The following is a 288,358-nucleotide window of genomic DNA, read 5'->3' as shown; positions in this document are numbered from 1 at the left end:
ACTTCATTGATCGTTGCAGGGACAGACTGTACAACATGAGGATATTGGAATCTCATAGGGTTGACTTCGCTACCTTTCAGCCAGAGGGCAGGGCCCGTAGATGGTGGCAGTCTTATGTTCTTGGCAGACCAGCAGATTCTCCTCCCATGACTTGGGACAGGTTCACTTGTATCTTCCTGGATAGGTATATTCCACCCTCTCAGAGGGAAGAGTTGTGGTTTCAGTTTGAGTAGCTCCAGCAGGGTCAGATGTTAGTGACCGATTATGAGGTGAGGTTTTCGGAATTATCTCGCCATGCACTTATGATACTCCCTACTGAGGAGAAGAAATTGTAGAGGTTTGTAGCCGGTTTACATACTGGCATTCAGGCAACTATGGCTCGAGAGGTTGTGATGGGTACTTCTTATGAACTAGTTGTGGAGATAGCCCGGAGGATTGAGGGTGTGCGTCAGCGGAGTCGAGAGCAGATTATGAGAGATAATCGGTTCAGGTACTCTGGGGAGTTCAGAGGTGCTCAGTCTGGGGGCAGAGGTCAGTTCGAAAGGGGGCAGTCCAGCAGACCCCCATTTCCAGCACCACCACCTCCTTGGGGTATTGCAGTGCGACCTTATCTCAGTGCTATACCAGAGAGTTCTTACCACCCACCAGCTATTCAGGGTCCTCCCAGTGGGTATTCAGGTCCCCAGGGCCAAACTCTTATTCAGCAGCCCATCGCACCGAAGATTTGTTACGAGTGCAGGGATCCCAGTCACATGCAGAGGTTTTGCCCTAGGCTTTGGGGTAGACCAGTATAGCAGGGTCAGCAGCCTATGCTTACCAGACCAGTTGCTCCACCAGTAGGCCGACCACCAAGAGGTGGAGGATAGGTGGGTAGGGGCCATCCTAGAGGTAGAGGTCAGCCAGGCGAAGGGCAACCAGTTGGCGCTCCAGCTCAGTTCTATGCTTTTCCGGTCTAGACCATATGTAGAGGCCTCAGATGCTGTGATTACATGTATTATTTCTGTTTGCGGCAAAGATGCCTCAGTATTATTTGATCCAGGATCCACGTATTCATATGTGTCATCTCTATTTGCTCCATTCCTGGGTGTCTCTCGTGAGCCTTGAGTACTCATGTTTATGTGTCCACTCCTGTAGGCTATTCTGTTATTGTGAACCAGATCTACCGGTCTTGTATTATTACATTCTGTGGTTATGAAACTAGAGCAGATCTCTTATTGCTCGAGATGATCGATTTTGAAATTATTCTGGGTATGGACTGGTTATCTCCATATCATGTTATTCTAGATTGTCATGCCAAAACTGTTACCTTGGATATTCCATCTTTGCCTAGGCTGGAGTGGAAGGGTTTGTCGGTTAGTTCAATTTATCGGGTTATTTTTTTTTATAAAGGCTCAACACATGGTTGAGAATGGTTATTTGGCTTATCTAGCCTATGTTCGGGATACTACTGTAGAGACTCCAGCTATTGATTCAGTGCCAGTAGTTTGGGAGTTCTCCGATGTATTTCCTTCAGATCTTTGAGGTATGCCACCTGATCGTGATATTAATTTCTGTTTTGACTTGGCTCCAGATACCCAACCTATATTTATCCCACAGTATCCCATGGCTCCTAAAGAAAGAATTGAAAGATTTACTAGCCAAAGTGTTCGTCAGACCGAGTGTATCGCCTTGGGGTGCACCGGTATTATTTGTGAAAAAGAAGGATGGAACAATGCAGATGTGTATTGATTATCGCCAATTGAACAAAGTCACTGTTAAGAACAAGTACTCGTTGCCGCGTATTGATGATCTATTTGACCAGTTGCAGGGTGCTAGGGTGTTCTCTAAGATCGACTTGAGGTCGGGGTACCATCAATTGAAGATTCGAGATTCGGATGTTCCGAAAACTGGTTTTCGTACTAGATATGGTCATTATGAGTTCCTGGTAATGTCTTTCAGTTTAACTAAGGCCCCGGAAGAGTTTATGGATCTGATGAACGGGGTATTCATGACATATATTGATTCGTTTGTCATTGTCTTCATTGATGACATCTTGATCTACTCGCGCAGTAAGGAGGATCATGAGCAGCATATGAGAGTAGTGCTTCAGACATTGCGGGAAAAAAAACTATATGCTAAGTTCTCTAAATATGAGTTCTGGCTTGAGTCTCTAGCATTTTTGGGGCATATTGTATTGGGTGATGGTATTATGGTTGATCCCAAAAAGATTGAGGCAGTTCAGAATTGGCATCGTCCCACTTCGGCGACTGAGATCAGGAGTTTTCTGGGTTTAGCAGGTTATTATCGTCGGTTTGTGGAAGGATTTTCATCTATTGCAGCACCTTTGACCAAATTAACCTAGAAGGGTGTTAAGTTCCGATTGGTCCGATGATTGTGAGTCAAGCTATCAGAAGCTCAAGACCGCATTGACTACAGCACCAGTGTTAGTGTTACCTTCCGGTTCGGGAATGTGTACAGTGTATTACGACACTACACGCGTTGGTTTGGGTTGTGTATTAATGCAGGAAGGGCAAGTTATTGCATATGCTTCACGTCAGTTGAAGCCTCACGAGCAAAATTATCCGGTACATGATTTGGAGTTAGCTGCGATTCTTCACGCCCTTAAGATTTGGAGGCATTATCTTTATGGGGTGTCTTTTGAATTTTATACTAATCATCGCAGTTTGCAGCATGTGTTCAAGTAGAGGGACCTAAATTTGAGGTAGCGCAGATGGCTGGAATTACTAAATGATTATGATATTACTATCCTATATCATCCGGGCAAAGCAAATATGGTCGTAGATGCCTTGAGTAGGAAGGCGGAGAGTATGGGTAGTTTGGCTTTCATTTCAGCAGAGGAGAGGCCATTAGCTTTGGATATTCAATCCTTGACTAACCTACTTGTGAGGTTGGACATTTCAGAGCCCAGCCGAGTTCTTGCATGTGTTGTAGCTCAGTCTTCACTATTTGAGCAGATCAAGGCTCGTCAGTATGACGATCCACACTTAATGGTTCTTCAGGAAACGGTACTACGGGGTGGTGCCAAGGAAGTTACTATTAGAGCAGATGGCATTCTGCGACTCCGGGATCGTCTATGTGTTCATAATGTGGATGGAATGAGGAAAAGGATCCTAGAGGAAGCACACAGTTCTAGGTATTCTATTCATCCAGGTGCTACGAAGATGTATCGTGACTTGAGACAACATTATTGGTGGCGACAAATAAAAAAGGACATTGTTGAGTATATAGCTAGGTGTCTAAATTGCCAGCAAGTTAAATATGAGCACCAGAGGCCACGTGGCCTACTTCAGCAGATGACCATACCAAAGTGGAAATGGGAACGAATTATTATGGACTTTGTAGTTGGATTGCCACGGACCTTGAGGAAGTTTGATGCAGTTTGGGTGATTGTTGACCGGTTGACTAAGTCGGCACATTTTATTCCTGTTGTGACTACGTATACTTCAGAGAGGTTGGCCTAGATTTATATTCAGGATATAGTTCGGTTGCACGGTGTGCCAATTTCCATCATATCATATAGAGGCCGTCAGTTTACTTCACATTTTTGGAGAGTAGTACAGAGTGAATTAGGGACAGGTGTAGAGCTCAGCACAGCCTTTCATCCGCAGACCGACGGGCAGTCAGAGCGGACAATTCAGGATTTGAAGGATATGCTCAGGGCATGTGTGATTGACTTTGGAGGTCAGTGGGATCGTTTCATGCCTTTGGTCGAGTTCTCTTATAATAACAGTTACCAATCCAGCATCGAGATGGCTCCATTTGAGACTTTGTATGGTCGGCGATGTCGTTCGCCCATCGAGTGGTTTGAGCTCGGTGAGGCTAAGTTATATGGTATTGATTTGGTAAAGGATGCCTTGGAAAAGGTAGAGTTGATTCAGGAGCGACTTCGTATAGCACAGTCCAGACAAAAGAGTTACGCGGATCAGAAAATGTCTGATTTATCATTTATGGTAGGTGAAAAAGTTCTCTTGAAGGTTTCGCCGATGAAGGAAATTATGAGATTTGGGAAGAAGGGCAAGTTGATCCCAAGGTTTATAGGTCCATTTGAGGTGTTGAGACTAGTTGGGGAGATTGCTTATGAGCTTGCATTGCCTCCCAGTCTATCGGGAGTTCATACGATTTTCCATGTATCTATGCTCCGGAAGTATCATGCTGACCTATCACATGTGTTGGACTTCAGCACAGTTCAGCTAGATAAGAGTTTGGGATATGAAGAAGAGCCATTTGCCATTGTTGATAAACAAGTTCGCCAGTTGAGGTCCAAGAGGATTTCTGCAGTAATGGTCCAGTGGAGGGGCCAACCAGTCGAGGAAGCGACTTGGGAGGCTGAGGAAGACATGCGGAGCAGATATCCATACTTATTCAGCACTCCAGGTACAATTCTAAACCCGTTCGAGGATGAACATTTGTCTAAGAGGTGGAGAATGTAATGACCCAACCGGTCATTTTAACTTTTAGAACCTTGTTCCCTAAAATAAAACTTCCCGTATGTGCTTTTAATGATTTATGACTTGCGGGGATGGCTGGTTCGGGATTTGGAAGTGTTTGGGTTGAAAACGGAACACTTGGTTCCTTAAGTTGGCCTTAAAGTGCTAAGTTTGACTTAGGTTAACATTTTGAGAAAATGATCCCGGAATAGAATTTTGACGATTTCAACAACTCCGTATGGTGATTTTGGACTTAATAGCGTGTTCGGAATTTTATTTGGAAGTCCGTAGTTAAATTAGGCTTGAAATGGCTAAAATAGGAATTTAAGTTTGGAAGTTTGACCGGGGAGTTGACTTTTTGATATCGGAATCGTAATCCAGTTCTGAAAATTTTCATTTCCTTTATGTCATTTATGACTTGTGTGCAAAATTTGAGGTCAATCGGGCTTGATTTGATAGGTTTCGGTACCGAATGAAGAAGTTGGAAATTTTAAGTTTCATTAAGCTTGAATGGAGGATGATTCATGGTTTTAGCGTTGTTTGTTGTGATTTGAGGTTTCGACTAAGTTCGTATGATATTTTAGGACTTGTTGGTATAGTTGGTGTGGAGCCCCGAGGGCTCGGGTGAGTTTCGGACGTTCGGAAGGAATGAAAATACATCAAGTTTCTGGTGTTTCTTGGCAGCAGTTGCCGGTCTCGCAAATGCGAGAAATTGTGCGCAAATGCGAACCTCGCATTTGCGAGATGGGCTTCGCAATTGCGAAGAAGCCCGACCTACACAGTGTTCGCATTTGCAACACATTTGATGCATTTGCGATCCCAGCAGTGTTCGCATTTGTGACTCTTTCGTTGCATTTGCGACCCCAACAGCTGAAGGCCAAGCTTCGCATTTGCGAGAGTTGTGTCGCATTTGCAACCCTCGCATTTGCGAACCTGGTGTCGCAAATGCGACATCAGAGGCATGTGCCCGGCTCATTTAATGCGCGACTTAGGCCATTTATCTCACTTTTCTTTCATCTCTTGGGCGATTCTTGGAGCTTTTGGAAGAGGGTTTTCACCTAGCACCTTGAGGTAAGTAATTTCTACATAACATGAGTTACATTCATAGATTATTTGTAGATTATAACATGTAAATTAGTGAAAACCATGGATTTAGGTGAAAACCTAGGTGTTTGACAAAAAATGGGATTTAACCATGAAATTTGTTATGGAACTTATTGAAAATCATATATTTATGTTCCTAAGATTATGGGTAACGTTTCCATCAGAAAATTTCCGGAATCTGGGCACGTGGGCCCGGTGAATTTTAGGAAGTTTACCATTTTGGATAGGGTAATTTATTTAATAGATGAATTTCGAATTATTGAACATATATTAATTATTTTATATAATTTTTGGATAGTTTCGGATATTTCGGTATCGAATCGAGAATTTTACGTGATGCGATAATCGGAAAGTGGACTTTGAGACGAGGTAATACTCTTGTCTAATCTTGTGAGGGGAAAATTACCCCATAGAGATTAAATTGAATAATTGTTGCTAATTGCAGGGGCTGCGTATGCACAAGGTGACGAGAGTCCGTGCGTAGCTACTATTAATGCTAAAGTCCGGGTAGTTTAGGACTCAAAGCATGAATTAATTGTATAAATTGTATTCTTTGTTTAATTAATATTAATTGATATATATGAGTATATTGTGAATTGTCAGATAAAGATATTAAAGGATGGAAATCTCATATGCTTGATTTTCTGTTTAAATTAATTAATTGTTAAAAAAAATTGTTCTCCTCCCAAATTTATCTTATAATAAATATACTCTTCTTCCGGAGGTACATAAGAAAAATATCCTCCTTTCTTGTGGAGCGAGTCGAACGCCTCGGCGGGGTAGATGCATCTATGGATCATGCTGCACGTCCCTCGGCAGTGTACACGACACTCTGGATCAGGTCGTACGTCCTTGACAGAAATCGTGCTTAATAATAATAATTACACGATACCTTAATAGCTTATTTCAGCTTGCGAAGCTAATTGATAAAATTTAGAATCCTTAGAATTTAATGAATTATTATGCCTGCTTGTTAAGGAATTAATTGTTATTCCTGTAAATGAGATTAATTGATAAATTGGAAATTATTTGAATTTAAGGAATTTAATTAATATATTGAGAATTGTTGCATTTGAAGGAATTTGATTATTTCCGCTGCTTAAATAAATTATTGAAAATTTTGTAAATCATGCTGATTTAAATATCCTAGTTGTATTTCAATTATTATTATTGACCCATAGTGAGTGTCAAAGTCGGCCATCTCGTTTCTACCACTTCGAGATTAGGCTTGATACTTACTGGGTACACGTTGTTTACGTACTCATACTATACTTGCTACACTTTTTGTGCAGGACCCGAGGTAAGTACAAGTGGGGGACCTATCGTCTTACACCCACGTTATCCAGGGGCATAGTGGTGAGCTGCACTTTCTGAGCCGTTCTGCAGCTACTAGTGTCTCTCATTGTATTTTTCATTCTGTCTATTTTTATTTCAGACAGTATTTGAGGTTTTGTATAATCTACTAGATGCTCATAAAATTGTGACACCAGGTCTTGGCACACACATTGGTAGAATTTGGTGTTTTATTATTTTCTTGGTTTTAAATTTTGTCAATATACGCTTAATTTATTAAGTTGGCTTGCCTAGCTGTAGTGTTGGGCGCCATCACGACCTATAGGTGAAATTGGGTCGTGACAACGATGATCATTAAATACCTCACATGAGACACCGTAGAGGTAATGCCTCCAAATCTTCAGCGCATGAACAATGGCTGCCAATTCTAAGTCATGAACAGGATAATTCTTCTCGTTAACTTTGAACTGCCACGATGCATATGCAATTACCTTGCCATCTTGAATTAATACTGCACCAAGACCAATGTGAGATGCGTCACAATATACCGTATACGATCCTGAACTTGTGGGTAATACCAACACTAGCGTCGTAGTCAAAGCAGTCTTGAGCTTCTGAAAGCTCAACTCACACTCATCTGACCATCAGAATGGGACACCCTTCTGGGTTAATCTATTCAATAGGCTTGCTATAGATGAAAACCCTTCCACGAGCAGACGATAGTAACCTGCTAAACCCAGGAAACTCCGGATCTCTATAACTGAAGTAGGACTAGGCCAATTCTGAACAGCCTCTATCTTCTTAGGATCCACCTTTATGCCTACTGCCGATACAACATGCCCCAAAAAGGCAACTTAACCTAACCAAAACTCACATTTTGAAAATTTGGCATATAACTGGTTATTCTTCAAAGTCTGAAGCACACTCCGAAGATGCTGCTCATGCTATTCTCGACTGTTGGAGTAAATCAAGATATCATCAATAAATACAACCATAAAAGAATCCAAATAAGGCTTGAACACCCGATTCATCAAATCCATAAATGTTGTTGGGGCATTTGTCAACCCAAATGACATCACTAGGAATTCGTAATGCCCATACAGAGTCTGAAAAGTTGTCTTAGAGACATCAGATGCCCTAATCTTCAACTGATGTGTAACGACCCGGCCAGTCGTTCCGAGAGTTATAGCCTTGTTTCTCCATTTCTGCTTCTTTATATGTTGTTCAGCTGTATTGAGTTGCATCGACTTGGTAGGTTTGGGTCCGGGGTAGTTTTGGAGTGAAATGAACACTTAGTCTCTTGGTTAGAAAGTTAAGTTGGAAAAGTCAACCGGATATTGACCTATGTGTAAATGATCTCGAATCTGAATTATGATGGTTTCTTTATCCCCGTTAGGTTATTTTGGACTTAGGAGTGCATCCGGAATGTGATTAGAAGGTCCGTGGTAGAATTAGGCTTGAATTGGCGAAATTGGAAATTTGGCGATTTTGGTCGGCAGTGGAAAAATTTGATATCGGGGTCGGAATGGAATTTCAAAAGTTGGAGTAGGTTCGTAGTGTCATTTGTGACGTGTGTACAAAATTTGAGGTCATTCGGACGTGGGTTGATAGGTTCCAAATTTTGAAATGTTTTATTAAATTCTAATAATCGGTTTAGTAGAAATATTTTGGGAAGTAGGCTTGCCTTGTAACACAATAGGCGCCATCACGACCATGGTCAGATTTTGGGTCGTGCCAAGTTAGTATCAGAGCCTAGGTTACATAGGTATCACGAGTCATGAGCGGGTTTAGTAGAGTCTTGTGGATCGGTACGGAGACGTCTATACTTATCTTCGAGAGGCTGTAGAACCCTTATGAAAATTTCACTTTCTTGTATTCTATCATGCGAAATTGATTCAGCTTGAGGCATAACTCTTTGAATTCCTTCCACGCATTCGTATGCGCACATGGGCGCTCGGTATTAGTTGTGCATCGGCGGCTTATGATTCCCTGGATGAAGTGCGAGATGTGATTTCTGGAGGTCATGAGGTCGAGTTTTGACTATAGCTTGAGCACTGAGGTGTTGATTGTGTGAGCGCATGCTTGTGGTACTTTTGGGGATGTTTAAGAGAGTATTTAGCGGCTTATGAGCCTTAGGGCGGTGTGGTTTTATGCTTGGGTCTCGTGTGGTGAGTCTGGGTTGATGATTGTGGTGTTATGGCGGGGCAAAGTATCAATTTGAAAGTAATTCAGAAGGAACTCGGATAGATGGGACATTTTAGTAGTAGGTTGGCTCGGCATGGCAATAAGTATGATTAGTTCTTTGGGTGTGTATGATGTAATGAGTTCTACAGGTGTTTTGTGGCAATGTACTTGGGTTTTTGGTGGTCTGCGTAGCTTGGTTGAGTTAGAACGATTCAGTCCTGATGGATTGGTTTTGTTCCATTAGGGTTCGGAGAGAGTTCTTGATGGTTTTGAGAACAACTATTGGCACGTTCGAGAACGAACATTTGTTTAAGAGGGGAAGGATATAACGACGCGGCTAGTCATTCCGAGAGTTATAGCCCTATTTCCCCATTTCTGCTTCTTTATATGTTGTTCAGATGTGTTGAGTTGCATCGAGTTGGTAGGTTTGGGTCCGGATTAGTTTTGGAGTGAAATGAACACTTAGTCTCTTAGTTAGAAAGTTAAGTTGGAAAAGTCAACTGGATGTTGACCTATGTGTAAACAATCTCGGATTTGAATTCTGATGATTCTGTTAGCTCCGTTAGGTGATTTTGGCCTTTGGAGTGCGTCCAGAATGTGATTTGGAGGTCCGTGGTAGAATTAGGCTTGAATTTGCAAAATTGGAAATTTGGCGATTTTGGTCGGCAGTGGAAAATTTTGATATCGGGGTCGGAATGGAATTCTGGAAGTTGGAGTATGCTCGTAGTGTCATTTTTGATGTGTGTGCAAAATTTGAGGTCATTCGGACGTGGGTTGATAGGTTTCGGCGTCGTTGGCAAATTTTTGAAGTTTAGTAGTTCTTAGGCTTGAATCCGAGGTTGAATTGGTGTTTAGGTGTTGTTTTGGTTGTTCCGAAGGTTCGACTAAGTTCGGGTAGTGATATATGACTTGTGGGAAATATTGGTTGAGGTCCCGAGGGGCTCGGGATGATTTCGGATGGTTAACGAGAAGTTTGGAAGTTGGAAATTTCATAAGACTAAAGTTTCAAGTGAGTTCGCATAAGACCTAACTTAAAATGAGCATAACTCTCATGATACGAAGTGTTATATGGTGTATTACCTATCAAAGGAAAGGTCTATGTGTTTAGTTTCCAACGCGTCAAACCGTTTTTCATTTGGAGATTCCTACAAGAAGTTATGACCAAATTACCAAAGTCTGGAAAAATGCAATTCTGCGACCAATTCTGCGATCGCAGAAGTAGTTTTGCAACCGCAAAATGGTTGCAAACCTATCCAGTGAAGCCCATTTATGGGCATCAATTTTGCGGTGCATTTTTCGACCCGCATACCCATTCTGCGGTCCATTATGCGACCGCAGCCTGCTTTCGGAGGGTTAATTTTTCTATTTTCATAACCCGAACCCATTTTTGATAAATAGGCTTTGGGACTCATTTTGGAGCAAATATCTGACATTTGTTTAGAGAGAAGGGAGAGTGTTCTAAAGAGAGGAAGAAGCTCAAGTTCTTTGCTCATCAAGATCTTGTCCAAGCTTTGAAATCCAACAAGGAAATATCACAAGATCTTCACCCAAGAGGTAAGGTTCTAACTCCTAGTCTTCAATTTCGAGTTTGGGTAAAGAAGGGTGATTAAGAGTATAATTTTTGGGTGTAATAGTATCATTTATACATATCAATAAGGTTTATGGAAATATTGTTGAGTTCAAATGGGTTTAGATTGGGCTGAAAATGGTAGAAATCTTCAAGACTTTAATTGAAGTTTTGAGGGTCGAGTTGATGTCGGAATTTGATGAATTTTATATCGTTAGACTCGGGAGAGGATGAGGATTATTATTATGCCATTTTTGACTGTTTTCGAGACGTGGGCTCGGGGGCCGGGTTTTGGCCGATTTCGGATTTTCGGCCTATTTATGTAGTTTTTCCGTTGGAATTCGATTCTTTAGCCTATGTTGATAGTATTATTCTGTTTATGGATAGATTCAAAGATTTTGGAGACTGAGTCCAGAGATGAGGGCATCCCGGAGTATGATTTTTACCCTGTTAAGGTAAGTAACAGTTTTAACTCTGGCTTTGAGGGTATAAACCCGGAGATTTGACATCACGTGATTGTTTGGAAGTGATACCCACGCTAGGGGACAAGCGTGTAGGTGTGCACCGCGAGGGATTGAGACTTGGTCCGTCCCGTGAGGCTGTGAGGCCTAATGGCTATTATTTGTGGTTATGTGTTTATTGTTGTTGAACTTGTTTGCCTTCATGTTAGAGATCATGCTTAGGCTTTATTCATGCTCACATTATTTGCACTCAATCATAGAAATTATTGTACATGTTTACCTCAGTCTCTATTATTTGCTAATATGCGGTGATACTTGATGTTTGTTGTGTTCCCTTATTTGATGGTGATGATGAGGCTAGTGAGGTACATGATTGAGTGAGGCCGAGGGCCTGGTTGTGAGGATATTAATACCATAGCGTGTGAGTTATCTGCGTAGCACGTGAGTTGACCATGCGGGTTCAGGTATTTATACCATAGCGCATGAGTTGTCCGCGTAGCATGTGAGTTGACCGTGCGGATCCAGGTATTGATATGATGGCACGTGAGTTGTTCGTGCTTAGCGCTTGGGCTTTGGGAGCCCCTCCGGAGTCTGTACACACCCCCAATGAGCGCAGAGTGTTAAGTGTTTTGAGTATTGAGTGCTGAGTGCGAGTGATGAGTGATAGAGTGACAGTTCTTTGAGGTGGTATTTATTTGTATTGTTGCTGCATTTATCTGTTAAACTTCTTTGTGGCATTTACTGAGTTATGGAATTTCCCTGTTTAATTTTGTTAATTTTTAAATTGTGAAAATAAATAATTGGACTGTTTTACTTAGCTCGTCACTATTGCTCAGTTCATTAGATATTTCTGTTACTTGCTGAGGTGGTTGTACTCATGCTACACCCTGTACTTTATGTGCAGATTCAGGTGAGTTAGAGCGCGACGATCGTTTAGTTCAGGCCGGCTATCTGTGGAGATTGCAAGGTAGTTGCTAGCGTCCGTAGGACTTTGTTACTCCTTTTATCATTTCTTCTTTTGGATTGTATTGACAGTTAGACAGTTTCATTTCTTAGTACATAGATTTAGACGCTCATGACTTAGTGACACCCTGATGTTTGGGGCTCCTTTCTGTATTTCTAAAATTATATTTAGAGTTAATTTAGTTTATAAGAAATTCAAATATTGAAATATTTTATTAAATTCTTAAAATGGATTTAGTAGAAATATTTTGGGAAGCAGGATTGCCTTGTAACACGATAGGCGCCATTACGACCATGGTCAGATTTTGGGTCGTGACAAGTTGGTATTAGAGCCTAGGTTACATAGGTCTCACGAGTCATGAGCGGGTTTAGTAGAGTCTTGCAGATCGGTACGGAGACGTCTGTACTTATCTTCGAGAGGCTGCAAAACCCTTAGGAAAATTTCACTTTCTTGTATTCTATCGTGCAAAATTGATTCAGCTTGAGACATAACTCTTTGAATTCCTTCCACGCATTCGTATTAGCGCATGGGCGCTCGGTATCTGTTGTGCATTGTCAGCTTATGATTCCCTGGATGAAGTGCGAGATGTGATTTCTGTGTGTTGATGTCGGGCCAGTCTGGAGAACATGAGGCCGGGTTTTGACTGTAGCTTGAGCACTGAGGTGTTGATTGTGTGAGCGCGTGCTTGTGGTACTTTTGGGGATATTTAAGAGAGTATTCGGCGGCTTATGAGCCTTAGGGCGGTGTGGTTTTATGCTTGGGTCTCGTGTGGTGAGTCTGGGTTGAGGATTGTGGTTTTATAGCGGGGCAAAGTATCAATTTGAAGGTAATTCAGAAGGAACTCGGATAGATAGGACATCTTGGTAGTAGGTTGGATCGGCATGGCAATGAGTATGATTAGTTCTTTGGGTGTGTATGAGGTAATGATTTCTACAGGTGTTTTGTGCCAATGTCCTTGGGTTTTTGGTGGTCTGCGTAGCTTGGTTGAGTTAGAAGGATTCAGTCCTGACGGATTGGTTTTGTTCCATTGGGGTTCGGGTAGTTATATATGACTTGTGGGAAATATTGGTTGAGGTCCCGTGGGGCTCGGGATGATTTTGGACGGTTAACGAGAAGTTTGGAAGTTGGAAATTTCATAAGATTAAAGTTTCAAGTGAGTTCGCACAAGACCTAACTTCAAATGAGCATAACTCTCATGATACGAAGTGTTATATGGTGTATTACCTAGTACAATAACGGTCTATGTGTCTAGTTTCCAACGCTTCAAACCGTTCGTCACTTGGACATTCCTACAAGAAGTTATGACCAAATTACCAAAGTCTGGAAAAATGCAATTCTGCGACCAATTCTGCGATCGCAGAAGTAGTTTTGCGACCGCAAAATGGTCGCAAACCTATCCAATGGGTGTAATAGTATCATTTATACATATCAATAAGGTTTATGGAAAGATTGTTGAATTCAAATGGGTATAGATTGGGTTGAAAATGGTAGAAATCTTCAAGACTTTAATTAAAGATTTGAGGGTCGAGTTGATGTCGGAATTTGATGAATTTTATATGTTAGACTCAGGAGAGGACGAGGATTATTATTCTGCCATTTTTGACTTGTTTCGAGACGTGGGCCCGGGGGCCGGGTTTTGGCTTATTTTGGATTTTCGGCCTATTTATGTAGTTTTTCCGTTGGAATTCGATTCTTTAGCCTATGCTGATAGTATTATTCTGATTATGGATAGATTCGGAGCTTTTGGAGACTGAGTCCAGAGATAAGGGCATCTCGGAGTAGGATTTTTACGTTGTTAAGGTAAGTAACAGTTTTAATTCTGGCTTTGAGGGTATAAACGGGAGATTTGACATCACGTGATTGTTTGGAAGTGATGCCCATGCTAGGTGACCAGTGTGTGGGTGTGCACCGCGAGGGATTGAGACTTGGTTCATCCCGTGAGGCCTAATGGCTATTATCTGTGGTTATGTGTTTATTGTTGTTGAACTTGTTTGCCTTCATGTTAGAGATCATGCTTAGGCTTTATTCATGCTCACATTATTTGTACTCAGTCATAGAAATTATTGTACATGTTTACCTCAGTCTCTATTATTTGCTAATATGATGTGATACTTGATGTGTGTTGTGTTCCCTTATTGTTTGGGGATGATGAGGCTAGTGAGGTACATGATTGAGTGAGGCCGAGGTCCTAGTTGTGAGAATATTAATATCATAGCGCGTGAGTTGTCCGCGTAGCACGTGAGTTTACCTTGCGGGTTCAGGTATTGATACCATAGCGCGTGAGCTGTCCGCGTAGCACGTGAGTTGACCGTGCGGATCCAGGTATTGATATGATGGCACGTGAGTTGTCCGTTCTTTGTGCTTTGGGCTTCGGGATCCCCTCCGGAGTCTGTACACACCCCCAGTGAACGCAGAGTGTTGAGTGTTTTGAGTATTGAGTGCTGAGTGTGAGTGATGAGTGATAGAGTGACACTGCTGTGAGGTGATATTTATTTGTGTTGTTTCTGCATTTATCTTATAGAAGAAATTTCCCCAATAAATGCAATAATTAATATAAAACTATAAGACCACAAGCATACAATAATTATGATTTAATTATGAAACAAACAATGAGAAATAGCAAATTATTATGGAAATTAGGGAGAAAATAGGCAGTTTAATATTTAATATGCTAAATGTCAAATAACACTTAAGATGCATAATTCAATTAGAATGTAACAATTAATGCAGGAATTCAAGAATTAATATTTGAAAAAGAATAGGAGAGAAACAATTATTATAATAGTTAATTAATGATTTAAAACGATTTATGATTTTTCAAGTAATTATGCATACAATTAATTTGACGACGTATAGACACTCGTCACCTCGCCTATACGCCGTTCACATGCATTTCACATAACAATTAGTTTAAGGGTTCTATTCTCTCAAGTCAAGGTTAACCACAACACTTACCTCGCTTTGCAAATTCGAATCAATTACTCAACCACAGATTTTCCTTTTAAATTTGTCTCCAAAAGCTTCAACTCTATTCACAAACAATTCGATATATTCAAAACTAATCATAGGAATTAATTCCATATGAATTTATTAATTTTTACGGATAAAAATCTGAAATTCATTAAAATATTCGACAGTGGGACCCACGTCTCAAATCCCGAAAAAACTCGCGAAATCCGAACGCCCGTTCTGCTACAAGTTCAGCCATACAAAAATTATCCAATTCCGATGTCAAATGGACCTTCAAATCTAAATTTTTCGTTTTTGGAAGATTTTAGAAAAATCTGATTTTTCTTCCATAAATTCACGGATTCATGATATAAACGAGTATGGAATCATGAAATATAATCAATATAGGACAAGGAACACTTACCCCAATATTTCCCGTGAAAATCGCCCAAATATTCGCCTTAACCGAGCTCAAAATGACCAAAATGAGTAAAAATGTCAGACTCTTCGATATATACACTACCCAGGCATTTCTACACCTGCGGTGCCTGGACTCGCACATGCAAGCTCGCATCTGCGAGAAAAATCTCTCATCTGCGAAATGGGCTGCCAAGCGAGGTTTCGCACCTGCGGAAGAAACAATGTGCACCTCCGTTTCTGCGGACGCGCGGGTGCGTGCAGGTTTCTGCACCTACGGACTTTTGCCCAGCCACTCCCGGGCGCATCTACGATGGATGGCTCGCTTCTACGAGCTCGCACCTGCGGTCAAAAATCCACAGGTGCGATTACAACAGAAGGCAAAAATTCAGATTTTGCTTAAGTCCAATTCTTGATCCAATTTCAATCCGTATCACTCTCGGGTTACTCGGGACCCCGTACGAATATACCAACAAGTCGAATAGCATAATACGGACTTACTCGGGGTCTCGTATCACGTCATACAATGCTGAAATTATAATTCACACCCCGATTCGAACTTTGAGTTTTAAACTTTTCAATTTGCAAATAGCGTGCCAAAACATATTAAATGAATCCGGAATGACTTCAAATTTGGCACACAAGTCATAAATGACATAACGGAGCTGTTCAAATTTCCAAAATCGGATTTCGGCTCCGATATCAAAAAGTTAACCCCATGGTCAAACCTGGGAATCTTTAGCCTTTAAATTACTAGTTTCCGTTAAATGGTCATAACTTGAGCTACGGACCTCCAAAATAATTTTGAGCATATGCCCAAGTCCCAAATCACGATATGGAGCTACCGGGACTGTCAAAATACTGATCTGGGTTCGTTTGCTAAAAATATTGACCAAAGTCAACTAAGTTGAGTTTTAAAGCTCTATTTTACATTTTAATCTATTTATCACATGAAAACTTTCCGAAAACTTTTTACGGACTGCGCAAGCAAGTCGAGGAATGATAAATGGTGCTTTTCGAGGTCTTAGAACACAGAATTACTTATTAAATTTAAAGATGACATTTTGGGTCATCACAGTTTAAGTCAAATCAATTTTATACAATTCAAGTTCATGTAATCCGGATATAAAATCTTTCATAGAATGTCACAACAATGATAGATAGAAACTACGTGCAACAACAAATAAAAAGCAAGTACAGCCTCTCAGGCAACAAATACTCAACCAGTCACAACAGCTCAACCACTCGACTCTCAACCCTCAGCCCTCACACTCAATGGGTACCCGCGCTCATTGAGGGTGTACAGACTCCGGAGGGGCTCCTACAGCCCAAGCGCTATAATCTGCATGGACAACTCACATGATGCACGGACAACTAACGTGCCATAATATAAATATCTGGATCTGCACGGCCAACTCACGTATTGTAGTATAATATAAGGATTTGCACGGCCAACTCACGTGATGCACGGCCAACTCACGTGCTATAGTATAATATAAGGATCTGCATGGACAACTCACGTGCTGCACGACCACCTCACGTGCTATAGTATAATGTCTCACAATCAGGCCCTCGGCCTCACTTAGTCATAAAGCTCTCCAGTCTCTCAGGCTGTCAACAATCATAAAATTAGCCCAAACAACAATGATATGGAACATCAATAATGAACAATAGAGACCGAGATAAAATAATCAAGTAAACTGTGACTGAGTACAAAACGACAATTTAAGCAGATAATTCAACATGTACACAACCTCTGTGGGTCCCAACAATACCAACATATAGCCTAAGCATGGTTTCTAGAATTACTTATAGTCAAATTTCCACAACACATAGAGAGCATATAACTATCAACAAGTTATTCAGCTTTACAGTTTCCATGGGACGGACCAAGTCACAATCCCCTCGGTGCACGCCCACACACCCGTCACTTAGCATGTGCGTCACCTCCAAAATAATCACATGACACAAAATCCAGGCTTTCATACCCTCAGAAGCAGATTTAAAACTGTTACTTACCTCAAAATGTGAAATTCTTTTACTCTACGATGCGTATGCCTGGTAAATCGGCCCATGAATGCCTCCAATCTATTCACAAATAATTCATTTCAGTCAATAAAATTTATTGGCATTAATTCCATAAGAAAATGCTAATTTTCCATAAAAATCAGAAATTTAGCTAAAAAATCGCATGTGGGGCCCACGTCTCGGAACTTGACAAAAGTCACAACATCCAGAAGCCCATTCAACCACGAGTCTAACCATAACCATTTTATCAAAATTCGACACCAACTCGACCCTCAAATCTTCAATTTAAACTAAGTGGATTTTCAAACTTTTCCAATAAAAACAACCATGGATTCGGGTAATTTAACCAATATTGAGTTAAGAACACTTACCTCGTTGTTTTCCTTGAAAAACTCCCGAAAATCACCTCTTCCCCAGGTCAAATCCATCAAAAACTGAAAATGGGACTAATTTTCCCATTTTCAGAACTTAAACTCTCTACCTAGACATTTGCTCTACGCGATCGCGTACATTTCCACGCGATCGCGAAGAACAATTTTCCATCACCCAGATTTAACTCTACGCGATCGCTAATTTTCCCACGCTATCGCGATGTACAACATCACAGACCTACACAATCGTGGACCTAACCACGTGATCGCGAAGCACAAATGCATGATTTCAATTTCTGCCCAATTTCCTCTACGCGAACGTGACCTTCTTCACACGTTCGCGAATAACAAACTCACATAACTACTCGATCGCGTCCCGCTTCACGCAATCACGAATCACCAATTATTATTGCCTCAAATTAACTCTACGTGATTGCAGATATCCCTACGCGATCGCGTAGACCAAAACACCCACTGACTAATTAAGCCTACGCGATCGCAGACACATTCACGCGATCGCGTAGAAGGAAACCAGCATCAGATATCAGAAAATTCCAGCAGTTGTTCAAGTTCAAATTTTTTATCCGTTAACCATCCAAAACTCACCCGAGCCCCTCGGGGCCTCAACCATATATACCAACAAGTCGTAAAATATCATACGAACATAGTCGAACCCTCAAATCACCTCAAACAACGCTAAAACCATGAATTACACCCCAATTAAAGTCTAATAAACTTTGAAATTTTTAATTTCTACAAACGACTCCGGAACCTATCAAATCATGTCCGATTGACCTTAAATTTTATACACAAGTCACAAATGACATAACGGAGGTATTCAAATTTTCAGAATCGGATTCCGACCCCGATGTCAAAAAGTTAACCCCTCGGTTAAACTTCACATAAATTAAACTTTCGGCATTTCAAGTCTAATTCCACTACGGACCTCCATATAATTTTCTGGACACGCTCCTAAGTCCAAAATCGCCATACGGAGCTGTTGGAATTATCATAATTCAAATCCGAAGTCTTTTACACATAGATCCACATCCGATCAATTTTTTTAACTTAAATTTCAATTATGAGACTAAGTGTCTCATTTCATTCTGAATTCCTTCCGGACCCGAACCAACTAACCCGATGAGTCATAAACCAACTATAAAGAATAAATTGAGCAGAAAATGGGAAAACGGGGTTATAATACTCAAAACGACCGGCCGGTTCATTAAATTCTCCCCCTCTTAAACAAACGTTCATCCTCGAACGGGTTTAGAACAATACCTGGAGTCTCAAATAAGTGTGGATATTTGCTCTGCATCTCCTGCTCAATCTCCCAATGTGATGACCCAAAATGTCATCTTTTAATTTAATAATTAATTATGTGTTCTAAGACCTTGAAAAGCACTATTTATCACTCTTCGACTTGCGTGCGCAGTTCGTAAAATTTTTCGGAAAGTTTTTATGTGAAAAATGGATTAAAATGTGAATTAGAGCTTTAAAACTTAACTGAGTTGACTTTAGTCAAGATTTTGAGAAAACGGACTCGGATCAGTGTTTTGACAGTTCCGGTAGGTCCGTATAGTGATTTGGGACTTGGGCGTATGCCCAGAATCGAATTCCAAGTTTGAAAGCTTAATGATATTTAAGAATTTACTGATATCGGATTTATTGACACTGGGTTCGTATTTTGGTTCCGGAGCCCGGTATAGGTTCACTATAATATTTATTACTTGTCTACCAAATTTGGTAAGAATCAGAGTTGACTCAACATGATTCGGACGTCCGGTTGTAAAAATATAAGTTTTAAAGTTTTCTTGAAAATTTCCTTTGATTTGGTGTCCGATTCATAGTTCTAAGTGTTATTTTGGCGATCTGATCGCGCGAGCAAGTTCGTATGATGTTTTAGGACTCATGTGCATATATGGTTTTGAACCCCGAGGGCTCGGGTGTAAATCAGATCAGGATCGGTGCATTTTCGAACCATGAAACTGCTGAACCTGCTGCTACTAGTTTCCCTCTATACGATCGCGTGACTGTGTCCGCGATCGTGAAGGCTTAATGGTCGCTGATGGAAATTATACTAGGTGATCGCATAGTGAGGTCCGCGATCACACAGTGATAGCAGGCAAAGCACCGCGAACGCGAGGGCCAAGCCGCGTTCGCGTAGAAGGAATGAGGCAGAAGATGAAGCACAAATTAGTGCTATACGATCACACAAGGTGGTCCGCAATCGCGGAAGGCTGAGAAGTTGTGCTTTGCATTCGCATAAGCCTTTCCGCGTTCGCGTGGAGCAAAAATCTGGGCAGCCAAAAATGTGCTTCGCGATTGCGAAGCATTGTACGCGATCGCATAAGGTAAAAATCCGAGAAAATAGAAATTAAATTCTAGAAAATAGGATTCGTCCGATTTTCAACCATTTCTCATTTTTGAGCTCGGGTAAGGTGAGTTTTGGCCGAGTTTTACGGAAAAACATTGGGGTAAGTGTTCCTTATCCTATATTTGTTATATTTCATGATTCCATACTTATTTACATCATAAATACGTGAATTTATGGAAGAAAAATCATATTTTTATAAAATCTTTCAAAAACAAAAATTTAAGATTTGAAGGTCCATTTGACATTGGAATTGGATAATTTGTGTATGGTTGAACTTGTAGCGGAACGGGTGTTTCGATTTCATGATTTTTTTTCCGGGATTTGAGATGTGGGTCCCACTATCGAATATTTAAATGAATTTCAGATTTTTATTCGGAATATTAGTAAATTCAAATGGAATTAATTCCTACGATTTGTATTGAGTATATCGAATTGTTTGTGAATAGATTTGAAGCTTTTGGAGACAAATTTAAAAGGAAAAGTTGTGGTCGAGTAATTGATTGAAATTACAAAGCTAGGTAAGTGTCGTGGTTAACCTTGATTTGAGGGAATCAAACCCTTCAATTATTTGCTATGTGAATTTCATGTGTAACGATGTATAGGCAAGGTGATGGGTGCCTATACTTTGTCAAATTAATTGTTTGCATAATTATTTAAAAATTCTAAATTTGTTTTAATACATGAATTAATTGTTATAATAATTGTTTCTCTCCTACTCTTTGCCAAATATTAATTATTGAATTCCTGTAATAATTGTTACATGCTTATTTGATTATGTGCATTAATTGGTACTTGACATTAGCATATTAAATATTATAATGCCCATTTTCTCTTTGATTTCCACAATTATTTGCTACTTTTCATTGTTTGTTTCATAAATGAATTATAATTATTGTATGCCTTGATGCTTAATAGTTTCTCATTGAACGTGGTATTTATTGGAGTATTTTTATTACATTTAAGATTTGTAAAATATATTGGAGGAACGGGTTGCACACTGCAATAGAATTAATTGAAATGAATATATTGGAGGAACGGGTTGCACGCCGCAACAGACTCATTAAAAGTCAATATTTGGGGGATCAGATTGCATGCCGCAATAGACTTATTTAAAAGTCAATATATACTTGATTATAAATAATTATATGAGGACTGAAAATGAAAATATTGTAGAAGTTGGTTGGAATAATAATAGATTATGACTGCTGAATTGGCTTCAATTATTATAAATGAGTTACCTGATGTATTTCTATTATTTGTTGTTGTTACTAATATTACGTACATGTTAATGTAAGTGAACCGCCTTAGCCTCGTCACTACTTCGTCAAGGTTAGGCTCAGAACTTACCAGTACATGGGGTCGGTTGTACTGATACTACACTCTGCACTTCTTGTGCAGATTTCGGAGTTGGTCCCAGCGGCGTACCATAGACTTGCTCGGATTTCAGCTACTAGAGGAGACTTGAGGTATAACTGCATGGCGTCCGCAGTTCTAAAGTCCACGTCTAATTTACTTTAGTTGTGTGTTTATTTCCAGACAGTTTTATTTTATTCGGACCCTTATTTGTATTATTCTAGAAACTCGTGCACTTGTGACACCAATTATGGGATGATATTTAGACACCATTGATTTATGGATTATTCACTACATTTTAGACTTTACTTCCGCATTTATTTCTTGGTTATTAATAAATTTAAAAATTATTTAAAAATGGCTAATATTATTCTAAGGTTGGCTTGCCTAGCAAATAAAATGTTAGGCACCATTGTAGAACCTTAGGCAGAGGCAGAGGTAAAGCTTAGGCTAGAGCTCGAGCAACTACACCTATTGTAGAACCTCAAGTAGATTTTCAGGAGGAGGTTCCAGTTCAGAATGTACCAGTTGGGTCAGTTCAGGTCCCGGAAGGATTCACAGCTACTCCAGTGCTTCAGGACACTCTAGTCCATTTGGTGAGTCTTATAAAGGGTGTGGTCCATAATGGTACATTTCCAATGGCACCAGCCATCTCTCAGGCTGGGGGAGGAGCAAAAACTCCCACTACTCCCGCTCCGGAGCAGATGGCTCCCTAGAATCAGGCTCCAACAGCCCCTCCAGTTGGGATACTTCAGCCAGTTGTTGAGGCCCAAGCCAGTGATAGGCCCTCCATGTATTTTGAGGCCTTAGTGAGGCTGGATAAGTTTACTAAACTCTTTCCAGTTCACTTCAGTGGTACACCTTCTAAGGACCCACAGGATTATCTTGATTGTTGCCATGAGATGCTGCGGAACATGGGTATAGTTGAGACCAATGGGGTTGATTTTGCTATATTTCAGATGACGGGTTCCGCCAAGAGGTGGTGGAGAGATTATACATTGACCAGACCGGTTGTATTGCCTGTATTGACCTGGGAACAGTTCTCACGACTATTTCTAGAGAAGTTTCTCCCTATCACATTGAGAGAGGATTACCACAGGCAATTTGAGCGTCTACAGCAATAGAAGTATGACTGTTACTCAGTATGAATCTCGTTTTGTGGATTTGGCCGGTCATGCTCTCCTTATACTACCTACCGAGGCAGAGAGGGTGATGAGGTTTATTGAGAGACTCACTCACCCTATCAGGCTTCAGATGGCCAAGGAGACCAGAAGTGAGATTTCTTTTCAGGCAGCTGCTAATGTCGCGAGAAGGGTCAAGATGGTTCTTGCACAGGAAAGTGGGAAAAGGTCTGATAAAAGGACTCGTCAGTCTGGTGAATTTAGTGGTGCCTTGCATGGAGGCAGGGGTAATTTTGGTAGGATCATCCTCCCAGACCGCTTCATCCGGCACTTCAGGCATCTCACGGTGCTTTAGGGAGTCACGGTCCTATTATGCCTTACTCTGGGCAGCCAGCATTTAGTGCACATTTAGCTCCTATCATTGCACCACCACTCCAGAGTTACTACAGTGGTTATCCGGCCCATTCGGGTAAAATTCAGCTTCAGTAGCCACGACATCAAGATGGGTGTTATGAGTGTGGGAACATTGGTCACATCAGGAGGTATTGCCCTAGGTTGGAGAGTAATAGATCCCGGCAGGATTCTCGTGTCATCATAACGGCACCGGTTGCTTCACCGCCTGCTCAGCCAGCTAGAGGTAGGGGTAGGCAGCTAGAGGTGGAGGTCGGGCCATTAGAGGTGGAGGTCAGTCCATTAGAGGTGGAGGTCAGTCCATTAAAGGTGGAGGCCATCAAGTTAGAGGCCGTCCTAGGGACGCAGTTCAGAGTGGTGGGGCCAAGCCCCGATTTTATGCTTTTCCAGCTAGGCCTGAGGCTGAGTCATCCGATGCTATGATCACAAGTATTAATTCAGTTTGCCATAGAGATGCTTCAGTTCTATTTGATCCAGGATCTACTTATTACTATGTGTCCTCCTATTTTTCTTCATAATTGGTTGTGCCTTGTGATTCTCTGAGTGCTTTTGTGTGTGTATCTACACCGGTGGGAGATTCTGTCATAGTAGATCATGTCTATCATTTGTGTGTGGTTACTATTAGTAATCTTGAGACTAGTGTGGATCTTCTACTTCTTAATATGGTAGATTTTGATGTCATCTTAGGTATGGATTGGGTGTCACCTTATCATGCTATATTGGATTGTCATTCCAAGACAGTGACCCTAGCTATGCCCGGGTTACCTCGGTTAGAGTGGAAAGGAACTCCTGGTTATTCTTCCATCAAGGTTATTTCTCATATGAAAGCTCGGCGTCTGGTCTAGAAAGGGTGTCTAGCCTATTTAGCTTATATTCGCGATCCCAGTGCGGATGTTCCTTCTATGGACTCAATACTAGTTGTTCGTGAATTTCCAGAAGTATTTCCTGTAGATTTTTCGGGGATGCTACCCGACAGAGATATTGACTTATGTATTGATTTGGCTCCGGGCACACAGCCCATTTCTATTCCATCATACTGTATGGACTCGCCGGAGTTGAAAGAATTGAAAGAGCAGTTACAAGACTTACTTGATCAGGGATTTATTAGACCTAGTGTCTCACCCTGGGGTACACCAGTACTATTTGTAAAAAATAAAGATGGTTCTATGCAGATGTAGATTATCGGTAATTGAACAAAGCCACTATCAAATACAAATATCCGCTGCCAAGAATTGATGACTTATTTGATCAGTTGCAGGGTGCCAAGGTATTTTCAAAGATTAATTTGAGGTCTGGTTACCATTAGTTGAAGATTAGGGCATCTAATGTCCCTAAGACAGCTTTTCAGACTCAGTATGGGCATTAAGAATTCTTAGTGCTGTTATTTGGGTTGACAAATACCCCAGCAGCATTTATGAATTTGATGAATTGGGTGTTCAAGCCCTATTTGGATTATTTTGTGGTTGTATTCAATGATGAAATCTTGATTTACTCCAACAGTTGAGAGGAGCATGAGCAGCATCTTCGGAGTGTTCTTCACACTTTGAAGAATAATCAGTTATATGCCAAATTTTCAAAATGTGAATTTTGGTTAGACTTAGTTGCCTTTTTGGGGCATGTTGTATCGACGGAAGGCATAAAGGTGGATCCTAAGAAGGTTGAGGCTATTCAGAACTGTCCTAGACGTACTTCAGTTACAGAGATTCGAAGTTTTCTGGGTTTGGCAGGTTATTATCGTCGGTTCGTGGAAGGGTTTTCATCTATAGCAAGACCACTGATCAGACTGACCCAGAAAGGTGTTCCATTCAGATGGTCAGACGAGTGTGAGTTGAGCTTTCAGAAGCTCAAGACCGCTTTGACTACGGCACCAGTGTTGGTATTACCCACAGGTTCATGATCTTATACAGTATATTGTGATGCATCTCACATTGGGCTTGGTACAGTATTAATGCAAGATAGCAGGGTGATTGCATATGCATCGCGACGGTTGAAAGTTCACGAGAAGAATTATCATGTTCATGACATAGAATTGGAAGCCATTATTCATGCGCTGAAGATTTGGAGGCATTACCTTTACGGTGTCTCGTGTGAGGTATTTACTAATCATCGTAGCCTTCAGTTTCTGTTCAAACAAAAAGATCTTAATTTGAGACAGAGAAGATGGTTGGAATTGTTGAAAGACTATGATATCACCATTTTGTATCACCCCCCCCCCCCGGAAAAGCCAATGTGGTGGCCGATACTTTGAGTAGAAAGGTTGTGAGTATGGGCAGTCTTGCGTATATTTCGGTTGGTGAGAGGCTGTTAGCTGCAGATGTTCAGACTTTGGCTAATTAGTTTGTGAGGTTAGATGTTTCAGAACCCAGTCAGATTCTTGCTTGCACAGTCACTCGGTCTTCCTTATATGAACGCATCAGAGAGTGATAGTATGATAATCCTCATTTACGTGTCCTTAAGGAAATGGTGCGGCACGGTGATGCTAAATAGGTTGCTGTGGGGGAAGATGGAATTCTTCAAATGCAGGGCCTTAATGTGGATGGGCTTTGTGAATTAATTCTTGAAGAGGTAAACAGTTCCAGGTATTCTATTAATCCAGGTACCGCTAAAATGTATCAAGATTTGCGGCAACATTATTGGTGGAGGAGAATGAAAAAGGATATAGTGGCATATGTATCTTAGTGTCTGAATTGTCTGCAAGTTAAGTACGAGAATCAGAAACCTGGTGGTTTTCTTCAGAAGTTAGATATTCCTGAGTGGAAATGGGAAAGTATCACTATGGATTTTGTTATTGGACTCCCACGGACTCAGAGAAAATTTGACGCAGTTTGGGTCATTGTGGACAGGTTGACCAAGTCAGCACATTTCATTCCAGTGGCAGTTACCTATTCTTTAGAGAGGTTAGCTGAAATTTACATTCGTGAGATTGTCCGCCTTCACGGTGTGGAGGGCTATACAACTTGAGTTAGGCACGCGAGTTGAGTTGAGTACAACATTTCATCCATAGACAAACGGATAGTCACAGCGCACCATTCAAAAATTGGAAGATATGCTTCGCGCTTTTGTTATAGGATTTGGAGGTTCTTGGGATCATTTCTTGACACTTGCGGAGTTTTTTTATAATAATAGCTACCAGTCGAGCCTTTAGATGGCTCCATATAAGGCATTATACGGAATGCGATAGCGTTCACCAGCTGGTTGGTTTGAATTAGGAGAGGCTCGGTTGTTGGGTACCGATTTGGTACAGGATGCCTTGTATAAGGTCAAGATTATTCAGGATCGACTTCGCACAGCTCAGTCTTGGCAAAAGAGTTATGCCGACCGTAAAGTTCGTGATATTGCATCCATGGTTGGAGAATGAATATTACTCTGGGTTTCACCTATGAAAGGTGTAATGAGGTTTGGAAAGAAGGGCAAGTTGAGCCCTAGATATATTGGACCCTTTGAAATTCTTGAAAGGGTGGGTGAATTAGTCTACATGCTTACATTACCACCTAGTTTATCGGCAGTTCATCCGGTGTTCTATGTGTCCATGCTCCGGAAATATCATGGTGATCCATCCCATGTGTTAGATTTCAGCTCTGTCCAATTGGACAAAGATTTGGGAGGAGCCGGTGGCTATTCTAGCCTGGCAGGTCCGACAGTTAAGGTCTAAGAATTATCCTTCAGTTCAAGTGCAATGGAGAGGTCATCCGATAGAGGCATCTACCTGGGAGTCCAATTCGGACAAACTGAGTAAATATCCACACTTATTCACCAGCTCAAGTACTTTTTCTACCTCCTTTCTAGGACAAATGTTTGTTTTAGAGGTGGAGAATGTGATGACCCAAAATGTCATCTTTTAATTTAATATTTTGGTGTTCTAAGACCTCGAAAATCACTATTTATCATTCCTCGACTTGCGTGCGCAGTCTGTAAAATTTTTCGGAAAGTTTTTATGTGAAAATGGATCAAAATGTGAATTAGAGCTTTAAAACTCAATTGAGTTGACGTTAGTCAACATTTTGATCAAATGGAGTCGGATCAGTGTTTTGACAGTTCCGGTAGGTCTGTATTATGATTTGGAACTTGGGCGTATGCCCAGAATCGAATTCCGAGGTCCCTAGCCCGAGATATGGAATTTTGTTAAAAACTTAATGTTTTGAAAGCTTAATGATTTTTAAGAATTTACTGATGTTAGATTTATTGACACCGGGTCCGTATTTTTGTTCCGGAGCCCGGTATAGGTCCACTATAATATTTATGACTTGTCTGCCAAATTTGGTGAGAATCGGAGTTGATTTGGCGTGATTCGGACGTTCGGCTGTAAAAATATAAGTTTTAAAGTTTTCTTGAAAATGGCACTGGTCACTAGTCACTAGAGGAAAAGGGCACTGGTCACGTAAATGTCGTACGCCAAAGCACATGGTTGAGCTTTATCAAGCCTCCCTGAAGAAGACAGAGAAAAATGCTGAAGTAAATTTTATTTTTGAAGATAATTTAGACTTCATGCCTTTGGATGTAGCTGATTATTTTGCACTCCCAGAAGGAGAAACAAGTCATGTGATCGGTAGTGAATCTGTAGAAATATAAATATTTTAATTTTTATTATTTGTAGTCGATAGTATGGTTATGTAATTGTTGTACATAAATAAAAGTTATGCTTTGATAATGATGTTTACTATCATATTTATATTGTTTATGTCATTATGAAGAATATGGATAATCCCCAAATTATGTTTAGATCAAAGACCAATCACAAAGATATTTGTGTAATTGATAGTGGAACAACTCATGCCATATTCAAAGATCAGAAATACTTTTCTTATTTGCTTAAGAAAAAGCAAATGTTTCTACAATTTCTGGTAATATAAATTTGATTGAAGGCTCTGGAAGGGCTACTATATTTCTGTCTAAGGGAACAAAACTTATTGTAGACAATGAATTATTCTCCTCCAAGTCCCGAAGAAACTTGTTGAGTTTTATAGATATCCGCCGAAATGGGTATCGTGTTGAGACAATGGATGAAATGAACGTGGAATATCTTTGTATTACAAAGAATATTTCTGGCCAGGAATGCATTGTAGAAAAGTTACCAACTTTATCTTCTGGCTTATATTATTCAAAGATTAGTACAGTTGAAGCACACTCTATCGTAAACCGGAAGTTTACTAATTCAAATACTTTTGTGCTTTGGCATGGCCATTTGGGCCATCCTGGATCAATAATGATGAGATGAATTACTAAAACTTCGAGTGGGCATCCATTAAAGAACCTGAAGATTCTTAGAAATGATGAATTTTCTTGTGATGCTTGTTATCAAGGTAAAATGATCACTAGACCATCACCAATGAAGGTTGGCATTGAGTCCCCTGCCTTTTTAGAACGTATACATGGGGATATATGTGGACCTATTCACCCACCAAGTGGGTTGTTTAGATATTTTATGGTCCTAATAGATGCATCTTCAAGATGGTCTCATGTGTGCCTACTATCATCTCGCAACCTGGCGTTTGCAAAGTTATTAGCCCAAATAATTCGATTAAGGGAACAATTCCCAGATTATCATATAAAGGCTATTCACATTGATAATGCTGGAGAATTCTCATCTCAAGCTTTTGATGATTACTGTCTATCAGTTGGGATAAAAGTTGAACATCCTGTAGCTTATGTTCATACTCAAAATGGCCTTGCAGAGTCATTTATTAAACGCCTGCAAATGATAGCAAGACCACTACTTATGAAAATAAAATTTTCCACTACTGTTTGGGGCCATGCTATCTTGCATGCAGCATCACGTATCCGTCTCAAAACGACACATTATAATAAATATTCTCCGTCACAATTAGTTTTTGGTCATGAACCAAATATTGCCTATCTACGAATTTTTGGGTGTGCTGTATATGTGCAAGTAGCACCACCACAACGCAGTAAGATGGGCCCCCAAAGAAGGTTAGGAATATATATTGGGTTTCAATCACCCTCTATTATTCGCTATCTTGAACCATTGACGGGATATTTAGTTACTGCTCGATTTGCAGATTGTCGATTTGATGAAACAAATTTCCCATAATTAGGGGGAGAGAAAAAGGAAATCAAAAGAGAAATTGTGTGGAAAGTTTCATCATTATCTCACTTTGATCCACGTAGAAAATCAAATGCCAGACGCATTTACTGATTTGAAAAGGATAACGAAGTCACATATCCCTGTAGAGAATGTGCCTATCCGAATTGATGTCCTAACAGGACCATCTACTAGCATGAGAGCTAGTGAACCTAAAGCACGCCTTAAGCATGGTAGGCCTTTGGGTTCTAAGGACCGAAATCCTAGAAAAAGAAAATCGACAAATGATCAAAATGATATTATGAACGGATCTCCTTAAGAGACCCAAGATCTGATTAGTTCTGAGATTCCTGAAGAAATCAATGAACTCGAGACGCAAGTGAGTGAAGAACTTTTAATAAGTTCTACTGGTGATGGGATTAATTTAAATCGATCTAAAATAGTGGTAGATATTATTTTTGCATATAATGTTGCACTTAACATTATGCAAGATAGTGAGAATCTTGAACCCCGATCTGTCAAGAATGTCGACAAAGATCTGATTGGCAAAAATGGCAAGAGTCAATTCAATCGGAATTGAAGTCACTTTCTAAAAGAGAGGTCTTTGGACCAGTAGTCCAAACACCTGATGGTATAAAGCTAGTTGGTCATAAATGGGGTTTTGTGCGAAAAAGGAATGATAAAAATGAAGTTAAAAGATACAAGGCTCGCCTTGTTGCACAAGGATTCTCACACCGACCTGGAGTCGATTATGAAGAAACATATTCACCCGTTATGGATGCCATAACATTTTGATATCTCATCAGTTTAGCCTTACGTGAAAGGCTTGAAATACATCTAATGGATGTGGTTACAGCTTATCTGTACGGGTCACTTAATAATGAAATTTACATGAAAATCCATGAAGGATTTAAAATGCCTGAAGCATATTCAAAATCTCGGGAAATGTACTCAATCAGATTACAAAGATCTTTGTACGGTTTAAAACAATATGGGCGCATGTGGTATAATCGCCTAAGTGAATATTTGCTGAAAGAGGGTTACATAAATGATATTATTTGTCCATATATTTTTATAAAGAAAATGGCTTCAGAATTTGTTATACTTGTTGTTTATGTTGATGACATAAATCTTGGTGGAACTCCAGAAGAGTTCCAAAAGGCAATTGAATATCTTAAGAAAGAATTTGAGATGAAAGATCTTGGAAAGACAAAACTTTGTCTTGATCTACAAATTAAACATTTAGCAGACGAGATCTTTATCCATCAATCTACCCATACAGAAAGGGTCTTAAAACGTGTGTACATGGACAAAGCGTACCTATTGAGTACACCAATGGTTATTCGATCACTTGAAATGAATAAAGATTTGTTCCGACCTCCAGAAGAGGATGAGGAACTCCTTGGTCCCGAAGTACCCTATCTCAGTGCAATTGGTGCACTAATGTATCTTGCTAATGCTACAAGGCCTGACATAGCATTTTCTGTTAATTTACTAGCAAGATATAGTTCTTCTCCTACACGGAGATATTGGAACGGGATTAAGCATATATTGCGATATTTAAAGAGTACTCTTGATATGGGTTTGTTTTATGCTAATAAAGATAGTGGAGATCTTCTTGGTTATGCAGATGCAGGTTATTTATCTGATCCCCATAAAGCTAGATCTCAAACTGGGTACGTGTTTACATGTGGAGGTACTATCATATCATGGCGCTACACAAAGCAATCTATTGTTGCTACTTCTTCAAATCTTGCTGAAATAATAGATATTCATGAAGCAAGTAGGAATGCGTATGGTTGAGATCAATAATTTATTTTATTCGAGAAAAATTTGGTTTGGAATGTGAGAAAAGACCCACAATTTTATACGAAGACAATATTGCATGCATAGCCCAATTGAAGGGAGGATTTATAAAAGGAGATAGAATGAAGCACATTTCACCAAAATTATTCTACTCACACGATCTTCAGAAAAATACAGACATTGATGTGCAACAAATCCGTTCAAGTGATAATCCGGCAGATTTATTTACTAAATCTTTACCAACTTCAACTTTTGAGAAGATGGTATACAAGATTGGAATGCGGAGACTCAAATATTTGAAACAAAGTTTTCATCAGGGGGAGTAAAATACGCGATGTACTCTTTTTAACTTACTAAGGTTTTTTCCCATAGGGTTTTCCTTATAAGGTTTTTAATGAGGCAGCTAGCAATGCGTATTACTAAATATGTGTACTCTTTTTCCTTCACTAGGATTTTTTCCCACAAGTTTTTTTCCTAGTAAGGTTTTAATGAGGCACATTATCTTTTAATGAATCCAAGGGGGAGTGTTATAAATATATTATATTATGGATGTTCATTTAGTACTCCGTTGTAAATAAGCTTCCTGAAGAAGCTTATCCATATGAGACTCCGTCGTAAATATTTTTATCTATTTAGTACTCTATTGGAAATAAGCCTCCTGAAGAAGCTTATCCTTTCGGTACTCCGTTATGAATAAATATTATCATGGTAGAAGATTATCTATATCAGGTACAGTAGCAGTTTACAAACAGCTTACACAGTAGCTTAGAGTAGCAACTTATAAGCAGCTTACACAGCATCTTGCAGTAGTAGCTTACACAGCAGCTTGCAGTAGCAGTTTACACAACAACTTCATTTCTTCTATAATTAGAAAAGAATTCAGTTCATTATATATATATATATATATATATATATATATATATATATATATATATATATATATATATATATATATATATATATATATATATATATATATATATATATATATATATATATATATATATATATATATATATATATATATATATATATATATATATATATATATATATATATATATATATATATATATATATATATATATATATATATATATATATATATATATATATATATATATATATATATATATATATATATATATATATATATATATATATATATATATATATATATATATATATATATATATATATATATATATATATATATATATATATATATATATATATAAACTGATTCTCCTCTCCTCTCTTTTCCTCTCTCTCACCCTCGTCAATGGTGACTCCACTGTTCACCACCCATAGCAACGCACAAAAATGGGAAATAGATTAAAGATAAACTATAATTTCTCTTCTTAAAGCTTTTTGGACCCATGGGATTTAGTGTGACAGGAATAGTATTTAGTTTTTGAAATGCTAGAATCCCAATACAACAAAAACAATTGAAATATATATTCTCTTTCGTTTTGGGTTTTTACTATCCCATTAACATGAATGAAACTGGTCGTAAGAAAATGTTGGCTAGAGCTCAAAATGAAGATAACATTATTGTCAAAAGAAGCATTGGAAGGTATTTTGGAGATCTGTTCTCTTTTGTTTTTGTTCTTATTTTCTTTTTTTGCTCTTGACAAAAATTGGTGAATACAATTCCGTCACTATCTGCTTTTGCATCATTCCTAGAATTCATATATTTTCTTGATCATTAAGTAGTCTGGCCGTCTGGGAAGTGAAGGGAATCAGATGAAAATGGAAAGTAGGGGATTATAGTGAGGATTTCTGCCGCAGAGAGAAAATATGAGTTGTAGAGAAAGAAATTGGAAATAAGAGCAAAATTTAGCTTTTTGTCGAAAGGACGAAAACACCCCTATCAGTAATGAAGCAACAATTAAAAACTAGGGGATATTTTAGTAAAGTAAAAAATGGATACAATGCTAACCTACTACCTTCGTGCAGTAGGTGAATAATATATATATATATATATATATATATATATATATATATATATATATATATATATATATATATATGTTCATAAAAATTCGAAAAATCGAACCAAATCGAAAATCAAATCAAACCGACCAAAAGAAATCGATACTTTTTAGGTTTGGTTTGGTTTTGGTTTTAAATTTTAAAAATCGATCAAATTTGGTTTGGTTTTGGTTTTAATAAAAAAATAACCGAAAAAACCGAACCAAACTGACTATAAAAGTAGCTATTTAAATTTATTATTACACTTATATATATGTATATTTTTATATAAAGTTTCTGAAATTTTATTGTACATATTAGTCATTTTTATTTTTAGTCTAGTTCTTTGCTATTATAATAATCTAATTCTTTGCCGTCTAGTTTGATTGGTAGTTTTGTTTTGCTAAGTACAAGAATTTATTTCATGTTCAAAATAATCGATTTTTAATTGAGTACTTCAATTATTCATCACTATTTGAGTCAATTATCATCAATATATCTTGGTAAATGATAGATTTCTCAAAGAGCAATTAGTTTGATAGCGTTACGTTGAAAATCTAGTCGCCGGAATATGCGTTTGGTAGTGTATGTCTCATATTTAAGAAAAAACTGAAAAAATCAAAAAACCGACAAAAACCAATTTAATTGGTTTGGTTTGGTTCTAATATTTGAAAAACCGACTTACTTGGTTTGGTTTCGTTTTAGGGAAAAACCGACCTAAACCGAACCATGAATATATGTGTGTGTTGTGTGTGTGCTGCGCTGAGGCATATATCATAAATGACTGGTATATATTTTGATTGACACCCTAAGACTCAAAGTTTAGGTAGTTGATTGTCGATTTTGGCGAGCGCAACTTGACTTTTAATGCGCTGCCTGGATTTGATTCGCACTTCAGCGTTTGCTCAATTTTTTATTCGATAGTGATGTCCCTGCCACTTTTAAATCCTTGGTCCGCCTATGTCTATGTATGATGTGTGTGTAAAAATCACTAAAACTTCAATAATTTTACGTTTTTAACTATAATATTAACAATTTAATGGGTCGGTGGTAAAACTATAAAGATGGAACCCATCAAATTAAAATTTTGAATCCGCCTACGAATAAAATTGCTCTTTTCCAACGCCTAACTAACCAGAATACTAATTCTTAAGATATAGACAATAAGATATTAAACCCAAACCTCAGCTTTAATTTGTTCCTGCTTTAGTTTCTTTTTTCTTTCTTTGCTTAAGCTTCATTCCACTTCTAGCTCGTTCTTTCTTTCAGCTGTAACCATGATATTTGCTTATTTCTCACTATTGATTTTCCTCTTTTTGCTACTACTAAGTTCAAGTTGTGCTTCTATTGGTTCTAACCTGCCAAATTCGGATGTGGATTTATTAGAATTTCCTTTGAATTTAGAGTATACGGAAGCTGAATTTTTTTCGTGGGGTTCTTTTGGCCATGGATTGGATAGCTTTGCACCTTAACTTGCAGATGGTGGACCATCACCTATTGGGGCTAGAATTGCAAAACTCAGCTCTCTAATTAGAGATGTCATTGCTCAATTCGGATTCCAAGAAGTCGGTCATGTTAGGTATATATCTATGTTTTTGGAGCGTACTTGAAAAAAAGTGTATCACATAAAATAAGACAGAAGACGTATTAGGTTAGTAAAATATTGAGAAATTTATTTGAATAGTTCACAAAAAATTAACTTTTTTTCAAGTAAAATTCATACTCAAACACAATTTCAATTTCAAAATACTTTTTTTCGGTTTCAGTTTCAAATATTCTTTATCCAATTCAACCAATTATAGTGTCAAGCTATATTGCACGGATTCTTTAAAATATTGTTGTGCGCATGTCGAATCGTTAAAAAATGCACCACTTTTGAAAGATTCGACACACACCTGACGATATTTTTGAAAAGTCCGAGCATCATAGGCCTCATCACGCCTACATATCTTCTTCAGGAATTGATTTAATTTCATATTTGTATTGCAGGGCAATCAAGAATACAGTAACAGGATTTCCAAGACCTCTGCTAAATCTAAGCAGAGAAGCATTTGCAACAGTTATGAACGATGCATTTGGACATCCACTAGAATTACCTTTCAATCCTTGCGCTAATGACATTAATTATCTTCTTGCTTCGTATGTTATTCCTTATATTGGACTCACTGGATATGTTGGAGCCAATCCTAAACTCCACAGCCCTACAGCCAAAAGGGTAATCAATTTAAATTACTCTCTAAACTACATCTTTCAAGATAATAATACTACTATCTTTCTTCCAATTTACATGGCATGCATTATTTCAATTTTTGAAAGTTGCAAAACATTTAACCATCATTTTAAATCCATACAAGTTTCAAGAATTTAAATTTAAGCTACTTGCAATGTCATTGTCTTTTTAAAACCTAATTTTTCAATCATTAGTTTAATAACTTAACTTATATACACTGACAATATCATGTAAAGAATGTTTATACTATCAGTTAGTTACAATTATTGTAACAGGTAATTTATATTATTTTCTTGGTTACTGATCTATTTTCTTTATGGACAATTGTTGTAATTATCATTTAGATAACTTAATTTTAAATATAAAAATTCTTTATATTGTCATAGATAAAAGTTAAACTCTTATTATAATAGTCGTCTCATTATCATAAATATATTAAACATTCCATCTTAAACATTCCATCTTCATAAGTTTTGTAGACAAAATCACCTGGTACCTATGCTGGTGAAAAAAAACAAGTATATGATAGAATAATCAAAGTGCACCAAATTAACACGAACAATGTCGTTGTAATAGAAACTATCTTAAATTTCATGTCCAGTCAGATCTCATCTCATAAAACAAAACGCATGCATGGAGTATTTTCATTACATTCAAATTGATGAACTGTAATACTTCTAATACAAAACCAAAATTTGCAGCTACTAGCAGGGCTACTGGGAGTAGAATTAGGTCAAGACGCAATTCTGAGAGCATTGCTTTACAAGCGAGGAAGAGAGAACGTGGAACCCTATGGAATAACAGTAGCAGAGTTCACAAACCGGATATCAGAGCTGAGAAACAAATTGGGACGCCATGGATTGAAAGATGAAGGACTCAAAGTGAATCCAGCAGTAGGTGCTGAAGGGAAAATACGAGGAAATATATTAGCAGGAGATAAATACTCGCTTTCCTATGATAGAATGTCAGAGGAAATACTACGAATAGTGTACGGAAGTGAAAATGAGAAGAAACCAGGTGGATTTTACCCAAAAGGAGCAGATGGCCGAATAGCAAAATCATATCTTGAAGTTGGATCAGGGAATTAAACGTTAGGAAATTAAAGAAATGTTTGATTCCTACATGCATAATAAAAGTAAGCGAAAGCTTCCCACTAAAAGAGAAATTATACATGAATAAAGATGTGTTTTGTTTGGAGAGATGAGCTTATTGGACATTTGTGCTTATTATTTTCTGAATTTTACGAGGAATCGTGTGTATGATGTTCACGTTGCTTCATTAGATTTAATCTTATGTCTGATGATATTAACGATAAGTTTTCAAATTTGAAATGGGAAGATGTCATCAACAAGAAAAACAATTAACAACAACATATCATTTCACATGTAGGGTCTAGGAATTGTAATGTATATGCAAACCTTACCCCTACCTTATGGAAGTAGAAAAGTTATTTCTGATAGACTATCGGCTCAAAAAAAAATAATTCTCAGCAGATTTGAAAAAGAGATTCAGTAGTGAAGAAGCTATGTTGAAAATAACAAAGATAAAAACAGTAACAATAACAAAATAACAAAGCAATAAGCAAAGCGACACAAGGAAATAGATAGTAATAAAAATCAAAAACAAGCTAAAATAATATACGAGAATAATAATAATATAAATAATACTACTACTAATATGGAAAATGGCTAGATGTCATGTTAAAAGGAAATGAGTATAGCGTTTTTGTACCTATGAACTTAGTGACTAGAACATGACAAAATCAGCAAACGTGACTAGCGCTTGCAGGTTGCTTGATTCAAAGACAAGTTAAGCAGAATTAACTCACGTTACTATATATATATATATATATATATATATATATATATATATATATATATATATATATATATATATCAAGAGGAATAATGTCAAAATTAGTGAGGCATAAATTACATCAATAATGTAGGGATGATTAGCAATGCGAAGCACTCCAAACATTATCCATTTTCTTTTCTCCTCATGAAACCAAAATCTATTTGCTTCACCGGAAAAAGACTAAAAAAGAAACCCATTAAGAAATGGTGATAACTAAGAGAAAATGATATTGTATAGCCGCTCTCAAAATAATAACCGAAAAAATATATATTTTTGTATATTTTTTGTATATATATACATTCTGTAAATTATATATAAAAATTATTGAAATTCTATACATTTTTCTGATTATAAAATATAAATAGTTTCTGGCACGGGCTAAAAGCGATATTTGCCATATCTCAAAATTAAGTCTATCCCCTCTGCACTCCCACACCAGTGACACCACTGAATATGTCCATGTTTTGCCGAAAACAGAAAGATAAAGTCTACCCGCCCAACGTTGTACGTAATCTATCTTTTACTTCCTTATCAATTTTATGACAAGAGTAGGATGCTCTAGTGGTAAGCACCCTCCACTTCTAACTAAGAGGTTGTGAGTTCGAGTCACCCCAAGAGCAAGATGGGGAGTTCTTGAAGAGAGGGAGCCGAGGGTCTATTGGAAACAGACTCTCTAGCCCAGGGTAGGGGTAAGGTCTGCGTACACACTACTCTCCCCAGACTCCACTAGTGAGATTAAATTCTGTGTACACACTTTTTGCGTACACACTACCCTCCCTAGATCCCATTGTTGTTGTTACTTTCTTATCAATTTCATTTTTATATCGTTATGATGGTGTTGAGCTAAATACGTAATTTAAGATAAGGAAAAAAAGGAATTCTTTTAAATATAAACTAAAAGTAATTTTGGCTAATCTTAAACATACTGTAATATCTCTAAAATCATGTCATTAAAATTAAAAAAAAAAAATTAAAATATGTCATTATATTTTTAGACAAACTAAAAATTAAAAGAGTCATAAAAAATACTCCCCCTGTTTAACTTTCTTTTTAGTTTAACTTGATATAAAAACTTTAAAACTTTTGATCTTAAATAAGCGTCTTATTTGTGTAATAAAAGTTACCCATTAAGGAAATATAGGAATACGTCAATTTTATTGAAACAAACTAATAAGGAAATAGTACCGATCTTTTTGAAACGGAGGAAGTAGAGCATATGAATGATTTTTAATTTCTTTCTAAAGATCAAACACCTACATCCAATATATGTACTTCCCAACCTCTTCAGTAGGGGTGTACATGGATCGGGTTGGTTCGGTTTTTATCAAAATCAAACCAAACCAACTATATCGATTTGAATTGGTTCGTTTTGTCGGATTTTTTGGGTTTGTATCAAGACTAGCCTCGATGGAATAGTGACGAGTAAGTATCAAGACTAACCTCACTAGTCTCAAGACTAACCTCGGTGGAGTAGTGATGAGGTAAAGTCAAGACACTCACTGGTCTAATAACATGTGCAATATAGTATACAAAGATAATAGAAAAAATAGCAATGATAGCATCAATAATCAACTAGTGATGTAAACAACAAGACAACAAGAACCCCATAATTATTGCTCAGACAAATAACGAACACAAATACAACCAATAATCAAGTCCTTCATAATATACATCTTTCAACTATAAGTTTGTTGAATAAAAATCTTTAGTATATAATCCTTTCCAATGAATATATTTTGAATATACTTCCTTCAAATAAATATCTTTCAAATATAATTCTTTCAAATAAATATCTTTCGAATATAATTATTTCAAATACTATTTTGAGTAAAATTCTTCCAAATAAATATTTTGAATATAATTGTTTATAATAAAAGTCACCATGTGACACCTTATTTCAAAATCACAAAATACGGGTCTCGGCCCACTTTCATATTTTCACGGCACCTCGTGCCCATATTTCTATCACAACCGCACGGACAACTCACGTGCCAATAATAAAATTATCATATTTTCCCTGGCAGCTCGTGCCCACATTTCATACTTGTTACGGCGTGTAACCTAATCCCATATAACATTAATCATACCTATTGCGGCGTGCAACCCGATCCCATATAATATAATTCGCCTGGCAATAGCCACAGGCTCCCAATTTCAACATAGATCAGACTATTATCAAGTTTTCCGAAACAACAAGACAAGTTGCATAAGATATAAAATTAAACACAAGGAAAATCACAACATTACAGAAAATTACCAAGGCAATAACTCCACATCATCACATATCATCCCTGACAATAGCCACCCTTATCTCTTCTATAGACAACCTTATCACTCCTATAATAGCCTCCCTTATCCCTCCGCCCTGACAATATCAATAGCCACCCTTATCTCTCCTATAGCCACCCTTATCGCTCCGTATAATAGCCACCCTTATCACTCTATCCAGACAATATCCCAACACACATAACCATAGTGAAATGCCACCTTTATACCCACAAAATATCAACAGTAAAATGCCACCCTTATATCCTCATAATAATAACTCAATCACACAATAATTTACACGGAATATTATCACGACAACATAAGACAATCAATTCATATCACAATTTGCCTAATGACCACAACCAATTTCAATGATATAGTAAAATCAATAAATTTCTCAAAAATAGCCTAAGGCTCCGCACAACGTATATAAAATCTCAAAAAAACAACAGAGATGGAAAAGTAACTCATCATAGGACAACGCCTTCTTTAATCGTGATTTTAATAAATATAAATTAATGCCTCATTTTAAACTTATTTAATAATTATTTGCATATAAGGATTCCATAATGAATTTAATTCCAAGAAAAATATCAAATCAACAAGCACATGGAATTTACATAAAAATTCAAGTGACAATAATACCAAATTATCATATAAAATACAATTTCGACAAACAAGGAACGAGGCATGATAATTCAAGGATGTACTAAGTTCCAACAATTTTTTAATTTAATACATAAGGGTGTATACGAATTTTAACCGATATAATTTGCACATATAAACCAAGTACGTACTCGTTACCTTGCGTACACGGCTTTCAATCACATAATTTCCACATAAAACTCAATGCTTAAGGGGTAATTCCCCCACTCAAGGTTAGGCAAGATACTTACCTTTTTGAAGTTAGACCGATATTTTCAAAATAGCCTTCTTGCTCGAATTTACCCCCGAACAGATCGAACCTATCCAATTTAACTATATAACTTCATTAAAATTTATCGGGAACAATTCCGGATAATAAAACGTCGACTTAAAATTTCATATTAAAAAGTCAACAAAAGTCAATGCGGGGCTCGCCTCTCAGAACACGACATAATTTTCACGAAATCTGAACGCCCATTCCGATACGAGTTCAACCATACCAATTTTATCAAATTCCGATAACGAATCGACCTCCAAATCTTAAATTTTCGTTTTTGAAAAGTTTTATAAATTTCTCCATTTTCTTCTATTTGATTCACTAATACTTGATGAAAATAACTATGTAATCATGAAGTATAATCACTTTTGGATATAGAATATTTACCCCAATCCATATGGTAAAGATCGCCTCAAAATCACTTCAATCCGAGCTTCATAGCTCCAATTATGTTAAAATGGCCGAAACCCCAAAATATAGTTTCTGCCAAGGTAGGTCACATCTTTAAAATGCGACCTACTTCAACTTTCCAACCAGAAATTGCAGTGAAAACTGCAGTACCGAGTTTTGGTTACTCGATCATAAATTTCGGTACAAATGTTCAAATGATGAATGGTTAAACTTTCTGAAAACTAGACACGAAGGGATATAACTTTCATGTTTTGCTAATCTCCCAATTCATTATCGATTGCGAGATATAAGCTTCCAAAGTCATCGCTATGCAACAGAAATTTCTGGCGATGCACACTGATGTAGCCAAATTCTGTCGTACCAGCCTACAGTGAATCAATCATAACTCTCTGTATAAATGTCAAAATTCTGCATGGTTTATCATTCTGGAAACTACAATTAACGGTCTACAACTTTCATATTTTGATAATTTCCAGATTCTTTATAGATTTTGAGATATAAGCCTCCAAAGTCAGGTCTGTGCATCAGAAATTTCGCACATTGATGTCAAAAACCAACAGCTAAAAATGATCCGAGACTACTCCGAAACTTACCCCGAGCCCCTCGGGACCCCATCTGAACACACAAACAAGTCTCCAAACATATAATAGACTTAGTCGAGGTCTCAAATAACATCAAACAACGCTAAAAATATGAATCACACCCATTTCAAGCTTAATAAAAACTATCGAATTTTAAATTCTACATTCGATGCTGAAACCTATCAAATTAATCCGGAATGACCCCAAATTTTGCCTGCAAGTCATAAATGATATAATAGAGCTGTTTCAATTTCCAAAATTGAATTTTGACCCCGATATCAATAAAGTTAACTCCCAATCAAACTTTTGCCAAAATGCGCCGAATTGTCCTACGGACATCTAAATCCAAATCCGGACATGCTCCTAAGTCTGAAATCACCATATGAAACTATTGGAATCATCAAAATTCCATTTCGGAGTCGTTTGTGCAAAAGTCACATCTTCGGTCAAAATTTAAAAATTCAAGCTTTATAAAATCAAACCTTTTTTTTGTTTCAAAAACTAACTGAAAATGTGCCTACCCACCTCGGAATACCCTCAAATTTAGTACATAAGTCATAAATATTATTACAAAGCTGATCGAACTCTTGGAATCCAAAATGGGACCCGGCATAAACGAGAATCCAATTATGGTAAAATTTAGGAGTTCTTTAAACCTTTAAATTTCTAGTTTCCGTAAAATGGCGATAATTCAAGCTAGGGACTTCCAAAATTGATTTCGGGCATACGCCCAAGTCCCAAATCACGATACGGACTCACCAAAAGTGCCAAAATATTGATCCGGATTCGTTTGCTCAAAATATTGACCGAAGTCAACTCAAATGAGTTTTAAAGGAAAAACTTTACATTTTCTTTGTTTTTTCACATAAAGTTTTTCCGGAAAAAAATACGGATTGCGCATGCGAATCAAGGAAGGCTGAATGGAGCTATTCGAGGTCTCGGAATACATCAATAAAAATGGCCTACCGGGTCATCACATAATTCGTTTCAGTAAATATAAATTATAGGAATTAATTCCATATGAAAATACTAATTTTCCAATAAAAATCTGAAATTGCATCCAAAAGTCGCCCATGGGGCCCATATCTTGGAATCCGATAAAACTCACAAAATCTGATAACCCATTCAATTACGAGTCCAACCATACTAGTTTCACTCAAATCCGACTTCGAATCGACATTCAAATCCCAAAAAATCATTTTATGAAATTTCTACAATTTTCCCCAAATTTTCATTTTAAACTACTAATTAAATGATTAAAGCAACGATATATTCCTGTTTGTTAACCAAATCCGAGTTAGAATCACTTACCCCGATGAATTGTTTGAAAATTCCACGAAAGGTCACCACAAACCGAGCTCCCAAAGTCCAAATGTGAAATAATACCCAAACCCTCAGTTTTATAATACACAATCTGACCCTCATTGTGCTGACCGCACATATTTTTGTGCACGCGCACATCCCAGGTTCTGCGGCCGTAGTTGAAATTGTGAGGTCGCACTTTTATGGTGACCGCACTACCAGACTTTAGTAATTTGATCATAACTTTCTCTACAAATGTCCAAATGATTAGTTCTATACCTTTAACGAAACTGGATTCAAAGGGCTACAACTTTCATTTTTGAATCATCTTCAACTTCCTTATAGATTAAAAGACATAAGCTTCCGAAGTCAGACCATCAAACCTGCAAACCACCCCCCCCCCCCCCATGAAGTGCGGTCGCTAGCAAAATTGTGCGGCCATCGGAAGAATTGTGCAGCCGTGGGCAGAATTGTGCGGTCCGCACTTTTGATCTGTGGTCCGCACTTTTCCTCTGCGGTCCGCACTTTTTCCTTTGCCTCAACACTCATAAATGTGCCCCCGCACTTCCAAATGTTCCAGAATAACATAGAGTGCCAAAATGCTCTGGCTCGCGCAAAACTCACCCCGGAATCATACGAGCCACTTGGGAACCTCGTCCGAATGTACTAACAAGTCCTATAACACAATACAAACTAGTCGAGCCCTCAAATCACATAAAAAAAACACAAATCGCACTCCAATTCAAGCCTAATGAAAAACTAACAATTTCCAAATTCTACCTTCAATGTCGAGACCTATCAAATCAAGTTCGATTGACCTCAAATTTGGCATACAAGTCAAAAATGATATAATGGAGGTATTCTAATTTTCAGAATCAGATTTCGGCCCTGATATCAAAAATTCAACTCCCCGGTCAAACTTTCAAACTTAAATTTCTATTTTAGCCATTTCATGCCTAATTTAGCTACGGGCTTCCAAATAATTTTTCGGACACGCTCCTAAGTCCAAAATAACCATATAGAGATATTGTAAGCATTAAAACTCTATTTTGGGGTCGTTTACATATAAGTCCACATCCTGCCAACTTTTCTAACTTAAATTTTCAATTATGAGACTAAGTGTCTCATTTCACTTCGAATTCCTTCCGGACCCGAACCAACTAACCCGGTACGTCATAAGACAACTATAAAGCATAAATTGAGCAGTAAATGGGGAAATGGGGTTGTAATACACAAAACAACTGGCCGGGTTATTACAAAAACAGATTGGAATCGAGCTCAGAATTGTAATAGGAGATCTACTAGTGCTTCAGATTTGGTGCAATCGCACTTGGGTGGAAAGGGACACATGCGCGAACTCGCAGGAGTGGCCCAGTGGTCGTAGAAGAGGACCTGAGGCTGGAGCTGGGTGGTCGCATGTGCGAGGGTTGTTCCGCATTTATGTGCCCGTAGAACCGATTGAGACTCTACAAATGCGGACTTGGGCTGGCCGGCTATGGGTCGTAAAAGAGGAGGGAATCCATAGAAGCTTACCCGTAGAAGCGTCTCCCTGTCCATAAAATTGAGGAAGCTCGAGGAAGTGGAGGATCGCAGGTGCGACCTTTTGACTGCACCTGCAGTTTCGCATATGCGATCTAATGTCCGCAGGTGCGGAAGTCGCTGGGCAATGAAGGTTTTTATTCCGAGACTTAGGCCATTTTCCCTCACATTTAATTTTATCTTGTGAGATTTTGAGAGATCATTTGAGGGGGATTCTCATCAATGTCCTAAGCTAACTAACTCCCACCCATTTTCAAGTTAATTGTGCGGGTTTTAGGTAGGTGTATTTTTGTTGTGAATTACTTGTGTGGGGATCTACGTACGCACTAGGTGATGAGGGTCCATGCGTAGCTTTATTTTCCATGAGATGTCCGGGTAGTCTTAGATTTACATCCTGCTTTAAGTGTACTATCATGTTTGTTGTGAATATTAATTATCTTAATTAGAGCTGAGACTAGAGATTTTTAAGTTGAAAACTTCCAAGTTAGATTTCTTATTTTGGGGAAAGAATTGAAGAATACTTAATAACTCTATGAAATTCATGTCCTCCCGCGTCGCAAACGATGTAAACATCTTTATTCTCATGGAAGTGGGTCGTTCTCCTCGGCAGTATAATAGATGCATCTATGGTTCATGCCATTCGACCCTTTGACATTACACATAGTAATTTGGATCAGGCCGTACGACCTCGGCATAAATTGTGCGAGATAATTCTCTAAACTCGATTACACTTGATATTGTGTTATGGTTTGAGAGGTATAATTATTAAATAACCGAAAGTGATTTGGGACTAGTAGGTGCTAGAGCAAAATTTAGGAATTTATTATTAGTTAAGGAATCAATAATCAACTCCTTGTTATTGTGTTCTTATTATTATTTAGATGTTCCATACATGTTTAGAATTTCTACATTTTGTTATTAGCCCATAGTAAGTGTCGATGTCGACCTCTCGTTACTACTTCTTCGAGGTTAGATTTGATACTTACTGGGTATATGTTGTTTATTTATTTATGCTACATTCTGCACTAATCGTGCAGGATCTAAGGCACGAGCATCTGGAAGTCATCTCGGTGACCACTTCTGATATCCCCGAGGCTTAGTGGTGAGCTACTTTCCGGGCCCGTTTTGTAGCACCCAGAGTCTCTCTTTTGTATTTATTTTCTGTCTACTTTTATTTCAGACTGTAGTTTAGTATTTTGTGTATTCTACTAATAGCTTATACAATTGTGACACCAGGTCTTTGAAATATGCTAGTAGACATTTAATGGATTTTGAGTTTTTATTACACCACATTTGCTCTCATATTTGCTTACACTTTATTTTATTACATTTTCACCTCTTATTTACTTAATAAATAAAAGTCAACTATTTCAAAATTTTTAAAAAGAAAAAATATATGTCTAGTTCACTGTTGGCTTGCCTAACGACGGTGTTGGGCGCCATCACGGCCTACAGGAGAAATTGGGTCATGACAACATTGTATCAGAGCACTAGGTTTACGTAGGTCTCACAACTTATGACCAAGCCTAATAAAGTCTTGCGGATCGGTGCGGAGATGTCCATACTTATCTTCGAGAGGCTATATGGTGATAGGAAACTACTCTTTCTTCATCTCTTATCGTGCAGTTGAAGTTGTGCTATGTATATTTCTCTTATTCTCTCACAGATGGTGAGAACGCGTGCGACAGATGTACCTGACCATGGAGGAGCTGCTCCCCCTATTTCTAGAGGCCAAGGGAGGGCTACAACGCGTGGTAGAGGACGAGGACATCCTAGAATTGCTCCAGTTGTGCCACCAGTAGATCCAATGGAGGATCCTACTATTGAGGAGCAGGGAAAGGTGCCTGCAGTGGAGCCAGCCCCAACGGATTTAATGTCTGCTCCAGGATTCCAGGAGGTCATGGGTGTGATGCGGTTTAGGGATTCTATGACTCAGGCTGGTTTATTTCTAATAGACCCAGCCATGTCCTAGGCAAGAGGGGGAGCATAGACTCCTACCGCTCAGGCTCCTGGGTATGGAGCTACCATATATCATAACCTCGGTGCACTACCCATGGGAGGAGCCCATCCAGTTGCAGTAGCCATACATGAGCCCTGACCAGCTGTGGTCGATGAGCTACAAAAGCTATTGGATAGATGGACCAGGCTACATCCTCATGTCTTTAGAGGTGAGCGACATGAGGGCCCCCAGGACTTTATTGATCATTGCAGGGACACACTGCACAACATGAGGATATCGGAGTCCCACAGGGTGGACTTTACCACTTTTCAACTGGAGGGCAGGGCCCGTAGGTGGTGACAGTCATATCTCCTCGATAGACAGCAGATTTTCCTCCCTTGACTCGGGACCAGTTCACATGTATCTTTATGGATAAGTATATTCCACCCTCTTATAGGGAAAATCTACGATTTCATTTCGAGCAGCTCCAGCAGGGTCAGATATCAGTGACCGACTATGAGGCGAGATTCTCTGATTTCTCTTGCCATGCAATTATGATACTTCCTGGAGGGTTCAGTTGTGCCGAGGGACAAGAGGTTTCGTTATTTTGGAGGGTTCGGTGGTGCTCTGTTTTGAGGCAGGGGTCAGATTGGGAAAGGTCAGTCTAGCAGTCCCACATATCCAACATCGCTGCCTTCTCGGGATGCTCTAGTGCATCCCTATTTCAGCGCCATGCCAGAGAGCTCCTACCACCCACCAGCTATTCAAGGTTCCTCTAGTGGATATTCAGGCCATCAGGGTCAGACTTCAGGTTAGTAGTCTACCATTTCGTGGGGTTGTTACGAGCGCGGGGATATTGGCCACATGAAGAGGTTTTTTCCCAGACTTCGGGGAAAGGCAGTACAACAGAGTCATCATCCTATGATTACAGCAATAACTATCACACCAGTCATCCGGCTGCCCAGAGGCGGAGGGCAGCTAGGTAGGGGCCGTCCTAGAGGTAGAATCCAGTCAAGTGGAGGCCAGTCAGGTAGGGATCCAGCTAGGTGGTATGCTTTTATAGCCAGACAAGTTGCAGTGTCCTCATATGTCATGATTAGGGGTATTCATGGTTCGGTTTGGGTTGATTTTTCTTGAAAAAAAAAACCCAAACAAAGTAAGTCGGTTTTTTAAATATTGGAATCAAACCAAACCAATTATGTCGGTTTTTTATCAATTCGGTTTGATTCGGATTTGTCGGTTTTTTCGATTTTTCATCGATGTTTTCTTAAATATGAGACCTACATTACCAAACGCATATTTCGGCGACTATTATTTCAATGTAACTCTATCATTTACCAAGATATATTGATGATAATTGAATTAAATGGTGATGAATAACTAAAGTTCTCAATTAAAAATCAATTATTTTTAGCATGAAATAAATTTTTGTACTTAGAAAAAGAAAACTACCAATCAAACTAGAATGTTAAGGCAAATAATTAGATTATTATAATAGCAAATAACTAGACTAAAAAATATAAATGACTAGTATGTACCATAAAATTTTAGAAACTTTATATAAAAATATACATATATATAGGTATAATAATAAATTTAAATAGCTACTTTTATAGTCGGTTTGGTTCGGTTTTTTCTGTTAGTGTTTGGTTAAAACCAAAACCAAACCAAATTTGATCGGTTTTTAAAATTCAAAATCAAAACCAAACCAAGGTCACATGTATTATTTCTCTCTGCAGTAGGGATGCTTTGGTACTATTTGATCCAAGGTGTACATATTCATATGTTTGCTCATTTCCTGGGTTTTCCTCGCGAGTCCTTAGGTAATCCTGTATATGTGTCCATGTCAGTGGGTGATTCTATTGTGGTGGATCAGATCTACCAGCATGCATAATGACTTTTTGTGGTTATGAGACTAGAGAGGATATTTTGTTACTTGATATGACCGACTTAGAGGTCATCTTGGGCATGGACTAGCTATCTCCATATCACGCCATCCTTAATTTCCATGCCGAGATTGCTACATTGGCTATGTCAGAGTTTCCTAGATTGAGTGGAAGGATTCGTCGGTTAGTGCGCCTAGTCAGGTTATATCCTTTCTGAAGGCTCGACACATGGCTGAGAAGGGTTATTTGGCTTGTCTAGCTTATGTTCAGGATGCTACTATGGAGACTCCGGCGATTGATTCAGTACCTGTGGTTCGGGAGTTCTTTGATGTGTTTACTTCTGATCTTCAAGGCATGCCACCAAATCTTGATATCGATTTCCGTATTGATTTGGCTCTAGGTACCCAACTTATCTATATTCCACTGTACCACATGGCTCCGAAAGAGTTGAAAGGAAACCTTGAGTATTTGATAGTAAAGGAGTTTGTCAGACCAAGTGTGTCATCTTGGGGTGCACTTGTGTTATTCGTGAAAAAGAAAGATAGGACTATGCGGATGTGCATTGATTACCGCCAGTTGAACAATGTTACCATTAAGCACAAGTACCCGTTGCCGCATATTGACTATTTGCATGACTAGTTGCAGGGTGCAAGAGTGTTCTCTAAGATTGAATTGTGATCGGGGTACCACCAGTTGAAGATTTGTGATTTGGATGTTCCGAAGACGGCTTTCCAGACTAGATATGGCCACTATGAATTTTTAGTGATGTCCTTCAGTTTGACTAACATACCATATGCATTTATGGATTTGATGAACCGGGTGTTCAGGCCGTATTATCTCATTTATCATTGTCTTCACTGTTAACATTTTAATATACTCGCGTAGCATGGAGGAGCACAAGAAGCATTTGAGAGTGGTGCTTCAGACCTTGCAGGAACAGAAGCTGTATGCTAGGTTCTCCAAGTGTGAGTTTTGGTTTGATTCTGTGGCATTCTTGGGGCATGCTATATTATGCGAGGGTATTAAGGTAGATCCCAAGAAGATCGAGGTAGTTTAGAGTTGGCCTCGTCCTACCACAATGATCGAGATTAGGAGCTTCTTAAGGTTAACAGGTTATTATCGTCAGTTTGTGGAGGGCTTCTCATCTATTGCAGCACCTTTGACTAGATTGACCCAGAAGGGTGCTCTATTCCGATAGTCCGACGATTGCAAGGCGAGCGTTCAGAAGCTCAAAACCGCCTTGACTTCAACACTAATGTTAGTGTTGACTTCCGATTCAGAGATGTATACTGTGTATATTGACGCTTCACGTATTGGCTTGATGTGTATTTATGCAGGAGGGGCGAATTATTGCATATGCTTCGCATCAGCTTAAGCCCTACAAGAAGAATTACCCCGTACATGATTTGGAGTTGGATGCGATAGTTTATGCTCTCAAGATCTAGAGGCATTATCTTTATGGGGTGTCCTGTGAGGTTTACACCGATCATCGTAGCTTGCAACATTTGTTCAAGTAGAGGGATCTCAATATGAGATAGCGCATGTGGCTTGAGTTACTAAATGATTATGATATTACCATCCTTTATCATCCGGTCTAGGCGAATGTGGTTGCGCATGCCTTGAGCAGAAAGGAGGAGAGTATTGGTAATTTGGCATTCATTTCAGTAGAGGAGAAACCATTAGCTTTGGACATTCGTCCTTGGCTAACAGACTTGTGAGGTTGGATATTTCAGAGACCAGCCAAGTTCTTGCATGCGTCGTCACCTAGTCTACACTATTCGAGCATATCAAGGCTCGTAAGTACGACGATTCACACTTATTGGTTCTCATATAGAAGGTACTACATGATGGTGACAAGGTAGTTACTATCAGTAAGGATGGTGTTCCGCGACTCCAGGGTCGTCTATGTGTCCCTAATGTTGATGGATTTAGGGAACAAATTCTAGATGTGGCACACAGTTCGTCTATATGTCCCTAATGTTGATGGATTGAGGGAACATATTCTAGAGGAGGCACACAATTCTCGGGTATTCTATTCATCCACATTCAATGAAAATGTATCGCGACTTGAGGCAACATTATTGGTGGCAGCAGATGAAGAAGGACATAGTTGAGTATGTAGTGAGGTGACTAAATTGCCAACAAGTTAAGTATGAGCATCAGATGGTTATACCTGAGTGGAAATGGGAGCGCATTACTATGGACTTCGTAGTTGGGTTGACGCGAACCTTGAGGAAGTTTGATGCAACTTAGGTCTTTGTCGACAGGCTGACCAAGTCATCTATAACTCCCCGGCCAGTCATTTTGCGTATTATAGCCTTGTTTCACTATTTACTGCTTATCCGTTGTTCAATTATAATTATGCGACTTGTCAGGGAGGTTTTAGAAAGAATTGGAATACTTAGTTCCATGATTTAAAGCTTAAGTTGAAATAGTTGACCAAATATTGACTTATGTGTAAACAACTCCGGAATAGTATTTTGATGATTCCAATAGCTATGTATGGTGATTTTGGACTTAGGAGGGGGTCCGGAAAATTATTTGAAAGTCTAAAGTTAAATTAGGCTTGAAATGGAAAAAATAGGAAATTGAAACTTTGGAAGTTTAACCGGGAGTTGAATTTTTGATAGCGGGACCAGAATACGATTCTGGAAATTAGAATAGGTTCGTTATGTCATTTATGACTTGTGTGCAAAATTTGAGGTCAATCAGACTTGGTTTGACATGTTTCGACATCAAATGTAGAAATTAGAATTGTTAGTTTTCATTAGGTTTAAATTGGGGTATGATTCATGGTTTTAGCATTGTTTGATGTGATTTGAGACCTCGACTAAGTTCGTATGATTCTTTGGGACTTATTGCTATAATTGGTTGAGGTCCCGGGAGCCTCGGATGAGTTTCGGATGGTCAACAGATCAAATTTTGGGCTTAAACAGTAGCTGGAAAATCCTTCCTTCTAATGCAATCGCACCTATGGAACTTTACTCGCAGGTGCGAGCCTGCAAAAGCGATCCTAGTTATGTAGAAGAGAAATTGGCTTGGAAAAGGCTGGAATCAAAGATGCGCATGGCTGACCACAGATGCGTACACACATCTGCGAAGGTGTGACCACAAAGACAGAAAATGAGGAGGGCGAGCTGCTTCGTAGAAGCGAGTCCACAAAAAACGGACTTCTTGTCCGCAAGAGCGAAGGTAATCGCAGAAGCGGAATAATGACCGTAGAAGTAGTTGCGCAGAAGCGGTTAAAAATTTTGCAGAAGCAAAACCTTTGGGCAGTGTACAAAATAGAGGGGTCTGAGATTTTCTCATTTTTGGACATTTCAAACACAGGTTGAGGCGATTGTTCAGAGATAATTCATGGGAAAACTTGAGGTAAGTCACTTGTGATCATTGTTAGTGTAATAACCCATCCGGTTGTTTTGAGTATTACAACCCTGATTCCCCATTTACTGCTCAAATTATACTTTACAATTATTGTGTGACTTACCGGGGTAATTAGTTCCAAGGTTTAAAGCTTAAATTAAAATAGTGACCAGATGTGGATTTATGTGTAAACGATCTTGGAATCGAATTATGATAATTCCAATAGCTCCGTATGGTGATTTTGGACTTAGGAGCGTGTCCGAAAAATTATTTGGAGGTCCGTAGTGGAATTAGGCTTGAAATGCCGAAAGATGAATTTTTGGAAAGTTTGACCGGGGGATTGACTTTTAGATATCGGGGTCGTAATCCAATTCTGGAAATTGGAATAGGTCCGTAATGTGAAATGTGACTTGTGTGCAAAATTTGAAGTCATTCCGGATTGATTTGATGTGTTTCGGTACAAGATATAGAATTTGAAGTTTCAAAGTTCAATGAATTCGAATTGAGGTGTGATTCGTCATTTCGATGTTGTTATGTGTGTTTTGAGTCCTTGAGTAGGTCCGTATTATGTTATGGGACTTGTTAGAATATTCGGACGGGGTCCCGAGTGACTCGGGTGAGTTTCGAACGAGGTTCAGAGCATTTTGGAAGTTTTGGCTAAAGATGGAATTCTTCTGTTGCTGGTGTCTTCACACCTGCGGAAATGGGCTCGCAGGAGCGATGGTCGCAGAAGCGACACTAAAATCGCAGAAGCGAGGGAGTGCTAGCTGGGAAGGCATCGCAAGAGCGGAAGCCAGGGCACAGAAGCGCTTGCGCAGGAGCGGCCCAACGCGCGCAGAAGTGCGACCGCAGGTGCAGTCCTTGGCATCGCAGAAGTGATTAAGGCTGGCCAAGCTGTTCTCGTAGAAGCGAGATTTTTTCCGTAGAAGCGAAGGTCGTAGATGTGACCCCTTGTCCGCAGATGCAGAAATCGCTGTGGCAGAATCTTAAATTCGAGGGTTCGACATTTTCACACACAACTTGGGGTAAGTGTTTTTAAATCCCTTATGATTATATTCCATGAATTAATCTTCATTTTTGGTGTAAGATTATCGAATCTTCAAGAGAAATAAAAGGAAATTTCTATAATGTCACAAAACAAATTTTTCGAGTTTGAATAACGGTTGGGTGTCAGAATAGGGGGAAATTAGTATGGTTGGACTTGTAATTGGATGAGTTGTCGTATTTTGTGAGTTTCGTTGGATTTTGAGACATGGGCCCCACAGGTAATTTTTGGGCATTTTGATATGGAATTAATTTCTATAAATTATGTGGACTGAATCAAATTAATTGTGGTAGATTCGAGCCGTTCGGGAGTTGATACGCGCATAATGGGATTTCTGGAGCATTATTTAGCCTGCTCGACATTGGATTCGGCTTGTTCGAGGTAAATAACTCTTCTAATCTTGTAGTTGAGGGTATGAACCCTGAATATATGTATATCGTGAATTGTTGGGAGGTGACTCACATGTTAGGTAACGGGCGTGTGGGCGTGAACTATAGAAATTGTGATATAATTGTTTCTGTGAAATTTTGTAGTTAAATGATCTTGGCATTTTCCATGCAATTTTATGAGTTAAAGAAATTGAGCTGAAAAGCATATTAAAAATCATGTTGAGGTTATGTGCCAGTATTATTGGGACCCACAAAGGTCATATTGCTATGAATTATTTGTTTTAAATTAAAGCTATTCATACTCAGTCATATTCATTTCATTGCATATCATATCATATCTTAGTCTCTGTTGTTATTTATTGATACATCATATCATCATTTTTGGGCTATTTTAATGACATTGTGTGCCCGAAAAACTGGAGAGATTGATGAATGAGTGAGGCCGAGGGCCTGATTGTGAGTCTGTACACACCCCCAGTGAGCCTAGTCGACTATAAATAGGGATCGGGCTGCACACCGCAAAAGGTATTGTATAGCGTTGAGTGATTGAGTGTGCTGAGCACAGTGAGAGAAAAATGCAAGACATTGAGATTGAGTGCTCTAAGAGTGTGAGTACATGAGTACAATTGCTGAGATACATTGCATTGACATGCACACATAACATATATGCATAGAGATGTGTTTTCCTCATGCTGTACGATATCACATTATTCATGATTTCTCACTCATGTTGACAGATGGGCATAGCGATGCATTTGTTTTACACTGGTTATTTGGAAACAAAATGAGATATTTTATTTTTTATCGAAAGGATTTTGGAAAAATTACTTTTTTCTAACTTATTCATATTTTTGGTAACTTCGGTAAACGATTTGGGTTTTCATTGGTGTACTTGAAAGGCAGAACTATTTTCAGAAGTCATGATTTAGCTGAGCATTTATTCTTTGAGTTACTTCTTGTATTACTTGTTTAATATTGTTATGAACTATTGTTGGTTATGGAAGTTGGACTCTGACCTTGGTAGAAGCTCGTCACTACTTTTACCTACGACTAGGTTTGTTACTTACTCAGTACATGGGGTCGGTTGTACTGATACTACACTTCTGCACATTGCGTGCATATGTTGGCTGTTGTTGTTGCTGTGCTCGATGGTTGCGGGATTTGAAGATGTACCTGCGTTCCTGTTGTATCTGCATCTTATTCAGGGTAGACTTAGATTAATAAATGCTCTGTTTATGCATTATTCAAATAGACTACGTATTTATTTCATTTCCGCTTTGTATACTCTACTCTTAGAAGCTCATGATTTGTACTACCAGTTCATGGGGAATGTATAAGGTTAAGATAATTATTTACTTAAATTTCTTTAATTATTGTTATTGGAATTGGATAGTTGAAAGTTGGCTTACCTAGCGGGTTGGGTTAAGTACCATCACGACTAGTTGGATTTTGGGTCGTGGCAGTTAGTCAATAATATTGAATTATCATTGAGTATTTCGACTAGATTATGTATTTCTGAGGTGAAGTTTGAGGATTTGGGTCTAGGGATTCGAAAATAAGATTTGAGGATTTGAAGGTCGTGTTTATGTTAGAATTTGGTAAATTTCGTATGGTTAGACTCGTGGTTGAATGGGCATTTATATTTTATAACTTTTGTCGGGTTCTGAGACATGGGCCCCACTGATAATTTTTGAGTTGAATTTCAGATGTTGTTGGAAAATTTAGTATTTTCACATGGAATTGATTCCTATAATTTGTGTTGACTGTATCAAATTAATTGTGACTAGATTCGAGGCGTTCAGAGGCCGATTCGCAAGGCACATGCATATTGGAATAAAGGACTTGCACGGTTTGAAGTTAGTAACATTTCTAAACTTGGTTCTAAAAGGGTATAAACCCTGAAAATATGTGTTATGTGATTTGTTTTGAGGTGACGCACATGCTAGGTGACGGGCGTGTGGGCGTGCACAGTAAAAATTGTAACGTAATTGATTTCATGAAATTGTGTAGTGAAATAATCTTGGTATTATCCATGTACTTTAATATGTTCAAAGAATTGAGTGGAGACCCATATTAAAGATCATGTTTAGGTTACGTGCCGATATTTATGGGACCTACATGGGTCATGTTGCTATTGAATTATTGAATTAATTAGTAATTGTGTACTGAATCACATCCACCATTTGCATATCATATCTCAGTCTGTTGTCATTCATTGATACATAATATCATCATTTAAGGTTGATTTTTATGTCATTAATAGCCCGAGAGACTGGAGATTTTGAGTGATATTTATGGGAACGGGCTGCACGCCGCAACATATATTTATTTATTTATTACATCGCTTGGACTGAAGGAGCCCCTCCAGAGTATGCAACCCCTACAGTGAGTGCAGTTTCCTTATATTTGGGATTGAGTTCCTTGGGCATGGAGTTGCCTTATTTGTTTATATTCGGGATGGAGTTCCCTAGGCATGGAGTTGCCTTATTTATTTATATTTGAGATGGAGTTCCCTAGGCATAGAGTTTCCTTATTTTATTTATATTTGGGATGGAGTTCCCTGGGCTTGATTGGCCTTGTACAGTACTGAGTGAGTCACTGTCAGTTGATATATATGTATCTGGGGTGGAGTTCCCTGGGTTGGATTGGCAAATACAATACTGAACGATTGAGCATTCTGAGAGTGTGAGTACACGAGGTTTCCATTGTGGTACATCACATACAACATATATTTTGGCATGTAGATATAGAGATGTCATATTACTCATATCATGCAGAATGTATCTATTTTTCTTGTATTGGGATTATTTGTTGAACTTGAGAACATGCCTACATTTTTGTACTATTATTTCTATATTGCACTGTACCTATCGAGCTCGTCACTACTTTCAGTCCAAAGGTTAGTCTTGTTACTTATTGAGTACATGTGTTCGGTTGTACTCATACTACACTCTGCACTCCGTGTACAGATCCAGGTACTTCCGGATATGGAGGTTGCTAGATTTTAGAGTTTCATATATTGGAGACTATCGAGGTAGCTGCTTAGCGTCTGCAGACCTTGACTCTCTTTTCTTTCAGTTATTTGTATTGTTCTACATTTCTAGACAGTGTTTGTATCAGTCACACTATGCTATCCTTTAGAAGCTCACGTACTTAGTGACACCTAGTTTTGGGAGTGAATTTATATTAGTGTTTGTGGGAGTTTCTATCAAACTTAAAAGATTATAGTGTTTTATTGAGGTTATCGGCTTGCCTATTATTGAGATAAGCGTCATCACGACATGTGAATTTTGTCTCGTGACATCGGCACACTTCATTCTGGTTATGACCACGTATTTTGTAGAGAGATTGGACCAGATTTACATTCAGGAGATTATTCGGTTGCATGGTGTGCATGTTTACATTATATCAGATAGATGCCCTCAGTTTACTTAGTATTTCCTGAGGGTAGTACAGAGTGAGTTGGGGACCGTGGTAGAGCTCAGCACAACCTTTCATCTGCAGACCGATGGGCAGTCAGAGCTGATGGTTCCAATCTTGGAGGATATGTTCAGAGCATGTGTGATTGACTTCGGAGGGCAGTGTGATAGATTCTTGCCTTTGGACGAGTTTTCTTACAACAATAGTTATCAATCCAGCATCGAGATGGCTCCATTTGAGGCTTTGTATGGTCGGCAACATTGTTCGCCTATCAGATGGTTTGAGCCCGACGAGGTTAAGTCATATGGTACTGACTTAGTGGAGATCCTTGGAAAAGATAAAGATGATTCAAGAGAGAATTCACACAACACAATCCAGACAGAAGAGTTATCAGAAGACGCGTGATTTATCATTTATGGTGGGCGAGAAGGTTCTGTTGAAAGTCTCACCGATGAAGGGAATCATGTGGTTCAGGAAGAAGGGAAAGTTGAGCCCAAGATTTCTAGGTCCATTTGCGTTGTTGAGACGAGTTGGGGAGGTTGCTTATGAGCTCGCTTTGCCTCCCAGTCTATCGAAAGTTCAACCGGTCTTCCACATGTCTATGCTCCGGAAGTATCATGCCGACATGTCGCATGTGTTAGATTACAACATGATTCAGTTAGATGAGACCATGGGTTATGAGGAGGAGCCAGTTGCTATTGTTGAGAGGTAGGTTCGCCAGTTGAGGTCCAAGACGATTTCTATGATAATGGCTCGGTGGAGGGGTCAACAAGTCAATGAGGTGACTTGGGAGACCGAGGAGGAGTTGCGGAGCAGATATCGACACTTAATCGGCTCTCCAGGTACGATTCTAAATTCGTTCGAGGACGAACATTTGTTTAAGAGGTGGAGAGTGTAACGACCCAACATGTAGTTTTGCTTTCTAGATCCCCGTTCCCCAAAATAAGATTCCCCATATGTGATTTTAGTGTCTTATGACTTGCGGGGATGGTTAGTTTGGGATTTGGAAGGGTTCGAGATGAAATCAGAACACTTAGTTTCTAATTATTTGCTTTAAAATGGTTAAGTTTGACTTGGGTCATCATTTGTAGTAAACGACCTCAGAAACTAGATTTGACAGTTCCAATAAGTTTGTATGTTTACTTTGGACTTGGGCAAATGTTCGAATCAGGTTTTGGACGACCCGAGAACATTTTGGCGCAAAACGTTGAAAGTTGGCGCATTGAAGGTTTTAAAGTTTTTTAAATTTGGTTTGAGGTAGCTTTTGGTTTTATAAAGGTCCGTTTGGGATTACGAGCCTAGGAATAGCTCTAAATGGTGATTTAAGTTTTGCCTGCAAAATTTAGCATCATTCCAAGTTGATTTGATAGGAATCGAACACGTGGAAGTGTTTTTAGAAGTTTTTGAGTTTCATGTTGAATTCATGCGTTTTGGTGTTCAATTCGTAATTCTAGATATTATTTTGGTGTTTCAATCACGCGAGCGGGTCCGTATTATGTTTTTGGATGTGTGATTGTGATTGGATGGGGTCTCGTGGGCTCCGAGGTGTCAAACTGTCACGACCCAAAAACCTAACCTGTCCTCATGGCTCCTATCTCAATACTAGGCAAGCCGACAACCTCAATAAGTCACATTCTCTCTTAAGTTTGAAAATATAATATTTGAATTTCATAGAAAACCACACAAATCACTGACATAAAATACATTCCCAAAACCCGGTGTCATTGAGTACATGAGCATCTAAATGATAACAAAGTCTAACTGATAAAAACACTATCTGAAAAATGTAGAATAGTACAACAATTGAAAAGAAGAGAGTCAAGGTATGCAGACGCCAAGCAACTACCTCGATAGTCTCCACAACTAAAGCTTCGAAAAAAAAACTAGCAACCGCCGTGTTCGGAGGTACCTGGATCTGCACACGACGTACAAGGTGTAGTATGAGTACAACCAACTCAACAAGTAACAATAATAAATAAGGAATTTAAAGTAGTGACGAGCTTCTAGGCTAAGTCCAAATACAGCACTTTCCACCATAAAATGGTAGGCATGCTTTCAAGTTCAACATTTTAAAACTCCACAGTATTTTCATATCAAATTTGACTGGAACAAAAAATAATATTTTTTCCGAAATTTCCAAAATATTGAAAAATGACAGCTGAAGTGCAGCAATAATGAAATCAATGCATCCTCTCAGAGTAACAGTCACTCAGTCCTCCCATTCACTCCAACCTCACAGTCACTCTTTCCTCACAGTCACTCATTCCTCACAGTCACTCATCACTCTCAATCACTCAGCACTCGGCACTCGCATTCGCACTCAGTAGGTACCTGCGTTTACTGGAGGTATGTACAGACTCCGGAGGGGCTCCTTAAGCCCAAGCGCTATATCAAGCCAATCATGGCATAAATCAATGAAACATGCTGCGGCGTGCCTCCCGATCCCATAAATATCCTCACAATTAGGCCCTCGACCTGACTCAGTCATCAACCTCTCCAGTCTCTCGGGCTCAAGATGTCATGCAAATTAGCCCAAAATGATAATATGATATATCAATAAATAGCAACAAAGACTGAGATATGATATGAAATAAATAAACATGACTGAGTGTGAAATTACATTATGAACATTTAATTCAACCATAGAAATGAACCCATCTAAGCATGATGTTTTTACTACGAGTCTCACCTCAATTTTCTCTAACACGTAGAGAATGTACAGATATCAACAGATTATTCAACTTCACAGTTCCATGGAATTTAACCAAGTCACAATTCCTAAGGTGTACGCTCACCAACCCGTCACCTCAAAACCAATCACATAACACATTATCCGCGATTTCATACCCACAGGACCAAATTAGAACTGTTACTTACTTCAAACCGTGGAATTCTCTACTCTGCTATACCTTTGCCTCGCAAATCCGCCTCTGAATGCCTCGAATCTAATCACAAATAATTCATTTCCGTTAATATAAATTATAGAAATTAATTCCATATAAAAATACTAATTTTCCAATAAATATCAGAAATTGCACCAAAAATTTGCCTGTGGGGCCCACGTCTCCGAATCCGACGAAAGTCACAAAATCTGACAACCCATTCAATTACGAGTCCAACCATACGAGTTTTACTCAAATCCGACTTCGAATCAACATTCAAATCCAAAAATTCATTTTATGAAATTTCTACAATTTCCCCCAAATTTCCATATCAAACTACTAATTAAATGATGAAAATAATGATATATTCATATATGTTAACCAAATCCGAGTTAGAATCACTTACCTCGATGAATTTCTTTAAAATCCCACGAAAGATCGCCAAAAACCGAACTCCCAAAGTCCAAATGTGAAATAATACCCAAAACCTTGGTTTTATAATACACAATCTGACCCCTCAATGTGCTTACTGCATATATTTTTGGGTGGCCGCACATCCCAGGTTCTGCGGCTGCAGTTGAAATTGTGCGGTCGCATTTCTATGGTGACTGCTGTACCAAACTTTGGTAATTTGACCATAACTTTCTATACAAATATCCAAATGATTTTTTCTATACCTTTATGGAAACTAGATTCAAAGGGATTCAAATTTCGTTTTTGAATTATCTGCATATTCCTTATAGATTAAAAGATATAACCTTCCGAAGTCAGACCATCGAACCTGTAGAACCCTCCCTGAAGTGCGGCCGTGGGCAGAATTGTGTGGTCTGCACTTTTGCTATGCGGTCCGTTCTTTTGCTCTGCGGTCCGTACTTTTTCCTTTGCCTCAACACTCAAAAATGTTCCCCCACACTTCCAAAAGTTCCAGAACAACATAGAGTGCCGAAATGCCCGGACTCACTCAAAACTCACCCCGGAACTCATTCGAGCCACTCGGGAACCTCGTCCGAATATACCAACAAGTCCTATAACATGATACGAACTATTTGAGCCCTCAAATCACATTAAACAACATAAATAAACACAAATCGCACTCCAATTCAAGCCTAATGAAAAACTAATAATTTCCAACTTCTACCTTCAATGTCGAAATCTATCAAATCAAGTCCGATTGACCTCAAATTTTGCACACAAGTCATAAATGACATAATGGAGGCATTCCAATTTTCAGAATCGGATTCTGGCCCCGATATCAAAAAGTCAACTCCCCAGTCAAACTTTCAAACTTAAATTTCTATTTTAGCCATTTCAAGCCTAATTTAGCTACGGGCTTCCAAATAATTTTCCGAACACGCTCCTAAGTCCACAATCACCATAAGGATCTATTGGAATTATCAAAACTCTATTATGAGGTTGTTTACACATAAGTCCACATCCAATGAACTTTTCTAACTTAAATTTTCAATTATGAGACTAAGTGTCTCATTTTACTCTGAATTTCTTCCGGACCCGAACCAACTAACCCAGTAAGTCATAAGATAACTGTAAAGCATAAATTAAGTAGTAAATGGGGAAATGGTGTTGTAATACTCAAAATGACCGGCCGGGTGGTTATATTCTCCCCCTCTTAAACAAACGTTCGTCCTCGAACGGGTTTAGAGTTATGCATGGAGCCTCAAATAAGTGTGGATATTTGCTCTGCATCTCCCGCTCCGTCTCCCAAGTAGCTTCTTCGACTGGCTGGCCTCTCCGCTGCACTTTCACTGAAGTGATGTCCTTTGATCTCAACTTTCGAACCTGCCGGTCTAAAATGGCCACCGACTCTACATCATAAGTCAAACTACCATCCAACAACAGTCTGCTGAAATCCAAAACATGAGACGGATCCCCGACATATTTCCGCAGCATAGATACATGAAACACTAGATGGACACTCGATAGACTAGGTGGCAATGCAAGTTCATAAGCCACCTCTCCAATCTTCTTAAGCACCTCAAACGGCCCAATATACCGAGGGCTCAACTTTCCCTTCTTCCCGAACCTCAACATGCCTTTCATGCGTGAAATCTTGAGTAGAACCTTCTCCCCAACCATGTAAGCAACATCACGTACCTTCCTATCGGCATAACTCTTCTGTCTAGACTGTGCCGTGCGAAGCCGTTCCTGAATCAATTCAACTTTCTCCCATATAAAGCCTCATACGGAGCCATCTGAATGCTCGATTGGTAGCTGTTGTTGTAAGCAAACTCCGCGAGTGGCAGAAATTGATCCCAAGAAACCCCAAAATCAATGACACAAGCACATAGCATATCCTCCAATATCTGAATAGTACGCTCAGACTGTCCGTCCATCTGAGGGTGAAATGTTGTACTCAACTGAACCTGTGTACCTAATTCTCATTGCACTGCTCTCCAAAACTGTGATGCAAACTGCGTGCTAAGAGTTGTTCCTAAACCTTCGAATCCCTATTCCACCTAACCATGCACATACCCAAGGGTGATCCCACTTCACCCTATTCCATATAGGCCTGACAACACAACACAATTGATTCTCATTACTTTAACCTTAGTCTAAAAAACTTAGAACCCAATTTCCAACATCTAGAATTTTTACAAGGCCCGAGTCTCACATCTACACATTGTATAAGTTTGAACAAGTTGTGTCAAGCCATAACCATAACCCCAAATATAATCGAATAACATACTACACAACTCGCATACTCGCAACACCATACTCGATCACCGTAACTACTCAAACTAACCAAGTAATAGTAGGAAACCCCACATTCAACAGAACCTCATTCCAAAACAATGAAAGAAACATACATGAACTCACAACCACTAACCAAATCAACAGGTCATGGAGATTCATTCGTTCAACAAGTACCATAGCCAATTATTTAAACCTAATTCTAAATTATTCCCCCAAACACGCCTTAATCAAATTGATAGTACCCATTCTAGGTCCAATGACCTTATTTTATCAAACACAACTATTCCCCAGATATGCCACACCAATATAATTCAAGCCACACACTACGCAACAAATGTACTCAAAAATGAAAAATGTCTCAAAGAAGGGAGTCCATTTTTGCAGGTTCAACAAGAACCGCCACAACCACAATGTTATGAGCTCATCTCACCTAGTAGAACCAAGACACATAAATCTAATAACGGTAGCCAGCTCTCCCAGAGCTCACATTAACATCACCCGCGCGGACAACTCACGTGCTTTATTATCAATATCTGGACCCGCACAGACAACTTACCTGCCAATAATATCAGTACATAGATCTGCACGGATAACTCTCATGCTAATAACTTGATCCACATGGCATGGTCACAAGCCTTCGGTCCAACTATATCATACAGGAGAAATCAAATAAGTGCATGTGTACATGATAATGAAATAAGATTCACATGATCTTCAACTGGTATAAATAACATACCACAGAGTAGGCATGTGCAAAGTGTGCTATCACAACTCAAATCGGCAGGGTAATGTAGAAATAGTAACTACCCAGTTTATTTATGGAATCAGCCTCTTTGTAACCTCAAGTATAGCCTAGATAGTTCTCAACAAAGGTACGAATATGAGAAAAGTTATAACTTTACGTTTAACAGTCAACGCTAGGAAAATCATAGCCTAAGCATTCTTCTGGGTATGAATACTTGCTCTGATGCCCACACATGGGCTGAAACCCTACATATATGCGCACTCATATCGCGTAGCTATCATAAATAATTAGCACAACTAGTGCCTCCACTAAGTTTAAATAAAACACTCACCTCAAGCATGCTGCAACCCTGAAACAATATGCTTTGGAGAACTTCCAGTCTCCAAATTGATAGAACACATGAACCACCATAACTGATCCCAACTCCAGCACTCGAATTACTAACACATATTTCATGCACGATCATCCCACGAGGAATACTTTTATACTTCTTCTGTTCCACATAGCAATAATTTAAATATCAGCAGTCTATCAACCAGGTGAGTACCGCAGTACCAATAAACATCCGTAAGTCAAAACACAATGCGCCTACTGAAAAGCGCACCCTTCTCAAGGATTAACTAGCAGCTATAACATTTGTCTAAACATCTAAAATTGACCATTCTGTGCATAATTCATGATCTTCCTTTTAAAATTGAACTGCCACCTTGTACATGTAAATCTTAATCTCGCATTACACACAACATTTATCATGCCATCATGGACAAGCACAAGAATCTTGTTATCAACTCTCGGTAACTAGAAAATTACATACCCGGTCATTCAGAAACCTTCGAGGAGGAAATTACAATACACAACACGTTCCCCACACCAGTAGAAAATATCCAGTTCAAACTATGGTCTTTAAAAAAATCTATTTGCACCTAATCAAGCTATCAAAACTAAATTCCTCTAATTCGACCAAGCCACATATGTCACCAAATCCAAGAATATTGCCATAAAAACATCTGTAAAGCCTCAACACATCTAATCATACCATTACAAAATTGGTCTAGCCTACTACCTAGTCTTCCTATTTTCTCCAATTTTCTTCTGAACTAACCTCAAATTGACACTTCTCCTTGTCAGTACTCCACGATCCTTACCCAAAGCTCACTACAAGACACCCTAACATACAACTACACTTCCATAAGGCCCATAAGCCATTGTATTCAGGAATTTCCTTACTCGAGTCATCCTCGATCTCAACCTCTGCAAGTCATAACAAATTCACAAGTACGCCTCAGACCAAAACTAAAATTTAACATATAACTATGAAATTGAATTGTCAATAGTAGGCTCTCCCAATTGGCTCAAAGCCATAGAACAAAACATTCCATAACTCACAATATCCATACTCTATTACTGCCATAATACTGCAGCCAGTTCAACAAAAATTCTTCAAAAGCTCACGTAACACAAACCATAAAATACCTCAATTCATCTGCTAAGCTCGCCTTCATTCTCGTGATAGTCAAGGCAATTTTCTTAACCAGATTCAAATTCAAATCTCAACACATACAGCCCTGCTGGTAGAAAAGAAACTTTCCACTCAACATTATAAGGAACACACCTACGTAGATTACTCCATAGGAGATAACCCACATGTTTAGCCTCAAATTGGCATCTTGTTATACCCTTTCACAACCACAGATACTATGCAATCACTTAATCCTTCTACGTCCAAACTCATTAACAAGACATGAGAATTTAATTTGTACCACAATTTAACAACGTGAAAGATCCTCCAACACTCTCATAACTCAAGACTATAAATCAAATCAAGATGGAAATCACGCACCCAATGACACTTTTTACATCTTAAGAAACTCTTCTCGTCACATTCAAACCATCTGAACACATCCCGTTGTCATATCATACTTATCATATGGCCATTTAACCACTCATCGAGCCATAAATTCCACTCGTAGAGGCATTACTGGACATGTGGGTCAAAATGTATAAGTTCTAATGACCAAAATTTCCGAGTTTAAGTTGCGGTTTAACCCTGGCCTCAAGTCCTCCAGACTGTCCCATCACCAAAACACGAAATGCACATCTCGAACCTCGTTCATGGAATCACAAGCCAGTGATGAACAACTGATACTGAGCGCTCATATGTACACATGAATGCGTGGAATAAATTCAAAGAATTATGTTTCAAGCTGAATCAATTTTGCATGATAGAATACAAGGAAGTGAAATTTTCTTAAGGGTTCGACAGCCTCTCGAAGATAAGTACATACATCTCCGTACCGATCCGAAAGACTCTACTAAACCTGCTCTTGACTCGTGAGACCTATGTAACCATGGCTCTGATACTAACTTGTCATGACCCAAAATCCTAACCTATCGTGATGGCGCCTATCTCAATACTAGGCAAGCCGACAACCTCAATAATCCACATTCTCTCTTAAGTTTGAAAATATAATATTTGAATTTCATAGAAAACCACACAAATCACTGACATAAAATACATTCCCAAAACCCGGTGTCACTGAGTACATGAGCATCTAAATGATAATAAAGTCTGATTGATAAAAACACTGTCTAAAAAATGTAGAACAATACAACAACTGAAAAGAAGAGACTCAAGGTCTGGAGACGCCAAGCAGCTACCTCGATAGTCTCCACAAATAAAGCTCCGAAATAAAAATTACCAACCACCGTGTTCTGTGGTACTTGGATCTGCACACGAGGTGCATGGTGTAATATGAGAACAACCAAATCAGCAAGTAACAATAATAAATAAGGAACTGAAAGTAGTGACGAGCTTCTCAGCTAAGTTCAAATATAGTACTTTCCAACATTAAAGGGTAGGCATGCTTTTAAGTTCAACATTTTAAAACTCCAGTGTAATTTCATATCAAATTTGACTGAAACAGAAAATAATATTTTTCCGAAATTTCCAAAATAGTGATATATGCCACTGAAGTGCAGCAATAATGAAATCAATGCATCCTCTCAGAGTAACAGTCACTCAGTCCTCCCATTCATTCCAACCTCACTGTCACGCTTTCCTCACAGTCACTCATTCCTCACAACCACTCATTCCTCTCAATCACTCGACACTCGCACTCAGCGTGCAACCCGATCCCAAAAATATCCTTACAATTATGCCCTCGGCCTCACTCAGTCATCAACCTCTCCAGTCTCTCGAGCTCAAGATGTCATGGAAATTAATCTAAAATGATAATATGATGTACCAATAAATAGAAACACAGACTGAGATATGATATGAACTAAATAAACATGACTGAGTGTGAGATTACAATTTAAACATATAATTCAACCATAGAAATGACCCCAGTGGGTACTAATAATGACTACATATGTCTAAGCATGATGTTCTTACTACGAGTCTCAGCTCAATTTTCTCTAACACATAGAGAATGTATAGATATCAACAAATTATTCAATTTCACAGTTCCATGGAATTACACCAAGTCACAATTCCTACGGTGCACACCCACACATCTGTCACCTAGCATATGCACCACCTCAAAACCAATCAAATAACACATAATCCGGGGTTTCATACCCTCAGGACCAAATTTAGAACTATTACTTACCTCAAACAGTGAAATTCTTTACTCTGCTATGCCTTTGCCTCGCAAATCCGCCTCCAAATACCTCGAATCTAGTCACAAATAATTCGTTTCAGTCAATATAAATTAAAAGAATTAATTTCATATAAAATACTAATTTTCTAATAAAAATACGAAATTGCACCCAAAAGTTGCTCGTGGGGCTCACGTCTCAGAATCCGACGAAACTCACAAAATCCGACAACCCATTAAATTACAAGTCCAAACATACTCTCACTCAAATCCGACTTCAAATCGACATTCAAATCCCAAAAAATCATTTTATGAAATTTCTACAAGTTTTCCCAAATTTCTATCTCAATCTACTAATTAAATGATTAAAAAAATGATATATTCATTTATGTTAACCAAATCCGAGTTAGAATCGCTTACCCCGATGAATATCTTGAAAGTCCCACAAAATATCAGCACAAACCAAAATATCCCACATTATGCTGATTGCACATATTATTGTGCGGCCGCACATCCCTGGTTCTGCGGCCGCAAGTGAAATTGTGCGGCCACACTTCTATGGTGACTGCACTACCAGGATCAAGTAATTTGACCATACATTTCTCTACAAATGTCCAAATGATTGATTCTACACCTTTCGGGAAACTAGATTCAAAGGGCTACAACTTTTGTTTTTGAATCATCTCCAAATTCCTTATAGATTAAAAGATATAAGCTTCCGTAGTTAGACCACCAAAACTGTAGAACCCCCCTGAAGTGCGGCCGCGAGCAAAATTGTGTGGCCGCGGGAAGAATTTTGCGGCGGCGGGCAGAATTGCTCGGTCAGCACTTTTGATCTGCGGTCCACACTTTTCCTCTGTGGTCCGCACTTTTTCCTTTGCCTCAACACTCAAAAATGTGCCCCCGCATTTCCAAAAGTTCCAAAACAACATAGAGTGCCGAAATGCTCGGACTCGATCAAAATTCACCCCGGAACTCATTCGAGCCACTTGGGAACCCCGTCTGATTGTACCAACAAGACTTATAACATGATACAAACTAGTCGAGCCCTCAAATCACATAAAACAACATCAAAAAAATACAAATCGGACTCCAACTCATGCCTAATGAAAAACTAACAATTTCCAACTTCTACCTTCAATGTCGAAACCTATCAAATCAAGTCCGATTGACCTCAAATTTTGCACACGCGTCATAAATGACATAATGGAGGTATTCCAATTTTCAGAATCAGATTCCGGCCCCGATATAAAAAAGTCAACTCTCCGGTCAAACTTCCAAACTTAAATTTCTATTTTAGCCATTTCAAGCCTAATTTAGCTACGGGCTTCCAAATAAGTTTCTGGACACGCTCGTAAGTCCAAAATCACAATACGAAGCTATTGGAATCATCAAAACTCTATTCCTGGGTCATTTACATATAACTCCACATCAGGTCAACTTTCCTAACTTAAATTTTCAATTATGAGACTAAGTGTCTCATTTCACTCTGAATTCCTCCGGACCCGAACCAACTAACTTGGTAAGTCGTAAAACAACCGTAAAGCATAAATTGATAAGTATATGGGGAAATGGGGTTGTAATACTTAAAACGGCCGGCCGGGGCCGTTACAGAAACGCATTGGAATCGGGATCGGAATTGGAATGGGTAACCTGATAGTGCTTCAGATCTAGTGCAATCGCACTTGTGTGGAAAGGGCCGCATGCACGAACTCGTAGGAGCAGAGCAGTGACCGCAGAAGAGGACCTGAGGCTGGAGATGGGTGGTCGCAGGTGCGAGGGTTGTTCCGCATTTGCGTGCCCGTAGAACCGATTGAGGCTCTGCAGATGCGGACTTGGGCCGCCGGCTATGGGTCGTAAAAGCGAAAGGAATCCGCAGAAGATGACCCGTAGAAGCGTGTCCGCATCCGTAGAAGTGAGGAAGCTCGAGGCAGTGGAGGATATCATGTGCGACTGTCACGACCCGAAAGTTCCCACCGACGGGACCGTGATGACGCCTAACATTTCACTTGCTAGGCAAGCTAACGTTAGAGAATCATTGACCAATTACTTATTTCCATTCAGTAACTAACTAAGATGAAATATAATAAGTGCGGAATATCATAAAACTGTATTAACTACTACCACCCGGATCTGGAGTCACAATTCACGAGCATTCTAGAATTTACTACAAGTAATAATCTGAAGGAAATACAATGGTCTGAATGAAAGAAATAGTAGAATAGAAAAAGATAGACGGGGACTTCAAGGTTTGTGAATGTCGACAGATCTACCTTGAGTCTCCGGACAGTGGACCAATAGCAAAAAACTTGATCAATCCGAGCCGGTATCACAATCCGCACAGAAAGTGCAGAGTGCAATATTAGTACAACCAACCCCATGTCCTAGTAAGTGTCGAGCCTAACCTCGACGAAGTAGTGACGAGGCTAAGGCAAGGCACCTACAAATCAACCTGTACAATTTAACAGTGCATATACAAATAACAGAAATGAAGAACTAAACAGGAAATGTCGGGAGGGGAACATACTAAGGGGAATGCAAGGTAAAGAACTACTAAAGAATGGTCACTGGAGCAATCAATATACCAAGAATCAACAGGAATAGTGAATACAGTAAGGAAAAATGCACGACATCACCCTTCGTGCTTTTAGTCTCAATCTTACCATAAAATAAATAGAAACGACAAATCATCACACTTCGTGCATTAACTCTCATATCATGGCACGGCATCACCCTTCGTGCATTAACACTCACAATATGGAAAGACATCACCCTTCGTTCATTAACACTCACAATATCGGACTCGGACTCCCAAGTAGCTGCCTCAATAGGCTTAACTCTCCACTGCACTCGTACTGAAGGGTAACTCTTTGATCTCAACTGGCGAACTTGCCGAGCTAGAATTGCCACTGACTCCTCCTCGTAAGTCAAATCCTTCGTGCATTAACACTCTCCCTTACCATAATGCAATGCATAAATAACATCAAGGAGATCGAATAACAAGTACAAACCTTACTTCAACATTTGGTTCCATAACATCAATCTCAACTTTGAAATAAAAACTCAATTATCACTAAAAAATCCGTAAACATGATAAGAACGATAAATTGAACAACACTAGTATAACACATAGTAATTAGGCATAGAAATGAGACAATATACAAAAAACTGAGAATCATGGAAAAAAGTAAATTGGAGGCGCATAAGTACTCGTCACCTCACATATACGCCGTGCACATGAATTTCACTTAGCAAGTAATCTAAGGTTCCTAATTCCCTCAAGTCAGGGTTAGACACAACACTTACCTCGCTCCGAAGGCCACTTAATTCTCAATCACAACACTCAATAATATCAAATATTACTTAAGAAATCAATTATATTGCATAAATTAAATTCCCCAAAGTTTCCTCCAAAAAGTTGAAAAATCGACCCGGGGACCGCCTCGTCAAAACCCGAGGTTCGGACCAAAATCCTTTTACCCATTCACCTCCGAGCCCTAATATGTAATTAGTTTTGGAATCCGACCTCAAATTGAGGTCTAAATCCTCAAATTTCCGAAATCCCTAGTTTCTACCCTAACCCCTAATTCTACCATGAAAACCTTAGATTTTAGGTTGAAATCTTGTAAAATGTAGTGAAAGATTGAAAGAAACCGGTTTAAAAGCACTTACCTATGATTTGGGGAAGAAATGGTCTTTGGAAAATCGCCTTTTGGGTTTTAGGTCTTGAAAATTTGGGAAATGAATGAAAATTGCCGTCCAAAAGTCATTTTGATCAGCTGCAGATGTCGCATTTGCGACCTGAGCTTCGCAAATGTAAAGGAGTCATCGCAAATGCAAAGCCCTTCACACTTATGCTACCTTCGTAAATGCGAAGAAAAGTTCGCAAATGCGACCTTGAATGCGAAAGAAAAATCGCAAATACGAAAACTATTGGCCCAGCTTCTCTTCTCATTTGTGATGAGAAGCTCGCAAATGCGAACCTCTCAAAGGTCGCAAATGCGATGCTTGATCTCGCAAATGCTAGATCAGAGGCCTGTAATAATATCAGATGCACCAACAGTGTTTTCCAAGCCAAATCTCACTCTGTAGCCTATGCAAAACTCACCCGAGCCCTCGGGGCTCCAAACCAAATATGAACACAAGTCTAAAAATATCATACGAACTTGCTCGCACGATCAAATTGCCAAAATAATATCTAGAACTACGAATTTAGCACCAATTCAAATGAAATTCTCAAGAACACTTTAAAATTCATATCTTCTCAACTGGACGTCCGAATCACGTCATATCAACTCCGTTTCTCACCAAATTTCACAGATAAGTCTTAAATATCATAATGAACCTGTACCAGTCTCTGGAACCAGAATACGGACCCGACACTAACAATGCGAAACATCAATAAATTCACAAAAATAATTAATTTTTAGACTTTTAGTTTTTCATCAAAAAATTCATAACTTATGCCAGGGACCTCCGAATTAGATTCCTAGCATACGCCCAGGTCCCATAATTCGATGCGGACCCACCGCAACCGTCAAAACATGGATCCGGGCCCGTTTACCAAATTTGTTGACCGAAGTCAACTAAAATCAATTTTTAAGGCATAAATTCTTATTTTCATCAAGTTTCAACATAAAAGCTTTCCGAAAACCTGCCCGGACTATTCACGCAAGTCGAGGAGGGTAAAAAGGAAAATTTTAAGGCATAAGAGTGCAAATTCGAGTTCTAAAACATAAGATGACATTTTGGGTCTATCACATTCTCCACCTCTAAAACAACCGTTCGTCCTCGAACGGACATAGAAGAGTACCTGGGCTGATGAAAAGGTGGGGATATCTACTCTACATATCGGACTCGGACTCCCAAGTAGCTGCCTCAATAGGCTTAACTCTCCACTGCACTCGTACTGAAGGGTAACTCTTTGATCTCAACTGGCGAACTTGCCGAGCTAGAATTGCCACTGACTCCTCCTCGTAAGTCAAATCCTTCGTGCATTAACACTCTCCCTTACCATAATGCAATGCATAAATAACATCAAGGAGATCGAATAACAAGTACAAACCTTACTTCAACATTTGGTTCCATAACATCAATCTCAACTTTGAAATAAAAACTCAATTATCACTAGAAAATCCGTAAACACGATAAGAACGATAAATTGAACAACACTAGTATAACACATAGTAATTAGGCATAGAAATGAGACAATATACGAAAAACTGAGAATCATGGAAAAAAGTAAATTGGAGGCGCATAAGTACTCGTCACCTCACATATACGCCGTGCACATGAATTTCACTTAGCAAGTAATCTAAGGTTCCTAATTCCCTCAAGTCAGGGTTAGACACAACACTTACCTCGCTCCGAAGGCCACTTAATTCTCAATCACAGCACTCAATAATATCAAATATTACTTAAGAAATCAATTATATTGCATAAATTAAATTCCCCAAAGTTTCCTCCAAAAAGTTGAAAAATCGACCCGGGGACCGCCTCGTCAAAACTCGAGGTTCGGACCAAAATCCTTTTACCCATTCACCTCCGAGCCCTAATATGTAATTAGTTTTGGAATCCGACCTCAAATTGAGGTCTAAATCCTCAAATTCCCGAAATCCCTAGTTTCTACCCTAACCCCTAATTCTACCATGAAAACCTTAGATTTTAGGTTGAAATCTTGTAAAATGTAGTGAAAGATTGAAAGAAACCGGTTTAAAAGCACTTACCTATGATTTGGGGAAGAAATGGTCTTTGGAAAATCGCCTTTTGGGTTTTAGGTCTTGAAAATTTGGGAAATGAATGAAAATTGCCGTCCAAAAGTCATTTTGATCAGCTGCAGATGTCGCATTTGCGACCTGAGCTTCGCAAATGTAAAGGAGTCATCGCAAATGCAAAGCCCTTCACACTTATGCTACCTTCGTAAATGCGAAGAAAAGTTCGCAAATGCGACCTTGAATGCGAAAGAAAAATCGCAAATACGAAAACTATTGGCCCAGCTTCTCTTCTCATTTGTGATGAGAAGCTCGCAATTGCGAACCTCTCAAAGGTCGCAAATGCGATGCTTGATCTCGCAAATGCTAGATCAGAGGCCTGTAATAATATCAGATGCACCAACAGTGTTTTCCAAGCCAAATCTCACTCTGTAGCCTATGCGAAACTCACCCGAGCCCTCGGGGCTCCAAACCAAATATGAACACAAGTCTAAAAATATCATACGAACTTGCTCGCACGATCAAATTGCCAAAATAATATCTAGAACTACGAATTTAGCACCAATTCAAATGAAATTCTCAAGAACACTTTAAAATTCATATCTTCTCAACTGGACGTCCGAATCACGTCATATCAACTCCGTTTCTCACCAAATTTCACAGATAAGTCTTAAATATCATAATGAACCTGTACCAGTCTCCGGAACCAGAATACGGACCCGACACTAACAATGCGAAACATCAAGAAATTCACAAAAATAATTAATTTTCAGACTTTTAGTTTTTCATCAAAAAATTCATAACTTATGCCAGGGACCTCCGAATTAGATTCCTAGCATACGCCCAGGTCCCATAATTCGATGCGGACCCACCGCAACCGTCAAAACATGGATCCGGGCCCGTTTACCAAATTTGTTGACCGAAGTCAACTAAAATCAATTTTTAAGGCATAAATTCTTATTTTCATCAAGTTTCAACATAAAAGCTTTCCGGAAACCTGCCCGGACTATTCACGCAAGTCGAGGAGGGTAAAAAGGAAAATTTTAAGGCATAAGAGTGCAAATTCGAGTTCTAAAACATAAGATGACATTTTGGGTCTATCACATTCTCCACCTCTAAAACAACCGTTCGTCCTCGAACGGACATAGAAGAGTACCTGGGCTGATGAAAAGGTGGGGATATCTACTCTACATATCGGACTCGGACTCCCAAGTAGCTGCCTCAATAGGCTTAACTCTCCACTGCACTCGTACTGAAGGGTAACTCTTTGATCTCAACTGGCGAACTTGCCGAGCTAGAATTGCCACTGACTCCTCCTCGTAAGTCAAATCCTTCGTGCATTAACACTCTCCCTTACCATAATGCAATGCATAAATAACATCAAGGAGATCGAATAACAAGTACAAACCTTACTTCAACATTTGGTTCCATAACATCAATCTCAACTTTGAAATAAAAACTCAATTATCACTAAAAAATCCGTAAACACGATAAGAACGATAAATTGAACAACACTAGTATAACACATAGTAATTAGGCATAGAAATGAGACAATATACGAAAAACTGAGAATCATGGAAAAAAGTAAATTGGAGGCGCATAAGTACTCGTCACCTCACATATACGCCGTGCACATGAATTTCACTTAGCAAGTAATCTAAGGTTCCTAATTCCCTCAAGTCAGGGTTAGACACAACACTTACCTCGCTCCGAAGGCCACTTAATTCTCAATCACAGCACTCAATAATATCAAATATTACTTAAGAAATCAATTATATTGCATAAATTAAATTCCCCAAAGTTTCCTCCAAAAAGTTGAAAAATCGACCCGGGGACCGCCTCGTCAAAACTCGAGGTTCGGACCAAAATCCTTTTACCCATTCACCTCCGAGCCCTAATATGTAATTAGTTTTGGAATCCGACCTCAAATTGAGGTCTAAATCCTCAAATTCCCGAAATCCCTAGTTTCTACCCTAACCCCTAATTCTACCATGAAAACCTTAGATTTTAGGTTGAAATCTTGTAAAATGTAGTGAAAGATTGAAAGAAACCGGTTTAAAAGCACTTACCTATGATTTGGGGAAGAAATGGTCTTTGGAAAATCGCCTTTTGGGTTTTAGGTCTTGAAAATTTGGGAAATGAATGAAAATTGCCGTCCAAAAGTCATTTTGATCAGCTGCAGATGTCGCATTTGCGACCTGAGCTTCGCAAATGTAAAGGAGTCATCGCAAATGCAAAGCCCTTCACACTTATGCTACCTTCGTAAATGCGAAGAAAAGTTCGCAAATGCGACCTTGAATGCGAAAGAAAAATCGCAAATACGAAAACTATTGGCCCAGCTTCTCTTCTCATTTGTGATGAGAAGCTCGCAATTGCGAACCTCTCAAAGGTCGCAAATGCGATGCTTGATCTCGCAAATGCTAGATCAGAGGCCTGTAATAATATCAGATGCACCAACAGTGTTTTCCAAGCCAAATCTCACTCTGTAGCCTATGCGAAACTCACCCGAGCCCTCGGGGCTCCAAACCAAATATGAACACAAGTCTAAAAATATCATACGAACTTGCTCGCACGATCAAATTGCCAAAATAATATCTAGAACTACGAATTTAGCACCAATTCAAATGAAATTCTCAAGAACACTTTAAAATTCATATCTTCTCAACTGGACGTCCGAATCACGTCATATCAACTCCGTTTCTCACCAAATTTCACAGATAAGTCTTAAATATCATAATGAACCTGTACCAGTCTCCGAAACCAGAATACGGACCCGACACTAACAATGCGAAACATCAATAAATTCACAAAAATAATTAATTTTCAGACTTTTAGTTTTTCATCAAAAAATTCATAACTTATGCCAGGGACCTCCGAATTAGATTCCGAGCATACGCCCAGGTCCCATAATTCGATGCGGACCCACCGCAACCGTCAAAACATGGATCCGGGCCCGTTTACCAAATTTGTTGACTGAAGTCAACTAAAATTAATTTTTAAGGCATAAATTCTTATTTTCATCAAGTTTCAACATAAAAGCTTTCCGGAAACCTGCCCGGACTATTCACGCAAGTCGAGGAGGGTAAAAAGGAAAATTTTAAGGCATAAGAGTGCAAATTCGAGTTCTAAAACATAAGATGACATTTTGGGTCTATCACATTCTCCACCTCTAAAACAACCGTTCGTCCTCGAACGGACATAGAAGAGTACCTGGGCTGATGAAAAGGTGGGGATATCTACTCTACATATCGGACTCGGACTCCCAAGTAGCTGCCTCAATAGGCTTAACTCTCCACTGCACTCGTACTGAAGGGTAACTCTTTGATCTCAACTGGCGAACTTGCCGAGCTAGAATTGCCACTGACTCCTCCTCGTAAGTCAAATCCTTCGTGCATTAACACTCTCCCTTACCATAATGCAATGCATAAATAACATCAAGGAGATCGAATAACAAGTACAAACCTTACTTCAACATTTGGTTCCATAACATCAATCTCAACTTTGAAATAAAAACTCAATTATCACTAAAAAATCCGTAAACACGATAAGAACGATAAATTGAACAACACTAGTATAACACATAGTAATTAGGCATAGAAATGAGACAATATACGAAAAACTGAGAATCATGGAAAAAAGTAAATTGGAGGCGCATAAGTACTCGTCACCTCACATATACGCCGTGCACATGAATTTCACTTAGCAAGTAATCTAAGGTTCCTAATTCCCTCAAGTCAGGGTTAGACACAACACTTACCTCGCTCCGAAGGCCACTTAATTCTCAATCACAGCACTCAATAATATCAAATATTACTTAAGAAATCAATTATATTGCATAAATTAAATTCCCCAAAGTTTCCTCCAAAAAGTTGAAAAATCGACCCGGGGACCGCCTCGTCAAAACTCGAGGTTCGGACCAAAATCCTTTTACCCATTCACCTCCGAGCCCTAATATGTAATTAGTTTTGGAATCCGACCTCAAATTGAGGTCTAAATCCTCAAATTCCCGAAATCCCTAGTTTCTACCCTAACCCCTAATTCTACCATGAAAACCTTAGATTTTAGGTTGAAATCTTGTAAAATGTAGTGAAAGATTGAAAGAAACCGGTTTAAAAGCACTTACCTATGATTTGGGGAAGAAATGGTCTTTGGAAAATCGCCTTTTGGGTTTTAGGTCTTGAAAATTTGGGAAATGAATGAAAATTGCCGTCCAAAAGTCATTTTGATCAGCTGCAGATGTCGCATTTGCGACCTGAGCTTCGCAAATGTAAAGGAGTCATCGCAAATGCAAAGCCCTTCACACTTATGCTACCTTCGTAAATGCGAAGAAAAGTTCGCAAATGCGACCTTGAATGCGAAAGAAAAATCGCAAATACGAAAACTATTGGCCCAGCTTCTCTTCTCATTTGTGATGAGAAGCTCGCAAATGCGAACCTCTCAAAGGTCGCAAATGCGATGCTTGATCTCGCAAATGCTAGATCAGAGGCCTGTAATAATATCAGATGCACCAACAGTGTTTTCCAAGCCAAATCTCACTCTGTAGCCTATGCGAAACTCACCCGAGCCCTCGGGGCTCCAAACCAAATATGAACACAAGTCTAAAAATATCATACGAACTTGCTCGCACGATCAAATTGCCAAAATAATATCTAGAACTACGAATTTAGCACCAATTCAAATGAAATTCTCAAGAACACTTTAAAATTCATATCTTCTCAACTGGACGTCCGAATCACGTCATATCAACTCCGTTTCTCACCAAATTTCACAGATAAGTCTTAAATATCATAATGAACCTGTACCAGTCTCCGGAACCAGAATACGGACCCGATACTAACAATGCGAAACATCAATAAATTCACAAAAATAATTAATTTTCAGACTTTTAGTTTTTCATCAAAAAATTCATAACTTATGCCAGGGACCTCCGAATTAGATTCCGAGCATACGCCCAGGTCCCATAATTCGATGCGGACCCACCGCAACCGTCAAAACATGGATCCGGGCCCGTTTACCAAATTTGTTGACCGAAGTCAACTAAAATCAATTTTTAAGGCATAAATTCTTATTTTCATCAAGTTTCAACATAAAAGCTTTCCGGAAACCTGCCCGGACTATTCACGCAAGTCGAGGAGGGTAAAAAGGAAAATTTTAAGGCATAAGAGTGCAAATTCGAGTTCTAAAACATAAGATGACATTTTGGGTCTATCACATTCTCCATCTCTAAAACAACCGTTCGTCCTCGAACGGACATAGAAGAGTACCTGGGCTGATGAAAAGGTGGGGATATCTACTCTACATATCGGACTCGGACTCCCAAGTAGCTGCCTCAATAGGCTTAACTCTCCACTGCACTCGTACTGAAGGGTAACTCTTTGATCTCAACTGGCGAACTTGCCGAGCTAGAATTGCCACTGACTCCTCCTCGTAAGTCAAATCCTTCGTGCATTAACACTCTCCCTTACCATAATGCAATGCATAAATAACATCAAGGAGATCGAATAACAAGTACAAACCTTACTTCAACATTTGGTTCCATAACATCAATCTCAACTTTGAAATAAAAACTCAATTATCACTAGAAAATCCGTAAACACGATAAGAACGATAAATTGAACAACACTAGTATAACACATAGTAATTAGGCATAGAAATGAGACAATATACGAAAAACTGAGAATCATGGAAAAAAGTAAATTGGAGGCGCATAAGTACTCGTCACCTCACATATACGCCGTGCACATGAATTTCACTTAGCAAGTAATCTAAGGTTCCTAATTCCCTCAAGTCAGGGTTAGACACAACACTTACCTCGCTCCGAAGGCCACTTAATTCTCAATCACAGCACTCAATAATATCAAATATTACTTAAGAAATCAATTATATTGCATAAATTAAATTCCCCAAAGTTTCCTCCAAAAAGTTGAAAAATCGACCCGGGGACCGCCTCGTCAAAACTCGAGGTTCGGACCAAAATCCTTTTACCCATTCACCTCCTAGCCCTAATATGTAATTAGTTTTGGAATCCGACCTCAAATTGAGGTCTAAATCCTCAAATTCCCGAAATCCCTAGTTTCTACCCTAACCCCTAATTCTACCATGAAAACCTTAGATTTTAGGTTGAAATCTTGTAAAATGTAGTGAAAGATTGAAAGAAACCGGTTTAAAAGCACTTACCTATGATTTGGGGAAGAAATGGTCTTTGGAAAATCGCCTTTTGGGTTTTAGGTCTTGAAAATTTGGGAAATGAATGAAAATTGCCGTCCAAAAGTCATTTTGATCAGCTGCAGATGTCGCATTTGCGACCTGAGCTTCGCAAATGTAAAGGAGTCATCGCAAATGCAAAGCCCTTCACACTTATGCTACCTTCGTAAATGCGAAGAAAAGTTCGCAAATGCGACCTTGAATGCGAAAGAAAAATCGCAAATACGAAAACTATTGGCCCAGCTTCTCTTCTCATTTGTGATGAGAAGCTCGCAAATGCGAACCTCTCAAAGGTCGCAAATGCGATGCTTGATCTCGCAAATGCTAGATCAGAGGCCTGTAATAATATCAGATGCACCAACAGTGTTTTCCAAGCCAAATCTCACTCTGTAGCCTATGCGAAACTCACCCGAGCCCTCGGGGCTCCAAACCAAATATGAACACAAGTCTAAAAATATCATACGAACTTGCTCGCACGATCAAATTGCCAAAATAATATCTAGAACTACGAATTTAGCACCAATTCAAATGAAATTCTCAAGAACACTTTAAAATTCATATCTTCTCAACTGGACGTCCGAATCACGTCATATCAACTCCGTTTCTCACCAAATTTCACAGATAAGTCTTAAATATCATAATGAACCTGTACCAGTCTCCGAAACCAGAATACGGACCCGACACTAACAATGCGAAACATCAATAAATTCACAAAAATAATTAATTTTCAGACTTCTAGTTTTTCATCAAAAAATTCATAACTTATGCCAGGGACCTCCGAATTAGATTCCGAGCATACGCCCAGGTCCCATAATTCGATGCGGACCCACCACAACCGTCAAAACATGGATCCGGGCCCGTTTACCAAATTTGTTGACCGAAGTCAACTAAAATCAATTTTTAAGGCATAAATTCTTATTTTCATCAAGTTTCAACATAAAAGCTTTCCGGAAACCTGCCCGGACTATTCACGCAAGTCGAGGAGGGTAAAAAGGAAAATTTTAAGGCATAAGAGTGCAAATTCGAGTTCTAAAACATAAGATGACATTTTGGGTCTATCACATTCTCCACCTCTAAAACAACCGTTCGTCCTCGAACGGACATAGAAGAGTACCTGGGCTGATGAAAAGGTGGGGATATCTACTCTACATATCGGACTCGGACTCCCAAGTAGCTGCCTCAATAGGCTTAACTCTCCACTGCACTCGTACTGAAGGGTAACTCTTTGATCTCAACTGGCGAACTTGCCGAGCTAGAATTGCCACTGACTCCTCCTCGTAAGTCAAATCCTTCGTGCATTAACACTCTCCCTTACCATAATGCAATGCATAAATAACATCAAGGAGATCGAATAACAAGTACAAACCTTACTTCAACACTAGGTGGTAATGCAAGCCTGTAGGATACTCCACCCACCCTTTCAAGAATTTCAAAGGGTCTGATATACTTAGGGCTCAACTTGCCCTTCTTTCCGAACCTCATTACACCTTTCCTAGGTGAAACCTGTAGCAATATCCTTTCTCCAACCATGAATGCAATATCACGAACTTTCGTTCGGCATAACTCTTTTTCCTAGACTGAGCTGTGCGAAGTCGATCCTGAATAATCTTGACCTTATCCTAGGCATCCTGTACCAAATTGGTACCCAACAACTGAGCCTCTCCTGGTTGAAACCAACCAACTGGCAATCGACATAGCCTTCCGTATAATGCTTCATATGGAGCCATCTGAATGCTCGACTGGTAGTTATTATTATAAGCAAACTCCGCAAGTGGCAAGAAATGATCCCAAGAACCTCCAAAGTCTATAACACAAGCGTGAAGCATATTTTCCAATATCTGAATAGTGCGCTCTGACTGTCCGTCTGTCTGTGGATGAAATGTTGTACTCAACTCCACCTGTGTGCCTAACTCACGTTGTACAGCCCTCCAGAAATTTAAGGTAAACTGTGTACCTCGATCTGAAATAATAGACACGGGCACCCCGTGAAGGTGGACAATCTCACGAATGTAAATTTCAGCTAACCTCTCTGAAGAATAGGTAACTACCACTGGAATGAAATATGCTAACTTGGTCAACCTGTCCACAATGTCTCAAACTGAGTCAAATTTTCTCTGAGTCTGTGGGAGCTCAACAACAAAATCCATAGTGATGCGCTCCCACTTCCACTCAGAAATTTCTAACTTCTGATGCAAACCACTAGGTCTCTGATGCTCGTACTTGACTTGCTGACAATTCCGACACTGAGCTACATATGTAACTATGTACTTCTTCATTCGCCTCCACCAATAATGCTGTCGCAACTCCTGATACATCTTGGCGGAGCCCGTATAAACAGAATACCGGGAACTGTGGGCCTCCTCAAGAATCAACTCACGAATTCCATCCACATTAGGCACACAAATACGACCCTGCATCCTCAAAACTCCATCATCTCTAACAGTAACCTGTTTGGCACCACCGTGCCGCACTGTGTCTCTAAGGACAAGCTAATGAGGATCGTCATACTGCCAATCTCTTATGCGCTCAAACAAAGAAGACCGAGCAACTGTACAAGCTAGAACACGGTTGGGCACAGAAATATCCAACCTCACGAACTGATTGGCCAAGGCTTGAACATCCAATGCAAGCGGTCTCTCACCAATTGGAATATGTGCAAGGCTATCCATACTAGCTGACTTTCTACTCAAAGCATCGGCCACCACATTGGCCTTTCCGGGGTGATACAAAATGGTGATATCATAGTCTTTCAACAACTCCAACCATCTTCTCTGCCTCAAATTAAGATCCTTTTATTTGAACAGATACTGAAGGCTACGACAATCAGTAAATAGCTCACACGAGACACCGTAGAGGTAATGCCTCCAAATTTTAAGCACATGAACAATGGCTGCCAATTCTAAGTCATGAACAGGATAATTCTTCTCGTTAAAGTTTAGTTGCCGCGACGCATATGCAACTACCTTGCCATCTTACATTAATACTGCACCAAGCCCAATGTGAGATGCATCACAATATACCATATACGATCCTGAACCTGTGGGTGATACCAACAATAGCGTTGTAGTCAAAGCAGTCTTGAGCTTCTGAAAGCTCAACTCACACTCGTCTGACTATCTAAATGGGGCACCCTTCTGGGTCAATCTGGTCTTAATGGGGCTGCTATGGATGAAAACCCCTCCACAAATCGATGGTAATAGCCCGTCAAACCCAGGAAACTACGGATCTCTGTAGCTGATGTGGGTCAAGGCCAGTTCTGGACTGCCTCAATCTTCTTAGGATCCACTTTATGCCTTCTGCCGATACAACAAGCTCTAAAAGGCAACTGAGTCTAACCAAAACTCACATTTTGAAATTTTTTGGCGTATAACTTATTATTCTTCAAAGTCTGAAGCACACTCCGAAGATGCTGCCCATGCTCCTCTTGACTGCTGGAGTAAATCAAGATATCATCAATGAATATAACCACAAAAGAACCCAAATAGGGCTTGAACTCCCGATTCATCAAATCCATAAGTGTTGCTGCAGCGTTGGTAAGACCAAATGATATTACTAGGAATTCGTAATGCACATATCGAGTCCGAAAAGCTGTCATAGGGATGGTAATCAGACCTCATAATTATTTACCCAAATTAACGAGTCACATTTAAGGCCACTTGGGTGGGCACCTACCTCGTTGGTTACAACTCAATATTACAACACGAATTTGGCAAGTATGCATAGAGAATTTCATACAAATTATTTTTTCAAATAAGCCTAGCATGCATGACTCCTTATTAGTACTATAGTACAAATTTAATTTTCACAGGGGAGAATTTAAACACAAGAATTTTTATCACTAGGATCTCATCCTTATATAACTTCCACCGCAGCTCATAGCCCGGTTTAAACGTATCAATTTATTTTAAAATACAAGGACCTCGACCTCAGTTCTAAATCACAAGTAATATGCACATCTTGCGAATCAAAACTTTCCATTTTCTCTTTTACATAATTTTCATTAAACAAAATCACAACACATAATGAACCCCACACCGGTAGAGCATATAATTCGCAATTTGTAATTAATTATTCGGAAATACATCAAAACATACCGAAATAAGTACTAGAAAGGCACTTTTAGCCTCACAAATCTTATTAGAGTCCATCACGGAATGATAAGTGTAGTTATCTCCATAAAACCTCCCAACAGAAGTAAACACATAAGTAGATTATAAAATTACGAAGCTCACTCATAAGTGGAGCACAATAGGAGGACTCGTCTTGATACTCAGAACCAAATCAAGTTAAGGAAATTATTCCTTTATTTTAAATCGAGGTCGTACCTATAACGACACCATATGATGTAACGACCTCCACTATACCATAAAACAAATATAACAACGACTGGGTCTCCACCTCTAGGACGCCTTCTACCCGCCTGTCCTCCACCCTTAACTGATCGTGTGGGTGGTGTAGTAACTGCAATGGGGCACGTAGCCTGAGTGCTTTGATGAAATATGCCTCTCCCAAGTTTGGGACAATTTTCTCATGATGTGCCTAGTATCGCCGTATTCATAACAACCCTTTTGCGACTTTGGCTGCTCATATTGAGTCTGTGCCAGATAACTGGAATAACCATTGTAGGAAACTCATGTCAGTGATGCATTAAAAGAACTTACTGGAGCACCTCGATTAATCTGATGTGCGAACTGGGCTGGCCGACTACCCGATCCCCCTCCATAATGATTTATACTCGCAGAGCAGAATCCACTAAACCCCCCAGAACCTCGAGACGTCTTGGTCTCCTTAGTTTCCTTTCTTTTTCCTCACCCCGAACACGTTCTAATATCTTGGCAATTTCTACCACTATTGGAAATGAAGTATTAGTCTGTAGCTCCCGAGTCATGCAAAACTTTACGATCATAATTAAGTGCTTTAATGAGTCTTTGGACTCGCTCTCTAGCTGTAGGAAGAAAAGTAGGAATATGACGGGCTAACTTATTGAACCTGATGGCATATTATGACACCGTCATGATGACCTGACGCAATCATTCAAACCCTATGCGCCATGCATTACGGAGAGTCCGGGAAACAAACTCTTTCAAAAGTATTTCTGAGAACCAAGCCAAGTGGGCGGTGTTGTATTGGCTGGTCTGCCCTCTTCATAGGCTTGCCACAGACACCTGTGGAGAATTATCTCTCCCAAGGCCAATTTCTTCTTTTGTTATGCTGACTCAACACTGTTGAGCTGACCCATTTCTTAACATACTCTTTGATTCTTCTTTGGGGTAAACTTTACCCCTATTTATATATAATGATCACAAAAGTAGAGCTCCATACAGACAATTCTTAGTCCAGAATCTCGTCAACCACTGTACTTCCTCCAAAGCACCCCAAAATCCGCAACCGTGACGTCCACGCTAAGTAGACCTTCAAATTTAATGTTGTTTCTCTAACTCCTTTGGTACTGAAGTATAAGATTATTATGGAGGCGGACATACCGCAAGTCCCAACCTTATCCTCTACAAAATCTCAAGCCTTAAACACATGTAAATTTTGGGAGAACCTTTCAGTACCACATATATACATTTCAGGCCAAAACTGATATAACACATGACTCGCAATCCATTCATCGATAGTGGACTCCCCTACTCGGCACGAAGTCATAGTTCACCACGTCCGATGATCCACAATATTAACCTTCACAACTCATATAAATCAACTAGATGCCAAGGTACGTTGCACCCCCCACATTATTCACTGGGTGATCTCTTTATACGTCTGCATCTTTAGTCGGAATCACACGTTAAGGCAATGTTTGAACATCTCTGGCTCCCTCGTAGTTCATCTGCGGCATCACGAACCGTCGATGCACAACTGATACTGAGTGCGCAATGTCATACACGAGTAGATACAAAGGAATGTGAGATATAGGTTTCAAGCAAAATCAATGCCGCACGATAAGGAATGAAAGAGGTGATATTATTCCTAAACTTCATAGCCTCTGAGAGATAAGTACAGACGTCTCTGTACCGATCCTTCAGACTCTACTAAGCTTGCTAGTGAATCGTGAGACCTAGGAAACCTAGTGCTCTAATGCTAACAATCATGACCCAAACTTTCCCATCGACGAGACCGTGATGGCGCCTAACATTTCACTTGCTAGGCAAGCCAACGTTAGAGAATCATTAACTAATTCCTAATTTCCATTCAGTAATTAACAATAATTAACTAAGATAAAATATAATAAGTGCAGAATATAATAAAATTGTATTAATTACTACCACCCAGATCTGGAGTCACAATTCACGAACATTCTAGAATTTACTACAAGTAATAATCTGAAAGAAATACAACTGTCTGAATGAAAGAAACAGTAGAATAGAAAAAGATAGACGGGGACTTCAAGGTCTGTGAACGCCGACAGATCTACCTTGAGTCTCCGGACATTGGACCAATAGAAAAAATCTCGATCAACCCGTGCCGGTATCAAAATCGGCACAGAAAGTGTAGAGTGCAATATCAGTACAACCGACCCCATGTACTAGTAAGTGTCGAGCCTAACCTCAATGAAGTAGTGACGAGGCTAAGGCAAGGCACCTAGAAATCAACCTGTACAATTTAACAGTGTATATACAAATAACATAAATGAAGAACTAAACATGAAATGTCGGGAGGGGAACACACTGAGGGGAATGCAAGGTAAAGAACTACTACAGAATGGTCCCCGGAGCAGTCAATATACTAGGAATCAACAGGAATAGTGAATACAGTAAGGAAAAATGCACGACATCACCCTTCATACTTTTACTCTCAATATCACCATAAAATAAATAGAAACGGCACGGCATCACCCTTCGTGCATTAACACTCACAATATGTCCCGGCATCACCCTTCGTGCATTAACACTCAAAATATGGCACGACATCACCCTTCGTGCATTAACACTCACAATATGGCACGACATCACCCTCCGTGCATTAACACTCACAATATGGCACGTCATCACCCTTCGTGCATTAACACTCACAATATGGCACGGCATCACCCTTCGTGCATTAACACTCATAATATGGCACGACATCACCCTTCGTGCATTAACACTCACATGCTACTTGATTCATTTCCATTGTCATTTTATTTTATTATATTGTGAAATATTTTACCATGCCATTTTTATTTTCCAATAGGGTCTGACCTAACCTCGTCACTACTCTACTGAGGTTAGGCTTGGCACTTGCTGGTACCGCTGTGGTGTACTCATACTATGCTTCTGCACATCTTTTTGTGCAGATCCAGGTACTCTTTACCAGCCCCGACTTCAGTGAGTTACCTGTGCACGGAGACTTCGAGTTATATATGCTAGCGTCCGCAGACTCCAGAGTCTCTTTCTATCATTATTATGTTGCTTCCTTATTTTATTTTTAGACCTTGATATATACAGACATTGAGGATAAAATTCTTAGAAGCTTGTGACTTATTTCTACCAGGTTTTGGGAGTTGAATTTGTTTGAATTATAGTTTATTTATTTCTTGTATTTATTATTATTTCTCATTGATAGGCTTACCTAGTCTTAGAGACTAGGTGCCATCACGACCTCCTACGAAGGGAATTTTGGGTCGTGACAAGTTGGTATCAGAGCTCTAGGTTCATAGGTGTTATGAGTCACAAGCAGGTTTAGTAGAGGCTTGCGAATCGGTACAGAGACGTCTGTACTTATCTTCGGGAGGCTATGTAAATGTTAGGAAAATATTCACTTCTTTGATTCCTTATCGTGCGACATTGATTTATCTTGAAACATATATCTCATATTCCTTTGTATCCACTCATATATGACATTGTGCACTCGGTATCAGTTGTGCGTCAACGGTTAGCGATGCCGTAGATGGACTACGAGGGAGCTAGAGATTCTCAAACATTGCCTCAATATGTGGTTCCGACTGAAGACGCGGACATATTGAGAGATCACCCAGTGAATCATGTGGGGGGTGCAACAAAAATAGGCATCTGGTTGATTTATACGAGTTGTGAAGTTTGTTATTGTGGATCATCGGACGTTCTGACCTTTGATTTCGCGCCGAGTGGGGGGAAGTCCACTATAAATGGATGGATTGCGGGGTCATGTTATATCAGTTTTGGCCTGAAATGTACATATGTGGTACTGAAAGGTTCCCTAAAATTTACACATGTTTAAGGCCTGAGATGTTTTTTTAGAGGACAAGGTTGGGACTTGCGGAATGTCTGCCTCCTTAATAATCCTATACTTCAGTACCAAAGGAGTTATAAAAACAACTCTATATTTGCAGAAGGTCTACTCAGCGTGGACGTCACAGTTGCAGATTTTGGGGTGCTTCGGAGGAAGTACACTTGTTGACGAGATTCTGGACTATGTGGTTCGTGCCAAGATTTGTCTGTATGGAGCTCTACATTTTTTATCGTTGTATATAAATAGGGGTAAGGGTTACCCCAAAGAAGAATCGAAGGGTATGTTAAGAAATGGGTCAGCTCAACAGTGTTGAGTCAGCATAACCAAAGAAGAAATTTGTCTTAGGAGAGATAATTCTCCACCGGTGTTCATGGAAAGCCTATGAAGAGGGCATACCAGCCAATGCAACACCGCCCATTTGGATAAGTTCTAAGAAATACTTTTGAAAGAGTTTGTTTCTCGGACTCTCCGTAATACGTGACACATAGAGTTTGAACGGTTGCGTCACGTCACTATTGTCGGTACCTGAATATGCCATCAAGTTCCATAAGTTAGCCCGTCATATTCCTACTTTTCTTCCTACAGCCATAGGGTGAGTCACAGACTCATTAAAGGACTCAATTATGATCGTAAGATTTTGTACGACTTGGGAGCTACAAGCTGATACTTCATTTCTGCTAGTGTACAAATTGCCAAGATATTAGAACGTGTTCGGGGTGGCGAAAAAGGAAACTAAGGAGACCAAGACGTCTCGAGGTTCTGGGGGATTCAGTGGATTCTACTCTGCAAGTATAAATTATTATGGCGGGGGCTCGGGCAGTCGGTCAGCCCAGTCCGCATATCGGATTACTCAGGGTGCTCTAGTAAGTTATTTTAATGCACCACTGACATGAGTTTCCTACAATGGTTATTCCAGTTATCTGGCACAAACTCAATATGAGCAGCCTAACCCGCAAAGCGGTTGTTATGAATACGATGATACTAGGCACATCATGATTGACCCAAACTTGGGAGAGACTTATTTCATCAAAGCACTCAGGCTATGTGCCCCATTGCAGTTACTACACCACCCACACGACCAGTTAGTGGTGGGAGACATGTGGATAGAAGGCGTCCTAGAGGTGGAGACCTAACCGTTGATATATTTGTTTTATGGTATGGCGGAGGTCGCTACATCAGTTGGTGTCGTTACAGGTACGACCTTGATATAATATAAAGGAATAATTTCCTTAACTTGATTCAGTTCTGAGTATCGAGATGAGTCCTCCTATTGTGTTCCGCTTATGAGTGAGCTTCATAATTCTATAATCTTCTTATGTATTTATCCCTGTTGGGATATTTTATGGAGATAAATACGCCTATCATTTCGTGTTGGTCACTAATAAGAGATGTGAGGCTAAAGATGGCTTTATGTTACTCATTTCAGTAAGTTTTGATGTAAATTCCGAATAATTAATTGCAAATTGTGAATTATATGCCCTGCCGGTAAGGGGTTCATTATGCGTTGTGATTTCATTTAACGAAAATTATTTAAAAGGAGAAAATGGAAAACTTTGATTGGCACTATGTGCAAATTACTTGTGATTCAGAACTAAGGACAAAATCCTCGCATTTTAATATAAAGTTATATGTTTAAACCTGGCTACGAGCTGCGGTGGAAGTTATATAAGGACGAGATCCTTGTGAAGAAAATTCTTGTGTTTATGTTCTCCCTTGTGAAATTAAATTTGTACTATAGTACTAATAGGGAGTCATGCATATTAGGCTTGTTTGAAAATTCTTATATGAAATTCTCTGTGCATACGAGTTAGGTGCCCGCCCAGGTGACGTTAAATGTGACTCATTAATTCGAGCAAATAATTATGAGGTCTCCATGCCTCGTATATGGTTATCAGTATTATGGAGGTTTGAAATGAGATTTTTGTTAACATGAAGTTAATTGATAATTCTGTAATTAATTACGAACAACTATTAAGACCAGATTGACATAGAAGGGTGCTCCGTTCTGGTGGACCGAGGAATGTGAGGAGAGCTTCAAAAAACTCAAGACATCATTGACTACAGCCCCAGTATTGGTATTACCTACGGGTTCAGGGTCTTATACTATGTATTGTGACACGTCACATATTGGTCTCGGTGCAGTGTTGATGCAAGACGGTAGGGTGATAGACTACGCATCCAGACAGTTAAAGGTACATGAGAAGAATTATCCGGTCCACGACCTTGAGTTGCGGCTATTGTTCATGCCTTGAAGATTTGGCAGCATTATTTGTACGGTGTCCATTGTGAGGTCTACACCGATCACCGAAGTTTACAGTATCTGTTTAAACAAAATGATCTTAATTTGCGGCAGCGAAGATGGTTGGAGTTGCTTAAGGATTATGATATCACCATTCTGTATCATCCTGGAAGGCCAATGTAGTGGCCGATGCCTTGAGTCATAAGGCAGAGAGTTTGGGCAGCTTAGCATATTTACCGGAAGCAGAGAGGCTTTTAGCCTTGGATGTTCAGGCCTTGGCCAATCAGTTTGTTACATTGGATGTTTCTGAGCCGAGCCGAGTTTTGGCTTGTGTAACTTCTCAGTCTTCTCTTTGTGATCGTATCAGGGAGCGTCAGTATGTTGATCCCCTCCTTCTTGTCCTTAAGGAAACAGTTCAGCACGGTGATGCCAAGGAAGTCACTATTAGAGATGGCGGTGTATTATGAATGCAGGGCAAGCTATGTGTGCCTAATGTAGATAGTTTGCGTGAGTTGATTCTCCAGGAGGCTCACAGTTCACAGTACTCCATTCATCGGGGTGCTGCAAAGATGTATCAGGACTTGAGACAACACTATTGGTAGAGGCAGATGAAGAAAGAAATTGTGGAATATGTAGTTCGGTGCTTAAATTGCTAGTAGGTGAAGTATGAGCATCAACGACCGGGTGGATTACTTCAGAAGTTGGAGATTCCAAAATGAAAATGGGAGCGGATCACTATGGATTTCGTTGTTGGGCTCTCACGGACTTAGAGGAAGTTCGATACAGTTTGGGTGATTGTGGATAGACTGACCAAGTCAGCTCATTTCGTTCATGTGGTTACTACTTACTCTTCGTAGTAGCTGGCTCAGGTCTATATTAGCGAGATTTTCAGACTCCATGGCATACCAGTGTCTATCATCTCCGACTGGGGTACGCAGTTTACATCACGGTTCTAGAGGGCAGTACAACGTGAGTTGGGTACTCGGGGAGAGTTGAGTACAAAATTTCATCCTAAGACAGACGGGCAGTCCGAACGCACTATTCCGATACTGAAGGATATGCTTCGTGCGTGTGTGATAGATTTTGGGGGTGCTTGTGATCAGTTAATACCACTTGCGGAGTTTGCTTACAACAATAGTTACCAGTCAAGCATTCAGATGGCTCCGTATGTAGCCTTATATTGTAGGCGGTGCCGGTCTCCAGTGGTTGGTTCGAACCGGGCGAGGCTAGACTATTGGGTACATACTTGGTTCAGGATGCCTTGGAAAAGGTTAAGCTAATTCAGGATTGACTTCGTACAGCCCAATCTAGACAATGCTTATCGGAAGGTTCGTGATGTTGCATGGTTGGTGATCGGGTATTGCTCCGGGTTTCTCCTAAGAAGGGTGTGATAAGGTTCAGGAAGAAGGGCAAGTTGAGCCCTAGGTATATTGAGCCTTTTGAGATTCTTAAGAGTGTTGGAGAGGTGGCTTACAGACTTGCACTACCACCTAGTCTCTCTGTGGTTCATCCAGTATTCCATATTTCCATGCGTCAGAAATATCACGGCAATCCGTCTCATGTGTTAGACTTCAGTTCAGTTCACTTGGACAAGGATCTATCTCGTGTTGAGGAACCAGTTGCTATTTTAGATAGGCAGGTTCGAAAGCTGAGGTCAAAGAACATTGCTTCCGTGAAGGTTCAGTGGAGGGGTCATCCGGTCGAGGAGGCGACTTGGGAGATGGAGCATGATATGCACAGTTTTTATCCACACTTATTCACCAGCTCAGGTACTTTTTCTAACTCCATTCGAGGACGAACGTTTATTTTTAGAGGTAGAGATTGTGATGACCCAAAATGTCATCTTTAAATTTAATAACTAATTCTATATTTTAAACCTCAAAAAGCACTATTTATCACTCCTCGACTTGCATGCACAGTCCGTAAAATTTTCCGAGAAGGTTTTATGTGAAAAATGGATTAAAATGTATATTAGAGCTTTAAAACTCAACTAAGTTGACTTTGGTCAATATTTTGAGCAAATGGTCTCGGATCTGTGTTTTGACAGTTCCGATAGGTCTGTATCGTGATTTGGTACTTGGTCGTATGCCCGGAATCAAATTCCGAGGTCCATAGCCCGAGATATGGAATTTTGATGAAAAATTAAAAGTTTAAATTCAAATAGTGACCGGATGTCAAATTATGTGCAAACGACCCCGAAATTGAATTTTGATGATTCCAACAGCTCCGTATGGTGATTTTGGACTTAGGAGCGTGATCGGAATTTTACTTGGAAGTCCGTAGTGAAATTAGGCTTAAAATGGCTAAAATAGGAATTAAAGTTTGAAAGTTTGACCGGGGAGTTGACTTTTTGATATCGGGGTCGGAATCTAGTTCTGAAAATTTTTCACAACTTCGTTATGTCATTTATGACTTGTGTGCAAAATTTGAGGTCAATCTGACTTGATTTGATAGGTTTTGACATCTAATGTAGAAGTTGGAAATTCTTATGTTTCATTAAGCTTGAATTGGGGTGTGATTTGTGATTTTAGCGTTGTTTGATGTGATTTGAGGTTTCAAATAAGTTCGTATAATGTTTTAGAACTTGTTGGTGTATTGAGTTGAGGCCCCGAGTGCCTCGGGTGAGTTTCGGATGGTTAACGGATCAAAAGTGGGAACTTTTAGGATATGAATTAGACCTTTTGGATATGAATTGAAATTTTTGGATATAAATTGAACTTTTAGTTTATGTCTAAAGTCGTAGGATATAAATTGAACTTTTAGTTTTTAGGATTTGTTCTTGTGAATTGAACTTTAGGATATGAATTGAACTTTTAGGATATGAATTGGACCTTTTGGATATGAATTGAACTTTTAGGATACAAACTAAACTTTTAGTTTATGTTTAAACTCGTAGGATATAAATTGAACTTTTAGTTTTTAGGATTTATTCTTGTGAATTGAACTTTTAGGATATGAATTGAACTTTTAGGATATGAATTGGACCTTTTGGATATGAATTGAACTTTTAGGATATAAATTGAACTTTTTGGATATGAATCGAACTTGTAGGATATAAATTGGTGTAATTAGGAAAAAATAATTATCTTGAACTAACTTAAAAAAATTTAATTATTTTATAATTGCAAAATAAATTAATTTGTTGTTGTTTTATTTGTATAGATCAAACATCGTACTTGGATGTACAATATGAATTATCCTAACCGGCAGGTATTGCGGGAGGATTTTGTAGAAGGGGTTGATGACTTTATTAGACATGCAATGTCACTTCCACCATACCCAAGTGAAGGAGTAATTAGGTGCCCTTGTGCCAGGAACGATTGTATGAAATTTAAAAAACCGGAGGAAGTTAAGCTTCATCTTTATAAGAAGGGGTTTATAGAGAATTACTTTGTGTGGAGAGATCGATGATAGCCGTGGGATATTTGATAACATGATTGTTGGTGAAAGTAGTAGGTCGGTGGAGAATACAAATCTTTATTCTAGAATTCAGGATATGGTTGCGGATTCTTTTGGGATGCACTTCGGGGGTGAGTCCAATGAAAATGTTGAACAAACTCCTAATGATAACGGAAAACGTTTTTATGAACAGTTAGAGGAAGCTAGTCGTCTACTACATGAAGGAAGTCCGCACTCTGAGCTGTCTGTTACAGTTAAATTACTAAGTATCAAATCTGATTGGAATATTTCTCAAGAAGCCATGGACGTTTTCATTGACCTTATGAGTGAACTAGTTGACCCTAATATTAAATTACCTGGTGATTTCTAGAAGGCAAATAGATTGGTTTCTAAGTTAGGACTTTCGTCAATGAGAACTGATTGTTGTGAAGATGGTTGCATGTTATATTATAAAGATGATGTAACTTTAGGCAGTTATAAATTTGGCGAAAATCCTCGTTTCAAGAGGTTTTCCAGTGGGAATATGGTGGTTGTCAAGGCGATGCATTATTTACCGATTATACCTAGGTTAAAAGGGGTTATATGCGTCGATGAGTTCTGCTCCTCATATGAGATGGCACTTTGAAAATAGAAGACCACCTGGTGTTATGTGTCATCCTTCAGATGGAGAAGCTTGGAAGCACTTTGATAGGACGTATCCATATTTTGCTAGTGAACCAAGGAACATTCGGTTAGGTCTATGTGCGGATGGCTTCATGCCTTTTTCTATATCTGCGACGCCATATTCATGTTGGCCTGTCTTTCTTACACCTTATAATCTACCATCTGAGTTGTGTATGACTAGTCTATATATTCTTAGATTGTATTATCCCCGGTCCACGTAATCCGAAAAGATTGATTGCTGTATATTTGCAACCTTTGATTGATGAGCTAAAACAATTGTGGTATGATGGTGTTGGAACATATGACATATCAACCAAGCAGAATTTCAATTTGCGTGCTAATTTAATGTGTACTATTAATGATTTTCCTGCGTATGGAATGTTGTTTGGGTGGATGATTGTTGGGAAGCTAGCTTGTCCTTACTACATGGAAAATAGTAAAACGTTCACTTTGAAACTGTCACGACCCAAAATCCCAACCTATCGTGATGGCGCCTATCTCGATACTAGGCAAGCCGATAATATCAATAAACTACAATTTCTTTCATGCTTGAAAATATAATAATTAAATATAATTTGAAATCCCACAACTACTAATACGAACACTCCCCAAAACCTGGTGTCACTGAGTAGATGAGCATCTAATATGATTACAATCTGGAAAAGTACGGTCTACAATAGTCTAAGACCAAAATACAGTAATAAGGAGATAGGGAAGGAGAGACAAGGTCTTCGAAACATGACAACTACCTCTGAATCTCCGAAAAATCAGCTGTACAGAAGAATCAACACCTGCTATGTCCGGGAACACCTGAATCTGCACACGAAGTGTAGGGTGTAATATGAGTACAACCAACTCAGCAAGTAACAATATAAAATAAGAAACTGAAGATAGTGAAAAGTTATACAATTATAGTTCATGTTCAGTAATTCCAGCAAAGAATAGACATGCTTTTAAATCCGACAGATTAAGTCAAATCAATTTTTATACAATACAAATTCATGTAATCCGGATATAGAATCTTTCAGAAACTTGACAACAATAACAGATAGAAACTAAGTGCATCAACCAATGAAAAACAAGAATAGACAACTCATCACAACAACTCAACCACTCGGCTCTCAGCCCTCAGCACTCACACTCAATGGGTACCCGCGCTCACTGGGAGTGTACAGACTCCGGAGGGGCTCCTACAGCCCAAGCGCCATAATCTGCACGGAAAACTCACGTGCAGCACGGACAACTCACATGCCATAATATAAATATCTGGATCCGCGCGGCCAACTCACATGATGCACGGCCAACTCACGTGTTATAGTATAATATAAGGATCCGCACAGACATATCACGTGTTGCACGGCCAACTCACGTGCTATAGTATAACATAAGGATCTGCACGGCCAACTCACGTGCTGCACGACCAACTCACATGCTATAGTATAATATCTCACAATCAGGCCCTCAGCCTCACTCAGTCATAAAGCTCTATAGTCTCTCGGGCTCTCAACAATCATAAAATCAGCCCACACAACAATGATATGATACATCAATAATGAATAATAGAGACTGAGATAAAATAATCGAGTAAATTGTGACTAAGTACAAAACAACAATTTAAGTAGATAATTCAACATGTACACAACCTCTGTGGGTCCCAACAATACCAACATATAGCCTAAGCATGGTTTCTAGCATGACTTATAGTCAAATTTCCACAACACATAGAGAGCACATAATTATTAACAAGTTATTCAGCTTTAAAGTTTCCACGGGACGGACCAAGTCACGATCCCCTCGGTGCACGCCCACATGCCCCTCACCTCCAAAATTATCACATGACACAAAAATCCAGGGTTTCATATCCTCAGGACAACATTTAAAACTGTTACTTACCTCAGAGCATGATATTCTTCACTCTGCTTGCCTTTGCCTCGCAAATCAGCCTCCGTATACCTCGTATAAAATTTATTGGAATTAATTGCATAAGAAAATGCTAATTTTCCATAAAAATCCGAAATTACACTCCAAAAATTGCCTGTGGGGCCCACGTCTTGAAACCCGACAAAAGTTTAAAAATTCGAAAGCCCATTCCTCCACGAGTCAACCCATACTAATTTTACCAAAATCCCACCTCAACTCGACCTTCAAATCTTATTTTCGAATCCCAAATTTCAAACCCCCAATTTACACCTCGAACACATGTATTCTAGTCGGATTATTCGATGACAATTCAATATTATGGAGTAGAAATGATCACAAGGGACTTACCTCAAGTTTTCCCATGAAAACCTTGCTCAAAATCGCCCAACCTGATCTTGAAATGCCCAAAAATGGCAAAAGCTCGAACACCTCTGTTTTTGTATTGCCCAGGGGTTTTCGCACCTGCGGCAACTTGGCCGCTTCTGCGCCAACCGCATGTGCGTAAAAACTCTCGCATCTGCGCCTTTGCCCGCATGTGCACGCCTATGTGCGCTTCTGCACAAGCCGCTTCTGCACGCGTCCTTCAGCATCTTTGCTCATGCAGGTGCGGAATTTCCCTCACACCTGCGACCACTGTCCCACAATCCATTTTCGCATCTGCGCTCACGCAGGTGCGATTGCATCAGAGGGCAGAAAATTCAGCTTTTTCTTCTAAGTTCGAATTGATCTGTTAACCATCCAAAACTCACCCGAGCCCCTCGGAACCGCAACCAAATATACCAAAAAGTCCTAAAACATCATACGAACTTATCCAAACCTTCAAATCACCTCAAACAACGCTAAAATCATGAATACACCCTAATTCAAGCCTAATGAACTTTGAAATTTCTAATTCCTACAAATGATTCCGGAACCTATCAAATCACATCCAATTAACCTCAAATTTTTCACATAAGTCATAAATGACATAACGGAGGTATTCAAATTTTCAGAATCGGATTCCGACCCCGATATCAAAAAGTCAACCCCCCGTCAAACTTCTCAAAAATTAAACTTTCGGCATTTCAAGCCTAATTCCACTACGGACCTCCAAATAATATTCTGAACACGTTCCTAAGTCCAAAATCACCATACGGAGCTGTTGGACTCATCAAAATTCAAATCCGAGGTCTTTTACACATAGGTCAACATCCGGTCAACTTTTCTAACCTAAATTTTAATTATGAGACTAAGTGTCTCATTTCGCTCCGAATTCCTTCCGGACCCGAACCAACTAACCCGGTAAGTCATAAAACAATTATAAAGAATAAATTGAGCAGTAAATGGGGGAACAAGGTTATAATACTCAAAACGACCGGTCGGCTCGTTATATTTTCCCCCTCTTAAACAAACGTTCGTCCTCGAATGAGTTTAGAATAATACTTGGAGTCTCAAATACATGTGGATAATATCTCCGCATCTCTTGTTCAATCTCCCAAGTAGCTTCTCTAGCTGGCTGGCCTCTCCACTGTACCTTCACTGATGCTATGTTCTTTGACCTCAGCTTTCGGACCTACAGGTCTAAAATAGCCACTGGCTCCACATTATAAGTTAAATTACTGCCAAGCTATATTGTACTGAAATCCAGAATATGAGACGGATCCCCGACATACTTTCGGAGCATGGATACATGGAACACTGGATGAACACCTGATAGACTAGGTGGCAAGGCAAGTTTATAAGCCATCTCTCCAATTTTCATAACTATCTCAAAAGGCCCAATATACGGAGGGATCAACTTGCCTTTCTTACTAAACCTCAACACACCCTTCATGGGTTAAATCTTGAACTGAACCTTCTCTCCAACCATGTGAAAAACATCACAAACCTTCATGTCGGCATAACTCTTCTGTCTAGAATGTGCTGTGCGAAGCCGTTCCTGAATCACTTTGACCTTCTCTATAACATCCTGAACCAAGTCAGTACCCAATAGTCTAACCTCTCCCGGCTCAAACCAACCCACCGGAGACCGGCACCATCTCTCATACTAAGCCTCATACGGAGCCATCTGAATACTCGACTGGTAGCTGTTATTGTAAGCAAACTCCGTGAGTGGCAGAAATTGATCTTAAGAACCCCCAAAATCTATGACACATGCGTGTAACATGTCCTCCAATATCTGAATACTGCGCTCGGGCTGTCCGTCCGTCTGAGGGTGAAATGTTGTACTTAACTAAACCTGAGTGCCCAATTCTCATTGCACTGCCCTCCAAAACTGTGAGGTAAACTGCATACCCCGATCAAATAATGGACACCAGCATACCGTGTAGGCGAACAATATTGCGAATATAAATCCCAGCTAATCGCTTCGAAGAATAATTAGTACTAACTGGAATAAAATGTCCGGACTTGGTCAGCCGATCTACTATCACCCAAACAACATCAAACTTTCTCAAAGTCTGTGGGAGCCCAACTACGAAGTCCATGGTTATACGCTCCCACTTCCACTCCGGAATTTTAAGTCTCTGAAGCAATCCTCCCGGCCTCTGATGTTCATACTTTACCTGTTGACAATTTAAACACCAAGCTACAAACCCAACTATATCTTTCTTCATCCGCCTCCACTAATAGTGCTGCCTTAAATCCTGATACATCTTCGCGGCGCCTGGATGAATAGAGTACCGCGAACTGTGAGCTTCCTGGAGAATCATCTCACTCAAACCATATACATTAGGCACACACAGCCTGCCATGCATCCGTAATACACCATCATCTCCAATAGTGACTTACTTAACATCACTATGCTGAACTGTGTCCTTAAGGATAAGCAGATGTGGATCATCATACTGGCGCTCTCTGATGAGATCATATAAAGAAGAACTAGAAACCACACAAACCAAAACTCAATTCGGCTCGTAAACATCCAGCCTAACAAACTGGTTGGCCAAGGCCTGGACATCCAATGCTAAAGGCTTCTCTACTACAGGTAAGTATGCTAAGCTGCCCAAACTCTCCGCCTTACGACTCAAGCCATCGGCCACCACATTGGCCTTTCCCGGGTGATAGAGAATAGTAATGTCATAATTTTTAAGCAACTCTAACCACCTTCTCTACCGCAAATTAAGATCCTTCTGTTTAAACAAATGTTGTAGACTCTGATGATCTGTATATACCTCACACTAGACACCATACAAGTAATGCCTCCAGATTTTTAAGGCATGAACAATATATGCTAACTCAATATCGTGGACTGGATAATTCTTCTCATGTACCTTTAACTGTCTGGATGCATAGGCAATCACCTAATGGTCTTGCATAAGTACTACGCCGAGACCAATACTGTAATGACCCGATCGGCCGTTTCGAGAGTTATAGCCACATTTCCCCTATTTATTCTTCTTTATGTGTTTTTAGCTATATTGTATTGTATCGGGTTGGTTAGTTCAAGTCCAGAGAGATTTCATAGTAGAATGAAACACTTAGTCTCTAAAGTAGAAGCTTAAGTTGGAAAAGTCAACCGAATATTGACCTATATGTAAACGATCTCGGATTTGAATTTTTATGATTCTGTTAGCTCCGTTAGGTGATTTTGGACTTAGGAGTGCATCCGGAATGTGATTTGGAGGTCTGTGGTAGAATTAGGCTTGAATTGGCAAAATTGGAAATTTGGCGATTTTTGGTTGGCAGTGAAAAATTTGATATCGGGGTCGGAATGGAATTTCGGAAGTTGGAGTAGGTTCGTAGTGTTATTTGTGACGTGTGTAAAAAACTGAGGTCATTCGGACGTGGTTTGGTCGGTTTCGGCATTAGTTGTCGAATTTGGAAGTTTTAGAAGTTCTTAGGCTTGAATTTGAGGATATATGCCTTGTTGGTATTTGTGATTGAGGTCCCGATGGTGTCGGGGTGATTCCGGGTGCTTAACGGATTTGTCGAAGTTGAAAATGTAGTTGAAGCTGCTGCTACTGATATTTCCGCATCTGTGGAAGTACGAGTCGCAGGTGCGATATCACTGGTGCGTGTGGGAAGTTTGCAGGTGTGGGCAGTGCTGGGCTAGGCAGGATGCACAGGTGCGAGTTGGATCTCGCATCTGCGAGCCTGCAGGTGCGAGACCTGGAGCGCAGATGCGGAGAGGAGGACTATGGGCAGGCTTCGCAGAAGCGGAAGAAAATGCGCAGGTGCGCTTTTGCAGGCGAGAGATGTTGGGCCGCAGATGCGGAACCTGAGCTCCTAAGTGAGTTCCGCACTTGCGATGGATTTTTTTGCAGGTGCAGTGGCGCAGAATTGAGAATTGGTCCGCAGGTGCGAAACTCCTGAGCAGAAACCATAAATAGAACACTTCGCAAATTTAGTTCATTTCCACCATTTTCAAGTCGGTGTTTGGAGCTTTTGGAGTGATATTTGAAGGGTGATTCATGGTCTATCAGTGAGGTAAGTTGCTTGAGCCCTAATACTCGTATATATGGTGATGTCCCGTTGTTTAATGATGTAATTAGTAAAAATGAGGGGTTAGGGCATGGGATATTGGAGAGTTTAATTTAAGGATTTGAGGGACCAAATGATGTCGGATTTTGTTAAATTTCATATGGATGGACTCGTGAGTAAATTGGCTTTCTAATTTTGTCAATTTTGTCAGATTTTGAGTTGTGGGCTCGGGGGCCGGGTTTGAGCCAATTTTTGATTTTTGGCTAATTTGATAATGTTTCTTGTGGAATTCATTCCATTAGCGTATATTGATGGTATTGTACTGATTGTGAATAGATTTAGAGCATTTGGAGGCAGAGTCGAGAGGCAAGAGCATTACGGGATAGAGATTTGACCGGTTTAAGGTAAGTAACGATTGTAAATATAGTCTTGAGGGTATGAAACCTCTGATTTCGTATCATTCAACTCTTTTGAGGTGACGCACATGCTAGGTGACAGGCGTGTGTGGCTGGACTGTTGGGGATTGTGACTTGTTCCATCTCATAGCAACTGTAAAGTTGCATATTTTGTTAAAACTATATGATACGTATATGTTTTTTAAAGAGTATCTATAAATTGGGCCAAATGCCATGTTTGGGCTTTGCGCAAGTGCTGTTTGGACCCTTAGGGGCATTTTATTACTATCCAATCGTTGTTTTCGATTTAAAATCTATACTCAGTCATGGTATATAAATACTCGATATAAATGTTGTTTTGGACTGAGTACCCTGTTTTTACTGAAATGCCCGAGTGGCTTGAGAGGTTTATCACTGAGTGAGGCCGATGGCTTGATTTTTGAGGATATTTATGGGATTGGGCTCTACGCCGCAACATGTTTGATATAGGCCGAGGGCCTAATTGATTTATTCCATTATTTGGCATGATATAGTGCTTGGGCTGAAGGAGCCCCTCCGGAGTCTGTACACACCCCAGTGAGCCCAGGTACCTACTGAGTGCGAGTGTCGAGTGTTGAGTGATTGGGAGGCATGAGTGATTGTGAGGTATGCCCGAAAGGCATGAGTGACTGTGAGGTTTGCCTGATGGGCTATATACGAGTGATGTTGCCCAAGGGGCCATTTATGATATCACCATTTTTGCACATCTTTGCATTTAGTCTCTATTTGAAAACTGTTGAAAAATATTTTTAAATGATTTTACTGGAACTGGGTTTAAACGAGATGTTTTGATTCAAATCTTGATTTCAAAAGCATGTGTTATTTTACCGAGATTTTTGATATGAACTTTATATGCTTTATTGCTCGTCACTACTGCCCAGTCTTTATTTATTATTGTTAGTTACTGAGTTGGCGTACTCACGTTACTCCCTGCACCTTATGTGCAGATCCAGGTGAAGCTGGACACGGTAGCAGTTGTTGATTATTCTGGTTGCAGAGTTTCTCGAGGATAACAAGGTAGCTACTTGGCGATCACAACCCCTTCTTTTCTCCCTCTTATCTTCCTTTAGTTGTATTTAGCTATTTTCCAGGCTGAGTTAGTCTTGATATTGTTAGACATATTGTAGTAGATGCTCATGACTAGTGACACCTCGAGGTCGGGCTTTTCTTTTCCGCACTTTTGTTTCGATTTGAACTCCTTTACCAAGGTTTTACGCTAAATAGGCATGAAATTTTCCTTGAAATGAAAATATCGGTTTGTTTTGGAATGAGTCAGCTTGCCTAGTTCCACGATAGGTCCCATCACGATAGGTTAGGTTTTTGGGTCTTGACAAATTGGTATCAGAGCCTAGGTTACATAGGTCTCATGAGTCATGAGTGGGTTTAGTAGAGTCTTGCGGAACGTTACGGAGACGTCTGTACTTATATTCGAGAGGCTGCAGAACCTTTAGGAAAATTCCACATTCTTGAATTCTTGTCGTGCGAATCTGTTGATTCTATTAACTAAACATCTATTGTTTCATTCTCTCACAGATGGTGAGGACTCGTACTACCGGTCAGGAGGGACAGTCACCAGTACCACCAGCCAGGGTCGCGAGAGGCTGAGGCATCGGTAGGGGCTGAGGTCTAGCCTATACCGCAGCTGGGGTAGTACCTGCAGATCCACCAGTTGTCCCAGATCGGGACCAGATTCAAGTTGTTGATGCACTACCTCTGCCTATTATGATTCCAGGTCTTCAGGAGGCCCTAGATCAGATTCTGATAGCGTGTACCGGCCTTGCTCAGGCGGTCTCTATCTCGACGGTCGCAGCTACTTCTCATGCCGGGGGAGGCACATACACTCAGACTTCCGTCGCTCGCATACCCAAGTAGGTTATTTAGGAACTCCAGACAGCGGAGGCACCACCAGCCCAGCCGGTTGCAACTGCTTAGGATTATGTGGTTCCTGCTATGCCTGAGGATGATCAGCATAGGTTGGAGAGGGCTGGGAGACTCCAGCCACTACTTTTTCAGTGGCACATAGAGAGAGAATGTTTAGGACTGTTTGGACAGGTGTCAGAGGATACTCGGTACTGTTGGTATTCTGGAGACTTATGGGGTCTCATTCACTACTTTTCAGTTTTTCGGGGCTGCACTCAGATTGTGGGAGACTTACGAGAGGCGTAGGTCTATTGGCACAACACCCCTTACTTGGCAGCAGTTCTCCGTGGTCTTTTTGGAGAAGTTCGTGCCTCGATCCCCCAGACAGGAGCTGCGCAGACAGTTTGAGCAGCTTCACCAGGGTGATATGTCTGTGATGCAGTATGAGATGCGGTTCTCGGAGTTGGCCCGTCATGCTATCTGGTTGGTTCCCACTGATAGGGAGAGGATTATAAGGTTTATTGATGGTCTCACTTTTCAACTACAGTTGCTTATGACCAGAGTGAGGGTGTCTGGTTCTACCTTTGATGAGGTTATCGACATTGCTCGGCAAATTTAGATGGTTCATGGTCAGGAGAGGGTTGAGAGGGAGGCCAAGATCCTCGTGGTCAGGGTAGATTCAGCGGTGCTCCTTTTGGGGGTCAGTTCCATCACGGTAGAGGTCGTCATTTCAGACATGCTCCGTCAACTCGGCCATTTCACCGTGGTGCATCATGTGGACATGGTTCTCACAATTCTCATCAGGGACACTCATCACGTAGTGCCCTTCCAGTTCAGAGTCCGTCTCGTGCTCCACATATTCATGGCTCATCTATGCCAGGTTCTTCTGCTAGTTATCCCGGTTCTAGGTGATCCTTTCAGTTCCCGCCACCAGCACTAGGGTGTTGTTTTGAGTGTGGGTAGTTTGGGCATATGTGGAGGCAGTATCCTCATTATTATGGAGGTCTATCTCAGCAGAGGATTCAGCCTCTGACTTCAGCACCAGTTACTTCACTACCCGCCCAGTCAGCTAGGGGACGCCCTAGAGGGGGAGGTAGATCAGGGTGTGGCTAGGCCCGTTTCTATGCCCTCCCTGCTAGACCAGATGCTATTGCTTCAGATGCTGTGATTGTAGGTATTGTCTCAGTTTTCCACAAAGATGCCTCAGTGTTATTTGACCCTAGTTCCATGTATTCATATATTTCCTCGTATTTCGCCCATTTTCTGGATATGCCCTATAAGTCTTTAGTTTCATCTTTTCATGTATCTACTCCTGTGGGCGATACTATTGTTGTGGCCTGCGTATATCGATCCTGAGTGGTGACAATTGGGGGTCTGAAGACCCAAGTAGACCTTTTGCTGCTCATTATGGTTGACTTTGATGTGATATTGGGTATGGATTGGTTATCTCCATGTCATGTTGTTCTAGATTGTCACGCTAAGATGATGACGTTGGCTATGCCGGGATTTTCAAGGGTTGAATAGAGCGGTTCTGTAGATTATGTACCAAGTAGGGTGACTTCATATTTGAAGGCTCGGTGTATGGTTAAGAAGGGTTGCCTATCTTATTTGGCATTTGTGAGAGATGTTAGTGCAGAGACTCCTACCATTGATTCTGTTCTGGTGGTACGTTATTTTCCGAATGTGTTTCCTGCAGACCTGTCAGGCATGCCTCCTGACAGGGATATTGACTTTGGTATTGATTTGGTACCGGGCACTCAGCCCATTTCTATTCCACCGTATCGTATGGCACCAACAAAGTTGAAGGAATTGAAAGAACAACTTTAGGAACTTCTTGATAAGGTGTTTATTCGGCCTAGTGTGTCACTTTGGGGTGCACCGGTTCTATTTGTAAAGAAAAAGGATGGTTCCAGGAGAGTGCGAATTGATTATAGGCAGTTAAAGAATGTCACAGTCAAGAACAAGTATCCTTTGCCTCATATTGATTATTTATTTGACCAGGTTCAGGGAGCATGGGTGTTCTCCAAGATTGATTTGAGGTCCGGTTATCACCAGTTGAAGATTCGGGTTTCAGATATTCTTATGACAGCTTTAAGGACCCGATATGGCCATTATGAGTTCTTAGTAATGTCTTTTGGGCTGACCAATGCCCCAACAACGTTCATGCATTTGATGAACAGTGTATTCCAGCCCTATTTATATTTATTTGTGGTTGTATTCATTGAGGATATCTGGGTGTACTCTCGTAGCCAAGAGGAGCACGCTCATCATTTGAGGATTGTATTACAGAGATTGAGGAAGGAGAAGCTTTTTGCAATGTCCTCCAAGTGTGAGTTTTGGCACAGTTCAGTAGCATTCTTGGGGCACGTGGTGTCCAGTGAAGGTATTCAGGTGGATCCGAAGAAGATAGAGGCGGTGCAGAGTTGGCCTAGACCGTCCTCAGCCACGGAGATTAGGAGCTTTCTTGGTTTGGCGGGTTATTACCGTCACTTTGTGGAGGGATTTTCATCTATAACTTTGCCCTTGACCAAATTGAACCAAAAGGGTGCTCCATTCAGGTGGTCGGATGAGTGTGAGGCGAGCTTTCAGAAGCTCAAGACTGCCTTGACCACAGCTCCAATGTTAGTTTTGCCATCAGCTTCAGGTTCTTATACAATATATTGTGATGCTTCTAGAATTGGTATCGGGTTGTGTTTTGATGTAGGAGGGTAGGATGATTTCACACGCCTCACGCCAGTTGAAGACCCATGAGAAAAACTATCATGTCCATGATCTTGAGTTAGCAGCCATTGTTCACGCCTTGAAGATTTGACACCATTATTTATATGGGGTTCATTGTGAGATCTATACTAATCACCGGAGTCTGCAACATATGTTTAAGCAGAAGGATCTTATTTGCGTCAGCGGAGATGGTTGGAGCTTCTTAAGGACTATGATATCACTATTATATACCATCTAGGGAAGGCCAATGTGGTGGCCAATGCTTTGAGTCGCCGGACAGAGAGTTTGGTGAGTTTAGCATATATTCCAGCAGTACAGAGACCTTTGGCATTGGATGTTCAAGCCTAGTTGAGTATGGGCTTATGTGGTCTCCAGGTATTCTCTTTATGACCGTATCAAGGAGCGTCAGTATGATGACCCCCGCTTACTCGTTCTTCTAGACAAGGTTTGGAGAGGTGATGATAGGGATGTGACTATTGGCAGTGACGGTGTGTTGAGGATACAGGGCCAGATATATGTGCCTAATATAGATGGGCTTCGGGAGTTTATTTTGGAGGAGGCCCACAACTCGCGGTATTCTATCCATCCACATGCCGCGAAGATGTACCAGGATTTGAGGCAGCACTATTGGTCGAGGCAGATGAAGAAGGATATAGTTGGGTTTGTGGCTCGGTGTCTGAACTGTCAGCAGGTTAAGTATGAGCGTCAGAGGCCGGGTGGCTTGCTTCAGAAGTTAGAGATCCCAGAGTGGAAGTGGGAGCGAATCACCTTGGACTTCGTAGTAGGGCTTACACGGACTTCGAGGAGTTCGATGCTATTTGGGTTATTGTGGATTGGTTGACCAAGTCCGCGCACTTCGTTCCTATTGGTACTACTTATACTTCAGAGCGGTTGGCTAAGATTTATATTCAAGAGATTGTTCACTGGCATGGTGTCCCGGTTTCCATCATTTCAGATAGAGGTACTCAGTTCACATCGTAGTTTTGGAGGGCCGTGCAACGAGAGTTGGGTACTTAGGTTTAGTCGAGCACAACTTTTCACCCTCAGACGGATGGGCAGTCCGAGCGCACTATTCAGATATTGGAGGACATGTTGTGCACTTGTGTCATTGACTTTGGGGGTTCATGGGACCAATTTCTGCCACTCGCGAGGTTTGCATATAACAACAGTTATCAGTAGAGTATTTAGATGGCTCCGTATGAGGCTTTATATGGGAGGAGGTGTAGATCTCCAGTTGGATGGTTTGAGCCGAGTGAGGCTAGGCTCTTGGGTTGAAACTTGGTCCAGGATGCATTAGATATGGTGAAATTGATTCAGGAGCAGCTTCACACGGCGCAATCTAGGCAGAAGAGCTATGCGGACATGAAGGTCCGTGATGTATCTTTCATGGTTGGGGAGAAGGTTTTACTGAAGGTATCACCCATGAAGGGTATTATGAGGTTTGGGAAGAGGGGCAAGTTGAGCCCCCGGTTTATTGGGCCTTTTGAGGTGCTTCAGAGGATTGGGGAGGTGGCTTATAAGCTTTCCTTGCCACCCAACTTGTCGAGTGTGCACCCAGTTTTTCATGTTTCCATGCTCCAGAAGTATATTCGAGATTTTTTTCATGTTCAGTTGGAGGGTGATATGACTTATGATGTGGAGCCGATGGCTATTTTGGAGTGGCAGATTCGAAGGTTAAGGTCAAAGGACATAACTTTAGTGAAGGTGCAGTGGAGAGGGAAACCGGTGGAGGAGGCCATCTAGGAGACCGAGCGGGAGATGCGGAGCAGATATCCACGCCTATTCGAGACTCGAGGTATATTTCTAGACCCGTTTGAGGATGAACAGTTGTTTAAGAGGGGGAGGATGTAACGATCCGGTCGGTCATTACGAGAGTTATAGCCTCGTTACCCCATTTATGCTTATTTATGTGTTGTTTAGCTGTATTGTATTGTATCAGGTTGGTTAGTTAAAGTTTGGAGTTATTTCGGAGTGGAATGAGACACTTAGTCTCTAAAGTAGAAGCTGGAGTTGGAAACGTAAACCGGATGTTGACCTATGTGTAAAGGATCTTGGATTTGAATTTTTATGGTTCTGTTAGCGCCGTTAGGTGATTTTAGACTTAGGAGTCCGAAATGTGATTTGGAGGTACGTGGTAAAATTAGGCTTGAATTGGCGAAATTGAAAATATGGCGATTTTTGGTCGGTAGTGGAAAATTTGATTTTGGGGTCGGAATGGAATTCCGGAAGTTAGAGTAGGTTCTTAGTGTTATTTGTGACGTGTGTGCAAATATTGAGGTCATTCGGATGTGGTTTGGTCGGTTCGGCATCGGTTGTCGAATTTCAAAGTTTTAAAAGTTCTTAGGCCTGAGGTCGCTGGTGCGCGTGGGGAGTCCGTAGGTGCGGGCATTGCTGGGCTAGGCAGGTGTGAGTTGGAGCTTGCATTTGCGAGCCCGCAGGTGCGAGACCTGTGGCGCAGATGCAGAGAGGAGGACTTTGGGCAGGATTCGCAGAAGCAGAAGGAAATGCGCATGTGCGCTTTTGTAGGCACAAGATGTTGGGCCGCAGCTGCGGAACCTGGGCTCTTAAGTGAGTTCCGCAACTACGATGGATTTTCCGCAGGTGCGGTGGCACAGAAGCAAGAATTGGTCTGCAGGTGCGAAAAGCCTGGGCAGAAACCATAAATAGAAAACTTTGCAAATTTGGTTCATTTCCACCATTTTCAAGTCGTCTTTTGAAGATTTTGGAGTGATTATTGAAGTGTGATTCAAGGGATATCAGTGAGGTAAGTTTCTTGAGCCCTAATACTCGTATATATGGTGATTTCCCGTTGTTTATTCATGTAATTAGTAAAAATGAAGGGTTAGGGCTTGGATTTTTGGAGAGTTTAATTTAAGTATTTGAGGGACCAAATGATGTCGGATTTTGATATATTTTGTATGTATGGACTCGTGAGTGAATGGGCTTTCTAGTTTTGTAAATTTTGTCGGATTTCAAGGCGTGGGCCCGGGGGATGGGTTTGATCCAATTTCGGAATTTGGGCAAATATTTCTTGTGAAATTCATTCCATTAGCATATATTGATGGTATTGTACTAATTGTGAATAGATTTAGAGCATTTGGAGGCCGAGTCGAGAGGCAAGAGCATTGCGGGGTAGAGATTTGACCGGTTTAAGGTAAGTAACGATTGTAAATCTAGTCATGCGGGTATGATACCTCGGATTTTGTATCATTCTACTATTTTGAGGTGACACACATGCTAGGTGACGAGCTTGTGGGCATGAACTATTGGGGATTGTGACTTGGTCAGTCTCGTAGCAACTGTAAAGTTGCATATTTTGTTGAAACTATATGATACATATATGTTTTAGAAAGAGTTTCTGTAAATTGGGTTGAATGCCATGTTTGGGCTTTGTGGCAGTGCTGTTTGGACCCTTAAGGGCCTTTTTTTTTTTACTATCCTATTGCTGTTTTCAATTTAAAATCTATACTCAGACATGGTTATACCTGTTTATTGCACAACTCAGTTTTTCTTACTCTATTTTGATACATATAAATATTGTTTTGGGCTGAGTACCCTATTTTTACTGAAATTCCCGAGTGGGTTGAGAGATTTATGACTGAGTGAGGCTGAGGGCCTGATTTGTGAGGATATTTATGGGATCGGGCTACACGCCGCAACATGTTTGGCTTGATATAGCGCTTGGGCTGAAGGAGCCCCTCCGGAGTCTGTACACACCCCCAGCGAGCCAAGGTAACTACTGTGTGCGAGTGCCGAGTGCTGAGTGATTGGGAGGCATGAGTGATTGTGAGGAATGCCCGAGTGGCATGAGTGATTGTGAGGTATGCCCGAGAGGAATGAGTGATTGTGAGGTTTGCCCGATGGGCTGTATACGAGTGATGTTGCTTGAGGGGCTGTTTATGATTTCATCATTTTTGCTCACCTTTGCATTTAATCTTTGTTTGAAAACTGTTGAAAAATATCTTTAAATGATTTTACTGGAACTGGGTTTAAACGAGATGTTTTGATTCAAATCCTGATTTCAAAAGCATGTGGGATTTTACTAAGATTTCATGATATGAACTTATATGCTTTATTGCTCGTCACTACTGTTCAGTCTTTAGTTATTGTTGTTACTTATTGAGTTGGCATACTTACGTTACTCCCTACACCTTGCGTGCAGATCCAGGTGTAGATGAACACGTTAGCAATTATTGATTATTCTAGTTACAGATTTTCTCGGGGATAGCAAGGTAGTTGTTTGGCGATCGTAGTCCCTGCTCTTCTCCCTCTTATCTTCCTTTAGTAGTATTTAGCTATTTTCCAAGTTGATTAATTCTTGATATTGTTAGACAGATTGTAGTAGATACACATGACTAGTGATACCCCAATGTCGGGCTTTTCTTTTCCGCACTTTTGTTTCGATTTGAACTCCTTTACGAAGGTTTTTACGCTAAAAAGCCTTGAAATTATCCTTGAAATGAAAATATCGATTTGTTTTGGAATGACTCGGCTTGCCTAGTTCCACGATAGGCACCATCACGACAGGTTAGGTTTTTGGGTCGTGACAAATACGCGACGCGTCACAATACACAGTATACGACTCTTAACCTATAGGCAACACCAATACTGGAGATGTAGTCCAAGCTGTCTTGAGCTTCTGAAAGATCTCTTCACATTCATCCGACCACCTGAACGTAGCGCCTTTCTGGGTCAATTTAGTCATAGGTTATGCAATAGACGAGAATCCCTCCACGAAGCGACGAGAATAACCGGCCAAGCCGAGAAAACTTCGAATCTCAGTAACTAAAGATGGCCTGGGCCAACTCTGAACTGCCTCTATTTTCTTCAGATCCACCTTAATTCCTTCACTGGACACTATATGTCCCAATAATGCCACAGAACTATGCCAGAACTCATATTTAGAGAATTTAGCATAAAGTCTCACCTCTCTCAACCTCTATAATACAATACACAATTGTTGTACCTGCTCCTCCTAGCTACGTGAGTACACCAGAATATCATCAATAAATACCATGACAAATAAATTAAGATATGACTGGAATACACTATTCATCAAATGCATAAATGCTGCTGGGGCATTGGTTAGCCCAAAACACATCACAAGAAATTCATAGCGACCATAACGAGTCCTGAATGCCGTCTTTATAATATCCGAATCCCGAATTTTCAACTGGTGATATCTAGACCTCAAATCAATTTTGGAGAACACCCTCACTCCCTAAAGCTGGTCAAATAAGTCATCAATACGCGGCAAGGGATATTTATTTTTGATTGTAACTTTGTTCAACTGCATATAATCGATGCACATCCGCATAGTACCATATTTCTTTTTCACAAACAGAACCGGTGCACCCCAATGTGACACACTAGGCCTAATAAACCCATTTTCAAGGAGTTCCTGAAGTTGCTCTTTCAATTCTTTTCACTCAGCTAGTCCCATATGATATGGAGGAATAGAAATGGGCTGAGTGCCCTGTACCAAGCTAATACCGAAATCAATATCCATGTCGGGTGGCATACCCGGCAAGTCTGCAGGAAATACATCCAGAAAGTCTCGCACGACCGGTACTGAATCAATAATAAGAGTATCTACATCAACATCTCTCACAAAGGTTAAATATGACAAGCATCCCTTTCCAACCATACGTTGGGCCTTCAAATAAGAAATTACCCTACTAGGAACAAGATCTAGAGAACCCCTCCATTCAACCTTTGGCAACCTCGGCATCGTGAACATCACAATTTTTGCGTGACAGTCCAGAAGAGCATGACATGGAGACAACCAATCCATACCCAGGATTACATCAAAATAAACCATACCGAGTAATAAGAGATCAACTTTAGTCTCCAGTTCCATAATATTTACCACACACGACCGATACACACAGTCCACAGTAATAATATCGCCCAACGGTGTAGATACACAAACATGTGAAATTAAGGACTCACATGGCATATCCATATAATGAGAAACATATGATGATACATATGAATAAGTGGAACCAGGGTCAAATAATATAAAAGCCTCGTTGTGGCACCATGAAACAATACTTGTGATCACTACATCTGAGGCAACAACATCTGGCCTACAGGTAAAAGAATAGAATCGAGCATGCCGGCCGCCTGATCGGCCACCCCCTCTTGGGGAACCCCTAGCTGCCTGACCCCCACCCCGAGATGGTTGGGCGGGTGGTGTAACTGCTGGTGCTAGTGTCGTCAGTCGAGAACTCTATTACTGAGCCCCACTCAACAACCTAGGACACTCTCTCTTGAAATGACCAAATTCTCCGCACTCGAAACAACCCCTCCATTGACGGAACTGCTTCTTCTGATAACCCAAGGAATTACCTGTAGAAGCTTGAGTAGACGAGGCATGATGAGAACTCTGCGCTGGTAGTGCACTGAATGAAGACTGTCCTGAGTGAGCAATGTAAGAACCGTGGCTAACTGATGCACCACGATGAGCAGGACAGCCCGTCTGAGCGTGTCTGTAAGAACGACCCCTACCGCGGTAAAATTGACCTCCTGAAGGAACACCACTGTAATCATCTGGACCACGAGGACGCTTAGCCTCTCTCTCTCTCTCCACGTTCCTGGCTACGAACCATCTCTATCTGCCAAGAAATGTTCACTACCTCATCAAAAGTAGCACCAGATACACTCTCCCTATCAGTGGGAACCATCTAGACTGCGTGATGAGCCAACTCAGAAAATCTCATCTCGTACTGCATCACGTACATATCACCCTGGCGAAGCTGCTCAAACTGCATGCGCAGCTCCTCTCTGCGGGACTGAGGCACAAACTTCTCCAAAAAGACCACGGAGAACTGCTACCAAGTAAGGGGTGATGCGCGAACAAGCCTATGCCTCTCGTAAGTTTCTCACCCTCTGAATGCAACCCCAGAAAATTGAAAAGTAGTGAATGAGACCCCACTAATCTCCAGAATAGCCGCTGTCCGAAGCATCCGTTGACACCTATCCAATAAACCCTGAGCATCCTCTGATTGAGTACCGCTAAATGGTGGAGGACGAAGCCTCTCAAATCTCTCAAGTCTCCTCTGCTCATCTCTATCATAACAGGAACTATTGGGGCCTGAGCAGCTGTAGCCGGCTGGGCTGGTAGTGCCCCCGGTATCTGAAGTCCCTATACTACCTGGTCTGGAATAAGGGCAATAGGGGCATGAGTACCTCCTCCGGCCTGAGAAGTGGCAGGTGCGGCCTAAGCCGAAACCACTTGAGCAAGACCACTGCAAGCTGCCAATATCTGGGCCAAAGTCTTCTGAAGGCCTGGAATCTCAATGGAGACAGCTAGTGCCTGAACTGGAGCAACTGGTGGTACTACAGGTGTTGGTCCAATTGTGGTAGGAGCTACACCTCGACCTCTACCTCGACCCCGGCCTCTACCACGGCCCCGGCCTCTTGCGGCCCTAACTGGTGGCACTGGTGGCTGACCGTCCGATCCGGTAGTACGTGTCCTCACCATCTGTGAGAGAATAGAATAACAGAAATTTAGTTTCCAGAATCAACAAATTCGCACGACAGAATACAAGAAAGTGGAATTTTCCTAAGGGTTTTGCAGCCTCTCGAAGATAAGTACAGACGTCTCCGCATAGATCTACAAGACTCTACTAAACCTGCTCATGACTTGTGAGAGCTAAGTAACCTAGGCTTTGATACCAACTTGTCACGACCCAAAATCCCAACTTGTCGTGATGGCGCCTATATCGATATTAGGCAAGCTGATAATATCAATAATCTACAATTTCTTTCAAGTTTGAAAATATAATAATTAAATACAATACGAAATCCCACGAATACTGATACGAACACTCCCCAAAACCTGGTGTCACTGAGTACATGAGCATCTAATATGAATACAAATCTAGAAAAGTACGGTCTACAATACTCTAAGACCAAAATACAGTAATAAGGAGATAGGGAAGGAGAGACAAGGTCTTCGAAACACAGCAGGTACCTCTGAATCTCCGAAAACGCAGCTGTATGGAATAATCAACACCCACTATATCCGGGAACACCTTAATATGCACACGAAGTGCAGGGTGTAGGGTGAGTACAACCAACTCAACAAGTAACAATAAAAAATAAGAAACTGAAGATAGTGACGAGCTATACAATTATAGTTCATGTTCAGTAATTCCAGCAAAGAATAGACATTCTTTCAAATCCGGCAGTTTAAGTCACATCAATTTTTATACAATTCAAGTTCATGTAATCCGAATATAGAATCTTTCAAAAGAATCACCAGAATAAGAGATAGAACTAAGTGCATCAACCAAGGAAAATCAAGTACAGCCTCTCAGGACAACAATCACTCACTGGGCTCCCAGCCCTCAGCACTCACACTCAATGGGTACCCGCACTCACTAGGGTGTATAGACTCCGGAGGGGCTCCTACAGCCCAAACGCTTTAATATGCACAAACAACTCACATTCTGCGCGGACAACTCACGTGCCATAATATAAATATCTGGATCTGCATGGCCAACTCACGTGTTGTATGACCAACTCACCTGTTATAGTATAATATAAGGATCCGCACGGACAACTCACGTGCTTCACGGCCAACTAACGTGCTATAGTATAATATAAGGATCTGTACGGACAACTCATGTGATGCACGGCCAACTCACGTGTTATAGTGTAATATCTCACAATCAGGCCCTCGGCCTCACTCAGTCATAAAGCTCTCCAGTTTCTCGGGCTCTCAACAATCATAAAATCAGCCCACACAACAATGATATGATACATCAATAATGAACAATAGAGACTGAGATAAAATAATCAAGTAAACAGTTATTGAGAAAAAACAACAATTTAAGCAGATAATTTAACATGTACACAACCTTGGTGGGTCCCAAAAATACCAACATATAGCCTAAGCATAGTTTCTAGTATGACTTATAGTCAAATTTCCACAACACATAGAGAGCACATAACTATAAACAAGTTATTCAGCTTCACAGTTTCCACGGGATGGACCAAGTCACGATCCCCTCAGTGCACACCCATACGCCTATTACCTAGCATATGCGTCACCTCCAAAATAATCACATGACACAGAAATCCGGGGTTTCATATCCTCAGGACCAAAATTTAAAATTGTTACTTACCTTAGAGCGTGAAATTCTTCACTCTGCTATGCCTTTGCCTCGCAAATCAGCCTCTGGATGCCTCTAATCTAGTCACCAATAATTCGTTTCAGTCAATAAAATTTTTCGGAAATAATTCCATAAGGAAATGCTAATTTTCCATAAATATCTTAAATTAAACTCCAAAAATCGCCTGTGGGGCCTATATCTCGGAACCCGACAAAAATTACAAATTTCGAAAGCCCATTCCACCACGAGCCTACCCATACTAATTTTACCAAAATTCGACCTCAAATCGACCTCTAAATCTTCAAATCTTATTTTCAAATTCCAAAGTTCAAACCCCCAATTTACACCTCAAAAACATGTAATCTAGTCAGATTATTCGATGATAATTCAATATTATGGAGTAGAAATGATCACAAGGGACTTACCTCAAGTTTTCCCGTGAAAACCTTGCTCAAAATCACCCAACCCGAGCTTGAAATGCCCAAAATGGCAAAAGCTCGGAACCCCTCTGTTTTTGTACTGCCCAGGGGTTTTCGCACCTGCGGTAACTTGGCCGCTTCTGCGCCAACTGCATATGCGGAAAGACCCCCATATTTGCGACTTTTCCCGCATGTGCGTGCCTGTGTGCACCTGCGACCACTGTCCCACAGTCCATTTTACCATCTGCGCTTACGAGGCTCGTTTTTGCGAGCTCGCACCTACGATGGAATTTCCGCAGGTGCGATTGCATCACAGGGCAGAAACTTCAGCTTTTTCTTCTATGTCTGAATTGATCTGTTAACTATCCAAAACTCACCCGAGCCCCTCGGAACCTCAACAAAATATACCAACGAGTCTTAAAACATCATACAAACTTAGTCGAACCCTCAAATCACATCAAACAACGCTAAAACCATGAATTACACACCAATTCAAGCCTAATGAACTTTGAAATTTCTAATTTCTACAAACGACTCCGGAACCTATCAAATCACGTCCAATGGACCTCAAATTTTGCACACAAGTGATAAATGACATAACTGAGGTATTAAAATTTTCAGAATCGGATTCCGACCCCGATATCAAAAAGTCAACCCCCCGGTCACACTTCCCAAAAATTAAACTTTCGGCATTTCAAACCTAATTCCACTACGGACCTCCAAATAATTTTCCGGATACGCTCCTAAGTCTAAAATTACCATACAGAGCTGTTGGAATCATCAAAATTCAAATCCGAGGTCTTTTACACGTAGGTCCACATCCGGTCACCCTTTCTAACTTAAATTTTAATTATGAGACTAAGTATCTCATTTTGTTCCGAATTCCTTCAAGACCCGAAACAATTAACCCGGTAAGTCATAAAACAACTATAAAGCATAAATTGAATAGTAAGTGGGGGAACGGGGTTATAATACTCAAAATGGCCAGTCGGGTCATTACAGAAACATGGCTGAAAGCAATCATGGTTTGATTATCACCGTCAATTCTTGCTTGATGATCATGAGTTTAGAAGGATGAAAAATTCATGAAAAAGATTAAAGTGAAATATGATTCTCCACCTCCGATACTTTTAGGTGAGGAAAATTGGGAGAGGGTCCAAAACTTCAGTAAAGTTACTGGGGCTCCACCTTATAGATTCCCCGGATATGGTGTTAATCATAATTGGACGAAACAAAGTATATTTTGGGAGTTGCCTTATTGGAATGATAATCTTCTCCGACACAACCTTGATGTCATGCATATTGAGAAGAATTATTTTGACAATTTGTTCAACACAATGATGGATGTTAAAGGTAAGACAAAAGATAACCTTAAGGCTAGAATGGACTTAAAAGAATATTGCAGGCGGCCTGAATTATACTTGAAGATAGCAAACAATGGTAAGGTGTTCAAGCCCAAAGCAAGTTATACATTCACTTTGGATGAGAGACGACAAATTTGTGATTGGGTTACGAAATTGAAGATGCCTGAGGGTTATGCATCGAATCTTGGAAAAAAGGTAGATATGGAGGTAGGGAAGTTGAGCCATTTGAAAAGTCATGACTTCCATGTTTTCATGGAGACCTTAGTGCCTATTGCTTTTTGTGGTTTGCCTGAAAGAATCTGGACACCCATCGGAGAGATTAGTTTGGTTTTCAAAGATTTGTGTTCTACCACATTAAGGGAAGAAAACGTACTTCGGATGGATCAGAACATTTGTGTAACTTCTAGTAAGATGAAAAAAATATTTCCATCTGGTTTTTTGATGTGATGGAACACCTTCCAATACATATTGTACACGAGGCACGATTTGGAGGGCCTGTTCAATGCATATGGATGTATCCCTTTGAGAGGTAATATTATAAGTTTGATGTACTATTCTATTTTATTTGAATGTTCTTGGCTAACATGATATTATGTAGGACAATTGGCAAATGCAAATAATTTATTAAGCAGAGGAAGATGATTAAAGGATCTATATGCGAAGCCTATCTTGCAAAGGAAACTGCACATTTTTGTTCTTATTATTTTGAGAGTAACGTGCCATGTTCTAGGAATAGGCCCAATAGGCATATGGTCGAATGTGTGAATGATCCATTATATCCACCAATGTCCATATTCAATCAACCAGGCCGATGTTCTAAGGATGTTAGAAAGAGAAGTTTGAGTGATATGGAGTACAAGTCAGCTACACTTCATGTGTTGCTAAATTGTCCCGAAGTTGTACCATTTCTCAAGTAAGTATTGATTTATTAGTTATCAAAATGTAAAATTTACTGTGACTACATATTGATGCAACTACTAAAAATATTTGATGTGTCACAGTCACTTCGTGGGTCAATTTGGCCATGATGCTGTATAAACGAGATTTGATACGTGGTTCAAACAGTTTGTAAGTATATATATATATATACTACACATAGTGAATGTATAAAAATTGATTCATAAGTTGTGCTAACTTATGAATTTTTTTTAACACTATGTAGGTAAATAATCCAAATAATGGTGTAAATCAATTTTTGAAAGATATATCTTGGGGACCTGGGCTTCAGGTCACAACAATGTCTAAGTACGTAGTGAATGGTTATAAGTTTCATATAGAGTATTACTCTAAATATAAAAATAGCAACAACAGCAAAGTGTGGGTTCAAGGTGGTAATGGCAACCAATTTGGAGACATTGATTATTATGGTGTGGTCAAAGAAATATTACAACTAGAATATACAGGTTGGCCATATAAGAAATTGATACTCTTTAGATGCAAGTGGTTTGACCCAAATTTAAACAAGAGGTACAAGAGTACACCACCAATACAACATAATTGAGGTTAATCATATGAGGGAGTATGATCGCTATGACCCTTTCATAATTGCACATAACATTAGGCAAGTGTATTATGCTCCTTATCCATTGCTGCAGAGTGATTCTGATTGGTGGGTTGTAATAAAAACTAAGCATGTAGGTAGGGTGGAAGTCGAGAATGTGTTAGATGTTGCATATCAAAATGATATCTCCAGTGTTCACCAAATAGTGGAAAATTAGTTAGAAAATTATTTGGAATGTCCTGAACGCATATTGGAAGAAGTTGATATAAATGAAGTAACAATTATAGAAAATGAGGACGAAGAATCAACTGATGAAACTCAAACAAGTGAGGACGAAGAATTCTCGAACGAGGAACAATACGTCGATGAGGATTAAAAAGTTGGTTTTTTAAAGCACTCTCGTTTTATAGCTAGTTTCTTATATGTTTCAATCTAAATTTGTATTATATTATGCAGATGGCAAGCAAGGGTAAAGGTAACAATGACCCTACTAGTTCTCGGGGTCGAGAAAAGGGTAGAAAGGGAAAGAGAAGGGTAGAAAATAATAGTCCCTCTTGTCCACCCTTTTCAGAGATGCCGATATCTTATCCTCCACCACACGGCTATAGGACTATACGTCCGATATACAGTCCAGTTGCCTCATAGCCATCTGCATCGCAGCAATCTACATCATATCCCCGTGGATCACATCCCTACATATCACATCCACATGGATCGCATCCATCCACATAGATCGCATCCATCCATGTCACAGCCACTCAGGTCACAGCCACTTGGGTTGCATCCAGATATGTCGTAGTCACACGGATCACAACCATCTTCATCATTGACTCTATCTATTGCAGGCCTTCGCCTTCAAGGCAGTAGCTCTGACTCGCCTATACCGTCTACACATGCCTCTGATACACATGCTTCTGATGATGATGACGAGGTAGTGCATTATTATCGATATGGGAGGATCATCATAGTCCCTGAGGGTGATGGGTAAGTCTTATTTGTTATTTTTTGCGTCTATTGATTTGTAATATTTTTACTAAGATATTAATGTGTTTTTATTGTTAAATTGTAGGTTTAGGCTGGGTAATAAGACTATGGAGGTAATCACCAATGCCATCAGAAGGTTTTATGATGGCCCTTATGCGACTTGGACTGATTGCCCATTCTCGCTGAAGAAGCAAATTTTCAATCAATTTAAGGTATAAATATTTTTTTAAACTGTTTAATAGTTTATATTTATGATGTTTTCATCTAATATTTAACTTTTGAAATACAGAGCAAGTGTGCATGGGAAGACCTCTATAGTGCGGAAGTGGCTGCAAATTGTCATCATAAAGCTCGCAAGAGATTGACAGATGCTTTCTCGGATGCTAGAAAAAAGAACAAGAGGGCTGGCTGGTTACTTGAGAATTTGTGGAATGATTTGCAAAGGAAATGGCTTACCTCATATTTCTTAGAGAGGAGCAAAAAAGGAAAGAAAGCTCGCGCATCCGAGAAGGGAGGCTCCTTGCACACTAGAGGTGCGATCATCCTAGGAACAATAAAAAGATGATTGGTACATAATTGCTTAAATTATTTTACTTTTATATACTTTGAACTAGACAAATAGAACCGATTTTGAACTAGTTGTAATTAGTTTTAACTTGGTTTTGGATTTTTATGTTCAATTAAACTTTAATTTGTTAGTTTTAAAGTATTTATTGAATGTTTTGGTTGTTATGTTGTTGTTGTGTTATTGTTGTGTTGTTGTTGTTGTTATTGTTATTGTTATTGTTGTTGCTATAAATCAGTTGTTATTAGGTGTATTGGTATGCTGGCAGGTGGTGTAGCTGCCAAAATAGGCATTTTATGCCAAAATTAAACCCAAAAAAGCCGACCAAAGTTGGTCAGTCTTTAATAAAAAAAATTATTCTAAAATACCGACCAAAGTTGGTCAGTTAATGAACATTGAATTCTTAGAATTCAACATTACCGACAAACTTTGGTCGTAAGTCGGTATTTTGCCTGCACTATTGAGGTTACCGACCATAGTTGGTCGGTAATGTTTAATTTTAATTATTTTAAAAATATATATATTTTCAATTACCGAACAAAGTTGGTCGGTTTTTTTTAATTTTAATAATTAATAAAAAATATAATTTAGTTAAACCGACCAACTTTGGTCGGTAAAATTAAATTAATAAAATATGTTTCCGACCAAAGTTAGTCGGTAAGTAATTAAAATTGTCAGATGGTCGTTTTAAGCTACTGACCAATGTTGGTATGTAATTTTCGACCATCAAAACACCATCCACACCCTAATGGTCGCGTTTTGGTGGGTAATTGGCCATAACCGACCAACTTTGGTCGGTTTTAGCGTATTTCTAGTAGTGATTAAGGGTAAAATAAGTAAAATGAAGAGTGTAAAGTTGAATTATTTCCACATTTAAAAATGTGTCATTTATTTTGGAACAGACTAAAAAGAAAGTACCTCGTTTAATTTGAAACGGAGGGAGTAGTTGATAGTTCGTGTTTCAACTATCCTTGGAATGTAATTTATTTATCTTATTAGAACGTCGTATATTTCATGACCCGGTTAATTATTGAAGAGAAAGGTGAAATATATTGGTTAGATATATCTGTTGTGTTAATCCTTACAAAAATATACATCGACTTTATGCACACACATTAGATGTGATTTGTATCTCCTTTTAATCTGAAAGTATTCTTTTGTTATTTTACATGAAATACATGTGGATTGAGAGTACCAACTTTCATATTTCCTAATAGAAACTTAAGCTTTTATTATTAAAATCAAAATATGTAAGAAAGTTACTAATAAAAAAATAATAAAGAAATTTAGATGGAGAATGAACTAAGTTGTAATGACCCAACCGTTTTTTTTGACTTTTAGAATCCCGTTCCCTTAAATAAAACTCATTGTATGTGATTTTATTAATTTTCGACTTGCAGGGATGGTTGGTTCAGAATTTGGATGTGATCGGGTTGAAATCGGAACAATTAGTTCCTTTATTTGGCTTTAAAAGGTCAAGTTTGACTTGGGTCAACATTTTGAGAAAACGACCCCGGAATCAGGATTTGATGGTTCCAATAGGTTTGTATGATGATTTTGGACTTGGGTGTATGTTTGAATCGGGTTTTGGATAAACCGGGAGTATTTTGGTGCTTAATAGTGAGAAATCAACTATTTGAAGGTTTAAAGTTTTTTAAATTTGGTTTGGAGTAATTGAAGTCTGTTAGGAATTTCGAGCTCGGGAATAGCTCTGTATAGTGATTAATACTTGCATGCAAAATTTGGTGTCATTCCGAGTAGTATAAGTATATTTCAGCGCATTCGGAATAAGTTTGAAGAATTTAAAATTTCTAAGTTGAATCAATTTGGTTTGGGGTATGATTCTTTAAATTTAATAATTAATTTTGTGTTCTAAGACCTCGAAAAGCACTATTATCATTCCTGGACTTGCGTGCGCAGTCCGTAAAATTTTTCAGAAAGTTTTCAGGTGAAAAATGAACTTTTAGTGACGGATGGGCAGAAACTTAAGGACCAAAAATGGTCATTTCCTTTATTTCGTTTTGGATTTTTGGAGTACCGTTCTTGGGCAATTTTTACGGGAAAACATTGGAGTAAGTGTTCTTTATCCTATATTGTTTATATTTAATGATTCCATACTCATTTACATCTTGAATCCGTAAATTTATGGAAGCAAAATCTTCCAAAAACTAAAGTTTAAGATTTGGAGGTCTAGTTGTTATCGGAATTTGATAAAATTGGTATGGGTGGACTCATAATTGGATGGGTTATCGGATTTTGTTTGTTTTTCCGGATTCCGAGATATGGGCCCCACAGGCAAATTTTGAGCTAATTTCGGATTTTATTGAAAACATGTAATATTTTCTTATGAAATTGATTAATATAATTTTTGTTGACTGTATCGAATTAATTATGAATATATACGAGTCGATCGGAGTCGGAAAAATCGAGGAAAAAGCATAATACTTGATTAAATTGGAGCAAGTCGAGGTAAGTGACTTGACCTTTTCCTGCTAATTATTTTTAAATTTTCTTGACCTTTTCCTGCTAATTGTTTTATCTGTTTAGTTGGAACTTGGTTTCTTTTATTCTGTGCATTATTTGAAGGTTGATTTTCTTTAAATTAAATATTATTAAAATTAAGTATTTGACATTTTTAAACTTGATATTGAAGCAACGTATTATAGATTTTGAAATATTATTTTGCTGAGTTATTTACTCTTGAATATTTTTGTAAGATTTTCGTACTCAGTGTGATGGAGTAGTGAGCTATTTATTGTGAAAAAGTATTATTGTTGAATTATTTTGATATGAGCCGTGAGCTCTTTATTGTGGAAAAATATTATCGTTGAATTATTTTGACATTAGCCGTGAGCTCTATATTGTGGAAGACTATTATTGTTGAGTTATTTTGACATGAATCGTGAGGTCTTTATTGTGGAACAATATTGTTGATGAATTATTTTGGCAAGTTAAATTATTTGAGCACATGAGGTGCAAATTGTGATATATTGTGATATTGATACGCATGAGGTGGTATAAGGTCTGGGTATTGAAACGCATGCGGTGAGATAAGGGTGGCTTGATATGCGTGGCTAGTAGGGGGAACTACTAGAAGTCATGCGGTGTGATAAGGATGGCTAAAACGCGGGATGCTATTTCGGGAAAAATATTTTCTTTAAAATAAATTGTGAAGCCTCCCGCGGTGAGATAATGAAATGAGATATTATGAATTTGTTTATGATTTGGGACTACGAGGTGGTACCTCGGGAGTGCCCTTGTTGATATTGATTTATGGCCGCAGTTGCCTTTGATTATTGTTGTGATTTTCTTAAAGTTGAAAAGAATTCTGTGTTTCCACGAGGTATTTATTTGCCATTATTTGATGTAATTAAATGTGACATGCTACTTGATTCCTTTCCATTGTCATTTTATCATATAATATTGTTTAAATATTTTACCGTGCCATTATTTATTCTCCAGTAGGGTCTGACCTGACCTCGTCACTACTCTACCGAGGTTAGGCTTGGCACTTATTGGGTACCACTGTGGTATACTCATACTATGCTTCTGCACATTGTTTTATGAAGATCCAGGTACATCTTATCAGACCACGCATCAGTAAACTAGTTGTACGAGGAGACTTCGAGGTATATCTGCCAGCGTCTGCAGACTCCGGAGTCCCCTTCTATCTTACTATGCTATATTCCTTATTTGCTTTAGACTCTGATGTATAGAGACATAGAGAATAAATTCTTAGAAGCTTGTGACTTATTTCTACTGGGTTTTGGGAGTTGAAATTGTTTGAATTGTAGTTTATTTATTTCAGATATTTATTATTATTCCGCATTGATAGGCTTACCTAGTCTTAAAGACTAGGTGCCATCATGACATCCTACAGAGGGAATATGGGGTCGTGAAAAATACACAACCCAAGCCAACGCGTGAAGTGTCACAATACACGGTATACATCCTCGAATCGGAAGGCAACACTAACACTGGTGCTGTAGTCAATGTTGTCTTGAGCTTCTGAAAGCTTGACTCACAATCATCGGACCATCGGAACTGAACACCCTTCTGGGTTAATTTGGTCAAAGGTGCTGCAATAGATGAAAAACCTTCCACAAACCGATGATAATAACCTGCTAAACCCAGAAAACTCCTGATCTTAGTCGCCGAAGTGGGTCGATGCCAATTCTGAACTGCTTCGATCTTTTTGGGATCAACTTTAATACCTTCGCCCGATACAATATGTCCCAAAATTGCTACAAACTCTAGCCAAAACTCCTATTTAGAGAACTTAGTATATAGCTTTTGTCCCTGCAATGTCTGAAGCACTATTCTCATATGTTTTTCATATTCCTCCTTACTGCGTGAGTAGATCAAAATGTCATCAATGAAGACAATGATAAAAAAATCATTATATGGCCTGAATACCCTATTCATCAGATCCATACACGCTGCCGGGGCATTAGTTAAACCGAAAGTCATTACCAAAAACTCATAATGACCATATCTAGTACGAAAAGCAGTTTTCGGAACATCCGAATATCGAATCTTCAACTGATGATACCTAGACCTCAAGTCAATCTTAGAGAACACCCTAACACCCTGCAACTGGTCAAATAGGTCATCAATACGCGGCAAACAGGTACTTGTTCTTAATAGTAACTTTTTTCAATTGACAGTAATCAATACACATTCACATTGTGCCATCTTTCTTATTCACAAATAATATTGGTGCACCCCAAGGCGATACACTCCGTCTGACGAACCCTTTGGCTAGTAACGCTTCAAGTTGTTCTTTCAATTCTTTCAGAGTCATGCGATACGGTGGGATAGATATAGGCTGAGTATCTGGAGCCAAGTCAATACAGAAATCAATATCATGATCAGGTGGCATACCTAGAAGATCTGAAGGAAATACATCGGAGAACTCCCAAACTACTGTACTGAATCAATAGCCGAAGTCTCTGCAGTAGTATCCTGAACACAGGCTAGATAAGACAAACAACCCTTCACAACATCTGAGGTCTCTGCTTCTTGTCTAGCCGGAAAAGCATAGAACCAAGCTTGTATAGCACTGAGATAAGGTCGCACTGGAGTACCCCGAGGAGGTGGTGGTGATGGAAATGGGGGTCTACTGTACTGGCCCCTCACAAACTGACCTCTGCCCCCAGATGAAGCACCTCTGAACTCTCTAGAGTACCTGAACCGCTTATCTCTCATAATCTTCTCCCGGCTCCGCTGACACACACCCTCAATCCTCTGGGCTATCTCCATAACTAGCTCATAAGAAGTACCCATCTCAACCTCTCGAGCCATAATGGCTTGGATGCCAGTATGTAAACCGGCTACAAACCTCCGCACTCTCTCCGCCTCAATAGGGAGTATCATAAGTGCATGATGAGATAATTCAGAAAACCTCGCCTCAAAATCGGTCACTGACATCTGATCCTGTTGGAGCTTCCTAAACTGAAAATGCAACTCTTCCCTCTGGGAGGGTGGAATATACTTGTCCAGGAAGATATGGGTGAACTTGTCCCAAGTCATGGGAGGAGAATCTGCTGTTCTGCCGAGAACATAAGACTGCCACCAACTACGGGCTCTACCCTCTAGCTGAAAAGTAGCAAAGTCTACCCTTTGAGACTCCAATATCCTCATGTTGTGCAGTCTGTCCCTGCAACAATCAATGAAGTCATGTGGATCCTCATGTCGCTCACCCCCAAAGACAGGAGGATGTAGTCTAGTCCATCGGTCCAATAGTTTTTGAGGATTGGCGGCTACAGCTAGCCTGGGCTCAGGTGTAGCTGCTACCACTGGCCAGTCTCCACCCACGGGTAGTGCACCGTGGGTCTGATATACATCAGATGCCTGTCCATGAGCCTACGCGGTAGGGGTCTGTGCTCCCCCGCCCGCCTGAGATGTTGCTGGGCCTATCAAAAATAAAATGGCCTGAGTCATATTGTCCATGAACTGCAACATACGACCCATGATATCCTGAAATCTCGGTGCAGATGTGAAATCCACCAGAGCTGGCTCTGCCACAGGCACCTCATACTGTTCCTCAACAATGGGGTTCTTTGCTGGACACACTGGCGGCATAACTGGAACAGTCCTGGGACGTCCTCGCCCTCTACCACGGGCTGGAGCCCTCCCTCGGCCTCTGCCTCGGCCTCTAGCAACTGGGGGAGTAGCTCTTCCCTGGCCTGGAACCTCATTCGAGCGCGTTCTCACCATCTGAGAGAGAATAAAAAAGGACATTTAGAACTACATCAATTGCACGATGGAATATGAAGAAAGGAAATTCCCTAACACCCTATAGCCTCTCGAAGATAAGTACAAACGTCTCTGTACCGATCCGCAAGACTCTATTAGGCGTGCTCATAACTTGTGAGACCTAAGTGAACCTAGTGCTCTAATACCATGTTGTCACGACCCAATTTCACCTATAGATCGTGATGGCGCCCAACACTACAGCTAGGCAAGCCAACTTAATAACTTAAGCATATATTGACAAAATTTAAAATCCAAGAAAAATAATAAAACCCAAAGTCTACCAATGTGTGTGCCAAGACCTAGCGTCACAAGTGTATGAGTATCTAGTAGATTATACAAAACCTCAAATACTGTCTGAAATAAAAATAGACAGAATAAAAAATAAAAGGAGAGACACTAGTAGCTGCAGAACGGCTCAGAAAGGCAGCTCACCACTATGCCCCTGGATAGCGTGGGTGTAAGACGATAGGTCTCCCACTAGTACTTGCCTCAGGTCCTGCACAAAAATTACAGCAAATATAGAATGAGTACTTAAACAACGTGTACCTAGAAAGTATCAAGCCTAATCTCGAAGTGGTAGAGACGAGATGTTTGATTTTGACACTCACTGTGGGTCAATAATAATAATTGAAATACAACTAGGATATTTAAATCAGCATGATTTACAGAATTGACAATAATTTATTTAATCAGCGGAAATTATCAAATTCCTTCAAATGCAACAATTCTCAATATATTAATTAATTTCCTTCAATTCAAATAATTTCCAATTTATAAATTAATATCATTTACAGAAATAACAATTAATTCCTTAAAAAGAAGGAATAATAATTCATTAAATTCCAAGAATTTTTCCAATTTATCAATTAATCCCATTTACAGGAATAACAATTAATTCCTTAACAAACATGCATAACAATTCGTTAAATTCCAAGGATTCTCAAATTTATTAATTAGCTTCGCAAGCTGAAATAAGCTATTATGGTATCGTGTAATTATTATTATTAAGCACGATTTCTGCCGAGGACGTACAACCCGATCCAAAGTGTCATATACACTGCCGAGGGATGTGTCGCGCGATCCATAGATGTATCTATCCTGCCGAGGCATTCGGCCCGCTCCACAAGAAAGGAGAACAATTTCTTATGTACCTCCGGAAGGAGAGTATATTTATTATAAGATAAATTCGGGAGGAAGAATAATTTCTTTTAATAATTAATAAATTTAAACAGAAAATCAATCATATGAGATTTCCATCCTTTAATATCTTTATCTAACAATTCACAATATATTCATATATATATCAATTAATATTAATTAAACAAAGAATACATTATACACAAGTAATTCATGCTTTGAGTCCTAAACTACTCGGGCTTTAGCATTAATAGTAGCTACGCACGGACTCTCGTCACCTCGTACGTACGTAGCCCCCGCAATTAGCAACAATTATTCAATTTAATCCCTATGAGGTAATTTCCCCCTCACAAGATTAGACAAGATACTTACCTCGTCTAAAAGTCCACTTTCCGATTACCACGTCGCATTGAATTCTCGATTAACGCCAAAAAATCCGAAACTATCCAAATATTATTCAAAATAATTAATATATGCTAAATGATTCGAAATTTATCTATTAAACAAATCACCTTATCCAAAATGGTAAAATTCCTAAAATTCACTCTGGGCCCACCTGCTCGGATTCTGGAAATTTTCGGATGAAAACGTTACCCATAATCTCAATAACTTAAATATATAATTTCTACCCAATTCCATAACTATTTTCGTGGTTAAAATCTCATTTTTATAAAAATCTAGGTTCTTCACCTAAACCCTTAATTTCTAAGATTTATTAGTTATAATCTACCTATAATATATGTATTTAACTCAAGGGGTGTGGAATTAACTAACCTCCAAGTTGTTAGTTGAAATCTTCACTCAAAAAGCTCCAAAATCGCCCAAGAATGGAAGAAAATGGGCTCAAAATGACTAAGCCCCGATGTTTAACACATTCTACCCAACAGTAATTTTCACACCTGCGAACACTATACTGCACCTATAGAAAATCCTCGCAGGTGCGAATTTCACTCTCCTGGGCCAAGGTCGCTTCTGCGCACCCTTCTTCGCGAGTCATAAATTAATAAAAGCATGTTCGGGGAGTTTTATTTTAGGGAACGGGTTTCTAAAAGTTAAAATGACCGGTTGGGTCATTATATTCTCCACCTCTTAAACAAACGTTCGTCCTCGAACGGGTTTAGAATAATACCTGGAGTGCTAAATAAGTGTGAGTATTTTCTCCGCATGTCCTCCTCGGCCTCCCAAGTCGCTTCCTCGACTGGTTGTGTAATGACCCAACCGGTCGTTTTAACTTTTAGAACCCCGTTCCCTAAAATAAATCTTCTTGTATGTGCTTTAAATGATTTATGACTTGCGGGGATGGTTGGTTCGGGATTTAGAAGTGTTTGGGTTGAAACCGGAACACTTGGTTCCTTAAGCTGGCCTTAAAGTGCTAAATTTGACTTCGGTCAACATTTTGAGAAAACGACCCCGGAATAGAATTTTGATGATTCCAACAGCTCCATATGGTGATTTTGGACTTAGGAGCGTGTTTGGAATTTTATTTGGAAGTATGTAGTTAAATTAGTCTTAAAATGGCTAAAATAGGAATTAATGTTTGGAAGTATGACTGGGGAGTTGACTTTTTGATATCGGAGTCGGAATCCAATTCTGAAAATTTTCATAGCTCTGTTATGTCATTTATGACTTGTGTGCAAACGTTTTGGTCAATCGGATTTGATTTGATAGGTTTCGATACCGAATGAAGAAGTAGGAAATTTTAAGTTTCATTTAGCTTGAATTGGAGGATGGTTCATGGTTTTAGCGTTGTTAGATGTGATTTGAGGTTTCGACTAATTTCGTATGATATTTTAGGACTTGTTGGTATAATTGGTTGAGATCCCGAGGGGATCGGGTGAGTTTTGGATGACTAACAGATCACTCTTGACCTTTGGAACAGTGCTGATAACTATTGGTATTTTCTTCTAGTATCCTTATACGCAATCGCGTAAGTTGTTCTGCGATCGCGTAGAGTAATTTCGGCAGAGGTGGATGTTTTCTACGCGATCGCATGAATGGGGTTGCGATCTTGTAGGGTTAATTTGGGCAGCTGGGAATTTGTTCACTACGATCGCGTGGACACGTCCGCGATCGTGTAGGATTGGTCAGTGTGTGTATCGCGATCATGTGTCATTGTTTGCGATCGCGTAGGGGAAAATATTGAGAGGAAGCTGGGCCATGCGTTTGTGCTACGCGATCGTGTGAAGAGGGATGCGATAGCGTAGAGTTAGAACGTGGTGCATCGCAATCGCATGGGACTTGATGCGATCGCGTAGGGTTAATGTTTGGGCAGTAAAATTTGTGCTATGCAATCGTGTGAAGAAGTTCGCGATCGCATAGAAGAAATCACTGGGCAGAGAATTTAAGTTCTGAAAATGGGATTTTACATTTTTTAATGATTTGGAGCTCGGAGTTAGGCGATGTTTGGTAGATTTTCAAAGAAAACAACGGGGTAAGTGTTCTAAACTCAATATTGGTTAAATTACCCGAATCCATCACTATTTATATCATTTAATTGGTGAATTGAGTTGGAAAAGTTTGAAAACCCTCTTGGATAGATTTGAGGATTTGAGGGCCGAATTGTTATCGGACTGTAGTGATTTTGGTATGGGTAGACTCGTGATTGAGTCGGTGTTCATATTTCGTAACTTCCGCCGGATTTCGAGACGTGGGTCCCATGGACGAATTTTTAATTAATTTCGGAATTTTTATTGAAAATGTAGTATTTTCTTATAGAATTGATTCCTATAATTTTTAGTGATTGTATCGAATTAGTTTTGGCTGGATTCGAGCTAGACAGAGTTAGATAATCGTGGAAAAGGCCTTCTAGTAGATTAAATTTGAGCAAGGCGAGGTAAGTCTCTTGTCTAATCTTGTGAGGGAAAAATTACCTCATAGGAGATTAGAAATTAAATAATTGTTGCTACGTATGCACGAGGTGACGAGAGTTCGTGCGTAGCTACTATTAATGCTAAAGTCCAGGTAGTTTAGGACTCAAAGCATGAATTACTTGTGTAAATTGTATTCTTTGTTTAATTAATATTATTTGATATATATATATATATATATATATTGTGAATTGTTAGATAAAAATATTAAAGGATGAAAATCACATATACTTGAATTTTTCTGTTTAAATTAATTAATGGTTAAGAGAAATTGTTCTTCCTACAGAATTTATCTTATAACAAATATACTTTCAAATATTCTATTTATCTTATGGTTAAGAGAAATTGTCCTCCTTTCAAGTGGAGCGGGCCGAACACCTCGGCATGATAGATGCATCTATGGATCGTGTCGCACGTCCCTCGGCAGTGCACACGAAACTTTGGATCGAGCCGTGCATCCTCGGCAGAAATCGTGCTTAATAATAATAATAATCACACGATACCTTAAAAGCTTATTTCAGCTTGCGAAGCTAATTGATAAAATTGAGAATCCTTGGAATTTAATGAATTATTATGCTTGCTTGTTAAGGAATTAATTGTTATTCCTGTAAATGAGATTTAATTGATAAATTAGAAATTACTTGAATTGAAGGAATTTAATTAATATATTGAGAATTTTTGCATTTGAAGGAATTTGATTATTTTCGCTGGTTAAATAAATTATTGTAAATTCTGTGAATCATGCTGATTTAAATATTCTAGTCGTATTTCAATTATTATTATTGACCCATAGTGAGTGTCAAAGTCGGCCATCTCGTCTCTACCACTTCGAGATTAGGCTTGACACTTACTAGGTACATGTTGTTTACGTACTCATACTACACTTACTGCACTTGCTACACTTTTTATGCAGGACCTGAGGCAAGTACTAGTAGGGGACCTATCGTCTTACACCCACGCTATCGATGGGCATAGTGGTGAGCTGCCTTTCTAAGTCGTTCTGCAGCTACTAGTGTCTCTCCTTGTATTTTTCATTCTGTCTATTTTATTTCAGACAGTATTTGAGGTTTTGTATAATCTACTAGATGCTCAAACACTTGTGGTACCAAGACTTGGCACACACATTGGTAGAATTTGGCGTCTTATTATTTGTCTTGGTTTTTAAATTTTGTCAATATATGCTTATTTTATTAAGTTGGATTGCCTAGCTGTAGTGTTGGGCACCATCACGACCTATAGGTGAAATTGGGTCGTGACCGGTTGGCCCCTCCACTGGACCTTTACTGCATAAATCCTCTTGGACCTCAACTGGCGAACTTGTTTATCAACAATGGCAAATGGCTCTTCTTCATAACCCAAACTCTTATCTAGTTGAACTGTGCTGAAGTCCAACACATGTGATAGGTCAGCATGAAACTTCCGTAGCATAGATACATGAAAAATCGAATGGACTCCCGATAGACTGGGAGGCAATGCAAGCTCATAAGCAACCTCCCCTACTCATCTCAACATCTCAAATGGGCATATAAACCTTGGGCTCAACTTGCCCTTCTTTCGGAATATCATAATCCCCCTCATCGGCGAAACCTTCAAGAGAACATTTTCACCTACCATAAAGGATAAATCACGCGCTTTCTGATCCGCGTAACTCTTCTGTCTGGATTGTGCTCTACGAAGTCGCTCCTGAATCAACTTTGCCTTTTCCGAGGCATCCTTTACGAAATCAGTACCATATAACTTAGCCTCACCGGGCTCAACCCCATCTGATAGGTGAACGACATCAATGGCCATATAAAGCCTCAAATGGAGCCATCTCGAGGCTGGATTGGTAACTGTTATTATAAGCAAACTGGACTAAAGGCAGGAAACGATCCCACTGACCTCCAAAATCAGTCACACATGCCCTGAGCATATCCTCCAAAATCTGAACTGTCTCATGGAAACAATTTTAGAATACTCGGGGTGTTCCAGTAAGTTCTTTTAATGAACCACCCGCACAAGGTTCCTATAATGGTTATTCTAGTTATCCGGCATAGACTCAGTATGAGCAGTTGAACCCGTAGAGATGTTGTCATGAGTGTGGTGATACTAGACGAATCAAGAGAAATTGTCCTAAACTTGGGAGGGGTGGATTTCATCAGAGCACTCAAGCTACAAGCTTTATTCCAGTTAATACTCCACATTCACAACCAGTTATTGGTGGAGGACAAGTGGGTAGAGGGCGCCTAAGAGGTGGAGGCCCGAACCATTGATATAATAGCTATGATTTGGTTGAGCCTGAAACACCAGATAGTGTCGTTACATATATGAATCAACTTACAATAAAACTATTCTTATTTTGATTCGATTCCGATTATCGAGGTGAGAACTCCTTTCATTCTCCTTATATGGTGGATTAGTGAATTGGTAATCCATTCCCGTGTTTATCCCTATTGGGAGATTTTAATGGTGTTAGCCCTTGTCTAACATTTTGTTTGGTACACTATTGAGGGCAAAGAGTCCAAAAATGACTTTTTGTTACTCACTACCCTATTGGTTAAAATTTATGAATTATATTCCCTACCGGTATGGGGATCATTATGTGATGTGAAATATTTTTTTATCGGAATTTATGAGAAGAAAGAAAAGAAAAAAAAAATTAGTTGGCACAATGTGTACAATATTTGTGATTTAGAGTTGAGGACGAGATCCTTGCACTTTTATATGATGTGAAATATTTAAACCAGGCTACAATCCACGGTGGAAGTTATATAAGGATGAACTCCTTGTGGTGAAATATTTATGAGTTTAAATTTTCCCTTTGTGAAGTTTAATTTGTACTATCGTACTAATAGGGAGTTATGCCTGATAGGCTTATATGATAATTATTTTATGTGTTTTTGTGCCATAAATTGTGCTGTAATTATTGAGTTTTAGCCTATGAGGTGAGTGTCCAGGTGGCATTAAATGTGACTCATTAACCCAAGTAAATAATTATGAGGTCTACATGCCTCGCTTGTTGCCGTCAGTGTTGTGGATAAAAAGTTAGATGTGAGATTTTGGTTAAGTTGAGATTAATTGAGGATGCTGAATGTAATGACCAGGCCGGTCGTTTTAACTATTGCAATCCTGTTCTCCCATTTACTGCTCAAATTGTGAATTACAGTTGTTGTTTGGCTTGTCGGGGTATTTGGTTTGGGTTCAATGAAGTTTTGAAATGATTTAGAGCGCTTAGTTCCAAGGTTTAGAATTTAAGTTAAAAAGGTTGACTGGATGTTAACTTTTGTGTAACGACCCCGGAGAAATTTTGCTAAGAAAATTAAGGTTTGGTGGTGCCGAGGTAGATAAATTAGTAAAAGATTATAGTTCCAAGGCTCAAAAATTTTGGGTTGAACAATGCACCGATGTGTAAAGGAAAAGTTTGTCGGAAAAAGGTCATTTCTGCGACCACTATGCGGTCGCAGAATCACTCTGCGGACGGCATAATGGTCACAAAGTGGATCAGGAGAGGGGCTAGATTTGAGGAAATGTGCGGTGCACTATGCGTCCGCCGACCTGTTTTGCGGTGCATTATGCGATCGCAGAAAAAGTATGCGGGAGCATAATGACTGCAGACCGGGTCAGTAACGCCCAGCTTTGGAGGCCAAATTATGCGGTGGATATGCGGACCGCATACCTGTTATGCGATCGCATAACTGCGTCGGAGCTTCCATTCTTTCTAATTTTGACCCGACCCAACTTCGATTTATAGCCCTTGAAGCTCATTTTTGAGCCAAAATCTGTTATTTTAGAGAGAGAAAGTGAAGACTTAGTCATTTATCCATCAATTCTTGTTCAAGGTTTGAAGATTTCACAAGGATCTTGCTAGGGCTTCAAAGAGGTAAGAATTTCTTTCCTTAATCCTTCAATTTCGGGTTTGGAGTAAAAATGGGTGATTTATAGTATGAATCTTGGGTGTAAGAGTATTATGTATACATACCAATAAGGTTGTGCAAAAGATTGTTAAGTTCAAATGGGTAAGGATTGTGTTGAAAATGGTAGAAATCTTCATCGCCTTTAATTGAATATTTGAGGGTCGAGTTGGTGTCGGATTTTGGTGAAATTTGTATGCTTGGACTCGTGGTTGGAGGAGTGTTCATATTCTGTAACTTTTGTCGGGTTCCGATACGTGGGCCCCATGGGCGATTTTTGGGTTAATTTCGGATTTTATTGGAAAAAATTAGTATCTCCTTATGAAATTAATTACAATAATTGGTATTGACTGAATCAAATTAATTGTGGCTAGATACGAGGCTTTCAGAGACCGATTCTCGTGAAAAAGGGCATGGCGGAATAAAGAATTACACGGGTTGAGGTAAGTAATGATTATAAATCTGGTCCTGAGGGTATGAAACCCCATATTTTGGTATCATGTGATTATTTTTGAGGTGGTGCACATGCTAGGTGACGGACGTGTGGACATGCACCGAGTGGATTGTGACTTGGTCCATCCCGGGAAGCTGTAATGTTGAATAATTTATTGTTAGCTATACGATCTCTATGTGTTGAATAAGTTTGACTATAAATCATGTTAGAAATTATGCTTAGGCTATGTTATAGTACTATTGAGACCCGTAGAGGTCGCGTACTTGTTGAATTATTTGCTAATTGTTGTCTTGTACTCAGTCATGATTTTTCTTACGTATTATACATCAGTATTTCTGGATATTTGTTGATATACTATGTTATCTTTGTTTGGGCTGAGCTTTGTGATTTCTGAGAGCCCGAGAGACTTGAGAGGTTGAGGACTGAGTAAGTTCTAGGGCCTGTCGGTGAGGTAAGGATTTTGTGGCACGTGAGTTGTCCGTGCAGCACGTGAGTTCTCCGTGCAGTTTATGGTGCTTGGGCTGTAGGAGCCCCTCTGGAGTCTGTATACACCCCAAGTGAGCGCGGGTACCCATTGAGTGTGAGTGCTGAGGGCTGAGAGCCGAGTGATGAGTTGAGTGATTGTTTCCTGAGAGGTTGTACTTGCTTTGCATTTGTTGTTCCACTTGGTTGCTATCTGTCATTTATGTGAAATCTCTGAAAGATTTTATATCCGGATTACATGATATTTAATTGTATAAAATTGATTTGACTTAAACTGCCGAATTTGAAAGCATGCCTATTCTTTGCTGGAATTACTGAAAGTGAACTATAACTGTGTAGCTCGTCATTATCTTCAATTCCTTAGTTATTATTGTTACTTGCTGAGTTCGTTGTACTCATACTACACCCTGCACTTCCTGTGCAGATCCAGGTGTTCCCGGATATAGCGGGTGTTGATCATTTTGCGTAGTTGATTTTCAGGAGATTTTGAGGTAGCTGTCGTGTTCCGCAGACCTTGTCTCTCCTTCTCTATATCCTTGTATACTGTATTTGGTCTCAAACTATTATAGACCGTAATTTTCCAGACTTGTATTCATATTAGATGCTCATGTACCCAGTGACACAAGGTTTTGGGTAATATTTTTATTTGTATTTGGGAGATTTTGTTATTGTATTTAAATATTATATTTTCAAACTTAAAAGAAATTGTGGTTTAGTGACATTAACGGCTTGCATAGTAGTATCAAGATAGGTACCACCACGACGGGTGAGATTTTGTGTCGTGACACTAAAATTAATTATAAACAACTATTATAACAAGAGATGTGGTTATGGACATACATATGATGTATTTCATGTCCAGATATCATTATGATAATGCAGTGCTTGTAATATTGAGATTAATGTTATTGATATATACATTGTGGTGCTTTGTTGGGTTGTGGATGTATTGTTAGGAGTTGTTTTGGTGTTACTCTGGCAGGTGGATATGCCAAATTATAGGGGAGACTCTGCCAAAATATCTAAAAAATTTGGGTGTTAGTAAAATTTGGGGGATTGAGACGTGTGAAAGAAGAGATAAGTTATGTTATGCGTTTGAGGCCAGACTCTACTTCTCATTCAAGGGCGAATGATCCTAAGTGGGGGAGAATGTAATACCCCGGAAAAAATTTCGAAGTACTTTCACACTATCAAGAAAGTTGATGTGTGCGTAGGCACGAGTTTCTATAGCCAGTTGAGACAAATACCGTGCGTTGATATGAAAATCAGGCCTTTTGAAAATGATTGGAGTGTAAGAAATTGGTTTTAAAGTTTATAAATATGGATAAAAGAAATAATCTCAACTGAGATGGTGTTGTCAGACCCATGTTAAATTGTGGAACATAGAATCACCCGCGGGTATGCGTGTAATAATACACTCGGTAATTTAATGTCCTCAAAATATTTCTTGGCACGTTCGAGGACGAACGTATATTTTAAGAGGGCGTGAATGTAACGACACGACTTGTCGTTTTAAGAATCTATGTGACGTTCAGCGGCTTAAGGTCCCGAGCAACTTCGTAATACGTATTATGACTTGCGTGTACGGTCGAGTTTGGTTTTCGAAAGATTTGGAATTAAATTGAAATAACAATTCTCATTCTTGAAGCTTAAATGAAAAGAGTTGACCAAAGTTAGACTTTTGAGAACACGACCCCGGAATAAAATTTTGATGATTCCAATAGCTCTGTATGGTGATTTCGAACTTAGGAGAGTGTCCGAAATATTTTTGGAAGTTCGTAGTAAAATTTTATTTGAAATGGCGAAAGTTGGAAAAATGGAATTCGGAAGTTTGATCGAGAGTTGACTTTTTGATATCGGGATCGAAATCCGATTCTGGAAAATTAGAATATCTCCATTATGTCATTTATGACTCGTGTGCAAAATTTGAAGTCATTCCGGATTGATTTGATACGTTTCATCACAAAATATAGAAGTTGGAAGATTTAAAAACTCATAATTCGATTCGATGCACGATTCGTACTTTCGGCATTGTTTGATATTGTTTGAAGCCTCGATTAAGTTCATAATGTATTTTGGGACATGTTGGTAATAATTGGTTAAGGTCCCGAGGGTTCGGGTGGATTTCGGAAGGTTAACGGAATGGATTTTGGACAAAAGGAGCTGCTAGAATGTTTCTGCTGCGGAAGCTATTTTTGGACAGCAACTTGTGCAATCACAGAGCTGACTTTGGAAGATTATATCTCGAAATGTATAAGGAATGTGAAAATTTTCAAAACATAAAAATTGTATATCTTTGATTCTAGTTTTCAGAAGGTTAAACCATTCATCATTTGAACATTTGTACAGAAAGTTATGGTCAACTGAATGAAGGCTGGAAAAGCAATTTCCCTAGAAATATTTGATGCGTGGAGCCGATTTTGGAAGCTTATATCTCGAAATCTATAAGGAATATGAAAATTATCAAAACATGAAAGTTCTATTCCTTTAATTCTAGTTTCTAGAAAGTTAAACAATTCATTATTTAGACATTTATACAGAAAGTTATGGTCCACTGAATGAAGGCTGGTAGCAGTTTATATTTTCTCGAAAATCAGGCCAAGTCGCATTTCACACATGCGAATTGCCTGGGCAGAATGCTTAAAAATGGGAGTTATCCATTTTTACTCATTTTTGAGTTTTGTATCTCGGATTTGGGTGATTCCAAAGGAATATTTCACGACTTCAACTTGGGTAAGTGTCACGACCCTAAATCCCACCACATGCGTTGTGATGGCACTTAGGCTCTAAGACTAAGTAAGCTTATTATAATTATAATTCAAGCCAATTTTGTTTAAACATATTATTAAATACTAGTGTCAAAACCAACAGCAGAAATAATTCTATCAACCTCCCAAGACTAGTAATACTGAGTAACGAACTCTAACTGAATACATGAAATGATCTCAAGGATTGAATACTCAATATTGTTTGATTAATAACAATACAATAAAATTGAAAGACTCCAAGTTACTGCGACAACCAAGCAGCTCTACCTTGAATCCTTGTGATCACACTCTAACTCTGTCTGAGTCCAATATCTCCAATACCTGGCTCTGGACAAAAATGTGCAGACGTGTAGTATGAGTATAGCACAGTCGGTACCAGTAAGTATCAAGACTAACCTCGGTGGAGTAGAGACGAGGTACAGTCAAGACACTTACTAGTCTAATAACCTGTGCAATATAGTATACAAAATAATAGGAAACAAATAACAATAAGGGCAACACAAATCAACCAGTGATATGCACAGCAGGGCAATAAGAACACTATTAATATTGCTCAACAAATAATAAATACAAGTACATCCAATTAAATCAAGTCCTTCAAATATAAATCTTTCTCCTATATGCTTCTCAAATAATACTCCTCAGAATACATTTTTTTCAAATAAATCTCTTTGTAATGTAGTTTCTACAATTAGATATCTTTTGAATCTAATTCTTTCCAATAATATTTTGAATATAATCCTTTCAAATAAAAGTCAGCTTGTGACACCTCATCTCATAATCATAAAAATACGGACCTCAGTCCACTTTCTTATTTCCACGGTACCTCGTGCCCATATATCTATCACAACCGCATGGATAACTCTCGTGCCAAATATGTCTATACATAAAATCCGCACGATTAATTTATTTTCAATAAAGTAAGGTTATCATTTTTAAACCGAGTAAGAATTCAACAAAGAAATGAGTTTATTATAGAAATAGTTGGAGTGAAGAAAAATGACATTTTAATTTAAATAAAACATCAGATAATCTATTGCTTCGGATGTAAAACTTATTAATTCAAAATATAATGGTAACTTCTTTTATTTAAAACAACTCAGTCATCAAAAATCAATAAAAACCAGGAATATATATCTTCAGAGTCTCATACTAAAAAGCCCAAGCCAACACAATACAACAAGGAATACAAACACATAGTAAAATAAAATAATACATCATGGCAGATCATAAGGATTTTCCTCTCACGGAAATACAAAATAACCAAAGGCAAGTGCAACCATAGAGAGATGCCAACAAAAGGGCACTCCCGAGTGCCTCGTAGTCCCAAAAATAAATGCTCAACAGGGGATCTACCGAGGTGCCTCGTAGTCCTAAAAGTAAATATGTAAGACAGGGGGATCTCTCAAGGTACCGCCTTGTACTCCCAAAGTAAATATGCAACAATAATAATGCACCCAGGATATCACAAGTCATCTCAATTCAATTCTTTACATAGCCCACCTTGTCTCGCCACGTGCGCAATAATAATGTAAATGCCCGTCTTGTCTTGCCGCACGCGCATTATAATATTCCCACCTTGTCTCGGCACATGCGCAAACCAACACACATATATATAGCCCGCCTTGTCACGCCGCATGTGCATAAATCAATAGTAATAATAGCACAGAAGAAAACCTCATGCAAACACCCGAACAAAACTTCCCAATAATATAACGTACCAATATCACATCTCATAAATTGCACCTCAAGTGCTCAAATATCATAACATATCACAGATTTGCACATCAAGTGCTCAAATATTACACCTCGCCACCAAATTCAATAATACATTATTTTCCACAATAAGGAGCCCATGACTCTACCATAATGTGCACAAAATCATAACAAATATATCCGGGAGTGAACAACTCAAAAAATAATATTTGATATAAAAATCAAGGTAGCAATCACACCAAATCATCATATAAAAACAAATCAAACAAAACAAGGATTTAGGTAAGACCATTAAAGGATTTAATAAGTGCCAATAATTTCCAATTTAATACATAAGGGCGTCTAAGGATTTTAACCAATGTAATTTGCATATATAAACCAAGTACGTACTCGTTACCTCGCGTACATGGTTTTCAATTACAGAAATTGCACAAAAGACTCAATGCCTAAGGGGAATTTCCCCCACTCAAGGTTAGGCAAGATACTTACCTTTTTGAAGTTAGGCCGATATTCCAAAATCGCATTCTTACTTGAATTGACCTCGGAACAGCTCAAATCCATGTTGAAGTCTTGAAGAAATACTCAAAATCGCCCAAGAACCATGCTCCAAAAATACGAAATGAAATGAAGGAAATGACCATTTTTGGTCCTTCAGATTCTGCCCAAACAATACTATTCTGGTCGCTATAAGTCCAATCCCGTTGCTAAAAGTGTCAAATCTGGTCGCTAAAGGTGCACACCGGGACTATTTACACCAACAGTTTTGTTTTACTAAAAAGTCTCTAACTCCATCATACGGACTAGGAATTTGACTATTCTTGTTCCTATGAGTCACAATTAATAATATGAACGTACGCTTTCAATCGAAACTCAATTCATAGCTCATTTGCTCAATGCGATTCCAATTTCGTTCGTTAAACAATTAACTCATTGTCTGCGCTAAAAACGTAATCGCAACTTGATGAAATCAGACCAAACTTTCCAGATCACTCCTATAATTCTTTATCAAAATCTTGAAAGTCTCGAAATCGAATTTAGATCTCTAGAACTAAACATGGACCTTTGGATCATTACAGGTTTATGTTGAAAACATCAAACTCTTCCCTGACAGCCTATAGTGTATCAACGATAACTTTTTGTACTAAACTACTACTGCCAAACGGTTTAAATTTCTGCAAACTAGATACAACGGCTACAACTTTCATGTTTTTCTCATTGCCCAGATCTTTATAGATTTCAAGTAATAAGCTCCCAAAGTCAACCCTGTGCAGCAGAAATTTCTGGCTATGCACACTGTTATAGCCAAAATCTGCAGTACCAGCTTCAGTCAATCGATCATAACATTTTGTACAAATTTCCGAATGATGAATGGCTTATGATTCTAGAAACTAGAATCAAAGGGCTAAAACTTTTATGTTTTGATAATTTCCATATTCCTTATAGATTTTGAGATATAAGCTTCCAAAGTTAGCTTTGCGCATCAAATATTTCGCACATTGTTGTAAAAACAACCCAGCAAGCTGCCAGCTTCACTTCTCCGTGTTCAAGCCAGGATCTACCCAGATCCCTTTCCAGTTGCTTCTATGATGATTTCCTCACTTCTGCGAGGTATGTTCCGTGATGAAACTACCGCAGAAGCGAAAGCATCAGTTGCTGGCCAGAAATTCCAGCAACTTTTCCTCAAGTCTGAATTGATCCGATAATCTTCCAAAATCCACCCGAGGCCCTCGGGACCTTAATCATACCAACATGTCCCAATATACAATATGAACTTGGTTTAGGCTTCAAACGATACCAAACAATGCCGAAATTACGAATCGCGCATTGAATCGAATTATGAGTTTTCAAATCTACCTACTTCTATATTTTGCGCCGAAACATATCAAATCAATTCCGATTGACCTCAAATTTTGCACACAAGTCATAAATGACATAATGGATCTACGAAAATTTTTAGAACTGAATTCCGACTCCGATATCAAAAAGTTAACTCCCCGGCCAAACTTCCCAAAATATCAACTTTCGCCATTTTAAGCAAAATTTCACTACGGACTTCCAAAAACTTTTCTGGAGACGCTCCTAAGTCCAAAATCACCATACAGAGCTATTGGAATCATCAAAATTCCATTCCGGGGTCGCTTTCACAAAAGTCAACTGTCAGGTCAACTCTTTCTAGTTAAGCTTCAAAAATGAGAATTGTTCTTTAAATTAAATTCTGAATCTTCCGAAAACCAAACTCGACAATACACGCGGCTCATAATACATATTACAAAGCTACTTGAGACCTTAAGTCGCTGAACGGGGTGTAAATTCTAAAAAAGATAAGTCGGGTCGTTACATTCCCCCCATCTTCAAACATACGTTCGTCCTCAAACATGACATGAATAATTATGAGGACATTAAATAACTTAGTGTATCCTTACATAAATTTCAAAAGGCCTAATTTTCCATATTAACACACTGTGTTAGTCTAAATAGGCGGTAGGAATTTCGTGCCTACACACGCATTATATGTATGCCCATAACCACATCTCTGGTCATAATAGTTGTTTATAATTAATTCCATCATCCTCAAATAATCTCATATTAACTAAAATCTCATTTCAATTTTTTCACAACACGTGAGGCATGAAGACCTCATAATTATTTATTCGAATCAATGAGTCGCATTTAACACCACCCGGGCACTCACCTTATAGGCTAAAATGCAATGTTTACAATACGAATATGGCTAAATATGCACAGAAACATATAAAACAATTATCAAATAAGCCTAACAGGTATGACTCCCCATTAATACTATAGTTCAGAACTCCATGTCAGGCCGTGATGGCGTTCAACACCGTTTCTAGACAAAACAATAGTGAACAACTTAGTGATTTTGCATTTTTTAAAGCAATTCCTATATCTAACTTTTCTTAAATTTAAAGCATTTTATAAATAACGGATTTTTAAGCCAAACAAACGGAAATGTCTAAAAGTCGTTATAACTATTGCACTACAACCCAAAAATCAAAGTCAACTAACATGTGCCAAGATCTAGTGTCACAAGTGTGTGGGCAGCTAGTAGAATATACAAAAGATAACTATCGTACTATCTGAAACAGAATAGACAGATAAAAACAAAAGAGAAACTCTAGCATGCTGCTGAGCGGCTCCGAAGGGGGCAGCTCATTGTGAAGTCTCGGTCCAAGAGCAGGTATGTGCGTCGGGCGGGTAACTAGATGCATCAGCCTCAGATCCTATACAATTAAGTACAGAAGCATAGTACAAGTACATAAACAATATGTACCCAATAAGTATCCCGCCTAACCTCGAAGAAGTAGTGATGAGGTGTCGACTAGACACTAACTAGGGCCAATAATATTATAATTAAAGTGTTATGCTAATCATGGATATCGTGAATGATACAGTCAGTTCAACAACAGGAAAAGATAAGTCCTTCTTTCAAAATTATAACATAAATTTCAGTAATACTATTTAGCAACTTACATTTCAAGGCATTTAAGCAGAATAAATCATGGAGAATTTCCAAATAATTAGCATGCGCAATTATGTTGAGGTCGTACGGCCCGATCCAACAAAATATTTAAACTGTCACTGCTGAGGGTCGAACGACGCGAACCATAGATGCATGTATTTTTTCCGCTCACGAATCATACATGCAATGCAGTCAAACATAAATTTAAGGAATTACCCCGCTCGCGATCATACATGCGACGTGGTTGCACAAAGATCTCATAAATTTTGTATAACCTTCTATAAATATTCTATCAACTTCCCGCATGACATAAGTGAGTATATCAGCAAGTAAGGACGCAAGAGTTTCAAATATAGCATGATACAGGTCCTAAACTACCCGGATGATAGCATGATAGTAACTACGTACAGACTCTCGTCACCACGCACGCACATAGCCCCCCACAGATAGGTACAAATATTTATTTAATTCACCTATGGGGTTAATTCCCTCTTACAAGGTTAGAAAGGAGACTTACCTCGTCTAAAAGCCTACTTCCCTATTCAAGAACGTACTCAAACCTCCAAATTTGACGCCAAATGATTTGAAACTAGTCAAAAATTACATAAACTAATCACTCTATGCACAAAAGTTCATAATTCCATCATTTAAGTGATTTCCCAACCTAAATTACAAGAAATTTTTAAAGAAAGTTGTTACCCATGACCTAAGGAACATAAATACACGAATATAACTAAGTTTCATGGTCAATTTCATGGTAAAAATCTTATTCTTGTCAAACCCTAAGTTTTTCATCTAACCCATGATTTCTACCAATTATCATGTTGAAATCTACCCAAAATATAGGTAGAAATTACTTACCTCAAAAATCTAGGTGGAAATCCCTCTCCAGAAGCTCCAATAATCGCCCAAAGAGTGAGAGAAAATGAGTGAAAATGGCTTAAGTCCCGTATTAATTAAACCTCAATGCCCCAACGATTTTCACACCTGCGGTGCATAGGCCGCACCTGCGTATCCGCTTCTGCAGACTAGATGTCCGCTTCTGCGTAATTGGCTGGACCAGATGGGGCCGCATCTGCGGACGAGATCCCGCTTCTGCGAAATTGGTTGGGCCGGCTGGGGCCGCATCTGCGGACACTTGTCTCGCACCTATGGCTGGCCAACCGCAGGTGTGGTTATGACAAAGCTGGGGAGCATAAGCTATTGCTTCAGCTCCCGAAATGGTCCAAGCTTCGTCCGATCGACACTCGGGGCACCCGGGCCCCTCCCGAACATACCAACAAGTTTGGAATCATAAAACAGACTCGCTCGAACTCTCAGAACGCCCATAACAACATTAAAACTAGGAATCGCACCCCAAAAACCAATTGAACCAAACTTAAGAACATCAAGTTCTTCAATTTACTTCCAGTGCTACGAAATGTGCTTAAACTACTCGGATTGACACCAAATTTTGCATGCAAGTCTTAAATGACATTAAGTATCTATTCCCTCTCTCAGAATTCCATTTGGACCTCGAAATCACCAAAACCCATTAGAAAACCAAATTTAAGGAACTTATAGAACCAACTTTTGATATTAGGCGCTGAAACGCTCTCGGGTCATACAAAGCCCGATTCAAACATATGCTTAAGTCTAAAATTGCCATACAAACCTATTGGAACCGTCAAATCCCGATTCCGAGGTCATTTACTCAGTGTGTTGACCTAAGTCAAACTTGGCCTTTCAAGCCAACCTTAAGGAACCAAGTGTTCTGATTTCAACCCAAACTCTTCCAAATCCCAAACCAACCTTCCCCGCAAGTCATAAATAAGTAAAAGCAAGTACGGGAAGTCTTATTTAAGGGAACACGGTTCAAGAAAGTAAATCGACCGGTTGGATCGTTACATTCTCCACCTCTTAACAAACGTTCATCCTCGAACGAGTTTAGGTTCATACCTGAAGTGTTGAATAAGTGTGGATATCTGCTCCGCATGTCCTCCTCGGACTCTCAGGTCGCCTCCTCGACTGGTTGGCCCATCCATTGGACCCTCACTGCAGAAATCTTCTTGGATCTCAACGGGCGATCCTGTCTAGTAACAATAGCAACCGGATCCTCTTCATAACCCAAGCTCTCATCTAACTGAATAGTGCTGAAATCTAACACATGTGGTAGGTCTGCATGATATCTCCAGTGCATAGTCATGTGAAAAACTGGATGAACCCCTGATAGGCTGGGAGGTAAAGCAAGCTCATAAGCAATCTCCCCAACTCGCCTCAACACTTCAAATAGGCCTATAAACCTTGGGCTCAACTTGCCCTTCTTCCCGAATCTAATAATACCGTTCATCGGTGAGACTTTCAAGAGAACCTTCTCGCCGACCATAACTGATACATCATGCACCTTCTGATCCACGTAGCTCTTTTGTCCGGACTGTGCTGTGCGAAGTCGCTCTTGGATCAACTTTGCCTTTTCCATGGCATCCTTTACCAATCAGTACCATATAACTTAGCCTCGCCGGGCTCAAACCACCAGATGGGGGAACGAAACCGTCGGCCATATAATGCCTCAAATAGAGCCATCTCGATGGACTGGTAACTATTGTTGTAGGCAAACTTGACAAAGGCAAGAACTGATCCCACTGTCCCCCAAAGTCAATCACACATGCTCTTAGCATGTCATCCAATATCAGAACTTTCCGCTTACTATGTATGGCTCTCAAGAAATACGAAGTGAACTGAGAGCCTCTATCTGATATGATGGAAACAGGCACACCGTGTAACCGGACTATCTCCCGAATATAAATCATGGCCAACCTCTCTGAAGTATAAGTAGTGGCAACTGGAATGAAGTGTGCCGACTTGGTCAACCTGTCAATAATGACCCAAACTGCATCGAACATCAGCAAAGTCTACGACAAGCCTACTACGAAGTCCATAGTGATGCGCTCCCACTTCCACTCGGGTATAGTCATCTTCTGGAGTAGGCCTCTAATGCTGATACTTAACCTACTGGTAATTTAGGTATCTAACTACATACTCAACTATGTCTTTCTTCATCCACCGACACCAATAATGCTACCTCAGGCCACGATACATCTTCGTAGCACCTGGATGAATAGAGTACTGAGAACTATGTGCCTCCTCAAGAATCCTCTCTCTCAAGCCATCGACATTAGGAACACATAGCCGAACATGGAGTCGAAGAACACCATCCTCGCCAATAGAAACGTCCTTGGAACTACCCTGTAGTACTGTCTCTCTAAGAACTGCCAAATGCGGATCATCAAACTGTCGAGGCTTGATCTGCCCCAACAGTGAGGATTGGGCAACAACACATGCAAGAACCTGGTTGGGCTCTGAAATATCCAACCTCACAAGTCTGATAGCCAAGGAATGAATATCTAAATCTAGTGGCCTCTCCTCTGTTGTAATGAATGTCAAGCTACCCATACTCTCTGCCTTATTGCTTAAGGCAGCCGCGACCACATTGGCCTTGCCTGAATGATAAAAAATGGTGATGTCATAATCCTTTAGTAACTCGAGCCATCTACGCTACCTTAAATTAAGATCCTTTTTCTTGAACAAATGCTGTAAGCTGTAATGATCAGTATAAACCTCACATGACACCCCACACAGATAATGCCTCCACATCTTAAGAGCATGAACAATCGCGGCTAACCCTATGTCATGTACAAGGTAATTCTTCTCATTAACCTTCAGTTGACGCGAAGCATATGCAATAACTCTCCCCTCCTGCATCAATACACAACCCAAGCCAATGCGTGAAGTGTCACAATATACCATATACATCCCCGATCCATAAGGCAACACTAGAAATGGTGTTGTAGTCAAACTATCTTGAGCTTCTTGAAGCAACAACAACAACCCAGTATAATCCCACTAGTGGGGGTCTGGGGAGGGTAGTGTGTATGCAGACCTTACCCCTACCCTGGGGTAGAGAGGCTATTTCCAATAGACCCTCGGCATCCTTCCCTCCAAGAACTCCCCACCTTGCTCTTGGGGTGACTCAAACTCACAACCTCTTGAGCTTCTTGAAGCTCGCCTCAAAATCATCAGACAAACAGAACGGAGCACCCTTTTGGGTCAATCTAGTCAGTGGTGCTGCAGTGGATGAGAAACCCTGCACAAACCGGCAATAATAACCTACTAACCCCAGGAAATGCCTGATCTCAGTCACCGAAGTGTGATGAGGCCAACTCTGAACTGTCTCAATCTTCTTGGGATCCACCTTAATACCTTCTCCTAATACAATATTCCCCAAGAGTGCCACAGACTCTTGCCAAAACTCACACTTGGAGAACTTAGCATATAGCTTTTGTTCTTGTAGTGTCTGAAGTACCACTCTCAAATCCTGCTCGTGCTCCCCCAGGCTACGTGAGTAAATCAAGATGTCATCAATGAAGACAATAGAAAGGAATCAATATAAGGCCTGAAAACCCGGTTCATCAGATCCATAAATTCCATTAGGGCATTAGTCAAGCCGAAGGACATGACTAGAAATTCATAATGGCCATATCTGGTACCGAAGGCCGTCTTCGGAACATCTGAGTCTCGAATCTTCAATTAATGGTACCCTGACCTCAAGTTGATTTTAGAGAACACCCTAGCACCCTACAACTGGTCAAACAAATCATCGATACGCGGCAATGGGCACTTGTTCTTGATGGTAACCTTGTTCAACTTGCGGTAATCAATGCACATCTGCATAGTCTCATCTTTCTTCTTCACAAATAACACTGGTGCACCCCAAGGTGATACACTTGGTCTCACAAACCCCTCTGATAAAAACTCCTCAAGTAACTCCTTCAACTCTTTCGGAGCCATACAGTATGGTGGAATAGATATAGGCTGGGTACCGAGAGCCAAATCAATGCAGAAATCAATATCACGATCTGGCGGCATGCCTGGAAGGTTAGACGGAAACACATCGAAAAACTCCCAGACTACTAGAACTAAATCAATCGTCGGAGACTCTGCGGTGGTGTCCCGAACATAAGCTAGATAAGTCAAACAACCCTTTTGACCATATGTCGAGCCTTCAGAAAAGAGATGACCCGACTAGCTGTACTAACCGAGGAACCCTTCCGCTCCAATCTCGGTAATTTTGGCATTGCTAAGGTAATAGTGTTGGCATGATAATCAAGGACGGCGTGATATGGGGATAACCAGTCCATGCCACGTTGACCTCAAAGCCGATCATATCAAGCAACAGAAGGTCTGCTTTAGTCTCTTAACCAATGAATGCGACCACACAGGACCGGTAGATCCGATCCACAACCACAGAATCGCCCGCAGAAGTGGACCCATAAACAAGAGTGCTCAAGGACTCACGAGAAATATCTAGAGAATGAGCAAACATATATGACACATATGAATAGGTAGACCCTGGATCAAACAATACCTAAGCATCCCTACTGCATACATAAATAATACATGTGATCACGACATCTGAGACCAATGTATCCTTTCTGGCCGGAAAAGCATAGAATCTGGCTGGAGCGACGGTGGGCTGGTGGCCGCCTGACTCAACGGTAGCTAACTAACCTCTATGTTCCTGGCCTCCACCTCTAGGACGGCATCTGCCAGCCTGACCTCCGCCTCTAGGCGGTCGGACAGTCGGTGCTGTAATCACGGGCTGCTGACCCTGCTACACTTCCTTGCCTCGAAATCTAGGGCAGGATCTTCTCATGTGACCGAGATCTCCGCACTCGAAACAGCCCCTCGGTGCGGTCATCTTCTGCCCTAATGTTTGACCTTGATACCTACTCGAAGAAGCCTGAATAATCGGTGGGTGGTATGAACTCTCCTACATGACACTAAAATATGAGCTGGAAGAACCCTGGATGGCTGGTGGGCGGTACAAACTCTCTGGTGTGGCACTGAAATAGGGGCGCGCTGGAGCATCTAGAGGAGGCGGTGGTGATGAATATGGAGTCGGGGCACCTCTAAACTCTCCAGAGAAATGGGCCCTCTTGTCATACTGCATCTGATCTCTCCCTCTCTAGCGGTAGCTCTCAATCCTCCGAGCAATCTCCACTACCAGCTAATAACAAGTCCTCGTCTCAACCTCACGGGCCATATTGGCCCTAATACTGGAGTGCAGTCCCACAACAAACCTCCGCACTCTCTCTCTGTCCGTAGGAAGTATCATAAGTGCATAGCGAGAGAACTCAGAAACCCTCGCCTCATAGTCAGTCTCTGACATCTGACCCTCCTCATGCTGCTCAAACTGATATCACAACTCTTCCCTCTCTGAGGGTAGAATATACCTATCCAGGAAAATTTGTGTGAAGGGACTCCAAGTTATGGGAGGAGAACCCGTTGGTCTGCCAAGAAGATAAAACTGCCACCATCTACGGGCCCTGCCTTCCAGTTGAAAAGTAGTGAAGTCACCCCTATGAGACTCCAGTATCCTCATGTTGTTAAGTTTGTCCCAGCACCCAGGAGCCTGAGTAGTAGGGGTCTGTGCTCCCCCTCCCCCTTGAGATGTGGCTGGGTCTGCTGGAAATAAACTCGCATGGGTCATAGAATCCATGAACCGCAACATACGACCCATGACCTTCTCAAAGCCCGGTGCCGTCATGAAATGTACCAGGACTGGCTCTGCTGCGGTCATCTAGCCATACTCCTCCACAATGGGATCCTCCACTAGATCCGCTGGTGGTGCTACTGGGGCAGCTCTGGGGTGCCCTCGTCCCCTACCTCAGGCCGATGCCCTCTCCTAGCCTCTTCCTCGGCCTCTAGCAACGGGGGGAGGAGCCCCTCCCGGGTCTGGAACGTCCGCCGTACACGTCCTCACCATCTATGAGAGAATAGAGGAAGGAAATTTAGTATACCATCAACTACACAATAGGAGATGAATAATGAGTAGTTTCCTAACACCCTATAGCCTCTCGAAGATAAGTACGAACGTCTCCGCACCAATCTGCAAGACTCTACTAGGCCTGCCCAAAACATGTGAGATCTACGTGAACCTAGTGCTTTGATACCATGTTGTCACGACCCAATTCCGTGTTAGGCCGTGATGACGTCCAGCATCATTGCTAGACAAGACAACAGTGAACAACTTAGTGATTTCCCATTTTTGTTTTGTTAAGCAATTCCAACATTTAGCTTTACTTACATTTAATATTTCTTAAATTGAAAGCATTTGGTAAATAACAGATTTTAAGGCAAACAAACGGAAATGTCTAAAAGTAGTTAAAACTATTGAACTACAACCCAAAAATCAAAGTTAACTAACATATGCCAAGCTCTAGTGTCACAAGTGTGTGCGCAGCTAGTAGAATATACAAAGATAACTATCCTAGGAAATAGAATAGACATATAAAAACAAAAGAGAAACTCCGGGTGGGGCAGTTCACCGTGAAGTCTCGGTCCAAGATCAAGTATGCGCGCCGAGCGGGTAACTAGATGTACCAGCCTCAAATCCTGTAGTATTAAGTACAAAAGCGTAGTATGAGTACATAAATAATATGTACCCGGTAAGTATCCCGCCTAACCTCGAAGAAGTAGTAATGAGGGATCGACTTGACACTTACTAGGGCCAATAATAATATAATTAAAGTGTTATGCTAAGCATGGATATCATGAATAATACTAACAGTTCAATAACAGGAAGGGATAAGTTCTTCTTTCATAAATAAAATTTCAATTTCAGTAATATCATTTAACAACATACATTTCAAGGCATTTAAGTAGCATAAATCACGAAGAGTTCCAAATAATTAAATTGTGCACTGTTAGAAGGTCGAACGATGTGAACCATAGATTCATCTATTCAATACCGAGGCGCTCGATCCGATCTACAAATAATAATTTATTTTCAAGGAAACAGACATTTCATTTACAGTCAAGTGTTTCATACAAATCCTCAAGCAAGTGAGTATAACCTTTTATAAATATTCTATCAACTTCCCGCATGACTTAAGTGATTATATCAGCAAGTAAGGACGCAAGCATTTCAAATATAGCATGATATGGGTCCTAAACTACTCGGACGATAATATGATAGTAGCTACGTACGGACTCTCATCATCACGTACGCACGTAGCCCCCCATAGACAGGTATAAACATTTATTTAATTCACCTATGGGGTTAATTCCCTCTTACAAGGTTAGAAAGGAGACGTACCTTGTTTCAAAGCCTACTTCCCAATTCAAGAATACGCTAAAAGCTCCAAATTTGAAGCCAAACGACTCGAAGCAAGTCAAACGTTACATAAAGTGATCAAGCTATGCTCAAAAGTTCACAATTCCACCATTTAAGTGATTTCCCAACCTAAATTGCAAGATTCCTAAAATTCACCCCCGGGACCACATGCTCGGATTTCAAACTTTTTTAAAGAAAGTTGTTACCCATGACTTAAGGAACATAAATACTCGTTTATCACTAAGTTTGATGGTCAATTTCATGGCAAAAATCGCATTCTTGTCAAGCCCTAGGTTTTTCATCTAACCCATGATTTTTTCCAATTTTCATGTTGAAATCTACCCAAAATCTATGTATTGAACTCAAAATATATAGAAATTACTTACCTCCAAAAGCTAGGTGGAAATCCCTCTCAAGAAACTCCAATAATCGCCCAAAGAGTGAGAGAAAATGAGTGAAAATGGCTTATGTCCCGTATTAATTGAACCTCACTGCCCCAACGATTTTCTCACCTGCGGTGCATAGGCCGCACTTGCGGATCCGCTTTTACGGACCAGGTGTCTGCTTCTACGGAGTTGGCTGGACCGGCTGGGGCCGTATCTGCGGAATTGGCTGGGCCGGCTGGGGCCGCATCTGCGGATGCTTGTCTCGCACCTGCAGCTGGCCAACCGCATGTGCGGTTATGAAAGAACTGCGGATCTTCAGTTATTGCTTCTGCTCCCAAAATTGTCCGAGCCTCGTCCGATCGACACTCAGGGCACCCGGGAGCCGCCCGAATATATCAACAAATTTGGAATCATAACGGACTCGCTCGAACTCTCGAAACGCCCGTAACAACATTAAACCTAGGAACCGCACCCCAAAACTAATTGAATCAAACTTAAGAACTTCAAGTTCTTCAATTTCCTTCCATTGCTACGAAATGTACTTAAACTACTCGGATTGACACCAAATTTTGCTTGCAACTCTTAAATAACATTACGTAACTATTCCCAGTCTCGGAATTCCATTTGGACCTCAAAATCAATAAAACCCATTCCCAACCAAATTTATGGAACTTCAAGAACTAACCTTTTATATTAGGCGTCGAAATGCTCCTGGGTCATCCAAAGCCCGATCCGAACATATGCCCAAGTCTGAAATCCCCATACGAACCTAATGGACCCGTCAAATCCCGATTCTGAGGTCGTTTACTCAAAATGTTGAACTAAGTCAAAGTTGGCCTTTCAAGCCAACCTTAAGGAACCAAGTATTCCGATTTCAACCCAAACTCTTCCAAATCCCGAACGAACTATCCCCGCAAGTCATAAATCAGTAAAAGCAAGTACGGGAAGTCTTATTTAGGGGAACAGAATTCTAGAAAGTAAAACAATCGGTCGGTTCGTTACAACTACTATAGTTCAAATTTAATTTCACAAAAGGAGAATTTAAACACATAACGTTTTCACCACAATGACCTCGTACTTATATAACTTTCACAGCGGCTTGTAGCCCTGTTTAAATATTTCACATCATATAAAAATGTGAGGATCTCGTACTCAACTCTGAATCACAAGTATTTTGCACATTGTGCCAACTTAATTTCTTTTTTCCATTTCCTTTGTTGATTATTTTTAATCAATTCCATAAATAATTCTCTTAACACACAATGAACCCCCATACCAAATAGGGCATGTAATTCATAAAATTGAACTCAATTATTCTGAAATCACATCAAAACTCACTGTAGATAGTAATAGAAAGTCACTTTTGGACTTATAGTCCTCTATGGTGTACAAAATAAAAATGATAGACACGGGCTAACCTCATCGAATCTCCCAACAGGGATAACATATAAGTGATTCACAAAATTACGAAGCCGCCCATAAGCAGAGCATAATAGGAGGACTCGCCTTAATATTCAGAACCGAATCAAATTAAGGAAAAATATACTTTTATAACAGATCGGGATCATACTTGTAATGATACCATCTGGTGTAGTGGCTTCAGCCACACCATAGAAAATATATTAGTGGGCAGGGCCTTCCCCTCTAGGGCTCCTTTTACCCGCATGTCCTCCACCTCTAACTGGTTATGCATGTGGGATAGTAACTGCATTGGGCCCCATAGCCTATGTGTTCTGATAATATACACTCCTCCCAAGTCTGGGACAATCTCTCATGATGTGCCTAGTATCACCACACTGATAACAACCACTCTGCAGCTTCGGCTGCTCATACTGGGTATGTGCCAGATAACTGGAATAACCATTATAGGAACCATGTATCGGTGGTGCATTAAAAGAACGTACTGGAGCACTCTGAGTATTCTGAAATTGTTTCAATGACACTACTGATACTAAAATATAGAATTAGTAAGGACACGGGAATACCGCAAGTCCCAGTATCATCCCTTACAAATCTCAGCTCTTAATCGTATACAAGTTTCGAAGAATTTTTCAATATAACATAAATACATCTCACGCCAAAACTTATATAACACATGACCCCGCAATCTGATCGTTGATAGCGGACTCCCTTCACTTGGCGCGAAGCCATAAGACACAGTCTGATGAACCACAATACTAACCTTCACCACTCGTATGATACCAGTCATAAGACACCTCAAGCCATTTATTTGGCGCATGTCATCCTCATGACAGTTAAACTAGCTTCCTCCAGTGCCTTGCCTGCTAGTATGTACCCTTCACTAAATGGAAATCCCATACGAACCACATAGTCTCTAATACCACCAACTATCTTTAGAACTATATCCACCTCATGACCCTACCACGATTGTAACAATTAGGCAACTAATTAAACATTCTTAAGATTGTACTTATCAACCAGATGCCAGAACCTGCTGCATCCAAATATGCACAACTGAATGATCTCTCAATACTTCCGCATCCTCGATCTAGACGACACGTGGTAACAATAGTTGAGCAACCCTGGCTCCCTTATAACCCCTATGTAGTATCACGACCCATTGGTGCATAGTTGATACTGAGCGCGCAATTTCATACACGAGTGGATGCAAAAGAACATATGATATATTCTTCAAGCTCAATAAATGCCTCACGATAAGGAATGAAAGAAGTGGAAATTTTTCTACTAGATCTGTAGCCTCTCAAAGAAAAGTACAGATGTCTCTGTACCGATACGTAAGAATCTACTAAACTCGTTCGTGACTCGTAGAACCTATGAACCAAAAGCTCTGATACCAACTTGTCACGACCTAAAATCCCACCACAGGCGTCGTGATGGCACTTAGTCTCTGGGACTAAGTAAGCCAATTATAATTATAATTGAAGCCAATGTTTTTTAAACATATAATTAAATACTAGTGTCAAAACAAACATCAGAAATAATTCTATCAACCTCCCAAAACTGGTAATACTGAGTCACGAACTCTAACTAAATACATGAAATGATCTCAAGGATCGAATACTCAATATTGTTTGATTAATAATTAACAGTACAATAAAATAGAAATATTCCAAGGTAATGGGACGACCAAGCATCTCTACCTTGAATCCTTTTGATCACACTCTAACTCTGTCTGAGTCTGATATCTCCAATACCTGGCTCTGCACAAAAATGTATAGAAGTGTAGTATGAGTACACCACAGTCGGTACCCAGTAAGTATCAAGACTAACCTCGATGGAGTAGAGACGCGGTACAGTCAAGACACTCACTAGTCTAATAACCTGTGCAATATATTATACAAAATAATAGGAAACAAATAACAATAAGGGAAACACAAATCAACCAGTGATATGCACAACAGGACAACAAGAACACCATTAATATTGCTCAACAAATAATAAATACAAGTACATCAAATTAAATCAAGTTCTTCAATTATAAATCTTTCGCATATATGTTTGTCAAATAATACTATTCAGAATAAAATTCTTTCAAATAAATCTCTTTCTAATATAATTCCTTCAAATTGATATCTTTCTAATATAATTGTTTTCAATAATATTTTGAATATAATCCTTTCAAATAAAAGTCACCTTGTGACACCTCATCTCATAATCATAAAAATACGGGTCTCAGCCCACTTTCATATTTCCACGCCACCTCGTGCCCATAGCTCTTTCACAACCGCACGGATAACTCTCGTGCCAAATATGTCTATACATAAAATCCGCACGATTAATTTATTTTCAATAAAGTAAGGTTATCATTTTTAAACCGAGTAAGAATTCAACAATGAAATGAGTTTATTTTAGAAATAGTTGGAGTGAAGAAAAATGACATTTCAATTTAAATAAAAGATCAGATGATCTTTTGCTTCGGATGTAAAACTTATTAATTCAAAACATAATAGTAACTTCTTTTATTTAAAACCACTCAGTCATCAAAAATCGATAAAAACCAGGAATATAAATCTTCAGAGTCTCGAACAAAAATGCCCAAGCCAACACAATACAACAAGGAATACAAATACATAGTAAAATCAAATAATACATCATGGCAGAACATAAGGATTTTCCTCTCACGGAAATAAAAAATAACCAAAGGCAAGTGCAACCATAGAGAGATGTCAACAAAAGGGCACTCCCGAGATATCGTCTCATAGTCCCAAAAGTAAATGCTCAACAGGGGATCCCCCGAGGTACCGCCTCGTAGTCCCAAAAGTAAATATGTATGACAGGGGGATCTCCCGAGGTACTACCTCATAGTCCCAAAGTAAATTTGCAACAACAACAATGCCCCCAGGCTATCACAAGTCATCTTAATTCAATTGTCGACATAACCCACCTTGTCTCGCCATGTGTACAATAATAATGTAAATGCCTGCCTTGTCTCGCCGCACGCACATAATAATGTTCCCACCTTGTCTCGCCGCATGCGCAAACCCACACACATATGTATAGCCGGCCTTGTCACGCCGCATGTGCATAAATCAATATTAATAATAGCACGGCAGAAACCTCGAGCAAACACCCGAACAAAACTTCACAACAATATAACATGTCAATATCACATCTCATACATTGCACCCCAAGTGCTCAAATATTACAACATATCACAAATGTGCACATCAAGTGCTCAAATATTACAATTTATCACAGATTGCACATCAAGCGCTCAAATATTATAAATTATCAAAGATTGCACATCAAGTGCTCAAATATTACAACTCGCCACCAAATTCAACAATACATTATTTTCCACAATAAGGAGCCCATGGCTCGACCATAATGTGCACAAAATCTTAACAAATATATCCGGGAGTGAACAACTCAACAAAATAATATTTCATATAAAAATCAAGGTGGCAATCACACCAAATCATCATATAAAACCAAATCTAACAAAACAAGGATTTAGGTAAGATAATTAAAGGATTTAATAAGTGCCAATAATTTACAATTTAATACATAAGGGCATCTAAAGATTTTAACCAATGTAATTTGCACATATAAACCAAGTACGTACTCGTCACCTCGCGTACATGACTTTCAATTACACAAATTTCACATAAGACTCAAGGCCTAAGGGAAATTTCCCCCACTCAAGATTAGTCAAGATACTTACCTTTTTGAATTAGGCCAATATTCCAAAATTTCCTTCTTGTTTGAATTGACCTACGAACAGCTCAAATCCAAGTTGAAGTCTTGAAGAAATCCTCAAAATCGCCGAAGAACCGTGCTCCAAAAATCCAAAACGAAATGAAGGAAATGACCTTTTTTGGTCCTTAAGTTTATGCCCAAAAAAACACTATTCTAGTCGCTACAAGTCCAATCCCATCACTAAAAGTATCAAATCTGGTAGCTAAAGGTGCGCGCCAGGACTGCTTACACAATAAGTTTTATTTTCACTTAAAAGGGTCTAACTCTATTATACGAACTCGAACTTCGACGATTCTTGTTCCTATGAGTCAGAAATAATAATACAAACCTACTCGTTCAATCGAAACTCAATTAGTATCTCATTTGCACAATGTGATACCAATTTCACTCGTTAAACAATTAACTCATGTTTCGCGCTAAAGCTCAATCTCGACTTGATAAAATTATACCAAACTTTCCAGATCACTCATATAATTGATTATAAAAGTTGTGAAAGTCTCGAAATCAAATTTAGATCTCTAGAACTAAAAATGGACCTTTGGATCTTTACATGCTTATGTTGAAAACATCAAACTCTTCGTTAACAGCCTGTAGTGTATCAACAATAACTTCTTGTACTCAACTCCAACTTCCAAACGGGTAAGATTTATGCAAACTAGATACAAAGCGCTACAATTTTCATGCTTTTTCTCATAGCCCAAAATTCTTATAGATTGCGAGATATAAGCTCCCAAAGTCATCCCTATCCAACAGAAATTTCTTGTGATGTACACTGCTATAGCCAAAATCTGCTTTACTAACTTCAGTCAATCGATCATAATTTTTTTGTACAAATGTCCAAATTATGAATGGTTTATTATTATGGAAACTATAATCAAAGGGCTACAACTTTCATGTTTTGATAATTTCCATATTCCTTATAGATTCCGAGATTAAGCTTCCACAGTCAGCTATGCGCATCAAATATTTCGGGCATTGCTGTAAAAACAAACCAGCAAGCTGCCAGCTTCACTTCTGCATGTTCAAGCCAGCCTCTACCCAACTCCCTTTCCAGACGCTTCTGCAACAATTTCCTTGTTTCTGCGAGGTCCCTTCCACGATGAAACTTCTGCAGAAGCGAAAGCATCAGCTACTACCCAGAAATTCCAGCAGCTTTTCTTCAAGTCCAAATTGATCCGTTAACCTTCCAAAATCCACCCGAGGCCCTCCGGACCTTAAGAAAATATACCAACATGTCTCAAAATATAATACGAACTTAGTTTAGGCTTCAAAAGATGCCGAAATTACGAATCGCACATCGAATCGAATTATGTGTTTTCAAATCTTCCAACTTCTATATTTTGCACCGAAGCATATCTAGTCAATTCCGATTGACCTCAAATTTTGCACACAAGTCATACATGACTTAACAGATCTATGCAAATTTTCACAATTTAACTCCGGTTCCGATATCAAAAAGTCAACTCCCTTGTCAAACTTCCCAAAAATTCAATTTTCGCCATTTCGAGCAAAATTTCTCTACGGACTTCCAAATAAATTTTTCGGACATGCTCTTAAGTCCAAAATCATCATACGGATCTATTGGAATCACCAAAATTCCATTATGGGGTCGTTTTCTCAAAAGTCATCTCTCCGGTCAACTCTTTCCATTTAAGCTTCAGAAATGAGAATTATTCTTTAAATTAAAATCTGAATCTTCCGAAAACTAAACTCGACAACACACATGGTTCGTAATACATATTATGAAGCTGCTCGAGACCTTAAGTCACTGAACAAAGCGTAAATTCTTAAAACAACAATTCGGGTCGTTATAGTAAGTGTCCTAAATCCAAAAGTGATTATATTTCATAAATCGATGGTTATATTCAAAATTTATTTCGGATTTAAATGGAAGAAATCAAGATTTTTGCAAATCTTTTCAAGAACCAAAATTTTAGATTTGGAGGTCGAGTTGTAATCGGAATTTGATAATATTCAAATGGGTGGACTCGTAATTGAGTTAAATTTCGTCAAGATTCCGAGATGTGGTCCCATGGGCGATTTTTGAGTTAAATTTCGGATTTTCTTGGAAAATTAGTATTTTCATATGAAATTAATTCCTATAATTAGTATTCACTAAATTGAATTAATTTGGTTAGATTTCAGTTGTCCAGATGTCAATTCAAGTAAGAAGGTTTTGGGAATATCGGCCTAACTTCAAAAAGAAAAGTATCTTGCCTAACCTTATGTGGGGGAATTTCCTCTTAGACATGGAGTCTTATGTGAAAATTGTGTGATTAAAAATCATGTACGCAAGATGACTAGTACGTACTTGGTTTATCTGTGCAAATTATATCGGTTAAAATTCGTTGACACTCTAACGTATTAAATTGGAAAATTGTTGGAACTTATTAAATCCCTTATTTGTCATGCCTCTTTTCCTTGTTTGTCGAGGTTGTTTTTGTATGATAATTTGGTGTGATTTTCACTTGTCTTTTATGTGAATTTTGTGTTTGTTAAGTTTCCATTTCGTGGAAATAATTTCATTACAAATATTTCCTCTGCAAATAATTTATTAAATAATTTGAAAAGGAGGCATTAAACTATTTGATAAAAATTTAGATTAAAGAAGGTGTTGTTCCTTGATGAATTGCTTTTCAGTTCATGTCATTGAAATTGGTATTGACTTATAAAGGCAGTAAATCATATTGAGGAGAAGTGTTAAATGGTGAAATATTATTTTGTTGAGTTTTTGTAATGACCTGGCCGGTCGTTTTGAGAATTTAAGTCTTGTTCGGCGGCATAAGGCCTTGATCAGCTTCATATTATGTGTATTGACTTGCGAGCGTGGTGGAATTCAGTTACCGGATATTTCAGAGTAATTTGGGACACTTAGTCCCTGAAACGGAAGCTTAAGTCTTTGGATTTTGACCGTAATCGGCACTATATGAAGACAATTATGGAATGGAGTTACGTCTGTTCCATTAGCTCCGTTGGGTAATTTTGAACTTAGGAGCGTGTCCGGATTGTGAATCCGCGGTCTGTAGCTGAATTAGGCTTGAAATGGCGAAAGTCAAATATTTGGAGATTTGGACCGGAAGTGGACTTTTTTATATCTGGGTTGGAATGCGATTCCGGGTTGATATCTGGGTTATTTTATTTGGGACTTGCCTGCAAAATTTGACGTCATTCCGGATTGATTTGATAGGTTTCGGCACGGGTTTTAGAAGTTAAAAGATTTTAAATTTATAAGCTCGATTCATGGTGTGAGGTGTAGTTTCAACGTTAGTTGATGTGATTTTAGGGCTCGACTAAGTTTGTACGGTGTTTTAGGATTGTTTGGTATGTTTGGTTGAGGTCCCGGGGGCCTCGAGTGAGTTTCGGGTGCTTAACGGATTAAAAGTTTGATTTGTGTTACTGCTAAGTCTTCAGCCTTCTGATATTTTCGCACCTACGGTGAAGAGACCACAGATGAGAGAGCGCACGTGCAGAGAGTCAAGCGCATAAAAGGAAAAATGGAGGAGTGCCAGGGGTTGCAGGTGCGAGGAAAGTTCCGCATCTGCGATGCCCACGTATGCGAAGGTTGGGGCGCAGGTGCGATAAGAGCTAGACTTGTCAGTCTCCGTAGGTGCGGAGTATTTGTGCGCATCAGCGGACTCGCACGTGCCGAGATGGAAGCGCAGATGCGAGAATTTGAGAGTTGGCCTGGGGTCGCAGGTGCGAGGAAGTTCCGCATCTGTGATGCCCACATATGTGCAGAGGACTCGCATGTGCGGAGGCTATGGGAGTTCGTGACTTCCGCATGTGCGACTGGTAAGACCGCAGGTGTGAAGAATGATCGCAGGTGCGAGGATCGATGGGCAGAAAGGGGTTGGAATCGAGGGTTATTTCATTTTCACTCCATTTTTGATTTTGATCTTGGGAGAAGACGATTCTTTGAGGGATTTTCAAAGGAATCTTGTCGGTAATGATTTCTTACACGAATTTGGTTTTATTGCATTAATCTATAGTTGTTTTCTTCATTAAATTTCAGGTTTGGATGGAAAATTTAGGAAAAATGGGAAGAAGTTCTTCAACTAAGAGTTTTGAGTTTTAATTGGGATTTAGACATCGGATTTGGATAATTTTGGTACTAGTGAACTCGAGAGTGAATGGGTGTTCGAATTTTGTGACTTTTACCTAATTCCGAGACATGAGCCCAGGTCGACTTTTTAGGGCAAATTTCGGAATTTTTGTTAAAATATTGATTTCATTAATTAGATAGGTCTATTATTGTTGTATTCATGATATGCAATTGTGTTTGGTTTAGATTTGGACCATTCAAAGTCGGATAATTGAGGAAAGGGCATTCTTACCGATTATTTGAGCTTGGTTCGAGGTAAGTATCTTGCCTAACCTTGTGTGGGGAATTTTCCCCTCATGATTTGAGTCTTCTATGTTGATTGTAGCTAGTGTGCACGAGGTGACGAGTGCGTGCACAGACTTATTTGTGGAAAGTTGGCCTTTTAGGGTTTTTAGGTCCCTGTATTCATTGAATATGCAGTTGTTCTTGTTATGATTATATATCTTAATTACTAGATTCACATCTACCTGCTTAATTAGAATAAATTGCTTCATAATCCACTATAATCGTTACTTAATTCATATGTGCCTTGATTGAAACTGTTATCTCTTTTATAGCCACGCAATCTTTTCATAACTGCTTATCTTTATTTGGAATATATATTATTTAATTCTATAATTTGTTCAGTCTTAATTGAGGTTATGATTATCTTTCCGTTGCTTATCCTTAATTAAATTGTTGAAAATCCTTAGTAATTTCTCAACCTTAAAAGAAGTTTTAGATATCCTATATCTTAGTCGACTTGTTTTATTTGGAATTATTTGACTCGTGTTAGTTTCCCTGTTATTGAAATGTATATTGTGGGATCATTGATACACATTAGTTTCCCTTTGTTGAGTTTTTCTCTTTACGCCTAACATTCTTTACTGTGGTTATTCTTTGTGATTTGGTCCGACATTTTCCTGTGATTTAAAAGTTCTTGATTTAATTTACTTGTCGTACTTTGTATTATTGCCATTGTTGTTGTTGTATTTTTTGTCGTTATACACATGGTTTCTGCCGTGCGATTATTATTATTGTGATGCACGGTGTTTCTTCGTGCGGTTGTTGTTATGGGGTTGCACGAGGTTTCTGCCATGCTATTGTTACTATTGATATTTGCACATGCGGCGTGACAAGGTGGGATATATATATGTGAGGGTTACGCATGTGGCAAGACAAGGTGGGAACATTATTATGCACATGTGGCGAGACAAGGCGGGATTTTATGTTACTATTGCACACGTAGCGAGACAAGGTGGGCTGTGTCAGAGATTGATTTGTAATAATTGATGGCCTGGGGGCATTTTTGTTGTTGATATTTGTGTAGTGGTATACGCACCTGTGTGAGCTTTATCTTGTGAAAACTGTGAGAAAATATTCTACGTGTTGTCCATTCTTCTTCTTCCTTATGCTTATTTGCTGGTATGGACTATGTTAGGACACTTGCACAAGCATATACGTAGTTAAGCACTCTTATCGGATAAGAGGTGTTCTTGATATTATTGAACATAGATGCTCACCCTTGTTTACTTGTCTTCTATGTGAGAATCGCTTTATTGGCACGTGAGTCGTCAGTATGGTTTTGAGGTGTTATGAGGGCACAGGATGCCAAGTGTTAGGGTTCAGGTATTGAAACCCCTGAATTGTAAATTGTCTGAGGTTCGGTACCTCGTGGAGTTATTGACTAAAACCTTATGTAAAAGCGGTTGTAATTACTGAGTTATTACTTGTCCTTGCTGTATTCGTGATTCCGAATTTAGGTTGTGTTCCATTCATTTTGTCTGCGTCATTTTCATGATATTAAGCTGATTCTTGTTGTTTCTTGCTTTAATGCCATTACTGTATTGTGAGCCATATTTCATAGTCTTTATGTAGACATCATACTTCTGTTATTCATGTACTTATATCTGTTCGATTTATTAGACCAGTGGATGTCTTGACTGTTCTTCGTCACTACTCCACCGAGGTTAGTCTTGATACTTACTGGGCATCGTTGTGGTGTGCTCATACTACTCTTCTTCACATTTTTGTGCAAATCCAGGTACTTGTTCGTTAGCTAGCTGTGTGGATTGTTGCTGTGGAGACTCAAGGTAAACCTGCTGCTACATTCGCAGGCTTCAGAGTCACCTTCCAGCTTTCGTTTTGCACTGTTTATTCTTATTTTTGTGTAGTTGTATTTAGAAGTTTTCTAGCAAACACTCTGTAGAGCTTATGATGTGTACTACTGGTTTTGGGAATTTAAGAGATTCTATTTAAATAATGTTGTTGTTTTAATTATTGTTAAGCTTACCTAGTCCCTAAGACTAGGTGCCATCATGATACCCAACGGAGGAAAAATTGGTTCGTGACAAGTTGGTATCAAAGCTCTAGGTTCATAGGTGCTACAAGTCATAAGCAAGTTTAGTAGAGTCTTGCAGATCGGTACGGAGATGTCTGTACTTATCTTCGAGAGGCTACAGAACTATTAGGAAAATCTCACTTCTTTCATTCCTATCGTGCGAGCCTATTTATCTCGGAGTTTGAACTTATATCATTCCATTCTCTCATAGATGGTGAGGACACGAGCTATAATTATAGACGACGCCACTCATGAAGCAAGTACCGCTAGAGGCAGAGGCAGAGGCCGACGAGGAGTAAGTGTCGCAATCAGAGCACCTACCAGGGCAGCAGTTGAGGAGCCGCTAGTAGTTCCACTTAGGGAGCAGGTACCAGAGGCGCCTGCTGTTACCCCCAGACTTTAGGAGACCTTAGCACAGTTCCTGATCATGCTTGGTACATTGGCTCAGGCGGGGTTGATTCCGGTTGCACCAGCTATTTTACAGATTGGGGGAGGAGCCCAGACTCCCGCCGCCCACACCCTAGAGCAGCGAGTTCATGTTGGTCAGGTTCCAGGTGTCAGGGCGACACAGCCTGTGGTCCTAGTGCAGCCCGTGGTCATGGTAGCAGCATCTGAGGAAGAGCAGTTTAGACTTGCAAGGTTCAAGAAATATGACCCACCTACATTTAGTGGTTTGGCTTCAGAGAGTGCACATGGTTTTCTGGAGGAGTGTCACCGCATTCTCCGTACTATGGGTATTGTGGAGATGAGCGGGTTTGATTTTACTACGTTCCAGCTCAGGGGAGAGGCTTACCAGTGGTGGCGGGTATATGAGTTGGGTAGCCCAGCCGAGTTAGCTTCACTTACATGGGTTCGATTTTCAGAGATATTCCTAAGAGACTTTGTACCTTAGTCCCTTCGAGATGCATGGTGCGCGGAGTTTGAGTAGCTGCGACAGGGCACTATGTGAGTGTCAGAGTATGTCATGAGATTCAGTGATTTGGCCAGGCATACACCTGCTTTGGTCGCCACAGTTAGAGAGCGTGTCCGTAGATTCATTGAGGGACTCAGACATGATATTCGGTTTAGCATAGCTCGGGAGTTAGAGTCAGATGTTTCATTTAAGTAGGTGGTAGGGATCGCTTGCCGTGTAGAGGGCATGTGGGACCAGGAGAGAGAAGATAGGTGAGGCCACAAGAGAGAGTACAGGCGAGAACAGGAGAGAGAGGACAAGGAGGTGAGGAGGCCTCGTAGACTGGAGAGATCTACTGGTCCTTATTTTGAAGGTAGGGTACGACATGGTAGAGGTTTTGTGGGTCAGTCAGTTCAGTTTGCACTTCAGGCTTCGCACAGTTTTTTAGGTGCTCATGGGTCTCAGAGTATCCGTACCGCATAGTTCCCACAACCACGTCAGCAGAGAGGTTGTTTCGAGTGTGGAGATACCAGGCACAGGGTGAGAGATTGTCCTAGACTCCGGACAGGTGTGTCACAGTGGAATATTCAAGCGAGTAGAGGGTGCCCAAGAGGGGAAGGCCCGACCCGTTGATGTGTTTCATATAGTGGGCTTGAGGCCACTGCGCCAGATGATGTCATACATATGTACTTTTGATTTGTTACAAAGGGGCACTATTCGTATTTGATTTGGTTTTTCTTATCGGGGCGAGTTCCGCTATTTGTTGTTCCACCTATGGGTGAGTTCATGACTCAATATTCTGTATATGTGTTTGCCCTGTTGGGAGACTCTATGAGTGGTATCCCATGTCTATCGTTTGTTTCTATCCATTATTGAAAGTTACGAGACTAAAAGTGAATTCACGTTGTCCATTATGGTAGGTTTGATGTGATTCCTGAGTAAATTGGTTATAATTTGTGATTTGATACTCTACCGCGGTGAGAATTTAGCAAGTGTTGAAATTTTATTGGCGGAATTGAGTTAGTAGAGGATTTCCATTAGTATAATGCGTATTCGACTTGTGATTCATAGTTGAATGCAAGATCCTCGTGACTCTATGTGATTTGATATGTTTGAGCCGGGCTGCGTGCCGCGGTGGAGGATGATACCAGGATGAGATCCTTATGATTTGTTCATGCACTTTGATATTTCCTTTTGAATTGATTTCAAGTAGGGTATTGATATAAAGTTGTGCCTGTCGGGCTTGTTTGATATTTCTCTTATGTGTTTCTCTTTACATATTCAGTCATTGTCGTTATGTGCTTCTTAAGTTTTGGCTTGCGGGTGTGTGCCCGATGGTGTTAGTTGTGACTTGCTGATTCGGGAGTATAGTTATGAGGTCTTCGTGTTTCTTGCATCATTGTCAAAATTATGGAGGTCTGAAATGGGTCTAATTGCCGATGCTGGTTTTGATTTAGGACAGCTATTGTGATCAGAAATGTTATTATGGGCCTATATGTGGTATGTCTTGTTGTGTGGTCGTACCTTGTAGGTGTAGGAATGAGTTGTTACCGCTGTTTGAGACTGATATCGGTAATGGATTTAGAATCGGGTCTTTTGAAGATAAATGAAAGGTGAGAATTTTGACTCTAAGGCTTATCAGTGTTGATAGAAAGGATAAATTACAGTTGGGATGGTGTCGTCAGGCTTATGTCGATTGGGGTAATGAGGGGTAACCCACGGGTATGTGTTGGGTATGTACTTTAAGTGATTTCAAGACTTCGAGGCAATTCTTAGCACGTTCGAGGTCAAACGTTTGTTTACGAGGGGAAGGATGTAACGACCCAACCGGTCGTTTTGAGAATTTAAGTCTCGTTCAGCAGCATAAGGCCCTGAGAAGCTTCATATTATGTGTATTGACTTGCGTGCGTGGTTGAATTCGGTTACCGGATGTTTCGGAGTGATTTGGGACACTTAGTCCCTGAAACGGAAGTTTAAGTCTTAGGATTTTGACCGTTGTCGTAATTATGTGAAGACAACTCCGGAATGGAGTTCTGTCTATTCCATTAGCTCCGTTGGGTGAGTTTGGACTTGGGAGCGTGTCCGGACTATAAATCCGATGTCTGTAGCTGATTTAGGCTTGAAATGGCAAAAGTCGAATTTTTGGAGATTTGGACCGGAAGTGTACTTTTTTATATTGGGGCCGGAATGCGACTCCGAGAGTTGGAACATCTCCGTTATGTTATTTGGGACTAGTCTGCAAAATTTGATGTCATTCCGGGTTGATTTAATAGGTTTCGGCACGGGTTTTAGAAGTTGAACGATTTGAAATTTATAAGTTCGATTCATGGTGCGATTCATAGTTTCAACATTAGTTGATGTGATTTGAGGGCTCAACTAAGTTCGTATGGTGTTTTAGTATTGGTTGGTATGTTTTGTTTAGGTCCCGGGGGCCTCGGGTGTGTTTTAGGTGCTTAACGGATTAAAAGTTTGATTTGTGTTACTGCTAAGTCTTTAGGCTTCTGGTATATTCGCACCTGCAGTTAAGAGATCGCAGGTGCGAGAGCGCACGTGCAGAGAGGCAAGCGCAGAAGCAGAAAATGGAGGAGTGCCGGGGTCGCAGGTGCGAGGAAAATTCCGCATCTGCGATGCCCGCAGATGCGAAGGTTGAGGCATATGTGCGAGAAGAGCTGGACTTGGCAGTCTCCGCAGGTGCGGAGAATTTGTGCGCATCAGCGGACTCGCACGTGCGGAGATGGAAGCGCAGATGCGAGAATTTGAGAGTTGGCCTGGAGTCGCAGGTGCGAGGAAGTTCCGCATCTGCGATGCCCGCATATGCGCAGAAGACTCACAGGTGCGGAGGCTGTGGGAGTTAGTGACTTTCGCAGGTGCCAAGAATGATCGCAGGTGCGAGGATCGTTGGGCAGAAAGGGGTTGGAATCGAGGGTTATTTCATTTTCACTCCATTTTAGATTTTGAGATCGGGAGAAGACGATTCTTTGAGGGATTTTCAAAGGAATCTTGTGGGTCACGATTTCTTACTCCAATTTGGTTTTATTGCATTAATCTATAGTTGTTTTCTTCATTAAATTTTGGGTTTGGATTGAAAATTTGGGAAAAATGGGAAGAAGTTCTTCAACTAAGAGTTTTGAGTTTTGATTGGGATTTAGACATCGGATTTGGATAATTTTGGTATGACTGAACTCGTGAGTGAATGGGTGTTCGTATTTTGTGACTTTTACCTGATTCCGAGACGTGGGCCTGGAAGTTTTGTTAAAATATTGATTTCATTAATTAGATGAGGCTATTATAGTTGTATTCATGATATGCAATTGTGTTTGGTTAGATTTGGACCATTCGGAGTCAGATAATTGAGGAAAGGTCATTCTTATCGATTGTTTGAGCTTGGTTCGAGGTAAGTATCTTTCCTAACCTTGTGTGGGGGATTTTCCCCTTAGGATTTGAGTCTTCTATGGTTATTGTAGCCCGTTTCCACGAGGTGACGAGTGCGTGCACAGACTTATTTGTGGAAAGTTGGCCTTTTAGGGTTCTTAGGTCCTTGTATTCATTGAATATGCAGTTGTTCTTGTTATGATTATATATCTTAATTACTAGATTCACATCTACCTGCTTAATTAGAATAAATTGCTTCATGATCCACTATTATCGTTACTTGATTCATATGTGCCTTAATTGAAACTGTTATCTCTTTTATAGCCATACTATTTTTTCATAACTGCTTATCTTTATTTGGAATTTGTATTATTTAATTCTATAATTTTTTCAGTCTTAATTGAGGTTATGATTATCTTTCCCTTGCTTATCCTTAATTAAAATTTTGAAAATCCTTATTAATTTCTCAACCTTAAAAGAAGTTTTAGATATCCTATATCTTAGTCGACTTGTTTTATTTGGAATTATTTGACTCGTGTTAGTTTCCCTGTTGTTGAAATGTATATTGTGGGATCGTTGATACACATTAGTTTCCTTTTGTTGAGTTGTTCTCTTTACGCCTAACATTCTTTACTGTGGTTATTCTTTGTGATTTGGTCCCACATTTTCCTGTGATTTAAAAGTTCTTGAGTTGATTTACTTGTCGTACTTTGTATTATTGCCATTGTTGTTGTTGTATTTGTTGTCGTGATGCACAAGGTTTCTGCCGTGCGATTATTATTATTATGATGCACGAGGTTTCTGCCGTGCGGTTATTATTACTGGCGGCTCCTGAACTGCTCCTTTGACCGATGTTCTAGCTGTGACACATTCATTTCCTCGGCCTCTACCTCAACCCCGACCTATTGCAACCCTAGCAGTATGCGGTAGCACGTGTCCTCACACTCTGTGAGAGAATAGAGATACAAAGGCTCAAATTCCAAATTAAACAAATTCCGCACAACAGGAATGAAAGAAGTGAGTATTTTCTAACAATTCTGTAACGTCTCGAAGATAACTACAGACGTATCCATACCGATTCGCAAGACCCTACTAAACACGTTTGTGACTCGTAGAACCTATGAACCTAGAGCTCTGTTACCAACTTATCATGACCCAAAATCCCACCTCAGGTGTCGTGATGACACTTCGTCTCTAAGACTAGGTAAGCCGATTACAATTTCATTTTGAGCCATTTTTTATTTTTGAAACATATAATTTAATACAAGGTAGAAACCAAAAGCAGAAACTAATATAACAACCTCCGAAGACATGTAATACTGAGTCACGAACTCTAACTGAATACATGAAATGATCTCAAATATACAATATTGTTCTAATAAGAAATTAACATTTCAATAAAAATGGAAAGACTCCAAGGGACTGCGACGACCAAGTAGATCTACCTTAAGCTCTTTCGATCACACTCTAACTTTGTCCGAGTCCGATATCTTCAATACCTAGCTCTGCACAAAAATATACAGTAGTGTAGTATGAGTACACCACAGTCGGTACCCAGTAAGTATCAAGACTAACCTCGATGGAGTAGTGATGAGGTACAGTCAAGATACTCACTAGTCAAATAACCTATCCAATATAGTATACAAAAATAATGGAAAATAAATAGGAGTGACAGCAACAACAATCAACTAGTGATGTAAATAACAAGGCAGCACGAACATCATAATTATTACTCAAACGAATAAGAAAGAGAAGTACAACCAATTAAACAAGTCATTCAAATATAAATCTTTCACATAAAATTATTTCGAATAAATAACTTCTGAATATATTTCTTTCGAATAAATATCCTTTTAATATAAAACTCTTTCCATTAAAGATTTTGCAAATATACTCCTTTCAAATAAATATCGTTTTGAATATAATTCCTTCGAATAAAAGTCACTATGTGACACCTCGTTTTATAATCATAAAATGCGGGTCTCAGCCCACTTTCATAATTTCACTACACCTCTTGCCCATATTTCTATCGACACCGCAAGGACAGTTCACGTGCCAATAACATAACCATTATATTTCCCTGGCATCTCATGCCCATATTTCATATCACATCTGCACGAACAATTCACGTGCCAATAACATAATCCGCCTGGCAATAGCCACATGCTCACAATTTCAACATGAATTATACAATTATCAAGTTACCAACAACAAGAAAAGTTGCACAAAAGATAAAAATAAACACCAGAAAAAATCACAACATCATATAAAAATCACTGATGTTAGGCCAAAATGCTATACTGTTAGTACATTACTCGCTATATGTTTTGTTGGTTTAGTGAGTTATTGTGCGACAATTGTGCTAAATTGTGTTGTTTTATGTGTAGGAATATCAGAATGAATCATTGAATGGAAGTTGTACAAAACATGGACAAAAAATGCAAGAAAGGAGACAAAAACATCAAGTACCCAAACCGTGCTACAGATCAATCTTTGCGAGGTCTATATCCAAGTCGACCACGCTATAGACCCAGGCTTCGCGAGGTCTATAGACAGGTCGACTGCGCTATGTACCAGGCTTCGCAAGGTCTATAGCTAGGTTGACCGCACTATATACCAGGCTTCATGAGGTCTATAGCCTGGTCGACCGCGCTATAGACCAGGTTTCGCGAGGTCTATATCCAGGTCGACCGCGCTACAAACCAGGCTTCGCGAGCTCTATAGCACGATAATTAAAAGTCGAAGGTTAAAAGACCCAAACCAGAATTTGGATCCGGGGATTGACATAAATACTCCCCAAACGAGTTATTCTAGGGTTGGACAGGATTTTGGAGAAGAAAAAGATTGCCAAGCACCGTGGAGCAAAAATCGAACGAGGTTTTCCTTCCTTTATCTCTTTAATTTGTTGTTTTATGTCTTTAACCATTATGTTGATTGTTATTGTATATATGAGCATCTAAACTCGTTAATCTAAGGTTTGATGGAACCTATTGGAGGATGACTTTCTACTACATGTAATATAGATTTGCCTTTGATTTTTCTCTACTTGTTCAACTATATTTTCATTGTTGTTAATTAAAGATCTCTCAATTAATTATGCCTATTTAGTGTGTATATTTCTTGAGAGAGAGTATACATTTAGGTAATTAGTGAACAACACCACTCCAAAAGTAGTTGAGAGATCGATACAGAGGGTTTAAAGGTGGGATTAGAGATAACAAATCCTTGGTGCGATCGTCGTGAGCGGTAAATTAGTGCCAGCTAGCATAGTTTGAGAGAATACATCTAGTAAATTATAGTAGTTTCTTGAGAGAGAGCTACGACACTTAACAATCGGTAGAGAATATTTAGGCGAATGTATAGAAAACGTAGCAGGGAAGATTCCGACAATAGGGGAAATCATAACCTTAGACTCTTCAAAATTTTGTCTACAATATTTGCTTTGTTAGTTATAAATTACTGCATTTTTAACTACTTTCATCTTAGTTAGTAATCTGTCAAATTATTATATAATATTTCTGAAGGTTAATTACTTGAATTCGTGCAAAACTAGTAGTTGTATCTTTATTTCCCTATGGGATTCGACTACGAACTTGTAAACCCTATTATATTTGCAACGACCGCTAGACCTCTTAGTAGGCATAGTTAGGCGTGATCAAATTTTGGAGTCGTTGCTGGGGAAAGCAACATTGTTACTAATTATAACTATAAGAATTGTCAGGTTTCTTAGTTTAGTCAATTTTCTCCATTTTTATTCATTGCATTGAAATTTTAATGTTTGTGGTCTTGTGTGTTATAGGTGTATGCATAGAAACCCTTCAAGAACTGGTGAATTGTTTGAAGCATTACCAGATCCTGAGAAAACTTTGAATGCATTAAATCGTGCAAACAAGAAATACAAACAACAACATCACCCAAGAGAACAAATTGAACCAGACATGGGTGACGCTTTGGATAATCAAAACAATTGAAACATTGTGAATGAACCGAATAATCAAGGTGTGGCACCTCTTGTTCCAGAAGGAGCTTTGTATGATTGGGCACAACCCACTGCCAAAAATTTGGCAACTGCAATTACAGTACCTCAGATACAAGCAGAGTCATTTAAAATCACAAACAACATGCTACATCTGCTACAAAACAACGGTACTGTTCTCCGGGTGTTACATTGAAGATCCACAGAAGCACCTGAAATCTTTTCTGTCAATTTGTGTCATGCAAAGGCAACCAAATGTGACGCCGGAAGCAATAAGACTATTGTTGTTTCCATTCTCAATGACAGTAGAAGCCTAGACTTGGCTTAATTCGCTTCCCATAAATTCCATTACCACTTGGGAGGAATTAGTCAAGCATGTTTTGAACAGGTTTTACTCACCAAATAAGACCACTAAGCAAGTTGATGAAATATTGAGCTTCATGGAGAAACCAACTGAAACATTACAAGAAACGTGGGAGATGTTCAAAGGTATGCTGGTTAAGTGTCCACATCATGGCATTCCAGATCAGATGTTGGGATAATGGTTTTACATGGGATTGGCGGATAATTTGAAGGCCAATGTTGATGCTTTAGCAGGTGGAGCATTTTTGAGCAAGTTATTTAGAGAATGTAAAGTCCCGCTAAATAAAATGGCTCAAAACTCAAGATGGATGACGAGAGACACTACAATCACCCATATAGTTCACTCAGTAGCATTGGACCTGAACAACTCCATAGCTGAGAATATGGCTACTCGGATGACACAAATGAGTATCCTCACCAAGAAGATTGATGAATCAGGCCAAAAGCAGGTACACATTATTGACATGACTAAAGGGGGATTATGTACACTATGCATTAATCAATCATACGTGTGCTCGTGGAGTGGTGAAAATGACAACCAAAACTATCGGGAGAATATGAACTATGTGGGTAGCTATGGAGGCCAGAGGCAAGGTGGTCAGAATTGGGGGCAGCACAATTAGAAGTATAGACTGGTACAACAACAATACAATAACCCCAATAATCATGGAGTTATGCGACCACAGGGTCAAGTAGTGCCTTACCAAAGGCAACAAGGATACAGTCAGCAAAATCAGTAGCTAGCTTATCAACAAGCTCAACAACAACTAGTGAGATAAGATGCTGGGATGTCTGAAATTAAAGGAATGCTGCAACAACTAATTGGGTCGAATGGAAAAGTGGGAGAGAAGGTGGAAGTACATGAGTCAGCGATAAAAGGCATTGAGATTCTATTAGGGCAGATATCTATGGCTCTGAATAATCATCCCCAAGTGACTTTACCTGCAAACACACATGTCAATCCGAAGGAGCAGCGCCCAAATCAGCTTATGGCGGTGAGTTTGAGAAATGGTATAGATCTTGATTTAGATCAAGAAATGATAACCGATTAACTGAAACACTTGTGTCAGTTCCAATTGAGGTAGATGATTCAACTGAGCTAGCAAAAGTGAGAGTGCAACCAGCCCAGGAGGAAATAAACAAGGAAAAAGAGGTTGCAGAGGAGGCTAAGAAAGTGCAAGAGAAGGCATTAGAAAAAGTGCTTAAGCAAGATCTAACTCAAGCCACAGGAAAGAAGCGAGCTCCAGCACCCTTCCGCAAAGTTTGGCCAAATATCAGAATGATGAGCAGTACAAAAACTTCATGGAAATTCTTAAGCAAATTCTGGTAAACATTCCTCCAATTGATGCTTTGAAGGAGGTGCCTGGTGATGCAAAAATGATGAATGACTTGATGTCTCATAATTTTGACTTTCAAAACATGGTAACTGTCACATTGAGACAGACCTGTAGTGCGGTTATGTCAAGACCTATAGCAGAGAAGTTATCCGACCATGAAAGCTTCGTAATTCCATGCACCATAGGTAGCAATGCATTTGCCAAAACATTGTGTGATTTGGGAGCATGTATAAATCTGATGCCATTGTCTATCTATAAATAGTTAGGCATTGGAAGAGCAAGGCCCACATCCATGTTGCAACAACTAGCTGACCAAACGGTGAAAAGGCCATCAGGTATACTTGACGATGCACTTGTGCTAGTTGGAAAATTTGTGTTTCCAATAGATTTTGTCATTCTGGATTGCAAGGTTGATGGGGAGATTTCCATAATTTTGGGAAGGTCGTTCTTGGCCACAGGGAGAGCTCTGATTGATTGGGAAATAGGGAAGCTGAAGATGAGGTTAAGTAATGAAGAAATAACACTTAGTGTGTAAAAGTCTATGCAGCGACTCAGTGAGTTTGCAAATTGCTCTTTGTTAGACACGATGGATTTAATCATGGAGGAATATGGTGATACACTTAATACAAAAGACCCGCTAACAGTCCGCCTCATGAACTTAGAAGAAGTAAATGGATGTTGGCTCTTCAAGGGCAAGGATACTGGAAAAGAGAGCTCGAATTCGAGCCTTTACATTCGGAAGAAAGAAAGACACCTCCAGCCAAGCCATCGATCTTAGCACCACCACAATTGGAGCTGAAACCACTACCATCTCACCTCAGGTATGTTTTCTTGGGAACTAACTCGACTTTACTTGTTATTATCTCATATGGTTTGTTAGATGTGCAGGTAGAACAAATTTTGTAGGTGATGAGAGAGTGCAAGATTGCAATTGGTTGGACCATTATAGATATTAAGGGTATCAGCCCGGCCTTCTGTATGCATAAAATTCTACAGGAAGATGGGAACAATCCTTCCAGAGAACATCAAAAAAGGTGAACCCTAACATGAAGGAAATTGTAAAGAAGGAAGTGATCAAGTGGTTAGATGAGGGAATTATGTTTCCCATCTCAGATAGCAACTCTGTTAGCCCAATTCAGTGTATGCCAAAGAAAGGTGGGATGACTATTGTGAAAAATGAGAACAATGAGTTAATCAAAACAAGAATAGTCAAAGGATAGCGAATTTGCATGGACTACAGAAGATTGAGCAAGGCCACCCGAAAAGATAATTTCCCCTTGCCATTTATTGATCAGATGCTTGATAGATTGGCACTATGAGATTTCGGGTTTTCGAGTAAAAATTTCATGGGGCCTTACATATATTTTCCCGAAAGATAGAAAATGTCGTTCACCTATCTATATGGCATCTATGCCTTTCGGAGAATGTTGTGTGGCCTTTGCAACGCACCCACCACATTCCAAAGGTGCATGATGGACATCTTTATAGATATGGTAGAGGAAATAATGGAGGTTTTCATGGATGACTTTTCAGTGGCGGGGAACTCATTCGATGATTGTCTTATGAACTTGAAAAGAGTATTGAACAGGTGTATGGAGACTAATCTGGTGCTAAACTGGGAAAGTACCATTTTATGGTATAAGAAGGTATAGTCTTAGCACACCTAGTGTCAAGTAAGGGCATTGAGGTAGGCCGTGCTAAGGTCGATGTAATAGAGATGCAGCCACCACCTACTTCTGTCAAGGCAATAAGAGGTTTCCTTGGTCACGCCGATTTCTGCAGGCGTTTTTTAAAAGAATTTTCCAAGATCGCTAACCCTTTGTGTGAATTACTTGTAAACAATCATCCTTTTGTGTTTTATGATGACTGCATGATAGCTTTTCAGGGATTGAATAAGAGGTTGGTGTCTACACCTATCATAGTGGCACCCGACTAGGAGCAACCATTTGAGCTAATGAGTGATGCAAATGACCATGATATAGGAGCAGTACTTGGGCAGAGAAAATATAAGACCATGAATATAATCTACTACACATGTAGAACATTGAATGATGCTCAACTAAATTAAACAGTGACATAAAAAGATATGTTAGTTGTGGTGTTCGCATTTGACAAATTCCGGTCCTACTTGATAGGCTCGAAAGTAATTGTTTATACTGACCTGTTGCTCTCAGGTACCTAATTGATAAGAATGAAAGCAAAGTCATGCATGATTCGATGGGTTCTACTGTTGCAAGAGTTCGACTTGGAAATTCTTGACCGAAAAGGAATGGAGAACCAAGTTACCGTTCACTTGTCCAGGCTTGAAAGAGTTGAAACGAAGGTTGGGGTGTAAGAGTTCATGGAGACTTTCCCGAATGAACAACTGTTAGCCATGAGCCTTGAGGAAGCGCCATGGTATGCAGACATTGCAAACTACCTGCTAAGCGGTATTGTTCCCCATGACTTATCTTCTGTAAAGAAGAAATAGTTCTTTCGTGATTGTCGCATGTATTTCCAGGAAGAACCATATTTGTTAAGGATTTGTCTTGATAACATGATCCGAAGATGTATTCCCGAGATAGACCAAGCTTCTATTTTGCAGGCATGTCATGCTTTGCCTTATGGAGGTCATTTTGGAAGAGTAAGGACAACTGCTAGAGTTTTGGAGTCGGGCTTCTATTGGCCGACGTTGTTTAAAGATGCACACTTTTGGGTAAAGTGTTGTGATGAGTGTCAAAGGACATGGGAATATTTCCCGTCTGCATGAGATTCCCATGAACCCAATTCAAGAAGTAGAAGTATTTGATGTATGGGGAATCAGCTTTATGGGACCATTTGTCAGCTCATACAACAACAAGTATATACTTGTAGCATTGGACTATTTCTCGAAATGGGTATAAGTGGTGGCACTCCAAACAAATGATGCAAAGGGAGTTGTTGGTTTTATAAGAAAAAATATCTTTAGCTGATTTGGAACTCCAAAAGTTATCATTAGTGATAGAGTAACTCACTTCTACAATCGAGCTTTCGCAAAATTGCTGGAAATATATGGCGTACGAAATAAGGTTGCCACTCAATACCACCTACAAAAAATGGGCAAGTTGAGGTTTCAAACATAGAAATCAAGAGTGTTTTGACCAAAACTGTAAATACTACTCGGACTGATTGGTCAAAAAAATACTACTATGGGCCTAACACACTGCATTCAAAACTCGGATTGGTATGGGCCTGACGCACTGCATTCAAAACTTTGATTAGTATGTCACTGTACAATTGGTGTTCAAAAAGGCATCTCACTTACCAGTGGAGCAAGAACATAGAGCTTTTTGGGCTTTAAGGCATTAAATCTTGACATGGAGGCCGCTGGTACGAGTAAAGTCACAGAACTTCATGAACTCGATGAGTTTAGTTACCATGCTTTTGAAAGAACCAGGCTGTATAAGGAAAGGATGGAGATCGTGCACGACAAGCATATTAAAGAGAGGATTGTCAAACCCAGAGATGTCGTGTTGTTGTATAATTGAAGATTGAAATTATTTTCGGGCAAGCTGAAATCTAAATGGTCGAGACCATTTAGAGTGGTTCAAGTACTCTCAAGTGGAGCTGTAGAAATTGAATCCGGGGATGGAACGAACAGGTTTAGAGCTAATTGGCAAAGGTTGAAACATTACCTTGGCGTGGAGGTAAATAAATTATATCGGTGATTAATTTGAAGGAGCCTTAATTGTTGAGTGAACTTTAAGTTTGATCTGTATTGTGCCAAAGCGTTAATTCAGACGCTTGCTGGATGCAACCCAATTCGTAGTTTATTTTAGCTTAACTAGAATTTTTGTTTCTTTCGATGCACTTACAAGTTTTTATCTTAATCTTAGCACTTGAACAGGTAATGGAGCATGCAGGGAGATTATAGTGCTTAGAGTCGTTCACAAAACGAAATACAAATCACATGATTACGCCATTGAAAGATTTGCGTACCTCGTGTTGCCCAGCCTACCGTACAATGGACATGGCCGTAGAGCTCCCGCCGCCAGGTTATAAGCTTAAAATTAAGCTCTTGTCGCAGGGTTTAGCGAGGTCCACCTTGCAGCAGACCTCACGGTGCTAGGTTTGAATCTCACCAATTGTCTCGCGTCGCACGGGTTATAGCGAGGTCTACCACGCATCATGCCTCACCCAGTCACTTATTCGTAACACCTCGCATTATCCTCACGTTGCAAGGGAAAGAACGAGAAGTACCTCGCGTTAGCCTCGTGTCGCACGAGTTATAGCGTAGTCAGTATTGCGTTAGCCTCGCGTCTCACTGATTATAGCGAGGTCAGGTAAGTTTTATTTTTTTTCTTTTGTTTTCCCCAGCGGCTATAACACAACACTCACATACACATTAATTAAAACACACCATCCCTTCCCTCTCTACTTACTGACCGTCCCAAATTACCCTCTCCCCCTCTAACACAAACCCCATTGAAGACAATTTTCATCCATTACTTCACTCACTTGCAACATAAATTGAAGAGCAATCAATCCTCCTAAGTATCGAAGGTACGAATATGCCTCCTAAAAAAGATGATGGTAAAGGCAAGGGCAAGGCTATTGTTCTGACTAAGGCCAAGGCTTCTTGCGACCCTTACCGAAAAAGAGAAAAGGTGGGGAGGCCACTTTAAGCCAAGTTGAAGGGTTGCAAGCAGTTCTAGCTATAGCAGCCACACACCCACAACCTGAGGGAGTACGAGAATTTGGACTGAAGAGCATACGTCAATCTTCCAAGGATTGGTACAAGTTTTGTCGGCTGAGACATATATATTCTGAGTAAGCTGTTCATGAGCTGCACCTACAAGCTAAGTATCAATCAATTTGGAAATGTATTCATAACCTTGGCATAAGCTACGTGCTTAGAAACACCAGGGATATAAATGTCAACCTTGTTCGATAATTGTATGCTGATTTTGATACGCATGATCCTGAGCAGCTGATGCCTATTAGAGGAAGGTTGATCGATTTTTTGGCAATATCTATATGCAATTTTGTGGGAGCTCCGGATGTTCCATAAGAAGCCTTGGACAACTTCATCACTCGTCCTACATATCAGGCATTGAGACACACTCTCTGTGGTGTCAATTATGTGGCTGCTTGTGTTTGTGACAAGAAGACCCAACGCCATAGAAAATTTCCAAAGAAACAAATGATGTCGTAAACTCATGTGTTGTCGAAATTGATCCACACGCGACTATTACCATGCAATCATAAGACTCTTATAAGTCTTGAAAAGATATGCATGTTGTACTTCCTCATGACTGGCCAAAAAGTGAATGTGGGCCACATAATACGCTACCAGATGTCCCAGATGAGAACAAGTAAGTGCATTGACAGATTGTCCTTCGACAACATGTTGACTCAGTACCTGTGCAAAGAAGATGTAGTCATTCCTCCACCCCTCAGACTAACAGACATCACAAGTATACGAGTTAAAGAGGAGAATTCCATGGCCACAATGACAGGTGCCGAGTGCAATGCTCAAGATGACAACTTTATGGCACATCTATATGGGATGATGGATTTAAAACTCAAGATTGGGGAAAGGCCAACTACTACTAAGGAGAGGGCCACCTTGGATTAGTGTTATCCTCTCAATCTTCATGCACAACAGTTAGTTAGGCTTGGCGATGGCCAACGACTCCCAGATGATGAGGATTTCAACACACTAGTATGTTCGGAGGCCGAGCTAGAGCAGTCCGACGAGGATGATGATGATGTTGAGGAGGGAGCAGAGTATGAGGACTGGATCGGTGCAGATACAACCCACATCTTTAATCGATGACGATGACCGATCAGGGTATTTTTCCTACCACCTTACATGTTTTTATGTTTATGAATTTATATATACATTGGGGACAATGCATGAACTAAGTGTGGGGTGGAAGGTATTCTCTATACATTGGGGACAATGCATGACAAGGTGGGTTGCTCTGATTATGTTTTTTTTATTTTTGTATTTCCCTCCGTGTGTTTAATGTTTAATATATATATATAAATTAAAATAAAAAAATCAAAAATGAAATGACTGGATTTTTCCCGACGATGGATCTCTTAGAGACAGTTTTCTTAAGGGACTAAAGTCTAACAAGCAATATATATATATATATATATATATATATATATATATATATATATATATATATATATAGGTCTTTTTATTATTTTAGATAGTGTAACGACCTGGCCGGTCGTTTTGAGAGTAATAGCCCTAATCCCCTATTTTTGTTTTCCTCGTATTTGTTACTACTTATGTGACTTGTTGGGAGGTCTTCTTTTTGGTTTCAGAGTGATTTGGGACACTTAGTCCCTAAAACAGAAGCATAAGTCTTAGGATTTTGACCGTAGTTGTAACAGTGTGAAGATGACTCTGGAATAGAGTTTCATCGGTTCTGTTAGCTTCGTTGGGTGATTTTGTACTTAGGAGTGCGTCCGAACTATAAATTGGAGATCCGTAGCCAATTTAGGCTTGAATTGGCGAAAGTCAAATTTTTTGAGATTTTGACCGAAACTGGAATTTTTGATATCGGGGTCGGATTCCGATTCTGAAAGTTAGGGTAGGTTTGTAATGTTGAATATGACTTGTGTGCAAAATGTGAGGTCAATCGGACGTGGTTTGATAGGTTTCAGCATCGGTTGTAGAAATTTGAAGTTTCAAGTTCATTAAGTTTGGATTGGAGGGTGATTCATGTTTTTATTGTTGTTTGATGTATTTTGAGGGATCGACTAAGTTTGTATGCTATTTTCGAACTTGTTGGTATGTTTGGCTGAGGTCCTGGGGGCCTCGGGTGTGTTTCGGATGCTTAACGGATTGAATTTGGACTTAGGCTAGTTGTTGAAGATTTTCTGGTTTCTAGTGATTTCGCACATGTGGAGGGGAGATCGCAGGTTTGAGATCGAACGCGCCAAAGGAGGAACGCATGTGCGGTTTGGTCAAGCTGGTCTATGAGCACAGGTGCAAAATGGGAGCCGCATCTGCGCATCTGCAGATGTGGAGGATTGACCACAAGAGCGAAAAGGGGAGGCCTGGGCAGAGTCGCAGATGTGGAAGGTTACCCGCAGAAGTGGGCCAGCAGGTGCGTGTCCTGGTTTGCAAAAGCGAATGTTTGGACCTTAAGCCATCTCTGCACCTTCGATGGAAATTCTGCAGGTGCGACTGGTGGTCCGCAGGTGCGAGATCGCTGGGCAGAGAAGAGGAAATTTCGAGGGTTTGGTCTCATTTTCATTTTTGGACTTTGAGAGCTCGAATTTGGGCGATAATTTAGGATATTTTTAGTGGAAGCTTTCGGGTACTGATTCTTAACTCATTTATTGTTATATTCCACTAATCTATCACTAATTTAATCTTTTAATATCGGATTTGGGAGGAAACTTTGGGAAAAAAGTTCTTCAACTAAGGTTTTGGATTTTGATTGAGATTTTGATATCGGATTTGGAAAATTTTGGTACGCGTGAACTCGTGATTGAATGGGTGTTCATATTTTGTAACTATTACCTGATTCCGAGACGTGGCCCCGGGGAGACTTTTTGGGGTGATTTTCTAAATTCTTGCTTTAGCTTTGATTTCATTAATTAGATAAATTTCTTATAATTGTATTTATGGTATGTAATTGATTTTGGCTAGATTTGGGCCATTCATAGTCGGATATTCGTGCAAAAAGCATTGTTACCGATTGATTAAGCTTGGTTCGAGATAAGTGGCTTGCCTAACCTTGTGTGGGGGAAATCTCCTTATGATTTGGTACTGTTGTGATATGTGAGCGTCGTGTACGTTTGGTGACGAGTATGTACACGGGCTATTTTTTGTAAAACCCGATTTATTTTATTGAGTAGTAATATGTTCTTCCTTTAAATTGAGTTATACCATTTAAATGAGTATTAGCCTATTTTCAATTCTAAATTGAGCTATTCCAATATGTGTAGCTATCCTATCTAGTCTAATATCACATGTCTACGTGCTTTAAATCCTTACTTGAAATCTGTGAAGCATGCCTAGTTGATTTCCTGCTTTTCCTTGTTCTTTATCAGTATAACTGTAGAAATCCTGTTGTTAACTGTTGTATTTATCGGTTTGAGTTGTGTATTTACTTTTGAGACTACAAGGAGGTTACTCGGGAGTTCTCCCTGCATATTTACTTTTGAGACTACATAGCGGTCCCTCGGAAGTTCTCCATGCATATTTACTTTTGAGACTATGAGGCAGTACCTCGTGAGTTCTTCCTGCACATTTACTGTTAAGACTACGAGGTGGTACATCCAGAGTTCTCCCTGTATATTTACTTTTGAGACTATGAGGCGGTTCCTCGGGAGATCTCCTTGCATATTTACTTTTTGGACTACGAGACGGTATCTCGGGAGCGCCCTGTTGTTATCACATTGTTTGTGTGTTGTTATTTCTCTGTGAATTACTTCTGTTAAATTCTCTATTTTACTTTTTTTTATTATATCATTTGTCTTGTTATAATATCCCAGTAGGGTCCGGACCTGACCTCGTCACTACTCTACCGAGGTTAGGCTTGGAACTTAGTCGGTACCGTTGTGGTGTACTCATACTACTCTTCTGCACATGTTTATTGTGCAGATCCAGGTACTTCTTACTAGCCCCGCTATTAGCTGAGAGTGCTTGCTATTGTATGGAGACTTCAAGGTACATCTACCGCATCCGCAGACCTCAGAGTCCCCCTCTATTCTCTCCTATGTCATTTACCTTCCGTACTTCTTTTGTTAGACTGGTGTATAGAGATAGTAGTTTTCCTTTTGTATCTTGTGACTTACGATGTTCCGGGTTTTGGGAAGACTGTGTGTTTATAGAGTATTGGTTATTGTACATGCCGAGCGACATTGTTACTAGTTATTCAATCATCCACTGTTGTTAGTTGCCAAGTTTTACTTTCGTTTGTTAGCTTCCACATTTTTGTTAGGCTTATCTAGTCGTAGAGACTAGGTTCCATCACGACGTTATACAAAAAGAGTTTGGGTCGTGACAAGTTGGTATCAGATCTCTAGGTTCATAGGTGTCGTGAGTCACAAGCCGGTTTATTAGAGTCTTGCGGATCGGTACGGAGATGTATGCACTTATCTTCGGGAGGCTATGGAACTGTTAGGAAGAATTATACTTCTTTGATTCCATGTCATGCAAAATTTGTTGACATCAAAAATTCTAAGCTTCTGTATTATATTCTTTCTCACAGATGGTGAGGACCCGTACCAGAGGATCTCATGACCAGGCACCCGCGCCCACTGCTAGATCCGAGAGAGGCCTGGGTAGAGACCAAGGATGACCATGCGGTGCAGCCAGAGAACCTGCTCGCATTGCGATAGAGGAGCCCCCAGTAGCTCCAGTTAGAGGGCAGACACCTGAGGTACCTTTTGCTGCACCAACTCTCCAAGAGACTATAGCCCAGTTTCTGAGTATGTTCATCACCTTAGCTCAGGTTGGATTGATTTCACTTGCTCCTGCCACATTTCAGGCCGGGGAGGGGAACATACTTCCTCAGCCCATACACCTGAGCAGAGGGTTCAGGTTGACCAGGCCCCAGAGTTCATCCGTATGCAGCCGGTAGCTACGGTCAGCAAGAGACTAGGACAACCGCTTCTGAGGAGGAGCAGCTCAGACTTGATAGGTAGAAGTAGTATCACCCACCAACCTTCAGCGGATTGGCTACAGATGATGCTTAGGGTTTTCTAGAAGAGTGTCATCATATTCTCCGTACTATGGGCATAATGGAGATATGTGGTTTCTTTTACCACCTTCTAGCTTAGAGGAGCAGCCTATCAGTGGTGTCATGATTATGAGTTGAGTAGTCTGGATGAGGCAGCTTCACTTACATGGATTCAGTTCTCGGACATGTTTTTGAGAGAGTATGCCCCTTAGAGACTTAGGGACTCATGGCGCGTAGAGTTTGAGCAGCTGTGCCAGGGTGCTATTTCTGTGCCAGAGTATGCAGTCTGCTTCACTGATTTGGCCCAACATGCACCGGCCTTGGTTGCCACAGTTTGAGATAGGGTTCGACGGTTTATTGAGGGACTCCACCCTAGTATCCGTATTAGTATGGCCAGGGAGTTAGAGATGGATATTTCTTATCAGCGGGTTATGAGTATTGCTAGGAGGTTGGAGGGCATGCTAGCTTGAGATAGAAAGGAAAGGGAGGTCAAGAGGTCTCGAGAGTCTGGCACTTACAGCGGTACTCGTGCCCCAGGTGCAGTTTGACATGGCAGGGGTTATGTAAGTCGCCCCGTTCATTTAGCTCTTCCAGTCACCTATGGTGTTCCAAACCTTGCTAGACCCCAAGAGCCGTATTATTGCACCGCCATTATCTAGCGTACCTCATGCTCGAGGTGCTTTTAGAGGCCAGTCCAACAGACCTGGCCCTAGTCAGTCACAACCGCCACGCCTTCCGAGCGGGTTGTTTTGAGTGTGGAAACACTCGCCATATGGTGAGGTATTTCTCCAGACTTAGGAGGGGTGCACCTCCGCATACTTCTCATCCACCACGTGCTCTACCGGTTCCTCAGGATATGATTCCAGCAAAAGCTACCGCCCCCCCTGCTCAGCCAGCTCGAGGTGGATGCCAGGGAGGTCGAGGTCGCCCTAGATGGGGAAGTCAGGCCAGATATTATTATCTTTCGGCTCGTACATAGGCAGTTTATTATGTCTTTGTCATTACTTGTATTGTTCTGGTTTGTCATAGAGACACATCGGTCTTATTTGATCCAGGATCTACATATTGCTATGTGGCCTCTTATTTTTCCCCGTATTGGGGCGTATCTCGGGATTCTTTGAGTTCCCCTGTTTATGTGTCTACTCTTGTGGGAGATTCTCTTCTTGTGGACCGCATATATCGGTCGTGTTTGATTGCTCTTAGCGATTTTGAGACCAAAACCGATTTATTATTACTCAGTATGGTACACATTGATGTTATTTTAGGCATGAACTGGTTGTCCCCCCATTATGCTATTCTTGATTGTCAAGCTAAAGCCATGACGCTAGCTAAGCCAGGATTACCGGGATTAGAGTGGAGGCGTACCTTAGAGTATACTCCCAACATAGTTCATTTCATAATGCTTAACGAATGGTTGAGAAGGGGTGTGACGCGTATCTAGCTTATGTGAGAAATGTCAGTATTTATACCCCTACAGTTGAGTCAGTTACAGTAGTAAGGGACTTTCCAGATGTCTTTCCAGTTGATCTTCCAGGCATGCCGCCCAATAGAGATATTGATTTTGCCATTGATTTGTTGCTGGACACACAACCCATCTCTATTCCTCCATATCGTATGGCTCCTCCTGAATTGAAGGAGTTGAAGGAGTAGTTACAGGATTTGCTTGATAAGGGCTTCATTCGGCCGAGTGTGTCACCTTGCGGTGCTCATGTTTTATTTGTGAAAAAAAATGGTTTTATGCGGATACGTATTGATTACCGTCAGTTGAACAAAGTCACAGTGAAGAACATGCATCCATTGCCTCTTATTGATGGCTTATTTGATTAGTTACTAGGTGCTAGAGTGTTATCAAAGATTGACTTACTTTCAGGCTATCATCACTTAAAGATTCGAGAGCCAGATATCCCGAAGACTTCTTTCAGGACTCGGTATGGTCACTACGAGTTACTTGTGAAGTCATTTGGGCTGACCAATGCCCTAGCAGCTTTTATGCACTTGATGCAAAGTGTGTTCCGACCCTATCTTGACTCATTCATCATTGTGTTTATTAACGACATTCTGGTGTACTCCCGGACTTGGGAGGATCATGAGCAACACCTGAGGACTATGCTTTATACCTTGAGAGAAAATAAGTTATATGCAAAATTTTCAAAGTGTGAGTTTAGGCTAGATTCAGTGGCATTCTTAGGTCATATAGAATCGAGTGATGGCATCAAGGTGTATCCGAAGAAGATTAAAGTAGTGCAGAGTTGGCCCAGACCATCCTTAGCTACAGATATCCGGAGTTTTCTTAGTTTGGCGGGGGTATTACCATCGGGTTGTAGAGGGCTTCTCATCTATTACAGCACCTATGACCAGGCTGACCTAGAAGGGTGCTCTGTTCATGTGGACAGAAGAGTGTGAGGAGAGGTTTCAGAAGCTCAGGACAGCTTTGACCACAGACTCAGTATTGGTATTGACTACAGGTTTTGGGTCTTATACTGTATTTTGTGATGCGTCACGGATTGGTCTCGACGTAGTGTTGATGCAGGATGGTAAGGTGATTGCCTACGCATCCAAACAACTGAAAGTGCATGGAAAGAACTATCTTGTCCAAGACCTTGAGTTAGCAGCTATTGTTCAAGCTTTGAAGATTTGGCGGCACTATTTGTACGGTGTACCATGTGATATTTACACCGTTCATCGGAGTTTGCAGCATCTGTTCAAGCAAAAAGATCTTAACTTGCATCAACTGAGTGGTTGGAGCTACTTAAGGACTGTGATATCACTATTTTGTACCATTCAGGGAAGGCTAATGTGGTGGTTGATGCTTTGATTCGCCGGGCAGAGAGTTTGGGGAGTTTAGCATATCTACCAATAGTAGAGAGGCCATTGGCGTTGGATGTTCAGGCCTTATCCAGGCAGTTTGTGAGATTGGATATTTCTGAGCCGAGTCGAGTATTGGCTTGTGTGGTCTCTCTATATTCTCTTTATGATCGTATCAGGGAGCGTCAGTATGATGACCCCCATCTTCTTGTCCTTAAGGACACGGTCCAACACAGTGATGCTAAGCAGGTCATTATTGGGGATTCTGGTGCATTGAGGATGCAGGGCAAGTTATGTGTGCTCAATGTAGATGGTTTGCGAGGGTCGATTCTTCAGGAGGCTTACAGTTCGCGGTACTCCCTTCATTCGAGTGCTACAAAGATATATCAGGATTTGAGGCAACATTACTAGAGGAGATGAATGAAGGACATAGTGGAATATGTAGCTTAGTGCCTAAATTGCCAGCAGGTGAAGTATGAGCATCAACGACCGGGTGGATTGCTACAGAAGTTAGAGATTCCGGAGTAAAACTATGAGCGTATCATTTTGGATTTTGTTTTTGGGCATCCACGGACTCAGCATAAGTTTGATGCAGTTTGGGTGATTGTGGACAGGCTGACCAAGTCAGCTCATTTCCTTCCTGTGATGACTACCTATTCTTCCGAGCATCCGGCTCGAATTTATATCCACGAGATCGCTAGGCTTCATCGAGTACCGGTATCTATCATCTCTGACCGGGGTACATAGTTTACATCATGGTTCTGGAGGGCCGTACTACATGAGTTGGGTACTCGGGTTGAGTTGAGCACATCATTTCACTCTCATATGGACGGATAGTCTGAGCGCACTATTGAGATACTGGAGGATATGCTATGTGCTTGTGTGATAGATTTTGAGGGTGTTTGGGATCAGTTCTTACCACTCGCGGAGTTTGCCTACAACAATAGTTATCAATCGATCATCTAGATGGCACCATATGAGGCATTGTATGGTAGGCTGTGTCGGTCTCCAGCGGGTTGGTTCGAGCCAGGTGAGGCTAGATTATTTACAAACTTGGTTCAGGATGCCCTGGATAAGGTGAAAGTGATCCAAGATTGACTTCGCATAGCCCAGTCCAGATAGAAGAGTTCTGCAGATCAGAAGGTTCACGATGTTGCATTCATGGTTGCAGAGCGGATCCTTCTCCGGGTGTCACCCATGAAGGGTGTTATGAGGTTCGGGAATAAGGGCAAGCTGAGCCCAAGGTTTATTGGCCCATTTGAGGTGTTGCGACGTGTTAGGGAGGTTTCTTATAAGCTTGCCTTGCCTCCCAGTCTTGGAGGGGTTCATCCAGTATTCCATGTTTCTATGCTATGGAAGTATCACGGTGATCCGTCTCATGTCTTGGATTTCAGCTCAGTCCAGTTGGACAAGGATTTATCTTATATTGAGGAGCCGGTGGCTATTTTCGACAGGCAGGTTCGAAAGCTGAGATCGAAGATCATTGCTTTTGTGAAGGTTCAGTGGACGGGTCAGTCAGTCGAGGAGGCGACTTGGAGACCGAGCATGATATGCCACACCGTTATCCTTATTTTTTCACCACTACATGTATGTCTTTATGCTCGTTCTAGGACGGACTATTATTTTAAGAGGGGGGATGTAACGATCCAGCCGGTCGTTTTGAGAGTAATAGCCCTGATCCCCTATTTTATGTTTTCCACATATCTGTTTCTGCTTATGTGACTTGCCGAGATGTCTTGTTTTTGGTTTCCAAGTGGTTTGGGATATTTAGTCCCTAAAACGAAAGCTTAAGTCATAGGATTTTGACAGTAGTCATAGAGTTTCGTTGGTTTCGTTAGCTCCGTTGGGTGATTCTGGACTTAGTAGCGTGTCTGGAATGTGAATTGGAGGTCCGTAGCTGATTTAGGTTTCAATTGGCGAAAGTCGAATTTTTGGAGATTTTGAAGTGGACTTTTTGATATCGGGGTCATATTTCAATTTTGGAAGTTGGGTAGGTTCGTAATGTTGAATATGACTTGTGTGCAAAATGTGAGGTCAATCAGATGTGGTTTGATAGGTTTCGGCATCGGTTGTAGAAATTTGAAGTTTCAAGTTCATTAAGTTTGGATTAGAGGGTGATTCATGCTTTTGTTATTGTTTGACGAGTTTTGAGGGCTCGACTAAGTTTGTATGGTCTTTTCGGACTTGTTGGTATGTTTGGTTGTGGTCACGGGGGCCACGGGTGTGTTTTAGATGTTTAACGGATTGAATTTGGACTTGGGCTAATTGCTGAAGACTTTGTGGTTTCTAGTGTTTTTGCACCTACGGAGGGGAGATCGTAGGTGCGGGATTGCATGTGCAGAATGAGGAGCGCATGTGTAGTTTGCTCAAGCTGGTCTGTAAGCACAAGTGCTAAATGGGAGCCGCATATGTGCATCCGCAGATGTGGAGGATTGACCACAAGAGCGAAAAGGGGCGGCCTGGGCAGAGTCACAGATGAGGAAGGTCATCCGCAAAAGAGGGCCAGCAGGTGCGTGCCTTGGTTCGCAGAAGCGGATATTTGGATCTTGAGCCATCTCCGCACCTGCGATGGAAATTCCGCAGGTGCGGTGCCGCAGGTGCGACTGGTGGTTCACAGGTGCAAGATCGCTGGGCAGAGAAGAGGAAATTTCGAGGGTTTGGTCTCATTTTCATTTTGGGACTTTGAGAGCTCGGATTTGGGCGATAATTTGGGAGATTTTCAGAGGAAGCTTTTGGGTAACAATTCTTAACCCATTTATGGTTATATTCCACTAATCTATCACTAATTTCATCTTTTAATTTCGGATTTGGGTGAAAAATTTGGGGAAAATGGGAAGAAGTTCTTCAACTAAGGTTTTGGATTTTTATTGAGATTTTGATATCGAATTTGTAAAATTTTGGTACGAATGACCTCGTGAGTGAATGGGTATTCATATTTTGTGACTTTTACCCGATTCCGAGACGTGGGCTCGAGGAGACCTTTTGGGGCGATTTTCTAAATTCTTGCTTTAGCTTTGATTTCATTATTTAGATCAATTTCTTATAGTTGTATTTATGGTATGTAATTGATTTTGGCTATATTTGGGGCATTCGGAGTCGGATATTCATGGAAAAGGCATTGTTATCGATTGATTGAGCTTGGTTCGAGGTAAGTGGCTAGCCTAACCTTGTGTGGGGGAAATGCCCTTAGGATGCGGTACTGTTGTGATATGTTAGCATTGTGTACGTGAGGTGACAAGTACGTACACGGGCTATTTGTTGTAAAATCCAATTTATTTTACTAAGTAGTAATATGTTCTTCATTTAAATTGAGTTATACCGTTTAAATGAGTATTAGCCTTTTTTCATTCTAAATTGAGCTATTCCAATATGTGTGGCTATCCTCTTTGGTCTAATATCGGATGTCTATGTGCTTTAACTGTTTATTTGATCTATGTGAAGCATTTCTAGTTGATTTCCTGCTTTTCCTTGTTCTTTATCAGTATAACTGTAGAAATCTTGCTGTTAACTATTATATTTATCAGTTTAAGTTGTGTATTTAATTTTGACTACGAGGCAGTTCCTCGGGAGTTCTCCTTGCATATTTACTTTTGAGACTGCGAAGCGGTCCCTCGGGAATTCTCCTTGCATATTTACTTTTGAAACTACGAGTCCATTTCTCCGGAGTTCTCCATACACATTTACTTTTGAGACTACGAGGTGGCACCTCGAGAGTTCTCCTTCTACCTTTACTTTTGAGACTACGAAGCGGTTCCTCGGGAGATCTCCTCGCATATTTACTTTTGTGGCTATGAGACGGTATCTCGAGAGTGCCCTGTTGTTATCACATTGTTTGTGTTTTGTTATTTCTCTGTGAATTCCTTCTGTTAAATTCTCCATTTTACTTCATTTTATTATATCATCTGTCTTGTTATTATATCCCAGTAGGGCCAGGACCTGACCTCGTCACTACTCTACCGAGCTTAGGCTTGGCACTTACTGGGTACCGTTGTGGTGTACTCATGCAACTCTTATGAACATGTTTTGTGTGCAGATTCAGGTACTTCTTATCAGCCCCGCTATTAGATGAGAGTGCTTGCTGTTGTACGGAGACTTCAAGGTACATCTGCCGTGTCCGCAGACCATGGAGCCCCCCTCTATTCTCTCTATGTCATTTACTTTTCGTACTTCGTTTGTTAGACTCTCGTGTATAGAGATACTTGTTTTCCTTTTGTAGCTTATGGCTTACGATGTTGCGGGTTTTGGGAAGACTGTGTATTTAAAGAGTATTAGTTATTGTACATGCCAAGCGACCTTGTTACTAGTTATTCAGTTATCCATAGTTGTTAGTTGCCAAGTTTTACTTTCGTTTGTTATCTTCCGCAATTTTATTAGGCTTACCTAGTCGTAGAGACTAGGTGTGGTCACGACATTATACGGAGGGATTTTGGGTCGTGACAGATAGTAATAATCCCTAATGGAGTTTCTTTGTGCCGCGGTTGTTTTCTACGGGATGTAGTTGAACCGGGTAGTAGTTTTACTTTATATATTTTTAGAGTAGATTAGGATTTAGGGAATAAAAGAAGGAAGATGAAATTTTTAGGCGTCCTTTTGACTTGTTTGATAGTAGCATATTTAGGCTCTAGCATGTGTATTACCTTCCCTATGGTTTGAAGTTGCTTATGATGCCTTGTTGAGTTAGATAGCATGTTTATTGATGCATATATCTCATTCTTTTGGCTTGTGTCACTTTGTGCTTGATGATTAATATTTTGTGGCTCTGTGAATACTTGCGATTGTTTAAGAATTAGAATGGAACCGTCCTTAGTGAGTCAAGTATCATGTATGGTGAGAAATTGTATAGTCTGTGTCATTGCATTAGAGTCTAGAACTTGCTCGGCATGTGAGTTGAAACGAACTTTTAGGGTTTGCTCGGTTTGACAAATGATATTAGGCTTTCTTTGATTTGTTTGAGCTTAATGCTTACCACAATAACAATTATCCCTAGTCTACCCTTTTGAGACTATAAACTTATATTTGATAACCACATTGCTAGCCTATACCCCTTTGTTCTTAATTATCATTGTTTTAATCTTTTTGCATCTTAAACCATTTTAAGTGTAAAATGAGCGGTAAAAGAAGTAAGGATGAAACTTGGGTAACTTTTGAGTGGAACCAATGAAAAAAAGAAAGGTACACTTGTATTGTAAGTAATACACTACTAGCAGGAATGGTAGAAAGAAAAGTATTGTTGAAAAGAAAAACAAAATAGTAGCAAAGGAAAATAACCATATCTTATCCTTGCTAGTGTGTATGAATGAATGTGGTGCTTAAAGAAAGAAGAGATATTTTTGGGGGCGATAATGTTTGTGAAAATGAAGTGGATTGAAGAATTTACGCTTAAAGGTTATTATGTGATGTGTTAAAGTGCTTGGGAGGATGAACCACTAATCCAAAATATATCTTACCCTTCCCTTACGCCACATTACATCCATAAAAGTCCTAATTGATTTTAGATCGAGCAAGCCTATATTAGTAGAGGTTTACATAATGTGCAAGTCTATGGTACTTTGTGCATGCATGTGACTTCTTTGTGTGAATGAGGACTTTCTTTGATATATGTGAGTCCTCAAAATATAGTTGAGCATTTGATTCGAATGTGTCGATTCAACTTACTCTCTTATTCTTGTTGTGAAGGCACATGATTTCGCAAGGGATAGGTGACGTTATTAGATTTCTCTATAATGATTAGTGTTCGAGCCATGAAGGCATTGTAATATTTAGTCGGTTTATGAGGTTAGGATTGTTATAAACATGTTTTTTTGTTTAATAAATTTTTTGAAGTATGGCATAATTAAAGGGAAGTTTGAAGGCATATGCTAAAATTTAATTGTTGCTATCAACCATAGTCATAGGTTTCGGTGTTCTTCAGATGTACTAAAAAAAGAATAAAAATGCTCTAGGAATTGGTAGTTGACACGAGGACGAGCAACGTTTAAGTGTGGGATGGTGATGTTAGGCCAAAATTCTATACTTTTAGCACAATACTAGCCCTATATTTTGTTGGTTTAGTGAGTTATTGTGCGACAATTGCGCTAAATTGTATTGTTTTATGTGCATGAACATCGGAATGAATCATCAAATAAAAGTTGCACAAAACATGGACAAAAAACGCAAGAAAAGAGATGAAAGCATCAAGTACCCAAACCGTGCTATAGACCCGGCTTTGCGAGGCCTATAGCCAGGTTAACCGTGCTATAGACCAGGCTTCACTAGGTCTATAGCCAGGTCGACCGCGCTATAGAGCAGGCTTCGTGAGGTCTATAGCTAGGTTGACCACGTTATAGACCAGGTTTCGCGAGGTCTATAGCCTGGTCGACCTCGCTATAGACCAAGCATCGCGAGGTCTATAGCCTGCTCTACTGTGCTATAGACCAGGCTTCGTGAGTTATTCTAATTTATAGGGGATTCAAATAAATATGCACCAAACGAGTTATTCTAGGGTTGGACATGATTTTGGACAAAGAAAAGGCGGCCAAGCAGTGTGGAGCAAGAATCAAACGAGTTTTTCCTTCCTTTATCTCTTTACTTTGTAGTTTCATGTCTTTAAATATTATGTTGACTGTTGTTGTATTTATGAGAAGCTAAACTCTTTAATCTAAGGTTTGATGGAACCTATTGGAGGATGCTTTTCTACTTCATTTAATATAGATTTGCCTGTGATGTTTCTCTACTTGTTCAACTATATTTTCATTGTTGTTAAGAGAAGAGCTCTCAATTAACTGTGTCTATTTAGTATGTATATTTCTTGAGAGATCTCCTAACGTAGTTGAGAGATCGATACAGAGGGCTTAAAGGAGGGATTAGAGATAACGAAGCCTTGGTGCGATCGCCGTGAGCGGTAAATTAGTTCCAGCTAGCGTAGTTCGAGAGAATATATCTTGTAAATTGTAGTAGTTTCTCGAGAGAGAGCTACGACTCTTAAAGTACTCACGATCGGTAGAGAATATTTAGGCGAATGTATAGGAAACATAGCGGGGAAGATTCCGACAATAGGGAAAATTATAACCTTAGACTTTTCAAAATCTTGTCTACAATATTTGCTTTGTTAGTTATAAATTACTGCATTTTTAACTACTTTGATCTTAGTTAGTAAACTCTCAAATTGTTATATAATATTTCTGAAGGTTGATTACTTGAATTCGTGCAAAACTAGTAGTTGTAAGTAGCACGTTATTTCCCTGTGTATTCGACTCCGGACTTGTAAACCAAATTATATTTGCCACGACCGCTAGACCTCTTAGGAGGCATAGTTGAGCATAATCAATCACCAGCAAAATAATCCCACATCATCATGTATCATCCCTGACAATAGCCACCCTTATCTCTCCTATAGCCACCTGTATCACTCCATAATAATAACCACCTTTATCGCTCTTATTAATAGTCACCCTTATCACTCTTCCTAGATAATATCCCAACAAATAACCATAGTAAAATGCCACCCTTATACCCACATAATGTCAACAGTAGATTGCCACCCTCATGTCCTCATAATAATAACTCATCACCCAACAATTTACACTGAATATTATCACGACAATACAATGCATCAATTCATATCACAATCTGCTCGTAGGACACAACCAATTCTAAAGACACAAGAAATTTGCTTAAACTCACATGACAGTAGCCCAAGGCTCCTGTAACGACTCAACCGGTCATTTTTCCATCTAGAACCCTATTACCCTAACTTAGACTCCCCGTATGTTATTTTACTATTTTTTGACTTGCGGGGATAGTTAGTTCAGGAATTTGAAGGGTTCGGGTTGAAATCGGAACATTTGGTTCCTTGGTTTGGCTTTAAAGGGGTATGTTTGACTTTGGAATATGTTTTGAGTAAACAACCCCTGGATCGGGATTTCACGATTCCGATAGGTTCATATGATGATTTTGGACTTAGCTGTATGTTCGAATCGGGTTTTGGATGACCTAGGAGCGTTTCGGCGTATAATAGTGAAAGTTGGCTCTTTGATGGTTTTAAAGTTCTTTAAATTTGGTTTGGAGTAGGTTTCGGAGTAATTTAGGTCCATTTGGAATTCAGAGAGTAGGAATAGTTATGTATGGTGATTTAAGACTTGCACGCAAAATTTGGTGTCATTCCGAGTAGTTTATGTATGTTTCGGCATTTTCGGAGTAAATTGGAAGAATTTGAAATTTCTAAGTTGAATCAATTTGGTTTGAGGTATGATTCTTAGTTTTGATGCTGTTTTACACATTACTAGGATTCGAGCGAGTGTGTTTTATGATTGCAAACTTGTTGGTATGTTCAGGCAGGGCCTCGGGGGCTTCGGGTGTTAACTGGACAAGGCTCGGACCAAGTTTTAACTTGGGAGCAACAGCTGAAGCTCCCAGCTTCTGGTATAACCGCACCTGCGCATGGACAGCTGCATGTGCGAGCTCGTAGAAGAGGCCAAGATGGGGCTGCCAGAGACAGCAAAAGCGGGGAAATGGACCGCACCTGCGAAGGCGCAGGTGCGAGGAAGGCAGCGTAGGAGCGGACGGAGGTCGCAGTTCTGACGCACGCACCACAGAAGCGGTCTCGCAGAACCGAGTCGCTGGTCGCAGAAGCGAAGGATCTGGCTAGGGGAAGGACCCCCCAGATCCGATCGTTCAGGTGCAGATGCGGAAATCGCAGAAGGCAAAACCTTCATTTAAGTCGGGGCTCAGCCAATTTGAGCCCGTTTGTCTCCATTCTTGGGCGATTTTGGAGCTTCTTGAGAGGGATTTTCACCTAGCAATTTGGAGATAAGTTAATTCTACCTATTGTGAGTTAAGTACATAGATTATGTGTAGATTATAACATTTAAATTATGGAAATCAAGGGTTTAGATGAAAAACTTAGGTTTTGATAAAAATGAAATTTTAGATACGAAAATGGTTATGGAATCCGGGCACGTGGGCCCAGAGTTAATTTTAGGAATTTTGTCAAATTGGGTTCGTTGTAATTACTCTAATAGATAAATTATAAATTTCTGAGTATGTAATGATTAAATTGTATACCATTTGGCTAGTTTTGGATTTTTCAGCATCAAATCATGATCGGGAGGTGAACTTTGGGATGAGGTAAGTCTCCAAATGAATAAATATTTCTAATTGTGGGGGGATATGTGCGTACGAGGTGACGAGAGTCCGTGCGTAGCTATTATGCTTTTGTCCGGGTAGTTTTAGGGCCAAATTATGAATTATTTGGCATTTTGCACATACTTGTTAATTTAAAAATACCTAAATTTTATTAGTAATTGTTGGAGAAATTGTGAAAGATTACTAATGAAATTCATATTATTTTTGTATAAGACGTCATTAATATTTCGGTTAAACGCTTATAAAGTATCCTCATCTTCTTGTGAAGCGGGTCGAATGCCTCGGCAGTAGATAGATGCATCTATGGTTCGTGCCGCTCGACCCTCAGCAATATACACATTATTCTGGATCAGTCCATATGACCTCGGCATAAATCGTTCTTAATAATAATAATTACACGGTACTTTGACCCTTTTAATGGAGTTTGTGAAGATAAATGATTTATTGAAAATTATTAAATTGTGAAAGAATTATTTATTTTTTCTTTCTAAGGAACTTATTATTATTCACATAAGTGGTTTTTAGTTAAATAGTTCTATCATAATATTATTGACCCATAGTGAGTGTCGACGTCGACCTCTCGTCACTACTTCTTCGAGAATAGACTTGATACTTACTGGGTACACGTTGTTTACGTACTCATGCTACACTTTCTGCACTTTTTGTGCAGGATTTGAGACATGTGCATTAGGTGGTCCTACCAGTGTGCATCCCCGTTATGCCGAGGCCTAGTGGTGAGCTCCTTTTCTTGAACCATTCTGTCTATTTTAATTTAAGACAATATTTATAAGTTTGTATAATCTACTAGATACTCATACACTTGTGACAACAGGTTCTTGTAACGACCCGACCGGTGATTTTGAGCCCTGGCACGTCATTCAGCGGTTCGAGGCTTTGAGGAGCTTCGTTTCAGGTGTTATGACTTGTACGTGTGGTTGAAATTAATTTCAGGAGGTTTAAAGTTGGTTTGGAATGTAAATTCTAAATTTTTATGCTTTAAGTTGGAAGAGTTGACCAAACTTTGACCTTTGAGTAAACGATCTAGAGAATCAGGATTTGAAGGTTCTAACAGGTTCATATGATGATTTTGGACTTGGACGTATGTCCGGATCGAGTTTTGGATGACCCGGGAGCATTTCAGCACATATTGTGGAAGTTGGCACTTTTGAAGAATTTCATAAAATTGGGTTAAGGTGTAATTAAATGTTATCGATATCCGTTTGGGATTCTGAGAATGGGAATAGCTCTGTATGGTAATTCTGGTATTGGGAGCGCATTCGGATTGGATTTGGAGGTCTGTAGGTAATTTTGGAGTCATTTGGTGAAAATTGGAAATTTGGATAACTTTGAGAAGTCTAACCAGGAGTGGACTTTTTCATATCCGGGTCGGATTACGATTCCTAAAGGTGTAGCAGGTTTGTAATCTTAATTATGACTTGTGTGCAAAATTTGAGGATAATCGGACGTGATTTGATAGGTTTCAACATCGATTGTAAAAGTTGAAGTTTCAAAGTTCATTAAGTTCGAATTGGGGTGCGGTTCATGATTTTGATGTTGTTTGATATGATTTGAGGTCTCGAGAAAGTTTGTGTTATGTTATGGGACTGGTTGGTATGATTGGACGGGGTCCGGCCTCGAGTGTGTTTCGGGGTGGTTTTGGATCATTTCGGTCTGTTTCTGGATTTGGCCTTCACGAACGCAAAGGAGGGCTCGCGAATGCGAAGAGGTTCCTGAGGAACTTACGCGAACGTGAGAGGCCAGTCGCGAACGCGTTGAAGGAAATGGAGGGGCTGGGCATGTAGCCATTTAACCTTCGCGACCGCGGAGATCCAACTGCGAACGTGAAGCAGTGGAGCCTGGAACCTTCATGAACGTGAGCCTTGATCGCGAATGCGGACAGGAAATTAAAGGTTGTGCAATTTGGGCCTTCGCGAACGCGGGGGAATTTCCGCGTTTGCGAAGAAGGAGACGGACAGGGCTGTGAGTTGTTTTAAAATGGGTTTTTTGACCATTTTCACTTCATTTCCTCCATGGGAGCCGGTCTTGGGTTGATTTTTGGAGCTCCATCTTCATCATCTATGTCAAGGTAAGTGATTCCCACATATTGCAAGTTAAACACATGGTTTATATATGGATTTAGACATGGAAATTAGTAGAAAATGTTGGATTTTGGTAGAAAACCTAGAATTTGGTATTTTTTAATTTTTACCACGAATTTGACCATAGAATTGGACTTAAATTATATATTTGAGTTCGTGAGATTATGGGTAATGTTATCTTCGAATATTTTTGGAATTCGGGCACGTGGGTCCGAGGGTGATTTTACTGATTTTTCGAGAGGAGTTGGAAATTGTAGTAAATTGAATCATAATGAGTATTAGAGTATATATTCATGGATTTGCACATTTATTTACTAGTTTTGGAGCATTGAGAATCGGTTCGGGTTATTGGAAAGGCTTGGGAGCCGGAGAAGGAACTTCAGAGCGAGGTAAGTCTCCTTTCTAACCTTGCAAGGGGGAATTTACCCCATAGGTGAAATAAATCTATGTGTGCTCCTATTTGTGCGGGGCTACGTACGCACGAGGTGATGAGAGTCCGTGCGTAGATACTATTATGCTAAAGTTCGGCTAGTCAAGGACCCAAAAGCGTGCTTTACTTGTAATATTTGCAATCTGGTTGTCAATTTAAAATGTTTAAATCATATAGAACTTTGTAAATAAATTTCTAAAAGGATAGACATCGTTTTCTTGACTTTTAAAAGCGAAATTGCCTTTTACTTGGATAATTGCCCCTTGATGAATTCTTGATTTATTGTTTGAATGTGTTATCTTTTATGGAATTGGCTGAACACCTCGGTAGATTAAATAGATGCATCTATGGTTCGCCCCATTCGATCCTATGGCAGTGCACAATTTAAATATTATTTTGGATCGGGTTGTACGACCTCGGCATGATTTGCGCATGCTTGTATTGCTTGTCCTGAAATTTATAAATAAAGATATTGCCTCCCTGGTATGAGATAAGTTGATAAATGATGAAATAGGAATTTGGAAATCTCTTATTAATAAAGAATTGTTTACTTATTTCATGATATTGGGCTTACAACCGTTCTATGTGATCCATGCTAAAATTATATCATTGGTAGATTAATTATAGCCCATAGTAAGTGTCTGAGTCAACCCCTCCTTACTACTTTTTCGAGGTTAGGCGGGATACTTGCTGGATACACGTTGATTTACGTACTCATGCTACACTTGCTGCACATTTTTGTGCAGGTATACATATGTTTAGCGGCCTTGTGGGCGTAGAGGCTCGATTATGACGGGGACTTAAGGGAGCTACATTCTATACTACGATACGCAACCAGAAGAGTCTCTTTCGGAGTAATTATATCTCTCGTGTCCAAATAGTATTCTGGACAGATGCTGTATTTTATTTTACTTCCTAATTGAAGCTCAGGCACTTGTGACACCGGGTTTTTGGGATGATTATGGGTTGTGTTGTATTGGAATTTTTAAAGATATTATTATTTATTTTGTAAACTTCAACCTTTACGATTTAAATTGAAAGAAAATATGATTTCAAAATTAACAAAATGAGAACCCAGTTAAGTATATATTGTCGGCTTGCCTGATGGTGGAGTCCCATGTCATCACAACCTTTAGGGATGTTGGGTCGTGACAGTCCTGGCACACACACTGGTAGAATTACGGCTTAAATTATTATTTTGGTTTTATTTATGTAACCTTTTTATTTTCTTAAATCTTGCAATTAAGAAAGGTTTCATTGCTCGAAAATTTATTAAAAAATGAAATATATGTTAAATTAACTAGTTGGCTTACCTAGCGGTGATGTTGGGCTCCATCACAACCTATAAGTGAGATTGGGTCGTCACAGATCCACACAATGTACACAGAACCTCAAAAACAACAACATAGATGGAAAAACAACTCAGTATAGGGCAGCACCTTCATTAATCCAAATTCTTGATAATTATATTAACGCCTCAATTTAAACTTATTTAATTAATTATTTGTAGATGAAAAATCTATAATATAATTATTTCTAAGAAATATCAACTCACAAAACTCACGGAATTCACATAAGAATTCCAGTGACAATCACATCAAATTATCATATAAAAATAAATTCGACAAACAAGGACTGAGGAATGGCAAATAGAGTATTTAATAAATTCCAACAATTATCCAATTTACTACACAAAATTGCCTAAGATTTTAACCCAATAAATTTTGCACATATAAGCATGAGTACGTACTCGTCACCTCGCGTACACGGCCTTTCACATTTCACAAATTGCAAATAAAACTCGATGCCTAAGGGGTAATTCCCCCACTCAAGCTTAGGCAAGATACTTACCTTTTTGAAGTTAGGCTGATATTCCAAAATAGCCTTATTTATTGAATTAATCTCCGGACAGCTCAATTCTATCCAAATTGGTTGTATAACTTCATTAAAATTCATTGGAAACAATTCTGTTTAATAAAATGTCTACTTAAAATTTTGCATTAAAAAGTCAACCAAAGTCAACGCGGGGCTCGCCTCTCGGAACCTGGCAGAATTTCCACTAAATTCGAACACCCATTCCGATACGAGTTCAACCATTCCAATTTTATCGAATTCCAATAACAAATAGTCGTCCAAATCTTGAATTTCCGTTTTTGAAACGTTTTACAAAAAGCTTGATTTCTTCCATTTAAATACGAAGTAAATGATGAATATAGCTATATATTCATGAAATATAATCACTTTAGGATATAGAACACTTACTCCAACCAAGCTTTTGAAAGATCCCTCCAGAATCGCCCAAATACGAGCTCCAAAGATCGAAAACGAAAATGGAAAAATGACCAAGTTCAATCCTTATGTTTCTGCACAGTTTTCGCTTCTGCGGAAAATTTTTCGCACCTGCGATCTAGCTTTTGCGAGAAAATTTTTGCTTCTACGATTCTGCTGCCCAGCTGACCCCACCGCACCTGCGGCAGAAGGTCTACTTCTACGATCACGCAGGTGCAAAATGAAACTCCGCTTGCATCGCTCTTGCGTTCCAGGCACCGCACATGCGGTGTCGCATGTGAGCATTTTCTTTCGCTTCTGCGATCAAACACAAGCCCTGACCAATGTCGCTTCTATGATTACACCAGCAAGTCCAAAAATTCCAACAATTCCACTTGTCCAACAATTGATCTGTTTACCATCCGAAATTTACCCTAGGGCCCCGGGACCTTAACTGTCACGACCCAAAATCCAAAACAAGGCCGTGATGGCACCGGACACCACTGTTAGGCAAGCCAACCATAATCAATTAACTTAATTACCCATTTTAGTATTTTTGATATAAAAATTTCTTTCATAAAAATGTAGAGATAAAACTCATAGAGTAAATGATAAATATTTTTAGCAACTAAATTTTTAAACAATTCACAACCATTCCCAAAACCCAGTGTCACAAGTGCATGAGCATTTACTAGGGAATTAAAATAAAATACAGCATCTGTCTAGAATACAAATTAGACAGGAAAATATAATAACTCTGAAGGAGACTCTATTAGCTGCGGATTATAATATAAAATGCAGCTCACCTATATCCCCACAATTATTAATCACACCTTTGTGCCCACAAGGCCGCTATACATATATGTACCTGCACAATAAAATGTGCAGCAAGTGCAGTATGAGTACGAAAATAACGTGTACCAAGTAAGTATTAAGCCTAATCTCGAAGAGGTAGAGACGAGATGGCCAACTATGACACTCACTATGGGTCAATAAAATTAAATAATCATGAAAATAGAAATATATATCAACGTGTTCACAGAGTTAACAATAATTTTATTAAACCAGCAGAAGTAATTAAATTCCTTCAATTCCATTAATTCTCAATATATTAATTAAATCCTTCAATTTCAATAAAAATTCCAATTCATCAAATAGATTTACAAGCTGCAATTGAATTTCAATAAATTTCCAATTTATCAAATAACTTTACAAGCTGTAATAAACTGTCCTAGTATCATGTAGTTATTATTATTATTATTAAGCACGATTTCTGCCGAGGTCGTACGACCCGATCCAGAGTTTCGTGTACACTGCCGAGGGACGTGCGGCACGATCCATAGATGCATCTATCCTGCCGAAGTGTTCGGCCCACTCCACAAGAAAGGAGGACATTTTTTTATGTACCTCCGGAATAAGAGTATATTTGTTATAAGATAAGTTTTGGAGGAAGAACAATGTTTCTTAACAATTAATTAATTTAAACAGAAAACAAAAATCAAGTATATGAGATTTCCATCATTTAATATTTTTATCTAACAATTCACAATATATATATGTATATATATATATATATATATATATATCAAATAATATTAATTAAACAAAGAATACAATTTACACAAGTAATTCATGTTTTGAGTCCTAAACTACCCGGACATTAGCATTAGTAGTAGCTACGCACGGACTCTCGTCACCTCGTGCGTACGTAGTCCCCACAATTAGCAACAATTATTTAATTTTAATCACCTATGAGGTAATTTCTCCCTCACAAAATTAAACAAGAGACTTATCTCGTCTTGCTCCAATTTAATCCATTAGAAGGCCTTTTCCACGATTATCCAACACTTTCTGGCTCGAATCTAGCCAAAATAATTCGATACATTCACAAAAAGTATAGGAATCAATTCTATAAGAAAATACTACATTCTTAATAAAAATCCCGAAATTAATTAAAAATTCGTCTGTGGGGCTCACGTCTCGATATCCGGCGAAAGTTATGAAATCCGACAACCCATTAAATTACGAGTCCAACCGTATCAGTTACACTCAAATCCGACTTCGAACCAATACCGAAATCTCAAAAATTCGTTTCTATGAGATTTCTAAGCATTTCCCGAATTTCAATCTCAAAACACTAATTAAATGATGAGAACAATGAAATACAAGTTAGAATCACTTACCCCAATGTCTTTTCCTTGAAAATCTATCAAACATCGCCTCTACTCAAGCTCCAATTTATTAAAAATGGTGAATGGAACGAATGCCCTCTTTTATAATTCTGCCCAGGCAGCCCTCGATCCTCGGCCTCGATGGTGGCCTCGATCATGGGTCTAGATTTTTGGGAGCTCGATCTTGGGAGCTCGATTTTGGGCCAGAATTTCCAGCAGAAAGGAAATATTGCATTAGCTGTTTTAAGTCCAACTTTTGATCCGTTAACCATCCGAAACTCACCCGAGGCCCTCAGGACCTCAATTAAATATACCAACAAGTCCTAAAACATCATAAGAACTTATTTGAAACCTCAAATCACATAAAACGACGCTAAAACCATGAATTATGCTCCCATTCAAGCTTAATGAAACTTAAAATTTCCAACTTCTACATTCGATGTCGAAACCTATCCAATCAACTCTAATTGACCTCAAAATTTTCAAACAAGTCATAAATGACATAACGGAGCTATGAAAAGTTTCGGAACTAGATTCCAACACCGGTATCAAAAAGTCAACTCCTCGGTCAAAGTTCCAAACTTAAATTCTTGTTTTTAGCCATTTCAAGCCTAATTTAACTATGGACTTCCAAATAAAATTTCGAACACGCTCCTAAGTCCAAAACTCACCATACAGAGCTGTTGGAATCATCAAAATTCTATTCCGGGGTCGTTTACACATAATTAGACATCCGGTCACTATTTGAACTTAAATTTTTAATGTTTTTCATCAAAATTTCATATCTCGGGATAGGGACCTCGATAATGTCATGACCCAATTTTCCCTCTGTTGAGTATCGTGATGGCCCCTAGTCTTAGGGACTATGTAAGCCTAACAATAATTAAAACCACAACATCTTTTTTAAATAGAATCTCTTATAATTCCCAAAACCGGTAGTACAAGTCATAAGCTCTACAGAGTGTTTGCTAGAAAACTTCTAAATACAACTGTCAAGAAATAAGAATAAACAGTGCAAAATGAAAAGTTGAAGGTGACTCCGAAGCATGCGAACGCAGTAGCAGGTTTACCTTATGTCTCCACAGCAACAGTCCATACAGCTAGCTAACGAGCATGTACCTGGATCTTACAATCGCTTTTACATAAGGTTTTAGTCAAAAACTCCACGAGGTACTGGACCTCGGACAAATTCACAACTCACGGATCTCAATACCTGAACCCTAACACTTGGCTTTATGTGCCCTCATAACACCTCATAACCGCACTGACGACTCACGTGCCAATAGAGCCATTCTCATATAGAAGTAAAGTAAACAAGGGTGAGCATCTATGCTCAACAATATCAAGAACACCTCTTATCCAATAAGAGTGCTTAACTACGTGTATGCATGACAATAATACAAAGTACGACAAGCAATTCAACTCAAGAACTTTAATTCATAAAGAAACGGTAGAACCAATTTACAAGGAATAGCCACAGTAAAGAATGCTAGGCGTAAAGAGAACATCTCAACAAAGGGAAAACTAATGTGTAGCAACGATCCCACAATTTACACTTAAACAACAGGGAAGCTAACACGCATCAAATAATTTCAAATAAAACAAGTCGACTAAGATATAGGATATCTAAACTTCTTTTAAGATTGAGGAAATTACGAAGGATATTCAACAATTCATTTAAGGATAAGCAGTTATGAAAAGATAGCATGGCTATAAAAGAGATAACAATTTCAATTAAGGCACATATGAATCAAGTAACGATAATAGTGGATCATGAAGAAATTTATTCTAATTAAGCAGGTAGATGTGAATCTATTAATTAAGATATATAATCATAACAAGAACAACTGCATATTAAATGAATACAAGGACCTAAGAATCTTAAAAGGCCAACTTTCCACAAATAAGTTCGTGCACGCACTTGTCACCTCGTACACACGGGCTACAATCAACATAGAAGACTCAAATCCTAACGGAGAAATCCCCCACACGAGGTTAGGCAAGATACTTACCTCTAACCAAGCTCATACAGTCCGTAAGAATTCCCTTTCCTCAATTATCCGACTCCGAATAGTCCAAATCTAACCAAACACAATTGCATATCATGAATACAGTGATAATAGACTTATCTAATTAATGAAATTAATATTTTAACAAAAATTCCAAAATTTGCCCTAAAAGTTCAACCCGCGCCCACGTCTTGGAATCGGGTACAAATCACAAAATATGAACACCCAATCACTCACGAATCCAACCATATAAGAAATACTCAAATCCGACCACCAATCCCCTTTCAAAACTCGAAATCTTTATTGAAGTTCTTCCAATTTTTCTCAATTTCAACCCCAAAAATTCGAAACTAAATGGAGAAAACAACTATAGATTAATGCAATAAAACCAAATTCGATTAAGAAATCGTTACCCACAAGATTCCTCTAAAAATCTCTCAAAGAATCGCCTTCTCCCGAGCTCAAAATAAAAAATGAAGTGAAAATGAAATAACCCTCGATTCCAACCCCTTTCTGCCAAGCGATCCTTGCACCTGTGATCATTTTTTGCACCTACGACCATCACACCTGGGGTCTAACCAGTCGCACCTGCAGAAGTCACTAACTCCCACAGCCTCCGCACCTGCGATTCTTCTGCGCATATGCAGGCATTACATATGCGGAACTTCCTCGCACCTGCGACCCCAGGCCAACTCCCAAATTCTCGCATCTGCGCTTCCATATCCGCACGTGCGCTCTCGCACCTGCTGTCTCTTCACCGCAGGTGCGAAAATACCATTCGCCTGAAGACTTAGCAGTAACACAAATCAAACTTTTAATCCGTTAAGCACCCGAAACTCACCCGAGGCCCCCGGGACCTCAACCAAGCATACCAACCAATCCTAAAATACCATACGAACTTAGTCGAGCCCTCAAATCACATCAACTAACGTTGAAACTACGCATCGCACCATGAATAGAACTTATAAATTTCAAATCTTTCAACTTCTAAAACCTATGCCGAAACCTATCAAATCAACCCGGAATGACGTCAAATTTTGCAGGAAAGTCCCAAATAACATAACGGAGCTATTCCAAATCTCGGAATCGCATTCCGACCCTGATATCAAAAAGTCCACTTCTGGTCCAAATCTCCAAAAATACGATTTTTGCCATTTCAAGCCTAAATCAGCTACCGACCTCGGATTTACAGTCCGGACACTCTCCTAAGTCCAAAATCACCCAACAGAGCTAATGGAACCGACGTAACTCCATTCCAGAGTCATCTTCATATAGTTCCGACTACAGTCAAAATCCTAAGACTTAAGCTTCCGTTTTAGGGACTAAGTTTCTGAAATCACTTCGAAACAACTGGTAACCGAATTCAACAATGCACGCAAGTCAATACACATAATATGAAGCTGCTCAGGGCCTTATGCCGCCAAACGAGACTTAAATTTTCAAAACTACCGGCCGGGTCGTTACATCCTTCCTCTCTTAAGCAAACGTTCGTCCTCGAGCGTGCTAAGAATCGCCTCGAAGTCTTCAAATCACTGAAAGCGCATATTCAACATATACCCGCGGGGGACCCCACTTCACCCCAATCCACATAAGCCTGACAACACCATCCCAACTGTAATTAATCCTTTCTTTCAACACCGATAAGCCTTAGAGTAAAAAATTCTCACCTACCATGTATCTTCAAAAGATTTGATTCTAAATCCATAACCGATATTAGTCTCAACCAGCAGTAACAAATCATGCCTACACCTACAAGGTACGACCACACAACAAGACACACCACATATAGGCCTATAATAACATTTCAAATCATAATAACTGCCCGAAATCAAAACTAGCACCGGCAATTAGACCCATATCCGTTAGCAACCCGTTTCAAACCTCCATAATGCTGACATAGATGCAAGAAACACAAAGACCTCATAACTATACTCCCGAATCAGAAAGTCACAACTAACACCTCCGGGCACACACCCCGCAAGCCAAACCTCAAGAAGCACATAACGAAATTGACTAAATATGTAAAGAGAAACACATAAGATAAATATCAAACAAGCCCGACAGGCACAACTTTCTAACAATATCCTACTACGAATCTATTCAAAAGGAAAAATCAAAGTACATTAACAAATCATAAGGATTTCATCCTGGTATCATCCTCCACCGCGGCACGCAGCCCGACTCAAACATATCAAATCACATGGAGTCGCGAGGTTCTCTCCCTCAACTCTTAATCACAAGTCGAATACACATCATACCAATGGAAATCCTCCACTAACTCACTTTTGCCAATAAAATCTCAACACTTGTTAAATTCTCACCCCGGTAGAGTATCAAATCACAAATTATAACCAACCATAATGGACAATATGAATTCACTTATAGTCTCGTAACTTTAAATAATGGATAGAAATAAACGATAGACACGGGCTACCGCTCATAGAGTCTCCCAACAGGGCAAACACATATACAGAATAATGAGTCATGAACTCACCCATAGGTGGAAGAACAAATCAGGGAACTCGCCCGATAAGCAAAACCAAATCACATGCGAATAGTACTCCCTTGTAACAAATCAAAAGTATACCAGTATGACATCATCTGGCGCAGTGGCCTCAAGCCTACTATATGAAACACATCAACGGGTCGGGCCTTCCCCTCTTAGGCACCCTCTACTTGCCTGAATACTCCGATGTGACACACCTGTCCGGAGTCTAGGACAATCTCTCACCCTGTGGCTAGTATCTCCACACTCGAAGCAACCTCTCTGCTGACGTGGTTGTAGGAACTGTGCGGTAAGGATACTCTGAGACCCATGTGCACCTGAAACACTTTGCGAAGCCTGAAATGCAAACTGAACTGGCTGACTCACAAAACCTCTACCATGTCATACCCTGCCTCCAAAATAAGGACCAATAGATCTCTCCGGTCTACGAGGCCTCCTCATCTCCCTGTCATCTCTCTCTTGATCTCACCTGTACTGTCTCTCAAGGCCTCGACTATCTTCTCTCTCCTGGTCCCGCATGCCCTCTACTCGACGGGCGATCCCTACCACCTGTTGAAATGAAACATCTGACTCTAACTCACGAGTCATGCTGAACCGAATATCATGCCTGAGTCCCTCAATGAATCTTCAGACACGCTCTCTAACTGTGGCGACCAAAGCAGGCGCATGCCTGGCCAAATCACTGAATCTCATGTCATACTCTGACATTGACATAGTGCCCTGGCCCAGCTGCTCAAACTCCATGCACCATGCTTCTCGAAGGGACTGAGGTACAAACTCTCTCAGGAACATATCTGAAAACAAAACCTGTGCGGTGACACTCCTCCAGAAAAACCTATGCACTCTCTGAAGCCAAACCACTAAATGTATGAGGGTCATATTTCTTGAACCTTGCAAGTCTAAGCTGCTCTTCCTCACATGCTGCTACCCTGACCACGGGCTGAATTGGGACCACAGGATGTGTACCCATGACACCTGGAACCTGACCAACATGAACTCGCTGCTCTGGGGTATGGGCTACAGGAGTTTGGGTTCCTCCCCTGGTCTGTGAAATAGCTGGTGCAAATGGAATCAACCCCGCCTGAGCCAGTGTACCAAATATGCTCAGGAACTGTGCTAAGGTCTACTGAAGTCCGGGGGTAACAGCAGGCGCCTCCGGTACCTGCTCCCAACTAGAACTACTAGCGGCTCCTCAACTGCTTCCCTGGTAGATGCTCTGGCTGTGGAATTTACTCCTCGTTGGCCTCTGCCTCTACCTCTGCCTCTAGCAATACCTGCTCCGGGTGGCAGCATCGTCGATAACTGCACCTTGTGTCCACACTATCTGTTAGAAAATTGAATGATAAAAGTTCTAACTCCGAGATCTATAAGCTCGCACGATAGGAATGAAAGAAGTGAAATTGTCCTAATAGTTTCGTAGCCTCTCGAAGATAAGTACAGACGTCTCCGTACCATTCTGCAAGACTCTACTAAACTCGCTTATGGCTTGTAGCACCTATGAACCTAGAGCTCTGATACCAACTTGTCACGACCTAATTTTCCCTCCGTTGGGTATCATGATGGCACCTAGTCTTAGGGACTAGGTAAGCCTAACAATAATTAAAACCACAACATTTTTTTTAAATAGAATCTCTTCAAATTCCGAAAATCGGTAGTACAAGTCATAAGCTCTACAGAGTATTTGCTAGAAAACTTCTAAATACAACTGTCCAGAAATAAGAATAAACAGTGCAAAACAAAAACTGGAAGGTGACTCCGAAATCTGCAAACGCAGCAACAGGATTACCTTGAGTCTCCACAGCAACAGTCCACACAGCTAGCTAACAAACAAGTACCTGGATCTGCACAAAAATGTGAAGAAGAGTAGCATTACCACACCACAGTGGTACCCAGTAAGTATCAAGACTAACCCCGATGGAGTAGTGACGAAGAACAGTCAAGACACCCACTGGTCTAATAAACCGAACAGATATAAGTACATGAATAACAGAAGTATGATGTCTCCATAAAGACTATTCAATATGGCTCACAATACAGTAATGGAATTAAAGCAAGAAACAACAAGTAACAGCGGAATATCATGAAAATAATGCAGAAAAAGTGAATGGAACACAACCTAAATCCGGAATCACGAATACAGCAAGGACAAGTAATAACTCAGTAATTACAACCACTTTTACATCAGGTTTTAGTCAACAACACCACGAGGTACCGAACCTCGGACAAATCCACAACTCACGGGTTTCAATACCTGAACCCTAACACTTGGCATCATGTGCACTCATAACACCTCATAACCGCACTGGCGACTCACGTGCCAATAGAGCCATTCTTACATAGAAGGCAAGTAAACAAGGGAGAGAATCTATCCTCAACAATATAAAGAACACCTCTTATTCGATAAGAGTGCTTAACTACGTGTATGCTTGTGCAATTGTCCTAACATAGTCCATACCAGCAAATAAGCATAAGGAAGAAGAAGAACAGACAACACGTAAAATATTTTCTCATAGCTTTCACGAGATAAAGCTCACATAGGTACGTATACCACTACACAAATATGAACAACAAGAATGCCCCCAGGCCATAAATCATCACAAATCAATCCCGAACACAGCCCACCTTGTCTCGCCACATGTGCAATAGTAACATAAATGCCCGCCTTGTCTTGCCACACATGCATAATAATATTCTCACCTTGTCTCGCCACATGTGCAACCCACACATATATATATCCCACCTTGTCACGCCGCATGTGTAAATATCAATAGTAACAACCGCATGGCAGAAACCTTGTGCATCACAATAATAACAACCACACGGCAGAAACCTCGTGCATCACCACAACAAGTACCATAACAAGAATGACAATAATATAAAGTACGACAAGCAATTCAACTCAAGAACTTTAATTCACAAAGAAACGGTAGAACCAATTCACAAGGAATAACTACAGTAAAGAATGATACGCGTAAAGAGAACAGCTCAACAAAGGGAAAACTAATATGTAGCAACGATCCCACAATTTACACTTCAACAACATGGAAGCTAACACGCATCAAATAATTTCAAATAAAACAAGTCGACTAAGATATAGGATATCTAAACTTCTTTTAAGAATGAGGAAATTACGAAGGATATTCAACAATTCAATTAAGGATAAGCAGTTATGAAAAGATAGCATGGCTCTAAAAGAGATAACAGTTTCAATTAAGGCATATATGAATCAAGTAATGATAATAGTGGATCATGAAGCAATTTATTCTAATTAAGCAGGTAGATATGAATCTAGTAATTAAGATATACAATCATAACAAGAACAACTGCATATTCAATGAATACAAGGACCTAAGAACCCCAAAAGGCCAACTTTTCATAAATACGTTTGTGCACGCACTCGTCACCTCGTGCACACGGGCGACAATCAACATAGAAGACTCAAATCCTAAGGGGGAAATCCTCCACATGAGGTTAGGCAAGATACTTACCTCGAACCGAACTCAAACAGTCCGTAAGAATGCCCTTTCCTCAATTATCCGACTATGAATGGTCCAAATCTAACCAAACACAATTGCATATCATAAATACAATGATAATAGACTCATCTAATTAATGAAATCAATATTTTAACAAAAATTCTGAAATTTGCCCTAAAAAGTCAACCCAGGCCCACGTCTCGGAATAGGGTAAAAATCACAAAATATGAACCTACCAGAATGGACAATATGAATTCACTTATAGTCACGTAACTTTAAATAATGGATAGAAACAAACGATAGACACGAGCTACCACTCATAGAGTCTCCCAGCAGGGGAAACACGTATACCCAATATTGAGTCATGAACTCACCCATAGGTGGAAGAATAAATAGGGGAACTCGCCCGATAAGCAAAACCAAATCAAATACGAATAGTACTACCTTGTAACAAATCAAAATTATACCAGTAAGACATCATCTGGCGCAGTGGCCTCAAGCCTACTATATGAAACACATCAACGGGTCGGGCCTTCCCCTCTTGGGCACCCTCTACTCGCCTGAATACTCCGCTGTGACACACATGTCCGGAGTCTAGGACAATCTCTCACCCTGTGGCTAGTATCTCCACACTCGAAGCAACCTCTCTGCTGACGTGGTTGTGGGAACTGTGCGGTACGGATACTCTGAGACCCATGAGCACCTGTAACACTATGCGAAGCCTGAAGTGCAAACTGAACTGGCTGACTCACAAAACCTCTACGATGTCGTATCCTGCCTCCAAAATAAGGACCAGTAGATATCTCCGGTGTACGAGGCCTCCTCACCTCCCTGTCATCTCTCTCCTGATCTTGCCTGTACTCTCTCTCATGGCCTCGCCTATCTTCTCTCTCCTGGTCACGCATGCCCTCTACTCGACGGGCGATCCCTACCACCTGTTGAAATGAAACATCTGACTCTAACTCGCGAGCCATGCTGAACCGAATATCGTGCCTGAGTCCCTCAATGAATCTCCGGACACGCTCTCTAGCTGTGGCGACCAAAGCAGGTGCAAGCCTGGCCAAATCACTGAATCTCACGGCATACTATGACACTGACATAGTGCCCTGGCCCAGCTGCTCAAACTCCACGCGCCATGCCTCTCGAAGGGACTAAGGTACAAACTCTCTCAGGAACATCTCTGAAAACTGAACCCATGTATGTGAAGCTAACTCGGCTCATATGCCCGCCACCACTGATAAGTCGTTCCCCTGAGCTGGAACGTAGTAAAAGCAACCCTGCTCGTCTCCACAATACCCATAGTACGGAGATTGCGGTGACACTCCTCCAGAAAAACCTGTGCACTCTCCTTATTTTGGAGGCAGGGTACGACATGGTAGAGGTTTTGTGAGTCAGCCAGTTCAGTTTGCACTTCAGACTTCGCACAGTGTTTCAGGTGCTCATGGGTCTCAGAGTATCCGTACCGCACAGTTCCCACAACCACGTCAGTAGAGAGGTTGCTTCCAGTGTGGAGATACTATCCACAGGGTGAGAGATTGTCCTAGACTCCGGACAGGTGTGTCACAGCGGAGTATTCAGGCGAGTAGAGGGTGCCCAAGAAGGGAAGGCCCGACCCGTTGATGTGTTTCATATAGTAGGCTTGAGGCCACATCGACAGATGATGTCATACTGGTATACTTTTGATTTATTACAAGGGAGTACTATTCGTATTTGATTCGGTTTTGCTTATCGGGCGAGTTCCCCTATTTGTTCTTCCACCTATGGGTGAGTTCATGACTTAGTATTCTGTATATGTGTTTGCCCTATTGGGAGACTCTATGAGCGGTAGCCCGTGTCTATCATTTGTTTCTATCCATTATTTAAAGTTACGAGACTATAAGTTAATTCATATTGTCCATTATGGCTGGGTCGTTACAAATACGGACCTACCAGGACTGTCAAAACACTAATTCAAGTCCGTTTGCTCAAAATGTTGACCAAAGTCAAACTTGGCCCTTTAAAGCCAACTTAAGGAACCAAGTGTTCCGATTTCAACCCAAACACCTCCAAATCCCGAACCAACCATCCCCACAAGTCATAAATCATTAAAGCACATACGGGAAGTTTTATTTAAAGGAACGGGGTTCTAAAAGTTAAAACGACCAGTTGGGTCGTTACATTCTCTCCCACTTAAATATACGTTCGTCCTCGAACGTGCTAAGGAGTGTTCCAAAGTTATCTAAAATTATTATTTAGCACCTCGTTCACCTACCCGTGCTACCACACCCAGTTGAGCACATTAACTCGAGCCAATCTTAAAATTCTCCCATTTATTTAGGCAAATAAGCCTTAGAGCCCAATTCTAACATCCAGAATTCTCCACCATGCATGTTTCCAACCTATGAATGTCGTATAAATCACTACACGATGCACTAATAGAGGATTGCATACCTTTGTTGAATTTAGACCATGCACCGCATCATTCATATGACTATAATAACATCCTCCGATAACAATAGCCAAAATTCCACGAATCTGATGTTCACAACACACCTCATGATACATATAAGTCGTGTTCCAACTCTTGAAATGCTTCCACGATGGAAGAAATGTATAGAAATTTATAATCAACTAATGAGTCAACAATTATTGAGTTTCTCCTTCCGACAAGAACCATTGCCTCATTATAACCAAATAATGGTATTTGCTCATTTATTACACTCCATATAATTCGATCGCACTAATCCCAAATCCAATAATCTCGTCTCACCAAGTATAAGCTGCTCAGGCAATAAACCACCTCAGACACGATCAAAAAGCCTCATATGATGCCACAATTAGCTAATAAGCTACGGACTCTATTGCGATACATAAGGAAAAGAAGTCTGGAAAGTATTACTCAACCCACGTGACTAATTAGACAACTGAAAAGGTGTCATGAACCTTCCTCAGAAAACGGGACACAAAACACACAAAATAGAATATAAGTGACTGTACTCGACATGACACTGTTGCGGCATGCAACCCGAACCACACATGATACCATTGGGGCGTGCAACCCGATCCAAACAACATACACGTGGCGGCGTGCCACCCGATCCGCACAAAATGAATGTATAAGAAAATACTTACCGATCTAGAATGCTCATTACTACAAAATATCTGATTATCCGACACAAGCACTCTCAGTGCATAATATCATCCCTGGAAGGACAGACAATGCCATACGCTACAAAACCCAAGCACAACTAAGGTGCGATATATGATCTGAATCTCGAGAGCCATCCTGCTCACACAACACCATCGCTACGCGGAACCTCAACACACAAGAATTTTATCAAGTTGTTTCATAACTCACACGGCACAATATAGTATTACACGAAATAACCGACGACAAAACGACATCCAACATCCGAATACTCCTCCATAGGGAGCTTTTATGCTGAAATGAACACATCCGGCCTGATATAAAGCTCGTATTCATATTTAAATCCTTCCACAAACCTCAAGCCGATTCTGATCGTACTATGCTAATAACCTTTCAAGGGTCTATAATAACCCTTTTTCCCATAACACACAAGAATAGGCATCATAATCGGAACAAACTTCCACAGTCCACAACCAAATGAACCGAGCGCCCTCCAGGCATAAATTCTCGAATCAGCAATATTACCACAATATTCATACTTTGTTTCAATCTTCACTCAATTAAGTGACTACATGTCACTCTTACACAATCTTTCCGTGAGACACACTCCCACGACCTTCCGCAACAGGTAACAAGTCTGCACATCCATGCTACCGATTATACTAATGATGTAAAGCATATCAAGAATCCACAAATCAATACACAAGATCTCTTACACCTGACATCGACCTTAGATGATGCCAAAAACAATACCATCTTACTTTAAACATCTAAATCCCTTTCCTGCTCATCCGAGCTCATGACATCCTTGTCAACACCGAACCGAAATCTTAAATCCTCAACTTTCGAATCCCATGCTACTTAGTGCACTTAACCACGCCAATGCGCAGGAGTACAAGAATTCCATCATAACTCCCGAACCACTAATAAGGTAAACACTTAATCATATAGAAACCTTCTACTTAACTCATTTCAAGAGAACCATTGCAATACGTGACTGAATTCCCATATCCACAGAAAATACCGGCCTCAAGTAGTGGTCTAAACCACCTTAACTCTTCCGGGATCCCTCTACACATAACATTCCATAATACTTGAATTCCTCCAAATAAAATCAATTACGGCGTCCGCCAAGCCTCGCATGTACCGCCATAAATTACATGCATAACTCTTATGCGCTGAAGGAATTGATCATTGGCACTATCATGCCGATTAAACCATTGTTAGCCGACCTATCTTTTTCTCAATTTATTCTCAACTTTCCTTAGAAATAATAATAACTTCATTCATTACATCACGAACTCAAATCCGCACTCATCCTGAGTGACCTTATTTTGTGAGACCACAATGTTTCAAAACCCACTAATTATCTCATATCCTTTATTGTGCGCACATTTTACACTTTCAACTAGTACACACATTCTGATACTTCTTTTATGAATCCGAAGTTATTTTCTTCAGTTTCTCTAATGCTACACCACAACCGGAAGATAACGCAGAGAACTCCAAGCTCCATTTCATAATCAGCTGCAAAAGTTCGATACTCAACCATACTATACACTCGGTATCCTTAGACACCACAATTTAAAGTTTTGAATCCACTAGGACCGTTATTGAGAGTCACTTGCTCTGACTTGTTACCATACATGATCAACTCCAAGGCCCTTCTAGCACATGGACACTTTCCCAAGGAAACACCCGACTGTCTCACTTTCCCGGTGCATTACATCTACACGAAGCATAAACTCTGAGCCTTCCCACCAACCTGAATATGAATTGATAAGGCCAAATATGGCACACATTCCCCAAATCCTTTGCTCAAATTACCATCGATGTTTTCTTTCCTTAGTTGTAATGACCCACCAATACACTGATAACCAAAAACCACACAAGTTGACACTACGTAATCCAATCATAGACAGTGTGTTTCTCCCACTTAACTTGAAGCTATAAATTACAAAATTCTGGAATCCACCGAGATTCTTTCTTCATCGTTGACATGATCCTACACATGCAACTCGCCAAATTTTCTCGAAATCCTTCTATTAACCTTTAATAAAGACTCTGAACCACTAGCCACATTTGCATATTAAATCTCAAATCGGGTAGCCAGTATAATTCTTCACAGAAGCTTCGTCAACACCACGCAACCGCTAACCTGCTCATAGGAAATAACCCGCGTGTGGAAATTACATGCTGACATATTCTAACGTCGCTGCACTGGGTGCAATTACTACGAAATCAATAGGTCATCCTGAGTACGAGCTAATTCACCAGCTGCACTAGTCCGTTCAATCCTCATGGATGTCAACTAAATGTACGACAATACATTCCAATCCAAAGTCATTTTGTATCCTTCATCATATCAAGCAACTCCCTCTTGTTGTATCCAATCTTCCTCAATATAGCAACCACTCAAATTTCCCCCCAAGGCGTGTGGCTATCCTACCACAGAACTCGTATGTTACCTTGCCACTCTCCCACTTTGGTCAACCATCTCCTTTAAGCAACTACTCTGCTTCTGTTTTCTTACACTTGGCCTTTTTGGAACCTAACCACCGCAAGGCACCTTCCACATGTCCTTCCTCATCCTTCGCTACCCAGTTGTTGTCTTAACTAAAAATCCGTCTCTGTAGCACTTGAACCAATAGCTCGTTACCAGCTTTAAACCTTTCTGACGATCATCCTTCTCGAGACATCAATACTAGAAACGCTTCTTCGATCCTGAATCACTGCACACCGCGATCTCTAATGACTGCTTCCCCTATACCAATTCCTAACACCCCGTCGTGAAGGCAAGTTGAAGAAAACCATAACACTGCGAACCTTAATGAATTTTACAAGGCGACGACACCATATCCAAATTGAGAACTATACCACACTCGAATATATCAAGCTTCGTTACTCCATCAACCCCAAACCTGAACATTCATAGTCCGATTGACTTTTCTCCGCTGAAATTAAAACATGGAACCTCTGAATCATGTACTGAGAAAACCTTCTTTCAAGTCGTTTACTTCCCCTGACACATAGACGGGCATTTTACTATTTCATAAACACTGTGCGATAACAACGCACGAATCATCATAACAATCAATGCCAAATCTCAAAACCTTAGGTAGTACTGATACTTAATTTGAAATGACAGAGCGGCCTTTCGCAAAGCGACGACAATAGCCCAATTAATTACACAGGGAGAAGCATCATGTACTACATATATAGTACCATTAAAAATTTCCTCGATCCCCAATTTATAACAAGCGCTTCACGTCCCATAAGATTGAATAGGAAGGAAATGTAGGCATAAACGACAAAGGAATCGAATCGCACGATAAGAAATCAAAAAGGGATGTATTCCTAACAGCCCTGTAGCCTCTCGAAGATAAGCACAAATGTCTCAGTACCGATCCGCAAGACTCTACTAGACTTGCTCATTACTCGTGAGACCTATGTGAACCATATGCAGCAAGTGCAGTATGAGTACGAAAACAACGTGTACCCAGTAAGTATCAAGCCTAATCTCGAAGAGGTAGAGACGAGATGGCCGACTATGACACTCACTATGGGTCAATAATATTAAATAATCATGAAAATAAAAATATTTATATCAACGTGATTAACAGAGTTAACAATAATTTTATTAAACCAGCAGAAGTAATTAAATTCCTTATATTCCAATAATTCTCAATATATTAATTAAATCCTTCAACTTCAATAAAAATTCCAGTTTATCAAATAGCTTTACAAGCTGTAATTCAATTTCAATAAATTTTCATTTTATCAAATATCTTTAAAAGTTGTAATAAACTGTCCAAGTATCGTGTAGTTATTATTATTATTAAGCACGATTTCTGCCGAGGTCGTACGACCCGATCTAGAGTTTCGTGTACACTGCCGAGGGACGTGCGGCACGATCCATAGATGCATCTATCATGTCGAGGCGTTCGGCCCGCTCCACAAGAAAGGAGGACATTTTCTTATGTACCTCCAGAATAAGAGTATATTTGTTATAAGATAAATTCAGGAGGAAGAACAATTTCTCGTAACAATTAATTAATTTAAATAGAAAAAAAATCAAGTATATGAGATTTCCATCCTTTAATATTTTTTATCTTATAATTCACAATATATATGTATATATATCAAATAATATAAATTAAACAAAGAACACAATTTACACAATTAATTCATGCTTTTGAGTCCTAAACTACCCGAACTTTAGCATTAATAGTAGCTACGCATGGACTCTCGTCACCTCGTGCGTACGTAGTCCCCAATATTAGCAACAATTATTTAATTTTAATCACTTATGAGGTAATTTCCCCCTCACAAGATTAGACAAGAGACTTACCTCGTCTTGCTCCAATTTAATCCATTAGAAGGCCTTTTCCACGATTATCCAACTCTCTCTCGCTCGAATCTAGCCAAAATAATTCGATACAATCACTAAAAATTATAGGAATCAATTCTATAAGAAAATACTACATTTTTAATAAAAATCCCAAAATTAATTAAAAATTCGTCTGTGGGGCCCACATCTCGGAATCCGGCGAAAGTTACGAAATTCGACATCCCACTAAATTACGAGTCCAACCTTATCAGTTTCACTCAAATCCGACACCGACTCGATACCGAAATCTCAAATTCGTTTCTATGAGATTTCTAAATATTTCCCAAATTTCAATCTCAAAACACTAATTAAAGGATGAGAACAATGATATATTTATGTTTATAGACCAAATCCAAGTTAGAATCACTTACCCCAATGTATTTTCCTTGAAAATCTATCAAAAATCAGCTCTGCTCAAGCTCCAATTTGTTAAAAATGGCGAATGGGACGAATGCCCTCTTTTATAATTCTGCCTAGGCAGCCCTCGATCCTCGGCCTCGATCGTGGCCTCGATCATAGGTCTTGATTTTTGGGAGTTCGATCTTGGGAGCTCGATTTTGGGCCAGAATTTCCAGCAGAAAGGAAAAATTGCAGCAACTGTTTTAAGTCTAACTTTTGATCCGTTAACCATCTGAAACTCACCCGAGGCCCTCGAGACCTCAACCAAATATACCAACAAGTCCTAAAACATCATACGAACTAATTTGAAACCTCAAATCACATAAAACGATGCTAAAACCACGAATTATGCTCCCATTCAAGCTTAATGAAACTTAAAATTTCCAACTTCTACATTCGATGTCGAAACCTATCCAATCAACTCCGATTGACCTCAAATTTTACACACAAGTCATAAATGATATAATGGAGCTATAAAAATTTTCGGAACTGGCCTCCGACTACGGTATCAAAAAGTCAACAAACTTCCAAACTAAAATTCTTGTTTTTAGCCATTTCAAGCCTAATTTAATTACGGACTTCCAAATAAAATTCCGAACACGGTCCTAAGTCAAAAAATCACCATACAGAGCTGTTGGAATTATCAAAATTCTATTCTGGGGTCGTTTGCACATAATTAGACATCCGGTCACTATTTGAACTTAAACTTTTAATGTTTTTCATCAAAATTCCATATCTCGGGCTAGGGACCTCAGAATTTGATTCCGGGCATACGCCCAAGTCCCAAATCACGATACGGACCTACCGGGACAGTCAAAACACTGATCCAAGTCCGCTTGCTCAAAATATTGACCAAAGTCAACTTGGCCTTTTAAGGCCAACTTAAGGAACCAAGTATTCCGATTTCAACCCAAACACCTCCAAATCCCGAACCAACCATCCCAACAAGTCATAAATCATTAAACCACATACGAGAAGTTTTATTTAAGGGAACGGGGTTCTAAAAGATAAAACGACCTGTTGGGTCATTACATTAACCAATTATACCAATATGTCCCATAATATAAGACAAACCTAGTCGAGGCTTCAAACCACGTCAAATAACGCCGAAATTACGAATCGCGCATCGAATCAAATTATGAGTTTTTTAATTCTTCCAACTTCTATATTTGCGTCGATACATATCAAATCAATCAGGAATGACTTTAATTTTTTTTTCATATGAGTCATAAATGACATAATGGAGTTGTTCTAATTTCTGAAATTGAAATCCAACCTCGTTATCAAAAGTTCAACCTTCGGTTGAACTCTCCAAAAATCTTTCATTTTTTAACTTTCGCCAAAATGCGCCGAATTATCCTACGGACTTCCAAATCCAAACCCGTACATACACCGAAGTCCGAAATCACCATACGAAGCTATTGATATCGTCAAAATTCCATTTCGGGGTCGTTTGCTCAAAAGTCAACTCTCTGGTCAACTTTTTTCATTTAAGCTTCAAAAATGAGAATTGTTCTTTAAATTAAATTTTGAATCTTCCGAAAATCAAACTCGACCACACATGCGGGTCATAATACATATTACGAAACTTCTAGAGACCTTAAGTCGCTGAACAAGGAGTAAATTCTTAAAATGACAAGTCGGGTCGTTATAGATTAAATTTAATCTAAAGGTATAAATTAATTAATATTGACTCCTATTTTCATTGTAAATAGATTCCAAAACTTTTGAAAAATAAAAATTTCTATTTTAATTATTTATTAACAACATGATCCATTTTATTCCATTTCATAACTTTTTTACTTTTAGAAATATTATGTAGGAAAAAATGATAGTGGAACCATTGTTGTAAAACAATTGAGATAAGATTTTTTTAATAAACAAAATATGATAAGAAAAATCACACTTTGAAATATGAGAAATAGAGTCAAAGTTACTATTGAAATAGTTCTATATTTATTTGTCTTGTATTAGAATGAGTATGTAAAATGGATATTAAATTTAAACAAGCTAATGAAAAGCCACAAAAAAATGTTATAATATTAAGTATTGAATAATATACTAGCAAAACTAAGGAACGTATAGATAAAAAAATCAAAATTTTCATCATACAAAGAAGAAGGAAAAAACTTATTTAAATTTGAGATGAAAAAGTTTTCGTTTAAGTATGATAAGAAATGACATACATGTATATAAGGACACATAACTAAAGTCAAACCGAAAAAATTAAAAATATTGAATAACAAAATATATTAGAGACAATGTGAGGATATTTATACTAAGAATTACTTTAGAAAATAAAATAAATTAAATATACAATAATTAAAAATTATTGATAAATTTAAATAATTTAAGAATGTGTCTCAATTGTTTAAAATAAAAACATTATTTAATTTAATATAAAAAATTACATATCTATCTATATTATATTAAAAATAGGTGTAGATAAAAATATTAAATAAAGTTAAAAGTTAAAAACAATCACACGTGTAATGACCCGACTTGTCGTTTTGAACTTTTACACTCCTTCCAACTATTTGAAGTCTTGAATAGCTTCATATGATGTATTATGACGTGTGTGAATCGTCGGTTTTAATTTTCAGGTGTTTCAGGATTAGTTCGAAAGAATAAATTTCATGTTGGAAGCCATAAGTTGAAAGAGTTGACAAAATTTGACTTTTTAGTATTAGACCTTATGGTGATTTTGAACTTGGGCGTATGCTCAGATTTGTATTTAGATAGGTCTAGAAGGTTTCGGCACTAATTGGCGAAAGCTGGAAATATTAAGTGGAAAAGGTGTCTTAATTTGCACGACACCTACCTTTGAATGGGTATAACTCTCATAATGTTAAGATAATTTCCATGAATTTTGCCCCTAGAGTATATCCCTTTGAGTCTAGTTTCCAACGCATCAAACCGTTCCTCATTTGGACTTTCCTACTAAATGTTATGATCAAATTACTAAAGTTAGACCACCTAGTTAGTTTAGCAAACAACGAAGCAAGGGTGGCTTCACCACACCGGCATGGATCATGTATTCCCTTGCATGTTGGGGACAGAAAAGTGAGGCTCACTTCGCCGGACCGGGCGCGCCCCAGCTCTAGCTCTTTTTAAGCCAATTCGAGGTTCGTTTTCCCTATTTCGCTTGGACGGATTTTGGAGCTCTTCTCCACTCTCTCAAGAGCACCAACTCTTTTGTTAATCATGGTAAGCAATCCCCATTATCTTGGTGTGAAAATCCATCATTTCTACACTAGTATTGATGAAATTTACACATAAAATACTTAGATCTTCAATAAATATTTTCAAGAACTCAAAGGAGGGTTTTGCAAGATTTCTTCCAAAAAGGTAATCCTACACCCTTAGACTTACATGCATGGATTTATTATGGGAATATGAGTATGAATGAAGTATTGGAAATCATGGGATGGTGAATGGAAGCCAAAAGTTCCAAATTTAAATTGCATAACTATAACGACCCAACTAGTCCTTTTGAATTTTAGAACCCTGTTACCCTAATTAAAACTCCTCGTATGTGCTTTTACTAATTTATGACTTGCAGGGATTGTTGGTTCGGGATTTGGAAGTGTTCGGGTAGAAATCGGAACACTTAGTTCCTTAATTTGGCTTTAAAAGGCCAAGTATGACTTCGGTCAACATATTTAGAAAACGACCCCGGAATCGAGATTTGACGGTTCCAATAGATTCGTATGATGAATTTTTACTTAGGCGTATGTTCGAATCGAGTTTTGTCAACCTGGGGGCGTTTCAGCGCTTAATAGTGAAAATCAACTATTTAAAGGTTTAAGGTTCTTTAAATTTGGTTTGGAGTAGGCTTTGGAGTAATTGAGGTAAGTTCAGAATTCCGAGCGTAGGAATAGTTCTATATGAAGATTTAAGACTTGCACGCAAAATTTGGTGTCATTTCGAGTAGTTTAAGTATGTTTCGGCACGTTCGTAGTAAGTTTGAAGAATTGGAAAATTCTAAGATGAATCAATTTGGTTTGAGGTATAATTCTTAGTTTTGCTATTGTTTTACACATTCCGAGGGTTCGAGTGAGCCCGTTTTATGATTTTAAACTTATTGGTATGTTCGAACGGGGCCCCAGGGGCCTCGGGCGTTAACCCGATGAGGCTCGGACCAATTTTGGACTTGGGAGAAAAGCTAAAGCATTCTGTTTCTGATGCGATCGCACCTGCACTTGGGCAGTCGCAGGCACGAGAATTGCAGGTGTAACATTTAGCTCGTAGAAGCGGAAGGGGAGGGCAGGCCATGAGCCACAAAAGTGGGAATTTTGGGCGCACCTGCGAGCACGCAGGTGCGAAACTTCGGATTTGGAAATCCGTATGTCAATTTGACGCATTTTGTCAAAAGTTGAAAAATGGAAGATTTTTAGAAAGTTTGACCGGGACTTGACTTTATCGATATCGGGGTTGAAATTCGACTCCGGAAATTGGAACAAGTAGTTTTGATGTGATGAAAAGAGTTTGCTTGAGATGTAGAAAGGACTATTGGGTGCTAGATTCTTGATTTATTTGATATGTTTCAGCGCAAATATAGAAGTTGGATGATTTGAAAACGCATAATTTGATTAAAGGCGCGATTCGTTATTTTGACGTTGTTTGACATGGTTTGAGACCTCGACTAAGGTCATATTGTATATTGGGATATGTTGGTATATTTTGTTAAGGTCCCGAGGGCCTCAGGTATATTTCAGAAGGTTAAAAGTTTGTTTGGAAATTGTTGTAAAACCTGGTTTCTGGCAGCCACCGGTGTCATCGCATCTGCGATGAAATTGATCATGATCGCAGATGCGCAATCGCAGAAGCGAGGTTGTGGTCGCAAAAGAGAAATGGATAGGTCTGGGCAGTGGTCGCAGGTGCGAAGAATGTCCCGCAGAACGGGCAGGGAAGACGCAGAAGCGGAAGGGCAGCGCAGATGCGCATTTGGCATAGCAGAAGCGAAAATGCTTCCGCATATACGAGGTTTCGGCTGGCCAGTGGACATTTCAGATGCGAGATGGTTCTCGCAAAAGTGAATTCGCAGAAGTTCAAATTACTCCACAGAAGCGGAACTGGGCAGAAACATAAAGAGTTAAAAATCAGTCATTTCTTCATTTCGATTGGGATATTTGGAGCTCGGTTCTTAGGCGATTTTGAGGAATTCTTCATTACTTCGACTGGGGTAAATGTTCTACATCCGAAAGTGATTATATTTCATAAATCCATGGTTATATTCATCATTTAGTTTGAGTTTCAATGGAAGCAATAGGCATTTTTACAAAATCATTCAAAAACAGAAAATTAAGATTTGGAGGTAGAGTTGTTATGAGAATTTGATAAAATTGGTATGGTTGAACTCGTATCGGAATGTGTGTTCGGAAATTCAAGGGCTCATTGGGCACCGCAGAAGCGATCGAGTAACCGCACCTGCGAAGGCGCATGTGCGAGGAGAAGGACTGCAGAAGCGAGGCAGGGCGCAGATGGGGAATTTATGTCGCACCTGCGGATGCGCAGAAGTGGCTACTTGTCTGTATGTGCTGTAGTACCACTGCATGTGCGAAAATCACATAAGGTAGAACCTTCATTTAAGTCGGGAGATGCGTATTTTAAGCCTAGTTTCTCCATTCTTGGGCGATTTTAGAGCTTCTTGAGAGGGGATTTCAACTAGCAACTTGAAGGTAAGTTAATTCTACGCAGTTTGAGTTAAATACATAGATTATGGGTAGATTATAACCTGTAAATTGTGGAAAGCAAGAGTTTAGATGAAAAACCTAGGTTTTGATAAAAATGAGATTTTAACCACGAAAATGGTTATGGAACTGGATGGAAATTTAATATTTGAGTTCTTGAGATTATGGGTAACGATTTCCTCCGAAAATTTCCGGAATCCGGGCCCGAGGTGAATTTTAGATTGGTCCACGTCTCATTGGAGACATCTGGAGTAATAAGATTGGTCCACCTAGGGGTGATATTGTACTTCAGTAACCATACTTTATAGCATCCCAATGTGACTCACTTACGTGGGTATTTTTTCACCTGTACAATTCATGAAATCCTTTCAAATTATCACTAAATCGAAGGTCCAATCATCATCCTTCATTTATCACAAGTATACCCTCAATTTACTACTAGGGCATCATTCCATCTATTTTAAATGCTATTAGTCTTAGATTCCTTTGAGTTCATTCAAGCTGACCATCAGCTCTTTTGTCTTTATGGGCTTAATGTGATGACCCAAAAAGTCATCTTTAAAATTAATATGTAATTCTATGTTCTAAGACCTCGAAAAGCACCATTTATCATTCCTCGACTTACGTGCGCAGTCTGTACAATTTTCCAGAAAAAGGTTTTATGTGAAAAATGGATTAAATGTGAAATAGAGCTTTAAAACTCAACTAAGTTGACTTTGGTCAACATTTTTAGTAAACGGACCCGGATCAGTGTTTTGACAATTCCGGTAGGTCCGTATCATGATTTGGAACTTGGGCGTATGCCCGGAATCGAATTTCGAGGTCCCTAGCCCGTGAAATGGAATTTTGATGAAAAATTAAAAGCTTGAAAGCTTAATGATTTCTAAGAAATTACTGATGTTGGATTTATTGGCTCGGGTCTGTATTTTAGTTCTGGAGCCCGGTATAGGTCCACTATAATATTTATGACTTGTCTGCCAAATTTGGTAAAACTCGGAGTTGATTTGACGTGATTCGGACGCACGGTTGTAAAAATATAAGTTTTAAAGTTTTCTTGAACATTTCCTTTGATTTGGTGTCTGAATCGTAGTTTTTAGTGTTATTTTGGCAATTTGATCACGCGAGCAAGTTCGTATGACATTTTAGGACTTGGGTGCATGTTTGGTTTGGAGCCCCGAGGGCTCGGGTTGGTTTCTAGTGGTTAACGGATCATTTTTTGACTTGAGGAAACTGCTACTGGTTTCCTTCATCGAGTTCGCGAGGGGAGTCTCGCGTTCGCAAAGAGCAATTAGGGTTGGCATGATTTGTGCTTCACGTTAGCGACATAGTAACCGCGTTCGCTAAGGATTGAGGTTAAAAGCTTTGCCTTCGCGATAGAATCCTCACGTTCGCGAAGGGAAAGAGACTGGCCAGGAAAAATTAGCCTTCGCGTTCGCGAAGGCCAAGCCAGGCAACCGTCGCGTTCATGAGGTAGCCCTCGCGTTCGCGAAGAGTAAAAATTGAACAGTAGGAAATTGTGCTTCGCGAACGCGAGGCACTGACCGCATTCGCGGAGGGTAAAAATCCCAGAAACAGAACTTAAGTTCTGGAAATGGGGTTTCGACCGATTTTCAACTCTTTTCCATTTTTGAGCTCGGGTAAGGAGATTTTTTGACGATTTTAACGGGAAAACATTGGGGTAAGTGTTCCTTATCCTATATTGATTATATTTCACGATTTCATACTCATTTATAACATGAATCTGTGAATTTATGGAAAAAATCAGATTTTTATAAAATCTTCCAAAAAACAAAAATTTAAGATTTGAAGGTCCATTTGACATCGGAATTGGGTAATTTTTGTATGGTTGGACTCGTCTCGGAATGGGTGTTTGGATTTCATAAGTTTTTTCGGGATTTGAGACGTGGGTCCCACTACCAAATATTTTAATGAATTTCGGATTATTATCCGGAAAATTTGTCAATTCATATGGAATTAATTCCTATGATTCGTATTGAGTATATTGAATTGTTTTTGAATAGATTTGAAGCTTTCGGAGACAAATTTAAAAGGAAAAGTTGTGGTTGAATAATTGAATTGGAATTTGCAAAGCGGGGTAAGTGTCGTGGTTAACCTTGACTTGAGGGAATAGAACCCTTAAATTATTTGTTATGTGAATTGCATGTGAATGACGTATATGCGAGGTGACGAATGTCTATATGTCGTCAAATTAATTATTTGCCTGTTTACTCTAAAAAAATCATAAATTAATTATTATAATAATTGTTCCTCTCCTATTCTTTGTCAAATATTAATTCAAGAATTCCTGCGTAAATTGTTACATGCTATTTGAATTATGTGTTTTAATTGTTATTTGACATTTAGCATATTAAATATTAAACTGTCTATTTTCTCCCTGATTCCCATAATAATTTGCTATTTGTCATTGTTTGTTTCATGATTAAATCATAATTATTGTATGCTTGTTGTCTTGTAATTTTATATTAATTGTTCCATTTATTGGAAAAATTTCTTGTATAAGAATTGGTAAATGAATATGTTGGAGGAGCGGGTTGCACGCCGCAACAGACTTATTAAAAGTCCATATTGGAGGATCGGGTTGCATGCCGCAACAGACTTATTGGAGGATCGGGTTGCACACCGCAACAGACTAATTTAAAAGTCGACATACATGTATATATATATTAGGGGATCGGGTTGCACGCCGCAACAGACTTATTTAATAGTCGACATACATATATATATATTAGGGGATCAGGTTGCACGCCGCAACAGAATTGAATGTGAATATATTGTGAGAGTGGGTTGCACGCTGCAACATAATTGAATGTGAATATATTGTGAGAGCGGGCTGCAAGCTGCAACAGAATTGAATGTGAATATATTGTGAGAGCGGGTTGCACGCTGCAACAGAATTGAATGTGAATATATTGTGAGAGCGTCTTGCACGCTGCAATAGAATTGAATGTGAATATATTGTGAGAGCGGGTCGCACGCTGCAACAGAGTTGATGGAAATGATAATTGGTTATGACTGCTAAGTTGGCTTTGATTATTATAAATGAGTTACCTGATTTATTTCTATTATTGTTGATGTTACTAATATTGCGTACAGGTAATGTAAGTGACCCGCCTTAGCCTCATCACTACTTCGTCGAGGTTAGGCTCAGCACTTACCAGTACATAGGGTCGGTTGTATTGATACTACACTCTGCACTTCTTGTGCAGATTTTGGAGTTGGTCCCAGCGGCGTACCGTAGTCTTGCTCGGATTTCAGCTACCAGAGGAGACTTCAGGTAAAACTGCATGGCGTCTGCAGTTCTGAAGTCCCCGTCTATTTTACTTTAGCTGTGTGTTGATTTCCAGACACCTTTATTTTATTAAGACCTTTATTTGTATTTATTCTAGAAGCTCGTGCACTTGTAACACCAAATCTGGGATTGTATTTAGACACCATTGTATTTATGGATTATTTCACTATATTTCAAACTTTGCTTCCGCTTTTGTTTCCTTTATTATTAATAATGTAAAGATTGTTTAAAAATCGGTTAATATTATTCTAACATTGGCTTGCCTAGCAAGTGAAATGTTAGGTGCCATCACGGTCCGAAGGTGGGAAATTCGGGTCATAACAGTTGGTATCAGAGCACTAGGTTGCATAGGTCTCACGAGTCACGAGCAAGCTTAGTAGAGTTTGAAGGATTGGTACGGAGACGTCTGTACTTATCTCTCAGAGGATATGAAGTTTAGGAACAATATCACCTCTTTCATTCCTTATCGTACGACATTGATTTATCTTGAAACCTATATCTCACATTCCTTTGTATCTACTCGTGTATGACATGGTGCACTCGATATAAGTTGTGCGTCGACAGTTCGTGTTGCCGCAAATGAACTACGTGGGAGCCAGAGATGCTCAAACATTGCCTCAACATGTGATTCCGACTGAAGATGCGAATGTATAAAGAGATCACCCAGTGAATAATATGGGAGGGGGTGCAATGTACCTTGGCATCTGGTTGATTTATACGAGTTGTGACGCTTAATATTGTGGACCATCGGACATGGTGAACTATGACTTCGCACTTAGTGGGGGAGTCTACTATCGATGTATGGATTGCGAGTCATCTGTTATATTAGTTTTGGCCTGAAATGTATATATGTGGTACTAAAGGGTATATTTAAGACTTGAGATCTTGTAGAGAATAAGTTTGTGACTTGCGGTATGTCCGCCTCCATAATAATCTTATACATTAAATTTACAGAAAGTCTACTCAGCATGGACGTCACGGTTGCGGATTTTGGGGTGCTTCGGAGGAAGTAAGTGGTTGACGAAATTCTAGACTATGTGATTTGTGCCAATATTTGTCTGTATGGAGCTCTACTTTTGTGATCATTGTGTATAAATAAGGGTAAGGGTTACCTCTGAGGAGAATCGAAGAGTATGTTAAGAAATGGGTCAGCTCAACAGTGTTGAGTCAGCATAACAAAAGAGGAAATTGGCGTTGGGAGAGATAATTCTCCACAGGTGTCCGTGGCAAGCCTATGAAGAAGGAAGACCAGTCCATACAACACCACCCACTTGGCTCGGTTCTCATAAATTCTTTTGGAAGAGTTTGTTTCCCGGACTCTCCGTAATGCATGGCGCATAGGGTTTGAACGATTGCGTCAGGTCACCATGATGGTGTTATAATATGCCATCGAGTTCAATAAGTTAGCCCGTCACATTCCTACCTTTCTTCCTACATCCAGAGATTGAGTCCACAGACTTATTAAATGACTTAATTATGATCGTAAAATTTTGTATGACTCAGGAGCTATAGACTAATACTTCATTTCCGCTAGTGGTAGAAATTGCCATGATGAGGAGACCAAGACGTTTTGAAGTTCTGGGGGATTCAGTGGATTCTACTCTGCAAGTAAAAAAATCATTATGGCAAGGGCTCGGGCAATCGGCCAGCCCAGTCTGCACATCGGATTACCCGGGGTGCTCCAGTAAGTTCTTTTAATGCACCACCGGCATGAGTTTCCTACAATGGTTATTCCAATCATCTGGCACAGACTCAATATGAGCAGCCAAACCCGCAAAGGGGTTGTTATGAATACGGCGATACTAGTCACATCATGAGAAAATTGTCCCAAACTTGGGAGAGGCATATTTCATCAAAGCACCCAGGCTATGTGCCCCACTGCAGTTACTACACCACCCACACGACCAGTTAAGGGTGGAGGACAGACGAGTAGAAGGCGTCCTAGAGGTGGAGACCCAGCCGTTGTTATATTTGTTTTATGGTATGGTGGAGGTCGTTACTTAAGATGGTGTTGTTATAGGTACGACCTCGATTTATAAATAAAGGAATAATTTCCTTCACTTGATTCGGTTCTAATAATCAAGATGAGTCCTCCTATTGTGCTCCACTTATGAGTGGGCTTCGTAATTCTATAATCTACTTATGTGTCTACTTCTGTTGGGAGGTTTTATGGAGATAACTACACTTATCATTCCATGATGGACTCTAATAAGATCTGTGAGGCTAAATGTGCCTTTCTGATACTTATTTCGCTATGTTTTGATGTATTTCCAGATAATTGATTACAAATTGTGAATTATATGCCCTACCGGTGTGGGGTTCATTATGCCTTGTGATTTTGTTTAACGAAAGTTATTTAAAATGAGAAAATGGAAAGTTGCGATTGGCAAGATGTGCATATTACTTATGATTCAAAACTGAGGCCGAGGTCCTCGTATTTTAAAATAAATTGATATGTTTAAACCGGGCTATGAGTTGCGGTGGAAGTTATATAAGGATGAGTTTGTGATAAAAATTCTTGTGTTTAAATTCTCCTTTGTGAAAAATTAAATTTGTACTATAGTACTAATAGGGAGTCATGCTTGCTAGGCTTATTTGAAAAATAAAATTGTATGAAATTCTCTGTGCATACTTGCCAAATTCGTGTTGTAATATTGAGTTGTAACCTACAAGGTAGGTGCCCGCCCAGATGGCGTTAAATGTGACTCGTTAATTCGGGTAAATAATTATGAGGTCTTTATGCCTCGCATCTTGTTATTAGTATTGTGAAGGTTTGAAACGAGATTTTTGTTAACATGAAGTTAATTGACGATTCTGTAATTGATAATGAACAACTATTAAGACCAGATTGACCCAAAAGGGTGCCCCATTTAGATGGTCAGACGAGTGTCAGTTGAGCTTTCAGAAGCTCAAGACCGCTTTGACTACGACGCTGGTGTTAATATTACCTACAGGTTCAAGATCGTATACGGTATATTATGACGCCTCGCACATTGGGCTTGGTGCATTATTAATACAAGATGGCAAGGTAATTGCATATGCGTCGCGGCAATTGAATGTTCACAAGAAGCATTATCATGTTCATGACTCAGAATCGGCAGCCATTGTTCATGCGCTGAAGATTTGGAGGCATTACCTTTACGGTGTCTCGTGTGAGGTATTTACTGATCATCGTAGCCTTCAGTATCTGTTCAAACAAAAGGATCTTAATTTTAGGCAAAGAAGATGGTTGGAGTTGATGAAAGACTATTATATCACCATTTTGTATCACCTCGGAAAGGCCAATGTAGTGGCCGATGCTTTGAGTAGAAAGGTTGTGAGTATGGGCAGTCTTGCGTATATTCCGGTTGGTGAGAGGCCATTAGCTGCAGATGTTCAGACTTTGTCTAATCAGTTCGTGAGGTTAGATGTTTTAGAAACTAGTCGGGTTCTAGCTTCCACAGTCACCCGGTCTTCTTTATATGAGCACATCAGAGAGAGGCAGTATGATGATCCTCATTTACTTGTCCTTAAGGACACGGTGCAGCACAGTGATGCCAAACAGGTTCCTGTGGGGGAAGATGGAGTTCTGCGAATGCAGGGTCGTATTTGTGTGCCTAATGTGGATGGGCTTCGTGAATTAATTCTTGAAGAGGCACACAGTTCCAGGTATTCTATTCATCCAGGTATCGCCAAAATGTATCAAGATTTGCGGCAACATTATTGGTGGAGGAGAATGAAATCATATGTAGCTCGGTGTCTGAATTGTCAGCAAGTTAAGTACGAGCATCAGAGGCCTGGTGGTTTGCTTCAGAAGTTAGAAATTCCTGAGTGGAAGTGGGAGCGTATCACTATGGATTTTGTTGTTGGGCTCCCACGGACTCAGAGAAAATTTGATGCAGTTTGGGTCATTGTGGACAGGTTGACCAAGTCAGCACATTTTATTCCAGTGGCAGTTACCTATTCCTCAGAGAGGTTAGCTGAATTATACATTTGTGAGATTGTCCGCCATCACGGTATTCCCGTGTCTATTATTTCAGATCGAGGTACACAGTTTACCTCATATTTCTGGAGGGTTGTACAGGGTAAGTTAGGCACGTGGGTGTAGTTGAGTACAACATTTCATCCACAGATAGACGGACAGTCAGAGCGCACTATTCAGATATTAGAAGATATGCTTCGCACTTGTGCTATAGACTTTGGTGGTTCTGGGATCATATGTTGCCACTTGCAGAGTTTGCTTATGATAATAGCTACCAGTCGAGCATTCAGATGGCTCCATATGAGGCATTATACGGAAGGCGATGCCGATTGCAAGTTGGTTGGTTTCAACCGGGAGAGGTTCGATTGTTGGGTAGCGATTTGGTACAGGATGCCTTGAATAAGGTCAAGATTATTCAGGATCGACTTCGCACAACTCAGTCTAGGAAAAAGAGTTATGCCGACCGTAAAGTTCGTGATATTGCATTCATGGTTGGAGAAAAAATATTGCTTTGAGTTTCACCTATGAAAGGTGTAATGAGGTTCAGAAAGAAGGGCAAGTTGAGCCCTAGGTATATCGGACCCTTTGAAATTCTTGAAAGGGTGGGTGAAGTAGCCTACAGGCATGCATTAACACTTCGTTTATCAGCGGTTCACCCGGTGTTCCATGTGTCTATGCTCCTGAAATATCATGGTGATCCGTCCCATGTGTTAGATTTAAGCTCAGTCCAATTGGACAAAGATTTGACTTATGATGAGGAGCCGGTGGCTATTCTAGCCCGGCAGGTCTGACAGTTGAGGTCTAAGAGTTATCCTTCAGTTCGGGTGCAATAGAGAGGTCAACCGGTAAAGGCAGCTACCTGGGAGTCCGAGTCGGACATGCGGAGTATATATCCACATCTTTTCTCCACCTCAGGCACTTTTTCTAACTTCGTTCGAGGACGAGCGTTTTTTTTAGAGGTGGAGAATGTGATGACCCAAAAAGTCATATTTAAAATTAATAAGTAATTATGTGTTCTACGACCTCGAAAAGTACAATTTATCATTCCTCGACTTGCGTGCGCAGTCTATACAATATTCCGAAAAAGGTTTTATGTGAAAAATGAATTAAATGTGAAATAGAGCTTTAAAACTCAACTAAGTTGACTTTGGTCTAAATTTTGAGTAAACGGACCCGGATTAGTGTTTTGACAACTCCGGTAGGTCCGTATCGTGATTTGGGACTTGGGCGTATGCCCAGAATCAAATTCTGAGGTCCCTAACCTGAGCTATGGAATTTTTATGAAAAATTAAAAGCTTGAAAGCTTAATGATGAAACATTAAAAGCTTGACAATTCTGGTAGGTCCGTATCGTGATTTTGTGTCCGATTCGTAGTTCTTGTTGTTATTTTGGCAATTTGATCGCGCGAGCAAGTTCGTATGATGTTTTAGGACTTGAATGCATGTTTGGTTTGGAGCCCCGAGGGCTCGGGTTGGTTTCGTGTGGTTAACGGATCATTTTTTTGACTTGAGAAACTGCAGAAACCTGCTTCTGGTTTCCTTCTTCGCGTTCGCGAGGGGAGTCTCGCGTTCGCGACATAGTGACTGTGTTCGCGAAGGCTTGAGGTTCAATGCATCACCTTCGCGATAGAATCCTCGCGTTCGCGAAGGGAAAGAGACTGGCCAGGACACATTAGCCTTCGCGTTCACGAAGGGCATCTCGCGTTTGCGAAGGCCAAGCCATGCAAGCATCGCATTCGCGAAGAGTAAGAATTGGACAGTAGGAAATTGTTCTTCACGAACGCGAGGCACTGACCGCGTTCGCAAAGGGTAAAAATCCCAGAAACAGAACATAAGTTCTAGAAGTGGGGTTTCGACCCATTTTCAACTCTTTCCCTTTTTTGAGCTCGGGTAAGGCGATTTTTGGGCGATTTTCACGGGAAAACATTGGGGTAAATTTTACTTATCCTATATTGATTATATTTTACTATTTCATACTCATTTATATCATGAATCCGTGAATTTATGGAAGAAAAATCAGATTTTTATAAAATCTTCCAAAAACAAAAATGTATGATTTGAAGGTCCATTTGACATCAGAATTGGATAATTTTTGTATGGTTGGACTCGTCTCAGAATGGGTGTTCGGATTTGGTAAGTTTTTTCTGGATTTGAGACGTGGGTCCCAATGCCGAATATTTTAATGAATTTCGGAGTATTATCCGGAAAATTTGTAAGTTCATATGGAATTAATTCCTATGATTCGTATTGAGTATATTGAATTGTTTGTGAATATATTTGAATCTTTCGGAGACAAATTTAAAAGGAAAGGTTGTGGTTGAATAATTGAATTGGAATTTGCAAAGCGAGGTAAGTGTCGTGGTTAACCTTGACTTGAGGGAATAGAACCCTTAAATTATTAGTTATGTGAATTACATGTGAACGACGTATAGGCGAGGTGACGAGTGTCTATACGTCGTCAAATTAATTGTTTTCCTGTTTACTTGAAAAAAATCATAAATTAATTATTATAATAATTGTTCCTCTCCTATTCTTTGTCAAATATTAATTCTTGAATTCCTGCATTAATTTTTACATCCTATTTGAATTATATATTCTAATTGTTATTTGACATTTATCATGTTAAATATTAAATTTCCTATTTTATCCCTGATTCCCATAATAATTTGCTATTTGTCATTGTTTGTTTTATGATTAAATCATAATTATTGTATGCTATATTAATTGTAACATTTATTGGGAAAATTTCTTTTATAAGAATTGGTAAATGAATATGTTGGAGGAGCGGGTTGCACACCGCAATAGGATTGATTATAATGAATATATTGGAGGATCGGGTTGCATGTCGCAACAGACTTATTAAAAGTCCATATTGGAGGATCGGGTTGCACGCCGCAACAGACTTATTTAAAAGTCGACATACATATATATATATATATATTTATTTAAAAGTCGACATACATATATATATTGGTGGATCGGGTTGCACGCCGCAACAGACTTGATTAAAATGAATATATTGGAGGAGCGGGTTGCACGCCGCAACAGAATTGAATGTGAATATATTGTGAGAGCGGGTTGCACGCTGCAACAGAATTGATGGAAGGATTATTTCACTATATTTCAAACTTTGCTTCTGCTTTTGTTTCCTTGATTATTAATAATGTAAAAATTATTTAAAAATTGGTTAATATTATTCTAACGTTGGCTTTCCTAGCAAGTGAAATGTTAGGCACCATCACGGTCCGAAGGTAGAAAATTCGGGTCATGACACTTAATCCCAATAACTTATCCATTCTTGTATCCTTCTCACTTACCATTCCTTATTATTACTCATGTCTTTCCAAAACCTTGTCGCTCTACCATACTTTATCTTGCGACCTACACATATTCATTTATACTACTTGCAACCTTCCTTCAACTTGCTTGTATCATAGATTCCCTTGCGTTATTCTGGAACATCAAGCGAGACATCACATCATTTCTAACTCTTATTTACTCTTGTAACTGGACCTCTTGATATGTAGAAATAGAACTTTTGTCACTAACGACGCCGCTATCATTCCTGGATATTGAATCCCCACGCTTCTAGCTTTATATCCGCAGTATGGACTATTCCCAACCTTTTGCATTTAAGTATCTCGTACGTTGTTCACTTTTACCTTACTTACCTTAAAATCTCGCATCACGTCTTCTATCTTTTTCATGAACTCCCTTTGCACATAGGTATAATTTATATCCACAACTTGAAGCTCTATTATAATACTTGCACTGCTGGTGCACACACAATCCAATGGGAGCTTCATACTGACTTCTTATAAGGCTAGTACCTTTCTGACTGGCTTTATCGTAGAGCCGTTATAGAATATGGTTAATGTACTATCTCTCTTGTATTTAAGAGTGATCATGCAATGTTCTCAATCAAGAGGTCTAAAATTTTCTTGGTCCAATAATCAGACTCCCGATTTACTGAGTTGATGTAACTCTTTAGTTTCCTCTTCCTTATGATCAACCTTCATGTAGGCTTAAACTATCTTCCGATATGCGGTTCCTGGAATTAGTTATTACTTTATCCTTTTATGGGCGCTATGGACTATCTATGACACAATCTTCTAACAATTCCATCCTTTGTCTATGCCCTGGGCTCAATTCTTTCTTTTACTTATACCAGAATCTTCTACGGCTGTATGATTGTCACATATGTGCTGCATGGATAATACTCCAAAATCTTACCTGCATTCATAACATAACTCACTTTGGATCACTGATCGAATAATTCCTTTCGTTCCTTCTCCACTTTCTTTAAATGTAAGCAATTACTTTCCCTGGTTGTTTTGCCACTTGTTGCATGTATACTTGGCTTATCTTAGTTCCCACACATGCCGAAATATTTGTGCAACTCATATGATCTCGAATATTACTTTTGATTTTTTCTTCCCATTCCTTAGACATGGTAGGTACCACTTCCTTATGGGGAGCATACAATGTTGTTGTGAGACTATTGTTACAAGACCATTTCCTCCTTCTTCCTTACTTCATCAGCTAGTCTTTCATTGTAGTATTTAGGAAGGATCCTCTGATTCTTGTAAAGCTGTGAGCTTATCACATTGTATATCGGTGGAATTTTTTTGATATCCTTCCTCGCCTATAATTACTCGTAGTTACTTACCTCCACTCCCTTGTGCTTGTAGGGTTGTTCTGAACTAATATTTTGGTTGTCTTCCCAGGGGGACTCTCTTTTATTTCCCTAACACTTATGCGGTACCTTTGCTACCCCGACTCCTATCTGAATATTTCTCAAGTATCACAATGTCATACTGCGAGACTGAAGTCCCCATGTTGGGTTTCACTATGTTCATCTTGCATAATCTGTTGATTTGTCTGTGTCCTCTTGTTTAGCCATAACTAGGCTCTTCCTAGATCAACTAATAACTACTCGTTGGCCCATTCTCATATCAATATTCCATGTAATCTTTCTTGGCTTATTTCCTTTGCATTAACTTACGTCTCGCACTGGCTCCTTATTTATCAATAACATCTCGGGCAGGGACCCTTGCTTCCTTTACTTGACGCCGAGTTTGCATAATGTTCTGAAATCATAGCATATCTGTAGGCTTTGAATAAGTGCAATCTCATCCCTTTTTCATTTTGTTTTTTTTTCTTCGCATTCTTCCCTTACCATTCCATGATTACTAGAACCACTTAATTCTGACTTAATACCACATCACTCCACATTCCCCCCTTTAGGGGAGCACTAAGATTTAGTTCTACGATGATCTACGTATAGATGTTTTACCCTCTTATCTTTGGCATCTTTTCACATCATCGATGATCCTTACTCGCCTCGCGGTAATCCTTCTGTACCAAGGATAACGAAATTCCTCACTCGCGAGGGTGACACTTAGTGTAACTGCCACATATAGTCCATTAAGCTTAACTTTACTCACCTTTCTTGCTTTAGGTAAGCGTCTTCCTCAATGACCTATAAACGGTATTCTTCTATCGTCCATTCTATTATCGCCGGAACAAAATCTGAAATTCTCATGATGTCGACCATTATCGAATCATTCAGTCCCTAATTCATGTTTAGTTTATCTTGTTCACAAATCCATACTGATTTCTTATTACTCTAGGGTCTAATATTTTCTTTTTGTAATCAGGTTGGAGTCGCGAACTAATTTCTCGAAATGAGGATATGACTTTATGGCCTATACTCTTTTATTGTCTCAAGGCCTGTCACCTCTCGTCCTTTCCTTCACCTGACTATAGACTTTGTAATACTGTCATATTTTTTATCTACAGTTGTCATTCATGTATCATATCTTACTCATAATGCTTTATTAACTCTCTTCTTATTTCCCGCAAACATTTATGTTTATCACTTTGATCTGAAATCTCGAACAATACATTAATTTGCTTTTAGCTCGCCTTGCTCCATCTACTGGCTCCTCGAATTGCCTAACATTATCTTTCTACCAAGGATGGAAGCCACACTAAGGTAATATTTATCCTTTCCAGGCTTCCCGTGCTTATCTTTGTAGTACTCATATCTAGCTGTACTATTTTAGAGTGCACCATTGAGGTGTCTCACAAGGAGATCCATTACCATGTTTGCTCTATCCTTCGGAAACGTCTACTAACTCTACCAATCCATCCACTATTTTGGGTTACTTTATCCCCATCCGGTTCTTGATAACTTGTCCTTCTCTTAAACTATGTTTGTTAGCTCCCATAGGGCATAACTGAGATCGGTGTGGCCGATTGTATATACATCTGTCACTGTTGAAGGTAACTCAAAATGCTTATATCTCCCTTCCTGAATGGTAAATAATGATAATCTTTATTAACTGGAAACCTCGTACCCTTTTTTATCTTGCTTCTTTTACTTCTTGAAACTTATATTTATCTTCTGAATCTCTCATTATCTTTTACCATAAATATTCTTGCCTTAAGGTTCCTTATCAAGAGGCTTACACGTCTAGTGTACACATGATCTGCTGAATACCTCATATTTATCCATCACAAGCATGATGCAAAAATTGAGTTCCTTTGACTCAACTCTTCCACAGCTATATCTGTTACCAACTGTCTTTCTAGATGTAGGCATCATTATATTAAGAATAATATAGAGTTTAGGAAATTGAGTTCCTATAACTGAGCTCTACCACACGATCTAGAGTAAGAAAAAAGAGTGACATTCCTAAATGCCCTGGAGCCTCCTGCTTATAAGTGTGGTGCACAACACACTCATAAACAAGACTATACTAGACACGGCTTATAGACTCCCTATGACAGATCTGCTCTGATACAACGTTTGTCATGACCCAAGTCGATGGGCCGCGACGGGAATCCGGTACCTTACTCAACTGAGTACCAACGTAACGTATCTTTCTTATTACATGATCATATACACGTGACATACAGGCTTAATAGGCCAACATCGTCATTTATAAACTCAAAAAATAGGCCGACAAGGCCGTACAATCTTTCACGTACACGACATATGTCTACAAGCCTCTAAGAGTACATAACTGTCATAAATGTCAGGACAGAGCCCCGTCATACCACACTATACACATCTAAATCATACTGACCAAACAAGCAACTCCGGAGCAAATGGAGTGCACCAATATCTTTTGCTGAGCTGATCGCCTACTTGGAGGACTCTCGACCTATCTATCGAGACCTGTAGGCATGAAATGCAGCATCCCCATGGAAAAGGGACGTCAATACTAATAATGTACCGAGTATGTAAGGAATGAAAATCAGTACATAATAGACATGAGAGAAACATGTACGTCTGTATAGCTCTGTGAATCATTTCATTTTTATAATATCATGAATATGCGTATAAATGTCATGACATGCATAGGTATATGTGTTCATAGCATCATCAACCCTCTGAGGGCATCCCATCATATCATTTCGGCCACTTTGGGCAAATCATCAACTTATACCAGCTAATCAGGTGGTGATGTGTATATAACACCATAACCTTTTCTCATATCCCATATACATATAATATACGCGTATATAACGCCATCTGGTCATGGGTCAATGTATATGTATAAATGCATGAAATGCATAAGAAATATGTTAATAAAATTTCTTGGAATGTCATAAAAATAATATGCCTGTCGGATAAATTTTTTCAAATACATATTTTCCTGAGACCCATAAATAGAAGATATAATGATAATTCACGTGGGCAATCAATTATATAGACAACCCTAATACTTCTATGAATAGAGTCATTTATGAAAATTATGCATTTGCTCGTTTCGTTCGTGTCGTATAGATCATGCCAAACAAAAGAAGGGATAGACTTAACATACCTGAGCCGATTCTCTTGAAAATCCTCTAACACACGTTAATTGCGAAAAAAGACGGAGCAAATCGTATGAAAAGCTCGAAGCAATCACGTTGCTATGCAAAGAAAATTTTGGCCGAAACATTTTCTTAAGAACTTAGCAACAATGTTGCTATTTGGAAAAAGAATTAACATTGCTATGTTCATAGAAAGTGATTTGTGTAGTAACATTCTTGGCTGAGACTCTCTAAGAGGTTAGAAAGGTATGTATCACTTTCTTAAGAATGAATGTATTAAGAATGGACTTGTAACTCTTTTCTTGCAAGCGAATGTGTCACTCACGTTTTAGACTTTACCACATAATAGTATGCCTTTAAGAGTTATCTAAATATTAAGGGAGGGGCTGCCACGTTTTTCCCTCTTAAAGTTATCAAAATTATTGATAGTTTATTATTCTCCAACTAACCAATAATTATCCAATTATCCACATAATTAAGAATTACCTCAAATTACTTAAAATACTACTCACTTTTAACATACCTTATACATCTTACTATCATGGTCATGTAGTACCTTGTATGGCACTAATCCATAATTATCGGGTATTATAGCTCGGACCATATTATTTTTCCAAATCGATAATCTTTAACGAAACTCATTATCTTTGATTCGTTCACCCTTTAACCTTCACGGCACTTTACTTATCGTGTGTTATAAGTAGCATAAATGCTTATAACCTCAAAAATAATCTCATCCCCGAGTCCACGTCGATTAACTTACGACGAAGCTTCTACGTACGAAAATGCGGGAAGTAATATCTTATTTCCGAGCTTTCATCAATTTACTTATCGCATATTTTTAAGTACGAAAACATGGGGTGTAACATTTAGGAAGTTTGACCGAGGGGTTGACTTTTTGATATCCGGGTTAAATTCTAATTTCGGAAGTTGGAGTAGGTCTGTAATGTTGAATATTACTTGTGTGCAAAATTTGAGGTCAATCGGACGTGGTTTGGTAGGTTTCGGCGTCGTTTGTGGAATTTGGAAGTCTATAAGTTCTTTAGGCTTGAATTTAGGTGTGATTTGGTTTGTTGATGTTGTTTTGAGTAATTTAAAGGTTCGACTAAGTTCGTATGGGGTTATATGGCTTTTTGAATATGTTTGGTTGAGGTCCCGGGGGCCTCGAGTGTATTTCAGATGCTTAATGGGTTGAGTTTTGGACTTATGAAATTGCTGAAGCCTTCTGATATATGGTAGTTTCGCACCTGCGGTGGGGAGGCCTGAGGTGCATACTCATACATACGGAGGAAGGAGCGCCGAATAAGAAGTTGAGGAGATGTCCAGGGGTCACAGGTGCGAGGGTGTTGCGCATCTGCGAGCCCGCAGACGCGCCTGAAGCTCCGCAGATGCGGAAAGTGAATTGGAGGGGAAGATCGTAAAAGCAGACTTTGGTCCGCAGGTGCGCACATGCAGGTGCAACAACTTGTACGCAGATGCGGACCCAGACCTTTTAGTCATTCTCATACCTGCGAAGGAATTTTCGCAGGTGCTGTGTCGCTGATGCGACAGAAGGTTCGCAGGTGCGGAAGAACTGGGCAGAAAAATAGGATTTTGAGGGTTTGATTCCCATTTCGATTTTGGGACTTTGAGAGCTCGGTGTGAGGCGATCTTTCGAGGGTTCATTAAGAAGATTGTTGGGGTAAGTGATTCTAACTCGGATTGTATTATATTTCATGAATCTATTGCTATTTTCATCATCTAGTTAGGGATTTGAGTTGTAAATTTGGGGGAAAATGGTAGAAACTTAATAGGCTAAAATTGCGAGTTTTGGAAGGTGATTTGAGGTTGGATTCGAGTAATTCTTGTATGGTTGGACTCATGAGTGGTTGTATATTCATATTTTGTTACTTTTGTCGGATTTCGAGACGTGGGCCCGAGGGGGTGATTTGAGTGTATTTCGGATTTTGGCTTATAATCCCGTGTTTTTCTTGTGGGATTGATTCTTTTAGCTTATATTAATTATATTGTACTACTTGTGGCTATATTCAGAGCGTTTGGAGATTAATTCGAAGGGCAAGGGCATTGCAGAGTAGGAGTTGCACGATTTGAGGTAAGTAACTGTCTTAAATCTGGTTTTGAGTGTACGAAACCTCGAGGATTGGTATGATGTGAGTGTTTGGAGGTGACGCACATTTTAGGTGACGGGCGTGCGAGCGTGCACCATGTGGGATTGTAACTTGGTCCGTGCCGTCACACTGTAAAGTCGAATAGCCATTGTTATTACTCGTTTTTCTTTTGTCGTTGAGGAATTGACTACCTTTCATATTATAAACCATGCTTAGGCCATATGATATCCATGTTGGGACCCGCAGCGGTCGTATACTTGTTGAATTGACTGCAAATTGTTGTCTTGTACTCAGTCACAAACTTACTTGTGTGTTATATCTCTATTCCCTCTCATTTCTTGTTTATACTTGTTGTATTCTCTATTTGGGTTGAGTATTATGATATTCTAAGAGTCCGAGGGGCTGGAGAGGTTAGTGACTGAGATAGGGCCTGAGTGCCTAGTTGTGAACTATGTGAGCGTATGTGGATCGGATTGCACGCCGCAACGAGCCTTATGGCTATTTATGGACTGTGGATCGGGTTCCACGCTGCAAAGAGCCTTATGGCTACTTATATGATTGGGTCGAGCTGCACACCGCAGCGATATAGAGCTTGGGCTGAAAGGAACCCCTCCAGAGTCTGCACACCCCCAGTAAGCGTAGGTACCTATTGAGACTGTGTATTAAGAGCTGAGAACCGAGAGTATGAGCTGTTGAGATGAGTTGAGTGATTGCTGCCTTGTGAGGCTGTACTTGCTTTAATTATTGTTGCACTTATGTTGTTATCTGTCGTTGTTGTGAAATATCTTGAAGATTAATATCTGTTTTACTTGAGCTCGAACTGATTTGACCTATACCACCGAATTGGCAAGCATGTTTACTCTTTACTAAAAACTTTTGAAATGATCTGTAATTTTATAGCTCGTCAATGCTTCTTAGATCCTTATTTAATTTTGTTACTTGCTGAGTTGGTTGTACTCACACTACTTCCTGCACTTCATCTGCAGATCGAGGTGTGTACGGTTCTGACGCTCGCTAAGTTCGTGTGCGGGTTGATTATCGAAGACTTACGAGGTAGCTGTCAGCGTCTGCAGTCCTTGTTTATCCTTTTCTATTATCTTCCACTCTTGTATTGGCATTTGGCACAGACTGTTGTAGACTCTATTTTCATATTCGTTGTTAGATGCTTATGACTTAGTAACACCCCGATGTTGGGCTATCATTCTGCTCTTGGATTTTTGGTATTTACCCCGTTATTATGTAAACCTTCAGTTAATTTAATTGGTTTAGCTCATTTCTGTTATATATTGGAAGAATATTTAGAATGTCGGCTTGCCTAGTTGCATGATAGGTGCCATCACGACGGGTTAGGTTTTGGGCCGTGACAAGTTGGTATCATAGCCTAGGTTACATAGATCTTACGAGTCATGAGCAAGTTTAGTAGAGTCTTGTGAATCGGTACGGAGACGTCTGTACTTATCTTTGAGAGGCTGCTGAACCATTAGGAAACTTCACATTCTTGAATTCTTGTCGTGCGAATCTTTTGATTCTAGTAACTAAACTTGTGTTGTTTCACTCTCTCACAAATGGTGAGGACTCATACTACCAGGCAGGATGGACAGCCACAAGTACCACAAGCCAGGGTCGCGAGAGGCTGAGGTCGCAGTAGGGGCACTGGTGCAGCCTGCAAAGCAGTTGGGGTAGTACCTGCAGATCTACCAGTTTCCCCAGATCAGGACCAGGTTCTAGTTGTTGATGCACCAGCTCAGGCACCACCTGTGCCTATTGTGATTCCAGGCTTTGAGGAAGCCTTAGCTAAGATTCTGACCACGTGTACCGTCTTGCTCAGGAGGTCTCTGTACCGTCCGCAGCAGCCACTTCTCAGGCCGGGGGAGGTGCTCAGACTCCCGCCGTTCGCACACCAGAATTCCTATGTGTCCTCCTATTTTGCTTCATATTTGGTTGTGCCTTGGGATTCTATGAGTGCTTCTGTGTGTGTATCTACACCGGTGGGAGACTCTGTTATTCAGGTGGTACAGGGATTCCAGACACCGGGGGCACCACCAGCCTAGCCGGTTACCACTGCTCTGGATTATGTTGTTCATACTATGCCTGAGGATGAGCAGCAAAGATTGGAGAGGTTTGGGAGGCTCCAGCCTCCATATTTCAGTAGTGCAGAGGGAGAAGATGCACAGGGTTTCTTGGATAGGTGCCAGAGGATACTCCATACAACAGGTATTTTGGAGACCAGTGGGGTCTCGTTCTCTACCTTTCAGTTCTCTAGGGATGCATTCAGTTGGTGGGAGGCTTACGAGAGGAATAGGCCAGTCGGCGCAGCACCCCTTACCTGGCAGCAGTTCTCTGTTCTCTTTCTGGAGAAGTTCATGCCTCAGTCCCGAAGAGAGGAGCTGCACAAACACTTTTGAGCAGCTTTGTCAGGGTGATATGTCTGTGATGCAGTATGAGATGAGATTTTTAGCGTTGGCCCATCATGCTATCTGGTTGGTTTCCACAGACAGTGAGAGGATCAGGAAGTTCATAGATGGCCTCACTTTTCAGCTGCGATTGCTTATGACTAGAGAGAGTGTGTTTGGTGCTACTTTTGATGAGGTTGTCGATATCGCCCGTCAGATTAAGATGGTTTACATCCAGGAGCGGGCTGAGAGGGAGGCCAAGAGTCCTTGTGGAAATGGTGGATTTAGCGGTGTTCCTTCTAGGGTCAGTTCCACCATGATAGCGGTGTTCCTGTCCACCGTGGTGCATCATCTGACCATGGCTCACACAGTTATTAGCAGGGCCAGTCATCTCTTAGTGCCCTCCCAGCGTAGAGTTCATCCTATGCTCCATCGGGCCAGGGTTCATCTACGCCAGGTCCTTCTACCAGTTATCCCGATGCTCGGGGCACCCTTCAATCCCCAGCACCAGGACCAGGGAGTTACTATGAGTATGGAGAGTTTGGCCACATCAGGAGATATTGTCCCCGCCTTACGGGAGGTCCGCCCCAGCAGAAGAGCCAATATACGACATCAGCACCAGGTGCTTCGCCACCCGCTCAGCTAGCTTGGGGTGGAACCTAGTCAGGTAGGGGTCGGTCGAGGGGGGAGGCTGATTAGAGGGTGGCCAGGCCCGTTTCTATGCTCTTCCTGCCATATGCCATTGCTTTGGATGCTGTGATTACAGGTATTGTCTCAGTTTGCCACAGAGATGACTCTGTATTATTTGACCCTGGTTCTACTTATTCATATGTGTCCTCGTATTTTGCTCCTGATCTGGTTATGCCTCATGAGTCTCTAGTTTTATCTATTCATGTATCCACTCTAGTGGGTGATACTATCATTCTGGACCGTGTATATCGATCGTGTGTGGTGACTATTAGGATTCTAAAGACTAGAGTAGATCTCGTGTTGCTTAGTGTGGCCGATTTTGATGTGATGTTGGGTATGGATTGTTGTCTCCATGTCATGTTGTACTAGACTATCACGCTAAGACCTTAACATTGGCGATGCTGGGTTACCGAGGGTTAAGTGGAGTGGTTCTATAGACTATGTTCCCAGTAGGGTCATTTCATACTTGAAAGCTCAGCGGAAGGTTGAAAAAGGTTGTCTAATTTATCTGGCGTTTGCGAGGGATGTTAGTGCAGAGGCCCCTACTATTGATTCTGTTCTGGTAGTGCGTGATTTCACGAATGTGTTTCTTGCAGACCTGTCGGGCATGCCGTCTGACAGGGATATTGATTTTGGTATTGATTTGGTGCTGGGCACTCAGCCCATTTCTATTCCACTGTATTGTATGGCACCGGCTGAGTTGAAGGAGTAGAAGGAGAAGCTTTAGGAACTCCTTCATAAGGGTTTTATTCGGCCTAGCGTGTCACCTTGGGGTGCACCAGCTCTATTTGTAAAGAAGAAGAATGGTACTATGAGAATGTGCATTGATTCCAGGCAGTTGAACAAGGTCACAATCAAGAACAAGTATCCATTGCCGTGCATTGATGATTTGTTCGACCAGCTTTAGGCACCGATGGTGTTCTCCAAGATTGATTGGAGGTCAGGTTATCACAACCTGAAGATTCGGGACTCAGGTATTCTTAAGACAACTTTTAGGACCCGATATTGCCATTATGAGTTCTATATGATGTCTTTTGGGCTGACCAATGCCCCAACAACGTTCATGCATTTGATGAACATTGTATTTCAGCCTTATCTTGACTCATTCGTTATTGTATTCATTAATGACATCCTGGTGTACTCTCGTAGCCAGGAGGAGTATGCCCAGCATTTGAGGATTGTGTTACAGCGATTGAGGTAGGAGAAGCTTTATGCAAAGTTCTCTAAGTGTAAGTTTTGTCTCAGTTCAGTGGCGTTCTTGGGGAACGTGATGTCTAGTGAGGGTATTCAGGTGGATCCGAAGAAGATAAAGGCGATGCAGAATTGGCCCAGACCATCCTCAGCCACGGAGATTCGGAGCTTTCTTTGTTTGGCTGGATATTACCGTCGTTTTGTGGAGGGTTTCTCATCTATTGCATCAACCTTCACTAAATTGACCCAAAAGGGTGCTTCTTTCAGGTGGTCGGAGGAGTGCGAGGAGAGATTTCAGAAGCTCAAGACTGCTTTGACCACGACTCGAGTTCTAGTTCTGCCATCAGCTTCTGGTTCATATATAGTGAATTGTGATGCCTCGCGGATCGGCATTGGATGTGTTCTAATGCAAGAGGGTAGAGTGGTTGCTTATGTTTTGCGCCAGTTAAAGACCCATGAGAAGAACTATCATGTCCATGATCTTGAGTTAGCAGCTATTGTTCACGCCTTGAAGATTTGGCGACACTATTTGTACGGGGTCCATTGTGAGATTTTCACTGATCATTGGAGTTTACAGCATCTGTTCAAATAGAAGGATCTTAACTTGCGTCAGCGGAGGTGGTTGGATCTTCTTAAGGACTATGATATCACTATTTTGTTCCATCCTGGGAAGGCCAATGTAATGGCCGATGCCTTGAGTCGCCGGGCAGAGAGCTTGGGGAACTTAGCATATCTTCCAGCAGTAGAGAGGCCATTGGCATTGGATGTGCAGGTCTTAGCTAGCCAGTTTGTTAGATTGGATATTTTTTAGACGAGTCGAGTATTGACTTATGTGGTCTCTCGGTCTTCTCTTTATGATCGTATCAGGGAGCGTCAGTATGATGACCTCCATTTGCTTGTCCTTAAGTACACGGTCCAGGACGGTGATGCTAAGGAGGTCACTATTGGGGATGATGGTGCATTGAGGATGCAGGGCAGGCTATGTGTGCCCAATGTAGATGGTTTGCGTAAGTTGATTCTCTATAAGGCTTACAGCTACTGATGGAGGAGAATGAAGAAGGACATAGTGGGGTATGTAGCTCGGTGCCTACATTGCTAGCAGGTGAAGTATGAGCATCAGCGACCAGGTGGGTTTTTTCAGAAATTAGAGATTCTGGAGTGGAAATAGGAGCGGATCTCTATGAATTTCGTTGTTGGGCTTCCATAGACTCAGCGGAAGTTTGATGTAGTTTGGGTGAATGTGGATCGGCTGACCAAGTTAGCTCATTTCATTCCTGTAATGACTACCTATTCTTTCGAGCAGTTGGCGCGATTGTATATCTGCGAGATCGTCAAGCTTTATGGCATATCGATATCTATCATTTCTGATCGTGGTACGCAATTTACATCAAGGTTCTGGAAGGGAAGCACATCATGATTTGGGTACTCAAGTGGAGTTGAACACATCATTTCACCCTCAGACGGACAGACAACATGAGTTGGGTACTCGAGTAGAGTTGAGCACATCATTTCACCCTCAGACGGACGAACAGTCCGAGCGCACTATTATGATATTAGAGGATATGCTCTGTGCGTGTGTGATGGAGTTTGGGGGTTCATGGGATCAGTTCTTGCCACTAGCGGAATTTGCTTACAACAATAGTTATCAGTCGAGCATCCAGATGACACCGTATGAGGCTTTATATGGTAGGCGGTGTAGGTCTCTAATGGGGTGGTTCGAGCCGATTGAGGTTAGATTATTGGGTACAGACTTGGTTCGGGATGCTCTGGAAGGTGTTAGGTTGATTCAGGATAGACTTCGCATAGCTCAGTCCAGATAGAAGAGTTATGTAGATCAGAAGGTTCACGATGTTGCATTCATGGTTGGAGAGCGGTTCTTGCTCCGGGTGTCACCCATGAAAGGTGTTATGAGGTTTGGAAAGAAGGGCAAGCTAAACCCGAGGTTTATCGATCCATTGGAGGTATTGCGACGTGTTGGGAGGTTTCTTATGATCTTGCCTTGCCTCCCAGTTTAGCAGGCGTTCATCCAGTATTCCATGTTTCTATGCTCCAGAAGTATCATGGCGATCTGTCTCATGTGTTGGATTTAGCTCAGTTCAGTTGGACAAGGATTTATCTTATGTTGAGGAGCCTGTGGCGATCTTAGATAGGAAGGTTCGAAAGCTGATGTCGAAGAATACTACTTCTGTGAAGGTTCAGTAGAGGGGTCAGTCGGTCGAGGAGGCGACTTGGGAGACCGAGAAGGTTATGCGCAGCCATTATCCTCATCTTTTCACCACTTCATGTATGTCTCTATGCTCGTCCAAGGACGAACGATTGTTTTAATAGGGGGAGAATGTAACGACCCGACTTGTCGTTTTGAGTGTATTAGCCCCGATCCCCTATTTACTGTTTTGCCCGTATCTATTCCTACTTAAGTGACTTGCCGAGAGGTCTTGTTTTTGGTTTCGGATTATTTTGGGACAGTTAGTCCCTAAAAGGGAAGCTTAAGTCTTAGGATTTTTTTACCATAGTCAGAAGTGTGTGAAGATGACTCTAGAATGGAGTTTCATCGTTTCCATTAGCTCCATTGGGTGATTTCAGACTTAGGAGCGTGTCCGGACTGTGAATTTGAGGTCTGTAGCTAATTTAGGCTTGAAATAGCAAAAGTCTAATTTATGGGAAGTTGGACCGGGGGCGTTGACTTTTTGATATCGAGATCAGTTTCCGATTCTGTAAGTTGGAGTAGTTCCGTCATGATGAATATGCCTTGTGTGCAAAATTTGAGGTCAATCGAACGTGGTTTGGTAGGTTTCAACGTCGTGTGTGGAATTTGAAAGTTTAGAAGTTCTTTAGGCTTGTATCCGGGTGTAATTTGGTGTGTTGATGTTGTTTTGAGTAATTTGAAGGGTCGACTATGTTTGCATGGGGTTATATGACTTGTTGGTATGTTTGGTTGAGATCCCGAGGGGCCTCAGGTGTGCTTCAGATGCTTAACAGGTTGAGTTTTGGACTTATGAAATTGTTAAAGCCTTCTGATATCTAGTAGTTTTGCACCTGCGGTGGGGAGGCCGCAGGTGCGTACTCACACGTGCGGAGGAGGGAGCGTAGAAGCGAAAGTTGAGGAGATGGTTAGGGGTCACAGGTGCGAGGGTGTTTCCGCATCTGCGAGCCCGCAGATGCGCTTGAAGCTCCACAAATGCGGAAAGTAAATTGGAGGGGAGGATCGCAAAAGTGGACTTTGGTCCGTAGGCACGCAAGAACTGGGCAGAAAAATGGGATTTCGAGGGTTTGATTCCCATTTCGATTTTAGGACTTTGAGAGCTCCGTGTGAGGCGATGTTTCGAGGGTTCTTCAAGAAGATTGTTGGGGTAAGTGATTCTAACTCGGATTGGACTATGTTTCATGAATCTATTGCTATTTTCATCATCTAATTAGGGATTTGAGTTGTAAATTTGGGGGGAAATGGTAGAAACTTCATAGGCTAAAATTTTGAGTTTTAGAAGGTTATTTGAGGTTGGATTCTAGTAATTCTTGTATGGTTGGACTCGTGAGTGCATGTGTGTTCTTATTTTGTGACTTTTGTCGAATTTCAAGACGTGGGCCCTGAGGGTTGAGCCTATTTCGGATTTTGGCTTATAATTTCGTGTTTTTCTTGTGGGATTGACTCTTTTAGCTTATATTAATTATATCGTACTGCTTGTGGCTAGATTCAGATCGTTTGGAGATTAATTCAAGGGGCAAGGGCATTGCGGAGTAGGGGTTTGCACGGTTTGAGGTAAGTAACTGTCTTAAATCTGGTTTTGAGTGTATGAAACCTCGAGGATTGGTATGATGTGAGTGTTTGGACGTGACGCACATGCTAGGTGATGAGAGTGTGAGCGTGCACCGTGACAGATTGTGACTTTGTCTGTCCCGTCAGACTGTAAAGTCGAATAGCCATTGTTATTACTTGGTGTTTTCTTGTCTTTGAGAAACTGACTGCCTTTCATGTTAGAAACCATGCTTAGGCCATATGATATCCATGTTGGGATGCGCAACGGTCGTATACTTGTCAAATTGACTGCTAATTGTTGTCTTGCACTCAGTCACAGACTTACTTGTGTGTTATATCTCTGTTCCCTCTCATTTCTTGTTGATACTTGTTGTATTCTCTGTTTGGGTTGAGTATTATGATATTCTGAGAGTCCGAGGGGCTGGAGAGGTTAGTGACTCAGATAGGGCCTGAGTGCCGAGTTGTGAACTATGTGAGGGTATGCGGATCGGGTTGCACGCCGCAACCAGCCTTATGGCTATTTATAGACTGTGGATCGGGTTGTACGTCGCAATGAGCCTTATGGCTACTTATATGATTGGGTCGGGCTGCACACCTTAACGATATAGCGCTTGGGCCGAAAGGATCACCTCTGGAGTCTGCACACCCCCAGTGAGCGCAGGTACCTATTTAGAGTGTGTATTGAGGGCTGAGAGCCGAGAGTATGAGTTGTTGAGATGCGCTTACTAACTGCTGCCTTGAGAGGCTGTACTTGATTTAATTATTGTTGTACTTATGTTGTTATCTGTTGTTGTTGTGAAATTTCTGGAAGATTCATATCTGTTTTACTTGAGTCGAAATGATTTGACTTATACTACCTGATTTGTAAGCATGTTCACTCTTTCCTGAAAACTTTTGAAATGATCTGTAATTTTATAGTTCGTCACTGCTTCTCAGTTCCTTATTTAATTCTGTTATTTGCTGAGTTGGTTGTACTCATGCTACACCCTACAACGCATGTGCAGATCCAGGTGTGTTCGGTTCTGAAGGTCGCTGAGTTCATGCGCGGGCTGATTATCGGAGACTTACGAGGTAGCTGCCGGCGTCCGTAGTCCTTGGTTCTCCTTTCCTATTATCTTTCTATCTTGTATTGGCATTTGGCACAAACTACAGTAGACTTTGTTTTCAGATTGGCTGTTAGATGCTCATGACATAGTGACACCCCGATGTCGGGCTATCATTCGGCACTTGTATTTTGGGTTTTTACCCCGTTATTATGTAAACCTTCAGTTAATTTAATTGCTTTAGCTCATTTCTGTTATATATTGGAAGTATATTGAGAATGTCGGCTTGCCTAGTTTCACGATAGGCACCATCACGATGGGTTATTGGGTCGTGATATAAATTGGGAGACATTTATTTGAAACATTCATATTCTTAGTGTATTTATTTGGAGGAAGTATATTCGAGATATATTTAATTGGAAAGGATTACATTCTAAGGATTTTTATTTGAAAAATTTATAGATAAAAGATGTATATTATGAAGGACTTCATTAATTGGTTGTGCTTGCCTTTATTATTCGTGTGAGTAATATTCATGGTGTTCTTGCTGCCTTGTTGTTCATTTCACTAGTTGATTATTGTATTTGACTTTCTATTATTTTTGTATGATATATTGCGCCTGTTATTTGACTTGTGAGTGTCTTGACTTGTACCTCGTTACTACTCCACCGAGATTAGTCTTGATACTTACTGGGTACCGACTATGGTGTACTCATACTACACTTCTGTACATTTTTGTACAGATCCAGGTATTGGAGATATTGTATTTGGGAACAGGTTAGAGTGTGATCGCAAGGATTTAAAGTAGAGCTGTTTGGGCGTTGCAGTCCCTTGGAGCCTTTCCATTTTATTGTACTGTCAAATCTTATTCGAAGAGTATTGTATATTCGATCCTTGAGATCACTGCATGTATTTAGTTAGAGTTCGTGAATTAGTATTACCAATCTTAGGAGGTTGTTATAATTATTTCCGCTTTTGGTTTCGACATTTGTAATAAATTATATGTTTAAACAAATGGCTCGAAATTTAATTGTAATCGACTTACCTAGTCTTTGAAACTAAGTGTCATCACGATGCATATGGTGGAATTTTGGGTCGTGACAATTTTATCTCTGATTTATTTCTTTTATTACTTCCATTATGTTGTTATGAACCGTTGTTGGCTATTGGTGTTGGACCCCCGACCTGTGTTCTAGCCTGTCACTACTTTCAACCTAAGGTTAGGTTTGTTACTTATTGAATACATGGGGTCGGTTGTACTCATATTACTCTTCTGCACCTTGCGTGCATATATTAGATGATGATGTTGTTGTGATCTGCGGGAGCGGAATTTGAAGGCATACCTGCGTTCTGGTTATAGCTGCCTCTTGTTCATGGTAACCTTAGATTTATAAAATTTTATTTATGTATATGTCGAACAGATGATGTATTTATTTCGTACCAACTTTGTAAATTCAAATATTAGAAGCTCATGACCTGTACTACTAGTCCTTGGGGAATACTTGTATAAAAGCAGTTTATTATCATTTCTTTTCTTAATAAATCTCATTTAAATTGGATAGTTATTAATTGGCTTACCTGACGGGTTGAGTTAGGTGCCATCGCGACTAGGTGAATTTTGGGTCGTGACACCAAATCATTATTTGACATAGATTATATCTGCATATCGTGCGGGTACTAATACTAGTTTTCTTAGAAGAGAAAACTACACGGGTGAGAACTTTTAAAAAGTTCTTTAAGAAAATTATATCATTTTTTGTTTGTTCCATATATAGCAGATTTGTTTTACAATATTAGCACACTAAGAATATTATACATACAACTGATTGCACAAATCAAGGGATATGATGTTTATCCTTATTTATCTTTTACTCGCTCTCTCCTCTTAGAAGTTTTAAAAATAAACTAATCCACAAATCAAGGGGTCACACAACACTTCTTTTATTTACTTAAGGGATAAAAAAGGAGATTTGCTTATTAACTTTTTTCTCTCTTATTTTAAAAAATAAAATGTATATAGAGAAACTTTCACACAATCCCTTAATTATCCCATAATCGAATCCTCAAACTGTTGGATAATATATAGGTAAAGTACATACTAACTAAGCCCAATTCGATAAATAGAATATACCATGTATTTTAAAGACAAATTACATACAATTTTTATACCTACTTAATACGATTAAATAAATATAATATACCATGTATTTTAATTGTATTTAGGTATAATAATAGTATATGCTTTTGTTGTGATGACCCAAAATGTCATCTTTAAATTTAATAATTAATTATATAATTTAAGTACTATTTACCATTACTCGACTTGCGTGTGCAGTCCGTTAAAAAAAAAAAAATATTTCGAAAAGTTTTCAGGTGAAAAATGAATTTAAATGTGAATTAATGTGATATATGGGGGGGGGGGGGGAGGGGAGGGATGATGTGTGTCACGACCCAAAAACTCCACCACAGGCATCGTGATGGCATTTAGTCTCTAAGACTAGGTAAGCCGATTACAATTACATTTCAAGCCATTTTTTTAAAACTTATAATTATAACACAAGTGTCGAAACCAAAAGCGAAAACAAATATAATAACCTCACAAGACTGGTAATACTGAATCACGAACTCTAACTAAAAACATGGTATGATCTCATGGATTGAATATACAATACTGTTCAAATAAGACTTTACAGTACAATATAACGGAAAGACTCCATGGGATTATGACGACCAAGCAGCTCTACCTTTAATCCTTGCAATCAACACACTAACTCTGCCCGAGTCCGATATCTCTAATACCTGGCTCTGCACAAAAATGTGCAGAAATATAGTATGAGTACACCACAGTCAGTACCCAGTAAGTATCAAGGCTAACCTCGGTGGAGTAGTGACAAAGTACAGTCAAGACACTCACTAGTCAAATAACATGTGCAATATAGCATACAAAGATAATAGAAAACAAATAGCAGTGATGGAAACAATAATCAACTTGTGACATAAACAACAAGGCAATAGGAACACCATAAATATTGCTCAAACGAATAATAAACACAAGTACAGCCAATTAATCAAGTCCTTCAAATATAAATCATTCACATATAATTCTTTCGAATAAATACCCTCCAAATATATTTCTTTAAATAAATATCCTTCGAATATAAAACTCTTTCACATAAATATCTTATGTCATAATCATATATACAGGTCTCAACCTCCTTTCATATTCTCATGGCACCTCGTGCCCGTGTGTATATCACAACTGCACAGACAACTCACGTGCCCAAAATATCAATATATAAAAATCATAGGACCAATTTATTTTCAATAAAGTAAGGTGAAAAAAAATTTAACTCACTTAAGAAATCAACAAAGAAATAAGTTTGTTTTAGAAATCATTTGAGTGAAGAAAAATTACATTTCAATTCAAATAAAGCATCAGATAAGCTACTGATTGAATGTAAAACTTATTAAATTAAAACATAATAGTAATTTTCTTTTATTTAAAACAACTCAATCATTAAAAACAAGTACAAATCAGAAATACAAATCCTCAGTCTCGTACGAAAAAGCCAAAGCCAACACAATACAACAAGAAATACAAAATACTTAATATTAAGTCAAATAATACATCACGGAGAACACAAGAATTTAGATATTACGGAAAAATAAAATAACCAAAGGCAAGTGCAGCCATAGAGGGTCACAACCCATTTTTTCCTCTGTTGGGTATCGTGATGGCACCTAGTTTTAGGGACTAGGTAAGCCTAACATTTACTGAACAACAACAATAATTAAATAACATCTAATAATTTTTGAAATGGAAATCTCTATAAAATTTACAATTTCCAAAATCGGTAGTACAAGTCATAAGCTATACAGAGTTTGCTCCAAGTGTCTAAATACATATGATTGGAAATAGGTAAAACAATGTGAAAACAAAATAATAAGGTGACTCCGAAGCCTGCAAACACAGCAACAGGTTTACCTTGAGTCTCCACAACAACAATCTGCACAACTAGCTAATGATCAGTTGACCTCGAAATACCTGGATCTGCACAAAACAATGCGCAGAAGTGTACTATGAGTACACCACGGCGGTACCCAACAAGTATCAAGACTAACCTCAGTGGAGTAGTGACGAGGAATAGTCAAGACACATACATGACTAAATAACCTGAACAAGTATAAGTATAGGAACACCAGAGAATGATATATACATAAGGACTACGTGAAGTGGCAAATAATACTATAATTGTAATAAGGGAGGAAAACAACAACTATCAGCGGAACATCATAATAATGACATAGAAAAATGAACGAAAAACATGGCCTAGATCTGATAACCAAAGATAAATAAAGGACAAGTAACAACTCAACAACACGATAGCTTTCACACCAGGTATTTTGTCAATAATCTCCACGAGGTACCGAACCTCATACTATTCACAACTCATTACACTTCATAACCGCCATGCCGACTCACGTGCCAAATAGAACTATTCTCACATAGAAGAAAAGTAAACAAGGGTGTTCATCTATACTCAACAATAACAAGGAAACTTCTTAACCGATAAGAGTGCTCAATTACGTGTATGCTTGTGCAAGTGTCCTAACATAGATTATATATGCTAGTAAGTACAGAAAAAGAAATGGACAGCACGTAGAATATTTTCACACAGCTTTCCACAGGATAAAGTTCACACAGGTAAGTGTACCACTACACAAACATCAATAACAAGAATGCCCTAGGCCATCACAAGTAATCCCAAATAAATCCCCGACACATCCCACCTTGTCTCGCCACGTGTGCAACAATAAAGTAAGTGTCTGCCTTGTCTCGCTACACGTGCATAACAATGTTCCCACCTTATCTCGCCAAATACGCAACCCACACATATATATCCCGCTTTATCACACCTCATGTGCAAATATCAATAGTAACAATAGCATGACAGAAACCTCATGCAGCCCCATAAAAACAACCGCACGACAGATAACAAATTCAGTTAAAGCACATATGAATCACATGAACAACAAGAATGGATCATAAAGATATTAATTCTAATTAAAACAGGAAGAAGTGACACTAGTAATTAAGAAGCGTAATCATAACGAGAACAACTGCATATTCGGTGAATACAAGGACCTAAGAACCCTAAAAGGCCAATATTCCACAAATAAGTCTGGGCATGTACTCGTCCCCTCGCGTACACGGACTACAATTAGCATAGAAGACTCAAATCCTAAGGGGTAGTTCACCCACATCAATTTAGGCAAGATACTTACCTCAAAAAAGACAGACAGATACTCTAAAATAAACTTCTTGGGTGAAATGACCTCCTGGCGGCTCAAATTTAACCAAAATAACTTCAAAGCACAAACAAAAGTCATAAGAAACTATTACGGATCATAAAGCCTCAATCTTTATCAAAATCTAAAAATCGACCCAAAAGTCGACCCCTGGGCCCGCACCTCGGAACCCAACAAATCTTACAAAACCCGAACATGTATTCCGATACGAATTCAACCATACTAAAATTAACAAATTTCGATTCCATTTCGTCCCACAAATCATGATTTTTCATTTTGAAATTTTTCTTCAAAAACCTCCATTTTCCTTAACTCAAAATACAAATCAAATGATACAAATAAGAATACAATGATGGAATTAAATAAATTCTAGGTGAACAACACTTACCCAATTGATTTTCTTACAAAACCCTCAAAGAAGCTCTCAAAGCCCCAAAGTGAAATGAGATCCAACCCTCGTAATTTCCCCTTTTCTGCCTAGTGATCTCACACCTGCGTACCTATAGTCGCACCTGTGACGCCGCACCTGCAGAAATTCCATCGCAGGTGCGGAAATGGCTTAAGTCCTCTCGTCATAGAAATTCCAAATTTCGATCCGTTAAGCATCTGAAACACACCTGAGGCCCCCGGGACCTCAACCAAATATACCAACAAGTTCCATACCCTAATACAAACTCGCTCGAGGTCACAAATCACATCAAAAAACGTCGAAACTATGAATTCAACTTATGAACTTTCAAATCTACCAACTTCTAAACCTCACGACGAAACCTATCAAACCAACTCGGAATGACGTCAAAGTTTGCAGGCAAGTCCCAAATAACATAAAGGAGTTATTACAACTCTCAGAATCATATTCTGACCCCGATATAAAAAGTCCACTTCTGATCAAAATCTCCAAAAACATTCGACTTTTGCCATTTCGAGCCAAAATTAGCTACAGACCTCAAATTCACAGTCTGGACACGCTCCTAAGTCCAAAATCACCCAATAGAGCTAACGGAATGGATGAAACTCCATTCCGGAGTCGTCTTCACGCAGTTGCGAATACAGTCAAAATCCTAAGACTTAAGCTTCCATTTTAGGGACTAAGTGTCCAAAATCACTCTAAATCATCCGGTAACAGAATTCAACGACGCACGCAAGTTAATACACATAATATGAAGTTGCTCAAGGCCTTATACGGCCGAACGGGACTTAAATTCTCAAAAACAGCTGGTCGGGTCGTTACATCCTTCCTCTCTTAAACAAACGTCCATCCTCGAACATGCCAAGAATCACCTTGAAGTCTTCAAATCAGTGAAAGCACATATCCAACATACACTTGCAGGTGACCCCATGTCACCCTTGTACACATAAGCCTGACTCCACCATCTCAACTATAATTTATCCTTTTTACCAACACCAATAAACCTTAGAGTTAAAAATTCTCACCTTCCATTCATTTCCAAGAGACTCGATTCTAAATCCTTACCTAGCATCAGTCTCAACTAGCTGTAATAACTCATGTATACACCCACAAGGTACGACCACCCAACATGACACACCACACATAAGCCCAAAATAACATTTCTGATCACAATAGTTGCCCGTAATCAAAACCAACACTGGCAATTAGCCTCATATCTATTAGCAACCCGTTTCAAACATCCACAACGCTGACAATGATGCAAGAAACACGAAGACCTCATAACTATACACCCGAATCAACAAGTCACATCTAACGCCACTGGCACACAACTCGTAAACTAAAACTCAAGTAAGCACAAGACGAAAATGAATAAATATGAAAAGAGAAACACATAAGAGAAATATCAAACAAGCCCGACATGCACAACTCTCTATTAGTGCCATCCTACGAATCAATTTAAAAAGGAAAAATCAAAGTACATGAATAAATCATAAGGATATCATCCAAGTATAACTTTCCACCGCAGCACGCAGCCCGGCTCAAACATATCACATCACATGAAATCACGAGGGTCTCACCCTCAACTCTATATCACAAGTCGAATACACATCATAACAATCGAAACTTTCCACTAACTCAGATATGCCAATAGAATCACAACACTTACTGAGTTCTCACCCCGGTAGCGCATCTAAATCATAATCGTAACCAAAATACTCAGGAATCACATCAAACCTACCGTAATGGACAACAGGAATTTACTTTTAGCCTCATAACTTTCAATAATTAATTAAAACAATGATAGACATGGTTATCACTCATAGAATCTCCCAGCAGGGGCAACACAAAAACATAATACTAAGTCATGAACTCACTCATAGTTGGAGCAACCACATAGGGGAACTCTCCCCGATAAGAAGAACTGAAACAAAATACGAATGGTGCCCCTCTGTAACAAATCAAAAGCATACATGTATGATATTATCTGGCGCATCGTCCTCCATCCTACTATATGAGACACATCAACAGGTCGGGCCTTCCCCTCTTGGGCGCCCTCTACTCACTTGAATACTCTGCTGTGACACACTTGTCCGGAGTCTAGGACAATGTCTCAACATGTGGTTGGTATCATCACACTCAAAGAAACCTCTCGGTTGGCGTGGTTGTGGAAACTCTACAGTACGGGTACTTTGAGACCCATGAGCACCTGAAACATTGTGCGAAGCCTGAGGTGCAAACTGAACTGGCTGACCCACAAAACCTCTACCATGTCGTACCCTGCCTCCAAAATAAGGACTAATAGATCTCTCTGGTCTACGAGGCCTCCTCGCCTCCCTGCCCTTTCTCTCCTGACCTTGCCTGTCCTCTCTCTCATGGCCCCGCATGTCCGCTCTCTCCTGATCCCACATGCCCTTCACTCGATGAGCGATCCCTACCATCTGCTGAAATGAAACATCCGACTCTAACTCCCGAGCCATGCTGAACCAAATATCATGACTGAGACCCTCAATAAATCTACAGACACGCTCTCTAACTGTAGCGAATAGAGTAGGTACATGTCTGGGCAAATCACTGAATCTAACGTCATACTCTGACATTGGCATAGTGCCCTGGCACAGCTGCTCAAACTCTGCGCACCATGTATCTCGAAGGGATTGAGGTACAAAATCTCTAAGGAACATCTCTGAAAACTGAACCCGTGTAAGTGAAGATTACGCCCGCTACCGCTGATAAGCCGCTCCCCTGATCTGGAACGTAGTAAAGGCAACCTCTCTCGTCTCCACAATAACCATAGTACGAAGAAATTGGTGATGCTCCTCCAGAAAACCATGGGCATCATCTGTCACCAATCCACTGAAGGTAGGAGGGTGGTACTTATTTGTCACGAACCAAAATCCCACCACAGACATTGTGATGGCACCTAGTCTCTAAGACTAGGTAAGCCGATTTCAAATACATTTTGAAGATTTTTATTTTTTATTTTTTAAGTTAATTCCTCTTCAAAATGTAATTGAAATCGGATTACCGTCTTAGAGACTAGGTGCCATCACGACGCCTGTGGTGGGATTTTGGGTCGTGACCTTCTTGTACCTCTCAAGTCTAAGCTATTCTTCGTCAGATGCTACTGCCCTAACCATGGGCTAAGCTGGAAACACAGGCTGTGTCGCCATGACACCTGGAACCTGACCAATAAGAACTCGTTGCTCTGGAGTGTGGGAGGCGAGACTCTAGGTTCCTCCCCCAGTCTGTGAAGTAGCTGGTGCAACCGGAATCAACCCCGCCTGAGCCAATGTACCAAACATATCCAGGAACTGTGCTAAGGTCTCCTGAAGTCCGAGGGTAATAGCAGGCGCCTCCGGTACCTGCCCCCCAACCGGAGCTACTGGCGGTTCCTCAATTGCTACTCGTGTAGATGCTCTATTTGCGGCGTATGCTCCTCTTCGGCCTCTGCCTCTGCCCCTAGCGACACCTGCTCCGGGGCAGTGTCATTAGTAACTACAGCTCGTGTCCTCAACATCTATGAGAGAATGGAATGATAAAAGCTTCAAACTTCGAGATGAATAAACTCACACGATAAGAATGAAGGAAGTGAAACTGTCCTAATAGTTCTGTAGCCTTTCGAAGATAAGTACAGAGGTCTCTGTGCCGATCCGCAAGACTATACTAAATTCGCTTATGACCCGTAGCACCTATGAACCTAAAGCTCTGATACTAACTTGTCACGCCCCAATTTTTCCTCTGTTGGGTATCATGATGGCACATAGTCTTAGGGACTAGGTGAGCCTGACATTTACTGAAAAACAACAATAATTAAATAATGTCTAACAATTTTTGAAATGGAAATCTATATAAAATTTACAATTCCCAAAACCGGTAGTACAAGTCATAAGCTCTACAGAGTTTGCTACAAGTTTCTAAATACATCTGATTGGAAATAGGTAAAACAGTGTGAATAAAAAATAGGAAGGTGACTCTGAAGCCTCTGAACGCAGCAGCAAGATTACCTTGCATCTCCACAGCAAGAATCCGCACCGCTAGCTAATGATCAGTTGACCTCGAAATACTTGGATCCGCACAAAACAATGCGCAGAAGTGTAGTATGAGTACACCACAACGGTACCCAGCAAGTATCAAGACTAAGATCAGTGGAGTAGTGACGAGGAATAGTCAAGACACCTACTGGACTAAATAACCTGAACAAGTATAAGTATAGGAACAACAGAGTATGATATCAACATAAGGACTACGCGAAGTGGCAAATAATACGGTAATTGTAATAAGGGAGGAAAACAACAACTATAAGCGTAACACCATAATAATGACATAGAAAAATGAACGAAAAACACGGCCTAGATCCGATAACCACAGATAAAGAAAGGACAAGTAACAAGTCAACAACACGACAGCTTTCACACCAGGTTTTTTGTCAATAATCTTCACGAGGTACCGAACCTCATACTATTCACAACTCACGGGTTCCAATACCTGGACCCTAACACTTGGCATCATGTACCCTCATTACACTCCATAACCTCCGTGATGACTCACGTGCCAAATAGAGCCATTCTCACATAGAAGGCAAGTAAACAAGGGTGTTCATCTATACTCCACAATAACAAGGAAACTGCTTAACCGATAAGAGTGCTCAACTACGTGTATGCTTGTGCAAGTGTCATAGTTATACCTTCTAGTAAGTATAGGAAAAGAAATGAACATCACATAGAATATTTTCACACAACTTTCCACAAGATAAAAGCTCACATAGGTAAGTGTACCACTACACAAACATCAACAACAAGCATTCCCCTAGGCCATCACAAGTCATCACAAATCAATCTCCGACACATCCCCCCTTGTCTCGCCACGTTTGCAATAATAAAGTAAGTGCCTGCCTTATCTCACCATACGTGCATAACAATGTTCCCACCTTGTCTCTCCACATGCGCAACCCACATATATATATCCCGCTTTGTCACACCGTATGTGGAAATATCAATAGTAACAATAGCATGACAGAAACCTCATGCAACCCCATAACAACAAACCGCACGACAGATACCTCGTGCATCACAATAATAACAACCGCACGGAAGAAAGCTCGTGCATCATCACAATAAGTACAACAAAAACAATGACAATAATACAAGGGTAAGACAAATAAGTCAACTGAGAAATTCCAGAACTCAAATAAAACGGAGGAACTAATTCACAAGGAGTAGCCACAATAGAGAATGCTAGTCATAATAAGAATAACTCAACAAGAAAGGAAATATTATGTAACAACGGTTCGCAATGTACAGTTCGACAACGATGGAGCTAACACAAGGCGAATAATTCCAAAAAAGGACAAGACAACTAAAGTATAATATATTTAACTTATTTTAAGGTTGGGTAATTAAGAAAGAGATACAACAAATTCAATTAGGCATAAGAAGCACAAAGATAATCATAGACTCAATTAAGGATGAACCATTACAGAAGGGATAATTATAACTTCGTATAAAGATAAGTAGTTAGGGAAAAGACAACATGGCAATAGAAGAGATAACAATTTCAGTTATAGCACATATGAATCAAATGAATAACAAGAGTGGATCATAAAGCAATTAATTCTAATTAAAACAGGTAACCATAACGAGAACAATTGCATATTCATGAATACAAGGACCTAAGAACCCTAAAAGGCCAATTTCCACAAATACGTCTGGGCATGTACTCGTCACAATGCGTGCACGGACTACAATTAGCATAGAAGACTCAAATCCTAAGGGGTAGTTCCCCCACATGAAGTTAGGCAAGATATTTACCTCAAATAAGACAGACAGATACTCTAAAATGAACTTCTCGGGTGAAATGACCTCTGGGAGGCTCAAATCTAACCAAAATAACTTCAAAACACAAATAAAACTTATAAGAAACTATTTCGGATCACAAAGCCTCAATCTTTATGAAAATCTAAAAAACGAGCCAAAGGTCGACCCCCGAGCCCGCACCTCGGAAACCAACAAATTTCACAAAACCCGAACATCATTCCGATACGATTTCAACCATACTAAAATTATCAAATTCCGATACCATTTAGTCCCTCAAAACATGATTTTTCATTTTGAAATTTTTCTTCAAAAACCTCCATTTTCCTCAACTCAAAATACAAATTAAATGATACAAATAAGAATAAAATCATGGAATAAAATACATTATAGGTGAAGAATACTTACCCAATTGATTTTCTTAAAACACCCTCAAAGAAGCTCCCTAAACCGAGCTCTCAACTCCCCAAAGTGAAATGAGATCAAACCCTCGTAATTTCCCCTTTTCTACCTAGTGATCTCGCACCTGCGGACCTATAGTCGCTCCTGCGATGCCGCATCTGTGGAAATTCCATCGCAGGTACTGAAACGGCTTAAGTCCTCTAGTCCGCTTCTGCCAGCACAAGGACGCACCTGCGAGTACGTGCCTGCGGATTCTTGTCTGCCTCTGTGGAATCCTCACACAGCTCGCCTTCCGCTTCTGCGATCCATTTTCCACAGGAGCGGCTCCGCTTCTGCGCCGTATTTGTTGTACCTGCGACCACTAGCTACCTAGACCAGGGCCTCATCTACGAGCTCCCTTCCGCACGTGCGAGTCCGCACCTGTGGCCACCCCACCGCAGGTGCGATTACACGAGAAGCTTGAAAGTTTCAACAACTACACAAGTCCAAATTTTGATCTGTTAAGCATCCGAAACATACTTGAGGCCCCCGGTACATCAACCAAATATACCAACAAGTTTCATACCCTCATAAGGACTCTCTCGAGGTCTCAAATCACATCAAACAACATCGAAACTACGAATCGAACTTATGAACTTTCAAATCTACCAACTTCTAAAACTCACGCCGAAACCTATCACACCAACCCGGAATGACGTCAAATTTTGCAGGCAAGTCCCAAATAACATAATGGAGTTGTTCCAACTCTCGGATATAAAAATGTGCCCTTCCAGTCAAAATCTCAAAAACAAATTGACTTTCGTCATTCCAAGCCTAAATCAGCTACAGACCTCAAATTCACAGTCTGGACACGCTCCATTCCGAAATCGACGGAATCGACGAAACTCCAATTCAGCTAACGGAATCGACGAATCACCCAAATTCAGATAACAGAATCGACGAAACTCCATTCTGGAGTTGTCTTCACACAGTTCGGAATACGGTCAAAATCCTAAGACTTAAGCTTCTGTTTTAGGGACTAAGTCTCCAAAATCACTGTGATTCATCCGGTAACTGAATTCAACTACGCACGCAAGTCAATACCCATAATACGAAGTTACTCAGGACCTTATACGGCCGAACGGGACTTAAATGCTCAAAAATGATCAGTCGGGTCATTCCATCCTTCCTCTCTAAAATAATCATTCGTCCTCGAACATGCCAAGAATTGCCTTGAAGTCTTCAAATCACTGAAAGCACATATCCAACATACACACACACACACACACACACACACACACACACACACACACACACACACACACACACACACACACACACACACACACACACACATATATATATATATATATATATATATATATATATATATATATATATATATATATATATATATATATATATATATATATATATATATATATATATATATATATATATATCATGTGCAAATATCAACAAAGAGATACAACAAATTCAATTAGGGATAAGAAGCACAAAGATAATCATAGCCTCAATTAAGGATGAACCATTACAAAAGGGATAATTATAACTTCAAATAAAGATAAGCAGTTAGGGAAAAGACATCATGGCAATAGAAGAGATAACAATTTTAGTTATAGCACATATGAATCAAATGAATAACAAGAGTGGATCATAAAGGAATTAATTCTAATTAAATTAGGTAATCATAATGAGAACAACTGCATATTCAGTGAATACAAGGACCTAAGAACCCTAAAAGGCCAATTTTCCACAAATAGGTCCGGGCTCGTACTCGTCACCTCGCGTACACGGACTACAATTAGCATAGAAGACTCAAATCCTAAGGGGTAGTTCCCCTACATGAAGTTGGGCAAGATACTTACCTCAAAGAAGACAGACTGATACTCTAAAATGAACTACTCGGCTGAAATGACCTCCGGGCGGCTCAAATCTAACTAAAATAACTTCAAAGCACAAATAAAAATCATAAGAAACTATTATGGATCATAAAGCCTCAATCTTTAACAAAATCTAAAAATTGACCCAAAAGTCGACTCTCGGGCCCGTACCTCGGATGTCACGACCCAATTTCCCCTCCGTGTGACGTCGTGACGGCACCTAGACTCTACAACTAGGTAAGTCTAACATTTTGAGAAATAATGAAATGAAAACATAAATTTAACCAACTATTCAAAAATACACAACAATCCCAAAATCCGAAATATCGTGAATGACAAACTACAGAAGGAAAATCTAGTGTTTTTATACATCAGAGTCTATCAAAAAAAAATACAGAAGATAATGGACATGCGGAAGAGCAGAAGGGGACTCCGAGGTCTGCGGACGTGGCAGATATACCTTGAAGTCTCCAAAGTTTTCCCGGCTCACTGATAGCGCTGCTGATAAGGAGCACCTGGTTCTGCACACGAAAAAACAACATGTGCAGAAGAGTAGCATGAGTACACCACAATCGGTACCCAGTAAGTGCCAAGCCTAACCTCGGTCGAGTAGTGAGGAGGTCAGGTCAGGGCCCTACTGGTATATATATAATAATAAAGGAAGGCAAGAATAAAATATTGCAGTAAAATAAGGACTGAAATTTTTAACAAAAATGAATTCATAGAAGGTAACAGCTCAGTACATAGAAATACAATAGAGGATCTCCCGAGATACCGTCTCGTAGTCCCAAAATAAATATGCAGAGCAGGGGGGGATCTACTGGAATATCGTTCTGTAGTCCCAAAGTAAATATGTCGTACATGGGGGGATCTACCGGAATACCATTCTATAGTCCCAAAGTAAATATGCAGTACATGGGGGATCTACCGGAAATCTATTCTGTAGTCCCAAAGTAAATATGCAGTACAATGGGGATCTACCGGAATACCATTCCGTAGTCCCAAAGTAAATATGCAATACATGGGGGATCTACCGGAATACTGTTCCGTAGTCCCAAAGTAAATATGCAGAACAAACAATAGAACGCGACAATTACGACGTGAAATTTTACAAATAAGACTAAGTACAAGTCAAGGGAAAACAGGAAAATCAACTAGGCATGCTTCACAAAGTTCAATTAAGCAGCTAAAGCACGTAGACATGCGATATTAGACTAAACATGATAGCTACACATATTGGGATAGTTCAAATAAGAATGAAGACATGCTAATACTCATTTAAACGGTATGACTCAATTTAAAATAAGAATAGATTACTACTCAGTAAAATAAGTCGGGTTTTTCAACAACTAGCCCGTGTACATACTCGTCACCACATGTACACGGCGCTCACATATCATAATAGTTCCAAATCCTAAGGAGATTTCCCCCACACAAAGTTAGGCAAGCCACTTACCTCAAACCAAGCTCAATCAATTCGTAAGAATGCCCTTTCCTCGATTATCCGACTCCGAATGGCCCAAATCTAGCCAAACACAATTGCATATCATGAATACAACCATAATAGACTCATCTAATTAATGAAATCAATAATTTAACAAAATTTCGAAATTCTCCCTAAAAAGTCGACTCGGGCCCATGTCTCGGAATCGGGTAAAAGTCATAAAAAATGAACACACTTTCACTCACGAGTTCAACCATACCAAAATTAGCCAATTCTGATCACAACTCGGCCTTCAAATCCTCAATTTATGGCTTATAGAGTTTCTACAATTTTTCTCAAATTTCCATCTCAAAGTATTAATTAAATGATGAAATTGGTGATATATTAATGTATATTAACCAAATCCGAGTTAGAATCACTTACCCCGATGAATTTCTTGAAAAACCCATGAAACATCGTCTCAAACCGAGCTCCCAAAGTCCAAAAATTAAATAATAAGCTAAACATCGGATATATAGTACATCCTCAGAACTCCCAATGTGCGGTCCGCACAAAAATGGTGCGGCCGCACATCCCCAGCTCCTACGGTCGCACATAAATGGTGCGGTCGCACTCTCTTGAAACTGTACTTCCAGGCTTTAGTGTTTTTGCCATATCTTTCTCTACATATGTCCAAATGATGACTTCTTTACCTTTCTGAAAACCATATATAAAGGGCTACAACTTTTATGTTTGAATAATCTCAAAGTTCTTTGTGGATCAAAATATATAAACTTCCGAAGTCGTACCATCGAATCTGAGAGTTCCTCAGTACGGCCGCACACAAAATTATGCGGTCTGCACAACTCTCCTGAGGTCTGCACTTCCCTTTTTGCCTCAGCACTCCCGAAACTCATCCGGAACCTCCCGGACACAAACCATATATGAATTTTAATCATAAAATACTCTATGGACCTGCTCGCGCACTTAAAACACTGAAAAGAAGTTGTCTTAACCCGATATTGACCATGGCCAAACTCCCAAATTTCTTAACTTTACTAATCTCTCAACCAAACATACCAACCAATCCTAAAACACCATACGAATTTAGTCGAGCCCTCAAATCACATCTGAATGACCTCAATATTTTGCACACAAGTCATAAGCAATATTACGGACCTGCTCCAACTTCCGTAATCGTAATCTGACCCTGATATCAAAAGGTCAAATCTATGGTCAACTTTGGAAATCTTTAGCCTTTAAATTTTCAGTTTCCGTTAAATGGCCATAACTTGAGCTAGGGACCTTCAAATTAAATTTCTGGCATACGCCCGAGTTCCAAATCATGATACAGACCTATCGACACTATCAAAACACTGATGCGGATTTGTTTGTTCAAAATGTTGACCAAAGTCAACTTAGTTGAGTTTCAAGGTTCTATTTCACATTTTAATCCATTTTGTTTCTCACATAAAAACTTTCCGGAAAATTGTACGGACTGCGCACGCAAGTCGAGGAATGACAAATACTGCTTTTCAGGGTCTTAGAACACAGAATTAATTATCAAATTTAAAGATGATCTTTTGGGTCATCACATTGGAACCCGTCAAATTTCACAAAACCCGAACACCCATTCCGTTACGAGTTCAACCATACTAAAATTATCAAATTCCGATACCATTTCGTCCCTCAAATCATGATTTTTCATTTTGAATTTTTCCTTCAAAAACCTCCATTTTCCTCAACTCTAAATACAAATTAAATGATACAAAAAATAAAAAAATCAAGGAATTAAATAAATTCTTGAAAAAACCCTCGAATAAGAACACTTACCCAATCGATTTGCTTGAAAAACCCTCAAAGAAGCTCGCCTGTGGAATCCTCTTCTCAGCTCGCCTCCCGCTTCTGTGATCCCTCCTCCGCAAGAGCGGCTTCGCTTTTGTACCCCATTTTTCGCACCTGTGACTACTGGCTGCCCAGACCAGGGCCGCATCTGCGAGCTCCCTTCCACACGTGCGAGTCTGCACCTGCGGCCACCCCACCGCAGGTGCGATTACACCAGAAGCTTGAAAGCTTCAACAACTACACAAGTCCACATTTCGATCCGTTAAGCATGTGAAACACACCCGAGGCCCCTGGGACATCAACCAAATATACCAACAAGTTCCATACCCTAATATGGACTCGCTCAAGGTCTCAAATCACATCAAACAACGTCCAAACGATGAATCGAACCAAGAATCAAACTTATAAACTTTCAAATCTTCTAACTTTTAAAATTCACGCTGAAACCTATCAAACCAACCCGGAATGACGTCAAATTTTGCAGGCAAGTCCCAAATAACATAACGAAGTTGTTCCAACTCTCGGAATCGCATTCCAACCCCGATATCAAAAAGTCCACTTCTGGTAAAAATCTCCAAAAAAATCAACTTTTGCCATTTCAAGCCTAAATGAGCTACATACCTCAAATTCACAATCCGGACATGCTCCTTAGTCCATATTCACCCAATGGAGCTAATGGAACCGACGTAATTTCATTCCGGAGTCATCTTCACACAGTTCCGAATACGGTCAAAATCCTAAGACTTAAACTTCCGTTTTAGGGACTAAGTGTCCCAAATCACTCGGAATCATCCGGTGACTGAATTCAACCATGTACATAAGTCAATACACATAATAGGAAGCTGCTCAGGGGCTTATGCCGCCGAACAGGACTTAAATTCTCAAAAATGACCGGCCAAGTCGTTACATAGAGAAATATCAACAAAGGGCACTCCCGAGATACCGCCTTATAGTCCTTAATCATAAATAAATTTCAACAAAGGGCACTTCCGAGGTACCGCCTCGTAGTACCAAATTATAAATAAATTCCAATAAAGGGCACTCCAGAGGTACCGCCTGGTAGTCCCAAATTTTAAATAAATTCATAATCTTTTATTATATCACCGCGGGAGCCTTCACATTTAGTTTTAAAAAATATTTTTTCCCAAAATAGCATCCCGCATTTTTTCCACCCTTATCATACCACATGGCTTCTAGTAGTTCCCCTACTAACCAAACATATCAATCCCCCCTTATCTCACCGCATGCGTTTCAATACCCACACCTTATACCACCGCATGCGTTTCAATATCATAATATATCACAATTCGCACCTCAAGTGCCCTATTATCACATCATAACACAACTTGCACCTCAAGTGCTCAAATATCACAACATATTATAAATTGCACATCAAGTGCTCAAATAACAAAAGATATCACAAATTGCACCTCAAGTGCTCAAATATTAAAACATAACACAAATTTCACATCAAGTGCTCAAATATTACAACATATCACAAATCGCACACCAAGTGCTAAATATTACAACATATCAAAAATTGCGCATCAAGTGCTCAAATATTACAACTTGCCACATAAATCAACAATACATTATTTTTCACAATAAGGAGTCCATGGCTCGATCATAATGGGCACAAAATTTTAACAAAATATTCGGGAGTGAACAACTCAACAAAATAATATTTCACAATTTAACACTTTGCCTCAATATGATTTACGGCCTTTATAACTCAATATCAATTTCAACAACATGAACTGGAAAGTAATTCATCAAAGAATAACGCCTTCTTTAATCCAAATTTTTGGCAAATACATTAATACCTCCTTTTACATTTTTTTTAAATACATTATTTGCAAATGAATAATCCATAATGAAATTATCTCCAGAAAATATCAACTCAACAAAAACACGGGATTCACATAAAAATCAAGGTGGCAATCACACCAAATTATCATATAAAAACAAATTCAATAAATAAGGATTTAGGCATGACAAATAGAGGATTTAATAAGTGCCAATAATTTTTAATTTAATACATAAGGGAGTCTAAGAATTTTAACCGATATAATTTGCACATATAAACTAAGTACGTACTCGTCACCTTGCATACGTGATTTTCAATTACACAGTTTTTCACATAAGAATCAATGCCTAAGGGGTAATTCCCCCGCTCAAGGTTAGGCAAGATACTTACCTTTTTGAAGTTAGGCTCATATTCCAAAATCGCCTTCTTGCTTGAATTGACCTCCGGACAACTGAAATCTAACCAAATTAATTGTATAAATTCATTAAAATTCATCAGAAATAATTATGGATAATAAAATATTAACTTAAAATTTTACATTTAAAAGTCAACGCGAGGCCCGCATCTTGAACACAACATAATTTTTATGAAATCCAAACACTCATTCTGATACGACTCCAACCATACTAGTTTCACTCAAATCCGACTCTAAATCGACATTCAAATCTTAAAAATTCCTTTTACAAAATTTCTACAATTTTTCCCAAAAATTTCATCTCAAAATACTAATTAAATGATGAATATAACAATGGGTTCGTGTAATATAGCCAAACCCGAGTTAGAATCACTTACCTCGAAGAATTCTTTGAAAATCCCCTGAAACATCGCCACAAATCGAGCTCCCAAAGTCCAAAAATGAAAACTGAGATGAAACCCTCATTCATATAGTACAAAATCTGATCCCCTTTGTGCTGACCACATATTTATTTGTGCGGCCGCACATCACAGGTTTTGCGGCCGCAATCCAAATTGTGTGGTCGCACATCTGTAGCTTTGCACTACCAAGCTTCAGTTAATTGACTATAACTTTCTCTACAAATATCCAAATGATTATTGGTTTCAATTTCCGAAAACTAGATGCAAAGAGCTACAACTTTCGTTTTTGAATCAACTCAAAATTCCTTGTAGATTAAATGATATAAGCCTCCGAAGTCGGACTAGCGAACTAGCAAAATTACCTTTCTACGGCCGCACTTCTGCACTCTAAAATGTACCCTCCGCACTTCAACTGTCCCATCGTCAGAGTGCCGAAATGCCTGGACTCACTCAAAACTTACCCTGAAACTCAATCGAGCCACTCGGGACCCCGTATGAATCTACCAACAAGTCATAAAATATGATACAAACTTAGTTGAGCCCTCAAATCACATCAAACAATATCAAAAATACAAATCGCACTCCAATTCAAGCCTAATAAAAAACTAACAATTTCCAACTTCTACCTTCAATGCGAAACCTATCAAATCAAGTCCGCTTAACCTTAAATTTTGTACTCGAGTCATAAATGACATAATGGAGGTATTCAAATTTTCAGAATTAGATTCGGACTCGATATCAAAAAGTAAACTCCCGGGTCAAACTTTCAAACTTAAATTTTTGTTTTAGCCATTTCAAGCCTAATTTAGCTACGAGCTTCCAAATAATTTTTCGTACACGCTCCTAAGTCCAAAATCATCATACAGAGCTATTGGAATCATCAAAAATTTATTCCAGAGTCATTTGCTCAAAAGTCAACTCTTTGGATAACTCTTTTTTTTAAGCTTCTTAAACGAGAATGGATCTTCCAATTTGATCCTGAATCATCCGAAAATCAAACTCGACCGCACACGCAAGTAATAATACACATCACAAAGCTTCTTGGGACCTTAAGTCGCTGAACGAGATGCTAATTCACAAAATGACAAGTCGGGCCGTTACAATATGTTAGCAATGAATGTGATTTAGGGTACTGCAAGAAATTTGAGGAAGTGTGAAGTCCGCCTTGATTATAGGAGGAGTTATTGAGGTCCTAATTATTTGGATGGATTTTTAGGAACTGAAATGTTTGGAATATTTTTTAACGTGATTCATGATCTAGATAGGTTTTATTAAGGAATATAATTTATTAGGTGCTATATTTGTTAATCACGTATTGCTGCTAGGATTTTTTATAAAATTTTCTTAAATATTGGCTATTTGTGTTTGTGTCCCGCATTCTACATGGGTATTTTTAGATTTCCCAAAATTTTGAGATTTTTACATAGTAGGTCTCGTATATAGTATTTATATAAATAACATCTCTTGTGGTTTATTTCAATAATGAAAGATTTTTTACTATTTTGGCAGGTTAAGTAAATAAATAGATCCCACTAAACCAGGGATTTGTTTTATTCCCTTCTTCCTTATTAAATGTTTCTCTCTCATCTATATGGTAATGAAATATGAAAAAATCAACTTTTGGGAGTTTAATTTTTTTTAATTGTTTGGACATTTAGACCTACTAGTTTACACGGAATTTATGTACTACTTAGTATAGTGTAATTAATATAAAGTGTATATAAAAAGAACAAATTATTGCGTCTATATCTCATACCGTTGAATACATATGTTTTAAGAAATTACATAAAATGTTATTAACTAATATATATATAAGTTATAAAATAAATGTCAAAATAAAAAATTATAGGTTCCTCAAAAATATTGAATTGATCCGATTTAGCTAAAATAAATGTATCCTAGGGTTTTATCAACCTGAAATATAATCTTACTTATATGATGAATTTGGAGAATAACTAAACTAATTTGTTTTCTAATAAGTTTATGTAAACACTTAATTTTCTTCTCAATACTAAATAGAGTTTAACTATTTTTTTCTCAATATTAAATATAGTTTAACTATTTTGGATTCAAATTATTACTATTAGCTTATCCTTTAATTATTTTAAATATTTAATCATCATTATTCTTTATTCAATAAAAATTCTATTTTCAAAGACAAAAACTTTATCGGATATTTTACTTTTGACTCTTACCAATCACTTTTCTCTCACTCTGTCACGACCCAAAATTCTAACATGTCGTGATCGCGCCTATCTGAACACTAGACAAGTCGACCTCAACAAAACACAATATCTAATGAGTTTGCAAACATAATATTTGAATTCAATAGAAAACCTCACAATTTATTATACAAAAGACTCCCAAAACTTTGTGTCACTGATTACATGAGCATCTAATTGATACAAAGTTTGACTGATAAAAATACTTTCTAAAAATATAAAACAGTATAATAACTAAAATTAAAGAGAGTCAAGGTCAGCAAACGCCAAGCAACTACCTTGATAGTCTTCAACTGATAATACTCTAAGATCTAACAGTCGCTGCATCCGGAAGCACCTGGATCTACACACGAGGTGCATGGTGTAGTATGAGTATAACCTACTCAATAAGTAACAAGAATAACCTTTGGGATAAAATGAGTGATGAGCTCAGCAGGTACAGTCCAATATAGAAATAGCAGTACAGAAATGTAGGCATGCTTTCAAGTTCAACAGTTAAACTAGTATTGTATATGACCAATCCAGCCCAGGGAAGATCCATCCCATATATATATATATATCAACTACCAGTCAGTGACTCAGTACCGTACAAGGCCAATCCAGCCCAGAGGTAAATTTATCCCCAAATATAAATGACTCGAACAAGATCCATGTCAAGGAAAAATTCATCACAATTATAAATCAATAAGGAAAGTAAATGCCCTGGGAAGTCCATCCCGAACATATATAAATAAGGCAAGTCCATGCCTTGGAAAGTTCATCCCGAATATAAATAAATAAGGCAAGTCCATGCCCTAGGTAGTCTATCCCGAATATAAATAAATAAGGAAAGTTCATGCGCTGGTAAGTCCATCTCGAATATACATCATCAACGCTCAATGGGTTGTGCAGACTCCGTAGGGTCTCCTTCAGCCCAAGCGTGATATAAAGCCGATATGGCCTGCTGCAGGCGAGCAGCCCCGATCCACATAATAATAAAGTATATAAAGAGGTGGGCAGCCCCGATCCATATAATAATAATAATAATAATAATAATAATAATAATAATAATAATAATAATAATAATAATAATAATAATAATAATAATAATAATATATAAAGCCAATATGGCCTGCTGCGGCACGCAACTCGATCCCATAAATATCCTCACAATGGAAGAACATGACCGAGTATGAAATATATATTTTTAAAATAATTAAATTCAATAGCAACACAACCCTAGGGTCCCAAAATATCGGCAAGTAGCCTAAACATGATCTTTAATATGAACCTCGGCTCAATTTCTGTAACACGTAGAGAATATACGGATAATAACATGATTCTTTAATTTTATAACTCCGCAGAATTTATTTAAGTCATATTTTTTATGGTGCACGCCCACACACTCCTCACCTAGCAGGTGTGTCACATCCAACCATTGATATAACATAAAATTCGCGGATTCATACCCTCATAATCAAGTTTAGAAATGTTACTTACCTCAAACCGTGTGATTCTTTACTCCGCTATGCCTTTTCCTCGTGAAATGGCCTCTAAAAGCCTCGTATCTAGTCACAATTAATTCAATCCAAACAATACAAATCATAGGAATTTATTCCATATGAAAATACTAATTTTCCAATAAAATCCGAAATTTAACTCAAAACTTTATCATGGGTCCCACATCTCATAACCAGACAAAAGTTACAAATTACGAATGCCCATTCAACCACGAGTCCAACCATACCCAATTTATCAAATTCCGACATCAACTCGACCTCCAAATCTTAAATTCCTCTTTTGAAATCCCTAGGCCCAAATCCTCTAATTTCACCTCAAAAACACGTAATATAGGTGAAATACTCAATGATAATCCAATATTATTGACTAACAATGATCACAAGTGACTTACCTGAAGATCGCCCCAATACCGTGTTGGAAATGCCCAAAAATGGCAAAACTCATAAACCCTTCGAAATGTATATTGTCCAGGGGTTTCGCACCTGTGACTCACTTAGCCGCTTCTGCGGTCTCGCCGGTGCAAGAAATCAACCGCTTCTGTGGTTTTCCAAGGCCTTCACTGCATCCGCTTCTGCGTCCTTGAAGCCGCATATGCGGGCTCACATTTGTAGGGCTATGTCCGCTTCTACTGAGCTTGCGCTTCTGCGCCCATTCGTCAGCAACTGCGATCATGCAGATGCGGAAATTCCCTCGCACCTGCGACCACTGCCTCATAGCCCTCTGCCCTCATCTTCGCTTTCCAAGCTCGCTTCTGCGAGCTCTCACCTGTGAGCCATGTTCCGCAGGTGCGATTGCATAAGTAGGCCGCAGCAAGTTTCAATTATTCTAAGTCCAAAATTAATCCATTAACCATCTGAAACTCACCCGAGGCCCACGGGACCTCAATCAAATACACCAACAAGTCCTAAAACATCATACGAACTTAGTTGAAGCCTCAAATCACATCAAACAACGCTAAAATCATGAATCATACTCCAATTCAAGCTTAATGAAACTAAGAATTTTCAACTTCTACATTCGTTGCCGAAACCTATCAAATCAAGTCTAATTAACCTCAAGTTTTGCACACAAGTCATAAATGATATAACGGACCTATGAAAATTTTCAGAACTAGATTCCGACCCCGATATCAAAAGGTCAACTATTCGGTGAAACATCTAAAGTTTAATTTTTATTTTAGTCATTTCAAGTCTAATTTAACTACGGACTTCTAAATAATTTTTCGGACACGCTCCTAAGTCAAAAATCACCATTCGGAGCTATTGGAATCATCAAATTCTATTCCATGGATGTTTATACATAAGTCAACATCAGGTCAACCTTTTCAATTTAAGGTTTCATCCTTGAGACTAAATGTATGAATTTATTCTGAAACCTCACCGGACCTGAACCAACTACCCCGGAACGTCACGTAATAGTTGTAAAGCACAAATTGAGCAGTAAATGGGGGAACGAGACTGAAATAGTCAAAATGACAGGTCGGGTCATTACATTCTCCCCCACATAAACATATGTTCGGCCCTCGAACGTGCCAAGAGTTGTTTCCAAGCCATCAAATCACTATTCCTTCTTACCACGCACGTACCCGGTGGTGATCCCACACCGCCCTATTCCATATAGGCCTGATAATATAACATAATTGAAGATCATTACTTTAACTTTAGTCAGTAAAACATAGATCCCAAATTTCCAACATCCAGAATTCTTTTCAAGACACAAATCTAACATCTACACACTGTATGAGTCTGAACAAGGTGTATCAAGCCATAACCATAACCCCAGATATAATCACATAAAATATAAGACAACCTGCATGCTCGCAGCACTATTCCCGATCAGAGTAACTACTCCAAACTAACCAGGTACTATTATAAAACCCCATATCAAGCCAAACCTTGTTCCAAAACTTTCGTACAGTGCCGATAATAAAAGAAAGACACGGAATCCCAAAACCCCTTATCAGATCAATAAGTCATGGAGCTCTTTCGCCCCAACCAGAACCATAATCATATTCTAAGTCGACTTTCAATGTTTATAAGCCATTGTATTCTTCTTAAGCACCTCTATAAATACCCTAACTGTAACACTCACTCTGAAAACACCTTATGTGTGATGACCCGATAGGTCATCTCATGTTTTGAAACCTAATTCTGTGATCTCAAGCCTTAAAATTCATGTTTTAGCCTTTCTCGATTTGTGTACATAGTCTGGGCATCTTTTTGGAAAGCTTTTATATTAAAAACTGAGAAAATTAAGAATTTTTGCCAAAACAAACTTCATTTGAGTTGACTTTTGTCAACATTTTTAGTAAACGGAACCGGATTCATGTTTTGATGGTTTTGGTGGGTCTTTATCATGATTTGGGACTTGGGCGTATGCCCGGAATCGAATTCGGAAGTCCCTAGCCCGAGATATCAGACTTTGTCAAAATTTTAAAGTTAAAGGCTTAATGAATTTAAACTATTTGACCAAAGCTTGACTTCTTGGATAACGGGTCCATATTTTGGTTCTGGAACCTGGTATTGGTCCAATACCACATTTATGACTTGTCTGTGAAATTGTATGAAAAACGGAATTGGTTTGACGTGATTCGGACGTCCAGTTCTGAAAATAGAAGTTTTAATGCTTTCGTGAAAAGTTTCGTTGATTTGGTGTCCGATTCGTAGTTCTAGGTATTATTTTGGCGATTTGATCACTCGAGCAAGTTTGTATGATATCTTTAGACCTGTGTTCATGTTTGGTTTGGAGCCTCGAGGGCTCGGGTAAGTTTCGGATAGGCTATGGAGTGCATTTGGACTTAGAACATTGCTGGTGTGTTTCAGTTTTGTTGCAGGCCTCAGATCTCACAATTGCGAGACCAAGCATCGCATTTGCGACCACTGTGGAGTTCGCATTTGCGATCTACTCATCGCATTTGCGAAGAGTAGCTGGGGAGGCCAGAGTTCGAATTTGCGAACAATGTCTCGCATTTGCGATTGGAGTTGGGAGGGGGATTCTTCGCATTTGTCATCACTGGGTCGCATTTGCGAAGAATGCCGATGTATGATGTTTCTCGCATTTGCGATGTAATCTTTGCATTTGCGAAGCCCAGGTCGAAAATACGACATCTGTAGCTAAACAAAAATGACTTAGATAGGATTTTTGTTTCATTTCTCAAATTTTCAAAACCTAAACCCTTAGAGGCGCTTTATCCAAGAGTTCTTCTTCGAAATCGTTGGTAAGTGATTCTAACCTATTTCCTTTCAATCTTTCACTACTTTTCCTACAATTTCAACTTAAAATCTAAGGTTTGCATGGTGGAATTGGGAGGTTTTGGGTAGAAACTAGGGATTTGGTAAATTGGGGATTTAAACCTAAAATTGAGGTCGGATTCTAAAACAAATTACCTAACCGGGCTCGGGGGTGAATGGGTAATTGGGTTTTGGTCCAATTTTCGGGTTTGGACCAAGCAGGCCCGAGTGTTAACGTTTTCAAAAATGGCCTAAATTGAATTCTTGCAACCGTGGGTAGTTCCTAAGGTTTAATTTGAATCGTTTGGTTGGTAATTTGCTAGATTCTATTGGTCCGGAGGCTTGTTTGAGATGCAAGGCTGTGATTGAGCAGTGAGTCATCTTTGGAGTGAGGTAAGTGTTGTGTCTAACTTTGAATTGAGGGAATTAGGAACCCTCAGACTATTTGTTAGGTGAAATTCATGTGAGCGGCGTATATGTGAGGTGACGAGTACTTATGCGCCGCCAATTTATCTGTTTCCCACTTTCCTCATATTATCTCTTTCCCTATCTTAATTGTTACATGCTCTAATTGTGTTCCTACACCTAATTGCTACTTGTTAGACATTGTTTTCTCTTGTTCATGATATTGTTCTTTCTATAGTTTCATTATCTCCTATTATTTGCTTACACTAGTTTATCGGTACCTTTTGTTGTATATTCTGAATTGGTCTCGCTGTGTAGTATTACTTATGTGAAATTTCATGACGTACCAGTTTCCTATTTGTTTCGGTTTGGTGTTTAAGTATTGTGAAGGGTTTTCGTGATTTGACATGTGAATTTACTGTGTATACTAAGCAATTGATGTTGATATGGTGGGATCGGGTTGGACGCCGCAACAGGTGGAATAAGGTTGATATATTAAGGTGGAATAAGGATGAAAAATAATGTACGGTGGGATCAGGTTGCATGCCCCAACATGTGTAATAAGGGTGGATCTTTTGGTGGCATAAAGGTGAACTATGATTGTGTTATTGTGATATGGTAGGATCGGGTTGCTCGCTGCAATACTTTTATTTATATTCACTGTTGTTTATGCTATTATGAGTAAATAAGGGAGAAATATGAGATGTACGGTGGGATCGGGTTGCACGCTGCAACAACCTATGTGTTTATGTTTCCCTGAGTTGTGTTAGCTTTACGGTATTCTCCATTGCACTTAAGGATTGGTAATTTTCTCAACGTTGTTGACTTATTTATGAGAGTTATAGTTATTTCTTGCAAATTACTACTTTATTCTATCTTGTCTTCCTTTTCTTCTTTTATCATATATACAGCGTAAAGGCTGTAGTGTGAGTAACCCGCCGAAGTCTCGTTACTACTTCTTCCAGGTTGGGCTCGGCACTTACCAGTACAATAGGGTCGACTTTGCTGCATTTCAGATGACCGGTTCTGCTAAAAAATGGTAGAGATATTATTTGTTGACCAGACCAGCTGGGTCGCCTGCTCTTACATGGGACCAGTTCTCTCAGCTCTTCCTAGTGAAGTTTTTGCCTATCACATTGAGAGAGGAGCATTGCCGTCAGTTCGAGCTCAGCCAGCCAGAGGCAGGGGTCAGGCAGCCAGAGGTAGAGTCCAGATTGTTAGAGGTGGAGGTCAGGTCATTAAAGGTGGAGGCCAGCCAGCTAAAGGTCGTCCCAAGGATGTAGTTCAGGGTGGTGGGGCCCATCCCTGGTGTTATGTTTTTCCAGTCAGGCCTGAGGCTGAGTCATCTGACACTGTTATAACAAGTATTGTTTCAGTTTGCAGTAGAGATGCTTCAGTTCTATTTGATTCGGATTCTACTTACTCCTATGTGTCATTCTATTTTGCTTCATATTTGGTTGTGCCTCGTGATTCTTTGATTGATCCTGTGTATGTGTCCACACCTGTGGGGGATGCTATTATTGTAGACCGTGTTTATCGTTCATGTGTGGTCACCATTGGGAGTCTTGAGACTAGTGTAGATCTTTTACTTCTCGATATGGTTGATTTTGATGTTATCTTGGGCATGGATTGGGTGTCACCTTATCACTCTATATTGGACTGTCACGCCAAGACGGTGACCTTAGCCTTTCTGGGGTTGCCATGATTAGAGTGGAGGGGGACTCCTGGCCATTCTACCAGCAGGGTTGTCACTTATATGAAGACTCGGCGTATAGTCGACAAGGGGTGTCTAGATTATTTGGCTTATGTCCGCGATTCTAGTGCGGAGATTCCTTCCATGGATTCAATGCCAGTTGTTTGTGAGTTTCCAGAGGTGTTTCCTGCAGACCTGCCAGGGATGCCACCCGACAGGGATATTAATTTCTGTATTGATTTGGCTCCGGGCACTCAGCCCATTTCCATTCTGCCACATCGCATGGTCCTACCAGAGTTGAAAGAATTGAAGGAACAGTTGCAAAATTTGTTTTATAAGGGTTTCATTAGACCTAGTGTCTCGCCCTGGGGTGCACCTGTGTTGTTTGTGAAAAGGAAAGATGGATCGATGAGGATGTGTATAGATTATTGGTAGTTCAACAAAGTCACCATCAAGAACAAGTATCCATTGTCGAGTATTGATGATTTATTTGATCAGCTTCATGGTGCCAAGGTGTTTTCGAAGATTGATTTCATATCTGGCCACCATCAGTTGAGGATTAGGGCATCCGATGTCCCTAAGACAGCTTTTCGTACTTGGTACGAGCATTATGAGTTTCTAGTGAATGTCATTTGGGTTGACCAGTTCCCCAGCTGGATTTATGGATTTGAGGAACCTAGTGTTCAAGCCTTATTTGGACTCCTTTGTGATTGTACTTATTGACAATATTTTGATCTACTCCTGCAGTCGAGGGGAACATGAGCAGCATCTTAGGATTGTGCTTCAGACTCTGAGAGACACCCAGTTATATGTTAAATTTTCGAAGTGTGAGTTTTGGTTGGATTCAGTCGCTTTCTTGGGACATGTTGTATCAATAGAGGGCATTCAGGTAGATCCTAATAAGATTGAGGCAGTTCAGAACTAGCCTAGACCCACTTTAGCCACGGAGATCAGAAGTGTTTTGGGTTTGGCGGGATGTTACCATCGATTTGTAGAGGGGTTTTCAACTATAGTAGCCCCGTTGACCAGGTTGACCCAGTAGGGTGCCCCATTCAGATGGTAAGACGAGTGTAAGGTCAGCTTTCAGAAGCTCAATACTGCTATGACTACAACGTCGGTGTTGGTGTTGCCCATAGGTTCAGGATCTTATATGGTATATTATGATGCATCCCGTGTTGGGCTTGGTGCAGTATTGATGCAGGATGGCAGGGTGATTGCATATGCGGCACGGAAATTGAAGGTTCAAGAAAGGAATTACCCTGTCCATGACTTAGAGTTGGCAGTTATTGTTCATGCGCTGAAGATTTGGAGGCACTATCTTTACGGCATGTCGTGTGAGGTTTTCACAGATCATCGGAGCCTTCAGTATTTGTTCAAGCAAAAGGATCTCAAATTGAGGTAGAGGAGGTGGTTGGAATTATTGAAATACTATGATATCACCATCTTGTATCATCCCGCGAAGGCCAATGTGGTGGCCGACACTTTGAGTAGAAAGGCAGCGAGTATGGGTAGCCTTGCATTCATTCCAGTCGGTGAGAGGCCGATTGCATCAGATGTTCAGATGTTGGCCAGCCAGTTGGTGAGGATGGATATTTTAGAGCCCATTTGTGTTCTAGCTTGTACAATCGCTCGGTCTTCTTTGTTTGAGCGTATCAGAGATCGACAGTATGACGACCCTCATTTGTTAGTCCTCAGGGACACAGTTCGGCACAGTGGTTCCAAGCAGGTTACTGTTGGATATTACGGGGTCTTGATGATGCAGGGTCGTGTTTGTTTGCCTAATGTGGATGGACTTCGTGAGTTGATTCTAGAGGACGCCCACAGTTCCCGGTACTCCATTCATCCGAGCGCCGCCAAGATATATCATAACATGCGGCAGCATTATCCGTGTTTCCCCACTTTCCTCATATTATCTCTTTCCCTGTCTTAATTATTAAATGCTCTAATTGTGTTCCCACGCCTAATTTCTACTTATAAGACATTGTTTCCTCCTGTTCATGATATTGTTCTTTCCATAGTTTCATTATCTCCTATTATTTGCTTACGTTGGTTTATTGGTACCTTTTGTGGTATATTCTGAATTGGTCTCGCTATGTAGCATTACTTATGTGAACTTTCATGACGTACAAGTTTGCTATTTGTTTCGGTTTGGTGTTTAAGTATTGTGAAGGGTTTCCGTGATTTGAATTGTGAATTTACTATGTATACTGAGCACTTGATATTGATATGGTGAGATCGGGTTACACGCCGCAACAGGTAGGAAAAAGGTGATATATTGAGGTGGAATAAGGATGAATCGATATTGTACGGTGGGATTGGGTTGCACGCCGCAACAGGTGTAATAAGGGTGGATTGTTTGGTGGCATAAGGGTGAACTATGATTGTATTATTGTGACATAGTGGAATCGAGTTGCTCGCCGCAATACTTTTATTTATATTCACTGTTGTATATGGTATTATGAGGAAATAAGGGATGAATATGAGATGTACGGTGCGATCGGGTTACGCGCCGTAAAAACCTATGTGTTTATGTTTCCCTAAGTTGTGTTAGCTTTACGGTATTCTCCAATGCACTTAAGGATTGGTAATTTTTTGTACACTGTTGACTTATTTCCGAGAGTTATAGTTATTTCTTGCAAATTACACCTTTATTCTATCTTGTCTTCCTTTTTTGCGTTTATCATATATATTGCGTACATGTTGAAGTGTGAGTGACTCGCCGTAGCCTCGTCACTACTTCGTCGAGGTTAGGCTTGGCACTTACCAGTAAATGGGGTCGGTTGTACTAATATTGTACTCTGCACTTCTTGTGCAAATTGTGGTGTTGGTCTAAGTTGATCATGAGGTTAGCTACTGGATTCATCTGAAAGGAGACCCAAGGTAGATCTGCCAGCGTCCGCAGCCCCTGGAGTCCCCTTCTAGACATTAAACTTTACTGTTTCTTTCCTTTTAAAAGCAGTTGTAGTTCTGTCAGACATTTACTTGTAGTAAAATCTTAGAAGTTTGGGAATTTTGACTCCAGATCCGGGTAGTAGTATATATATATTGAGGCTGTTATAAATTTTCGCACTCATTTTAACTCGTTATAGCTTAGTTGCTGTTATTTACTAAAATGTATAAGAATTGGATTAATGATTCTCTAATGTTGGCTTGCCTAGCAAATGAAATGTTAGGCGCCATCACGGTGCCGTCGGTAGGAATTCCGGGTTGTGACATTACGTGAATTTACAATTGTTCTTCTTACCTTTATTATACTGAAATGTAGAATCCATAGTCATACAGAATTACCACAAGTCCCGGTACCATTAAATGTAAATCTCAGATTCTATCCATACACAAATCCGAAAAAATTCTCGATTACTATATATAAATCTGGAGTCACCTACTTTGCTCGAATCTAAATTGCACGGCCCAAACGGGCTGAAAGACACATGCCCCATTAGCACAATAACACTCAAAGAGGTAACCCTGCCTTAACACCATCGATCAAATTCATACTCCGTGTGCACTACATCCTTCACCAATAACAACTCACTTATCCCATGATTTTCATATACTCATAAAGCGCAATATAACCCATATTTAGGAATTTCAGTACTCGAATCATCCTCGATCTCAACCTCTGCAAGTCATAACTAATCCACAAGTATACCTCAGACCAAAAATAAAATTTAACATATAACCATGAAATTGAATTGTTAATTGCAGGCTCCCCCACTTGGCTCAACGCCATAGATTAAAACACTTGATAACTCACAATACCCATACTCTATTACTGTCATAATACCGCAGTCAGTTCAACGAAAATTCTTCTCAAGCTCATGCAATGCCAACCATAAAAATACCTCAATCATCCGCTAAGCTCGCATTCATTCCCTTTACATCCAAGTCAACTTTCTTAACCGGATTCAAATTCAAATCTCAACACATACGCCCCGCTAGCAGAAAAGAAACTCCCCACTCAACATTATAAGGAATACACCTACGTAGATTACTCCGTAGGGTATAACCCACCTACTTAGCCTCAAATTGGCATCTTGTTATACCCTATCGCAGTCACTATTACTATGCAATCACTTAATCATTCTGAGTCCAAACTCATTAACAAGACATGAGAATTTAATTTGTCCCAAAATTTAACGACGTGAAAGATCCTTCAAAATATTCATACTCGAGACTAAATGTCACATCAAAATGAAAATCAAGCACCCAATGGCCCTCTCTTTACATTTCAAGGAAACACTTCTTGTCACATTCAAATCGTCTTAACACATCCCGAAGTCACATCATACTCATCACCAAGACATTCCACCGCTCATCGAGCCATAAATTCCACTCGTAGGGACATTACCGGACATATGAGTCCAAATGTACAAGTTACAACTAATTTTACCGAGCATAAGTTGCGGTCTAACCCTGGCCTCAAGTTCTCTAGACTGGCCCAACACCAAAACACAAAATATTCATCTCGTACCTCGTTCATGAAATCATAAGGTAGCGATGCATAACTGATACAGAGTGCTCCATTGCGCACATGAATGCGTGGAAGGAATTCAAAGAGTTATATTTCAAGCTTAATTAATTTCGCATGATAAGGAGAGAGAGATGTAAAGTATATCCTAAAATGCCTTGTAGCCTCTCGAAGATAAGTATGGACGTCATCATACCGATCCGCAAGACTTTACTAGACACTTACTCATGACTCGTGCGACCAAATATGAAGACCCGGTCGGTCGTTTTGAGTATTACAGCAGTGTTCCCTCATTTACTTATCAATTTATGCTTTACAGTTGTTATGTGACTTGTCGAGGAAATTGGTTTGGGTCCGGTGAGGATTTGAAATGAATTGATACACTTATAGCATGTTTGGCCAAGCTTTTAAAATCAGCTTATTTTGAGAAGTGCTTTTCTCAAAAGTACTTTTCAAAAAAGTGCTTTTGGTGAGAAGTTGTTTGTGTTTGGATAATTAATTTGAAAAGAACTTTTGATCAGTAATTAGTGTTTGGCCAAGCTTTTGAAACTGCTTCTAAGTGTATTTTTCTCAAAAGTGTTTCTTAGAAAAGTGCTTTGGGAGAGAAGCTACTTTTTTCTGCTTCTCAAAAACTACTTCTGCTTCTCCTCAAAAGCACTTTTTCCATCTAAAAGTTTGGCCAAACACCTCAATTTTTGGCCAAAAGTGCTTTTGGCCAAAAAAAAAGCATTTTTGGCAAATACGCTTGGCCAAACATGCTATTAGTCTCCAAGATGAAAACATAAGTTGAAAAGATTGACCAGATATTGACTTAAGTGTAAACGACCCCATAATAGAATTTTGATGATTTCAATAGCTGTGTATGGTGATTTTGGACATAGGAGCATGTACGGAAAATTATTTGGAGGTTCGTAGTTAAATTGGGCTTGAAATGGCTAAAATGGAAATTTAAGTTGGGAAGTTTTATCGGGAAGTTGACTTTTTGATATCGGAGTTGGAATCCGATTATGGAAATTTTCATAGGCCTGTTATGTCATTTATGACTTGTGTGCCAAAATTTTAGGTCAATCATACTTGATTTAATAGGTTTCGGCATCGAATGTAGAAGTTAGAATTTCTTAGTTTCATTAGGCTTGAATTGGGGTATGATTCATGTTTTTAAGACTTGTTGGTGTATTTGGTTGAGGTCCCGGGGGCCTCGGGTGAGTTTCAAAGGGTTAACGGATCATTGTTTGTACTTGGAGCTTTGCTGGAATTTTTCTGATGCACTATCTGGTTTCCTTTATCTCGTTTACGAGAGGAGTCTCGCGTTCGCGAAGAGGAACTAAGGGGCAGGCAAGTTTTGCACTTCGGGTTCGCGAAGGAGAGGATGCATTCGCGAAAGGTTGGCCAGGTTGTGCATCGCGAACGTGAGACGGTGGTAACGTTTGCGAAGAAGAGATGGATCTGGGGTTGGACCAAACGCATTGGCCTACGCGTTCGAGTGTGAGGCTTCGCGTTCACAAAGGCCTGAGGTCGTTAATCATCGCATTCGTGAGTAGGATCTCACGTTCGTGAAGAAGAAATTGGGGCAGCAGATTTGTGTGCTTCGCGAACGTGAGGCAAGGGCCTCGTTCGCGAAGGAGGAATTCTGGGCAGCCCAAAATGTGCTTCGCGAACGCGAGGCAGAGGCCGCGTTCGCGAACAAGAAAAAACCTAGACAGAATGTTTAAGTTCTGTTGTCGCATTTTCCATTTTTGACGATTTGGAGATCGGGAATAGGCAATTTTCGGGAGATTTTCAAGAAAAACAATGGGGTAAGTGTTCTTAACTCAATTTTGGTCAAATTACCAAATCCTTGATTGTTTTCAACATTTAATTGGTGATTTAAGTTGGAAAATTGTGAAAATCCTCTTGGGATAATTTGAGGATTTGAGGGTTGAGTTATTATCGGAAATTAGTAATTTTGGTATGGTTAGACTTGTGGTTGAAAGGGCGTTCATATTTTGTAACTTTTGTCGGGTTCCGAAATGTGGGCCCCACAGGAGATTTTTGGGTACAAATTTCGGATTTTGTTGAAAATTTAGTATTTTCATATGGTATTAATTCCTATAATTTGTATTGACTGAATCGGATTAATTATGACTAGATTCGAGGCTTTTGGAGACCAATTCGCGAGGCAAGGGAATAGCGGAGTAAGAAATTACACGATTTGAGGTAAGTAACACTTTTAAACTTGGTTTTGAGGGTATAATCCCCGAATTTGGTGTTATATAAATTGTTTGGAGGTGACGCACACGATAGGTAACGAGCGCATGGACGTGCACCATAGAAATTGTGACTTGAATAAATCTTGTGAAGTTTTAAAATTTAAGAATCATGTTATTATTCGCATATTCTCCACGTGTTAGGAAATTGAGCTGCGACTCGTATTAAATATCATGATTAGGCTACATGCCGGTATTTTGGGACCCATAGGGCTGTGTTGCTTTTAAATTTAATTTTTTTTAAAATGTATATTTCATAGTCGGTCATGTTCATCCATTGTGAGGACCGCCTACAGCACACCATATCGGCTTTATATATATTATTATTATATGGAACGCGGCTACCCGCCTAATGATGTTTGGCATATTTCGATATGTGTTGATGTTACTTTGCCCATGTTTTAACCACTTCTTGATGTTATTTAATCTTTAAAACGCCCAACATGGTGTAATTATTGGTTTGATGACTAATTAAGTTATGCGTGACGATTTAAGGTGTTCGGAGTGCAAAATATGAAGAAAAGGTGGTTTAGCCAGAGGAAGAAGGGTTGGATGCGTCACATCCAACCTAGGAAAACATCATCCTGCATGCAACCTTAGCAGTGAAGTTGGGCCATAGCGTTCGCCATCGCGTGCGAAACTGGGAAGTAGAAGAGAAGGCTGGATGCATCGCGTCCACCCTCGCATGCAAAGCTGAGAAATAGAGGACAAGGTGGATGCGTCACATCCACCTTCGCAGGCAAAATTGAAATGGAGGACGAGGTGGATGCGTCGCATCCACCTTAGCATCAATCCCTGAAGCCGATTTGGACTAGGAATAGGAGAGCTTTGGCCCACGACTTGTGTACGCAATATATAAGCCAAAAACACTTCCTTTAGGTTATCTAACATATTGGGGAGAGGGAAAAAGCCACGAAAAAGCTGTGGAGGCTGGAATTCATCAAGTTTCATCTTTCTCCCACCAAACTTAGTAATTTTTATGTTTCTTTGTATGATTTGTTGTTTGGCTACCATGTCTATGTGGAGCTAAACTTCACGTTCTAGGGTTGTGATTCTTTCATGACTATTGTTATTCGGATATTGATTTTGACTTTTTGATTTATCATATTAGTTTATTTATTCAATCTTGCACTTAATTATTTAATTGCTTGATCACCAATTGAATATTATCTACGAATCTAGAATTGAACTCGAAAGTGGGAATTCTATATTGCATATAGGATTGAGTAGGGCAAGTTCTTGAACTCGGGCATCGGGGAACGGATTCGTGGTTAGGATAGACATATACCTAATTGCCTTGCGTGGTTGATTTACAGGAATTATAATACTTAATATCTCGTTGCTCCGTGAATACTTGCATTGTTTGAGAGTCGGAATGTGACCGTCCTTAATGAGTCATGTGCCATGTGTGGTAAGGTTTTTGTGTAGTCCATGTAGTGTACTTGTGTCCTGAACTTGCCCAGTATGTGAGTTGAAGCGAAATTTTAGGTGATGCTCGGTTTGAAAAATGATTTTAGGCTTTCTTTGATCTTTTTGAGCTTATTGCTTATCACAAATAAAATCTATCCCTAGTTAACCCTTTTGAGCCTGTAGACCTTTTATTTGGTACCCACATTACAAGCCTATACCCTTTTTATTCTTAATTGACATTGTTTTGATCCTTTTACCTCTTAAAGCACTTTAATTGTTAGATGAGCGCTAAAAGAAGTAAGAAGGGACTAAGTGTGGGGTGACTTTTGAGTGGAACCAATGAAAGAAAGAAGGGTGCACTTATTTTGTAAAATAATACACCACTAGCGGAAAGAAAAAAAAAATAGAAAAATCTGGAAAAAAAAAAAAGAAAGAAAAATATAAATGAATAAATTGTTGTCTTGTTCTTGCTAGTGGGTATGAATTAAAGTAGTGCTTAAAGAAAGAGGAAATATTGTTTGAAGTGATATTATTGGTGAAATTAAAAGGGTGTTGAAGAATTCGCGCTTAAGTTATTTGATGATGTGTTAAAGTGCTTAGGAGGGTGAGTCACTATTCCTTAAATATATCCTACCCGTCCCTTAGCCCACATTACAACCATGAAAAAGTCCTAATTGATTTTAGATCGAGCGAGCTTACATTAGTAGAGATTTACATTAAGGGCAAGCCTATGGTACCAACTACATGCATGTGACTTCTTTTGTGAGAGTGAGCGATTTTCTTTGTGAGCATGAGATTCGAATGTGTGGATTGATTTTACTCTCTCTGCTTTTGTTGTGAGGGCACATGGTTTCACGAGGGATAGGTAACGTTATTAGACTTCTCTATGATGTTGGTTGTTCAAGCCATGAGTGCGTTGTGACATTGAGTCGGTTTTTGAGGTTAGGATTGTTGTGAGCATGTTGTCTTTGTTCGAAAATGTTTAAAGAAGGGCATAAGAAAAGGGAAGTGTGTTGATACATAGTCTAGAGCCTAATTGTAGCAAATAACCATGGTCATAGATGTAGTGTGCTTTGAATGATAAGAGCTTAATTTTATTTTGTTTACTATAGTGATGGTTTGTTCGAGGACGAACAAAGGTTTAAGTGTGGGGTAGTGATGTGTGGCATATTTCGATATGTGTTGATGTTACTTTGCCCATGTTTTAACCACTTCTTGATGTTATTTAATCTTTAAAACGCCCAACATGGTGTAATTATTGGTTTGATGACTAATTAAGTTATGTGTGACGATTTAAGGTGTTCGGAGTGCAAAATATGAAGAAAAGGTGGTTTAGCCAGAGGAAGAAGGGTTGGATGCGTCGCATCCAACCTAGGAAAACATCATCCTGCATGCAACCTTAGCAGTGAAGTTGGGCCATAGCGTTCGCCATCGCGTGCGAAACTGGGAAGTAGAAGAGAAGGCTGGATGCGTCGCGTCCACCCTCGCATGCAAAGCTGAGAAATAGAGGACAAGGTGGATGCGTCGCATCCACCTTCGCAGGCAAAATTGAAATGGAGGACGAGGTGGATGCGTCGCATCCACCTTAGCATCAATCGCTGAAGCCGATTTGGACTAGGAATAGGAGAGCTTTGGCCCACGACTTGTGTACGCAATATATAAGCCAAAAACGACTCCTTTAGGTTATCTAACATATTGGGGAGAGGGAAAAAGCCACGAAAAAGCTGTGGAGGCTGGAATTCATCAAGTTTCATCTTTCTCCCACCAAACTTAGTAATTTTTATGTTTCTTTGTATGATTTGTTATTTGGCTACCATGTCTATGTGGAGCTAAACTTCACGTTCTAGGGTTGTGATTCTTTCATGACTATTGTTATTCGGATATTGATTTTGACTTTTTGATTTATCATATTAGTTTATTTATTCAATCTTGCACTTAATTATTTAATTGCTTGATCACCAATTGAATATTATCTACGAATATAGAATTGAACTCGAAAGTGGGAATTCTATATTGCATATAGGATTGAGTAGGGCAAGTTCTTGAACTCGGGCATCGGGGAACAGATTCATGGTTAGGATAGACATATACCTAATTGCCTTGCGTGGTTGATTTACAGGAATTATACATGCGTTCTTGTTGATTCTAACTCCATAGACATATAGGCGTTAGGTTAGCTTGAATAGGCGAGTAAGAACTCGACAGATTCTTATGAGCAATATTAACCCTGTCAACCAATAAGCTAGATAAATTAGTCGGTCAATTCAATTGAAGAATACAATAGGATTGTTAGATAGCCCATAACCCTAGATCGTTTTCCTTACATTGATATCATAAAAATCTGCTCTTTCTCTATTCAAAGTTCATTATTTATATTTTCTTATTTAATTAGTTTAGAATAAAATATTTTTAGGTTTAATTCTTGTTTAGATAATTAGGATAGTCTAATTTAGTTAATAGTTAATCATAAGTCCTCGTGGGTTCGACATCCGACTTTTAGTCACTTTATTACTTGACGACCGCGTATACTTGCGTGAGTGTGTTTGGTCGCAACAAGTTTTTGGCGCCGTTGCCGGGGACTTAGAAATTAGCTACGTGACTAAGTTAAGCTTTTATTAGATATTTGTTTTCAAGTTTTAATTTTCAGTTTGCCTGGTTTGTGTCAACGCAGGGTCTTCTCTCGAATGCAGAGGAGTAGAAGTGCAAACAACCTCATTCCTCTTGATCCAGAAATCGAACGAACACTACATAGAGTGAGAAGGGAACACGAAGCTAGAACGAGAATAGAAAGAGAGTTGGACATCGCAGTCCAACCACAGCCAATAGTTATGGCAGGCAATGAAGAGCGTCCGGTAATTGAAGCCGCAAGGCCCAATCTTGCGAATATGACTCAGGCTATTGTGAAGCCTGATATCACTGGGCATTTTGAACTCAAACAGTACATGGTACAGCTGATTCAGTCCACAGGACAATATGTGGGTCTATATCATGAGGACCCGCAGAGGCATATTCAGAACTTCTTGGAAATCACGGACACTTACAATTATCCGAACGTCTCCAAGGACTATGTCAGGCTGACACTATTCCCTTTTTCACTGTTGGGGGAAGCTAAAGAATGGTTGCAAAAGGAGCTCGCGAACTCTATCCACACTTGGGATGATCTAGCAAGGAAATTCCTGATCAAGTTTTTCCCAACTAAGAAGACAAAGTCGCTGAGGAGCCAAATTCTTGGGTTCCAACAACGGGATGGCGAGACACTTCGTCAAGCTTGGGAAAGATACAAGAAGCTACTCAGAGACTGCCCGCATCATTGTCAAACTGATGAGGTATTGGGTCACACTTTTGTTGATGGGTTAGATGAAGCATCAAAGATGAATCTTGACTCAGCTTGTGGGGGTAGTTGCATGGCAAGACCGTATAGTGAAATACAACTCTTGCTAAATAATTTCACTGCTAATGACCATAATTGGCAAGGAGAGGGGGATTCACGAAGGGGAATTAAACAGAAGGCCGCCGGTTTGATTGAGCTTGATGACTTTTCCGCCATGAGAGCCGATATAGCAAAATTGGCAAATCAGATGAATAGAATGACAACACAACAAATGCAACATGTACAGCAGATGTCTATTTGTTGCGAACTATGCGGAGACAGTCATATGATTGACATGTGCCCCACGAATCCTGAATCTATATACTATGTGGGGCAACAAAACAGAGGTCCTATGAATCAACATGCGCAATATGGGAACACTTACAACCCAAACTGGAGGAATCATCCTAACTTCTCATGGGGCGGAAGTCAACAGAATCAGTATAGGCCTCAAGGGAATTTTACTCAACCTCAGAAGCCACCCCAACAAATGGAAGAAAGTACGAATGACTTGCTGAAAAAGTTGTTGCTAGACAATCAACAGCTCAGGACCGATTTCAGAAATCTTGAGAGGCAAATGGGGCAGTTAGCAGCAAACCAAAATACTAGACCTACAGGCTCACTTCCCAGTGATACAGAGAAGAACCCTCAAATTAATGCAGTTACACTTAGAAACGGGAGGGAACTAGAGGAAGTGCCAAGGAAGATAAAAGAAAAACCTATACCTGGGGGGAGTTGACACCTAAGGCAACACAAGAGTTAAAGGAAGATGATGCAAGTTCAGAGCGAATGGAGGTTACAAGGCCACCACCACCTTTCCCCCAAAGATTGCAGAAAAGGAATGACGATCGCATGTTCAACAAATTTCTCTCCATGTTGAGTCAGG

The 288,358-nt window shown here is 39.7% G+C and overlaps 1 non-coding gene and 1 pseudogene across 1 annotated transcript; one reads left to right on the top strand and one right to left on the bottom strand.

The window, feature by feature from the left end:
- Positions 1-32,368: 32,368 nt before the first annotated feature.
- On the top strand, positions 32,369-36,164 carry LOC107786290 (desiccation-related protein PCC13-62-like; annotated as a pseudogene).
- A 133,320-nt stretch (positions 36,165-169,484) lies between these two features.
- LOC142168543 (small nucleolar RNA R71) lies at positions 169,485-169,591 on the bottom strand. Its single transcript, XR_012698397.1, has one exon. It is a non-coding gene; the product is annotated as a small nucleolar RNA R71 (small nucleolar RNA).
- Between the last annotated feature and the right edge of the window lie 118,767 nt (positions 169,592-288,358).

The sequence above is a fragment of the Nicotiana tabacum genome, chromosome 13 (assembly GCF_000715075.1).
Source record: "Nicotiana tabacum cultivar K326 chromosome 13, ASM71507v2, whole genome shotgun sequence".
Lineage (NCBI taxonomy): Eukaryota > Viridiplantae > Streptophyta > Magnoliopsida > Solanales > Solanaceae > Nicotiana > Nicotiana tabacum.
Note: the sequence above shows the minus strand (reverse complement) of the source record. Positions and strands in the feature narration are given on the sequence as shown.